This window comes from Sorex fumeus, unplaced genomic scaffold, assembly GCF_029834395.1.
Source record: "Sorex fumeus unplaced genomic scaffold, SorFum_2.1 ptg000072l, whole genome shotgun sequence".
Classification (NCBI taxonomy): domain Eukaryota; kingdom Metazoa; phylum Chordata; class Mammalia; order Eulipotyphla; family Soricidae; genus Sorex; species Sorex fumeus.
Window position 1 is genome coordinate 49,916,140 of NW_026606129.1, and position 278,555 is coordinate 50,194,694.

At 48.7% G+C, this 278,555-nt stretch overlaps 16 protein-coding genes across 31 annotated transcripts in view; 5 read left to right on the forward strand and 11 right to left on the reverse strand.

Moving 5' to 3' along the window:
* Window positions 1-4,371: 4,371 nt before the first annotated feature.
* P4HTM (prolyl 4-hydroxylase, transmembrane) lies at window positions 4,372-22,231 on the forward strand. The gene is made up of 9 exons (XM_056129610.1): window positions 4,372-4,760; window positions 4,952-5,033; window positions 16,689-16,879; window positions 17,660-17,756; window positions 19,216-19,378; window positions 20,062-20,247; window positions 20,907-20,997; window positions 21,185-21,308; window positions 21,790-22,231. The coding sequence occupies exons 1-9, from the start codon at window positions 4,413-4,415 to the stop codon at window positions 22,008-22,010; spliced, it is 1,503 nt and encodes a 500-aa protein (XP_055985585.1). The 5' UTR covers window positions 4,372-4,412; the 3' UTR covers window positions 22,011-22,231.
* Window positions 22,232-22,292: 61 nt separating this feature from the next.
* Window positions 22,293-29,583, forward strand: WDR6 (WD repeat domain 6). Its single transcript, XM_056129604.1, has 6 exons — window positions 22,293-22,637; window positions 25,321-27,802; window positions 27,905-27,988; window positions 28,070-28,186; window positions 28,273-28,391; window positions 28,475-29,583. Exons 1-6 carry the CDS (start codon window positions 22,538-22,540, stop codon window positions 28,933-28,935), a joined length of 3,363 nt encoding a protein of 1,120 aa, XP_055985579.1. The 5' UTR covers window positions 22,293-22,537; the 3' UTR covers window positions 28,936-29,583.
* On the reverse strand, window positions 29,155-32,182 carry DALRD3 (DALR anticodon binding domain containing 3). Of its 2 annotated transcripts, XM_056129605.1 has the most exons (12): window positions 31,680-32,178; window positions 31,303-31,598; window positions 30,960-31,216; window positions 30,796-30,875; window positions 30,584-30,712; window positions 30,366-30,436; window positions 30,225-30,286; window positions 30,058-30,140; window positions 29,789-29,965; window positions 29,602-29,715; window positions 29,438-29,506; window positions 29,155-29,335 (listed from the first exon to the last, which is right to left on the reverse strand). In XM_056129605.1, the coding sequence occupies exons 1-12, from the start codon at window positions 31,842-31,844 to the stop codon at window positions 29,216-29,218; spliced, it is 1,623 nt and encodes a 540-aa protein (XP_055985580.1). In that variant the 5' UTR covers window positions 31,845-32,178; the 3' UTR covers window positions 29,155-29,215. The 2 variants fall into 2 exon arrangements, with proteins under 2 accessions (XP_055985580.1, XP_055985582.1); XM_056129607.1 differs by lacking the exons at window positions 29,155-29,335; window positions 29,438-29,506 and having other exon boundaries at window positions 29,602-29,672; window positions 31,680-32,182.
* Window positions 32,183-34,139: 1,957 nt separating this feature from the next.
* NDUFAF3 (NADH:ubiquinone oxidoreductase complex assembly factor 3) lies at window positions 34,140-35,797 on the forward strand. The gene is made up of 5 exons (XM_056129611.1): window positions 34,140-34,767; window positions 34,852-35,044; window positions 35,217-35,283; window positions 35,376-35,476; window positions 35,548-35,797. Exons 1-5 carry the CDS (start codon window positions 34,691-34,693, stop codon window positions 35,662-35,664), a joined length of 555 nt encoding a protein of 184 aa, XP_055985586.1. The 5' UTR covers window positions 34,140-34,690; the 3' UTR covers window positions 35,665-35,797.
* Window positions 35,798-36,466: 669 nt separating this feature from the next.
* On the reverse strand, window positions 36,467-41,448 carry IMPDH2 (inosine monophosphate dehydrogenase 2). Of its 2 annotated transcripts, XM_056129608.1 has the most exons (15): window positions 41,257-41,448; window positions 40,795-40,843; window positions 40,480-40,581; window positions 40,025-40,099; window positions 39,508-39,714; window positions 39,002-39,089; window positions 38,730-38,929; window positions 38,559-38,649; window positions 38,363-38,458; window positions 38,054-38,125; window positions 37,258-37,401; window positions 37,038-37,182; window positions 36,805-36,948; window positions 36,634-36,717; window positions 36,467-36,538 (listed from the first exon to the last, which is right to left on the reverse strand). In XM_056129608.1, the coding sequence occupies exons 1-15, from the start codon at window positions 41,352-41,354 to the stop codon at window positions 36,517-36,519; spliced, it is 1,617 nt and encodes a 538-aa protein (XP_055985583.1). In that variant the 5' UTR covers window positions 41,355-41,448; the 3' UTR covers window positions 36,467-36,516. The 2 variants fall into 2 exon arrangements, with proteins under 2 accessions (XP_055985583.1, XP_055985584.1); XM_056129609.1 differs by lacking the exon at window positions 38,054-38,125 and having other exon boundaries at window positions 41,257-41,446.
* A 238-nt stretch (window positions 41,449-41,686) lies between these two features.
* Window positions 41,687-94,050, reverse strand: QRICH1 (glutamine rich 1). 5 transcript variants are annotated; one of them, XM_056129171.1, is made up of 11 exons: window positions 93,904-94,050; window positions 92,382-92,441; window positions 81,831-82,062; window positions 65,540-66,574; window positions 54,943-55,120; window positions 53,889-54,043; window positions 51,472-51,586; window positions 45,228-45,336; window positions 44,726-44,877; window positions 44,330-44,420; window positions 41,687-42,621 (listed from the first exon to the last, which is right to left on the reverse strand). In XM_056129171.1, the coding sequence occupies exons 2-11, from the start codon at window positions 92,438-92,440 to the stop codon at window positions 42,429-42,431; spliced, it is 2,319 nt and encodes a 772-aa protein (XP_055985146.1). In that variant the 5' UTR covers window position 92,441; window positions 93,904-94,050; the 3' UTR covers window positions 41,687-42,428. The 5 variants fall into 5 exon arrangements, with proteins under 5 accessions (XP_055985146.1, XP_055985144.1, XP_055985148.1 ...); XM_056129169.1 differs by having other exon boundaries at window positions 81,831-82,160; XM_056129173.1 differs by lacking the exon at window positions 93,904-94,050 and adding an exon at window positions 93,228-93,695.
* Window positions 94,051-95,350: 1,300 nt separating this feature from the next.
* Window positions 95,351-103,405, reverse strand: QARS1 (glutaminyl-tRNA synthetase 1). Of its 2 annotated transcripts, none has more exons than XM_056129219.1 (24): window positions 103,251-103,405; window positions 102,993-103,140; window positions 102,416-102,525; window positions 102,181-102,256; window positions 101,947-102,011; window positions 101,096-101,149; window positions 100,914-100,974; window positions 100,343-100,414; window positions 100,134-100,219; window positions 99,871-99,957; window positions 99,141-99,240; window positions 98,950-99,028; window positions 98,766-98,874; window positions 98,537-98,667; window positions 98,354-98,446; window positions 98,104-98,241; window positions 97,927-98,014; window positions 97,703-97,846; window positions 97,490-97,594; window positions 97,225-97,317; window positions 97,005-97,132; window positions 96,844-96,910; window positions 96,644-96,769; window positions 95,351-95,471 (listed from the first exon to the last, which is right to left on the reverse strand). In XM_056129219.1, exons 1-24 carry the CDS (start codon window positions 103,365-103,367, stop codon window positions 95,421-95,423), a joined length of 2,328 nt encoding a protein of 775 aa, XP_055985194.1. In that variant the 5' UTR covers window positions 103,368-103,405; the 3' UTR covers window positions 95,351-95,420. The 2 variants fall into 2 exon arrangements, with proteins under 2 accessions (XP_055985194.1, XP_055985195.1); XM_056129220.1 differs by having other exon boundaries at window positions 102,181-102,252; window positions 102,412-102,525.
* A 3,002-nt stretch (window positions 103,406-106,407) lies between these two features.
* USP19 (ubiquitin specific peptidase 19) lies at window positions 106,408-118,026 on the reverse strand. Of its 9 annotated transcripts, none has more exons than XM_056128985.1 (27): window positions 117,853-118,025; window positions 116,199-116,461; window positions 115,912-115,950; window positions 115,628-115,756; window positions 115,407-115,540; window positions 115,035-115,337; window positions 114,702-114,915; window positions 114,463-114,619; window positions 114,296-114,367; window positions 114,065-114,180; window positions 113,745-113,965; window positions 113,469-113,664; window positions 113,253-113,386; window positions 112,981-113,139; window positions 112,786-112,896; window positions 112,249-112,359; window positions 111,880-111,981; window positions 110,900-111,040; window positions 110,688-110,806; window positions 110,342-110,479; window positions 109,926-110,239; window positions 109,711-109,821; window positions 109,413-109,629; window positions 109,179-109,331; window positions 108,927-109,087; window positions 108,668-108,846; window positions 106,408-106,905 (listed from the first exon to the last, which is right to left on the reverse strand). In XM_056128985.1, exons 2-27 carry the CDS (start codon window positions 116,323-116,325, stop codon window positions 106,789-106,791), a joined length of 3,975 nt encoding a protein of 1,324 aa, XP_055984960.1. In that variant the 5' UTR covers window positions 116,326-116,461; window positions 117,853-118,025; the 3' UTR covers window positions 106,408-106,788. The 9 variants fall into 9 exon arrangements, with proteins under 9 accessions (XP_055984960.1, XP_055984958.1, XP_055984956.1 ...); XM_056128984.1 differs by lacking the exon at window positions 106,408-106,905 and adding an exon at window positions 107,050-107,564 and having other exon boundaries at window positions 117,853-118,026; XM_056128983.1 differs by lacking the exon at window positions 117,853-118,025 and having other exon boundaries at window positions 113,745-113,959; window positions 115,035-115,334; window positions 116,199-116,460.
* A 212-nt stretch (window positions 118,027-118,238) lies between these two features.
* LAMB2 (laminin subunit beta 2) lies at window positions 118,239-131,889 on the reverse strand. Its single transcript, XM_056129476.1, has 32 exons — window positions 131,686-131,889; window positions 131,398-131,570; window positions 131,145-131,280; window positions 130,993-131,066; window positions 130,424-130,612; window positions 130,190-130,253; window positions 129,750-129,952; window positions 129,540-129,660; window positions 128,877-129,065; window positions 128,540-128,719; window positions 128,319-128,431; window positions 128,003-128,082; window positions 127,781-127,913; window positions 127,274-127,432; window positions 127,073-127,200; window positions 124,254-124,386; window positions 123,091-123,283; window positions 122,870-123,013; window positions 122,409-122,640; window positions 122,118-122,281; window positions 121,814-122,038; window positions 121,509-121,726; window positions 121,312-121,408; window positions 120,851-121,223; window positions 120,573-120,757; window positions 120,250-120,491; window positions 119,811-120,159; window positions 119,285-119,492; window positions 119,065-119,206; window positions 118,805-118,981; window positions 118,565-118,724; window positions 118,239-118,484 (listed from the first exon to the last, which is right to left on the reverse strand). The coding sequence occupies exons 1-32, from the start codon at window positions 131,768-131,770 to the stop codon at window positions 118,348-118,350; spliced, it is 5,406 nt and encodes a 1,801-aa protein (XP_055985451.1). The 5' UTR covers window positions 131,771-131,889; the 3' UTR covers window positions 118,239-118,347.
* Window positions 131,890-133,102: 1,213 nt separating this feature from the next.
* Window positions 133,103-148,598, reverse strand: LOC130037764 (laminin subunit beta-2-like). Its single transcript, XM_056129689.1, has 24 exons — window positions 148,595-148,598; window positions 148,290-148,471; window positions 148,010-148,124; window positions 147,860-147,933; window positions 147,576-147,764; window positions 147,422-147,503; window positions 145,271-145,470; window positions 145,065-145,185; window positions 144,795-144,983; window positions 144,522-144,701; window positions 144,285-144,397; window positions 143,301-143,380; window positions 143,007-143,221; window positions 142,535-142,597; window positions 142,141-142,192; window positions 141,379-141,499; window positions 140,146-140,338; window positions 139,908-140,051; window positions 139,584-139,815; window positions 139,356-139,519; window positions 135,271-135,335; window positions 133,840-134,013; window positions 133,530-133,686; window positions 133,103-133,236 (listed from the first exon to the last, which is right to left on the reverse strand). Exons 1-24 carry the CDS (start codon window positions 148,596-148,598, stop codon window positions 133,103-133,105), a joined length of 3,243 nt encoding a protein of 1,080 aa, XP_055985664.1.
* Window positions 148,599-150,507: 1,909 nt separating this feature from the next.
* Window positions 150,508-154,723, reverse strand: CCDC71 (coiled-coil domain containing 71). The gene is made up of 2 exons (XM_056129370.1): window positions 154,611-154,723; window positions 150,508-152,114 (listed from the first exon to the last, which is right to left on the reverse strand). The coding sequence occupies exon 2, from the start codon at window positions 152,060-152,062 to the stop codon at window positions 150,626-150,628; it is 1,437 nt and encodes a 478-aa protein (XP_055985345.1). The 5' UTR covers window positions 152,063-152,114; window positions 154,611-154,723; the 3' UTR covers window positions 150,508-150,625.
* Window positions 154,724-157,741: 3,018 nt separating this feature from the next.
* KLHDC8B (kelch domain containing 8B) lies at window positions 157,742-163,163 on the forward strand. The gene is made up of 6 exons (XM_056129347.1): window positions 157,742-158,309; window positions 159,132-159,646; window positions 160,909-161,073; window positions 161,365-161,589; window positions 161,685-161,786; window positions 162,343-163,163. Exons 2-6 carry the CDS (start codon window positions 159,271-159,273, stop codon window positions 162,537-162,539), a joined length of 1,065 nt encoding a protein of 354 aa, XP_055985322.1. The 5' UTR covers window positions 157,742-158,309; window positions 159,132-159,270; the 3' UTR covers window positions 162,540-163,163.
* A 563-nt stretch (window positions 163,164-163,726) lies between these two features.
* CUNH3orf84 (chromosome unknown C3orf84 homolog) lies at window positions 163,727-176,085 on the reverse strand. The gene is made up of 4 exons (XM_056129690.1): window positions 176,044-176,085; window positions 174,604-174,717; window positions 164,479-164,535; window positions 163,727-164,134 (listed from the first exon to the last, which is right to left on the reverse strand). Exons 1-4 carry the CDS (start codon window positions 176,068-176,070, stop codon window positions 163,727-163,729), a joined length of 606 nt encoding a protein of 201 aa, XP_055985665.1. The 5' UTR covers window positions 176,071-176,085.
* A 15,997-nt stretch (window positions 176,086-192,082) lies between these two features.
* On the forward strand, window positions 192,083-226,808 carry IHO1 (interactor of HORMAD1 1). Its single transcript, XM_056129819.1, has 7 exons — window positions 192,083-192,138; window positions 197,898-198,072; window positions 199,944-200,107; window positions 213,571-213,619; window positions 214,323-214,410; window positions 225,162-225,265; window positions 225,723-226,808. Exons 1-7 carry the CDS (start codon window positions 192,083-192,085, stop codon window positions 226,806-226,808), a joined length of 1,722 nt encoding a protein of 573 aa, XP_055985794.1.
* A 10,038-nt stretch (window positions 226,809-236,846) lies between these two features.
* CUNH3orf62 (chromosome unknown C3orf62 homolog) lies at window positions 236,847-240,947 on the reverse strand. Its single transcript, XM_056129645.1, has 3 exons — window positions 240,457-240,947; window positions 239,348-239,439; window positions 236,847-237,300 (listed from the first exon to the last, which is right to left on the reverse strand). Exons 1-3 carry the CDS (start codon window positions 240,843-240,845, stop codon window positions 237,035-237,037), a joined length of 747 nt encoding a protein of 248 aa, XP_055985620.1. The 5' UTR covers window positions 240,846-240,947; the 3' UTR covers window positions 236,847-237,034.
* Window positions 240,948-241,714: 767 nt separating this feature from the next.
* The window catches only part of USP4 (ubiquitin specific peptidase 4), a 39,462-nt gene continuing 2,621 nt past the window's right edge, over window positions 241,715-278,555 (reverse strand). Inside the window, exons 2-22 of the mRNA XM_056129490.1 lie at window positions 278,408-278,535; window positions 274,279-274,409; window positions 271,988-272,114; window positions 269,444-269,589; window positions 269,252-269,313; window positions 265,052-265,192; window positions 264,161-264,278; window positions 262,683-262,856; window positions 259,342-259,500; window positions 258,194-258,418; window positions 256,793-256,876; window positions 254,879-254,973; window positions 254,504-254,695; window positions 252,988-253,076; window positions 250,673-250,897; window positions 248,267-248,337; window positions 247,582-247,700; window positions 247,144-247,293; window positions 245,784-245,887; window positions 242,904-242,992; window positions 241,715-242,287 (exon numbers count right to left, since the gene is read on the reverse strand). Coding sequence (XP_055985465.1) covers window positions 242,126-242,287; window positions 242,904-242,992; window positions 245,784-245,887; window positions 247,144-247,293; window positions 247,582-247,700; window positions 248,267-248,337; window positions 250,673-250,897; window positions 252,988-253,076; window positions 254,504-254,695; window positions 254,879-254,973; window positions 256,793-256,876; window positions 258,194-258,418; window positions 259,342-259,500; window positions 262,683-262,856; window positions 264,161-264,278; window positions 265,052-265,192; window positions 269,252-269,313; window positions 269,444-269,589; window positions 271,988-272,114; window positions 274,279-274,409; window positions 278,408-278,535 — 2,791 coding nt within the window. The 3' untranslated portion in view covers window positions 241,715-242,125. The remainder of the gene's footprint in view (window positions 242,288-242,903; window positions 242,993-245,783; window positions 245,888-247,143; window positions 247,294-247,581; window positions 247,701-248,266; window positions 248,338-250,672; window positions 250,898-252,987; window positions 253,077-254,503; window positions 254,696-254,878; window positions 254,974-256,792; window positions 256,877-258,193; window positions 258,419-259,341; window positions 259,501-262,682; window positions 262,857-264,160; window positions 264,279-265,051; window positions 265,193-269,251; window positions 269,314-269,443; window positions 269,590-271,987; window positions 272,115-274,278; window positions 274,410-278,407; window positions 278,536-278,555) is intronic.

Sequence of the window (278,555 nt, forward strand, 5' to 3'; positions counted from 1 at the left end):
CCGTATATGGTCCTCTGAGTTGTCCTTTCCCCCCCTCCCCCCCAGAGTGGTCCCTAAGTGCAGAGCCAGGAATAAATCCTGAGCACTGAAAAAAAAAAATTTTTTTTTTTGCCCCACAAGAAACATGAGCTCTACTATCTTGTAGTCTCTCAAACAATCACTAAATGTATTTGGTAACTAGTGAACGTTTCACTATGGCATCTAAGGGCTGAAAGGCTGAAGAACATTACCACAGTATAAGAAACACAGTACCATGGCCTTGACATTGTAAAAAGGAAAAACGGGGGGGGGGGGCTAGAATGATTGTACAGTGAGTAGGGCATTTGGCATTAGCCTTGCATGCGACCAACCTGGGTTTAATCTCCCGTACCTCCTATGGTTCCCCATGCTTTCCAGGAGTGATCTCTAAAGTGCAAAGCCAGGAAAATGCCTTGAGCACGGCCAGGTGTGGCAAAAAAGAAAAACCAGGGCATTAATTCACAGGGATGGAGCACATCCTTTGCAGGCTGGAGTCAAAAAAATAATAGGAGAGGGACCGTGAATTATGGTTCAGTGATAAAGCAGTATCGGCTTCTCATGTGCAAGGTCTTGGGTTCAGTCCCAGCATCACAAAATAAAGTAGGGAATGGATATAGCTCATTTGATCGTACGGGGGCTAGAAGATAGACCAGGGTTCAGGGGACATAGTTTAGATACACTGGGACCTGAGTTCAATCCCCAGCACTGCATACAACCCCAGCTTCCCTCAACCAGCTGGTTCCCACCACTGGGCCCAAACAGCACTGTATCTTTATATGGCTTAGTTATTTAACATAGAATTGGCACTTTACCCCTTTACACCCTCAGCACTCTTAGGAGACCTCCGCTTCCCAAAATGAAGGAGCAGTGCCAGGCATTGAACCAGGGTCACTAAGGGACAGCCACCATTATCCCACCCCAAGGCCCTGAGTCTGACCTCGCTCAGCATGATCTCCCAAGGCCTATGTTTGACTCTAGTGGCCCACGTACAGTTCTGCAAGCATGGGGCCAAACACTATATTGCCACCCCTGAGCACTGCCAGCTGTGCGCCGCCCCCCCCCCCCCCAAACACACACACTAATGTGTTGTTTTATTTTTGGTTTGGGGGCTATTGCCCAGCAGTGCTCAAGGGCTCTGTGCCAAGGGGTGGGTTGGTTCTCAGGGTACCATGAGGTTCCAAGGATTGAACCTGGGCCTCACACATGCAAAGTATGCACTTAACATACTGAGCTATTTCTCTTTCCACTCCACCTTTGGCCCAACAATTTTTAATTTAAAAAAAGAGGGACCGGAACGATAGTAAGGCAAGTTGGATGTTTGCCTTGCACACAGCTGACCTGGGTTCGTTCCCCAGCATTCTATATGGTCCCCTGAGCACTGCTAAGAGTAATTTCTGAGCATTGCAGGGTATGATGCCAAAAAATAAAAAAGAGCATATTTTGCAGCAAAGTCTAGAGTAGATTTTTCCATAGTTCCATGGGTTCGTGAGCATTGCCTATGTACTGGGTTTTACTCATCTTAGGCACTGACGCTGTTTATGTGGTCTGGCTCCCACAACAGTGAGAATAGCAACTGAGCAGCTGCCTAGCCACTTAATCCTCACAGCAGCTTTTGTGAACTGTGCTATCGTAGTCCAAATGACAGCTACTCAAAATGAATAATTTGCCTACAGCCAGTAATAGTTTGCTTTAGAAACTGGAAGTAACTCTTTCTGTAATACAGGTTACTACAGCAAAAAGTTCAGATATGACTATCAGTGATTAGGGGAGGACTTCCACCTGCATGGAGTGAGGCAGTGTGAGAAGTCCTGATCCCCTCACAGTTAACACCAGGAAGACCAGGAAATGATGATGATCCTGTGCAATTCCCAGAGTCAACAGCAGGTGGAGTGTGAGGTGTGTCCTGAGAACTGTAAGGCAAGCAAGCGCCTTTAACCCTTGTGCTACTTCCGCTTCCTTCTTCCACACATACCCTTGCCTTCTATGGTCTGGGGCAGAGTTGCAGAAAATGATGTGCATAAGGAGCTGGATAGGAAGCACAATAGGCAGGCCACTTGTTTTGTACATGACCGACCTGGGTTCAATCCCTGGTGCCCCATATGGTTTCTGAGCCCTATCAGTAGTAATCACTGAGTACAGAACCAGGAATAAGTCCTGAGTACCACTGGTGTGACCCGAAACCAAAAAAGATCATGCGATAGTCATAATTCTGGGCTTGAGATTGTACCGTGGATAGGGCACTTGCTTTCCACATGGCCGACCCAGGTTCAATCCCTGGCATCCCATATGGTCCCCCGAGCACCACTAGGAGTAATTTCTAAGTACAAAGCCAGGAGTAATCTGAGCATTGCCAGGTGTGGCCCCAAAACAAAACAAAAAGTAATTCAAATGGATATGGTAAAATGGAGTTGTTGAGAAAAATAAGAGTTTCTAGGGATGTTGCTTAAATAATAAAGCATGATGAGTCCAAGTGCAGTTGGTAGGTCTTGCCTTGCACGTGGCCAACCCTGTTTGAACTTCGGCACCTGTTAGGAATGATCCCTGAGCAGAGAACCAGGAGTTCCACTGGATAGGGACAACAAACAAAAAACTTAGGAGATTCACCTGAGTTGGAGGAAATGTATTTATCTCTATTGTGATATTGTACTAAAATTTTGAGAGGGAGAGATGCCTGAACTAGAGGAAAGACAAAGTGCAGGAAATTTGAGCACTTCAAAATTAGTCATCTTGGGTGGGAGGGGGGCATATTGGGGTCCTTGGTGGTGAAAAATAAGTACTGGTGAAGAGAAATGTGTTTGATCATTGTATGACCGAGACTTAAACCTGAAAGTTTTGTAACTTTTCCCACAGTGATTCAATAAATAAAAAATTAATTAAAAAAACTGGTCATCAAATTTCCATCTGAGTCAGAAACTTTTGCAGCAATTCCATTTCTTTTGGAATCTGTTTCCGAGAGAAGGGGCCACTTCTCACAGTCAGTTCTCTGTCCTCGACTCCACACAGGAAATCCGGGCTTCCTGCAGCTCTTAGTGTCCCTCAGGCTGAAGTGGGATGGTGGACCTGGAGGTTTGGTCAAGCACCAGGCCTCCTGTGCAGAGCTACAATAGCTGCCAGTGCCTCCTGCTGTCCCTCCCCACTGGGAAGTGTGCATGCAAACTCTGTGTTGTCTAAGTAGGTGGGTATGTACATGTGCTTGGGTGGGAGGACCTAATGCAGTAAGGGGACCAAATCAGGCAGGTGCCTTACTCCTTGTGCTCTCTGTAAAGGGGATTTTAGCAGGGCAAAGAGAAGCCATTGGAGGGACCTGCATCCGAAGCTGTGCTGCTCTTGTCTGTGTGTCCGCGTGGGTGGGGGCTACTGTGGTGCTGCACCCTTGCTGAGGACAAGCCTGCACTAGAGCAGGTATAACAAAGACAAAATTTCCCAGATTGTGGTTATGTTTTCTCTCCACATCTGGCTGTAATTTGAATTTAGCTTACCTCCAAGGTCTTAATGTTTAATTATAGAAAGTCCTTCTTCCCCCCCCTCAACTGTGCCAGCTTTGAGTGTTCTGGGCCTCTGGCTACCTGCTGCATTTTCTCTACTTTTTAGGGTCTGCCTTTCCCAACACCAGGCTTCTGACTGACAGTTTCAAGCTGGGCTGCCCTATGTGCACATCACATGGGGCAGTTGCTTCTTAAGATCACACTCTTTTGGGGGCCGGAACGATAGTACAACGGGTAGGGTGTTTGCCTTGCACGTATCCCACCGGGCTTCCATCCCCGACACCCCATAAGACACCCTGCCCCAGCACTGCCAGAAGTGATCCTTGAGTGCAGAACCAGAAGTATGCCTTGAGCAATGGAGGATATGGCCTCAAATTTAAAAACAAAGACGCAAACAAACAACAATAACAAACAGACTCCCGGGGCCTCCTTGAAAGATGCTGACCGCCAAGGCGTTCCGCGCCTCCTCCACTGGCGACTGGCAGCCGCAAGGCGTGGGACCTACACATCATAAGCATTGCCATGGGCCTCTGTGGCGCCCCCGAACAACTGCAATACTGAGTCACCTTTCGTCTCCGCCTAATTGCTTCCATCCCACTCCCGGGAGTAAGAAAACGCAGACCACACTTTCCCTGGAGGCTGGTACGGCGTCCTCGCCCGGGATATACTACCAGCGGGGTTCCCTCTCCTGGGGCCGCTCCTGTCCTCCACCGGCGGCTCGGCTTCGGTTCGGACGCTCACCCAGCTCGAGAAGACGAGGTCCTGCGCGGCGCGGGTGCGGGTGGGCACCGCGGCCCCACGCGGGCTGTCCGGGCGGGCGCGCGCAGGCTCCGCGGCGTTGTCGGGGCGACGGCGCGGCGCGGGCCACCCCGCGGCCCCTCCCCTGGGCGCGCGCGCGACCGGGGCGCCATGGCGGCGGCTGCAGGCCGGCTGCCCGGGGTCGCGGCGTCCGAGGACGCCACGAGGCCGCAGTGGGCGCCGCCGGAGGCCGAGGAGGCCCGGGCAGCGGCCGGACTGGGCGACTGCGAGGAGGCCCCGGTGCGGCCGCTGTGCAAGCCGCGCGGCATCTGCTCGCGCGCCTACTTCCTGGTGCTGATGGTGTTCGTGCACCTCTACCTGGGCAACGTGCTGGCGCTGCTGCTCTTCGTGCACTACAGCAACGGCGATGAGAGCAGCGAGCCGGGGCCACAGCGCCGCGCCCCGAATCCCGGGCCCGCGCCCACCCTGAGTCCCCTCACCCGGCTCGAGGGAATCAAGGTGAGGTTCCTCCACGACCCCTCGCCTCGCCCCGGGCTCTGCCCGGTGGAGTAGCCCAGGGGCTTCCCGGCTGCTCGGGACCCGCACTCACTCCCTAGCTCGCCAGCCACCACGCTCCGCATCCCGATGCCCCTTTCCACCTCGGGCGGCGCGGCCTGGCGTCCGCTACCCGCTGTGCCCCTTTCCCATAGGTGGGGCACGAGCGTAAGGTGCAGCTGGTCGCCGGCAGGGACCACTTCATCCGAACCCTCAGCCTCAAGCCACTGCTCTTCGGTAAGTCCGCCCCGGGCCAGGCCGCCTCCAGCCTCCTCTGACCACGTGACTGATGTTTTGCAATGGCTGCTCCAAAGTAGCCGGTTCCTTCCCCACCCTGAGGTTTGCCCAAAGTGAAGACCCTGCGCCCTACGCCCGGTGTAGCATAGTGGGTGACCTTTCCACACTACATTCTGTGACCCCCTCTCTCTGCAGCTGATTCTTCCGTATGGGCAGGGCACTGTGACCCGAAGGTTATGTCTGAACGTATCGTTGAAAATGTCACCTGTCACCGTTAGTTGTCACATTCTAGCACAGAGAGATGATGGGTGAGGCTGATAACGGGGTCCTGGCAGATTTCAGGGCCTCTCCAGTCAGGGATGGGATGGAATCCTGATCCCAAAGATGGTCCCATGCTTTGAGAAGCCAACAGATTAAATGTGGCAGATAAATGGGTGCCCCCAAAGCTGCCCTCTGGCGTACCAGTCTAAAGCCCAGCTCTGACATTCTCAGCACTGGGTATTCAGTTCAGACGTAGCAGGCAGAGTGTTCCAGGATGACCTCATTTGGAGTCCGCATCATAGTTCACATTTTCTGAGCACTGGTTGTGTGTTGTTTTCACTTGCTTTTTTGTTGTTTTTTTTGGGCCATCCTTGTCAGTGTTCAGGGGCTTCTGGTGACTCAGTGCTAGAGGCTGCACTATCTGGAGGGGCCTGTGATGCTGGGATCCGGCCTGGGCCTCTCACATGCTGCAGTCCCCAGACTGTGACCTGACACCTCTCTCTGCTATCTGTGTAGATCCCACCCTCTAGTTAGTGGGTGAGAAAGTAAGTGCTGGAGCAGCTCCTTCAGCTTGTTCAAGTGGTGGAGCTTCTATCAGCCTGTGCCCTGAAGCCAGCAAGCCACTTGTCAAGACTGAAGGCCTTTAAAAAAAAAAAAAAAAGACTAAAGGCCTTTAAAAGACCACCAATGTAGACAAGGTGGGTGCCTTTGCACCCACTTATTCCCAGCATGCCCTTGAGGAGGATGGAGGATGTGGCCCCAAATTTAAAGACAAACAAGCAAACAAACAAACAACAACAAACAGACTCCCTGGGCCTCCCTGAAAGATGCTGACCGCCAAGGCGTTCCGCGCCTCCTCCACTGCCCTTGCTGGGAATAAGGTTGCCAACCCCAGCCTCGGTACCAGTCAGACCTTTATCTTCAGACCTCAAGTCCTTCCTGACAGTTGGATGATGGCGTGCATGGGAAATCTTTTTGTGTTTTGTTTTGATTCTTTTTTTATTTTCTGGAGGAGGGTTGCCACACCTAGCAGTGCTCAGGGTGTACTCCTGACCCTGCATTCAGGAATCACTCCTGGTGGGGTTCAGGGGTTCTGGGCCAGTTTGGAACCAAACCCCTGTTGTCTGCACATAAGACAAGTGCCTTAATATCTGTGCTGCCTCTCTGGCTCCGTGTAGGAAGCTTTAAGAAGAGACCTGGAGACCAAAACAGAGCATCTAAGGACATGCCGTTTCCCCTGGAGCAGGGAACCCTGGTTCAGAATGAGTCTGGGCTTGTGAGGATGGTTTCATATGCGTACTATTCAAGGAAAATAGTTTATATTGTTGGTCCTATTGCGGTAGGGTTTAAAGGGTTATTATAATTTTGCTATTACTACTATTGCTATTGTATGATATTGAAATCTCTGCTAAGTGTTATTTTAGATGGCTAAGAAAATAGCATTGGACAAAATATGGGAGGAAAATTCACCAAAAAATTAAGCTGACAATAAGCTTTTTGTTTTGGTTTTTTAACTATACCTGGCTTTGTTCAGGGCTCATTTTTGCCTCTACACTCAGGGATCACTCCTGGCAGCACTTGAGGGACCATATGTGGTGCTGGGGATTGAACCCAAGCTCCTGTATGCAAGGCAAGCACCCTACCTCTCTGGCACGAGAGTAGTTGAGGGAGAGGGAGTCATATTCACTGATACTTGGGGGCTACTCCTGCCTCCTGGTTTAGTGCTTGGGTTATTCAGGAGACTTTGTGGTACTGAGGATTGGACCCAGGGTTCCTTCATTCAAAGCATGCACTCTAGCGCCTTGCATAATCTCTGTGACCTGAAGTTGACATTCAAATGAAAACACAAGGGCCTCAGTCATAGTACCACAAGTAGAGCACTTGCCTTGCATGCAGCCTACCTAGGTTTGATCCACAGCATCCTATATGGTACCCAGAGCCTGCCAGGAGTGATTCCTAAGTGCAGAGCCAAGAGTAACCGCTGAGCATTGCCAAGTATGCCCCCCAAAAATGAATAGACAATAAGTAGCACTGTAGCACTGTCCTCCTGTTGTTCATTGATTTGCTCGAGCGGGCCCAATAACGTCTCCATTGTGAGATTTCTATTACTGTGTTTGGCATATTGAATATGTCACTGGTAGCTTGCCAGGCTTTGCCGTGCGGGCGAGATACTCTCGGTAGCTTGCCGGGCTCTTCAAGAGGGGTGGAAGAATCGAACCCGGCTTGGCAGGGCTGGCTGCGTGCAAGGCAAATGCCCTACTACTGTGCTATCACTCCAGCCCCAGACATTAAGTAACATCAATAAATATATATGATGGGCTGGAGTGATAGTACAGTGGAGGGCATTTGCCTGGCATGTGGCTGATCCCGGTTCAATCCTTGGCATCCCATATGGTCCCCCAGCACTGCCAGGAGTAATTCCTGAGTGCAGAGCCAGGAGTAACCCCTGAGTGTTGCCGGGTGTGACCAAAAAAAACCACAATTTTATAGATTTATAGATAGATAGATAGAGACTTGGGCCCTACAAAAACAGGATGAGAATGCTATTCAGGTCTCCCAAAGAGGAATCAAAAGAGCTATGCTTGGAGTATCACACTTCACTCAAGTGAGAGAAAGAATCCGGAGTTCCGACCTCCATCAACGTTCGAGAATCAGGGACACTGTTTTGTTTGCCAAGGCATCGACAATCAGATGGGCTGGACACGTAATTCGATTTGCAGACGACTGCTGAACTAGAACCATTACTGACTGGATTCCACGGGACGTCAAAAGATGGCATGGCCGCCCACCTACGAGATGGTCAGACTTCTTCGTCAAGACCCTGAATGATCGGTTTGAGTCTCTTCGTGTTCCTGGAGTGAGCAGACGCCATTGGGCTACACTAGCACGTGACAGGGACAAATGGAGATGTTACTGGCGCCCGCTCAAACAAATTGATGACTAATGGGATGTCAAGTGATCAAGTCAAGATAGATAGATGTATGTAGATAGATAGATAGATAGATAGATATACACACACATATACATGATATGTTAGATAGTGACATATGATCACAGGCCAGTTAGGAAGAATTTTGACTCAGGTTGAAACTTAAGGGGGAGAGAGATAGTACGGTGGGTAGGGCACTTGCCTTGCACGCTGCCAACCCAGGTTTGATCCCTGACATCCCATATGGTCTCCCAACCACCGCCAGGAGATTCTTGAGTGCTGGGCCAGGAAAAACGCCTGAATATTGCCAGGGTAGCCACTTTTTAAAAAATAAATTTATTTGGTTTTCACGTCATTCCCTGCAGTGTTCAGGGCTTACTACTGGCTCTGCTCAGGGGTCACTCCTGGTGGGGTTCAGAGGACCATATGGGTTTCTGGGACTAGAACCCGGGTTGGCCCTGTGTAAGGCAAGTGGCTTCCCCACTGTACTATGGTTCTGGCTCCCGTGTTGTCCTTTCTTTCTTTCTTTTTTTTTTTTACGCTTTTTTGGGTCACACCTGGCGATGCACAGGGGTTACTCCTGACTTTGCACTCAGGAATTACTCCTGGTGGTTCTCAGAGGACCATATGGGATGCTGGGAATTGAACCCGGGTCGGCCACGTGCAAGGCGAACACTCTACCCACTGTACTATTGCTCTAGCACCAAGGGCCTTCCTGAGAAAGATATTTGACCAAACATCTGTAGGAGGTTGTGGGATTAACCCAAGTGGCTGTCAGGGAAATGAGGACACCTAGCTGCTTTACTCCACTGTGATGTGCAGTGGATCACAATGACAGGGGGCCTGGCTAGGTCAGTTGGGCAGCTACAGCAAGAGCTTCCCGCTTGTGATCCTCATTTACTCTAACACTCTCATTCCCTTTGAGTCCATTGCTAGCAGAAGTCCCAGATTTTTGGTTTATTTTTTGTTGTTGTTGCTGTTTTTGTTGTTTTGGGGGGTATGGGGGACATCTGGTGGTGCTCAGGGCATACTCCTGGCTCTGCACTCTGGGTGGACTCTGGGAATCATATGGGATGCTGGAAGTCGAACCTGGATTGGCTGCATGCAAGCCAAAGGCCCTTCCCAGCTATACTATGGCTCCAGCCCCAGATGTCCAAAGTTCTATCCAGAAAGACCCGGGATAGGGCCAGAGCCATCCCTGAACGTTGAGCCACGTGCAAACCCTGAGCACAGCTGGATGTGGCCCCCCCCCCCAAAAAAAAAACAACCAAAAAGCCAGCCAAGTCCTGGGGCATGTTCCCTGTGAAATGAGGCAGGTGAATGGGGATAAAAGAAATCAATGACTACAAGAAGTCTAGTTGTGGGAGAAGGAAATCCAGGGGAGAAGATGCCCAAGGAAGGCCATTTACTACATGTTGGGATTTGTCAGGTGGGAATTTTGCCTCAAATAGTGCTGCTACCCCCCACCCCCAACCCCGTCTCCAGTCTGGCACCCTTACTTCACCCCCTCTGCCCTCTCTGACACAATTCCTGGCAGATACCTGCAAGATGGAGGCATTTCCCAGGAAGACTGCTGAAGAGACAGGTGCTATAGTGCTGAGTCCTTGTCATCTCTAGGGGGGATGCGGCCTTGGTTCATAGGCTCATGGCTGCCTCCTTTCCCTCCTCAGTGTCAAGGCCTCAAACATAAGGCACCCCTGACCCAGCCCTTTACTATTTCTCTATTTCACAGTAGATCACACCTCATCCTCTAGGCCTTAAAAGTGTCCAAGAGTAGGCCCAGGAGATGGAAATGCCTGCTTTGCATGTGGTAGGACTGGATTTGATTCCTGGAACCCCTTGTTCCCCAAGTACAGACAGGAGCAACCCCCAATACTGCTGGATGTGGCCCCATAACCCAAACTCCCCTTTTGCTGTGGATGGGGGAAAGATTTTCTAGTTTACTTTCCAGGTTTTTTTTTCCTTGGCCATGCCTGGTGTTGCTGGGTAGTCAAACCAGCTGCTTACAAGGCTTAACTTTCTGTACTCTCTCTGCACACACCCCAAGTTCACTTCTTTTTTTTTTTCTTTTTGGGTCACACCGGACAATGCACAGGGGTTATTCCTGGCTCTGCACTCAGGAATTACTCAGGGGACCATATGGGATGCTGGGAATTGAACCCGGGTCAGCCGCGTGCAAGGCAAACGTCCTACCGGCTGTGCTATTGCTCCAGCCCACCAAGTTCACTTCTACGTCTCATTGGGTACCCCAAAGCTGCCGCCATTGTCTCACAGACACCAGGCTCATTGCTGCCTAAGGGCCTTTGTGCTATGCTGTGGCTTTTGTGTTGTTCCCTTTCAACAGACTTTTCCCACAGTGGGTGCCAAGGCTCCCTCAGACTGCCTGGCCTTGGATACCTGCTTGACCTCATAATCTCGGGAGGTTCCCAGGCTCTTGGTCTGCTTGGTGTTCTAAGAATCTTAACCCTGTACTCTCCAGATTCTCAGAGTTCATGTTTTTAACTATTTAGTGCATTGGGCCGAAATGATAGAACAGTGAGTTAGGTGTTTGCCTTGCATGTGACCAACCCAGGTTTGATCCCCAGCGTCCCATATGGTCCCCTGAGCATTGTTGGGTATGATCAAAAAAGCCAAAAAAAAAAAAAAAAAGGTAAATGCATAATTGACACCAGCACACAAAATCATTTATTTTAAAGTCATAACTGCTTTATCACAGAATTTCCAAGTTTTTTTTTTTTAACCTTAAACAATTGGGATGGCCCAGAGATATAGTACAATAGATAGGGCACTTGCCTTGCATGTAGCTGACCGGGGTTTGATCTCTGGCATCCCATATGGTCCTCTGCCAGGAGCGAACCCTGAGTACAGAGCCAGGAGTAACCCCTGAGCTTCGCTAGATGTGGCCCAAAAGAAAACAAGAAAACACACACAAAAAAGAGAACAATTAGACAGCTGCTTAAAATCACTGTATTCATGACCGAAAAAAAAAAAAAGATACTGGAGGCACAGAAAAAGGAGAAGAATTTTAGTGTGGAGGCCAGAAAGAATATGATTAGGGCACTTACCTTGCACACAGCCAAGTTGGGTTTCACCCGCTGTGCAGCCACGGGATTCAAATTGGTGCTTGCTCTGCAGGCAGTTGACCTCAGTTCGATCCCCGTTAACTCCATATGGTCCCTGAGAACAGAGCCAGGAGTAAGCCCTGGGTACCACTGGATGAGGCCCAAAATAAATAGAAGAAAGGGAATTTCATTGTGCTGAGTTGAGATTTTTATAAGTAGTTAATGCGGCAGTCTTCATGGCCCCCATCAGCCCCCCAGTGCAACAGTGGACGCAGTCCAGGGAGTTTGAGCAGAGTTCTGCCCAGGAGATTCGAGCCTGACACTTGGCTCAAGCTTCCAAGGCTCATGAGCAGTGGCAGAGCCTGAGCTAGTCTAGCAAGGACAGACGTGGCTGCCAGGAAACCATGCAGTGGTTTGGGGCAGTGCTCTGCTGGCTCCGGAAGGTGCCCCCAGTGAGCCCGGGGAGGTGGGTTTCCATCTGCTCGGGCTGTTCCTGGGAGAACTGTAGTCTGTGGGTTCCATGCCAGGCAGCGGAGAGAGGGTCTTCTACCTTCGACACAGCCAGAGGGGCGGGCACCTGGTTTCTGTGGCAACGGCAGAGACTGTGGCTACAAAGCCCCACCCAGGCTCCCCCTGCCGGCGTGCCTGCCATTGTTCCGACACTGGCCACAGCACTGCCCATGTATGTCCTGCTGCAGGTTGGGAGCTCCGGTTGCATACAGAGTTCTTCCTGGCCTGCGGCGCTGCACCACCCAATTCAAGCCACAAGGCCCCTGGCGTGCCTTCTGCACTGCAGGCCGCGTGTACATGGCATGTGGCATCCTGCTGTTGTCAGAGTCCGGGTGAGGGCGCGGGGTGCTGGCTCTTCTTTGGGCAGGGGGCCTGCCTGTAGCAGCTCTAACAGGAAGACCAAGGCACAGCACGAGGGACTGAGGAAGACCCAGGGAGCCTCCCCTTCACTGCCGAATGGGAAAGGGGGCTGGTGTGGAATGGGATCTCATCCAGCCGATCCCTGCCAGGGCTCAGCCTTGAGACCAACCTGTCTGGGGCTCTGCTCTTGGGAGTCTGGGTCCTAGAAAAGGGCTCTCCTGGGGGCCACCCTCCTTAGCAAAGAGTTCTGTGCTGATTTTTGAATGTCACTGTCACTGTCCTCCCATTGTTCATTGATTTGCTCGAGCGGGCCCAGTAACATCTCCATTGTGAGACTTGTTGTTACTGTGTTTGGCATATCGAATACGTCACGGGTAGCTTGCCAGGCTTTGCTGTGCAGACAAAATACTCTCGGTAGCTTGCTGGACTCTCTGAGAGGGGCGGAGGAATCAACCCGGGTTGCCCGGGTCAGCCATGTGCAAGGCAAACGCCCTACCTGATGTGCTGTGACTCCACACTTATTCAAGAAATTTATTCACATACTACCTTTTTTTTTCTTTTTTGGGCCATATCCAGTAGTGCTCAGGAATTACTCCTGGCGGTGCGCCTCACCTGCTGAACCATCCCTCTGGCCCCTCATTTATTACCCATTTCCCCCCCACCCCTCCCCCCCCCCCCCCCCCGCCTGTGCCAGTGAAAGAATCTAGGTTTCATGCTTACAGGGCATGTACTTTACCATTGAGCCACATCCCCAAGCCTGGGAATGTCTTTCCCTTTTGCTCCAACCAGGGAGAGGGGGAACATTTGGGTTCCCCTGTTCCATTTGTCCTGGCACCAAGACAAGAGTAAGAATGGAGGCATTTGTAAGGTGTGTGCAGGCAGGAAGGGCTCACTGAAGTAACTGGCGTGAAGCGTGACCAGGACTTCCTCGGGTGAATGGCCCTCCTGTCTCAGCTCCTGCAGCTGGCACTTAGTAATGTGTTAGGGGCAGGGGTTGGGGGTTTGGGGGTAGGGACTCAGCGGCCCCCCACCTCTCAGGTGGGGAAGGGAAGCCATCAATAAAGGGATCAGCCCGCTTCTGCCTTCTTTTTCTTCTCTCTTTTTGTTTGTTTTTGAGCCACTCCCAGCCCAGTGAAGGCTGGGATTTGCTCATGGCTCCACACTCAGGGATCACTCCTGGTGAGGCTCAGGGACCCTATAGGGAATTGAAGCCAGGCTATACTATTTCTCGACCCCTCCTTCTTTTGTTTTGCTGTGGGGTCATACCTCAGTGCTCAGGGCTTACTCCTGGCTCTGCACTCAGGGAGTCACTCCTGGTGATACTGCAGGAACCATGTGAGGTGCCGGGAATTGAACTTGGGTTGACTGCGTGCAAGGCAAGCACCCTACCTGCTGTGCTATGGCTCTGGCCCCATGACCCCTCATTCAATGCTCTTCTTGAGACAGATGCTGACTGTGGGCACTCTTCACTTTCCCACTGGAGAGATCCTTTTACTTGGTCCCCTCAGGAGCAAGAATTTGGGGTGGGAGTGCAGAGCTAGGGCAGCCCAGCAGAGAAGTGGAGCAGAGACTCCCCTGGGCAGCCAGGGCTGGAGCCGTTAGAGATGGCTGGGCGTGTAGCTGGCCTACAGGGTCTCACTGGCTGCGGCCTGTTGTTAGATGACCCCTTAGGGAAAGCGCAGGACTGCAGAGAGCTCAGGACCAGGGCTCCTGTAGTCCAGACTGGGCACCCAGATCAGTTGGGGGCATAGGGTGCTTCAAGTGCTGAGGCAAAGCCAGTAATCTGGTTGCTGGGCAACGTCCCCTGGTCACCTAGCAACGGCTGCTGCCTGGTTTCCTGGAATCTCAGCCTGCAGCCCTCTAAGCCCTGCTTGTCTCTGGCCCCCACCCCCCACCCACTGCCTATGCCCAGGCCTTTTTCCAGTTTCCCTGTGCACCCCTCCTCCAGCTTCAGTGGACAGTGGTGCCTGGAAAAAGAGTGGGGGTGGGGAGGACACTTCTGGGTGGGCTTTAACTCCTGAGCCTGGAGGGAGGGAGGGAGGGAGGGGCCTCCCTCTTAGGCTGAAAGGCCTGCAGAGGTCTGCAGTTTAATGGCCGGGATTGGGGTTGGCAAAAAGTATAAGGGTGGGTCCTAGGATTCTGAAACAGTCTGTTCTTGCTGTTTCTGGCACAGTCACTCTAAGGCAACGTTGGGGGCTGGCACAGGCTCACTCGGGAAAGGATTTGGCCTCTCTTGTTGCTGACTGTAGCTCAGGCCCTGGCCAGACAGAGTCCCAGGCCCTCCTGGGAGAGTGGCCCACTTATCCTGCCCTGACACGTGTCCTCAATTGTTTGTGAGCCATTGGTGGGCCCCTGCTATGCTTCCTCTGGACTTGGGGTCTGCTCCCCTCTGCCAGGAGCACCTTGCATAACCCTCCATCTCCCTTCCCCACCCTGAGGAAAGAGTGAACCCAGAGAGGCCTTACCCTGCCTGTTGAGGCACATAAGGGCAAAGAGAGAGCAGAGGAAGAGGGCAGCAGGGTGGCACTCCTGGGCAAGCAAGTGGCACTGACTGTTGAATGGCCCTGGCAGTAAGTTGGGCAGCCACTTCCCTGTGTAGCCAGTGTCCTGACACAGTGCCATGGTGTGGGAGATGGACCCACCATGCTGGACCCCGAGAGCCCCTGCCTCACCACCGGCCCACAGCACCACCACTGCCGGCAGTGGCCATAGCCCTGGAGCCATCAACCTACCTCTCTGCCTTGGTCTTAACGGGCTGAAGTTGGGAACTTTATAGGGTCAATGTTTGTCCTTCTCTTGGGAACTTGGACCTACTTGAGTAGACCTCATGGTGCTGGCCTGAGCTATTTGCATTTTATTAACACATAAGGGGGTGGGGAGTGGAGTACCTCCCTCCCTCCATCTTCTCTGGGCCTGTGGATTACCAGCACCTAATAAATTAAACAAACCTGGGATAGTGTTCTCCTCCTTTCTTTTTTCCTCATTTGTTTACTTTTTAAACTCTGGAGGTGAAGCTGGAGAAACATTATAGAGGTAAGGTACTTGCCTTGCACATAGCAAATCTGGGTTCGATCCTGGGCACTGTATATGGTCCCCTAAGCACAGGAGTGATTCCTGCGCACAGAGCCAGGAATAAGCGTGGAGTGTGTGGTCACACTCAGATCACATACAGGTGTGGCCCCAAAACCAAAATAACAAAAAGAAAATGATCAGAGGTGACCATTGTTCTGCAGTTTGGTCCAGCAGCACACCCCACCCTCACCCCTAGTGGCTCACTTGCCCTCACTGGGTTTGTGTGACTGGGAGGCAGACAGGGGTGGCCTGGCTCTCCTGGTGAGTATAGAGCTTAAGGAGTTGATGTGTTTAGGTCGGCGTCTTACAGAGACTGCGTCCTGTGTGTGGCACGACTTGAAAGCGGCTCTAGGTGCCGGAGTGACAGTACAGCGAGTAGAGCATTTGCTTGCACGCAACCACCCCAGGTTTAGTCACTGGTACCCTACATGGTCTCTTGAGCCCTTCCAGGAATGATCCCTCAGCACAGAGCCAGGAGGAAATCCCTGAGCGCAGCTAGGTGTGGCCCAACAAAACAGAGCTGCTCTAGGACCAGAGAGACCAGCAGACCAAACTGTTGCATTGCATGCAGGAAGCCCAGGCTCCATCCCAGGCACCACACGGTCCTCCAAGCACTGCCAGGAGTGATCCCTAAGCACCAGGTCAGACATAACTGCCCTTCAGCCCCCCAGCACTCTGGGTGTGACCCTAAAACAACAGTAACCAACATAACTGCTTTGAGTATGCCTCTGAATGGCCAAAGGCCTTCCTGGGAAGTGACTGGGAATATAACACAGAGCAGCCAGTCTTGTTTTGTGAGAGCATGGTCATAGCTGGGCCTTCCTCTGCTTGGTGGACCATGAATATTTGTTCCTGAAGGAATTTCATTGGTGTACCGTAAATATTTGCTCCTGAAGGAATTGGGGGAGTTTAGGACTGTTGGGACATCATAGAGGCCAAGAAGCTTAATTTTCAAGGTCAGTGGATCCCCCACTGACCTTCCAGCACAGGGCAGCTCAGCCCTGAAAAGATGGCCAGCAGCCCCGCGTGGGAGGTGGAGAGCAAACGCTGGCCTAGAGTGCTGAGTGACTGTGTGTTCTTTGATTTGTATATTGCTGAATAGTATAAATGAACTGCCATCACCCTCCGTGTTTTAAATATAAGCCCATAAATGATGGTCAGCTCTGCACCCTTCAGACCCACCTATTGTGGATCACTCTGGGTCTGGGCAAGCAACGGCTTCACTCCCACACTCTCCAGGAGTCTCAGCGCCAGGCCAGTCACCATGCTCCAGAAACTGATGGATGTTTACAGGAAAATCCACCACAGTATCAGTCCCAGGACTCTATTAAGGGGAGTGTGAGACCTTCCCGACACAGTGACCAGCAGGGTCCCCGGAGCACCCCAAGAGCCCTAAAGAGAGGGCTCTGGATGTATTTGTGCCCTGGCCCAATCCTTGGCTTTACCCCCCTCTTCTGACAGAAATCCCCGGCTTCCTGAGTGATGAGGAGTGTCGACTGATCATCCACCTGGCACAGATGAAGGGTTTACAGCGCAGCCAGATCCTGCCCACCGAAGAGTATGAGGAGGCCATGGGCACCATGCAGGTCAGCCAGCTGGACCTCTTCCAGCTGCTGGACCAGAACCGTGATGGTCTCCTACAGCTCCGTGAGGTTAGGATCCTGGGGCCTGGAGCACACGCAGGGTCATGGGGAGTGTCCACGGTGGCCTTTCTGATGATGAGGTCACTTGACAAGTGCAGCCCTGACCCTAAGTGTGATGGCACCTCACATCACCTGGGCACACTAAGCCCAGGGCTATCTCCCTTCCTGGGAGAGCCCTGCTTTCCCCAGGATCAGGAAAATGGTAGGAGAACCTCCTGGCGGGGACGGCATTTAGCACCACAGTTCCCGGTGTGGGACTTCGTGGGCTGGTTTCCTTGCTGCTACGCAGGGAGCTCCCCTAGAACTCAAGGTGGATGAGGCAGATCTGAGGAGTCGCCCCCACTCTGCCTGCCACTCACATCCAGGACTCTGAGCGAGGTTTCATTGGGGTGTCATGTCCCCTGAATACACAAAATGCTCTCCTGAGCCTGAGCTCAGTGCCTAGGCCAGGCTGCCCCTGGTGCCTATTCCCCCTTCACAGCCAGGCCCTGGCTCCACCCCCTTCACCTGGGATCTGAATGCTTTGCTCTGCCACCAGGGCTGACACTTTCATTGGCCCCCAAGGTCACAGTCCCACAGGGCTGACCATGTTATGACCGTCTGATCTCTGCGTGCCTGTTCTGCTCCCGACAAGCTTCTGGGCCTTTTTTGCTTACCCTCCCCTTAGCTCAGTTCTTTGTCCTCACATGAGCCCTTTCACCTGGATCTATAGCCCTTCAGCAAGAACTGGGCAGGTGCTCGGGGCTCCGGTGGTTCTCCCATCCACTGAAGGACCTTATTGTGCTTTAGGTGCTGGCCCAGAATCGTTTGGGAAATGGACGGTGGATGACTCCGGAGAACATTCAGGAGATGTACTCTGCAATCAAGGCTGACCCTGATGGGGACGGTGAGCTCACACCTCGCCACAATTCTGTGTGCGTCACCAGCTCTCAGGACCGGCTTGGCCCTTATACCTGGGAAGCAGGCCAGAGCTAGGACCTTCCCATTCCTCTCGGTGACTGTCTAAAGGGAAACGCTTGGAGATCCCTTTGTCCTTGTCAGGCAGATGAGCTCTTTCCTGTCTGCGCACCAAGTTGGGCTGCTGTTTGGCACTGGCACAGGGTAGACTGGAACAGCACAAATAGATGGTAGGCATGGCCAGCTTGAGTTTGGTTATTCACCTTGCTCCAGGCCTGTATCTGCAGCCAGGCACTGTGTCCACCCTCGTGATGTTTCCCATGCCTCTTGGTTACCTGGAGTCATGCTGACTACTAGGGGCAAGTGTGGAAAGTGGGTTGTCATACAAATGCATCCCCTTTGTAACCACAGGAAGTTTCTGAAGTATAGTCATTACTTTCATGCCCAAGTTCTAGACTTAGTCAGAAAGGAACAACAGTCAACTCTCATTTGGAGAATTTGTGGAGTTAAGGCACTTGTCTTGCATGTAATTTCCGAGCACTTCCAGAAATGATCCCTGAGCACAAAGCTTGGAGTAATCCCTGATTACTGCCAGGTGTGTTTCCCCACTCTTCCCCTCCCCCCCAACCAACTAAATAGTGATCTTGTAGTTGAAGAACCTAGAATAAGGAATTTGACTATGACCTACCTGTTGCTGGAGGATATCAGGCTATTCCTCTCCTTACATATAGAGCTGATGTTGGACTCACAACCCTTATGTGTCCCACACCTTAGGGAAATCTGGGCCAAAGGATGGAAAGTGTCTCTCCCTCAAGTCAGAAAGGAAAATAATGGTATCAGCTACTATTAGATTCCAACAAGATGGAACCCTTGCTTTGTTGGGAAGCATGGCCTGCCTTTCTTTGCTGAGGTAGAGTGACAGGCCAGTAGGCCCAATTGGCCAGATCTGCATCATTCCAGATGGAATTGGGACCATGGAGGAAGTCTTGGGACCAGCCCTGGCCCACGCCCTGCAGTGTGGAAGACCCTGGACCAAATAGGACACTAGCTGCCCTTTTGTCATGCTTTATATGTTCAGAGGTTGGCTACCATGAGCCACTCTAGACCAGACTGGCCAACCAAGGGCCCGTCTTGACCACGTAGCTTTTGATCTTTTGAAATTCTGGCTAGTCAATTAGAGGTTGGGATTCTTACTTTGGTGGGGGGGGAGGGATCCAATCAAGCTCTAACTGAAGAAACGAACTTCTCTGGGTCTTCCTGTAGGGCCTGATGTGACAGAAGCCAGGTTCATCTGACCCGAGAGTCCAGATGAGGGACAGGTGCACATGGCCCCCCAGTGCCTAAGGTCAGGGGCAGCCGCTCCCTTTGGGGTAGGGAGGAAGGTGCGGCCTGCCATTGCAGCGCCCCCCCTGGGTTTTGTGGGCCCTGATGGTGGCTGCCCCGTGCAGGAGTGCTGAGCCTGCAGGAGTTCTCCGACATGGACCTTCGGGACTTCCACAAGTACATGAGGAGCCGCAAGGCAGAGTCCAGCGAGCTGGTGCGGAACAGCCACCACACATGGCTGTACCAGGGTGAAGGTGCCCACCACGTCATGCGTGCCATCCGGCAGAGGTGAGCACCTGATGCTGTCCTCCCTGGGACAGTGCTGGGAGAGAAAGCTAGCGGGACCCTCGCAGAAGCTTTTGACTCGGCTGAGAGGACAGAGTTGATTAGCTACCCCAGGACTAAGTTCTGTTTGTTAGACCAGGATGAGGGCCCATCCAAAACAATTAACAAAGGCAAATTAGCCCTCGTTGTGGGGAAACAGTATATGTTTGGGATTAAATATAGACTGACAGAAAAGTCCAGGGGCAGCTGGAGAGACAACACAGCAAGTAGGGTGCTTGACTTGCACGAGGCTGTTGAGGTTCTATCCCTGGTACCCCATACGGTCCTCCAAGGATGCCAGGAGCGATCCATGAGGTCAGAGCCAGGAATAAACCCTGAGCATCACTGGGTATGGCTTCCCAAACAAAACAAAAAATAGATGGAACATTTGCTTTCCGCTGATTGGGAAATGACCTTTTATCACTGCCCATAGGACCCCCACCCTTGAACAGCCCAGAGTTGAAGATAACTCTCTTGGGGGGGGTCCCCAGTTTAGGGAAAAGCTATCTCCCCCTCCCAGTGGGAAAGGGCTCACCACAAATAATCCCTTCCTGCTCCCCAGGGCTCCTGGGGGATGCTAGGGGAGATGGGTAGGGAAGAGCTTATGAGAAGGCGGTGACACCTTACTGAATACCTGCTACCCCCAGGGTGCTGCGCCTCACTCGTCTGTCACCTGAAATCGTGGAGCTCAGTGAGCCACTGCAGGTTGTGCGCTACGGCGAGGGAGGCCACTACCATGCCCACGTGGACAGTGGGCCCGTGTACCCAGAGACCATCTGCTCCCATACCAAACTGGTAGCCAACGAGTCTGTACCCTTCGAGACATCCTGCCGGCAAGTACCTCTCACCTAGGGACTACCCACAACTTGTACCACCCCAAAAACTTGTACCACCCTGTGACACAGCATAACCTTGTCCTCTGGACAGGCCCCTATGCCCAGGACACAGAGCATCAGGCCATCTGGTTAGGGATCCTACCCCTTCTCCCCCTGGGATGGTTTACCAAGTGGAGGGAGGGTGGCATCTTGCATCAGTGGCCAGCTCCACAGACAGAAAGAAGTGTTCTGACACCAGGGGCCAGGCTGGACCATAGTTCCTTCTCCCCTCCCCTGAATCCGGATCCTATCTCCAGCCCTGGAGGCTTTCCCCCCTGAGCCTGTGCCCCCCGCCTCTGCACAGAGGCAGTTCTTTTCTCCAGGTGGCTGCTCTGGCTCAGCTACTTCTAGTCTATGAAGCTCTTTTGCATGATTTTGCTGCCTTTGCTAACCTCCCTGTCTCATCTGGCCTGTGATCTGGGTCACAGAAAAATACAATCTGATGAGAAGAAAGAGGCTGTGGGAAAGGTGGGGTAGGGACATCGTGGCACTGTTGTCACCGATCTCAGTCTGCCCCCCAAGGCCCTTGGGAACCTGGGCAGCTTCTCCTGCCCACAGGTAAGCCCCAGGGAGCGTCCAGAACTGGGACCCTGCTCAGCAGCCCCCCTGCCTTGCAGCTACATGACAGTGCTGTTTTATTTGAACAACGTCACCGGTGGGGGCGAGACTGTCTTCCCTGTAGCAGACAACAGGACCTACGACGAAATGGTAAGAGCCAACTGGGCTGCGACTCTGGTGCAGTGGCAGGGCCCCTCCAGACCCGGGTGAGGATCAGATGGTCCCTTGGGTACATCTGACATCTTCCCTCTGCCCCTCCCTGCCTTTGGCTGCCCTGCCTCCATTCCTGCAGTGCCCTGGGGGCAGCTTGAAAACCCCTCTACCCTGCTGCCCACAGAGTCTGATTCAGGATGATGTGGACCTCCGGGACACTCGGAGACACTGTGACAAGGGGAACCTGCGCGTCAAGCCCAGGCAGGGAACAGCAGTCTTCTGGTACAACTATTTGCCGGATGGGCATGGTAAGGGCTTGTGGCCAGGCTGGGGGTGCCCTGAGGCAAGGTTCCTTTGTCTGGCCCTTGACCGGACAACTTGGCTGGCTCTTTATAGTCACCTTACAAATCGTTTTCTACCTCTAGAGTCTTCCAAAGTGGCTTTCAATCCTGGGTGGTTTCTATGGTACTGACAAATCTCACACCCCCATGACAGCCTAAGCCCCCAGCCCTCTAGCTCACTGGGGCCAGGGACACCTGCCCCTCACCCACCCGGGCGGGGAAGCTATGTAGACAAGCTTGGCAGGAGGGAAACGGTTTCAGAGGACCAGAGTTGATTAGTCCCTAGAGAGAAATGCTGAGTGCCCATGTGACCTCGGGGCCACCTGCTCAGGAAAGGTGGGCAAGGCTGCCGCCCCCGCCTTGCCCTGTCAGTATGGACAGAGCCAAATCCAGACCAGTCTCAAGCCCCTCCATCCCCTCTCTTGCTTACGCCATCCTTCTCTTCTAGGTTGGGTGGGTGACGTGGATGACTACTCTCTGCACGGGGGCTGCCTGGTCACTCGTGGCACTAAGTGGATCGCCAACAACTGGATCAATGTGGACCCCAGCCGGGCGCGGCAGGCCCTGTACCAGCAGGAGATGGCACGCCTGGCTCGCGAGGCCGGCGCCGACTCGCAACCGGAGTGGGCCCTGGACCGGTCCTACCGCGATACGCGAGTGGAACTCTGAGGGGAGAGTGGGGCGGCGTGGGACGAAGGGGGAGGACTCCGTGGCAGGTCGACATCCCCCTCCCCCCGCCCCCCCAACCCTGTCAGCTCCGTCTAGCTGCTGGCCAAAGCTGCTGTCTTGCCCCACCCCCGCCTCCGGCCGCGATTAGGGCAGCGCGCTATATTCCTATTTATTGTGTACAGACCCTTGCTAGCCCCTCCAATAAATCTACTGGGCTTTGAGCCACCGGGCCCAGGGGCTCCTCAGGGGTGGGAGGGAGAGTCCGGCCGGGGCGAAGCCGCCGCAGCTAGAGGCCACAGCGGGCGTCACGTGACGGGGAGGGGCGCTCGCCGCGCAGCCCAGCCAATCACCGTGTGGATTTCGTGGGGCGCAGGGTCGTCATTGGACATCGGCAGCGGGAGACCCCGGGCTCCGCTACCTGTTGCTAGGGCTCCGGTAGACCAGCTGCGCGGCGCTGGAGGACGGCCGCGTCTCGCGAGAGCTGCGCTCCCTCTGCTCTCGGCCGCTGCAGCGCTGCAGGCGCAGACATGGACGCTCACGAGGATTCTGTCTGGCCGCGGGCTAGCTCGGAGCTCATACTCCTCCCGGTTACGGGTTTGGAGTGCGTGGGGGACCGGCTGTTGGCGGGTGAGGTTCGGGCTTGAGGGACGCGCTTAGCGGGCAGAGAAGCCCGGCGGGGGCGGGGGCGGGGCCGGGAGAACAAAGGGATGCCCCGAGCACGGGCGGCGGGCCGGGGCCGGGCCCACGGCGGGAGGGCGGGAATGTTGGCGCGCCCGAGCAGCCGAGGGGGCAGAAAGCTGTTGTGTGGCTGTCGAGGGCTTCCACGGGCTGCCGCGGACGTGGGAAGGGCAGCGGGAGAGCGGGAAGCACAGGCATTTCTGCAGGCTTGGGCAAGGGAAGGAGAGAGGGACGTAGCCCCTTCCAGGAGGCGGGGGTGGTGGGGGAGGGTAAGTCTTCCGGGGGACTTGGCAGAGAGGTTCCAGATGAGGCTCCCCCCGGGCGTGGGCGGACCCAGGGGGCTCGTGGTGTAGCCTGGAGTGGAGGACTGACGGGTCCCGGCTCGGGGTGTGTGGCCTGGCGGGGTGGGCGGGCCCGGGTTCTCGGAGGCGTGGCCTGGCAGGGAGGATGGGGTTGGGGGGGGTTGGAGGTGGGCGGGGGTCTAGGGTTCGGGGGTGTGGTCTCGCCGAGGGCGGGGCCCGGGACTTTGCAGTTGGGCCTCCCTAGGCCGGGAAGGGGCTGAAGAGCTGGAGTGGAGGGGCCAGAGCGATTTGCTTTACAAGCCTCCAACGCGGCTTCGATCCCCTAGCAGCCCCTATAGTCCCCTGAGTCGCGCCAGAAGTAATTCCTGAGTACAGAGCCGGGACTAACCCCTGAGCATCACCGAGTGTGACCCAGAAAGAAGAATAAAAAGTGAGAAATTGAAAAAAAGAAAAAAGTTGGAGTGGATGGGGTAGCAGGTAGCCGACCTTTTGCCTCTCCGAGGAGTGCCAGGTCACGTCAGGGAGTTGCACTGATGCTGCTGAGTTGCACGATGGTTCTGAGACAGGATTGTCAAACTTTGAGTTCTACAAAGAGGGAATGTGTATGAGAGAAGGAAAGACGCTAGATTCGATCAGGTAGTAGGGTTCTAAGAACCCCAGCTCCTAAGCCAACGCTTAAGAGTCTTGGAGGAGGGTGGGTAAGCAGAAACTCAAAGAAACAACAGGTTTGTGCATCTGCATCACTCCCCACGCCAGTCTGGTCAATTTTTTGTTTGTGGGTCCAGCAGTTTTGACTTGTATGTGACACCTCTCTGCCTTTATTGTCAGCATTAGCGGTCATGCCACTATGCCTCCTTGGCCCCCACTGAAGCGTTCTTTCTAGCCTATCTTGCTCCCTTCATCTTCTGTTATATCAGGTGTCATCAGACTGCTTTCTGTCTCTCCAAGAAAGGTTCACTTTTCTCTTCCCCACTCCCTCTGGCAAGTCCTAGCATGGTCTCAAAGTGGCGCCCAGACATCCAATCTTTTTAGGTTAGGCACTGCACATTTGGGTGGGGTCCAGTTTTTTGAGGCTGTGGTCTGTGCTTTACAGTGTGTAGCCCTTTGCCTCTTGTGTCGCCTCCTGCATGGCCAGCAGTGAAAATCAAAATTGTCTGAACACCTTGCCAAATGTCTAGGGTTGGACAGTTTCTTCGCTGTTGAGAACCACTGAGTAGACTTTCTGTATATTTAAACAAAACAAAACACATGTGCAAGCTCTCAGCCTTTGAGCCATCACTCCAGCTCCCCCCTCTTTTTTTTTCCTTTTTTTGCTTCCCATTTTCTTTTAGGGAGCACACCCTGCAGTGCTCAGGGTTTACTGGTGTTGCTGGAGTTATTCCTTGGCGTATTTGAGGTACCATACTGTATTGAGAATCAACTTTGGCTTTCCTCATGCGTGCAAAGTGTATATACTAGCCCTTTGTGCTTTCTTCATGGCTTAGATATGTTATTTTCTTAAAGCAACAAGCAGTTTTTGGGCCGGAACAAGAGTCCACTGGGGAGGGCATTTGCCTTGCACGCAGCTGACCTGGGTTCAATCCCTGGCATCCCATATTGTCCCCCAAATACCACTGGGAGTAATTCCTGAGTGCAGAGCTAGGAGTAACCCCTGAGCATCACCAGGTATGACCCAAAAATCCAAACAAAAGACCAAAGCAGTTCTTTCCTGGAAACAGCCAAAATTACAGCAATGCCATCTACTTACGTGATAATACCTGCCTTACACATAGAAGCACTGTGTGCTTTTTTTACTCACTACTTCAGCATAACAGTTCACTGATTTATACTTGAAGTTCAATAAATGCCTTTTAAATGTTGGAAGACCGAAATGGTAGATGAGGAATGGCCATGAAGAACTGTTACTGTCATCTCAGATTGAGGTGACATCCTGGATCCAGATGACTGGTGAGCAGCATTAGAAAAGTAATTAGCAAATAAAATCCACAGAACTCAGAGAAATTGTGACAAGAGGTGTAAGCTGTGGGTTTCCTGATTGGGTGATGATCATTGGGATGAGAAACATAATTAAGACTCGAGGATAAGCAGCATAGCCAGGAGGCCCCTTTCTTCTGGATGGATCAGATTGCTTGGTATGTGAGTCTACCCCATGTACATGATGGGGTGGATAAGCCTGTCCCAAAAGTGAGAAGGAAGGTACTACATAAGCCTCTGGGAATGTTTCCTAAGACATCAGCAGGCTGTGTGTGCAGAGTCCCCCTGCTCCCTGCTCCTTGGTGGCACATCAGAACTGGGTGAGGGTTCTGATGTGGCTCTTTGCCTCTGTCTAGGTGAGGGGCCAGATGTCTTGGTGTACAGCTTGGATTTGGGTGGACATCTGCGGATGATGAAGAGAGTGCAGAACCTGCTTGGCCACTACCTTATCCATGGGTTCCGGGTGCGACCAGACCCCAAAGGAAACCTTGACTCGGAGGCCATGGTGGCTGTATTTGGAAGCAAGGGGCTCCGGATTGTGAAAGTTAGCTGGGGACAGGGCCGCTTCCGGGAGCTCTGGCGCTCTGGCCTGTGGAACATGTCTGACTGGATCTGGGATGCACATTGGCTTGAGGGCAACATAGCCTTGGCTCTGGGTCACAACTCGGTAGTACTATATGACCCTGTGGTAGGTTGTGTCCAGCAGGAAGTTCACTGCACGGACAGGTGCACTCTGTCCTCAGCCTGTCTAATCGGAGACTCCTGGAAGGAACTGACAATAGTAGCAGGTGCCGTTTCAAACCAGCTTCTGGTCTGGTACCCAGGAACTGGCTCTACAGATGAGCCAGTGGCCCCTGACCGGCGGGTTAGTGGGCATGTAGGTGTCATCTTCAGCATGTCATACCTGGAAAGCAAGGGCTTGCTGGCCACAGCTTCAGAAGACCGAAGTGTTCGCATCTGGAAGGTGGGTGACCTGCGAGTGCCTGGGGGTCGGGTGCAGAATATTGGGCACTGCTTCGGTCACAGTGCCCGGGTGTGGCAAGTCAAGCTCCTGGAGAATTACCTTATCAGTGCAGGAGAGGACTGTGTCTGTTTGGTATGGAGCCACGAAGGTGAGATCCTCCAGGCCTTTCGGGGTCACCAGGGACGTGGGATTCGTGCCCTCGCTACACATGAGGGGCAGGCATGGGTAGTCACTGGGGGTGATGACTCAGGCATCCGGCTGTGGCACCTGGTAGGGCGTGGTTATCCTGGTTCAGGAGTTTCATCTCTTGACTTCAAGTCCCAGAGCAGGCCGGGTGCCCTCAAGGCTGTGACACTGGCTGGTTCATGGCGATTGCTGGCAGTAACTGATGTGGGGACTCTGTACCTCTATGACCTTGAGGTCAAGTCCTGGGAGCAGCTCCTGGAGGATAAGCACTTTCAGTCCTACTGTCTCCTGGAGGCAGCCCCTGGTCCTGAGGGCTTTGGACTGTGTGCCATGGCTAATGGGGAGGGTCGTATTAAGGTTGTCCCCATTAACACTCCAACTGCAGCTGTGGACCTTACCCCATTCAATGGCAAGGTGCACAGCCTAAGCTGGGCCCTGCGTGGCTATGAGGAGCTACTGTTGCTGGCATCTGGCCCAGGAGGGGTGATCACTTGCCTGGAGATCACCGCCGCACCCACTGGCAAGGCAATATTTGTCAAGGAGCGCTGCCGGTACCTGCTGCCTCCCAGCAAGCAGCGATGGCACACCTGCAGTGCCTTCCTGCCCCCGGGCGACTTCCTGGTGTGTGGAGATCGCAGGGGCTCTGTGATGCTTTTCCCCTCCAGACCAAATCTGCTCAAGGATCTGGAGATTGGAGGCAAATTTGGGATTGCTGCCCTCGCACTCGGAGTTGGTAATAATAACAGTGGTGGGGATGAGGATAACATGGAGGAGTGGGGCCCTGTGTCCACCCTCCCTTCTCTTCATGGGAAGCAGGGTGTGACTTCAGTCACCTGTCACGGTGGCTACGTGTACACCACAGGACGTGATGGTGCCTACTACCAGCTCTTCGTGCGAAATGGCCAGCTCCATCCAGTCCTAAGGCAGAAGTCCTGCCGAGGCATGAACTGGGTGGCTGGGCTTCGCATGATGGCTGATGGGAGCACAGTCATCCTGGGTTTCCATGCCAATGAGTTTGTGGTATGGAGCCCCCGGTCACATGAGAAACTGCACATCATCAACTGTGGCGGAGGGCATCGTTCCTGGGCCTTCTCTGACACTGAGGCGGCCATGGCCTTCGCCTACCTCAAGGATGGGGAAGTCATGCTGTACCGGGCTCTGGGGGGTTGTACCCGACCCCATGTCATCCTTCGGGAGAGTCTGCATGGCCGTGAAATCACCTGTGTAAAGCGTGTAGGCACCATCACTCTGGGGCCCGAGTATGGAGTGCCCAACTTAATGGATCCTGACCAAGTGGAGCCTGCCAATGAAGGACCTGGCCTGACCGACATTGTGATCACATGCAGTGAGGACACCACTGTCTGTGTCCTGGCACTCCCCACCGCCACGGGGGCAGCTCATGCCCTGACGGCTGTTTGTAACCATATCTCGTCTGTGCGTGCACTGGCTGTGTGGGGTGTTAGCACTCCGGGTGGCATGAAGGATCCTCGGCCTGGGCTTACTGCTCATGTGGTTTCTGCGGGGGGCCGAGCTGAGATGCACTGCTTCAGCCTCATGATCACGCCAGACCCTTGCACCCCAAGCCGTCTTGCTTGCCATGTCATGCACCTCTCATCCCACCGGCTGGATGAGTACTGGGATCGGCAGCGCAATCGGCACCAGATGGTCAAGGTGGATCCAGAGACCAGGTGAGGTCACTGCCAGGCAGGCATGTAAATGGGGGTTCACAGAGGACAAACCCTGGGTCGTGTTTCTCAGGCTTTTCCTGATGTCTGGTGTCATCCCTGCAGGTACATGTGCCTTGCTGTGTGTGAGTCTGACAAGCCTGGCCTTGGCCCGATTTTGGCTGCAGCCTGTAGTGACGGTGCAGTGAGGTAAGTGTTTGGTGGCCAGGAGATAGGAAGACAGGTCAGCTAGAATGGATTCTGAGCTTTCTCCCCCACTGGGCCCCCCAGGCTCTTTCTTCTCCAGGACTCTGGACGCCGACTGCAGCTCCTGGCTGAAACCTTCCACCACAAGCGCTGTGTCCTCAAGGTCCACTCTTTTACTCATGAGGTTCCCAACCAGCGCCGGTGAGAAGGGCTGCATGACAGTCACACAGGTTGGGAGGTCTCCCTGTCCTTTCCCCTTCGCTCACTGCTGCTCTTTCCTACCTCAGGAGGCTGTTCCTGTGCAGTGCTGCCACTGATGGCAGCTTGGCCTTCTGGGATCTCACCACCGTGCTGGACCATGGCTCTAAGGCCTTGGAACCGCCGGCTGAGCCTGGACTGCCCTACCGTGAGTGGCTTGCATGCAGCTGGACTTTTCTCTTCCCACCTCATACTTTGTCCTGAGCCTTGACCACCAATTTCTCTCTTCAGGGCTGGGTAACCCTTGCCTGACTGTCCAGGCTCACAGCTGTGGTGTCAACAGTCTACACACCCTGCCCACAAGCGACGGCCATCTTGTGGCCAGTGGCAGTGAGGATGGCTCGCTTCATGTCTTTGTGCTTGCTGTGGAGAGGCCAGAGCAGGAAGAAGCTGTGGGGGGTGCTGAGGTGATACCCCAACTGAAAGTGCTAGAGGAATATTCTGTGCCCTCTGCACATGCTGCCCATGTGACAGGCCTGAAGATCCTAAGCCCCAGCCTCATGGTCACAGCCTCCATTGACCAACGGCTGACCTTCTGGCGTCTGGGACATGGTGAGCCCAGCTTCATGAACAGTGCGGTATACCATGTACCAGACGTGGCGGATATGGACTGCTGGCCTGTGAGCCCTGAGTTTGGCCACCGCTGTGCTCTTGGGGGCCAAGGGCTTGAGATTTACAACTGGTATGACTGAGGTGTACATGGTGGCTGGCATGGGCATGGGGTCTGCTCACAGACAGTAGAGCAGGACTGACTGTGCCTGTGTCCCATGTGCCTGGAGGGGAGGTTCCTGACCTTAAAGCAGGAGGTGAGTAGAGAACTGCCTGGGCAGAGCAGGACATTCCCCATTCCCCACAGTAAGACAAGCTCTGTAACAAAGGCAATTTATTTGGGGCAGCAAAATCGGCGGGACTTTGTTTTTTTCCTAGTGGGTGACTTTGTGAACATTCCCAGTTGCGGTGTCCTCTGTGGCCTTAAATGTGGCTCAGTGGAGGGAGGCCCAGCATGGCCAGGCCGGTATGGAGCACCTCACGCACAGCCTGCAGGAGTTGTAGACGGGCAAACATTTGACCAAACAGGTGTGGTCGCGGCTCCTGGAAGAGAAGGGGCCTTAGCCACGCTGGTCTCCTCTGCTTCCCCAGCATCCCTTGCATCTATTTCCCACACACACCCTCCTTCTTGCTGTGCTTGCTTACCCCTAGGATGTGTACACGGTTGTAGTAGGAGCTGAAATCCATGCTGAGTTGCACCAGGAATTTGCACACCTAGAGACAGAGAGAGTCACTGGCCTGTCTCTGCTTTTGTGTCCGTGACCAGAATAAAGACTCGCGCGTGCAGTGTCTCCTGGTCTCTGCCTCACCATCTCCGTGCGTGCAGTGATGTGGAGCCCAGGGGCTGTGCTGACCAGGGCAGCTGTCTGGCTCAGCAGGTCTGGGAAGGGGAGGACACTGTTGAAGAGCAGCAACCACTCACCCTGTTGGGGAGAAGGGTGCTGGGAACAAGTCCAAGTCTCTTGGATATGCCAGCAAGCCACAAGGGGTACTCACCTCATCGTGTAGCAGTGAGAAATCCAGATTGCTTATAGGTGGGAAAGCAGGGTACAGACCTTGTTCCATGCTGTGCTTGTAACTCTCAAAGAGTGTGGCAAGGCGGGCACAATTATACATGACAAAGGTACCACTCTTGGTGCCTTTGGTGGAAATGCTGTCATTGGCTAGAATGAGCTGGGAGGTGGGGGACACAGCTTTAGAGAGGGAAGAGGGAGGACAGCAACCTACCCAGAGGGCCCCCCATCCTCTGAGGCACCTGGGCTCACCTGACTCTGTGGAGCTGTGCTGAGCATCTCAAATTTGATGGCTGCCACAGTGAGCACCCTGAAAATATCTGTCCAGGCAGGGTCTGAGAAAACAGACATGGGTCAGTGTGTGCAGAGATCAGGGGCAGTGGTGCCTCCATGCCAAACCCGAGGTTTCCCTGGCGCACCTTGTACCAGATCCATGCTGTGCCTCAGCGCTGATGCCTTACAAACCTGGGTGTGCCGGAGCCTGCATTTTGAAAAGAGTTAATGAGGCCCAGCCTGCCGTGTCTGCCCGCCTCCCCCAGGAGCCTTCCAGCTTCACTCACTCGTAGTACTCCTGGGCAGTGAGGGTGCCATGGGCACCTGTTCCTTTCACTGGACCACAGACCAGGTGTTTCTGTCAGGAGGACAGCAGGGCTCAGGTGGTGGTACTTAGCTCCCCAACAAGCTCTTCTCAACTCATTCTTCAGTGTTTTCTTCCCCAAACTTTCGGGCAGGGCTATCTGAGGCTGGTGAGGGCCAGAGCAGAACATGTCTGTCCTACCTGTCTGAAAGGAGCCTGGTCATCCAACTTCCACCAAAGCAGGTTCAGCTTTTGCTGCTGGAACTCTTCCTCGCAGCTCACCACGTGCACAACCATACAGCCTTCTGCATCAGCGTCTGGGGGTGCAGCCTAAGGAGTGGGTTAGGGGATTACTGAGGGGAGACAGGACCCCTACTTTGTAGCCGCCTTAAGGATGAAGGGGGATCGCTAACCAGTCCTGGAGAGCTATCTTCTGGCCAGTGTTGCACAGCCTCCTGCAGCTCAGCCAGCACTGAGAGCAGCTCCTCAGTCACTGCAAAGAGAACGCGTGATGTGGGGCATGCCGGGAAGGCCGGCTCATCGGTCTTTCGGGCCACACTAGACTCCCAAGTCTTACCTAGACAGTCGTTCAAGTTGGGGTCATAGCCCGCCGCACGCCCCCGTTCTTCCACCAGCCCCTTCAGGCACACTCTGCCCAGGGCTCCAGGAGGCAGACGGTCCCCGTCACCTGCAGGAGTAAGCTCTGCAAGGGCGCGGTTCCTCAGAACGTCGGGGATCGCGCCCTGCGAGGCGGTCGGCCAGTCCACCCCGAGTTGCTGCAGGAAGGCCGGCATGTGCGGATCTTGCACGGCAGGCACTCGACGAACGCTCACCCTATAAAGCCAGGGCAAGAGCCTCAGGCGGGCGCGACAAGCCCTTCCCTCCCGCCCCGGGCGGCTCGTGCCCGCGCGCCCGCGTACCCGTGAGCTTGCAGGGCTCGCGCCAGGTGGTCGGCCACAAGCACGGCCCGTAGCTGGCTCAGGCGGAGCGCGCCCGGGGCGTCGCGCAGCGCCGGGCAGTGCAGAACCACGCGCGGGCGCGGCGCGGCGGGCGCGGCAGGCGCGGCATAGGCGGCGACGGCGCCGAGAACGCGCTCGAAGACGGCGGTCCGCTGCAGCTGGAGCTCCAGCCCTGCGGGCGTCGGCGCGCAGCGCAGCACCGGGGCCACGCCCGGGCCCTGCAGGCCGGCGAGCGCGCGGACCACCAGCTCGGGCACCTGCAGGAGGACAGGCGGGTGAGCGGGGCCGCGGAGCTCTCCGTCAGCCCCGCCGCACGTCGCCGCCCGGCCCGCTCCCACCTGTGCATCTCCGAAGCGGGCCTGGAGTGCGCGTCGCGGCGCCAGGAAGTCTCTGGCGCGAAGGTAGCGGGCACGTGTCTCCTTGAACCACACGGGACCTCCGGGGCCCAGCGCCGCGTTGAGGGCCCCCAGTGTCTCCTCGACCCCCAGGCGGCCCGTCGCCATGGCGACCGGAAGGCGCGACCGGAACCGGAAGCTGGGTTTCGAGAGGTCAAGTTTCCGGGAGGGCCGGTAGGCGGGGCCGGAGCGCTGGCGGCGGTCCCCGAGTCGACAGGTGCGCCAGGGGAGTGCGCTACTCTTTCCCACCTAAGGCGCCCGCGACTCCCTCCGCGTGGCCCATCCGCCCTAGTCGGACCAAAGTCCGAAATTTTTGCGGCCTACGTTTTGTATGTTGACGCAAGCGTTAGCAATCAGCGCATAAGAGCCTAGAGATCTGGTGGGGGCTCACTTGAGGCTTTTTCCTCTTTGAAATCTTAGATCGCTGTACTTGTGTTTCATCTCTCCCACCCCTACAATCAAAACCCCTAAAGTCCCAGATGAACTGTCACCACACTAGAGTAGCTGATAATCCACTCTCACAGTCGATTTTTCTAAACAAAAAAAAAGCGTTCCACGGCTAGAAAGCATTTCCTCCTATCAGATATATGTAGTCTTTATTCCTGTGATTACTGCCCACCAATAGATACTTTTTTTTTTAATCTTGAGAAATTAGAACCGTCATGTTTTGTTTCTTTTTGGCAAACTTTTAATAATTCTCCTTCGACCTGGCTTAGGTTAACAGAAAAACTCCTAGTTCCAGGCTTAGCTAGTACGGGCCAAACTAAATATGGACACAGGAAGAGCCACCACAAGCACCAGACACCCGGCTCCTCTTGAACTGTTTCCAGAAAGCTCTTCTGTTGCCTGAAGGTTTCCAACTGCTTCCAATTCACTGTAATCTAAATCTCCCCCCTCCCTGTTTCTTTAATGGGGCTTGAATCTGAGGCTGCAGAGAGCTGAGAAGCTCAGAAGGGAGGGGGTCCTAGAGACAGGAAAATCTCATTAAGTTCCCTGAGCCAGAGCTTCAAGGCCCTCCAGGGAGGCGCCGAAAGAGCACTGGACGGACACGACATTCCCGATGACTTCTTGGGTGCCCACTCAACGGGAGTGATCGTGTCATTCCAAAGCGCTTTCCATATCAGAAGCGCACGACCCAGGAAAGGCTGCTTATGGGACTGGCAGCCCAGCCCAACTTGAGGACCTCAGCTACTTTCGGTATAGAAGACGGTTGCGGTGGGTTTTCCCCAGGAAGTGAAGGGCTATCTTTAGCGAGATGCCTGCAGAGGCAGCCCTGTGGGACTCCCCACCATTGTCCCTGAGCCTGCCCCCCTCACCAAAGCTAGCCCGGGTTCCACAGATGGCTGCAGCCCTGGCTCTCACTTCCAGCCTGCGGGTGCACTTGAGAGGGGATGGAGACCAGGACAACCCAGTCAAGTATGTCTGGGGACCAGGGCTAGCCCACTCCTAGGCGAGGACGCTGCTCAGGCAGGAGAGCAGGGAACGAAATCCAAGCGCAGCTGGAATGCTCTGGAGACAACAGCTGCTTTTGGGATTCCGTTGCCCGCTGTCCAGCCGTGGGGGGGTGGGAGTTGGGGGGGGACAGGCAGCGAAGGGGACCTTCCCTTACCCTGGGGACGGGTCACAACCCCTCCATTCCCAGGCAGATCCAGGATTAGGCAGTGAAATTGAGTCTACTGGGAACGAGGTGCTCACCTGGGCCCCAAAACAATAGGAGGTGCGGTGGGCCCTCCCCTGGGACCGGCTCCCGATCCGGATTATATCCTCGGGGCAGGATTAGTTCTGTAGGTCCCACGCAGCCCAGACCACTGGTGCGGTGACGGTAGCGAGGCGGGCACTGGGGTCAGCCAAGAGGGAAGCTCACTCACGGGGCCGGAGAGGAAGTAACCCCGCGCGCCCGACTCGGGACACCCCCGCACCCGGTCCCTTTGTCCGGTGACGCTGCCAGCGTCCGAAGGGCGAGGAGCCCAACGGTCACGGCGGCGGCGGGCGCCACGGGAATCCACTGCGATGGTTCTCGGCTGTGCCGAGCTCCCGCCCGCCCCGCCTGTAGCAGACGCCGCAACGTTCCCCTGAGGCCACGACAAGGTGGGCGCGCGGAGATGCCCAAACCCGGAGCCGGTGCCAGCGGCTCTCGTGTCAGTAGGCCCTCTGATTCGGCTCGAGACGGGGGCGGGGAAGTCTCGGGACGCGAGCGGAGCGAGCGAGGGCAGGGCGATGCTCCGGCCGCTGCATAGTTCAGTAGCTGGTCCGGTTCGGCCCGGCAGGTCCCACCCGAGCAGCAGCAAACACACGACACGGCGTCCCCTTCCGCTGGCTCTGGCTGCAGTTGGAGCCATTTTAAGGCAAAATCACCGGGCCACGCCCCCTCGCGCTGCGGAGAGGCCAATCCACGCGGGGCCACGCCCCACGGTCGCGCGGCGGCGGCGCCAACGGTCGCGCGAGTGACGGTTAGGGAGGGGCCGGATTCGGCGGCTAACGGGGGTAACCTGAGCCGCCCGCCCCGCCCCGGGAACCCGATGCCCCAAAGTCTAGGATTAGAGGCTTGCCAACCCGTACCACGCCCTGGCCAGGTGTGCGGGACTCGACCAGGTGCGCGGCCGCCCCACCCCAGGCCCCCGGAGCCCTGCGGCAAGGCTGGGAGTCGGGGGCCAGGTCGCTGCTGGGACCCAAATAGGGCCCTGAAGCCGGCCGCGCCACCTGGTGCCCGTCTCCCCCCAGATCGTCTGCTGGGGCCCCGGGGCGGAGCGGGCGGCAGGTGCAGATATCCGAGCCGCGCTGGGGGACTGGGAGCCCTCCGGAACAGATGGCCGGGGCCGGCCCCTTCCCACTCCCGCCGAGCCGGCCCAGCTGCGCGGCGCCTCCAGGACGCGGGGGGCGCTGTAGGCGCGCCGGCCGCGGCTCAGCTCCGACCCTTCTGACCCTGCGTCGGCCGTCCCGCGAGCCGCTCCACCATGGCTGCCGCCTTGGTGCTTCGCGGCGTTTCCCGCTCGCGGCCTCTCTTGTGCTGTCCACACGCCGAGCGCCTATGGTGAGCCGGCTCCGCCGTCCCTCCACGCCCCGCACCTTGCGGCCGCCGCGCCACGGCCTTTAACCCTGCCCTGTCCCACCGCAGGGCCCCACGGCGTGGACATCGGCTCACGCCGGCCGACGATGAGCTCTACCAGCGGACGCGCATCTCTCTGCTGCAGCGCGAGTCCCCGAACACCTTGTATATTGACAGCTACAACAGTCGCGGTTTCACGGTCAACGGCAATCGCGTCTTTGGCCCCTGCGCACTACTCCCGAACTCAGTGGTGCAGTGGAACGTGAGCCCTGCCCCGCAGCGAGGAAACTGCGGCCCAGAGCCACAGGCGTGCCCCCAGATTCTGTCCCCGGAAAAGTTGGTTCCCCCTATTGCCCCGTTGTGGAGCAGGTAAGGGGCCGGTATGGAAAGGTGCGAGTAGTTGTATTTAACCTGCCGGTATTGAATCTGCACAGGTGGGATCGCACCAAGACATCACCGAAGAGAGCTTTTCCCTCTTCTGGATGCTGGAGCCCCCAATAGGTATCTGTGGAGGAGGGCCAAGGTGCTCTGGACCCGGGAAAGCCACCCCTACCTCGGTCACTTAACAGACACCTCTGTTCTCCTTTTATTAGAAATTGTGGTGGTGGGCACTGGAGATCGGACTGAGCGGCTTCAATCCCAGGTGCTGAGAGCCATGAGACAGCGGGGGATAGCCGTGGAGGTGCAGGACACGGTGAGTCCTGCAACTTGGTGAGGGGAGCCCAGCCTAGCGCTAGCCAGGCTGATGTTGGCTTTCTTTTGCAGCCCAATGCCTGTGCTACTTTCAACTTCCTGTGCCATGAGGGCCGAGTGACGGGAGCTGTGCTCATTCCCCCACCTGGAGGGACTATGCTCACGCCTCTGACCCCAGCTGCAGAGTGAACCATCAGGACCTGACCTGTCCTGGAGGGGCCTAGGACCTTGGCCATTTGAAGACTCTTGCTAGCTCCTCCCCTTTGGAATTGTATTTTCTTGTACCTACTAGCAAATTAATAATTTATGCAATTCTCCCCTTTTAACTGTGTTGCTGGCGAGGGGTTATGAGGAAATCACGGGGTCCCTTTCAGACCAAAGGGACAGTATAGCCAGCAGGTCTCTTGCCTTGCATGTGGTCAACCTAGGTTCTACCCCATCGTGTCCCAAGAGCCCCAATAGGAATGATCCCTGAATACAAAGCCAGGAGCAAGCTCTGAGCAATGCTAGGTGTGGCCTCCAAAACACAAGTGTTCCTCTTTCAACTAGTTACTAGGTCCTCTCTGGCCCCCTAGAGGCCAAGGTAGTAGCAGCACGTTCCTGTGCAAAACATACCTGGTCTCAATCTAGTCCCATCTGGCTAAGTTTTGGGTTGATCTAAGACCCTCTGGATGCTAATCTAAAGCCTAGGGGACCATCCTGAGCTCCAAAGATTCAGACTCAGATGACTGGACCATAAATAGCGGGCCTGTGAGCTGTCTTAGGTAGCACTTCTGAACCTAGAACTTATATCCCTTCATATTGCATCCTTTGTATTTCTGCCTTGATAGCAGCTGTAGAGTTCCTATGCCTGGTGACTTAGATGTTTGGGCCACAGTGATATAGCAAGTGTCCAACCCCATTTGAACCTCCAGCATTGCACAGTGACCCGGGGACTGCTGGGTGTGGCCCACACAATTACCCCTCCACCCTGAAATAAAATATGAGGCACCACATTTTTCAAACTTTTATTGAAAAAAAGAAAGTGTGTTGAATGCCTTTTCAGAAAAGCCGTTTTTCATACCTGTGGGCAGAAGGATCAGCAATGAGGTGAGGGCAGAGGCAGGCCAGAGACCTCTACCCCAAGACTAAAAAGGTAGAAGAGAGATGGTTACTTACGAATGGAGGCTGTGAACACCACCTTCCACCTGAGCCGAGGATGTTCTTTTCTCAAACTTGAGCTCCCCGGAATACATCATGGCTCTGAAGAGGGCGATATTAAGTGGGTAATTGGCCCTGAACCAGCCCTATTTATCAACCCCTCTTCATGTTCCAGCTGCCCAAGCTTACCGAACTTGGGTTAAACTCTTGGCACCAATGTCCTGGCAAGAGTGCTGGATACCAGCGATGAGGTAGGGGACAAATTTGTGGATGGACCCTTTATCCTGAACAGCTCCTGACACCCCCTGGGCCACCTTGATTTTGTCAGCTTCACTGCAGAGAGAAGCAGTGGACATGGGGAGAAAGTCAGATGAGGCTGCCACCGCAGGTCTGGCTCAGGATTACTGACATTCTCATCCTACCTGAAATATCTGTTCTGGCTACTGAGATGCTTGTCCATAGCGTCAAGAGAACCCATACCACGGTATTTCTTTAGCCTTATCCCATCAGAGAAAAAGTACTCGCCAGGGGCCTCAGTGGTAGCAGCCAAGAGGGAGCCCATCATAACTGTGAAGGGAAGGGAATAGAGCCTGAGCACTGGGCAGTCTCATCAGACTACAGGGGTGCCATGCTGTGCCTTACCTGTGGAGGCCCCAAGGGCCAAGGCCTTGGCGATGTGACCCACATTTTGGATTCCTCCATCAGCAATGACTGGAACACCAAAGCGCCGTGCATATTCTGATACCTTGTATACTGCTGTTGCTTGGGGCCGCCCACAGGCCAACACTGTTAAGAGATGGAGGAACAGTTGGGTGGGTGGAGTTAACGTGGGAGAGGTAGTGCTGTGGCCACAACTCAGCACTCAGGAGCTCTCAACTACACTTGCACCAGGACTGCCGCCTGGCCAAGGAAAAGGCATGTCTGGGATAGCTACTGCCCTGAACAGTACAAACAGCTGTGATGCCTCCACTCACCCCTGCATGTGCACGTGCATGTGTGCATGGCCCAGAGCAGCCTCAGGCACATGCAGTCAGCAGCCGGGAAAGCCCCGCCCAGCTGGTATCAGGTGGAATAGGGATCACCGTGCAGTTAGTACCCAGATGTCCACCCCTTTCTCCCTGCAGGGTGGGCAGCTCAGGCTGGATCAGAGCAGTGGTCTTGTGGAAGAAAAGTGGGCTGCAGAGTTGGTTCTTGAGCTGTGTCTACTGCAGATGTGGGAAGAGCAGGGCCTCCTTGGGGAAGGGGGTCCTGCTCCAGTATAAGCACCCCAGGAATAGGAGGGAGCTGTGTTGTTGAACTGCCCCCCAAACCATGGTCTGTCATTCAGTTTGCCCTGCCCACCCACCAGCACCACAAACCCCGGGAGCTACAGCTACAGTCAACCAAGCAGCCGGGCAGTGGGCAGCTGGGCCGGGCCAGTGGGCCTGGCCGGACTTACTATAGCAGCCCGTGACAGTAGAAGGGCATTTGGGGCTGTGGGACTTTATGTCTGGAGGGATCTTGGGAGCCGCTAAACAAAACAAACAGACCAGAGTTTAGAGAGGGCGCAGAGCAGGAGCAAGGAGGCCAGGCTAGGCGGGGAGGGAGTGGCAGGTGAGAGATGATGAGAGCTCGCCTGGCTGGCATATCACCCACCCAACGGGCCTATTTGGCCATGGGGCTGCCCTACTGGAGGACTGATGCAGTTCCCCTAAGAGCTCTTGGCTCTAGGGAGTATGGGGCTAAAGGCCCTGACAAAGGGTCTTACCTTCCTGGGTGATGCAGATGGAACCACTGCCCATGCCTACCCGGAGGGCATCTACACCAGCATCAATAAGGTTCTTGGCCTGAGCAGCTGTGACCACTGCAGAGAGCAACAGGGAGAGGCTCACATGAAGAAGGTTTAGGTGGAGGGCGACTTTCCCATGCTAGTCCTACATCCTTTAGCACTCATCCCGGCTCACCATTGCCTCCAATGACTTGGAGACTAGGGTATTTCTCTTTGATGTACTTGATCATGTTGATCTGGAAGATGGAGTTTCCCTGGGAAGAATCCTGGGACCAGGGAGAAGTTCTAGTGAGACTGTGGTATATAGTGGCTGCTCCCCCCCACCCTGCCTATGCCCATGACTCACCAAAACTACGACGTCCACACCAGCTTGGGCCAACAGGTCCAGCCGATACTTGTCATCCTCATGTGTGCCAATAGCTGCACCACATAGCAGCTGCTTTTTGGCATCTTTAGAAGCCAAGGGGTAATCCCGGTTCTTCTTCAGGTCTGTTCGAGCAATGATGGCCACCAGCTCGTCGTCTTCATTTACAATGGGCAATTTTCCTGGGGCAGCATTGGATGTGAATTAGAACCCTGGTCTTTGGTGCCAGCACCCATCCTACCTCTAGGACTTACCCTTTTTGCTGCGCTGCAGAATTTCATTTGCTTCTTTCAGTGTGATGCCTGCAGGGGCTACCACCAAGTCCTCCCTCTTTGTCATGATCTAGAAGGCAGGAGGGCTGTGAGTATCAGACCTGATGTATCAACACCCCTGCACCAAACATTCTCTCAAGGGAATGCAACAGTTTATGCAGCAATCCAATGGCAAGACAGTAGGAAGAGAACATGGTACAGGGAGCTGCCTGTTACATTGTAGAGAAAAGGGGCTGGGACTGAGCAGTAGCCAGAGTAGAGGCACTGTCTGTTCTTCAGTGCTATATCCATCTTGGTGGCAACACTGATAATGGCAAACATGGAGTGGTAGGAAAGGAATGCAGGAATGCAGGAGCCAGGAACATGGCTAGACATTCACCTTTCCTGGACAGCAGGGACCTAAAGGGATGTCAAGCAACCAACAGCAGCTTTCTTGTCTTTAACCCAGCCTGATTAGGCTGGGTTTTTTCTCTGCTAGTGACACTTACCTCTTCCAAGAAACGATCATGCTCTTCCTCCTTGAGAAAGTCAATGTCCCTGGAGGAGATGATGCCTACCAGGCGGCTCCCCATCCGGCCTGTGTCAGTGATGGGGATACCACAGAAGCCATGCCGGGCCTTAGCTTCAAACACATCCCGTACTCGATCCCTGGGGCTGAGGACCACAGGATCCGTGATGAATCCCTGCTCATATTTCTGGAAGGGAGAGTAAAAAGGGATTTTTGTACTGCATTAATCACATTCATGGTCTGAATTCTAAAACTTGTTCCATTTCTCCCACTGGCGATGCCACAAGGCCAATAACACCAACACCTCACACCCAGGGATAGGAGGCTCAGGTGCTATCCACCAGATCCTTTCCTACTGCCTTAATGAAAACAGGGACTCAGGCTCTTTCCCTTAAACCCATTAAGGGAAAAAGGACCCAAGACTAACAATAATCACCCCCACTCCACCCCAGTGCAATTCCCAGGAGCTCTTGACCATGATCCTTGGTCCTTCTGACCTTCACTTTCCGAACTTCATTAGCCTGGAACTCTGGCGTACAGTTGTGGTGGATGAAGCCGATACCACCTGTAAGCTGCAGGATAAAGGGACAAGATGGGGAAAGTGACAATAGAGGCGAGGCATGATGAAATGCTTTGGGTAAGAAATGCAGCACCGGGGCTGGAAAAATAATACAGCAGGCAGGGTGCTTGCCTTGCACATAGCCGGTCCGGATTCAATCCCTGGTACCTCATATGGTACCCTTTGCTACTATAAAAAATAAAAATCCCTTTTTACTGTCCCATCCAGAAATGAGCAGGGATTCATCATGGACCCTGTGGTCCTCAGCCCCAGGGATCGAGTATGGTACGTGTTTGAAGCTAAGGCCTGGCATGGCTTCTGCGGTATTCCCATCAGGAGTAAGTCCTGAGCACTGCCAGGTGTTGCCCCAAAAATACCCCCCACAGGGCTCACCGCCATTGCTATAGCCATCCCAGCCTCTGTGACTGTGTCCATGGGTGAGGAAACTAGTGGGGTCTTCAGTGTGATCTTTTTGGTCAGGGCAGAAGTCAGGTCCTGAGGAAGGTAAGGACAAATATGGGAAAGCACATGAAATATTTCAAGATGGAACCAGACAGTTCATTTACAGGTCCTCCCATGAGCTGCATTCCAATTAAGACCCTTCCAAGAATTTATCCCAAGTCCAATCTGGCGAGATGGCCCGAGACTAGGGGCCAATAGCACGTCAACCCACCTTGTGTTCAGGACTCAATTTCTGGCAATACTCACCACCTGGTCTGCAGTGAAGTCGATGTACCCGGGAAGAATGAGAAAGTCACTAAGGGGGAGGGGAGTAAACAGTAAGGCTCAAGCTTAGGGAAGCCGAAGACACCACCCCCAGATGATCTCATAAGGTATCTGGGCTGACTGGCATAGCCCATGTGATATAACTAAGGCAAAGCAAAAGATGGAAATGATCCTTTCCTGCCACCTAGCTGTCACCAGAACCCCAGGCACCCTGACAACTCCATGTGTAGGAAGAATGGAGTTTCAAGCCTAAAATACCAACCATTGCCAAGATGCTCCCTTCATCCCTCCCCCCTTCAGCACTGTTACACGGAAACCCAGAAATGGGCGGGGAACGCCCGGTGCCGAACTCCCGCGCCCGCGCGGACTTAACGCGAGTCCCTCAGGCCTGCCAGCTCAGCGAACCGCCCCTCCCTCGCCCAGGTGAGCCCGCCAGGCCCGCACTTGTAGGTGAGGCCGTCCCCGCAGTTGAACAGCTGCTGAGCAGTGAGTCCGTCGTCTGGCACGTAGGATGTGCCCCCGCTAATCAGGTAGTCTGCCATGGCCAGAGACAGAACCGCGTGTCTCCGAGGACCGCGCCGCAGAGGCCTCTGCCGTCTGCGCCGCGCCAATATAAACCCGCGGTATCGTCACCGCGCCCTGCGTGTCGCTGACATCATGACGCAGGGCGTGAGGGCGGGGCCAGGGGCCCTGGGGCGGGGCTAGTAGCGCGCTTGCGCATTAACGCGCCATACTCCCGCAGCCTGGGGGTAGGGTAGTTCCCGGCACTGCCCCCGCCCGCAGGATTGTGGCCCTTTGGTTCAGAGATAAGACTGTACAAACACCCACTACCCCACCACTGCTCCCAAATAAAGAGGCGTTTTTCACTAGCATGTTGAAAAGACGTGCTTGTCATTCTTAATAAACAACTAGATTAAGAATACATAAGAGAAACAGAGTGGTATCTTTATATGATACACAAGTGTATGTTACAAGAATTCCATCAGGCACAGGAGCCTCAGGTTTAAGGCCTCAATGTTAGGCCAAAAAAAAAAAAAAGCATGGTAAAGTTTTTACTTTAACATCTAAAATGTCACTTGTCATAAAGGAGGGTGTAATAGAAATTGTCTTTAATAAATCATAATTGAAGTTCCCCTCATTTTCCTTCCATTAAGATGCTAATAAGTTGCGCACGTAGACACACCATGGCTTCCCTGGGATCTGTGAAGTCTGCCAGAGTGGAAGCCAACTGGGGGAAGATTCCCTGGAGGTTCCGTCCATCATTAATTCCATCTTTCTGGAGGAAGGGAAGGGGCCACATTTCTCCTAGCAGTCCAAGCCCTTTCCCCAGACCCCAGACAAAATAAGAAAAAGTCAGCCAGCAACTTTCTAGGTCATCTGGTTCTCAGGAAACCCAGAGCCCCGTGGCTGAGGAGTCTGCCGGAGCAGGTTTATGCTGAAGATGCATAAAGATGAAGGGGCAGTTTCCTTTTACATTTTAAACAGAAGCAGCCTGAATGGCTTCAAAACTACATCAATAAAAAAAGAAATGAAAAAAAAAAAAGGAGGCCTCTTCTTGAGTGGGAAGTCTGTCCGGTTTTCTTAGATGGTCTCCCTTGCACCGCGGCTGAAGGATCTCAATGCATGGTGCTTGCACTGGCCACTGCAATGGCCTCCTGAATTTCTCGTATCACCAGGATCCGAGTCAGCATCTGTCCCATCTGTTCTCTGCTGATAGGCTGGACCGAGTACCAGATCGGGCTGTTGGGTGCTACCACCGGCTCAGGCGTCAGGTAAAAGGTGTCATTCCGGCCTTTCACACTCTGAGGGCTGAAGAAGATAAAAGCAGGGTAAAATAACCACTTTACTCCCTTTGCATTATTTCTGTTTTGTTTCTATGAAGGCAGTGAGCAAAAAACGAAATTCACTCATGTACTCTACCACTGAGCCACATCCCCAGCCCTATAACCACAAGCTCAACCCTCCTACTTTGAACTTCCAGAAAAAATGTTATATGCAAACAGTGGGAAAGCAGCAACTGCTGATGGCATGATGGTTTTGCTACTGAACTCTATGAAACCAACACACATAAACTCTAGAATCTCCTGTTTGCAATCTCCTATGGCAAATTCCAATAGGTCCCCGCTCATTTGATTCTGTCACAGTGAGATGCAGTTCCTCTAACCACCCTGCCAAGGGCTTTAAGTCTAGCCATGTAATAACATGGAAACATCTACACTACTCAGAAGAACCATCTCCAAGCCTTTGCCTTTTTTCTTCTACCCAATATATTATATAACTTCTCAGTTCTATCCAAGGGATTATCTACCCTCCCAGCTCAAGTCTAATTCTGGGATCCTCAACTCTTCACCCCCTCAATACTGTTTTGTACTTCTTAGATACACAGCACATGGCACTCCTTTATCCATCCATTCATTCATCCAGATTTACGTAAGGGCTACTCTCTTCTAGGTTCTAATGTTAGAAAAATGAGTAATATCCCCTACCTTATGGAGCATACAGAAAATAGGGAAAAAGCTAAAGGTTACAAATACGAAGTGACAAACAGTAGCTGAGTGCTCAGAGGAAATAATCCAAGGAAAGAGATAATTTAGAAACACTTCCCAATAAAACTGTATTTGAGAAGAGGGATGGCTAGGAGGAAACCATCAACATAATGGAAAATCAGGGGCTGGAGCAATAGCACAGCGGGTAGGGCGTTTGACTTGCACGCGGTCGACCCGGGTTCGATTCCCAGCATCCCATATGGTCCCCTGAGCACCGCCAGGAGTAATTTCTGAGTGCAGAGCCAGGAGTAACCCCTGTGCACTGCCGGATGTGAACCCGCCCCCCCCCCCAAAAAAAACCAAACCATCAACATAATGGGAGATCAATGGCTATTTGGAAGGGGGAACAATAGTAGGACAAAATTGGGGGGTGAGGGGGGCAGAGTAGTCACTTGAACATCAGGCAATTCTGTGCCAACATCCTTAAAAAGAGCATGAAATCCCTCAGTGGAGAGAATCTAGTATGGCTAGGGAGCCAAAACTACATGGACATGAGATCACTAAAAGGCAAGTACATGAAAACCTTGATAGATTTCCTCTGTAAATGAAAACCTCTTAAGGTTTTATCTTAAGTAACATAGTCTAAGACCCTAAATTGTGTAAAAACCATTCTGACATTTTTGTGGAAAATGAAGGGTGGGAGAGAGGGAGAGTTGGGGAAGGAAATATCTGCTAGGCTGATGGCAGTGATAAAACATCGAGGCCAGAAAGATGCAGGGAGACAGGCAGTCTCTCTGAACCTTCACCCTTTCTCATAAAAGGAATCCATCAAGAAGCAGAGAACCACACTTTATCACTACACTAGAAACAAATCCTTTGGAAAGACCAGTAGGTTGCTTCTGTATTTTGCTTTTGGGAAGTGTCTTTTTAATCAGTTTTGGACTAGGGAAGACTTGATGTGTGTACCACACTGACACACCAGACCACACCACACCCACAGACTCCAACCCAGCCATAATAAGCCTCCTCACCATTTAAAGAGGTAGAAATCATACAGCTTGATGGGACATCTCAGTGGATTCTCTGGATTTTCCGTCTGCTCTGCATACATGTCATCTGTAACTAAAAAACACACCCCCCCACCACAGACATGGCATCAAACTGCCTTAGCTCAGGCCCAGGTTAGGAACCATGGGCTACTAGCCATTCCAAGTATGAAATATAGGGAAATGAAATGATGTATGACTAGTGAAAGGCATGAAGGGAAAAGGCAGCTATTTTTTTTTTCTGCTTCTCAAGATTCTGCCTGGAGAAAATTCCTATGTAGCAAATCCTAAACTCCACACTCACACTGTAGGGTTTAAGAGTATAAGGGGAGGTAAGGACAAATAGCACCTGGGCCTACAGTTCCCTGCATTCTTCCCTACCTTTCTGGCCAGTCTGATGTATGCCAAGGGCCTTCAGGTACCGAATACTCGTGCTTTTATCCTTAGGATTAGAGGGGTTCTTCTTAGTTTGACGCAAGACCTTGGAGAAAGCCAACTTCATGTGCTGGTCCACTGTCTTCAATAGGAAGTACCTGCACCACAAATAAAAGCAAGGCAAAGGGAATAGTGCCAGGAGGAGACCATGACTTACCCTCTGCCATCAGTGCTCTGAAGCTGCTGCTGCACACTCCCAGGCCCTGGGCAGGCCCAGAGCAAAACACACTATATAGTGGAGAAGCTACATCAAGACTGACGATGCGGGTGTGACAGGCTGTTTGCCTCACTCAGTGGTCACCATATAAATCCCAGTCAAGTGGGGTTGAGGGATTTCAGTACCACAAAGGCTCCCAAATATGTGTGAAATTCAGAAGTCCACCTTTTCCACCCTCTTCACTGGGCAAATTCAAGCAAGGGTTTAGCACAGAGCCTCTGGAATACTTACTTGGTGTTAAAGAACATGAGGGTGGTCAGCAGAGTGGAAGGGGAGTGAGCCCCAAGCTGCTTGCACTCCCACAGCATCTCCTCAGTCACGTGGCTGGGCAGGACATAGCCTAGGAGGAATAGAGTACTGCTACAAGAGGATGGCAGGTGGTTCCTCAAAGGCACAAGGACCACAAAGGATTATAAGCCAGCAGTCCCCCGAGGCAGAATTATCTAGATGCTTGTTTAAACACAGATACACAGATGCTCAAACCCTGACACAAGTTCCTAGAGTGAGACCTGAGAGCACACGCTGAGAACTGTTGTGTGCTCTTACCTGATAATACATTGCTTTTTGGGTCACACCCAGCGATGCTCAGGGGTTTTTATTCCTGGCTCTGCACTCAGGAATTACTCCTGGCAGTGCTTGGGGGACCATATGCTATGCCGGGGATCGAACCCAGGTCGGCCGCGAGCAAGGCAAACACCCTACCCGCTATGCTATCGCTCCGGCCCCCTGATATATTTCTTCCTCTAAGTTAAGGTTAATTTGAGAGGGATCAACCTCAAAAAACAAAACAAAACAAATAAAAAAACAAAAACCCCACACCATCACCAAACTGCACACTTGCATACTTCTCCAGAAAGATAGAAACATCACTTTTAAAAGTGTTCAGGGTCCTAAGAACTGGAATGCATGCCTTTGCCCTTGCTTAACTTCCTCTCCTATCTTCCACTTCTAGAAATTAGGCCCATTCTTATCCTCTCCATATTCAGCACTACAGGAGGTTCTATACAGAGGGCAGCTTTTACTGAAAAACTTCTTCAAAAATAAATTGAGTTGGGCTGAGGCAAGAATTATGATTTGATTGTACACCCAGGGCAACCAGGTCCACTCCAAAGGAAGATAATACACGTGCTGATCAGCAAGGTCCCTTCACTTGCTCACTGAACAATGTGCAACTGTGTGTGTGCCAGGCACTGAGGGCATGGTGAGAGAGCAGCAGACACCAGCATCCTCTGCAGGATTTTCAGGACTCTCCAGGCAGCAGTGAGGTACCACCTCCTAGAAGCAGGGAAAGAAATATTCTACCCAATCCATTCTTCTTTTTGCCAAAGGTGGCTACATATGGTCCCAAAAGTGCATATCCATTTCCTTATTGTAGATCAGCCTCGTCTCTTTATTTTGTGGCACAGTAGCTAGGAGAAGAGTACCAGTGCTCTCAAGACAGGTCTGAAACAAGATGAGTGGCATAATGCAGACCTGCTTGAGGAAAGCCAGCCCTAGAAGCAGTTCTGGGCATACCTTGGCATGTGCTATTTCATCTGGACTCACTCTGCTAACTGGTGTCTCATCTCTTTCCTTAGTAACGACACACCATAAAGTTAAATTTAATACCTGAGAATCAGGATACCTGGTATAGGAGAAGAGATATACAAGTAGAGAACATTTTAGAGTTATACAAACATCTAGAGTTCTAAATTTGAACGCAAGAATCAAAATAAGCTATATTAAAAAATTTATTCCTAAAAAAAATTATTACTGCTTCCCCCTTCCTCCCCCGCCAAAAAAAAGCCTACAAAGAGTGAACCTAGGAGCAATAAACATCCTTAAGCATCCAAAATATGGTACTGATAATACCAATCACCACTAAAAAGTAATCAGACTCCATGGAGAACAGACAGATTCCACTTTGGAAAAGGAAATGTCTGAATGAGTCAGGAACATTTGGATGCTGGGGATTGAACCTGGCCGTGTGCAAGGCAAATGCCCTACTCACTGTACTACTGCTCCAGCCCCGCAGTTTAAAACCAGTTTAAAACCAGAAAACAAGGTAGTAAGATCATGCCATAAGACCTTAAGGACCAGTTTAAATAGCTTCAAGTGGCAAAAGATTGCATGTTGCTTAAAACCACAGACCAAACCATAATAAATATGTTTAAATGCATCACTTCAGCTGATTGGTTATTACTATTGTGAATCAAATCGTCATAGTGAAAATTAGTAAACAAAAGGAAAAAGAAACAAATCTTTATTCCACTTTTTCTATTTTGCTACAGATCTAAAAAGTGTTTTATTGCTATAAGAAAAAGTTTGTAATTTCATCTCAACTGAAGAAGTAATATTACTGGAATATCATAGTCTGGGGCTTCTAATAAATGGATTTAGACATGAGTGAAAGTACCAAGTATCTACAATAAAATCTTGGGGTTTTTTTTGTTTTTATTTTGGGACATACCCATCAGTACTCAGCGCTTACTCCTGGTGGGGCATATGGAACTTATGTGTTGCGGATGTGTTGCCAGGGATCAAACCATATGGAATGCTGGGGATGAAACCTAGGTCAATCACATGCAAGGCAAGTACCCTACCTGCTGTACTAATACTCTGGGCCCTGAGAAAATCTTGTTTAAAAAAAAAAGGTGAAAAACAAAGCCTGATTAACTCTGGATATACAGTTACAAGTAACTATACATAATACAGGAATCAAAAGAATATGCTTATGAGAGAGACATAGCAAAAATTATTTCATCTGCTTCCCCCCTCCCTTTTTGGGTCACAAAGGCGATGCTCAGGGCAATGTTCAGGGGTTACTCTTGGCTCTGCACTCAGGCATTGCTCCTGGCGGTGCTTGGGGGACGATAATGGGATGCTGGGGATTGAACCTGGCCGTGTGCAAGGCAAATGCCCTATCCATTGTACTATTGCTCCAGTCCCGCAAAAATTATTCTAACAGTTTAAAAGGCTAACTTCTATCAATAAACGGCAAAACATAAAATTAAAGATCAAAACTAAACACAAAAAAACCTATCACCAAATTCTTGGGTAGAACTTGGCAAATCTCGGAGTGACGAGACTCGCTTTCCCTAGTGTCTGTTCTTTCTTTACTCATTTTTGGCTTTTTTGGATCACAACCAGCAATGCTCAAGGGGTCACTCCTGGTTCTGCACTCAGGAATTACTCCTGGTGGTAGCTGGGGGACCATATGGGATGCTGAGGATCAAACCCAGGTCGTCTGCATGCAAGACAAACTCCCTACCCACTGTACTACTATCACTCTGGCCGCAGTCTCTGCTCCAAAAACAGTCCGTCAGAGAAACTACCCACTTAAAGGCTTAATATTTTCCATTTTATTGTTCTCTGTTTTTCAAATCATAAAATAATTCAATACTCTTTCCCCAGTAGACTGTAAGCTCCATTTTGTTAACTACTATATTATATATACTTAACATACTGCCTGGCATTAAAAAACATTTAACCATCAATTTTTTCACATGATCTTAGTTTTTTCTTTTTGGGTCATACCAATGCTCAGGGGTTACTCCTGTGTACTTCTGCACTCAGGAATTACTCCTGGCGGTGCTCAGGGGACAACATGGGATGCCAGGGATTGAACTCAGGTTGGCCGCATATACGGCAAGTGCCTTACCCACTGTACCATCTCCCCAGACCCAAGAATGTTTACTTTGCTAAGAACCCACCAAACTGGATTCTTTTATTTTTCTTTTTGGGTCACACCTGGAGATGCCTAGGGGTTACTCCTGGCTCTGCACTCAGGAATTACCGCTGGTGGTGCTCAGGGGACCATATAGGATGCTGGAAATCGAACCCGGGTCGGCCGTGTGCAAAGCAAACGCCCTACCCACTGTGCTATTGCTCCAATCCCCAAACTGGATTCTTAAGTGGTGTAATACTCTACTTCCCAGCAGCAATAAATGAGTTATTGCTCTCTATTTAATGGTCTGAAGTTGCCAAGAGTGGGAGGGATTTAGATAATCTAATATGTTACCTCACTATTGTGTGAATGTGCATTTTTCATATACACTTATCTGTCTTCTACATATCTTTTGTCCATATCTTCCACCACTACCCAAACTCATCAGATGATCAGAAATAATCTTTTTTTTTTAAACCAAATTTTATTAACTTACCCTTGCTTTACAATGTTATCAACTCTAGGAGTACAGCTTCACACCACTATATGTATTGTCTCAATGCCCCAAACTTGTCTGCTTTATTATTTTGGTTTTTGGGGGTGGCCACACCTGGTGATGCTCAGGGTTCACTGAGGAATTACTCAGGGTTCCACTCAGAAATTACTTCTGGCAAGCTCAGTGGGCCATACAGGATATGGGGATCAAACCTGGAACGACCATGTAACAAGGCAAGTGTCCTAACCATTGTACTATTGCTTCAGTGCCAAATCTGTCCATTTTAAAATTGAGTTACTTTTTCAGCACCGAAAATTAGAATCCTTTGTATATTCTGAATAACAGTCCTTTATCAGCAAAGGTTCTCTTCCAATTTATCTTTCATTCCCTTAACAGTCTTTTTCACAGAAGTTTTAAATTTTAATGAGGTTCAACTAAATTTTTTCTCTTTTGTAGGTTGTGCTTTTAGTGTTCCAACACCAAAAAGTTATCACCAAACTCTGGGCACCTAGATCTTCTCATGTATTACCATCTGGATTTTTTGTTTTGCCTCTGAGGTTTAGGTTTAAAATCCTTTTCTCCATTTCTTCTTCTTCTTCTTCTTTTTTTTTAGTTTTTTGCTTTATGTTTTTAGGTCACACCCAGTGATGCTCAGGGCTTTCTCCTTTAATCAGCTTTATTTATTTTGGGTGGGGGTGTCTATGGCACACCCTGATGTGCTCAGAGTTTACTCCTGGCTTTGTTATCAGGGATCACTCCTAGTGGTGCTCAAGGAACCATGTGGAATGTCAAGGTTCAAATCCAGGTAAACCATGTACAAGACAAGTCACCTTACCTGCTGTACTGTCTCTCCAGCCCCCGTGAATTAGTTTTGTGAAGGATTTTAATATTTACCTTCTTTCTGTGTATGTACATTTCAGTATAATTTGTTGAACAGATTATACTTTTTCCACTGAAATGCCTTTCTTTGCTCCCTTGTCAATGAAAATCTGTCCATATCTGTTTGATTATTTTGGGGTTCTATTCTATTCTGATCTAGTCTCTTACGAAAAGCCTGCACTGATATTTATATCAACTTTATTTATAATATCCAAAACTTGGAAGCAACCAAGATATTATTAATAAATGAATGGATAAACTGTGGTATAGTCTTACAACAGAGTATTATTCAGCAATAAAAAAAAAGAGTTGTCTCATTCTATCTAGAAAATCTAAAAAGAGAAGTCCATGTTCCTCAATCTGGAGAGATTACATGCTGTATAATTCCAACATATGACATTCTAGATAAAGCAAAATTATAGACAATATAAAACATCAGCAGTCACCAGGAATTTGTGGGTTGGGGAAAAATAGATGAAACATATTCATTTAAGAGGAGTGAGAACTTCTGTATGATACTGTACATTATATGTGCGAGTACAGATTTGCTGAAACCCACAAAATGACATAACCTAATATAATCTGTAAACTTTAGTAATAACATAATATTGGCTTATCAACAGTAACACATATGTACTGGACTATTACGAATAGGGGAAACTATGAGAGTATAGTAATTATCTAATACATCTGCTTGATTTTCCTATAAACTTAAAATTGAAAAGTATTAAAACATTCCACTGGAAAATTCATGTACTTTTCGCCCCTAGTTTTTGAATTGAGGTTTAGTTAAATATAATACTTTGATTTCAAGTGTACTCTTGTATACGGAATCAAAATGTTGCAAAACGATCACAATTAAGTATATTATAGTTAAAGGAAAACTCATGTACTTTTTAACATTACATGCTATCCAAGATATCTACTGGTAAAGCAAAAATTATATTACACATGTTTAATTTATGTGTTCATTCACATGGAGAGAAATTTCATTATGTAACATTAGTAAGCTACAGATTATAATTCATAAATTTTATTTCTTGCAATGATTCTAGTTTTGTTTTTTGGGTGCTGGGGATCAATCTCAGGATTTCATAAATGCAAAGTATGCAATCTAGAAAGTGTTAATTTATATATTTTAATAAAAACAAAAGGAAAGATTATCACCTCATCCCACCCCCACACTGCAAATTTTGCATATTCCAGGGACAAGCTGTGTTCTTTGGTGAGTAGTGTCCCTTCTTTATTGGGCCAAGCAACACAGAGTTTCGATTTATTCTCCTCACCCACACACTGTATCACACAATAGGAACAGGAACTGATCTTTCTGTGTTTTTTGGAGGTGCTGAGATCAAACCCAGGTTTCATGCATATGTGCTTTACCACTAAGCCGCACCCCCCCGGCCCTGGAGTTGATTTTTCAAAAAACCCTGATGGAGTTGGAAGATTCTTACCAAGTGGAGTGACTCGAGGCTGAACATCCTTTAGAACTTCATGTAGCCACTCCGTGAAACGAACATAATAAAGATCGGAGAAAATGTCATCGACCCGCCCATTTTCAAAAAGATACTAAAAGAAAAACAAACAGTTGTTGATACTCTCCAGAATAAGACTTTCACGGTAAATAAACCTGTGTTTGTACTAGTACCATCATCGCCCTACCCACTCCTCTTTAAACTCCTAGCTTGTCAAAACTATTGAGCATGTGACACTGTCGCAACACAAGTTAGACATGTGAACTGACTCTCATACCACCAAGAGTTGGATCCATGGGATAGATTTTGTGAATGTTATATCACCTAGGCAGAGCACTGTTCTGTGGTAGTGAAAAAGCATATGAAGATTCGGTCCCCTATTAGGTATTGTGTAAATTAAACAACATAAGCCAACCTTTCCAATTATGAGGCTCAGTTTCTGTATCTGCGAATAAAGATGACTGCCTCTGCCAGAATAAGTGAAAGCATGAAACAGAATAGTGTATAGTGTTCTGGATGATTAGGAAACAAAAGTGGAGCAAACTGGGAAGCCAACTTATCTCATGCTCCATCAGCAAAACGAATCCTCAGTAGCAAGTTGTCTCTTATCATACTATGGACCTCTTAATAAGAACAGTCAAACACTAAAAAAATCATCATTATAATGTGACTTTCTCTGCAACATTCACCTAAGAGATCACAAAAACTTAATTATATTTGCAGTATCTTAGCAAGATTTCATCAAGTGAAAATGACTTTCTGTGAATGAAGAGAGTAAGTCAAGGTGTAGATACTACTAGAAAACCTGGCTGTAGATAAATCACTTTTTAAGCTTGTTTGCTTACTAGGCTTTTTTCCTGAGAAATTATCTGCTTTATTTTTTTCTTGATTTTATTTTTAAAATATTTTATTATATTAGGGCTGGAGAGATAGTACAGAGGGCAGAGCACTTGCCTTGCATACGGCTGACTTGGGTTCAATCCCTGGCATTGCTTATGTCCCATCAATCCCCAACTGGAGTGACCTCCAAGCACAGAACCAAAAGGAAACCCTGAGCACTGCTGGATATGGCTCAGAAATCAAAAACACATAGATATATTTTATTAGAAGTAATGCATTATCTGTTAATTTCCAGTGGTGCTTGGGATCCTGACAGCAACTCCTGGAGAAATTTGGGGGCCATAGGTACCAACGATTAAACTTGGGGCCTCAAGAATAGAGAGCACACATTCCAGAATTCTGAGTTAACTCCTTGGCATCCCCCCATATGTTCACTTTATCCTTCTTTTCCCCACTTAACATTTTTGTGTGTGTAGTGCCAGAGATCAAAGCCAGGTATACTCACTTCACACATGCAAGGCAAGTGTTCTAATCCTGAACTATATCCTGAGTCTGGCCATATGTTTATTTCCACAGAAAGACTTGTGATTAAAAACTGGTTTGTCAGAGGGCCACAATGATAGTATTGAGGGTAGGGCACTTGCCTTATATATGACTGACCCGGATATGATTCCTGGCATACCATATGGTACCTGAGCACTGCCAGAATAATTACTGAGTGCAGAGCCAGAAATAACTACTGAGAAATCTTTGGGTATGCCCCGCCCCGTGCACAAAAATGCTCAGTCAGGCTGGAGTGACAGTGCAACAGGTAGTGGGCTTGCCTTGCACACGAACAAACTGGCTTCTATCCCAGGCACCCCATATGGGGCCTGGCCTTAAAAAGAAAAAAAAACAAAAGAAAAAAAACCAATAAAACAACACTATAAATATTTTAATGGAAATTTCTCTAACAGCAGAATTTTGGATGACAGAAGTTTTCCAAATTAACCATGAAGGTCTTTTGCAATAAAAAAGAATAATTAAAAATTATTACAGTAAGTCATCATATACCATAGTTAACAGATTCTTAGAAACAAAGAATTAAAATGAACCATAATGAAACAAACGCAAGTGTTTGAATGACCTATCTGGCTCCTACACCAAGATATTTCCCCACATCCCACCACCAGCATTATAAGGAATGACAGAATGGAACAATGTTTTATTGAAGACCTGTTGGTAGGAGAAGGTTGTGGGAAATGCACACTGGTGAAGGGATGGGTATTGGAACATTTTATGACTGAAATCAATTGTGAACAACCTTGTTTAAAAAAAAAAAAGTTAAATAAGCTGAAAAAGAAATTCAGAAACATCCAAATCTACCCTTCAAAGGTCATTTCAATAAAACAAAATGTCTTTTAAGGAAATAAAGAGACCTGCTAGTAGATAGCTGAAAAAAAAAATCCTTATTACAAATTGCAACCATTTGCACGTCATATTTTTAATATGACTAACTAGCACATATTCCATTGGAAAAAGCTTAATTATGGTCCTATGAAAAAACTGTTTCCTACCTTTTGAATACACAGGAAAATATAGTACAGAACATCTGGATCATATGGTTCACCTTCTCCATTTCGAGCTTCCCGGGTCATTAGACAGAGCCCATAATTCAATTCAGCCACAGCAGAAGAGATGAGATCTTCCTGGAATCGCAGCAGCTGACGTCCTACAACACAAGCCCCAAAGGTGAATGGAGTTCCTAAGTTTCCTGTGTCACTGAGATTCCTAACAACGCTCAGATACTGCTCATCAAGGTGCTAGAATAAAAATGGTCACTTTCCTCTATGATCCGCACTGGTCTGTGAAGTCAACAATCCTGAGCCCTTTACCACACACAAAGAGGTTACTGCATTCTCCTATCTATCTCTTAAATCTCAAAATGTATTATTAAAGAAAAAGAGGTAATTTTAAATATTCTTGCTTTGCATGCAGTCGACCTGGGTTCAATCTCCAGAACCACACGTAGTTCCCAGAGCTCCACCAAAAGTGATCCCTTAGCAGAACCAGAAGTAAGTCCTGAGCACTGCCGGGTTATGACCCAGTAACAGGGAAGAAGAGAAAGAAAGGGGAAGGGATGAGAGGACACATAGTGCATACACGAAATGGTTCCCATCTACTCTCAGAAGTCACTTCTCCCAAAATCTGCTACATTGAGTTAAGAAATTCACCTGTGGAGTAATAGCACAGCGGGTAGGGCGTTTGCCTTGCACGCAGCTGACCCGGGTTCAGTTCCCAGCATCCCATATGATCCCCTGAGCACCGCCAGGGGTAATTCCTGAGCGCAGAGCCAGGAGTAACCCCTGTGCATTGCTGGGTGTGACCCAAAAAGAAAAAAAAAATTCACCTGTACATACATGCCTCATCTTGGGTCAAACACCACAAATCCTGCTCCTCTCAGGAGATCAGAACTGCATGCTGCTTTTTATCAGTATTTCAGTATTGATGTTCCCTAGCCCCCAAGGCCAGTTTACACTTTTCAAGCTTTTCTGACCTTATACACTTTTGTATAACTGTAATTATTCTATGTAACTGTAATTTAGTTATTCTCTCCTCCCAAACACTCACTCCCAATTGGTGCAAGTCTGTTCTGAGCATCCTTTTCTAGTTCAGCATTCTTGGTCTGAGCCCAGTTTTTCCATACTTCAAGCCCTTCTTCTGGCTTCAGAGAATTTGGAAGCAGAAGTTCTGGGGATGGTTGTGGCTGTGACTGTGGTTCAACTTCAGCAACCTGGACAGTTTGAGCCTATAAAAGAGAAACCATTAAAATATATCAGTGTTGTCTCGCATCGTTCCCTTTGACAAAAATGTGTAACTGCAGTTCTTTCAGAACAAAAATGAAAACTCGTGTGTGTGTGCGCGCACGCACGCACGTGTTTTCTGGACCATATCCAGCAAAATAAATGGAACATAATGTGATGCAGGAGATTAAAGCAAGGTTGGCCACATGCAAGGCAAGTACCTTAATCCTGGTACTTTCTCTCAGGCCTACTGTCTTTTCTGTTTTTTTCCCTTTTTCTTTTTGGGTCACACCTGGCAATGCACAGGATTTACTCCTGGTTCATGCACTCAAGAATTACTCCTGGCGGTGCTCGGGGGACCATATGGGATGCTGGGAATCGAACCTAGGTTGGCTGCGTGCAAAGCAAATGCCCTACACGCTGTGCTATTGCTCCAGCCCCCCTACTGTCTTTTTTATTCTACCTCTCTAGAAGTGGGCTTCTGCTGCAATAATATAGGGCAACACCCAAAAGTACTAGGAAAGCAATGTGGTACTAGTGGTTGAACTCCAAGGCTCTGTACATGCCAGGCATGAGCACTTATTTTTGAGCTACCCCCCTCACGCTATATTCTACTTTTAAGAATCTGTGAATTAATATATTACTTCAGTCACAGAAAAATCCACTAATACAGCACTTCTGAGTTCTGGTACTTTTCTATTTTTTAATTATTTCTTCTTATGGGGGCTGAAGCAATAGTGTAGTGGGTAAGGGGCTTGCCCTATATGCAGCTAACATGGGTTGGATCCCAGTATCCCATATGGTTCCCTGAGTAGTATCAGGAATAATTCCTGAATGTAAGAATTACAAAAGTAACCCAAGCAATGCCAGGTGTTGCCAAACAACAACAACAAAATACCAATACCTGTGCTTCATCCCAAAATTATCAATTAAAAAAAAAAGGGATCTGGAAATAGAGTACAATTCATAAGAATCTTGCCTTGCAAAACCAGGTTCAATGCCTAGCACTGCATATGAGCCCCAGATCCCCACCAGAAAAGACCACTGAGTGCAGAGCAAGGAGTAAGTCCTGATATGAATTGAAAAAAATTGGGGGAAACCTCTTCAGAGTGTTCAGAAAATCTAGGGGCCACTCCCGTTTACAGTCAGCCAACTGACAAGGCAGTTCAGTGCTCTGGCCTTAGGATACACGAGAGAGACCACCAGGGACCCAGAAATGATACACGAGAGAGACCACCAGGGACCCAGAAATGCTTCAGAGACCATGTGGTGCCAAGGATCAAGTTCAAATTCAGGGCCTCACACACACTAGGTGTGTGTCCACTCATTTGAGTAAGACCCCCTAGTCTCAAAACATACTTAAAAAAAAAAAAAGATTGTGGGCTCGGGTGGGAGTGATCGTACAGAGGATTGTCTTAGCCCAGGTTCCATCCCCAGCATCCCATATGGTCTTCTGAACACTGTCAGAAATAATTCCTAAGAGCAGAGCCAGGAGTGACCCCTGAACATTGGTGAGTATGGCCCAAAAATCAAACAAACAAACAAACAAAACCCCCAGGATTTGGGCCATACCTGGTAGTGCTCAGAGACTACTCCTGGTTTGGTACTTGGAGAACAAAGCCATTCTAGCGACTGAGCTGGGGTTCCTGCACATAAAGGTAGTTTAGTCCTTTGAGAGATTCCCCTGGCCTGCAAGGTATCATATCAGGACCAGGAAAGGGCACATGTGGAAAAGAGCATGCCTGGCACTCTACCTGGATTTGTACCAAGGACCAGACACAGAAACACAAAACTCAGTAATACATGAGTCTGTGGGGTTGGAGTGATAGTACAGCGGGGTGGGCATTTGCCTTGCACGTGGCCAACCCAGATTCAATCCCCAGCATCTCATAAGGAGTAATTTCTTAAGTACAGAGCCAGGAGTATCTCCTGAGCATTGTTGGGTGCAATACCCCCCCCAAAAAATATATAGAGTCTTCATTATTAAAAAGGTAAAGGTAAAGGCCCTCCCGTTGTTCATCGATTTGCTCAAGCGGGCCCAGTAACATCTCCATGGGAGATTTTGTTGTTACTGTGTTTGGCATATCGAATACATCACAGGTGGCTTGCCAGGCTCTGCCATGTGGGCGAGATACTCTGGGTAGCTTGCCGGACTCTCCAAGAGGGGCAGAGGAATCGAACTCGGGTTGGCCATGTTGGCTGCGTGCAAGGCAAACGCCCTACCGCTGTGCTATTGCTCCAGCCCTTTATTATTATTATCGCTCCAGTCTTTATTATTATTATTTTTAAATTTTGGGAGTCACACCTGCATGTGTCCAAGGCTTATTCATGACTCTGTATTCAGGGATCACCCTGGCAGTGGTCAGGGGACAAAATGGGATGCAAAATATACACTGCATGTAAGGCAAATGCCCCACCCTCTGTACTTGCACTCTGGCCTCAAGAAATATTGAGTCTTAAAAAAACAAACAAAAAACAAACAAACAAACAAACAAAAAACAACCAGGGGCTGGAGATAGTACAGAGGGTAAGGCGTTTGCCTTGCAAGCAGCCAACTGTTTTTCAGTATTCCATAAGGTCCCTCGAGCACTGCCAGGAGTAATTCCTGAGTGCAAAGCCAGGAGTAATCCCTGTGGATTTGGTGTGACCCAAAAAACCAAAATAAATAAATAAATAAAGCAAGCAAGCCCTATCCACATAGAAAAGCAATTCTAACATTCAATCACTGATGAGATTTATCAAACTATTACAAGCTAACAACTATCTTATTTTATTTTTTTATTTTGGGGGCCAAACCCAGCAATACTCAGGGGTTACCTCTGGCTCTACATTCAGAGATCACTGTAGACGGCTCACGGGACCCTAAGAGATGTCAGCGATTGAACCCAGGTGAAAGGCAAGCACCTTACCCACTGTACTCTCTCTCCAGGTTCTCATTTTGATGATTTTACTAAGGTGCAAATTCTGATTTGAAAGATCTTAAGTATCAGCATTTTTAACAGGTGAAGTGAGGGACCCTGTGGTGTGTATACAAATCACACCTTTGAGTACAAACCAGTAATACATTTCCTTTGCACAAGGCCAACTCCGGTTCAATCATCAGCACCACATATGGTCCCCCAAGCACTGCCAGGAGTGATTCCAACACCAAATCAAAACCAGATAAAAAACAAAACAAAACATGTCTAGGCTTTATTCTTGGCAAAGCCTGGCAAGCTACCCGTGATATATTTGATATGCCAAACAGAGTAACAACAAGTCTCACAATGGAGATGTTACTGGGCCCGCTTGAGCAAATCAATGAACAATGGGAGGACAGTGCTACAGTGCTACAGGCTTTATTCTAGAAGATTCAGACTTTTAATTAACCTAAGGTAACTGGTGTCAGGGAATAAGCCCAGGTCAGCTGCACCTGCCAAGGCAAGCACCCTACCCACTTTATTACTGTTCTGGCGCCCAAAATAAAATTTTTACAAAAGAAAAAATACTCAAGGATCTATATTGCTTTCTAACTTTTTAATGTTCTATTTTTTAAAAATTATTTCTTCTCTAGATAATACTTTGACTCAAAATCGTATTTTTTTTTTAAAGAATTAAAGCACTAGTGATCTGCCTTTAAGTAAAAATGGCCCAGTCCTTGTTGGTCTTACAACTATACAAGTAGGTAAAGAGCAGAGAATATCTCTGAATCTTTCTGTTTTGGGGCCACAAAGAAATATTCGGCGCTTATTCCTGGCTCTGCATTCAGAGATTACCCACATTGCATGGTTGTCCACAGTTATGAGAAGGTAGGATCTCTGGACTGGAGAGATAGTATAGAGGGGAAGGAACTTGTCTTGCAAATGGCTGACCCAAGTAGCATTCCCAGTACCCTAAAGGTTCTCCAAAGTCTACCAGGAGTGATCCCTGAATACAGAGTCAGGAGTAAGCCCTGAGCAATGCCAGGTGTGGCCCAAAATCCAATAAAATAATATAGGCATACAAATAAGACATTTACTAATAAATTATATATATATTTTTGCTTTTTGGGTCACACCCAGCAATACTCTGGGATTACTCCTGGCTCTGCACTCAGGAATTAACTCCTGGTGTTGCTTGGCGGACTATATGGGATGCTGAGGATCGAATCTGGGTTGGCAGTGTGCAAGGCATATGCTTACCCGCAGTACTATCGCTCCAGCCCCCAAAGAAATTTACTTTAAAATAACCCTACTTTCAGTTATATGTAGCCCACAGTTAAAGAACCTAGGTCCTGGGTTAACTAATGTATATTCAAAGTCTGAGAACTAGTGCTTTACACCAAACGTTTTACAGTAATATAACATGTTGACAGAAAAAATTGGATAAGGAATTTATGAGAATTCTCTGTACTATCCTTGTATCTTTTCTATAAATGAGTATTATCCTAAAATAAATGAGGGGCTGGAGAGATAGCACAGGGATTATAATGTACTTGCCTTGCACATTGTTGACCCTGGTTCAAGCCCCAGTACCACTTATGGTCCCTGGAGCCCTGAAAGAGGGATCCCTGAAGGCAGAGTCAAGAGTAAGCCCTAAGTACCACTGGGTGTGGCCCAAAAAGCAAAACCAAAATAAAAAAGTTAAGCTCTAAAGAAGGGAATTTCAACATTTTTTAAATTTTTGTTTTGGGGTGCTGGGGATTAAAAGCAGGCTGGGCATTTGCAAGGCAAGTACCTTACTTTCAGTACTATCACTTTGGCCCCCAACTTCTAACTTTTTTAACCCTGTGGACCAACAGTTGAAAACCCATGATTACAGAACTGGAGGGTTGGTCTATAAAAAGGAGCTTTACCATGGGACATAGGTATGGATGGGAGGAGGGGTCCCTGGAATACTGGTGGAGGGGAGTGTGATGTTGGGACGATGTGTACATCAAACTATCCGTAACAGTATTATAAATCACAGTACTTTGGTAAAATTAGAAAACAATAAAAGAAAACCAATGATTTAAAGTATGCTAGAAACCTTGGCACCAGAAAAAAATCTCTCAGGGAAAATTGGAGAGAGAGTAGAATAGATCAAGTGCTTGACTTGCAAGGGGTCAATCCCAGCACACCAGGAGTAATGCTAGAGTGTTTCAAAAAACAAAAAACAAAGAAACCGCCTGGGGCCAAAGTGATAGTACAGCAGGTAGGGCACTTGCCTCCATGCTACTAACCAGGGCTCATCCTGGCATCCCATATGATTCCTGGGGAGCCACCAGGAGTGATTGCTGAGTACAGAGCCAGGAGAAAGATCTAAGCAATGCTGGGTGTGGTCCAAAAAACAATAAAAAACAACAACAAAAAAACCCCACAAAAAACACAAATTCTTAGGGACAGAGGACTAGAATAAGCTTTAAGAAACATCAACATGGGGGTGGGGGGACCAATAGTACAGAGAGTAGGGCATGTGCCTTGCACATGATGGCCTATCCGGGCTCAATTCCCAGCATCCCATATGGTCCCCTGAGCACCACCAGGAATTTCTGAGTGTATGAGCAAGGAGTAACCTCTGAGCATAGCTGGGTGTGACCCAAAAAGAAAGAAAAAAAAACAACCAAAGAAACATCAACACATATGGTTCAGATACATAGGTGAGGTAAAGTTAAGTCTTCTTAAAGGGAAAAAAGAATCAAGGATTGGGAGAGATATAGTATAGGAGTTAAGATGTTACTTTGCATGCAGCTGACCCAGGTTGAAATCCCTGCATGACACATGACCCCCAGAGCAGAATCCAGAGCCAGGTATAACCCTGAACCAGGGGTGACCCAAAAATCAACAAACGAACCAAAAAAATAGAATCTAAAGTCCAGAGGGCTTTCAAGACAACCAGTATGGTGTTCTCTATCATGTGGTGCTATATGTGCAATTGAAAACCTACCAGATGAATCTGATCACTGCAAGGTCAGATCCTCTCTGATCTTGACAAGTGATAACTTATTCCTGAGAGTCAAAGGAAAAACTTATTAGAAAGAGAGCCAATGTTGGAGGGAGGCTGCAACCATAAAGCTAGTTTTAAAAAGAAATACGGTGTTCATGAAAGATAGACAGGGGGCTGAAGCGATAGCACAGTGGATAGAGTGTTTGCCTTGCACATGGCCGACCCAGGTTCGACTCCCAGCATCTCATATGGTCCCCCAAGCACCGCTAGGAGTGATTCCTGAGTGCATGAGCCAGGAGTAACCCCTGTGCATCGCCAGGTGTGACCCCCCCCAAAAAAAAAGGGATTGTGGGAGAGGAATTAGAACAGGGAGCAAAGGAGTTGTCTTCCCAACTTGAACCACTGAGCTTGATTTAATATGTTAAAAGAAATATTACCAGGGCTGGAGCAATAGCACAGCGGATAGGGCATTTGCCTTGCATGCAGCCGACCCGGATTCGATTCCCAGCATCCCATATGGTCCCCCAAGTACTGCCAGGAGTAATTCCTGCATGCAGAGCCAGGAGTAATTACTCCTGAGCATTGCTGGGTGTGACCCAAAAAGAAAAAAAAAAGGGTAATCAAGTACAGGTGTATAGAGTTGATTGCCTATAGGAGAAGCTAGCCAGAAGACAATGGGGCTCCGTGTTTTGCTTACCGGGCTGGAACTCAACAGACCACCTGCTCTCTTAGGTGTAATGGTCTCGCTGCAGGCAAGGCCTTTTTTGGTGCTCATTGGTCTCTAACTTGTATATCTGAATCCTCCATTGGGAGATATTTTCTAGAGTATATTTAAGTAGACCCATATTCTTCAGGGATTTATGTCTCCTTTGGGAAAGCCTTATAGTGACTTGTGTCAAGTATTATTACCAGAAAGAAAAATAGGGAGATTAAAAAGTTACTTTGTTATGCTTTCCTTATCACCTCTGAGCTCAGGAGTTGTTGCGAGATAGAAATGAATAAAAATAATAAACGATCACAATGCCTAAAATAAAATAAAAAGAAAAAAACCAATGAAAAAAAAGAATAACTGGATGACAGTCTTAGAGCACACACAGTCTGTGGGAAAGATAATTGTGTTGTGATTTGAGTTGAACCCTTGGGTGAGCTGATGGTAAGTGCTGTGTCTTTACATCTGTCTACCTTTTTTTTTCCCTTTTTGGGTCACACCCGGCGATGCACGGGGTTATTCCTGGCTCATGCACTCAGGAATCACTTCTGGCGGTGCTTGGGGGACCATATGGATGCTCAGAATTGAACCTGGGTCAGCCACATGCAAGGCAAATGTCCTACCAACTGTACTATCGCTCCAGCCCTGCCCACAATCCTTTTTATGTCCTGCGTCAGTTCCCTACATCCCAGATACTATTTTAGTATTCAGGCCATAGAAATATATACTAAAGATTTTTCCCATGAAGATGCCTTTCCTACATATCAAAATCTCGAAGTCTACATTTTTACTCCCCAAATTATCTATAAGCCACTATAAAGCAATGAGTGTTTTGTTCTATTTATAGGGCTAAAACTGAATATTTAATAGGACCATAACAAGTTGCTATCTTTAAAGATTCTATATTACCGTCACTACATATTACTGCCTCGAAGGAACCAACTGGTCAGTCACTGCCTAACTAGTCATTTATGGTTTAAGCTTATGAGAGTGGTCCCTAGTCTAACAGTGCCTTGTTTGTGCTAGCTCCCACACATGCATTCCCAGGAACCACTACCCTTTGAAGAACACCGCCTTCAGCAGCCCAAGAGAACAGAGACTTTAAAGATTTGGTTGAAAAAGACCACAAACTTACTACCAGACAGACCACCAACCTCAAAAGTGGAATCTACCCACAATTCTGTGGCAGTCTTTCTTTTTTGGGGGGCGAGGGGGTGTACACCCAGTGATGCTCAGGGGTTACTATTACTTCTGCACTTGGAGATTACTCCTGGCAATGCCTAGGGGACCATATGGAATGCTGGGATGTCAGGGATTGAATCTGGGTCAGCCATATGCAAGGCAAAAGTCCTACCCACTGTACTACCGCTCTGGCCCCTGTGACAGTCAGTCTTGAGAACAATTAGCACTGTCCTCCCATTGTTCATCCATTTGCTTGAGCGGGCACCAGTAACATCTCCATTGTGAGTTGTCTTGTTACTCTTTTTGGCATATTGAATAAGCCACGGGGAGCTTGACAGGCTCTGCCATGGGGGCGGGATACTCAGTAGCTTGCCAGACTCTCCAAGAGGGATGGAGGAATTGAACCTGGGTCGGCTGCATGCAAGGCAAACACCCTACTCACTGTGCTTTTGCTCCAGCCCGTGCTATCGCTCCAGCCCAATAAGAAGTATAAATGACAAGAGCAAAGCTAAATTTTTTTGGGGGGAGGGGGGAGAAGGTGTCACACCTGGCAATACTCAAGCATTACTTCTGGCTCTGCACTCAGAAATTACCCTGATGATGCTTGGGGGACTATATAGGATGACAGAGATTGAAGCCGGGAATGCAGCATGCAAGGGAAGCACCCTGCATGCTATGCTATCTCTCCAGCCCCAGACCAATAATTTTAAAGTTAAAATTTTAACAGAGATCTGAGAATGTAGCTCATTAGTAAAGCACTGCTTTATATATATGAGAGTTTTGATTTTGGTTTCCAAGTATTACAGGGTACTCCAAGCTGAGAGCAACCCCAAGCACTGTACCTGGGAGCCTAAAGTATGTCCCAAGACATCTATTTTTGTAAATGTTCTGCAGATCTAAACTTATTTCATATTTTAAAAATATCTTGGGGGGGGGGGCGCACCAGAGTGAGAATATAGCGACGAGGGCATTTGCTTTGTATACAACCAATCTAGGTTCAATCCTCAGCATCCCATATGGTCCCCTGCGCACTGCATGGACTGATTCTTGAATGCAGAGCCAGGAGTACCGACAGGTGTGCCCCCAAACAAAAACTTTGGGACTGGACATGTTGGTGAAGGTGCTTGCCTTGCCATGTGACCATCCCTTAGTTCAATTCCTGGTACCACATATTGTCACCAAAGCCAAACTAGCCAGTCAGGAGTGATTTCTGGGTGTACAGCCATGAATCACTGAGCATTGCTGGGTGTGACCCAAAAAAAACAAAAGGGAAAGTACAGCAGGTAGGGCTACTGCCTTGCACACAGGCCGACCTGGGTTGGATTCTGGCATCCCATATGGTTCCCTGAGCCCTATAAGGAGTGACTGATCCCTGAGCACAAAGCCAGGAGTAATCCCTGAACACCACCAGGTATGACCAAAAAACCAACAACAAAAAAACCCCCAAACCTTTCAGGACTACAGCAGTAATATAGCAGGTAAGGTACTTGCCTTGCACACGGCCAAACCAGTTTCTAAGCCTAGCATCAAATATGGTACTCTGAGTACCACCAGGAGTGATATCTGAGCACAATCAGGAGCAAGCCCTGAGCACCACAAGGTGTGGTGTCAAAACAAACTGAAAGGAAAAAACAACACAAAACCCTCCCACCAAAAAAGAAAACTTAAAAAAAAAAAAAAATTCCAAAAAGCCGTCATACCAAAAAACTCAATTAACCAAGGTTTAACTATTTTTAGGAAATATAAAATATTTTGGAAAGACCCACCACTTACATAGCTTAGTCAAGACAACCAAAAGTGACACATCTTGTTTTATTGTTTTTGTGTCACATTCAGCAATGCTCAGGGTTCAATCCCAGGCATTTCATGTGGTCACTTGAGCACTGCCAAGAGTACTTCTGAGAGCAAAGTCAGGAGTAACCGTTAAGCATCATGAGGTGTGGCACCAAAACAAACAAAAAGTTATAAACAAGGCCAGAAAAATAGCTCCAAAAAAAAGTTTTGTATGAGTATTGCTAGATATAGCCCCCAAGGAAAACAAAATTACGCGAAGGCGCAAAGACTCAATGGACTGAAGTGATGTTTTGCATGCTGAAGGCCTGGGTTTGAGCTCCAACACTGCATGATCCCCAGAGGACCACCAGGTATGGCTCAAAAACAAGAAAAAAAAGAAAGGAAGGAGGGAAGGAGTTAGAAAGAAAGGAAGACAGCTTTTCAACTGTACTGAGTTTACAGTTTACAGTCTGTGTTCTAAAAGATAGGAGTTCCAGTGGGTTCAATAATTTGTGCTAGAGAAAGTAGTTCATGCGATACAGTTAACACTTGGGAGTGCCTGACAGTCTCTACCTAGAATTTAACTATTTCTAAAGTAAGATTACAAAAAAAAAAATCAGGAATATATCCCCCAAACAGTTAATGGTCATCTCCATCTTCCAAGAACCGGGTTAGAACTATTTCATAACTTGACCTGTTGCTTCTGTCTCCCTTTCCCCACCCTGACTAAGTCATCAAATACTATACTACTCTATACTACTACAAGACTAACATCATTACAGTAAACAAGCCAAAGACACCAGAGGTTGCCAGGCAAGTTTCTGTGTTGCACTGGGCCCTGCGGGAGCAAACTGCCCTGTAGATAGGAGTCACTTACTGAGCAAGTAACCTGAAGCTGCTGCTGCTGCTGCTGCTGCTGTGGTGGCGTCTGTTCCTGGGGGGTTTGCTGTTGTGGCTGTTGCTGGGGGTCCCATATATGGACAGTCTGAGCTGTATTCTGGTATGTGCCTGCCACAGCCTGCACAGCCACTGGAATGTGGATGTTGCCATTCATGAACTGTGCTGGAAAGAGAGAGTTTGCGAGGGTCTGCACTACCTCTTCATGGGAGTTTTTCACTACAGACGTGGTGCCCACCATCTTCTCCTTGTCATCCTCCAGCTTTACAGCTGCCAGGGCTGTGGGTGAGCTACTGACGTGAACTGCGTTGTAGGCTTCCTGGGGAATGGCAATGTGGGTAATGCTCTGCTGCTGAGGGTCCCCCCGGGGCTGGGCAGAGTAAACAGGGATGGTCCAGGTTTCTCCTGTAGGGCTAGTAATGGTCCCAGTGGCACTGTACAGGTGGGCACTGTCTACTGTCAGTAAGTCTGGCCTCAAAGACACGTAACTCTGCTGCTGGCCCTGTGGAATGGCCAGCACGGTGGCCACCGGTTGCCCTGAGATGGCGTAGGACACAGTGATGGGCATGTCCACTTTGCGCTTCTTCACTGGCTGAAGGACACTGGCTGTGCCAACCCGCCGCTCCCCTTCCCGGGGTGAGCCCTGCTGGGATGGTGGTGGGGAAAGAGCACCCACGGTCTGGATTTGGATTTGTTGACCCCCAGCAAGAGACTGGCCAGCCACCAGCTGAGCCTGAATCTGCTGATGTGGGATGTGCTCCTCAGGGATCTCTGCAGCTTGGATCTGTTGAGCCGCCTGTACATGCTGAACCTGTATCTGGGCTGCCTGCAGTTGCGAGGGGCTGGGGCTCTGCAGAGACGGGGTCTGGATGGAGGGGGCTGCCGGCTGTGGTGCTTGGCCTTGGATCTGCACCTGGACTTGGATAGGCTGCTCAGCAGGCTGATGAACGGTGAGCTGAGGAGAGAGCTGTTGAGCCAAGACCTGCTGCGGAGACTGCTGTACCTGCACCTGTACCTGCAAGAAAAAGATGCACCACTGAGTGAACGAGGCAATATGAAGAATCCAGCCTGCTTGCCTTGCATGTAGCTGACTCGGGTCAGATCCCAGGCATCCCATACAGTCTTCCAAACCCTAGCAGGAATGACTCCTGAGTGAAGAGCCAGAGTAAGCCCTGAGCACAAGCAGGTTTACCCACCCCCAAAGCAAGCCCCCTTTCCAAAGTGATTATCTAAAAGTTTAAGACATGATTTTACCAGTTTTAGTAAAAGCAGCAAAAGACAGGCTACAGCAATAGTACACTGGGTAGGGCACTGCTTGCCTCACACACAACTGACCCAGGTTCGATCCCTAGCACCCAACATAGTCCCCTGAGCCCAAACAGGTGTGACCCCTGAGCTCAGAGCTAGGAGTAAGCCCTAAGCACAGCTAGAGTGGCCACAAAACAAAACAAACAAAAAGGGAAAAAAAGGAGAAATAATCCAATCCAAATGCCCACCAAGTGATAAATGGATTTAAAAAGAAGTGTAATATATCCACAAAATAAATCACTTAGAAAATAAAAGGAGGGGCCAGAGTGATAGTCCAGCAGGTGGAGAGTTTGCCTTGAACAGGACCAACCCAAGTTCAAACCCTGGCATTCCATATGGTCTCCAAAAGGAGTAATTTCTGAGTGCAGAGCATGGAGTAACCCCTGAACACTGTCAGAGGTGACCCAAAAAGAACAAAAATAAATATTAAATTTTAAAAAATAAAATGCTGGGACATGTTACAACATAAATGAACCTTAAAAGCATCCGATGTAATCAGTCACAGGAGACCAAATATTGCATGATTCCATAATATCAAAAACAGGCAAATCTGGAGCCAGAGAGATAACAATGCTGGTAAGACATTTGTCTTGCAACTGCAGTTCCAACTCTGCCATCCCATATGGACTCGAGTCCTACCAGAAGTGACCCCTAAAAATAGTATGCTCTACCCCCCAAAACAGACAAATTTATAGGAACAGATTAACATATGTCTATGAATAGGAGGCTGGGAAAAATATGAAGTAATTGCTAATTGGTTTAGGATATCTTTTGGAGTAAGAGTTCTAAAAGTAATGCAGTAATAATTGTACAACTACAAACCACTGAACTACTGCAGTTAAGAGGGGAGAAGGAGCTTTAGGTCCCACCTGGTGGTACTCAGGGCTTGCCCCATGGTTTTGTTCTCAGGAATGACTCCTGGTAGTGCTCAGGGGCACTATGTAGCAACCAGGTGTCTGCCACATGCAAGGCAAGCACCTTAACCAATCTCTTTGGCACTCTGAACTGTGTTTAAAAAAAAAAAAAAGACTCCTGGGGCTGGAGCAGTAGCAGAGCGGGTAGAGCGTTTGCCTTGCATGCGGCCGACCCGGGTTCAATTCCCAGCTTCCCATATGGTCCCCTGAGCACTGCCAGGGGTAATTTCTGAGCACAGAGCCAGGAGTAACCCCTGTGGATCGCTGGGTGTGACCCAAAAAGCAAAAAAAAAAAAAAAAAAAAAAAAAGACTTCTTCTGCAGAAGAACCACACCTAGCAATGCTCAAGCGTTACTCATGGTTGTTGGCTCCGGAATTACTCCTGCTGGTGCTCAGGGACCATGCTGGGTGCCAGGGATGTAACCCTGGCTGGCTGTGAGCGAGACAAACACCCTACCTGCTGTATTACTCTGGCTCCAGCACTACATAATATAAATAAGTGAATTAATGATATGAGTGCTGAAATTTTAACAAACTTTTTTTTTTCACTTTTTAAAAATAATTTTATTTATTGAATCACCGTGAGAGCAGCTACAAAGCTTTCAGGTCTGTCTCGCTCATACAACACCCGTACCTTTACCAGTGCCCATTCTCCACCACCAAAAGCCCCAGTATATCCCCATCCCACACCCTCCTCCTACCTGTGGGTCAGATTATTTCTACATTACTCTCTCTCTACTTTGAGCACATTCAACATTTGACACCAGACCCACCATTATTATTTGGGATTTTACCCAACACTCAGATCTGCTGAAAAGGACACAGCAGGCAATTCGTTTTCTATTGCTGGTTAAGAATAACATATGATGTCGTGTGACTGTAGCAGTGGCTGAGCGATTTTGAAATTCTGAAATTTTAACAATTAAATGTGGAGGGATTTCTGCCCAAACCTGCTGAGTTCCGAGATTTGTTCCAGAGTCTCTGGTATCATGGCCGTTAAGCAGCTTGAGCAGGAGCCAGAAAGGCCACTGATGGGTAGCGACTCGGGGTCTCGTTGGGACGGGGAGGAAAGGGCTGGCTCCACCCCCATCCCGCGAGGCCCCGTGTTTCTTGTCACTGAGGGCCCAAACCAGACTGTCTAGTGGCCGCTGGAGGATGGCGGCCACCAAGCCGCCTGGGGGAGCAGGTGGAGGGACAACACCCTTTCCCCCTGGGGTGGCCCAGCGATAGTAACCTACTGCAGGGTCCAGACGCATTTCTGCCAAAAGCCACTGGGTTCTGAGATTTCTTTCTGAGTCTCTTGGATCATGGCTGTTAAGCAGCTTAATCAGGAGCCAGAGAGGCCGTTCATGGCCAATGACTTGGGGTCTCATTGGGGTATGGACGAAAGGGCCAGCTCCACCCCCATCCCGTGAGGTCCCACGTGCAACAAACCTTTTAATTTGTAAAACAAAAGGGTAAGGAGATTGTGTAAAAAGATATGCTTGGATCACAGATTTGAATTCACACTGTAATTTCCTTACTGTGATTTCTCTAAGCTTTAGTATCCTTTGATAGCATCCTAATGAAAAAAAGAATACATGTCAGGGATATAGATTAATGATAGAGTACTTACCTATGTATGAGAGACACCCAACATTCTAGTCTCAGGATCAAAAATAAGAGGTGGGGGCTGAGAGGGGAAGGACATCTCTCTCTCTCTAGCATTGTTAGAACACAAAATATTATTCAATGACAGACTTTATTTTTTAGTTTGATTTTGGTGCCACACCCAGCAATGCTCAAGACTTACTCCTGGCTCTGCATTCAGGGATTATTCCTAAGGGGGCTGGGGCTCAGGGGACTATACAGGGTACCCTTGATTTCACTGAATGGCATCTCATGTCCTCAGAGACTGAGAGGATGTGATCCCTGAAAGCAGAGCCAGAGTATTGAGCACAATCAGATATGGCTTCAAAACAAAAAAATTGAAAAGTGTGCCTAAGAATGAACAACAGATCATTAACTGTTGGAAACAAATTTTCCAATAGAAAAGAAATGTCAAAGAGATATCTGCTCTCTCTACTACTCCATGTAGCAATACTGTTTGAATGTCAAATATGGAAACAACCTCAATGCCCACTGATGTATGAATGAATAAAGAAATAGTTATGGAAGATATGTACAACAGAATACTATTTGATCATAAAAAGAAGGAAACCCTACCATTTGCAAAAATATGGATGGATCTTGAAGGCACTACACTAAGTGAAATAAGTCAGAGAAAAAGACATGTGGAGTTACTTATATGTGGACTCTCAAAAAAAGGGGGGGAGGGTGATGCCAAGGAGATAGCTCAAAGGGCAGAGGGATATTTTGCATTTGAGTAGCCTCAAGTTTGATCCCAGCACTAGTACCCTGAGAACTGGAGTAGCCAGGAGTAACTTCCAATAACCCCGGATATGGCCCCAAAACAAGTTAAAAAACAAACACACATAAATCCATCCTCAAGAGAGAGAGAGAGAGAGAGAGAGAGAGAGAGAGAGAGAGAGAGAGAGAGAACAAAGACAAAGATCAGATTTGCAGAGCTGATGGTTAGAGGGAGAAAACTTGAATGGATATGGTCAAAAGGTACAAACTTCCAATTAGTAGACAAATAACAGGGATATAATATACAGCAGGATTATAGTTATAGCTAACCATGTGTCTTAAGAGTTAGTACTGAATGAAAGGTACTAATCATAAATCTGGAGAGCCAGAGAAATAGTAATAAAGTTAAGCCACATGCTCTGTACAGAGTAAGCTGCAGTTTGATCCCCGGCACCACATGATTCCATGAGAATTGCTGGGTGCAGCCCTGGTAATCCGAGGCATCCCAAGGCCCGAGTAGCACCACAACCTTGGGTCCTAGCATTCAACTAGGGACCAGTTGGCCAATCACTGGGAGGGAGGACCGCAAGACTTCTGATTATGCTGTACTGTTTGGGAGATTAAAGAAAAAAAAAAACCTAAATCCTGGACCAGCAAGATATAATTCAATGAGCTGAAGTGCAATGCACATTTTGCATGCAGTAAGCTCCTATCTAATCTACCCCAGTAAAACCAGGAGCAAGCCTTAGCACTGAACTGGGAGTAGCATTCTAAGCACAGCAGGCATGGTACCAAAACAAACAAATCCTGAGTTATCACACAAAGAATTTTTCCCTTTTCCATTTTGGGTATATTTATGAGATAGTGATATTCATGTATTCCATAATACATGCACTGTAGCACTGTTCTCCCATTGTTCATCGATTTGCTCGAGCGGGCCCACTAATGGTCTCCATCGTGAGACCTGTTGCTACTGTTTTTTGGCATATTGAATACGTCACAGGTAGCTTGCCAGGCTTTGCCGTGCGGGCAAGATACTGTCAGTAGCTTACCGGGCTCTCCGAGAGAGGCGGAGAAATCGAACTTTGGGACAGTCGCCTGCAAGGCAAATGCCCTATCAATTAATATATATGTATATCTTTTGCGCTATATGTCAATTTCCTCTAAAGCTAGAGGGCAGGACAAAGAGCAGGTAAAGCCTTGCACACAGCTGACCGGGACTGAATCTCTGGCACCACATATAATCCCAAGCCCACCAGAGTGATCCCTGAGGGAAAAGGCAGGAGTAAGACCTGAGCACTGTTAGATGTGCCCTCAAAACATAAAAACAAATTAGAAAATAAAGACATACAAATGCACAGAGCTAAATTCAGACCAACCTAAACAGAACTGGAGGGTGGGAGGAGTCACTTTCAGTTTAAAAAATCATGCAGTTGTTTCAAATACGTATTTAAAAATTGATAACCACAGGAACCATAGACATGGCTCAATGACAGTGCAGGAGCGGAAGAGAGAGGAAGAAATCACAAATCAGTAAACTTTACTGGACTTAGTAGAACAATGAGAAACCTGTAAGCTAACATATCTTAACCACCTCTTTTAGCAATGTAAGCATTACTGAAGCTTAAAAGTATCTAATACCATTTCTGAATTTTGTTTTTGACTGAAGTGTGAAATCAGTATTTAATTTAAAGGAAAATAAACTGGGTTAATTGTTATATCAAACTCAAGGCACCATGTATGTAAAGCATGCACATGCTCTACACAGAGCTACAGTTCTTTCTTCTTCTTCTTCTTCTTTTATTTTGCTTTTTGGGTCACACCCGGCGATGCACAGGGGTTTACTCCTGGCTCATGCACTCAGGAATTACTCCTGGCGGTGCTCGGGGGACCATACGGGATACTGGGAATTGAACCTGGGTCGGCCGCGTGTAAGACAAACGCCCTACCCACTATGCTATTGCTCCAGCCCCAGTTCTTTCTTCTAAACAACAAATTTATTTATTTTTATTTTGGGGACACACTTGGTGGTGCTCAGTCAAACTTATGTAACACCAGTATTCAAAAAATTATTCTAGGGGTCAGAGAGATAGTACAATGAGTATGGCACTTGCTTTGCAGGCAGCCAACCCAAGTTCAATTCCCAGCACTCCATATGGTGTCCAGCACCCACCTCCCCACCCCCCACCAGGGTAGTTATTTCTGAGTATGAGGCAAGGAGTAACTACTGAGCATCATTGGTTATGGCACAAAAAAACAAAATACATAAATATAATTACCATGTGCTGTGCTAGGGAGGGGCTGGAGCGACAGCACAGCAGTAGGGTGTTTGCCTTACAAGCGGCAAACATGGCCAACCCGAGTTCGATTCCTCCGCCCCTCTCAGAGAGCCCGGCAAGCTACTGACAGTATCTCGCCCGCACGGCAGAGCCTGGCAAGCTACCCGTGACGTATTCGATATGCCAAACACAGTAACAACAAGTCTCATGAATGGAGATGTTACTGGGCCCGCTTGAGCAAATCGATGAACAACGGGAGGACTGTGACTGACTGTGACTGTGCTAGGTAGATGGCCCATGGGTAAGGGTCACATGTTTTACACGCACAAGAACTGAATTCAGTCCCTGAGTACAGGCTCTTTACAGCATTGGAGGTATGTGACAGCATCCATGTGTAAAATTTGTAAAATAAGGATTTTAACTGCTTCTTTTTCCTTTTTAAAAGAGGTTATTAGTGCTGAAAAGGTAATCCTCACAGGCTGTGTACAAATTTTTCATGAGAGAGGCCCAGATTCAATCCCTAGTATCACATGGTCTCCCAAGCACAACTGAAAGCAACTCCCAAAGCATAGGGCTGGGAATAACTGCTGAGTATGGCTTTAAAACAAAAAACAAAACAACAAGAGGCTATCAGGAATTTTATATTATAACTGGCTTATACTATTTTATTTCTAAGTATCACCAAGGAGGAAATGCTGAGAATAGAGCACAGTTTATCAGAATAGAATCCAAGTAGGTAAGGAATCAGAGTTCTTAGAATGCAAAGCTACCTGAACTTTTAAAAACAGCAAAACTTTAATAATCTTGTTAAGAATTTTGCTGTTCAAATAAAGCTCTTCAGAAATACAAACAGACATAAATGGAAGTAAAATCAGGAGAAACAGGAGGACACCAGGTAGGGTGCTTGCCTTACATGTGGTTGACCCAGGTTCAATCCCCAGCACCCCATATGGTCTCCCAAGCACTGCCAGAGTAATTCCAGAGTGCAGAGCCAGAAGTCCCTGAGCATCGTCAGGTGTGTTCCTTCACCCCCAAAAAATAACCAGGAAAGAGATTTAAATATGGATAAAAGACTAGACACACAGGCTGGAGTGATAGTACAGCAGGTAGGGCGCCTGCCGTGCTGGATGCCTGGCACATCATATGGTCCCATAAGCCCTGCCAGGAGTAACCCCTTAGCAAAGAATCAGGAGTTACGCACTGAGCACTGTCAGTTATGGCCCAAAACAGAAAAATAGAAACAAGAACAAACAGAAACAAAGAGAAAGACTCAACACAAAGGGCCAATCAAGAAATTGTACCAAATTTGGTCAGGATCCTAATCAATCCACAAAGCCCAATGAAAGAAAAACTGATTTTAGTCCTGATTTTTACTGTAAATCTATGCTTGCCGAATTGAGTGCTGCACCCCACCGGCCAGAAACCAGAATCACTTTCCTAGCTTCTCCTGCAGCTGGAGCACAGGCACGTGACCAGACTTCTCAAATTAGACACACTGCATGAAATCTGGTATCGGAAGGAAACAACACAGGAAGCAGGAACTACAACCTCCATTTTCTGGTCAGAGTGGAGGAATCTTGCAGAAATAAAGCAAAAATTAGAACATCTACTTCATGGTGTAGCAAAAAGGATCTGTCAAATCAGACTCTGACACTGTGACTTGAGTCCTGTTTCTGCTGTGCAGCCTCAAAGACCCATTCTCTGGTCTTCCCATAATTTTTTTGAGCCAGTAAGTACTAACTTTTAGTGAATTCTTTCTCTGAATAACCTAGGGAGAGGAAAGGGTATACCTATGATATTTATAACTAAAATACCCAAATGGATACAAAACAAAGTACACCAAGTTGAAAACTTGTACACACAGGGAGAGGAGGATGTTCACAGAGAGGTGCCAGAGATCTAAATAGAATCTAAAACCATATACATCTGTATGTCTACATATAACTCAAAAGAGAAAAAAAAAGGCAGAAGAGCAGGGGAATGTCCGTCAGCAGCAGAGGATCTGTTTGTGTGAGGCTCTGGGTTTAACCCCCAGAATAACTACAAAAACAGAAAGTTAAAAATGGCAAAATTTCGACTCAGTGGTAGTACTTTTTTATGCAAGCTTGTCAGCATACTTTGCAAATGTTTGGACCTCACCTGCAGCCCAATATAAGAATAGCACTAATGAGGAGAACAATAGCAGCAACTACGGTTATTATTTTTTGCAGGTTTAAAATGTCAGGCAGTGTTCTTATTTGGACTTAGTCATTGTCACTGTCCTCCCGTTCATTGATTTGCTCGAGCGGGCCCAGTAACATTGTGAGACTTCTGTCACTGTGTTTGGCATATCGAATATGTCATGGGTAGCTTGCCAAGCAGGCAAAATACTCTCGGTAGCCTGCCGGGCTCTACAAGAGAGGCGGAGGAATCAAAGGCAGAGGAATCAAACTCGGGTCGGCCTGGTCAGCTGTGTGTAAGGCAAATGCCCTACCTGCTGTACTATGGCTCCTGCCCTTGGACTTAGTATTTTATATAATACTCAAAGTAGCTACAATGTAAATATTTTTATTTCTAATTTTCAGACAAGACATGAACTAAAAATGAATGTCATCTCTCTAAAATTGTATATTAAGGGCCTGAAGCAATAATACAGTGAACAGGGTGCTTGCCTTGCACACGGCTGTCCCAGGTTCGATTCCCAGCATGCCATGTGGTTCCCCATGCACCACCAGGAGTAATTTCTGAGTGCAGAGTCAGAAGTAACCCAAGCATCGCAGGTATGGCCCTACCAACAACAACAACAACAGAAAATCTATCTAGAGGTCAGACAGAGAATAGGAGGTTAAGGCACTTTCCTTGTATGTACACAACCAAGGTTTGATTCCCCAACCCCACTTTAATGTCCCCCAACTGGCAGGATTCCTGAACATAGAGCCAGGAGTAAGACCTGAGCACTGCTGGGTGTGGTCCCAACTCAACCCCATCCCCCACCCAACAAAAAGGTTTTTTAATTAAAGATGACACATCTAAAGTGGAGGTAGTGTCGGTCACTAGTGTCGGTAGTGACCTCCACTACCCAGCCGTCGCCACACTCCAGGATGCTTTCCGGACCCGCGTGGCAGCTCCTGCCGAGACTCACGCACGACTGAAGACCCACAGAACAAGATAAGCAGAACTCTCTGAGACCTTGAACTCCAGGCTCAAAGGACCCAGGGACAGAAATTCTCTGCTTGCTCCCACCAACCACAGGTGACAAAGGGATTATAATCAGGAGCCCCACCCTATCCTGCCCTGTCTGCTTCCACCAACCACCAGAGACCCAGAGATTGGATTGCGCACAGAAGACCCACCCTACCCCTAAGAAGACCCACCCTACCTCTAAGAAGACCCACCCTACCCCTAAGAAGACCCACCCTACCCCTACCGGACCAGATAGATACCTCAGTGGCAGACCTCCTCGAAGCGGCCACACATTATTAGACACTAAACACCCATCTTCCGGAATTGCCGTACCATATTTGATAGGGTTCAAATATGGTAACACCTACGAGGGCGATTAGAGGTCACCCCAAAAGCCTCTATCCCTCTCGAAAAGACTGGCAAGCTACCGAGAGTATTCCGCCCGCACGGAAGAGCCTGGCAAGCTATCCGTTGTGTATTCGATATGCCAAAACCAGTAATTACAATGGGTCTCATTCACCTGACCCTGAAGGCTTCACCAACATGGCAGCATTGAGAAGGATGAGAAAGGAGAGGCCGATAAAATCTCAAGGCCGAACTAGGCTGCCACAACGAAGGAAGACAAAAATGATCGTCTGTACTTTCAATGCACGTATGCTAGCATCAGATGCATCCATCAAGGACCTGATGGTACAAGCGCGAAAGATCAAGTACGACATCATTGGTCTGACTGAGACAAGAAGGCACCAATCTCATCATGCCGTTTTCGACACTGGAGAAGAATTGCTCCTCGGAACATGCGATAAAAGAGGTGTTGGAGGCGTTGGTGTCCTTGTCAACACAAACTTGGCCATGAGCATTGATTCATTCGAATGCCTAACAACCCGAATCAGACTTTTACATTTGAATAGATGTGGCTCACTGCCGGCAGTTTCTATCTTCATTGTCTACGCACCAACATCTAATTATGATGAAGGAGAAATTGAGAAGTTCTACATGGAGCTGGAGAAGTTCTATAAAGAAGACCACACCTTCTACAAGATCATTGTGGGTGATTTTAATGCCAAGATAGGACCAAGAAGATCAGCTGAAGAACTTCATATCGGGATCCATGGCCTAGAACGGAACGAACAGGATGAGAGACTGTCTGAATTCATCATGTCGTCCAAGACCATACATGGTAACTCACAGTTCCAGAAGGCCGAATCTAAACGTTGGACCTGGGAGTCTCCCGGTGGACGATTCCACAACGAAATAGACCACATCATATTCAATCGACAGTTTTGCCTGACCGATGTCGCTGTTGTCCCAAAATTCTGAACGGGATCGGACCACCATCTCCTTCGTGCAAATTTCTACTTCACAGAGCAGGGAGAAAGGGCTGCAAAGTTTAAAAAGAGAACTCCCAGAACGACCACCAACTGGGAGCTCTTTGGCACTATTGCAGCAACATGGGAAGATGCCACTGTTGACAACATGGACGAGGAATATGATCGACTGGTTCAGCACCTCCATGAATGTGTGAGGAACGCCAAGAGAGAGATAGCCACAAAAAACCGCCTGTCTTCGAAAACTCTTGAGCTTATTTGCCAACGTGGCTTGGCGCATGCCTCAGGCAACCGCAAGGGAACGTCCGAGCTCGCAAAGCAGTGCAGAGATGTGATCAAGGAAGACCTCAAAGAGAGAAGAGCAGAAGTGCTGGTAGATGCTGCAGAAGCGGGGAAAAGTATTCGTAAAGCCCGCTTGTCCTTCGCCAACTACAAGACCAAGATGACTGCTCTCCGACATCCTGATGGATCTATCACATCCTCCAGAATGGCAATGGAGAAGATTATCCATGACTTCTACTCAAATCTCTTCGATAGCCATGTCCACTTGCCGACATACCAAATTCCACAGGATGGATATGTCATTCCCAATGTTCTCCCTTCCGAAATCCGACACGCCATTTCATCAGTAAAGAAATGAACAGCACCCGGCCCAGACAAGGTCAGACCTGAACACCTGAAGAACCTGCCCTCAGTACTTATCAATATGCTGGCTCGGCTCTTCACACGCTACCTGTCTGAATGCAAGGTTCCGTCCCAATGGAAAACCAGCAAGACTGTACTACTGTTCAAGAAGGGAGACATCAATGACATTGGCAATTATCGCCCAATCTGCCTACTGTCTGTCATCTACAAGTTGTTCACTCGAGTCATCCTAAATAGGATTGGCAGAACACTAGATGAAGGACAACCATGCGAGCAAGCCGAGGTCCGCAAAGGATTCAGCACCATCGACCATATCCACACGATAACCAAGCTCATTGAGGTTTCTCGGGAGTTCAAGATGCCGCTCTGCTTAACGTTCATTGATTTAAAGAAGGCCTTTGATTCTGTGGAGACGGAAGCGGTCATTGAAGCCCTAGCCAATCAGGGCATTCAAGCTCAATACATCAAGATCCTCCGTGAGCTGTATTATGGATTCACTACCAGGATCTCACCATTCTACAAAGAAGTAATCATTGATGTCAAGAGAGGGGTTCAGCAGGGTGATACCATTTCACCGAAATTCTTCAGTGCCCCCCTCGAGAACATCACGCGACGACTGAAATGGGAAGGAATGGGAGTGAAGATAGATGGTAGGCAATTACACCACCTCCGCTTCGCTAATGACATTGTTTTAATAACACCAAACATCAGCCAAGCGGCACAAATGCTGGCCGACTTCGACCGTGAGAGTGGGAAAAGTCGGACTACAGCTGAATCTTATGAAGACAATATTTATGAGAAACAGCCTCGTTCCTGACGCCCCATTCGCTCTCAACGGAACGACCATCTCCGAATGCAACAGCTATGTGTACCTAGGTCAAGAAGCCAACATGACAAATGACCTGGCACCTGAGCTGTGCAGGAGGAAGAGAGCGGCTTGGAACGCCTTCAAGAGCGTCGAAGAAATAGCTAGCTATGAGGACGAAGAACCTCCGGCTCCGGGCACATCTCTTTGATTCCACTGTTCTTCCTGCATTAACATACGCCTCAGAGACCTGGGCCCTACGCAAACAGGATGAGAACGCTATTCTGGTCTCCCAAAGAGGAATTTAAAGAGCTATGCTTGGAATATCACATTTCACTCATATGAGAGAAAGAATCCGGAGTTCCGACCTCCACTGATGGTCAAGAATCAGGGACGTTGTCTCGTTTGCCAAGGTGTCAAAAATCAGATGGGCTGGTCATGTAATGAGATTTAAAGACGACCGCTGGACTAGAGCTGTTACCGACTGGATTCCACGGGATGCCAAAAGACCGCATGGACGCCCACCTACCAGATGGTTAGACTTCTTCATCAAGATCATGAACGATCGGTTTGAGGCTCTTCATGTTCCTAGAGCGAACAGACGCCATTGGGCTACACTAGCACGCGACAGGGACAAATGGAGATGTTGCTGGCACCCGCTCAAGCAAACTGACAATTAACGGGAAGTCAAGTGATCAAGTGATATCTAAAGTACCTGGAACACTATGTGCTCAGATTTGTCAAAAGGCAAATTTTGACTTCTGATTACCTCCTTCTTCAATCTCAAAAATTCTACATTGTGGTGACAGATTAGAAATGACAGGGCCTCTTTCCTCCCCGCCCCAATGAGACCCTGAGTCGCAGCCCACGAATGGCCTCTCTGGCTCCTGATCAAGCTGCTTAACAGCCATGATCCTAGAGACTCAGAAACAAATCCTGGAACCCAGCAGCTTTTGGCAGAAATGCACCCGGTCCCCACAGTAGGTTACCGATGCCGGGACACCCCAAGTGGGAATAGGTTTCGTGCCTTGGCCTGTTCCCCCTGGTGGCTCGGTGGCCGCCCAGTGGCCGCCATTCTCCAGAGGCCATTGGGATAGTCAGGTTTGGGCCCACAGTGACAAGACACGCAGGGCCTCACGGGATGGGGGTGGAACCAGCCCTTTCCTCCTGGTCCCAACAAAATTCCGAGTTGCCGTTCACGAACAGCCTCTCTGGGTTCCTGATCAAGCTGCTTAACAGCCATGATCCAAGAGACTCAGGAACAAATTTCGGAACCCAGCAGTTTTTGGCAGAAATTTCTCCAGACTTAACTTTTAAAATTTCGGAATTCCAAAATTGTGCGGGCACTGCTGCAGTCGCGCGACAGCATATGTTATTCAAACCAGCAATAGAAAACAAATTATCTACGGTTGCCTTTTCGGCAGATCTGAGTGTTGGGGTAAAATCCGTAATAATAATGGTGGGTCTGGTGTCAAAATATTGGATGTAATCAAAGTAGAGAGTAACGTGGAAATCATCTGCCCCACAGATAGGGGGAGGGTGTGGGATGGCGGGTATACTGGGGTTTTTGGTGGTGGAAAATGGGCACTGGTGAAGGGACGGGTGTTTCATCAATGTATGACCAAGACTTGAACCCAAAAGCTTTGTAACTGCTCTCACGGTTATTCAATAAATAAATTTATAAAAACAAAGCAAAAAAAAAGTAAGGTGGAGTTCATGTCCAATTCAATCAGCCTAATTAATGGCTCAATTATTGGCAATACTCCTACACTAAAAAAAGGGCCAAAAAGATAGTATAGTGAGTAGGGTGCTTGACTGTCATGTAGTCAACCCAGGACAGGTTCCTGGCACCCCATATGGTATTCCAGCCTACCATGAATAATCTCTGAGTGCAGAACCAGGAGTAAGCCCGAGTACCAATGGGTGTGGCACAAAAACAGAACACACAGAACAAAGAAACCATCCCAACATGAAAGGAATGTGAAATAGCAAGAGGACAAGGGACAAAATGGGATTACAAGGATAAAAAGCACTTTGAACCACTGACACCTTGAGATCTTCACCTCTCAAAACAAAAGCAGCATTTAAGTGCTCTTACCCATTAGCACATTTCACTTAGTGAGACCAAACAGGCCTCAGTTCCTGCCCTATGAATGTCAGAAAATAAACCAGCAATTCTATTTTATTTATTTTTTGTGGGGGGTGTTTTCTGAACCATATCCAGCAATATTCCGGGTTAACTCCTGTCTCTGCACTCCGGAATTACTCCTGGCAGTACTTGGGGGACCATATGGGATGGCAGGGATCAAACCCAGGTCTGTCACATGCAAGTTAAAGTTAAGGGTCCATTATACTATAGCTCTAGCCCCTAAATCAGCAATTCTATGGGTGTTAAGTGAAACCTAAACTCTAGGAGTCACAGCAGACAGTACTATCTATGGAATATACACTTGTTCCAAATGCTTCAGGAAGTTCCCTAATAGAGAAGGACTCTTGAAAGAAACCCTTTTCACAGATCACACAAACCTGACAGCAACTATTATCTTAGACCTTTCCTAATATTGTACATATTGTCAAAGTTTTCCTGGAAACTACAGTAGAAAATTACTAAACCCTAGAATGAAGAGTGAGAACACCCACTTATAACCAGACAACCCTGGAATTTTAATTGCTCTCTGAAGTGGAGGCAGTCTTCAGTTTGTGAAATCTAACACTACAAGTTAATAAGATTGAACAATTAAACAGTCAGGTGGTTCTGGAGAAATTTTCTGGCATAGGAGACCCCCCCCCCCGACACACACGCACACACACACATTGGTTTCCAGAAGTCTGGGTGGTAGTGGTTGAAAATAAAGATATTATATTTAGATAATTCCTCTTTGTTTACTTGGGGGAGGGGTACACCCAAAGAAGAGCAGGAAGAATTCCTGGCTCTATGCTCTGGAGTGACCCCTGCTGGTGTTACAGGGAGCATATGCGTTGCTGTAGAAAGACAGGGTTGTTCCAGAGAAGTGAAAGTGCCTTACAACCCTACATTATGTCTCTAACAGTTAAGGTTATAGTGTATGGCCCTGATATACAGTTAGCTACCTCGCCACCATCATTCTTTAGTTACAGAAAACCCTACAATTACAATCTTTATTTGCAATTTCTCTTGCTACATTACTTATTTCCAATAATCAATAAATGACAGAGCAGGGGCTGGAGTGATAGCACAGCGGGTAGGTGTCTGCCTTGCCTGAGTCCACCAAGGCTCAACCCCTGGCATCCCATAGTCCCCTGAGCACTGCCAGGAGTAATTCCTGAGTGCAGAGCCAGGAGTAACCCCTGAGCATCACTGGGTTGACCTAAAAAGGGGAAAAAAAAAAAAGGAAAGAAAAGAATACAAGAAAGAAAAGTACATGCCCAATTTCCCAATGATCAAAGCCCTAAGGGCTAATCAAATCATCAAATAAGCTGTACCTCAACATTTCCCTTTTACCTGAACCTGCTGTGGCTGTTGAACCTGGATCTGCTGTTCCTGGGGGGTTTGTTGCTGAACACTGGTGGTTACTGGACAGGCAAGTTCAAGCAAAGACCCAGCCACTTCAGTGCTGTCTGTGTAAATGCAATTTCCACCCTGTTGGTACACCATAGTAGTAGTTGCCGTCTGCTGGAACTCCTGAAGAGCTTCTGGCCCTTTAGAGGCTAATGAGTCCAGAAATTCCTTCATCCTGTGTTGTGGGACAGAACGTGCCTTTACTCGAATGTACTCTTCAAAGGAGATGGTGTTCTCCAAAGAATTATTCATATTGCAGAGTCCTCAGGGTTCCTAGAAATAAAATGATAATAATCACAATCACACTACTTATTTTAATCTTATTTGCAAAGAATAATAACTCTTGCATTAAAGTGGAATATTCAGGGCTGTAGTATACATCTGGAATTCAAAGTTTTATTATATCTTCATTTTCTCAGTTAATAGCATTTAAAAATTGTTTCCATAGACATTTCTTAAAATATCACACACACACACACAGAAAGACAAAAACCAAAAGCATGCATCACAGTACTGGATGAAAAAGGCTAAAAGCACACACTCTAACCAGCACTAGGCCAATCTCATTTCTGCAGAATCAAGCACTAGAGTTATAATCACATGCAAATCTGCTCTGTGACTATCAAGGAAGCGGGGAGAGGCGGGGGCATGGAAGTAGGGGGGACTGGACACCACGACGACTACCAAGCATGTTATATTTCCACAGTCAACTATGTCCTAATGGAAGATATAAGTTTGCCACCCACGTGAAGACAAAAGAGACAGGGACTATATTCTCTATCAGAAACACCCAAAATCTCATTTTGTTCAACAGAGCTTATAGGTTCCTAGGTCTTCTTGGGCTGAATTTGCAAAACAGCTTACTGATAAAGAATATGGATTTTGAAGACTGGAGAAAGTGTACAGCAAGTAGAGGGTTTGCCTTGCACACAGTCAACCCAGGTTTGATCCCCTGCACTCTATATGGCTTCCCAAGACCCAACAGGAATGATCCCTGAATGCAGAGCCTGGTATAAGCTCTAAGCACAGCTACACGCAAACTAAAAACAAAAACAAATAGAAAGAGAAATAGGAAAAGAGAGAAAGAGAACAAGAAAAAAATGCATCTTAGATTTGGTGCTTGCCTTGCATATAGTTGACCTGGGTTCAATTTCTGCCAGGAGTGATCCCTGAGCACAGAACTAGGAGTAAGCCCTGAGCACAACTATATATGTGGTTGTGTATAATAGACAGATACAGATATATGGATTTTAAAGGCTCAGCAGGTTGCAGGTGGAGGCCAGGATTCAACTCCCAGAACCGCACAGTCCACGAGCACCACTAGTTGTGGTGCCAAACCGAAACAGAGAAACAGAAAAACAGATTTTGGAAATACAATGTCAGTGTTCAGATCCCAGCTCAATCTTTCCTTGACTGTGCAATCCTGAACATCAATTAACATTAGTTTTCTTATCTGTAAAAAAATGCACACAAAATAATTCTTATTTCAAAGTTGATAAATTACCAAAGCACTTCAAAAAATACTCAACACACTAGAAAGTACTACATTGTTACCCAATATTATTTCAATATTTGGAGAAAAGAAGTTGAATAGTGCTTGAATAGAATTCAGAATCCAATTCCGTCAATTTTTCATCAGGATATTTACCTTAAAAAACAATGAGCAAAAAAAAAAAAAAAAAGAGCCAGCCAATGTAAGGTAGTACATACAGCAATTAGGGGGCAAGCTTAACACATTCCAACCAAGGTTCAATTCCTGGCACCATATGGCCCAAGTATCACGAGGTGTGGCCTAGAAGTGCCCATCACTATCAGGTTGACTGGTTATCCCCACCACTGCAAAGCACAAGAAACATCACCACCTTAGGCCTAAAACTACAGATGTTTAGCTTAGAATCAGTAGTGGGGTCCCCAGATCTTGAGAATTGCTTGGGAGGCTTCTTATACACACACCAAAAATTATGAACTAGAGATAGCTCAATGGATTTAGTTCATACTTTGCATACCGAACACCTGGATTCAATCCCTAACACTAGGCAAGCAGCAGCAGGAACAACCCCCAAATCAGAGTTCGGAATATATCCTGAGCACTGCTTGGGTGTGGCGCAAACACAAAAAAAGGGCCAGAGAGATGATGCAGGAGTTGAGGCACATACCTTCTATGAGGCAACCTAGTTCAATTCTAGCTATCACTTGGTCCGATGCATTGCTGGGTACAGTTCTGGAGGCCCTGAAGCACCACCAGGGTGGCCTGAGTAATACCTGGCAGCAGAAGGCCTTGTAGGAAGGCAACACTATATCCTTCGGCGCTCACATGGAATCACAGGTAAAAACACTGAAAGAGGTACTATGCCTATTGGGCACGTCTTGGGATGAACCTTCCCCCTACTCAATTAATCTATAGGTCTACAGAGATGACTCAACAGGGGCTGAAACACATGCAGGAGTGAAGGGTTCAATTTCTGGCACCACATGGTTCGCCCAGCACTGTCAAAAGTGACCTCCAAGGATCAAGCTAAAAATAGCCCCTGAGCACTACCATGTATGGCCCCTCTCTCTGTCCCTGGCAAAAAAACACACTCGAAGATAAATAAAATTTACAGGGTTGGATAGTAACTCTAAATTACTTGGGGGACAACCATGCAATCTATCTATAGACTGCTGAATGTACTATTGATGATCATTTACCTCTTTGGTGGACAGATACCACCTCCAGAATAAAAGCAGCAGCAGGGCAAGAGGGTTAACGCAAATCAAATGTAACTTCTGGTCAAAAAGGGCTCTGAGTTAATCTGAAATGTCTAGGAAAGAGATATTTCCTTTAGCCTTCAGGCCAGAAATATTTTATATCACTTACTCAGATGTTGGGCTGGAGCGACAGCACAGCAACAGGACGTTTGCCTTGTGCGCAGCCAGCCCGGCCAAGCCAGGTTCGATTCCTCCGCCCCTCTCTGAGAGCCTGGCAAGCTACTGACAGTATCTCGCCCGCACAGCAAAGCCTGGCAAGCTACCCGTGATGTATACAATATGCCAGACACAGTAACAAGAAGTTTCACGATGGAGAAATTACTGGGCCCGCTCGAGCAAATCGATGAAAAACGGGAGGACAGTGACTCAGATGTTATACCTTACTGTTACAGAGAAAAAAGTACAGTGGGTAGGGCACCTGCCTTGCACACCACTGACCCAGGTTCAATCCCTAGCATCCCATATGGCCACCTGAGCACTGCCAGCAGTGATCCCTGACCACAGAGCCAGGTGAAAGCCATGAGCATTGATGGGTATGGTTCCATAACAAAAAGATATGTGGGTAACATCTCTTCCATCTGGCTCTGTAATTTTGGAAAACAAGACTGTATGTATCCTGAATCTCTCTGAATGTCTGACACATGGTAGATGTTTCACACATATATAAAAACATATTTAATATAGAAGTTCACATGGAACAAAAGTATGATTCTTTGTTTCTGTTAACATCTGTAACTAATGACAATAATTGACTTTCTGCTTTTCCTAGTAAATGGTTATCATAAACATTTAGGGGAAACCTATTTATCTAGGGCTAGAGAAAAACCAAATTAAAATATTGTTTTAATTCAGACACAGGAATATTTCTGTGCTAAATACAGTATATAAACTTAGGGACTAGAGAGATAGTACAGCAGGTAGGATGCTTGTCTTTCACACAACCAACCCAGGTTCAATCCCCAGCAACCCATATGGTCTCTTACACACCGCCTGATCTCAAAACCTCCACCCCCCACCCCCACAAAAAGTAAAAACAAAAAAAGAAAGAAAGAAAGAAAGAAAGAAAGAAAGAAAGAAAGAAAGAAAAGCCCTGGTCATTGCTGAATGTGTCCGCCTCCCCAAAAGAAAAGATTAAGGTATCATTGATATCCACAGCATGTAGGTAAAAAGAGTATCAAAGTCAAGTAACCTCATTCTTGTGTAACACTCAGAGGCTCACTCAAGTACAGATGATCCACACTCATTCACTCCCACTGGCACAGAATGTGTCAAAGCTTTTCTTTCATAAGAACTTCACAACAGGAATTTCCTCAAGAAACAGACCGAACAACATTACGAAGTTAAAAACATGTGACTCTAATACAGAATTACATATACTCTTCCACTCAAAAGGGGACAAAGGAGAGATTATATGAACAGCCATTAACCAGTTCTCAACCATAATGGCATATATTTCATTTCAGTTTACCCACTGTAAAGAAACAGCAGAGGCCAGCTAAAATTTCTATTCCTAGGGCCAAAGAAATCGTACAGAAGTCTCTGCTCTCCAAGCAGCTAATGCAGTCAATACTTGGCCTGGTGGTACACGACTGATAGTAGTGTGCTCCGGTATAGCAGTAGTGGGAGCCATCATGGCTACACCCTGCTGTAGAGGGGCTGGGGACGGGACAGGATGGGACACAGACAGGAGAGCACCATGAGTCCCTGTGTTTCCCCCCTTTAGCTATTTCCCCGTTTCCTTTTTTTTTTTTTGAAAAGTACTGCTATGAATATAGTGTCTACGTAATGCTCTTAGAATACAGCATTTTCAGGGGCTGGAGAGAGCACAGCGGGTAGGGCGTTTGCCTTGCAAGCGGCCGACCCGGGTTCGATTCCCAGCATCCCATATGGTCCCCTGAGCACCGCCAGGAGTGACTCCTGAGTGCAGAGCCAGGAGTAACCCCTGTGCACTGCCGGGTGTGACCTCCCCCCCCAAAAAAAATAAAAATAAAAACGAATACAACATTTTGTACCACACCAAACTTGGAACACTTTTTAAATTAAAGTTCAAAAAAGGTAAAAATAAAATTCTGGGGCTCGAAAAATAGTATGGTGGGTAACGAGCTTCCATTGAACACAGCTGACCTGGATTCTATCGCTGTCACCACATACGGTTTCCAGAGAATCCAGCAGAGATCCCTGAGCACAAAGCCAGGGGTAACCCCCAAGTATCACTGGGTGTGGCTCCAAAACCAATAAATAAACTCATGAAAAAGGGAAAAGAGCTTGCAGGAGGAAAAAAGTCTACGAAATTCAGAAAATGTTGATAAGGATTCATATACATGTATTCATCATATAGTTCTCTATCCTTTTTAATTGTTTTTATTTGGGGACCACAAACAGCAGTGTTCGGGGTTTACTTTTGGTCTTGTGTTCAGGCATCACTCCTAGTGGGGAATCAAGGGACTATGAGCATGGGATTTTTTTGGCTTTTCTTTCACCAAGTCCCTAAAAGAATCTTCACTGACTCCATACAAGTTCATAAAATCATCTGAGAACGACTGAATCAAAGTAGACTAAAAAAGATAATAGATAGGATAATTTTTGAAAAAGTTAATGGAAGAGGTGAATTTGAAACAATTCAATCTGTCCATTTACACAGACTAAAACATACATGGCCCTATTTCTTGTCCTTCTAACCTGCCCACTTGGTATCCTCCTCTACACTGCCACATTACAATAATGAAAATACTCTTAAATCAGCATTTGATCTGATACAAGTGCTGATTGGAAGAAAAAAAGCTTCAAAAATATATTTATTTAAACAATTTAGACTAGTAAATGACTTAAGAAAAATACTGAGAAGAGCTAGGAAGCTAGTTCAAAGGGCTGGTGCACATGCCAGAATGCATCAGGTTGGATTCTCAGCATCACCAGGTTGTCCCCAAAACTGCTGGACCAGAGAAGCACTAAGCCAAGCAGATATTGCTAGGAGTGGCCCTGGAGGTCTTTAAGCACTGCTTAGAGGTATGAAAAAAGAAAAACCACTAAACTAATTAAATTCTCAATAGCCGTTAAAATTTTCTCTTTTTAGCTTTTTGGGTTTTATCATTAGAAAAGCCCTCCCTTACCATAAGATCAAGTAACTCAGGGCAGTTGATAATACAATAGGTAGTGTGCTTGTCTTGCATAGAGCGGACAAGGGTTTGATCCTCAGAACCTCATATGATCACCTGAACACTGCTAAGATTAAGCCCTGAGCACTGCTGGGTGTAGCCCGCAAACAAACAAACAAAAAAATCCAAGCCATTTATTATTCATCTATAACTTTTAAATTTACAGTGCAGTTTTTATAAAATGCATCAATCCACTTAGATTTTACTTTCCTAATTATAAGGCAAAATCTATTTATTCCAAAGATCAAACTTATAGAGGCTGAAGAGATAGTTCAGGAGGTAAGGCACTTACCTTGCACAAGACCTAACTGGGTAAAATCTCTTGCACACATATGTGATCTCCAAACCCCAGCCCTGCCAGAAATGACCCCTGAGCACTGAGCACAGTTGGGTGTGCGCCTCCACACATGACAGACTAAACCTGTATTTGTGTAATTTATGGAAATTCTTTCGCCCCCAGATTGAAATGCTACATTATACACCAATTTCATATAGACAGTCTGCAAACTTTTGTGTGCATTTCCATTATTGTGTGTGCACGCGAGCAGTGCTCAGGGCTTATTTCTGGCTCTGTTTTCAGGGACCATTCCTTGTGGGTTCAGCGGACCATATGAGATACAGGAATTAAACCTAGGTTGTATGCATGGAAGGCAAACTCCCTATCCACCCCTATATCTCCTGCCCCTCTACTGATGCAGGACTTTAAAAAAATTTTTAAAAAAGCACATTTAAAAAATAAAAAATATGCGAATACTTGGGAAATTCCACTCCCCCCCACCATTTTGTCTTAATGATACAGAAACCTGTTATGTGTGAAAAGAAAGCCAACAATACTGAATTTATACTGTTAAAAAAAGAAGTATCTAAATGGTAACAGTAGTTATTGTCAAAGCAGCAGAATCACAAAATGCTTAGATTTCTTCCTATTTAGTATTTTCCTGTATTTTCCAGTCCGTATTAAATCCAAAAGGTAGTAAGAAAGTTAATGTTTTACAACTGGTATAGGATAGTAACAAGCACAATAACACACAAACAACTCTGTTGATCACACTATTTTTCCTCAAACTTTGAAACTTACAAACAAAACAATCAAATTCCAGAAGTTTGCATAATAATAAAGACTGCTAACTTCTTCAAGATGCTACTTGCAGACAGGCTTACAAGAGTGACCCTTGGTAAGAAGGAGAAACAAAAATCTCAATTACCTCAAAGACTTGGTGACTAGTAGTAAATTTAAATACTTTAGAAAAAAACATGAAGTTATAGGTATGGTTGGATACTGACAATTTTTAGGAGACTAAAATGAAGAAAGAGGGGAAAACATGGGTGCTGACTGGGATAGGAGGAAGGGGGTAAGTCTGTAAAGAGTCATTTGCTTCTGAATACTTCAACTACGGCTGCTTTACAAAACAATATAGAAACCAGTCTCCCACAAACAAACCCAGAACCATTCCCCTTTCATACAGAGATCACTGGTATTTCCCTGGCACTTCCTTTTATAGCAACTTAAGCATAGATCCTGACAAACAGGCAACCAATATATGAAAGTTATTATTTTAATTATTTGATCACTAAAACACAAGAGAATGCCACAGAGGTTATTTCAGAGGAATAATCCATCATACTTCTATTGGTCTGCTTGCTAATTTTTTTTTTTTTGGATTTAGGTACAAAAGAAAGACCTAAGAACTCACTTTCTTTCTAGATTCCCCTCGTATCTCTGAAACCTATACCTCTTCCTGGTGCCCCATGCAGCTCTTCAGAATATGTCTTGAATATAAGAACTATCAAGATACTGTGGTTGCCTTAGACCATCTGTTTACCTAACTGCCAAGCTATTGGTTGCCTTTCAAGGCTCATGTCCATCTACTCCAGCAATCATATGATTTTCTTAAGTAATCTTTTCTTTTCTGGTTTAATTTTCAGATTAAAAATTTTTCATTTTAAGAAATTAAAGACACATTTAGGGAGGTGACTACTTGTCCTAATTTGTCCCAATTAAAATAAGGTATTATTTCAAATAAACAGACTTTCCTTTCTTCCTCTTTTTCTCTACTTTCTTCCTTTCTTTTCCTCCCCTCCTCTCCCCACCCTTTCTTCCTTTCTACAGTGCTGAAGATCAAGCCCAAGTCCTCACACATGCAAGGCAAGTGCTCTAACACTGAGCTACATCCCCAGCCCAAAATTTCTATTAAAGATACAAACCCACCACAGGGTTTGGAATAGAAATGATCCTATCAAGTCTCCGATTTTCTTCAAGTTCTTTATTTAGAGTGCCTATTTCGAGGCTTTTTTTTTTTGAGGAGGGGTGTTGTGGGGGGGGGTTCACTTGGCTGTGCTCAGTACTTACTACTGACTGTACTGAGGGATCACTCTTACAGAGGTGAGGGGACCATATGTAATACTAGGGTTCAAAACCAAATAGACCATGTGCAAGGCAAGTGCCCTATCTTCTATACTCTGTCCAACCTGACTTTTTTTTACTAGGGTTTAATTTTGGGAAAGCATGCTCTAAACCAAGAACTTAAACTCATAATCTTACTAAAAATGAATAGGCTGTAATTTGCACAACAGTGTTCATCACTAACAAAATTCCAAATATCTATTACAGGGGTCTATGAATTAGCTCAAAGGGCTGGAGTACACGTCTTCTTGCAGGAGGCCAGGCAGTTCCCAATACATTGTACCTCAAGCACCTTCAGAAGCAATCCCTGAACATAGCTTGGAGCAGCTCCAAAGCATTGCCAAATGTGGCCCAAACACAAAAAGAAATTATCCATTATATGTAACCCAGCAATCCTATCCCTAAGTGTGCATCTATACATATAGATTATGTATACAGACGTATACACTCAAAATATGTTCAGAGTAACATTATTAGTAATGGCCTCAAACTGGAAATATCTATCAACAGCAGGACAAATTAAAACATACTCATACAGCAGAATCCTATACAGAAATGGGAATGAATAAACTAAAGCTGCATGATATGTAAACAAATTCCACAAACAATGCTAAATGACAAAATACAGCATGACTCCATTTATCTATAATTCAAAAGTGAACAGAACTATGTTGTTAAGGGATACAAAGATGGTAAGTAAAAAGAAAGGAGTCAGAAACAGTACAGCAGTCCAGTGGGTAAGGCGCTTTCCTTACACAAAGCAGACTCAAGCTCCATCCCCAGCACCACCTAAGCTGTTATGCACCACTCTTTCCCTGCCACCCCCATCCAGGAGTGAGTCCTGTATGCAGAGCCAGAGTACAGCTGGGTGTTGCCAAAAAAACAAAACCAAAAAGAAGGGAAAAAAAGGATTATAACAGAAGTAATATTGACTAGTAAGGGATGAATAAAGGGCTCATGGGTGTGGACACTTCTATTTATTGGAGAATGAAAGTTGCAGTGATTCACTTTATAATTTTCATTAAATGGTATACAGGCTATATAAATTTATATGAAACTTCACAAATCTAAAAAGAAGAAAAAGAGTTTTCTGACACAGTATAGCAACTCTACCCACAATTTTGCTCTAAAATGTATAACCAAAGGACCTTTTCAGCAAAGCAAAGGTCAATCTATCATTTCTTCATGCAGCTACAACCAAAAATCACAGTTCAAATGTAACATTAAGAAAAATTAAATCAAGTATGTAAGTGAAGCCTGGGAAGAACTGAAAACATCTGGAACTAAACGCAGGGTACATAAATGCAAAATAAAAAGCAATGCAATATCTCTGAGGCTGAGAAATAATAGACCAATACAGGTAAAGGGAGGTCATTTAAAAAGCGAAACAAACAAGTAACATGGCACCTCAAGAACAAACCACTCATGTTAAAATTACACATGCTGTGTGAAGGCAGGCATCCCTGATTCTAAGGCTGTCATCATAGAGAACAGCCACACCCAAAGTCCCTGACTTTGGTTACCTTTTGGAGCAATTCAAATTAATAAGAAACTTCAACCATTATTGGATCTTTTGTGTGAAATGCCAATCTAAGCTGGAAAGGGAATGTGGAAAAGCAAAGATTCATGGAAAGGTACATGAAATATTCATCACAGAAGACTAGAAGGACTTCTAATAGGGTTATTTGACCTACTAAGCTTGATAAAAATATTATCTGCAAACACCAATTTAAAATATAGATCTCAAACTTAAAATTCATAAAGATATTCCAGAACAAGTAGGCATAAAAATAATATTAAATTTTTAGAGCCAGGGATGTGGCTCATAGAGAACTTGCCTTGCATGTATAAGACCCTAGATTCAATTCCCTGCGATACCAAGGAAAAAAATTAATTAGAATGTAAGTGTACCCCGATTATTTTTCTTTAAACCATGCTGGTTTTTAGAAAAGCTGATGCCTCCTCGGGCTAAAACCTGAAAGTTGCACTAACTTACATTTTAGGAAAAACTGTTCAAGCAGCAAACGGTAGCTGGATTCAAAGATGCAATTGTCCTACAGCTTCAATTTTCCAGTACCTAGTAGTGTCTGGCAGACAGCCCCCAGAATGATTGACAGTTTTGTAATGTTTCAGTCTTACCAGGAAAAAACTCCACACATTTCCAGCATATGAATGATTTTAACTCACCAGTCACCATGTTGCATGTATTTCTGCTGCTTGTCCTGAGTTCTTAAGACTTGTAACATTCTGAAGAAGATAGAACAAAGAAGTTCCTTCCATCCTCAGCCTCTTTTTAAGTTTTAACTTTGTTCTTAAAAATAACAAAGCATATTAGAAAGAACTACCCCATCGTTATTAAATTTGATAGCCAATTTTACTTCCTCTTAGCTTTTTCCCTTAAGCTCAATAAGGCAAACTGAAACAGTCAAAATTAACAGCTGTTTTGTCTGAGACCATTTAAGTGCGTATTTCTCTAGGATGAGCCTAGAACTTAACTCCCTTGGCACCACAAAACTTTGAAAAAAGAGAGAAGTCTGAAAGGGATCAAAACCCTACACTAAGTGTGATTTTTTTTGCTGTGAGACACAGATTTTAAGAATTTCTACTGGGGAATTTCGGAATTACAAAAACGGCAAAACACTGATTCTCATGCGGAAATTTTGTTCTGGGCAACTTTCTAACTGAGCAATAGCGGGTCCTAGGTCTACCACAGCACGGCAAGCCACTCCCACCCACACAGAAGAAAAGGCTGCATTTAAGGATTGCAAGTGGCGTTTTCAAACGGGGAGTTTCGCAGCACCCACAGAAGAGGAGCTCCTTCCAGGGCGCACAGCGGTGACGTGTAGGAATAGCGCTTCTGGAAAAATTACTTTCTAATGACAAGAAAGCAGGCAACGCTCACGGACCTTCCAGTATTACTGAGCCTTCGCTCCCCAGCACAAAGCACCCAAACAAGGGGATAAAATTGGAGGGGCGACTCGCGGCTCTCACTGCCTAACGGACCTCGGTCTGCGAAGCACCCTGTCCACGTACCCACCCTGCACATGGGCCCTGGGTCACCGCATTCTTCGAGAACAAGCAATCTCGCCCGCCTCACAGAGGAGCGGGGCTGGAAGCCAGACCGCAAAGCCGGTAGATTTCTCCCCAGGCCTAGGCCACACTGGTCTGGGGACGTCACCAGAGCAGGAAGGGCCCAACCCGAGCCTTCTTCGCACCGCAAGCCGCCCGCCCACCGCCCCACGGCGCAGCAGGGGTGTGCAGCGCGCCCCCGCGACGGCGCTGCCTCCCAACAGCAGGGCGCGCGCCCGCCCGCGACCCCCGACTTCGGGGCGCGCGCCCCAGAAAGCCGCCCTTGCCCTCGGGCCGCCGCTCCGGGAGCCGAGCAATCCGGGCCAAGAACGCGCACGTCGACGGCCACGCGCACCAGGAGGGCCGCACGGCGCGCGCGCGCCCGCGCGTATAAACAGGCCCGGCCGACGCGGGCGCCGGGGCGCGTTCGCGCGCCGCGCCCACCAGAATCTCTGGCCCGCACCTCCCCCACCCGAAGGGCGGGGGCGCGCGAGCCCAGGGACGTTCTCTGCTCCGGAGACGCCCCGAGGTCTCCTGGGCCCAGCGGCAGTGGCCCGCCCGCCCGCCCCCGCCCGCCGTTGTGTAGGGTGGGCCTGCTGTCTCAGACCAGCCGCATCTCTGCCCCTCCTAGAGCCCTCACCCGGCGACGTCGCCGCCGCCGCCGCCGCCGCCGCCGCTCTACCCGCTGGCCCCGCAGCACAGCTTGGGGCCCCGGTTCTGCCGTCCCCGCTCCAAGACCGACAGGATTTTCTCCTCACAGCTCCCTGGGCGCCATCTTACATTCAACCCCCACAGCCAATGGGTGCCGAATGCTTCTCTCGCGATAATCGGAGCGTCGGATCCCGCGAGAGTTGAGGCTGCCTCCTGGCCAGACTTAAAGGGAACGCTTATTCCGAGGAGGGAGGCCGGGCTTTGGGTTGTTGTAGTTGCGACTGAAGAGCCCGAGTGTAGAGCGGAGCGCCGCGCCCTCGACGCCCCTTTTTGGGAGGGTAGAGCCAGGACTGGAGATGAGTTAACCAGAGAACCCAGACCTGCAGGATCTGGGAACTCGCTCAGGGGACCCACCTGCCACCCCTCCGAGGTTTGAGCTGGGCGGAGTCAGTCCTTTGGCTTAAGGTGGCCCCCCCGGGTCTCCAGTCTAGGCCGGCACCCCCACCTTGCCCCACCTAGAAACCTAGCATCACTCCTCCCGGAGTTTCCTAGCTTCAGGGTTACCCGCGCAACCTGCCATCGTTAGAATTCAGTCATCCGCAGACCAGTCCACCTTAAAGCGGGCCTCTGGTAACCGGTGTTTGTATACAGGGAAAATGTGGAGGGTGTTAAAGCTACAGACACTCAAAGGACTCCCGGTGGCCCATACAGCCCAGAGGGTAAGCAGCTTGTCTTACCACTCCTTTACAAAGGCCTCTGGACCTTCACAGTTGCTTTTCCTGCCCTAGGAAAACGCCCCCATTCCTTGAGGCTCCCCTCACATAACTTTCTGTGCAGTCTTGAGGCCCAGGAGGAATCAGGAAGATCTCTTTGTCCTGAGCTAGATGGTATACCTGGTTCAGCGCCCTGTATTTAGCACATAGTAGGTCCTCAATAATTGTTGGGAGCCAAACCTCTTCATCTGCCTCTATAGAGCAGACACCAGTCCTACATTTCCCTTTGATACAGAGTTCCTAAGGCAGGAACAGGGTGCTGCTCAGTGTAGGGCCAAGGGTTCCAACATCCCCTCAAATCAGGTAGAGGTTAGCAAGTCAGGCTGAAGCCCACCATCTTCTTTTGGGGGGGGCTTTTTGGGTCACACCCTGCGATGCACAGAGCTTACTCCTGGTACTCCTGGCTCATGCACTCAGGAATTATCCTGGTGGTGCTCGAGGGACCATATGGGATGCTGGGAATAGAACCAGGGTCAGCTGCGTGCAAGGCAAATGCCCTACCCGCTGTGCTATCACTCCACCCCAGCAGCCCAAGAAATGCCATCTTCAGCACCAAGATATGCACCAAAAGTTTCAAAGCTGTCCATACTGCTATTGGTGCAAGTGCACCTTCCCTCCACCCTGAGCATGGGAGACACATAACACAGACTCCAGTAAGTAGTTAGTTCTTTATTGAGAGTCTGGGGGCCAGTGGCCTCCAAGAAGGTGAGGTAGGTCGATTTGGGCTTTCAGCTCACACCTTTCCTGGGTCCTCCTTCAGTGTCACTGTCCGATTGAAGACAAGCTGAAGGGCAGAAAGAGAAGCAAATGACTAAGCCAGAATAAGGCCAGGAAGCCCAGGGTGGGGGGTTCTTAGCACAGACAACACCGCTTTACCCCCACCTCATCCAGAGTTGTTCAGGATCAGCAGACCTGGGATGCTCTCAAATTTTAATATTTTGGCTCAGGGACTGGATGGTTCTGGGCCCATACTTTAAAGAATTTTTAATAGCCCATTGGCCTCATTTCTATGTCGAAAGGTACAAAAGGGAGGATCTGTAAAAAAATGTGCATGGGGACCCGAGAGATGGCTCAACCAGCCAAGCACATGTTTTGCGTGCAAGAGGTCTGGATGCGATCCCCAGCAAACTACATGGTCCCATGAATACTGCTAAGAGTAGTTCCTGAGTACTGACAGGTGTCCCAAAAAACAAAGAAAAAAATTTAATAAAAAAAAAAAAGGGTCTTAAACCTCACAGCTTGTTTCATTAGTAGAAAATGAACCCCATCTTGTGCTGAAAAGTGGTAAAGTGTTATGTACGGAACCCTACGAGCAACAGTACTGTAAACCACAGTGCAAAAACACATATGTATATATAAAGAGCCTCTCATAGAAGTGAGACTGGTAGACAGGAGGCAATGAGGTGGGGGGACGGGGGGCTGAGAAGGGGCTGATGGAAGGACATGGCAACTGGTGAAGGGAGGGGTGCTCAAACATTGTATGACTGCAACCAAACCATGAATAACTTTGTAACTTCACAGAGACTAAATTTTTTAAAAAAATTTTTTTTTGGGTCAAATCCAGCATTGCTCAGGGGTTACTTCTGGCTCTGCACTCAGGAATTACTCCTGGCAGTGCTTGGAGGACCATATGGGATGCCAGGGATTGAACCCGGGTTGGCCGCATGCAAGGCAAACACCATACCCACTGTCCTATCACTCCAGCCCCAAAAATCAACAAACTATTAAAATTAAAATCTAAAAAAAAGGGGGGTTTAAAAGGAAAAAAAAGGGAAAGAATAGAAAAACAAACCCCACCTTATGTGGTGAGGATTAATGGAAAGAATATAGGCAAATTATTTGGCATAGGTCAGTGGTTTCCCACCGTAGGCCTGGACTGCTGCAAGTTCACAGATGTGAAAAGGTTAAAAACCACTGGCACTGCAGTGGAAAGAACAAGCAGGTCATGCTAAGTACCTGTCCCTCACGGCTGTCTGGATCCACAGAGAAGTAGCCGAGCCGCTCAAACTGGAACTTGTCAAAGGGCTTTGCCAGGGCCACAGAGCAGTCCACTAAAGCTGCGTCTACCACTTGTAGCGATGCCTGCAAGGAGGGAACTCAGAAGAGGAGTCATCCAGGGAGGCCTACCACCCTCACTCCATAGCCCACCAGCTTACCGGGTTCAGGTCACTTAAAAATCCACCAGGCACCTCAGAAGGATCCTCTGGGTTCTTGTGTTGAAATCTGCAGCCAGAATAAACTTCAGACATAGTGACTGGGCAGCCATAGCAGGCAATGCCAATTTCGACATGCCCCCACCCCAGCTTTGTTCACTCACAGACGATCATAGAGTCGGATCTCACACTCTAGAGGCTGTGAAACCCAGTGAATAAAGGCCTTAGGCTTTTCTCCAGCATCTGCTCGTCTGCAGGTCACCTCCAGGGTTTTCACACAGCCATCAGGGCCCTAGAGTTCAAGGGTAAGAGACCTGTAATCAGATCACGACCCAGACTGGCCCTGATAGACATTCTGGTAGGAAAGCTGCAGTTGGCTCTCACCTTAATAACTTGCTGTAGCTCAATGACATAACCTGTATGCCTCAGACCCACTGGCTGGCCCGGTGCCAGGCGCTTATAGCCTCGCTCTGGCTCCTAGAAATATGAAATCAGGTTGACCACCATAGGCTGCATGAGTCAGACAAAGACAAAAGCCTGCTTCTCCCCTATCCCCTTTATCTGACAAGGAATGGTTGGTCTGAAGCAGGAAGAAAGGATCTCAGGACTTAGCTTTGAGGAGCAAGCACAACCCCCCACTCCCACTCACCTCCTTGAAATCAGTCCTCTCGATGAAGACAATTGGTCCAAAGGGAACTTGATGGAAGCCCTTGGTCTCGTCAGCTGGGAAGTTGGGCACCTTTATGTCCAAGGACTATAACGGAAGATCGATATCTGAGTCACATGAGGCATTGGAACTTGCCCAGTCCAGAACCAGAAATACATGTGCGCACACTTCTCAGACACATTAAGGCAAACCTACCTTAGCAGCGGGAAAGTTTATGACAACAACCTGTAATGGCTCCAGAACAGCCATGGCTCGTGGGGCTGTATCATTCAACACATCCCTCACACAGGCTTCTAGCAAATGTGGCTCCATTGTGGTCTGTGCTACGGTGACCCCCACCTAGCAGAAAAGTTAGCATCAGTCACTGCTCCAGACCCATACTCACCACCCACCTGCACACCTGGTTGATGGGGCTGTACCCGAGCACAAAAGTTGTTGATGGCCTCAGGCGGGAAGCCCCGCCGTCGAAGTGCTGTTAGTGTGAAGAGCCGTGGGTCGTCCCAGTCTCTGCAGAGGCAAAGAGATGCAAGAAGGCATTTGGAAGCAGCACATGTCTAGTATCACCAAGCTTCCATGTGCCAAGCAATCACACCTACCGCACAGCACCAGCTGCCACCAGCTGAAGAATCTTCCTCTTGGAAACAACAGCATAGTGCAAGTTGAGGCGGCCATACTCCCACTGGACAGGACAATAGACATCCAGCATGTTGCACAACCAGAAGTAGGAAGACCGTCTGGAGGGGAGAGTAGCATCAGGGATGGTCACCTTGGACCAGGGAAAGACCACAGGAAGGGCTACTGGAATATTACTGGCCCTTCCCACCCCATAGACCCACGTTCTCTCACCGCGCCTGGAATTCCTTGGTGCAGAGGGAGTGGGTGATATGCTCGATGGAGTCACAGAGGCAGTGTGTGTAGTCATAGGTGGGGTAGATGCACCTGCAGGATACAGGCAATGGGCCCACCATCCAGCCCCATTCTACCCTGCCCTGTGGCTCACCATTCCAGAAACCCAGAGCTTACACCCACCATTTATCCCCTGTGCGGTGGTGTGGTGTATACTTGACTCGATAGGCCACAGGGTCCATTTTGCCATCCTCCATCACCAGCTTCATCCTCAGAGTGGCCTCACCTTCTGCAAATTTGCCTTTGCGCATTGCCTGAAGAGACCAGGGGCTCAGGTTACTGCTTAGCACTGAGCCATCTTATCCTGAGCATTCTGAACCCCACACCCCAGAAGCCCCCTTCAGAAGCCCACCTCAAAGAGCAGTAGTGACTCCTCTATGGGACGATCTCTCCAGGGTGATGGCAGAGAATTGTGACCTTTGAGCTCCTCTCCTCGTTGATGGCACACATAGGCCTGGCCCCTATGGGGAAGGGGTGTGAGTACCCAGCATGGCTCCGTCTGGCTCATTCTGCCTGGCTCTATATCAGGGCCTCACCTGTGTATGAGCTCCAGAGCCCAGGCATACAGCTGGTCAAAATAGTCAGAAGCATATGTCACCTTATAAGGTGTGTAACCTGGGACAGGAGGAGATAGCATATGATCAACCACCAACGGTCACATGACAGACCACAGTTCAAGGTAAAGCCTGTAACTCCCAGCTTTGCCCAGGTCTTGCCCAGTTCATACCCAGCCATGTCACCATATCATATATGGCAGTGAAGAACTTGGCTTCCTCCTTCTCAGGATTGGTGTCATCAAAACGCAAAAAACAGATCCCATTGTTGGCCTAAGAGAGTTAAAGTATTTGTGAGCTTCTCATCATCTCTCACAATCCTGCTCAACTAAGTGAGGCATTCGAAGAATTCTCCCAGGTCAGAACAAGAAATGCTTTCAACAGGTTCACTCATCTTCCTGTATCTGCTCCAAACAAAGCATCTCTTACACAAACTTGGAACAACACCATAACCTCTTCCAAAGCTTGACAAGTTGCACTGAGAATTCATCTAAATGTGAACTTCTTCCTCACCTGATCTTCCTGATCAGGTTTTTAGGAACCAGACCCTGACTCTCCTCCATGGCCTCTGTACACATTGGGCACCTAATGGGAGCAGCAGGAAAAGCAGAGACAACTATGGCTCTTTTCCCTTCCTCCCTTCCTTCCTTCCTTCCTTCCTTCCTTCCTTCCTTCATTTTCCTTCTGTCCTTCCTTGTTTTTTTTTTCCTTCTGGTTCACACCTGGGGTGCTGAAGACTTACTTCTGATTCTGTATTCAGGGGACCCTATGGAGGTGCTTGGGATCGGACCCAGATCATCTGCATGTAAGGCAAGTGCCCTAAGCACTGTACTACCACTCCAGTCCTAAGGACACCTCTCTCAAATAAGACATGGAGTGGCCAGTCGCTAGGTACACACTTACCTTGGCATAACCAAAATTGAAATTGATGGCTTTGGCATGTCCAATGTGCAAGATTCCATTGGGTTCTGGGGGAAACCGGGTACGTACCTGAGATAAGGGGAATGGGAGCAGAGGAATTAGGCCAGATTAACTCAAACTATCCTAGAGGAACAAATACTTTTTCCCAGGCTCATAAATATGGCTGAAATGGAGCAATGTCACAGTAGCCCAAGTTGTCTGGGCATCTGCTGTGCCCTGGGGTTTGCCTGACCATCCTCACACACCTGTCCCCCAGTGATCTCCAGGTGCTGCTTTAGTAGATCCATGGTATGTTCCGTGATGACATAGCCTGGAGTCTTGTAGTTCTCACCTGCCAGAAACAGAATGTCAGAGGACCAGGGTGCAGCCTGGCTACAAGAATTGCTCTCAAAAAAAAAAAAAAAGAATTGCTCTCAAGGCCTCCCTCTCCCAGAGTTTCAACCTGCCTGCTCACCGGGTTTGTGGAACTTAAGGGCCTCCCCTCGAAGCTGCTCCATCAGAGAAAGGGTCTGGCCAGCAGCCTCACCTATGGAAAAAAAGGACAAAACTTATCCTCTGGATGGAGCTACCACACTCAGTTAACTAGAGGGCCTGCCAGCACTACCCAAACTCTACAATATGAACAGAACCAATCAGATCCATCTTCTCCCAATCTCAGAAATAAATACTATGTTACTGCAAGTCCCCGCTGTTCTTGGGTCTGGGGTGTCCTTGGACATTCCTACAGTTCTTGCTAGAACATGACCAAACAGACCGAGGACTTGCCCTCCTCCATCCAGAGCTAGGTTATAGACATTTCAGACAACTGGGAGAAAACAAAAACCAAAAAGTACTAAATCAAATTTTCTGGGAGTCTTCAGGCCACTATCTGGGTAAAAGGAACAAAGCAAACACTAGAAATTCAGTTTTGCAGCAGAAGACACAGAGTTGAGTAAGTTGATGGCCTGAGAACAGTGTCAGGAGCAACTAGCTGGAAAGCCTGAGTCATCGGGAGCTGACGGAGCCAGGAGCCACCGGTCTCTCACCATTCTCCACCACATCCTTTGCTGCCCTGCGATCTGCTTCTTCTGGCCGCGCCTTAGCCACCTGCAAAAAGTCCAGAAACTGGGTAAGGGTCTCTCCTGGGAATCCTAAGAGCCAGCCACTCCTGAGGCCCAAACACCTTACCACACCTCATAGTTAGTATGCAGATCATGCTCAGCCCTACCTTGGACTTCTTCTCCAGATCACTCTCTGTCTTGGGACCCAGAAGGTGGAGGACCTGAGCACAGATGAAAGACAAGCATGCAGCAGTTGTGTTCTCTTCTGAGGAGTTCCTGATTACCCCTTTTACTGATTTCAGGGCTTCCTGGTCTGCTACTACTTCCAAGAAAAGCCTGCCCAGCCCATTCCACTCCTGCTACTTGCAAGGTTCTTCTGCTTCAAAAGTTCTTTCCCTCCTGAGGGTCCTTACGGGCTCAGGTAACAAAAACTGCCATTTACAGAAAGCTGTTGGGCCCAGCATGGAGACAAACAGTTGACCCCTGCCACCATCTTCATAAATCTAAACCAATATCCTGAAATGAAGATGATGTCACCTTATTTTATTTTATTTTGATTTTTATTAGTGAAACACCATAAGGTACAGTTGTAGACTTACAAATTTTTGTGCTTGGGTTTCAGTTACACAATGATCAAGTACCCATCCCTCCGCCAGTGCCCATTCTCCACCACCACTGATCCCAGTATCCCTCCCAACCCCATCCCTCCCATCCCACCCTGCCTCTGTGGCAGGGCATTCCCTTTTGTTCTCTCTCTCCTTTTTGTCACCCTTATTTTAAAGATACGGAAATTTAGTCCTGTATACCAAAGGTGGGGGAGGAGGGGAAGAAGAAAACTGAGGTTCAAGTAAAGCAACTCACCCCAATCTAAGCATAGCTCAGAGACCCGAGTCCTTCACTGCCTATCCAGGTACTGCCTCCTCCCTCCCTGCCCCCTGTGGCAGTTTATCGCAGAGTAGACCCTAGGTTCCTGACCATTGCAAGGTCTTTGCCTGCTTCTGCTCAAGGCAACACCCACCTGCATGTCCACTTCATGCTTGACCATTTTGCCATCTGCCCATTTGAGCGCAGCCCGAGCCTCTCCTAGGAACACAGGCACAAGGAGCTGCAGAAAGGCAAAGGAGTGTACTTCCCACCCTTCTTCCCAGACCAGAGTCTGGATCCAGCCAGCCCCATCTCCTCATTCATGCCCAAGAGAGAAGGCACAAGCAGCAGCATGAATGAGAGTCCCCTGCCCATGCCCCTTGCTCACCCATCAACAGCCCCATGTTGAAGTGATAACGCTCCACCAAGAGCTGGGGCCTGTGCCGATTGATGGCAGCCTCTACCTGCAGAAAGACAAACGATGCGATTCAGGAAAGCCTCCTCCAAAAATGTTCTGGGGATCCACAGCTTCCCACTGGGTCTTCCTGGGTGGAGAAGCTGAGCCACTCCTTTCCCCAGGGTCAGTTCTGGGGAGGCAGCAGTTGCCTCGGGGAAAGACTCACCGCTTCCTCAATCTGCTCCGGGGTGACCGTGACACCCACGCCACATTCCTGTTCAAAGTCCGCAGTGTCGATGGGGTCCAGGGGATGGCTTCGCACATATTCAAGGGCAGCTGAGAAAGGAAGGCCAGAGCCTGTGGCACCTCAGCTCCAAGAAGCAGACATGGTCATAATCCCATGAAACCCAACTACTGTATGGCCTCCTTGTGCCTGAAGGCTTAAGTCTTGCACCACCCTAGAGAAGCATGCGAAGCACAGGAAGGAAAAAGCTCTTTACATGCTGGGGTCCCGGGATCCATCCTCAGCACCGCATGGAGCCCCTGCAACAGGTCGGGAGAAGCCCCTGCGTATTGCTGGGTGTGGCCCCCAACAATGAAAAACTTAAAATATCACGAAACATATGTCCCTCTACCAGTCTCACCAGAGACGGCCAACTCTATCCCTCACGCCGGGGCCCTGTAGTTTACACTAGAGTGCAAACTTAGCAGGCATCTAGAGTCACGGAGGAACTTGGCAAACTGGGTAGAGGAGAGTCAGGATTGCGGGGAGGAGTTGGCGGTGGGCGCGGCAAGATTCTCACCACTCAGCTGGAGCTCGGTGACAATCTTCTTACTGGCAATGTAGCTCACGAGGAACGAGAGACGCCGGGGATCCCTGAGTCGGGAGGCTAGGCCGTAGAGCAAAGTCCCCGTGGCCTTGTCGATGGTGGAGCCCAGAGTCTGATGTGCCTGGGGTCAGAGGGGCCGGGAGGGAAAGCCCACGACCAGTAAGGAAGGCAAGAGGCAAGGCTGGGGGAGGCCCGGCCCGAAGCCCCAGCCCGCGAGAGGGGGGTTCGCACCTGCGTCGCCGCCTCGCGCAGCTGCGCGCTCAGAGCCGTATTCTTAAGTGTCTCGCGGGCCTTGTGCTCGCTCAGCCCCAGGCCGGTGAAGAGCGACACAGAATCCAGAGCCGCCATCGTAGGAACACCGGAAACCGAAAGGGAACTCTGGGGCCCAGGGAGCCACGGGATTAACCCGCTGACCAATAGGAGCACGGAGCCTCTCGGAAGAACCAATGACCGCCGCCCTTGGAGGCGGAGGCGGGGCTCCACGGGGGTTGGTCGACGCCATTTAAAGGCCCTCGCGCCGTCCAGCTGGCCTTTCGCGACTCTGAGCTTTTGCCTGGAATTCCCGGAGGGAAGGGAGGGTGGGAGGGGTAAGGGTGGCCGTACCCAGGCTTCCGCTCCCAGGGTGTGGCCTTTTGCGCTTCAACATTTCTAAATCACCCCTGGAAATATCGGAATCATCCTAATTCTGACTTGGGGATCAAAGGAGTTCCCGTCGTTCTTCTGACGTCACCGCTTCCAAGTTGTCATGGAAACAGTTGAGGGCCCGGAAACCCTGGAAATCCCGGATTAAAACTCCATCTGAGAAAGCTAGAACTGGTGGGAGGTTGTGGCCACTTGACACACCTGGCCTGGAGAGGAGGGCTTGGGACCAGAAGGAACTCGGCTAAAGTGCTAAAATTATTTGAATCCCTGTCACACTTACCTCGCCATGCCAAAGCCCACAAAACAACAGGAAAGCCACAATTAAACCAAGAAACACATCTGCAGGTGTTTTAAAGAATATTTTATTCAAAGTGAAACAGGATGGAGCAGGAGGGAGAATCCTCTGATTATGGCTGTTGTGCTGGGAGTGGGGCATGGAGGTATCTCCCCAGTCTTGCTGGACTTCTAGGACCTGCTGGGAATGACCAGATCAAAACAATTTATAAGTTGCTTTCTCTGTGTAGCCGCCAAATCTGTGACTGGGACAGAAGCTCTTGAAAGCCTCGGTGTCATGAATACTGAGGCTCAAGGACTGAGCAGGATTTATTCGTACCATCTCCTGCTTTATGGCTATACCCTAATGGCCACGTTTTATTGCTGGGTCTACACATGGGTTCCTCATGATGACATGACAGGTTATGCCCAGGACTCCACCGCATTACCATCCTGGCCCAGTCCTGTGTCTTCTCATCTCCCCAAGGGTCCTTGGCTCCTGGGCTGATGCCAAACCCAGCCCAGTGCTGAGTCCACAACTGCAGGAGTCAAGCTCACTATAAAGATGTCTATAAAGAAGAGTGCCCTTCAATTTCCCTTACCTGACGTGACTTAAGTATCCATGATCACCATCACTGCAGTCCGGGCCATGTACCCCTTATTTGAGTCAAAGCCTAAACAATCCCTTCCTTGTCTCCCTCATGCCCTGTGGATACTTGGCTCTGTGTCACAAAATGAGAAAGTGGTCCCACCACTGTCACCCAAAATACGAGTACTAGTAGCAGTTCAACCAGTGGCTGGAGCCATAAGAACTGCAGGATAGAACTAAGAGGAATGGGGATCTAACTTGCTTTCATGAATCTATGGTACAATAGTAGGGGGGAAATGATGAAGGTAAATGCCCCCAAAGCCTGCTGTGGCACAGGAAGCCACAGCATATGTCCCTATAGCATACCATAGGGATTAAAAATTAAAAGCCTGACAGCATGGAAGCAAGAGGCCACAATGCTGATGCCATGGAGGGGCAACTCTGCAGCCTGAGAAGTGAGTAGTAACAGGGCTGTTTTCAGGGGATGAGCCCCTGATCAGTGCATTCAGCACATGCAGACTGCTAGTGGCCAGCTTTCCACACAGTTGGAGCTCCTAGTCAAGGCCCTGCAGAATCGGGTTACAGCCCACAAGTTAACAGGCCTCCCAACAGTATCATAGCAGCAGCAGCAGCAACAGCAGCACTGAGCTTGGGAATTCCACCACCGCTGCAGGATCTCTCCAGTTCCGGGGTCACAACTAGCAACCCCACATGGTCCTATTGTTGGGTATTCTCATAGAAAAATAAACACTAGTCACAGGGCTAACATTTTCTACGAACTCCCTCTGTTCACTGCCACCCCTATCCCCCATCAAAACTGTGGAGTACTACCAGGGTTTTCATGCTGAGCATCTTGTGTGACTGGCCCCACAGGCTTGGGGAGGGGGCAGGAACTACCAGATGCCAGGACCCTGACACACATCTGTTGACCTGACACTTTCTGGCTTAAACATCTGCCTAAAGGATTCTCTTGCTCCCCATCTCCAACTAAAGATGCCTATATCAACTCTCAAGAAAATGGGAGAGAAGGGGAAGGTAGCATTATTCAGAAAAAGGGAAAAAACACCTCTCAAGAGGCTCTATTGCTGGGCCAGCCTGCAAACCCACTGTGGGAGTCTGAAGCAGATGACAGAGGTCAACGTCTCAGGAATTCACAGTGGGAAACTCATAAGGAGCCTAGCAGGCCCTTTCACAGGGAAATCAGTCAAAATGAATTAGCTAGTTTCTTTGTTCTCTCTTTAGGATAGAATCTGGAGCCAGAGAGAGTATAATGGGTAGGGTGCTTGCCTTGCAAGCAACCAACCCAGATTAGATCCCTGGTGCCTCATATGGTCTCCTGAGCCCTACCAGTAATGATTCCCTGAGCACATCAGGAGTAAGCCATGAACAATCTGGTGTGCTCCCCCCACCCCAAAAAAAAGACATTTTAATTTTTTCCCAAGAGGATCAAAATGGTGCTCAAACTACAGTAAAGACAAACCTGAACAGGAAAGAAAATGATCCTCATCTCCGTGCTTCCTCACCCCCAACAGAGCCTCCGTGACCTGCTCTCTGTTAGCTGTTAACATACTCAGGATACTCCACTGACTACACCTTTTACCATGAACAGTCAGCTCCAGGGGCTCATGGATTCACTTCCATTCCTTCAGTGGAACTATTGACAATGATGCCAACAGTCACCTCCATGTGGGACCCAGAACCAGTGGGATCCACACAGCAGTAGGCTGACCCTACAAAGCTAGTGGCCATGGAGCAAGACTCACGTGAACACTTTCAGTGTTTTTCACACACTCACACACACACATACATGCATACACATACACACTCACCCCAAGATGATGGGGAGAGGAGGTGGCCATAGTACCTGGTGCACCAGTCACTAAATCTGCTTATTTATCATTTATTTTTAAAATATATTTAAACAGCAGCAATCACTTCCAAAATGCAAAAAAAAAAAAAATTACAATTTTTAGAATAAAATTATAACGTTTATAATGCGAGTCAGAAAGAATTGAAGAATACAACTGAGAATCAAATCACGCAGCACTGGGAGTGGCTGGAGTCACCAAGGCTCAGTGGTGGAGGGTGGGGGCTAGGGGTCAAGCTGACAAGAGGTTACAACCTGTGACGTTCCCACCCCGTATCATACCTCCCACTCCCCATTGATGAAGCCAATGTCCTTTGGGTTAAAGAAGGAGAAGCGACAAAGAGCTGGCCCTCTGTGGGAATCCCCCAAACCCATTCCCCCCACCAGCCAGGGACCTGCTAATCGACCTCCTCCATGTTGCTGTAGGTGGGGGCTGGGCGGTCCACAGGGGGGGCGAAGCGTTCAGGGGCTGTCCGCGTGGGGGCCACCTCGGGGGCCTGGCCAGGGCCTAGTCCCTGCAACAGAATATGAGGACAGGGGTTGGGGGCTGCCCAGTTTGCTGCCTGGCATCCCGGGGGTGCTGGCTCAGAGCCCCGGCACCCAAGGGAGGGCCCCAAGGCAGGTGCAGAAAGCAGCGGCGTTGAGACAGAGAGACGAGATCGGGCCTGAACAGTCTCGCTTTATTAACACTTTAAATACAAGAAGCTGCTTGGGCAGGGCTAAGCCCTAGGCCAAGGGTCAGAGCAGCAAAACAAACGGACAGACAGCTGAATGGATGACCACCTGAGAATGTGAGGATATGCTGCCCCTGCAGGGTCACGGTCCTCACCCTCGCCCCCAAGATGCACACACTGAGGCCCAAAGCCAGAGTTGGTCCCCACCAGAGGCAGGCACAGCCTGGTGGGCAGCAGGTCTGGACAGCTCACAGCAGCTGCTGCAGGCGAGCTCATCTCCAGCGACTCTGGGTTACCAGAGGATAGAACACGTTGAGCACGAGGGCCACCAAAGCTGCCACGGTGCCCAGAACAAAGTACCGAAGGCAGCCCTCGTCTGGTGTGGTAGAGCCACGTGGCGGGGGGCCCACCCAGTCTTGGGGCCCCCAGGGACCCAAGGGCCCAGGCCCCTCGGGTACCGGCTCCTCCTCGGCCTCCAGCTCCTGCCAAATCCGGGAAGCCTATGGTGTGTGGAAACGGCCATCAGCACCCAAGGGGGAGGGAGAGGCAACCAGTATCCCCAAGACCCCTGGCCATGACATTTCCCCCCACCCCAGGGTTACTGGTACTAACTCCCTACAGCTCAGGTCCAGGTCAGGCAGCAGAGGAAAAGCAACTGGGAGCCAAGTGAGCAATTACAGGGTTGTCTAGACTAACAACAACAGGGGCAGGCAAGTCTTGATCATCAAGTCCTCAAGAAACTTCCCTACTGCCATGTAGCTTACCTTCCTAAGGCAGGGAGGAAAAATGGGGGGGGGGGGGGGGGGGGGGGCGCAGGTAGGTGGGTTAGACAGTTATTTTTTCTAAGCCAGACCTTTCACAGAAGTGGCTCATGCCAACCAACCCCAAAGTAATCGCCAAGGTCCCTCGCAAGTTGGATCCTAACTTCTGTCTTCTACAGCAGTGATTTTCAACCTTTCGTATTGTTTTGGGGCCACACCTAGCAATGCTCAGAAAGTTGCTCCTGGCTGTATGAAAGGGAACATGCAGTGCCAGGGACTGACTTGGGACCTTTGTGCACCTTTGAGCATTCTCCCTGACCCTCAACCTTTCTATACCTACAAACTAGCAGTTGAAAACCACTTTTCTATACGGTGTTCTGACTCATACAGGCTCAGGAGAGGACAGAAAAGGAAATCAGTTAAAAAAAAAAAAAAGGGTGGCCATACCCCCCACAACAAGTCCTCTAGTATTCCACGTCAATGAAAGACAGAAGAAACAGATGCTCACTTTGGAGAGGGTGATAGCTCTCCTAGTTCACACCCTGGTCTATGGGGCACAAGCAGAGGAAAGCTGGAGTATCAAAGTAAATCTGCTCAGGGCACTCTATCAATTGCTTGGCCTCTCCAAAGTTGGTGCCTATGTGCATGAGCATATTGGTGGATGGATGAACAACTTCCTAAGTGTACCCACAGCCAGGATCAGATGTTAAGGAACTGATGTGTGACCCAGGAATCCCGAGGCTCCCGCAGGATCTGTGGCTGGAGGAGACGGAGCCAGGCCCGGCCTCCTCACCCCAGTGTGCCTGCTCCCACTGGCCTACAAAGCCTCCCCGATGCCTCACCTGGCTGGCCGCAGCCTCAGCTGCAGGGCCTAGGTCTGGGTGGTGCTCAGAGTGACCTGCTCGGGGGGGCCTCTCCACAGGAGAGTTCCGCCGGCGGTAGAAGAGCACATAAGCATAGCGCGTCACGACCTGGCTCTCGTCTACCGTTGTCACCGTGCTGTCGTCAAACAAGCGCCAGCCTACAGCAAGGTGGGGAGAGTGTGAGCACAGCCGGCACCAGCACCCCGCCACCGGTCCTGTGGGCGGTGTGCGCCCTCACCCACGTCGCTGCGCTGGCTGCTGCGGTCACTGGGAAGGCGTGCGCAGGCCGTGTAGTGGCCACCGATCATGCCTCCGTAGTGGTTAATGACAGCGTACAGGTCATAGCTGGGCAGCTGCTCCTCCTTCTGACCAATGCAGAACTTGCTCAGGTCCAGGTTCCTGGGACCGAGAGTGAGGTGAGATCATTAGCAGATGCCCAGATGACTATCCTGACCCCCCAGGTCCTGCCTAATCAGGCCACAACGCTCACCGCACAGGGAACTCCACCAAGTCATTGATCTTGTCACGCCAGATGAAACTACGGAAGGAAAAGCGCTTGAGCTGCACGATGAGCACATTTGGTAGACGCCACAGCAACAGCTGTTTGGAGGCCTCTCGGTGCTGTTTGCACTGTGGGCAGTACCTGTGGGGTAAGGGAGGGTCAGGCCAGCAGGCCTCCCTCTCTACCCTTCAACCCACGGTCTGCCTGTTGCCCTGTTCTCACCAGGCCTCCTCGGGTGCCAGCACCTCCGGCCGCGTGAATAGGTTCAGGCACTGGTCCAGGGTGAAGTGGCCAGCACGGGCAGCCTCACCAGCAGAGCCCGGATCTTCTGCACATTCGAGCTCCTTGGAGGCTACCAGCACAAACTCCTGCAGGCGCTCATTGTTCCGCCAGACCAGTGCCAGGCTGCAGTCGTCACCCAGCTCCAGTGGAGTCTCTCCTGGAAATGGGCAGGAAGGAGTCATGCAACTGTGATGAGCAGCCAGGCCATCCCACGGCTCCGACCCAAGGCTCCAGGCACCTCTGTCCTCTAGCCGCTGCTCTCGGCCGGATGCATCAATTTTATAGATGTAGAATTGGGGGGTGTGGGCATTCACGGCTTCACTTGGATGTTGGTACCCAGGCACCGCAGCTGTGAGAGAACATGATTATCAGAGTTTCCCTGCCTAACAGGCACCACACAAGCTCCCCCAGGCTCCCCGAACCTACTCCAAATGCCATTCAGCAGACTCTTACCTTCTGGCCGGGACATCCTCTCAACAGCAGGCAAGGAGCCAACTTCAGTGGCCCCACTGGCCAGCATCTCAGAAGAAACTCCATTGGTGCTGGGCACAAGGCCTCGGTCCGGAGCAGCCCATGCCCGCAGAATCCCTGCATCCCCATCAGCCACAGGAGTTACCAACTGGAGCTCAGGCGGCTGCATGGAGTCCCTCTCACAATCCCCAGCCTCCAGGGAACCAGTGGAGAGCAGCGTAGTACAACCAGGGCCCTGGGACTCCAGTGCCATGCGGCCCGGCTGGAAAGGTGGCTGGAAAACGCTCACAGAGTACCTGGCAACAGTCAGCAAAGCAACTGAGAATCCTGACTAGCCTGTCTGGCACCGATGTCTCTCGCCTCCCTCGCTCGCCCTATTCCAACCGCTGGGTGCCTACCGGGCATAGCCTTCTAATAGCTGAGCAAGACGGGCGTAAGTGAGGCGTGAGGCAGGTACACTGACCAGGAACGGGTAGCCAATGTTCTCAGGCCGACAGAGGCCCTTGTGGTCAGGCCAATGAGTTTTCTGGCAGAGCCTGGAGGGGAGAAAAAGGAAAGAACAGGGCCTAAACACCACCTCCTGTGAGTCTACTCTGGGGGCTAGCCTCAGGCCCTAAAAACCAGTACAGTATCCCTGCCAGCCCCAGGGGCTGGGAGCCAGGTGATAGACTTCAAGTTTCTGTGCCTTTATGGGGGCAGGTGGAAAGTGGAGGGGAGCGGTGTGGGGAGGCTGGGGGTCCTCACTGGTTGCAATAGCCCACGCGGTAACACCGGGTACAGCGCTTCAGCTTCTCATCCTCTGACTGCTGCTTCCGCTGGCAGGCCGCACACTTGGAGATGGGGATGCTGGGCACCTGGGGGCGCTGGGGGGAGATCACTCGGCTCAGCAAGGCTGAGACTGGCACCCCTGTCCCCTGCCAACTAGGGCCTGAGGCACCAGAATGGCCCCCACGCACCTGTTGTACCTCCAGCACTACTACTCGCTCCTTAGCCAACTCTGAGGACAGCAGCTCAAAGCAGAGGAGCATGTCAGATGGGGACACAGTGTCCAGTGAGTGAGAGGGCAGGAAAACACGATGGAAACGATTCTTAACCACCTGAGGACAGAACACAAAGATCCCATCTGAGGACAAGCCCCAGGGGAATACCTTGTCCTAATCTTGGATCTGTAAGGGAAAAGGAGAGACCTCGGTACAAGAAAAGCAGGTGCCCCTCTTGGCACCCGTCTCAGTGTCCAGTGGAGAAGGCAGGCTAGTGCAGGGGGTGGGGAGAGGGTTCAAAGGACTGAAATAGTGTTTACCTGTCAGAGCCCTGGGTTCAAGCCCCAGCATCACATAGCATGCTGAGCACCAAGCCAGCAGTAGTACCCAATGTCCACCCAAACAAAAGGGTGTGAGTGTGTGTGTGTGAGGGGGGGAGGGGGGGGCAAAGCCCTGATACATCAGAGGCTGAGAGACCAAGATAGGAGCAGTCATTTACTGTACAGCTGCCCAGAGGCAACCTGGACAAGAGGGGCCACATCTAGGCAGCACCTCCTTTATTTGCACCCCCTGAGGAAAAGGGCACCCCCAGGCCGGAGGTCAGGAACCTCCGGACAAGACCAGCACACACACCTGGTATAAGCTGAGGGAGCGGCAGGAAGGAAGGAGAACCAAGCATACCTGGCGGGAGGATGTTCCTGCTGTTCAAGCACCTTGCTGGGAGAGGGGAAAGCAGTTGGGTGCACGCACCATGAGGGGGAGCATAAACCCTGGCAATGCCTGGACCTGAGGCACCTCTGCTGCACTGCCCAAAGGCTGGATTTTATCTATGCCTCAACCAACGGCACATGACCCGTTCTGATGCAGTCACACACATTGCCACATACACGTACAGAGGTCAGTGAGTGCACACACATCCACACAGGTGTCTGAAAGCATGTGCAGGACAGACGCACCTCTGCTAGACGCAGGTTCTCGGGTTTCACTCGAACACTCTGCGAGAGGGAGTCCAACACTTCACTCGCGCTTGAGTTCTCCTTGCTGATGCTCACCAGGAACTGTGGTGACAAGGGTAGAGTCCTTGGGGAAGGTGGCCCAGGGCCTCGGTGACAGCCCAGAAGTCAGGGCTCAATCCTCACTTTTATTTTTTTCTTTTTGAATCACACCCGGAGATGCTCAGGGGTTACTTCTGGGTCTGCACTCAGAAATTACTCCTGGCGGTGCTTTGGGGACCATATGGGATGCTGGGAATCGAATCCGGGTCAGCGGCGTGCAAGGCAAACGCCCTACTTGCTGTGCTATCGCTCCAGCCCCTCAATCCTCACCTTAACCGGCTTGCTGTGTGGCTCCCGGGCAAAATAGAAGACGGGGAGGACCTTTTGCTTCTGTGGCAAGGGCACCGGCAGGTAGAGAAATGGATCAAAAGTGATGGAGACCTGGAGTTGAAGAGGTGGCACTAAGTGGCTTTGTGGGGGGGGATGGGGGGGCGGCTGGGCGCAACAGGATATCCAGGCCCCAAGACCCCTATCCAAGTCTTCAGACAGCTCTCCAGCTTGAGAACACTGGATGGGTCAGGAGTACCCCCCGCAAAATAGCAAACACTCTTTCTAGCACTTGTGGCTCCACTCAGCCTAGCCACTCCACCTGCACCACGTCACCTTCACCTAACGTGACTTTCAATCTTACCCACCTTCCAACAGCCTCTGAATCCACACTTCACGTTTACTTGGCCAGGAAGTCTGACCACAGATCACGAAGGAGCTTAAAACTTCCCTTCCAGACTCCTGACCCTTCCTTCCCTTGCCCAGCTGACCTAAGGGTGCCCCTTCCTCTGACCCTAAGCTGACCAGAGGGGCACACACCTTGGCACACACAGGGCACACCAATTTTGACTTGTACTGGCCCTGAAAGAGGTCCACAATGAAGGAGTCATTCCTCATCTTGTGCCGCTGCCACGCTTCCTCAGCTACCACCTGGGGACAGATGAGTGAGGTCAGAGGTGAAGACCTGGGAATGGGACCCATGCTCAGCACGTGCCCACCTCTATCATCCCCAACCTCATCAGGCCGCCCATCTGAATCCACGGTCTCCGTGTAGGGCTTGTTCTGGATACGGTTCAGGTCCTCGTGCAGCCCATCCAGCAGGAAAGCCATGAACTCCTGGGCATCGTGCTGTGCATAGCCTGTGAACTGGCTGGCCTTGCTCGCCACAATAGCCTGGATGCAAGACCCAAGATGTAAGAACACAGCCCCAGCCCCCACCGGGTACCCAGCTGGTTCGGGCAGCCCACCCTTGCCACTCAAGGGTGAGCATGGCAGCCCCAAATCACCTTCAACTTGGAAGGTTGGAAGGCATGGTGGGTACCCTTCCACAAGGCCCGGAGCAGCACAGCAAAGCCAATGGCCAGACGCCCACCAGTTCCCAGTGGGTTGTTGTAGTTGATCTCAGCCTCAAAGGAGCGGTCTAGAGACAGCAGACACTAGAAGGGTCAGCAGGGAAAGGGATCCCCTCTGCCCACAGTCCCACACTCCAAGCCCACTCTCACCATGGAAAAAGTCCCGGAGCTCCCGAGTATTGGACAGAGACTGAATGACGCTGTTCATGAAGCAGGTGTTGCCAAGATTGACGAGGCCAGTGAAGCCAGGCAGACACACCTTCTTCTCCTCTTCTTCCTCTTCCTCTACGCTGTCTCCACTCACGGGGCTGTGGGGCATTGGAGGTACCATACATGTGGGCTTGGGCTGTGGGAGCAAGGAGGGCATGAGTGAGTCGCCTGAGGCTCTGCGCCCCACCCTGAGCCCTCCCTACCCAGGGTTCTCACCGAGGCCAGATGTGGCTCTGGCTTTGGAGCTACATGCTCCATGGGAGTGCGGGCAGCCACACCATCCAGCCCCGTGTCCTCAGACCTAGTCTTGGGTTTCTCCTTCTCCACAGCCCGGGCTTCTTCCTGGCCTGTCAGGGGATGGGGAGCACCTCCTGGTGGGGTTGAATCCAAGGGGGTTGGACCTGTCGGCACGGCCACCTTTGCACCACCCACTGCACCTTAAAAAGGGGGAATGAGAGGGCTGGTGGTTAGCTGCATGTGGCAGAGGCGGGGTCCTGGTCTGCAGGCTGGGCAATGAAGGGAGCTCGTGTGCAGACCTCGTGCAGCCGGGGCCTCCAGGCCCCCCCAGCGCTGACTCTGCCGCTTGCGGAGGCAGATGTCGATGCGAGAGGCAGTGAAGCAGAAAGTGCACAGTTCGGGCTCAATCAGGTTCCTGTGGGGGAAAGGTGGCACTCAGGACTCAGGTGGACCAGGTGTTAGGCTTGGAGGGCCAGGATAAAGGAGCCCAGAGTGGGACGGAAACAACAGAGGGGCCGGGCACCACCCACCTGAGCTTCACCTGCCAACGGAAGATGGTGTGGGGACCGCAGCCCGGGTGCAGTCTCAGGAAGTTTCCATCCCTGCAGAAGGCCAGCAAGAGGAAGGCAGGAGGAAGAACATGAGACACACTGCCTGGCCCCAAGCAGGCAGTCTGCCCCATCTCCTGCCCACCCACCTGGTCTGGAAGATAAGCGTGAAGTCCTGCTCCCGGAATAGCACCCGAGAGGCGTCCCTGCAGATCTCTTTCACATACACGTGCACCACCACCGAGTCTGGTCCCTTCTCATAGGAGTCATTCTTGACGAACGGTAGGTTCACCATGGACTCGGGCTCTGAGTTGAAACAAGGCTCAGAGTCACCTGGAATCGGTCTCGCCATTCCCGCCTGCCAACTTCCCACCAGACCCATCTTTACCATCCACCAAGGCTGTAGCATCTGCGGTCACTGCCATCTCCTCTTTGGACCGGTCACCTTTCTCAGTGTCTCTGCTGTGGGTAATGGCTGGGGAGACTGGGTCATTCCTAGGGGATACTGTCTTTTCTGTCAAAAGTGCTAGATTCTCCTCTGAACCCAGCAGGCAGGTCTGGGGGTTCAGTGGTGGTACCCGAAGCTGTTCCTCAGGCTCCGCCTATTCAAGGCAAGATTGTGAGCAGAATCAGTCTTGGTCTGGCAGGTGGCCAGCCCACTGGTAGTCCACACATCCCCTGCCACCCCCCCCAATCCACAAAACAGGCACCCCACTCTCACCTGAGTGGCCGGCTCAGCCAAGAAGGGAGGGGCATCACCCCGGGGTCCAGGGCCATCTCGGGGCCCATCCCCCTCTGGCCCTCTGCGGAGATGCACAGCCCTCTTGGCGCTGGGCCCTGCCTGGGCCCCAGGGCCAGCCCCCGCGCCTACCTCACCACGGCCCTGGGCCCGCTTCTGGTTACGGGCCTCCTGCTTAGCCCGGCGGGGTTCAGGGCCTGACTCCAAGGTAATAGGAGACAGTTCCTGCCCATTCTCCTGGCATGGCAGCCGTGGCACCAATTCCTGGGTCCCTAGAGGTTTCTTCTGCCAAAGAAACAGCAGTTAGACATGGTCAACTACATTGACAATCCCTTTCCCTGCTCTGGAACTTACCAGGAGAGAGGGCCATGTGAGCAGAGGTACTTTCTTGGGCAGTGCCAGCTGCAGAAGGCCCCCCTTGCGGGCCTGTACTTTTGCGCAAGAACTCTCTATCTCGGCGTAGAAAACACCACCCCACTGCCGACCCCCTGGAGACAGAGTGGGATCAGTGAGCCAGAGAGGTGCTGTTAGAGGCTTCAAGTATACCCCACTAAGCTCAAGCCAATGGGATATACCTGGGAACCGCACCACACAGTCTGTGTCCGTGAAAGCAGCATCCACCTCCTCCAGACGCAGGGGCACCACTCCCACACGCAGCTTAACAATCACCTCATCCGCACTCTGCCGCCAATCGAGCAACAACTCTGCAGGGGAAGTGTCAAAGAGATGACTCGCGTCGCCACTGATAGATGGGGATGAGCGGGTGACAGGGTGTGAGCCCCAACGGAACTGCTCATTAGGGGAATAGAGCCACCCACCCTCCAAGCCACCCCCTCGGCCCCAGCACTCTATTCCTTACCCTCTTTGGTTTGTTCCTCCCGGAGAACAGATGCTGACCCTGAACAACAAAGGGGAAAGAACGCGGATATGATAATGGGGATATAACCCCCAAGCCCACACCCCCGACTCCAGGAGTTTAGCCAGGTACTCAGCACTGAGACCCACAGCTCTGCCCAGCCCTCCATGGTTCTTTGCTCAGTGTCACAGGAACAGAGACAAAAACCAAAAGCCCATCCTTAACCCCGTTTTTAGGCTCAACAAGAAGGAAAGGGAAAAAGGCCACAAACATTCTGGACATGCCATTGCCACCTCTCCTGGGGTCTCCATCCTTGCTCTCCTGGTTAGCACGATCCTTCTGTTTCTTCTTACTGGTGGCCTCCTCGAGTCCTGGGGCTCCTCTCCTTGGGCCTGTGGCACTTGCCCCACCAGACATCTTGAGCCGCTTGGTCGACAGCCAGAGCGCCCCAGGGTCGGCAACGGCGTCTGGGTCAGGGCTACGGCGCTTTCTTCCTGGTCCAGCTATCTTGGCAACTCTTTGAGGCCAAATTCTCCAGCAAGGAACTGACAGCCTAACAAGAGAGGGCCAGTGAGTGATCACAACCAAGGCCCAACAATTTGCTCCTTGATTACAGCCAGGCCTCAGCAACCCAGAACACTAACCCTAGCCAAGCAATCTCTCCCCACCCCCTGATGGAACCCTGCCCATTCTGAAGGGGGAATAAATAATGCAAATCGCAGTAACCACTGCTGGCTGAGAGTCCTCACTGTCATACAGAGACAGAAGCCTTGCTGAGAAGGCACCCCCGGTCACCGCAGCCACAGCCTGGGACCAGGCTCCGCCAATCTGGGGAGGAGTCACAGATCCGGCCCACAGGGCTGGCACTCTGAGCAGGGTGCTCACTTTTCCTTCACTCTCACTGGCTGCTTAGTCACCACCCAAAGAGGAGGTGGAGAAGGCAGGCAGGAGAGAAGGCAGTTGAGATGAGGCTGAAAACATGCCCAGCCCAGGTGCCTGGCCAAGGTAAAGGCACTCCACCTGCCCGGCCAGCTCCCGCCCTCCTCTGCCCTGCCCCTGTGCAGTGTGGTTTTCCTTCCCCACTCCTAAAAGAGACTGCTCTCTCCTGCACAGCTCCTAAGCCCGGGAGCAGCCTGCTAGAGCTCAGTGAAAACAGTCTCCAGAAGTCACATGACCCATCAGCAGCAACCCTGCCCACCGCGCCCCCCCACACCCAGCCCAGGCAGTGGCCCCGCAGCATCCAGCTTGAGACTGTCACCATTCCGCCCAAGCGGAGACCTGTTCCCCAGTTTCCCACAGTCCCTCCGGCGAGTGGGCTGTTCCTCTTTCCAAAAATGTGCTCGAGACCGACATAAGGGTAGGGATGAACCAAGGATCCTCTCGCTTGCAGGAGGCCAGTCTGCGCCCCAAGTTGGGGGGCAAGGGAGAGGGGTGGTTGCGGGAGGGGAAAGGGAGTACAAATATCCTTCTGTGGGTCAGACGGGGGCGGGGGGGAACACGGGTGGGTGGATCTATAATGGTAAGTGGTCCGGAGCGGAATAGCAGACCCCCTCGCCATCTCCTAGGTCCCAGGCCGCAAGGTCCCTGCCCAGAGCCGTGTCTCTCCCCTTCTCCAGCCCGGCGAGCCTGACGGGGCCGCGCGAGGTTACAGACCACAGACCCGCGCCCCTGCAAGGCGGAGACCAGCTCCAGGCTCCGAATGCTAGGGGTCTGCCGCCACCGCCTCCAGGAAGTCGCCCTCGCTCGCTGCTCGCCCTCTCGGAGGCAGGAGGCCGGGGACGGACGTAGCGTTAAGGGCCCGGCCGGCATCGATGGGCCCAGACACGACGCTGGGCTCGAGGGCTCGAGGGCGGCGGGGCCCGTGACCTTGAACAGACCACCCCGGGCCCGCAGCGCGGCCTCCCCGCCTGGCCCGGCGGGCGAGTAGCGGCCCGTCCCACTCACCGAGCGAGGCCGCCGCAGCCAGCCCTCTTCGGGCCCTGGCAACCCGCTCTCGGTTCCGGTTCCGGCGTCAAGTCGGTTCCGGTTCCGGTGCGCCCCTCCCCCGTCCCGGCGCGACCGGCGCCTCCGCCGCTTGTTTTGTTTCGGCTCCGAGTTGGGGCTGGCCGCGGGGGACTGAGCGCCCAGCTGCTGACGCACTTCCGGCGGGAGCGCCCGCGCGGCCCCCGGCAGCTCCGGGGCGGGGCAGGAGGAGGGGGCGGGGTTCTGGGGCCTGGGCCAGGCCGGGAGTGGGGGGGGGGGGGGCGTGCGGGCCCCAGCTGGGACCGCGTCCAGGTGCTGCCCAGAGGCCTAGCCCTCCCCAAATGATAATCCAGACCACACAATAGGGATTCACGCGGCTTTATTGCGGCCCTGGCCGGGAGAACAGTTCCACGCATAAACAGTAATGTATGCAGGCTGGGCTGGGCCCTGGGGAGAGGGGAAGGCCTCAGGAAGGGGTCACTGGCAGGTGTTGTAGATCTGAACCTGCAAATTGATGTCTTGAAGCACGCTGCGCATCCTGGCCTCCAGCCCATCCAGCTGGGCAGCTTTACCCTCCAGGGCCCGCTCATTCTCCTCATAGGTACCTTCCAGCTCTGAGAGGGGTAAAGTCTCAGATGAAAGATCCCATTCCCACAGCCCCATCACTCTCGTGCCCATCCATCCCGTTCCTCACCTTGCAGCCGCTGCAGCTTGTCCTGGGCAGCTTGCAACAGGCTCCGAGCCTCATTCCGCAATTGCTCTGCCCGCTCTTGGGCAGAGAGCACACCCTGGGCTTTGCGCTCAGCCAGTGCCTTCACTGTCTGGTACTGGTCAGTAAGTTGGCCCTGCAGCAGCTGTAGAAATAGAGGGCACAGTCAGTGCGGAGTCCTAGCCTCCACCTCCACCCTCTTTTGCTGGCTCTGCCTCAACCTACCTGCTCAGCCTCTCGTGCACGACCCTGGGCATTGTGTGCTGTTTCTTCAGCACTGGAGGCTGCCAGGCTATTCTCTGCACGTTTCAATTTCAGAGCCTCCAGGAGACTGTCCAATTGCTGTGCTCGCTCACCTGCAGAGCTCAGCGCCTGCTCAGCTCCCGCCATCCTCTGCTCTACCTGCCATGGATGGGCCCATAGTTAAACAGGTCTCTGAGGCATGCCCCTAACCTTGCCCCACTGGCATCCCAAAGAGACCACACCTGCCGCAGAGTCTGCTCTGTATCTTGTGTGTCAACCATTGCCCCTCGGATGGCTCCCTGAGCAATGTCCTGAGCCCTCTGGGCCTCCTCCAGTGATGCTTGTACTGTCTCTGCCTTCTGTTTCTCACCTTCAGCCCGGCTCCTGGGGAAGAAAGGGACTCAGGACCTGCAAATATCAGGAGTAGGGATCAAGGATGAGGGCCAGGGCTAGGGGTCAGACCGTGCCCGCTGTGCATCCTGCAGTAACTTCTCAGCTTGACGCACGTCTCCCATAGTACGCGCCAGGATTGCGTCCACATCTGCCAAGCTCCGGACCCGCTCTGCAATCTCGCCTGCCAGGTGCTGGATCTGCTCAGGTGATGCTGGGATGGAGAGCTCTAGCACCCGGGTGGCTACCATCTCAATGCTATCAGGATCAGCCCCCTCCTCTATGGGGACACAGGCAAGAGCTTAGGGACACGGATTCTCCAACGTAGGCAGAGGAAACACAATGTTAGGTTATAGACAAAGGGACCACACATGGGTTTGCTAGTAGACAAAGGATGCAACCACTAGAACAAGAATGCTACATGGGTCACAGACACAGGATCTTGGACTTGAGGCAATGACATATGGCAAGGACTTAGGAGCCAGACATCAGGTGATAACATAGGGAAGTGCGGGTGTTGGTCCAAGTATTATCCCAAGGAGAAAGACACAGACACAGGGAAAACCACCACATAGCCTGGGTCCCACAGGAGGCTCACGGCTAAGGAAGTCCTTCACACTCTGGATAAGTTCTCGCAATTCCTGGTTGGCCTGCTCCACCTGTCCCTTGGAAGCATTAGCCTTGTCCAAAGCCGCCTGGGCCCGCTGCTGTGCCTCGCCTGCCAGCCGACGGGTCTCAGCCACCTGACTGAGGATGGTACCACCTCCTGCCAGTGCCCGCTCCAGCTCTGCCTGTGTGTGCCGGGCTCGACCCAGTGCTAGGTCTGCCATGGCCGCTGCCCCGCTGCAGCCAAGGCCCCCACAGCGGGGCTGTCCATCCTCATCACGACAGCCAGCACCCCCGCAAGGGCTGGTTGCACAGGGAGCATCTCCAGGGGACCCACAAACCTGTCAGGCAGAAAACAGATTAGGATCCTGTGGAGGAAGCAGCTGTGACCAGGTGTCCCATCCCACCAATGAGAGCAGCTTGTGCCTCACCAGTTCATTTATGCCCGTCAGGCTCAGGGTATGGGTACGGGCAGAGAGGTCCTCCAGTGCTCGCTGATTGGCCAGGTGCTTACGATTGAAGGCCTCCCTCTGGGCACTCATCAACGCCTCTGTCTGGCGCCGGGTGCCTGCCGAGATGCTTACAGGGCTGGGCACAGTGAGGGCTGACATATTGGCACGACGTTCAGCTTCGGCAGACAGGCTGTGGGCCTGGCGGATGCTGTCAAAGGCACCTAGTTGGACAGAGGCAGACAGACGGTCAGCGGAAGATCAACCAAGCCTGATCCACCTGCCTAGGCTAGACAGCAACACACCCAGGAAGTTCGAATGCTTGAGCAGGTCCAGGTGCTGGTCAAGCTGGCGCAGTGTGAGATTAAGTGCGAGCCCATCTCGTTCCAGGCTGCTGAGTGCATGGTTGGCATTGAAGTTCTGGTCCTGCACATCTGTCAGTGCTGCCTCTAGCTGGGTCAGCTGTTCAGTGGCCTCACCAATTTCACGCCTGTGCAGTGGGGGTAAGATGGATGTTTGGCTTCACCCTTGGTCCCTGGGGTCTCTATCCCAGCCCACCTTGGAGCCCCAGGCCCATTCGCACCGCAGGTCCTCCGTTGCCTTCACCAGCAGTGCAGTGGAGGCCGTTGAGGTGTTACGAGCACTCACAATCCCCTGCACAATGCCCAGCTTCTCCTTCAGTTTCCAGAAGCGACTCTCAAAAGCCCCCAGCACACCCGTCTGCTGTAGCTCCTTTGCCTGTTGCTCCAGGCGCCGTGTCCGGGCAGCTAAGTCCTGTACCACACGGTCCCAGTCCCCAAAGCATGCATGGCAGGGGTAGCAGGCAGGAAAGACTCCTGAGAAGCCACGAGCACACTGGTCACAGCGCACACCAGACACGCCTGGGCGGCAGCTGCAGTGGCCTGTGACACGGTGACACTGAGGTGTGTCTATTCCACGGTGGTCACAATCACAGGCTGTGGGAAAGGGCAGACCACAGAGTTAGGGCATTCAGGGGGTATCCTGGGGAGTCCCCCAGGCCCCCAGTCCTGCCAGCTTCCTTACCACGGCACTGCAGTCCAGGGTCCCCCCAGTGGAGCTCCTGGCACTCAGAACAGGTTCGTCCACCAAATCCATCATGGCAGTGGCACTGCCCGGTGAACTACAGTGGGAACAGGGCCGAGGGCAGAGGCCCATCAGAGGCTGAGGCCTCAAGCCAGAGGCAGACAGCCAGACAGAGGATCCCAGGAAGGGTCTCCTACCTCATTGCAGGTGGGGCCTCTGGATCGGCTTGGGTGGCAGGCACAGGGCTGGCAGCCATGGCCACTGGTAAGGTTCCAGAAGTCGGGTGCACAACGGTCACAGCTAAGGCCCTGGACATTAGGAAGGCATGGGCACTGCCCTGTGCTTGGGTGACAGTAGCATCGGTCAGCAGATGGACAATGCTGAGGATCTGTGCCAAGCTGGTTGCAGGTACATCCTGTGCCAGGCAAGACAAAGACAGTAATCAAGGGGAGCCAGAATCAGAGAACTCCACCCAGCCAGCCCCTCCTCTATCCACACTCACGGTGACAACTCTTTCGGGCCGCCTGCCCGTGGAAGCCAGGTTTGCAGTGGGCACAGTGTGGCCCCTCTGTATTATGTAAGCAGCGCAGGCACTGTCCCGTGTGAGAGTCACAGGCACCAGGGTCCGTGGGGTCAATGTTCCCACTGCATTCACAAGGTTGGCACTGGCCACCTGGCCTTGATGGATCCCCAAAGTAACCAGGGGCGCAGGACTCGCACCGTAGTCCTGTTCACAGTTGGGGAACGCATGAGTGGCTCAGCCCAGCCATCCTGCCCTCACCCCACATCTGCACCCACCCACTCACCTGTGTAGCCTGCCTTGCAGTGGCACACCATTTGCTGGGAATACCCATCACGGTGACACGAAGTGGCAAAGTGTCGCTGGCTCCCAGGGCCTTCAGGACAAGGACAAGGCCGGCACTGGCCTCCGTATGGCAGCCTTGGGTCCCCATGGAAACCAGCGATGCACCTGCAGAGAAGGGCAAGAGGAGATGTGTCCTCTCAAGTAGCCTGACCCCTACCAGCCCACTCACGGCCATCCCAGGCTCCTTGTCCCCAGTTACCTGCTCATGGACATCCCAGGCTCCCCAGCTCACCTTTCACAGCGCTCACCCCCTGTGTGATCCCGACAGCCCAGGCAGGCACCCGTGTGGGGGTCACACTCGTCCGCGTGCCCATTGCAGACACAGGGCCGGCAGTTGGGGAAGCCCCACTGACCACGCTGGCAGCGGTCACAGCGAAGCCCAAAGGCACCGGTTCGGCAGGGACACTGCCCGCTGGTCCCTTCACATAGGCCGCTGAGCGCCCCCTCAGGGCTGCACTGGCAGGCTGGAGACAAGGCAAAGGGGGACTGAGATACAAGGGGACAGCAAGGCTAAAGGAACCCTGAGCGGGGACAGCATGGGAGCACTAGGGAATGGAAGAGAACCTCAGGTGAGCTCAGGCTGAGAGTTTGAGGTCCAATGCAGAGTTTGAGGAAAGGAGAAGCAGAGCAAGGAGGGACACCAGCAGGGGAGGGGAAGGGAATGAATCAGAGGGGAGAGGAGGAAGCCAGTACCTTGACAGCCTGCAGGGCCAAAACCGTAGTAGCCAGGGGCACAGAGGTCACAGCGACGCCCGACCACTGCAGGTTTGCACAGGCACTGACCACCATGGGGATTGCACTCGGAGCTCAGTGAGCCCTGGGGGTCACACTGACAGGCTGTGGGGGGAGAAGGAGAAGGTCAGAACGGTCCCCCACACCTCCGCCCCATCACATGACATCACCAACACACTTACGCAGGGCACCATTGTAGAGCAGGGCAGAAAGGCTGATGAGGAGCGGGGCGCAGGCCTCAGAGGGAGGGGTCTTGCTGAGCGTCAGACCCTCCTCGTGGCAGCGGTAGCGTTCAAACGTAGTGCGGCGTTCCAGCGCAGTAGCATCACCTGCACTGAACATCTCCAGCACCAGGACCCGGGGCAGCAGCACCAGCTAAAGAAATGAGCAAGGGGGCCAAGAAGGTTGACAAAGACTGGGCACAGGCTTTGTGTGCTGAGAGTCCGACTCAATCCTGAGCAACACTTGCTCAGGTCCTCCCAGAAGTGTGCTTGCAGTAGCTCCTGAGCACTGTCAGGTGTGGACCCATCCCAAATAGAATAGTATAGCAGGTGGGATGCTTTCCTTGCCTACAGCCCACAGGGATTGATTCCCCAGCATGCCACATGGTCCCCCCCCCCTTAGAGCTACAGCCAGGAGTGAGCTCTGAGATTAGCCCGGTGAGGCCCCCAAAACAGAACGTGTATATATAGGTATAAATAATATCACTGTCACACAGTCCTCCTGTTGTTCATCGATTTGCTCGAGTGGGCCCAGTAACGTCTCCATTGTGTGACTTGTTACTGTGTTTGGCATATCGAATACGTCACGGGGAGCTTGCCAGGCTTTGCCGTGCGGGCGAGATACTCTCGGTAGCTTGCTGGGCTCTCCGAGAGGGGCGGAGGAATCGAACCCGGCTCAGCCAGACCGGTTGCGTGCAAGGCAAACACCCTACCGCTGTGCTATCGCTCCAGCCCATAAATAATATATACATATTATGTGTATGTAATATATATGTATATATTGTATATATGTATATACAGAGAGAAATAAATGAGGTTCAGATCCAGGATCACATTGGCATTGCCCAACACTTAGCTTGGGGGTTAGAGTGATAGCACAGTGAATAGGGTGCTTATCTTGTATATGTTTAATACCCAGTACCCCATGTTCCCCCAAAACCCACCAGGAATGGTCCCTGAGTGCAGAGACAGGAATAAACCCTAAACACTGCCATGTGTGGCCCTAAAACCAAGCAAATAGAGCACTTAGCTTGATACCATCATGGACCTTCTTGTCACAGACCTATCCATACCCTACTATAAGTCCCATCCCACAGGCCCTGCCATTTTAGAGCACTATTCACCGAGTCTATGAGCAGGCTGGGTCCAGAGTAGGGGCCCTGAGGCTGGGCACTTCCTCCTGTCCGTGCCAGCTTCAGATGTACTTTGTAGGAGATGCCGGGTTCAAGGCAAACAGGTCTGGGAAGTACTGAGTACCTGAGGGAGGGAAGGGCAGGGACAGTGGGTTACCAGGGATCTCTATACCTATTATCCTAGGCTTCTCTCACCAAACAGCAATCAAACCATCAGTTAAGAGATGAAGAAGGGGCTGGAGCAATAGCACAGCAGGTAGGGCATTTATTTGCCTTGCACATGGCCAACCCAGGTTCGATTCCGAGCATCCCATATGGTCCCCCGAGCACTGCCAGGAGTAATTCCTGAGTGCAGAGCCAGGAGTAACCCCTGTACATCGCTGGGTGTGACCCCCCCCAAAAAAAAAGAGCGAGAGAGAGAGATGAAGAAGGTTGGAGTGACAGTACAGTGGGTCTTGCATACAAAAAACCCAGATTTGCTCCCTGGAATCAAAAACAGTCCCCTAAGCCCTGCCAGGAGTGAGTTATAAGCACAGAGCTAGGAGTAAACCCTGAGCACCAAAGGATGTGGCCCCAAAACAAACAACAACAACAATTAAAAAAAAAAAAAAGACAAGGCTGGGCTGGACCAAAGACAGCTGAACAACCTGCAGAGACCCTTGCTGAAGTATCTGTATCACACTGCAGACACACCACTGTGCAGATCAGCCTCCCTAATGAAAATACTCCATACAACCTGGTGATCCCACAACATTTCCCTAATTCAAATCCTCACCAATTTCCTCAATGATCTCTTCACACTTCTTCCAACCTCCAATCTCTGCTCCTCTTCAAGACTGCATCACCTCCTCCTCTCTGGCTTTCTCTTGGATCATTCACACCAGCCTACAAGCTCATACTAGAGCTCCTTTATCATGCTGACAAAAGCTCCTCTCTATCCCTTGAGTCTCCCACACCCTTATCTTTGCTGGCCTGCCCAACAGATTGCTAAAATTTGACTCCCTTGCCTCCCAGTCCAGTGGAGCTTCTGCCTCAGCATGCCATGGGGACAGCCTGGCCAAGGTCACCAATGACCTTTGTGGAGTCACGCCCAGTGGCTAATTCTCTATTCTTATCTGCCCAGCATTTAGCTGCCTCTGAAGAGATAGGTGTGCCTTCCTTCTTGAGTCACTCTCCTCTTCTGGAATCCAACCCCCCACCTCCAGATTTTCTCCACTTCCTAGCTCCTCCTTCCTACTGGTCTCTAACACTAGAGTATTTCGAAAACTTGTTTCTGGTCCAGTTTTTTCTCTGGTCATTTCATCCAGACCTACTTTTCTTTTTCCTTTTTTTAACCCCAGTGTCAGGAATCAAACCCAGAACCTCACACAGGTAAGGCATGCCCCCTATCCCAGTCTTTGCCATCCACCTTTTTTTTTTTTTTGCTTTTCAGGTCACACCCGACGATGCACAGGGGTTACTCCTGGCTCATGTACTCAGGAATTACTCCTGGCGGTGCTCGGGGGACCATATGGGATGCTGGGAATCGAACCTGGGTCAGCCGTGTGCAAGGCAAACACCCCACCCGCTGTGCTATCACTCCAGCCCCCATCCACCTTTTTTAATGACAAACTATAATTCATGTCTCAAACTTCAGCACTCCATTCATTCCAGACCCAAAAATCAAACTACCCACTAATATTCTCCCCCATATTTTTGGAGGAGCCACACCCCACAGGGATTACTCATGGCTATGTGCTCACAATCAGCCCTAGTGGAGCTCAAGGGACCATATAGGGTACAGAACCCGGGTTGGCCTGTGCAAGGCCTATGCACTATACTATCTCTCCGGCCCCCAATTTTTCCCCACATTTAAACATCCCATAACTGTCCTTGCTACATTTTCATCTCAGTAAAGAGCCTTCCACTAAGGACCAGGGATCTGGCTCAGCAGTTGGGCACTTTGCCTTGCATATGTGATGCTCTGAATTTGTGACACAACCAAATTTGAACCAAATTTGAAAAAAAAAAACAAAAAATTTGAGAAAAACCAAATTTCTGACACAACCAAAAACAAAAAAGAGAGCCCTATACTGATCCAAATGCTCAAGCCATAACCTTTGAGTCACTTTCCACTTTCTCTCCCTTTCCTACATGTCTAAGTCACCAACCCTGCCATTAGATCCCTCTGGAAACTTCTACCCTATTCCACCCTATTCTGTACCTTAGTGCTACAACTTTGTCCAATCTAATGTCATTCAGCTAACTCAGTAGCCTCTAGAAGATTTTCCAGTTTCCACCTGGCCTTTTAAATCTGCACTCAGCAACTAGAGAAATCTTTGTAAAGTACACTTCAAAGCTCGCAAAATGTCTGTAATGGGCATAGTCAGGTTAGTGGTGTCATTCCCTCTGCTTCAGTGTACATTTGAATAGTTATAGGATAAAAAAAAAATGTTTAAAATATAAGTGATGTGAAAAAAGGTACATGAAGCAAACCCTCCCCCAAATGCAATTAAACATTTACAAGACTGACCACATCCCTTCTCAGAGTGCTCTGATGTCCCCTGTGGGCATTTCCTAGTGATGAAAGATGGTTTCCTGTCTTGGAATTCTGAAACAATTCCTTTCAGTGCCCCTGGAATTTAGACCCCTGAGAGAGCAAGCTTTGTTCTCCCTACTTCCTTCCTCCAGTGCCAGGCTCAATCGCAAACAGCACTCAGAAGGCACTAAAGGAAGGAAAAGTTTGCAATGCAGTCTCCCAGGTGCCTTCAGGGAGCTCAGGCTGGCCAAGGACAACGCCTGCCTCAGTGTGGTGTAATTAGTGCCCTCACCTGGCATCTGGTTGCAGAGTCCCTGAAATGTGGTCGTCCTTGGGGAGCACATGCCCACAGGGGCTGTGGGCAGACACCGGACCTGGGCGCTGCACTGTCACTTCTATCTCTGCCCACTGCTCAGGAACCTGAAAGAATGGGTTAATGGAAGGAAGGATCCCACACCCTAGGGTTCAGTTCTGGGTTAGGTGTCATGCTGACCTGGGGCTCCAAGCGCAGCAGCAGATCATAGTCCATGGCTTTTGGCACTGATGTCACCTGGAACTCCAGTACTTGCCCCTCTCGCAGCCTTACCAACCCCCGGCCAGTCCAGGATGGAGTCACTCCAGGCGTCACCAGGCGTTCCACCACGTCAACCACCTGGAACAGGATGAGGCTGCAGGTGGACGCTTGGGCAAATCCACAGCCTACCCCAAACCCCAGCTCTCCAGAAGGCCTGGCCAAATAGGACCCCCCTCCTTTTTTTTCTTTTTGGGTCACACCTGGGGCGATGCTCAGGGGTTACTCCTGGTTTTGCACTCAGGAATCACTCCTGGCAGTGCTCAGGGCATCATATGGGATGCTGGGAATTGAACCCTGGTTGGCCGCGTGCAAGGCAAATGTCCTACCTGCTGTGCTTTTGCTCCAGCCTGGACCCCACCTCCTTGTTCAGCACATTGTCTACAGCCCTGCCCCTCCAGCCATCTGCCTCCAACACCGTTCCCCTACCTGCCCTCGGGTGTCTTCAGCCTCCAAAGTCAGGTGGTCTAGGAAGGGTCTGAAGTAGCCTGGCTGCACCTGCTCACAGCGTCGCCCCACCATATGTGGGCGGCAGCGACACTGACCCGTGGCCTCGTTGCACCTGGGTAACACATGGTGACTCACCAAACACCCCCTCTTCTGCCCAGCATCTTCCCCCACCCCTCCCAGGCTCCCCTGGACAGCACTCACTGGGGATCCAAGGCGCCACCTACATCACAGTCACATGGACGACAGCCCAGCATGTCGTGGCTCAGGCCCCAGTGGCCGGGCTGGGGGAAAGGAAGTTGCAGAGGGGCAAGAAATAACCTCATTTTGCCCCCCAGCAGGGACTCTAAGGGTGTTCTTAGCCTCTCCACATGGTGCAAACAGCCCTCCTACCCCCAGGCACTGGCTCCCACCCTCAACCCTGCCAAACCCATGGCTTCTTAGGATCCCCCTCAATTTCCCACCACGACTGTGCTCTGAGAAGTGCCAGACTCCACAACCCTGATGCCCCCCGTCGCACCAGGCAGCGATTACAGCCACGTCCGGTCACTAGACGTTTGCAGAAACAGGTTCCACTGTTGGGGTCACAAGGGGTACGCCCAGGCACTGTGCCCCTTGCATCACATTGGCACTCTGCAGATAAGGAGACCCATCAGCACTTGGGGGGCTGTGCCAAGGCTCATGTTTCAGCTGGATCAAGAGTGAAAGGTCAGCACATGAATTAGAGTGGGAGGCACTTACGCTGGCAACCCCTTGGGTCACTGGCACTGAGCCCAAAGAAGCCATCACGACATTGCTGACAGCGAGAGCCCACCACATGCTCCTTGCAGCGACACTGGCCTGAGACCAATCCCAGGGTAGGATCATCATGGGGATCACAGCGGCCACCGTCTTGGGAGCCCACAGGGTCACAATCACAGGCTGAGGGCAGAAAGAGGGCCAGGGTCACCTTATCCCAGCAAGCCCAGCACCAGCATCTCCCAGATCTCCACCCCATATTCCACCCCAAATTCCCAGAACATCGACAGCAGTGAGACCCCCAGCTCCTACTCTCCCCCATGCCCAGTCCCAGCCTCACAGCGGCAAACAGTAGGGTCACGCAGGTCCTTGGCTGGGTCTCGGTAGAAGAAGGGCCGGCAGATCTCACAGTGGGGCCCTGCTGTGTTGTGCTGACACGCATCACACACGCCTCCACTCACGTTGCCAGATGCCAGGTACATGGCCATGTCAAAATGGCAGCTGTCAGCGTGACCATGGCACTCACACTCTTGGGGGACAAGAGAGAAGGGCGGATACAAGTCATTCGAGGTACCACATCCTAAGGTAAGGAGCAAAGGAATCCCCCACTGCCACCTCAGGCCCCTGACATCGGCCTGCAATTGTGGGTGGGGCTTTGGCTTCTTACAGGGTTCCTCCCCAGAAGAGATTGTAGAGGAGGGCTGAGGGCATTTAGGCCTGGACACCCTCTGGACATAGTTGGGCTGTTAGGGGCCTGCCCAGGCACCTGGAAGTTCTATCCAGAAGCCCTGGGGCTCTGAGGTCCAGGGTTTCATTCACTTTTTTTTCCTTTTTTGGGGGGGGTCACACCCAGCGATGCTCAGGGGTTACTCCTGGCTCTTTGCTTAGGAATTACTCCTGGCGGTGCTTGGGGGACCATATGGGATGCCGGGGATTGAAGCCGGGTCGTGCAAGGCAAACGCCCTACCCGCTGTACTATCGGTCCAGCCCCGGTTTCACTCACTCTTGCAGGCATGACTGTTGCCATCCTCGGCTGGACGCCAGGGCAGGTCGTGATAGAAATCCTGACACTGCTCGCAGTTAAGGCCCTCAGTGTTGTGTTTGCAGACACAGGCCCCATGAACCTAGAGGGGTGAGCAGAACTGTGCTCAGGGCCATCGAACAGTATCTGCCCCTGCCCCCTGCCTGTCTCCAGTCTGATGAAGCCCCTCACCATGCCCTCAGTATGAGATGGTGCCCCGGGGGCGGGTGCACACTGGGAGGCATGTCCGTAGCAGAAGCAGTTGCCTCGAACTACCAGCTCGTAGAGGGCGTAGTAGTACTTCTCTCGGATCTCCCTCCGAGGGTCAAGCAGGTTGTCCCCCAGCGTGTGCAGCCGTGTCAGGTTCACCCGTAGGTTGGTGATCTTCAGCAGGTCTGAGGGGGTGGAGGGCAGGGTTGGGGGTCAGCCCACCCAGGCAGGCCTTTGCTGTCCCCTATGCACCCAGGGGGTCCAGCTGCTAAGGTCACCTTGGGAGACCTCCTGCCTGTTGCTTTCTGAGCTAAAATGGACTTGGCACCTGCCCTAGGAAGCACCCAAAAATAGTACAGAGGCCCCAAATAGTCATCAGCCGGATGCTGAGACTGCGCCAGGCAGTCTCAGTGTGAACTCACTTTGGATCCGTGGACTGTAGGGGTCTGAGATAGGGATGGCAGGGTCCAGCACCCGGTAGATGACCTGGAGGGATTGCAGCCCAATGAGACACTAGAGACTGTCTTAGACTCTCAGACTTATCTCCCCCAACATACACAGACACACAGACATAGACACACACAGGCACAGATACACAGACACACACACACACACAGCTCTCTACTCCAACCCCCAGCCCCAGTGCCAGTTCTCACCTCGCCTTCAGTGGATGGTTCAATCTCTGAGTAGCGAGACTCACAGACTATGTCATCCCAGTGCCGTGGGGGGGCCAGTGGCACTCCCGGGAAGTCAGCCCCGCAGTCATAGGAGAAATATCGGTAGACATGCCAAGTGCGGCCAAAGTCGGCTGAGCGCTCCACCAGCAAGGCAGCAGGGCGAAAGGTCTGAGTGGGGGTGGAACTCATTAGTAGGCCCCAGAACCCAAGTCTAGCCCAAGGCCCACCAGATACCCTGCCCAGCTAGGCACACCGTCAAGCAGTTCACAGACAGGTGGGAGTGACCAGGGTTGCCAAGCCAAGATCAGGGAAGGCAGCCACCTCAGGCAGGGAACCTGGGGCTCTGGGCCACCAACTCCTGACTCAGCCCAGGAGTGGGCAGCACCTCCAAAGGCATGGAGGGAGACCTCATGCGGCGGGGACCATGAAGGGGCCTTCCACGCTGCTAGTATGTGAGCTTGGGGAGGTGGGCGAAGGAGTTGGGGCTCATTCAGGGACAACGGGGAGCCAGGCAGATGAGTCCAGCAAGCCCCCAGACATGCAGGCACCTTGAAGGTCATAATGAGGTGCGTGAAATGGAACTCGGCCTCCAAGTCCAGCTGGATGGTGACCGCAGGGACACCTGGGGCAGGAGTCAGAGGTAAGGGACTCAAGGCTACTTTGGCCAGGCCTGTTCATCCCAAGCACCCCGCGGCCTCACCATTTTCTGACTGCCACCAAGCTGTCCGCCGCTGTGGGGCAAAGCTGGTGATGACATTTTGGATGCGATGGCTGTCTGGGTTGTCTGATGCAGAGAAGGGGCGCCGGGAGTCACACAGGAAACATTTCTTCTCATCCTGGATTAAGGCAAGATCAGTGCTTCTGGCAGCTCCCCTCCCCTGCTGACCCCAGCCTCCCCTCTACACACACACACACACACACACACACACACACACACACACACACAAATGCACCTGCAGGTGGCTGACGATGCAGTAGGGCTCAGGGCCCTGCAAGCCACAGGTGGACGAGGCGGTCAGTCTGTCAGCTCGGCCCACTAGCAGGTCCCCAGTGGCTGGGTAGCAGCTTCCCCTCAAACAGCCTGGCATATCCGGGCTCAGGGACTCAGCCAGGGCGGTGGCCAACACTGAGAACAGTGGGTCAGCTGGTTCTGTTCTGCTCCCACCCAGGAACCCCAGGAGCAGCTCCCCAAGACCCACCATTCCACCCCGCGATCCCCAGGCATTCCCAGCCCCCCTCACCACTCAGCAGCAGGCCCAGTCGAAGTTCCCAGGGTGCAGCCAGTGCCTGCCGCTCCCTCCCTCTCTCCCCTGAGGCCCGCTCCATCCTGAGGGGGGAATCTGGCGGAGAAGGGATAAAGAGGGGATGGGAAGCTGAGGGCTGGTGCCGACTTGGACCTGTCACCTCCCTCAGGCCCCAGTGCTGACCCTTCCCCTTTGTGGGTCCTTGGAGGATCCCCCACCCAGCCCTCTCTCGCCTGTCCGATGTCCCCCACTAGCTTGGAGTCCAGCGACTTTGAGCAAAGTTGGAAGCACGGCAGCAAGGAAAGCCTGGGGCGGATTATGGACAGGAGTGTGTCACCCCGCCCCGCTGCCCGCCCCTTTCCAGAAACCAGACACAGGTTAGTTCACCTGAAATTTTTATTTTATTTTTATTTTATTCCTAACTTCCACCCCCAATGGCCATGTCTGGGTGGAAGTTAGGAAAAGGTGAGGGGTGGGATTTCAGGCTACCAAGTGGGGGGCATGGCATAAGCAAAGACGAATGTTCAGAGCTGGAAAGGCACGTGGACCTAATGTGGGTTCAGCGTCAGGGGTGCTGGGTTTCCAGCATCGAGGCTCAGCCAGGAGATTGGTGGGGGGGGGGACACAAAGATTCTCACTTCCCCATTCAGGGATGCCAACTGCTCTAGGACCTGAGGGACAAGCAAGAGGTAGGGAGAGAGATGGGAAAAGGCCATCCACAGCCTGAAGCCATAGGGCTCTCTGCCTCGCCTACAGAACGTCACTGGGAAAAATGCAGCTTGTTTCTCGGCATGAAAATGGACGCCACAGCCAGAAACCGGAGCAAATCCAAATCATAGCGTCCGCTCCAGACCTTCTGGCCAGCCGGAACGCTGGAGCCCGGGTTGGAATGCGCGCCGCCGACTAGGGCGCGCGCCCCACCCAGGCCCCTGAGACCCAGCTGGGGACAGAAGCTTAGGGTCCACAGGGCTGACCACTGTCGCATCCTCAGTTTCTGGGGCCAGGTGTACGGTCCCCAGAGCTGTGCACCTGAGGGAGAATGCTAGGTGGGGGGTTCCTTGGGAATCACCGGCTTCCCAAGTGAAGTTCAAGCTGTTGGGGGAGGGGGTGTCATTCTGCCAGACTTTCAGAGTCTCCAAGAATTACTCCATTTATGGGGGGGTTCTCAAGTAATTTTGGGGTAATAAGATCAACCTGGGGGGCTCAGGGATATAAGAGGTGACTCATATTTTCCATCAGGCAGAAAAGGAAGTTAGACTCAGGGTATTCAGCTGGTTTTTCTGCTTAGAACTGCTGGGAGACATCCCGGGGGAGAAGGAGTGACGCAAAGAGACTGGTCATGTCACTCAGTAGGATCTCTGGTCATGTAATGTCCGGACATTCTTCCTGGTTGGCGTCTGGTCAGCAGACACACTCAGCAGGTGGCCTGTGCACTGGCCCACAGCTGCATGTGCTTCAGCAGCTCTGCTGCCTGCTGCTCCAATGCCCACAGAGTGGCCACCTTCTCCTCCAGTGCCCGCTCATTTTGTGCCAGGCGCTGCTCCAACCCTGGGGACCAGGTCACCTACATCAGATTCTCATCAGGCTTCATTGCTAACTGTGCTCCTTATTTCTGTCATCGCCCTAACTCTAGCCCCAACACCCGGATCACAGCCACAACCCTAATGGAGTTCTAAGCTGAATCAACAGTGGATCCCCCAGTTCAGAACCTCCACCCCAGTCCTGAGAACCCTGGCTGAGTCTGAACTTGACCTGGACTCAGCTTTGACTTTCCCATGCCAGCCCTGCTCTCTGACCCTGGCGCTACCATGCACCCACCCCACCAGAGCACAGCCACGCACCCTCCAGGTGGCTCCAGCTGTTCTGCATCTGCTTCATCAGCTCTTGGGCCTCACCTTGTGCCCGCTGCACTCGCTCTCTTGCATTCTGCATCATGGCCATCAAATCCTGGGTGCCCTCCTGCAACTCCGTCACACCGGACCTGACCACCTGCAACTCCTAGGGCAGGAATGGCTCTTAGCCCCCTCCCCATTAGACCTCACTGTTCCAAATACACTGCCACTCAGCCCAGTTCATCACATCCCCAGCCTAAGTGTCACTTCACACTGTGCAGAGTTCCTGAGGCTCCAATGTCCACTATTCCCACCTCACCTTGCTCAGGATCCCAGCCAGGGAAGTGGCATGTACTGCTCGTTCTTCTGCCTCCTGAACCTGCCGATCACTCAGAGCCACACGGGTCCTGAGGGCCACAGTCGCACCAGACAGATGCTCCAGGGCCGGGGTCACATCCATGGCCAGTGTTACCTGGGGCAGGAGCCCTGCCACCTGGGCAGAGGTTACAGGGTCACAGGGAGGTCATAAGGTTGCCACTAAGTAGCGTGTTTACATGATCAGGGCATTTCCATTCCTGAGTACCAAGTATCAGAAATGGGTCGAGGATTTCAGGGGAGTATGGGGCTCACAGCAGCCACTGTACGAGGGCCATGAGGAAACCGAGAGGTCTGGGTGGGGTGTCACCTCCTGTACACTGGCCTCCAGGCTTCCAAGTGTCTCCTTAACTGCCCGTATCCCTTGCTCAGCAGTCCTGGCATGAGTTTCTGCCTTGACCAGCACCCCCTGCACATTCAGCGCCTGGTCCCGGGCCCTGACTGAATTCTCCCTGATGGGCACAAATGATCAGTTGGGCATCCCTTTCCTCCCCACCACTGACCTCTCCCTCCAATCCCCTGAACCTCACTTGGTCTGTTGTGCATGCTGGAGGACACCTTCAGCTCTGGGCATCTCCTGGTTCGCAGCATCTACTTTTGGGAGGGCACCCTGGATCTGCTCCAGCTGCAAGGCAATGTCCACTGCCCCACCTTTGGGGAGGGGCACTGCCAGCGCATGCCATGCCACGAACTCCACACTCACAACATCTGCACCTTTGTCTGGAGGGGGAGGGGGAACAGATCTTGGATTGAACCTAATATTTTATTGAACCAACCTTCACCCTAACTTCTCACTGCCGCTACCTCCACAACCACTACATGACAGGTTAAAGACTTACAAGAGCTGTTAGCCATTTGGGGAATGAGTTGTTAAATGGTCGGTAGACTAGGATCAGTTATGGTGGGATGCCTTATAGCAGGGAAACAGACCAATAGTACAAATCAGACCCCCAGTCAGTAGTTATATATTCTCCAGCACACATGTGTGTCTATCTACCTCTGATCAGTCCTTCTGAGCATTCCTCCTTCCAGAAGGAATATCATAGTGGTGGCCTACATGCTCACTTGCCCGTGCCCTTGGCTGTGAATGGAAACATCCAACAAACATACCCTGGAGGAAACGCCTGATGCTCTGCACAGTTGCCTGTACATGGGTCACAGCAGCCACAGTCCAGGGCCCCCTTGCACGATACCATGTGTCCTGGGCCTGCATTCCTGTGAGACTGGCTGTGACGTGGATCTGCTGCAACTGGTAGGTGTGGATGAGAGTGGGAATGTGTCTCCTGAAACACTATGGCTAAATCATGGTCCCCTATGAATCCCCTAGTAGATTCCCCACCGCACAGTGCCCGTTCATAGCCCCATGGCTCAGTACCAGTCGCTCATGCTGCTCCAAGGCTGTGACTGCTATGTCCAGACAGTGGGAAGAATTAAGGGAGGCTGCCAAAGCCCATGAGGCAGTCGGCAGAGTTCCAGGGCAAAAGGGAACTCTACAGGATACAGGAACACAGGCTAGCCCAGGTCCCTGACCTCTGCATTCCTGCAAACAAAACAGGGGGTCCAGGGCCAGAGAGAGAGATAGCATAGGGATTAAGACACTTACTTTACATGTGGCCAACTCTGGTTTGATTCCCAGAACGCTGGCAGGGGTCACTTCTGAGTGCAGAGCCAGGAATAGCCCCTGAACACCATAGGGTGTGGCCCCCAAACATAACAACTAGATTCAATGAGGAAGACATGACCCAAATGCCCAGGTTTCCCCTTGGAGAGTGCTTTTAGCACTGGCCCCCTACTGTGATGGCCTGATCCACTCACCACCCCAACTTTGACAGCAAGCTTCAAAAGCTGCGGTTCTAGGCTCTGGATGCTGTCCAGCAGCCCCTTCAGTTTCCGCTCCCACACAGCTATCCCTGTGGGCCAGCCTCTCTCCCACAGCAGTGACTCTGTCCTCTGCTGGGCCTCTTGGGTGTGTCCCAGGACACTGTTTGGTCCTCCAAGTGTGGTCACGACCTGGGCTCTGAGCAAGGCCTCCTGGGAAAGCAGGGCAGCTGAAAAGACCTGGGCCTCAGCACCTGGAGGAAAGGGGAGGAATGGATAGAGGGTTGGTGCAGGGCCCTGTTAGCCAGCAGGGGGTCAGTCAGCCTCCTGCACCACCAAGAGATGTGAATAAAGGCACTAATCCCCTTTTTTTCTCAGCCTAACCCTAGCCTTTACCTGGAGCTCCCTTCCTCAGCTGGTCTCACCTTGGGCTTGTGTAGTCTTCATGGTCCAGGCCAAGCCCTTGAAACAGTCTAGTTCCCAGAATAATTCTTCTAGGCGTTCCCATTGGCCCCTCACCCATGGCTCTTGTTTTGCCACAATCTGTCTTGTGGTCCCCAGTGCCTTACTCAGGGCAGTCATTTCCTTCCTGTAGGAAGATGGAGCACCAGTTTTATCATGGCCGGAAGGAGCCTCACCTCCACGACTTCTGATTCAAGAAAACCTCATGGAGTGACAGTACAGTGGGTATGGCACTTGCATGTGGTCACCTGGGTTCAGTCCCCATATCCCATAAGGTCCCCCAAGCACACCAAGAGTAATTCCCAAGTGCAGAGCCAGGAGTAACCCCTGAGCATCACTGGGTGTGGCCAAAAGAAAAAAAAAAGGGAATAAAAAGAAAAGCCCACAGCCTCCCAGAACCAGGACTCGAATGGGCCAACCTGTGGCCCTCTGAATCCCTGACCTGAGGAGCCACCTAGAGCCCCCCACCCCATTAGCCCCACACCCCTTGCCTGTATCCGGCTGTCCACTTGGTAAGTTGGAGCTGGGTCTCCACAGCAGATGGAAGAGACCCCAGGAGCATCTGGGCCTGCTGAAGCTCCCTCTTCAGGGCCTGCAGGCGTCCACCCTGAACCCCAACCCCCCAGCCAGGCTTCCCCTGGCACAGGTTAGCCACATCCTGGATCACACTTTCCAGATGCCTCTGGAACACTACCAGGGGCTGTTCCCATGAGGTAAAACAGCTGGGGCAGGGTGTGCAGTGAGGGAAAGCACCTTTGGTGCCCCAGGCACATGCCTGGCACCTCGTCCCTGAGATGCCCTCTCTGCAGAGGCAGGTGCCTGTGTGGGGGTTACAGCTGGGCATTATGGATCCCTGTGGGTCACAGGCACAGGCTGTAGAAAAGAGAGAAGGTCAGGGAAAAGATCAGGGGGCACCCCACTCCCCCTCACCCTCTGGGAACCCGGGGATGACCAAGGTACTATGTGAGTGAGAGGCAGCACCCTCTAAGGGTGTTCAGAACTGCTATGAGCACCTCTCCTGGCCACAGACCATCCTGCCTGGCAGCTTTTGGGCTGGAAAATAGTACTGAGCTTCAAGGGCTTCATGGCCCAATCAGCAAACCCCTCCATCCTGCCAGCGCTATGCCCAGAGCACTGGTCACATGTGCTATAGAAATCTAGGTTTCCAAGGCAACAGACAGGGCCATGCTGCGCTCCAGCTCTGGGAACCCCACAGTGCCTCTTACACTACTCAGCCCCTCAGGTCAGCAGTGCACCCAGAAGTGGTTCATCTGAGGGCCCCTCTCACCTCTGCACTCCTGCTCTGGGTCACCCCAGTACCCATCCTGGCACTGGGAGCACGTGCGGCCCCCAAATCCCGCCTGGCAGGGGCACTGCCCTGTGACCTGAGCAAAGGAAGCACAAGGCAGTGAGCAGGGACCAAGGGTCTCATTTGGGAGTGGAAGCCCACGAAAGGGAGCACCCCCACACCAGAACCCCCTGCTCGCGGCCTGCTCCTACCCCACATGGCACCCCCGCTCCTGTCTCCCCTACCCCCTCTGAACAGACCTCCTTTAGTCAGCTCCCACCTTCCCACCCTGCCTCCCATGCACGCTCTGAGCTCTCAGCTCCTGGTCTTTGCCCCTATGTATCCTGAAAGGCATGCTACTGTTTCCATGACTTCACACCCCCAGGCCTCCCGGCACTGGTAACTCGCACTCTTTCTTCTTCAAGGATACAGAACATACTTCTCCCTCAGTCCCTGGCCATGCGCCTCCTAGAAACACTCCTCAGGACCACCCATTTCTGCCTCTCACCTGTGTGCTTTTGCCCCCTCAGCCTCCTCTTCAGCCCATCAAGCTCTGCCTGTACCCACAGTGCTGGTCCATAGACTAATGCAAGGCTGACCAGTGAGTGGTCACATGCGGCCTCCTGGCTGCTGTCCCCCGGGCCTGCCATCAACTCACAGTCGCTGTCACACACGAGGATAGTTGCTATCACAGGGGTGTTTGCAGACACATGCACCAGTGCTGTTGGGCAGGTGACTGTGCTCATGGGCATGAGCCACTCTCTGTCCTGGGCATGCACATCCGCTCACTCCTAGATATGGCCCTGCTATGTGCCATCTGGGCTCACTTACTGGGTGGCATACTGGCTGTAGAGTGTGTCTGGGGTGACAGTTGCAGGGCTCACAGCCCCGGGGTCCTCCCAGGTTCCAGAAGAGGGGAGCACAGTGATTGCAGTTCCGCCCCACTGTGTGGGGGCGGCAGGGGCACCATCCACTGACTTGGTTGCAAAAGCAGATGTCAGCCCCTGATGGACACCTTGCTGGTACAGTGCCCCGTGGGTCACAGCTGCATCCTGAGAAACAGAAAGGCCCAGCAGGACTCGAAGGAGGCCCTAATCCCTCCTCTGCCCACCGTACTCCTTTGTCCCCCCCCACCAGATGGCTTCTACCCACCACATCCACACACTCACTCTGGCAGCCATGTGGGCGCAGGGCACTGCCATGGAAGCCAGGCCTGCAGTGGGCACAGTTAGGACCGTGGCTGTGGTGCAGGCAGTGTTGGCAGTGCCCACTAAGAGGGTCACAGGCAGCAGGATCTTCAGGGTCAATATTGTTGTTGCACTGGCAGGGCCGGCATGGGCTCCTTTGGGGGTCACCTCCTGGCCAAGGGCGCCCAAAGTAGCCAGAGGAGCAGCGGTCACAGCGAGGGCCTGGGGAGGGTTAGAGCACTAGCAGGGTGTCTTAGTGTTTTCCTGGAGAGCCTGTGGGTCCCCCAAACTCACCCAGAAAGTCTGGGGTCTAATTAAGAGATCAAGGGGCTGGAGCAACAGCACAGAGGGTAGGGTGTTTGCCTTGCACCCAGCATCCCATATAGTCCCCTGAGCAACGCCAAGAGTAAGTCCTGAGTGCATGAGTCAGGAGTAACCCCTGTGCATCGCTGGGTGTGACCCCAAAAGCAAAACAAAACAAAACAAACAAAAAAACTGAGATATCAGAGGACACGAGTGATATTGTGGCCCATCTTCTGGGCTCAAGCATTCCGTCCCATGCCCACAGTTCCTCTCACTCGACCCCTCCCAGCACAGGAAATTCTTGAGGTCAGGTCTACACACAGGAGGCAAGGGCCGAAGCTTGCCTTATAAACCTGATGAGACGGTGAACAAGTGGGTTTACCACTGCCGTCCGTGTCTCACCTGCATAGCCAGGTGCACAGAGGCACACGACATGTCCACTCATATTGTTCATGTGACAGGAGCTCCCATGATAAAGGCCAGAGCCGGGGGGTCCAGGGCAGAGGCAGGGCCGGCACCGCTGGCCTGACCCCAGGGTAGGGTCTCCATAGTAGCCGTCCAGGCACCTAGGGGCAGTAGCTTATGAGTTTGGGCAGGCTCACTCGAGATTCCTGCCCAACCCCTGCTCACCTTTCACAGTGCCGGCCCACAGTGGCACCATGGCAGAACTGGCAGACCCCTGTCAGTGGGTGGCATGCTTCAGCATGCCCATTGCACGCACATGGCTGGCACTGCGGGAAACCCCACCGACCTGGGAGACAGTGGTCACAGCGGCGACCAGCCAGGCCTGCCCGACATGTGCACTGGCCATTCCTAGGGTTACAGATGGCACTGGTGGCTCCCTTGAGATGGCAGTGACACTCTGTGGGAGACAACAGTGTAAGCAAATTACACAAGGGAAGAAAATAGCTGGTCTTTAACTGCTCACCTGGCCCCCTCTGCCCAAAGACTCACCACTGCAGCCGATGGGCCCAAAGCCATAGGTCCCCGGCATGCAGTGGTCACAGGTGCGACCGATGATGTTAGGACGGCAGGGGCACTGGCCACCCAGCGTGACACACTCAGTGCTCAGTGATCCCTGGGGGTGGCACTCACAGGCTGTCAGGGGGAAGGGCAAGGTCTGATGAACGTTAAGCGGCTTCCTGTACCCTCTCCTCCCTTTGTACCCCTCTGGTCAATGCCACAGACTCACCCAGGGCACCCCCGTGGAGCAGGACCGAGATGCTGCAGATAAGGCGGGAACAGGCCTCAGGCATGGGGCTGGAGGGGCCCATTCTTGTGGCCTCCATACAACCTGCCTTGTGGAGTTCCTGCAAGCGCCCCAGGGCCCCACGATCCACGGTTCTCAGCCCAGGCAACTCACTCACCCGTGGCACGAGCACAATCTAGTTGGAGGGTTGAGGGGGGCAGCAAGGGGAGTGAGTCCAGCTCCATTCACCAATACCAGCCCCATCCCTTGGCATTGCCTGCACAGTCAATCTCCCTGTTTCTCTTCTCAGTCTTTCTCCTCCCGCTCTCCTTTCTTTCACATGGTTTTAGTCTAGTCCAGGCAACGCCATTTCTCACACAGTCCTCAGAGTCACCTCCCATAATAATGACTGTTCCTTGTTTAAATCCCTTCCTTGACTCCCCATGGCCCAGGATAAAGGTTAAGTCTCTTTCTTGGCAGCCCAGATGCTCTGGTCTAGCACCTACCTATTCTCACCTTCTCTTTTTGGGGGGAGGGTCTTCTCTAGCAGTGATATCAACAAGATACCCAGGGCCCAACAGCAATATACCCAGTACTACTCAAGGAATCCTGTTGTGCTAGGGGATAAAGTCGAGGGTCTGCATGGGCAACAAATGTGCTCCAGTCCTTCAAGGGCTCTCCCTGGGCTGCTTCTCACCTTCCATCCTTGGTTTTTTATTGTTATCTGGGGCCATACCTGGCAATGTTCAGGCTTACTCCTGGCTCTGCACTCAGAGATTGCTCTTGGCAGGCTCAGGAGGACCATAATGGGTTCCAGAGATCAAGCCAGGTTGGGGACATGCAAGGCAAAAGCCCTACCCACTGCACTTGTGAGAGACCCTCTCACCTTTAATCCTTTGCTTGTGTGCTTTTCCTTAACTGAATCCCCCTGCCACACTCACACAATCATCCGCCCACTCAACACACTTATACCTACATATACTTACATACTTACATAGTCACAGACTCACACCCACCCACATGCACCCATAGTCCCCATCATGGTTGTGAGACATGTGTATGAGACTCACACATGTCTCTCACACATGCCCTCTCCTCACCCCACCATCGGTTTCAACTCCAGTTCTCTTGCCACAGCTCCAGATCTCTGGAAACCCCACTCCCTAACCAGCCTGCACCCATATTGTCCTGCTATCCTGTCTCCCTTGGATGCAGGGTGACCCCCCATGATCTCACTGAATCCAGCAGGATGGTGCTCCCCGCAGGCCTTCGCACCCCTCTGGTGCACCATAGACGCAGAGTTATGGAGTAGCATATTCCTGGTTCAAAGCAGAAAGGTCCGGATAGAACCACAGCCCTGCAGAGTGGGTTGCAGGTGGGGAAAGGTCACAATCACGGGGTCCAAAAGGTGCTCCACTTTGGTTGTTCAATTATTGGATTCAGTATTTCATCATATGACCAAAGGAAAAGACCAGTTTTTGTTGCTGTTTTGGAGCCGCACCCAGTGATGCTTGGGTTATTCCTGGCTTTGCGTTCTCAGGAATCCTGGTAGGGTTGGGGAACTATACAGGATGCTGGGGATAAACCTGGATCGACTGCGTGCAAGACAAGCACCTACCTACTGTACTATCTCTCTGGCCCTGCCCTCCAAAAAATAATTTCTTAAATCCTTTTGTTTGAAAATAATCCTTTTGTTTGTACCTCTTTCGATATACTTGAAATGATATTCCATATCAGGGAATTTCCCACCAAGGATATTGTTTCATACATATGGAGAGGATCACAGGGCGTCATCAGTCACAGGTATGCCTACCTGTGTGCTGGTGTCAAGGCTGCCTGCAACAGCTGCTCTGAAGGCAGGTGGGTACAGCGGGTGCTGCTTGGTAGGGAATGGGCTTGGACCCTGACCAACACCTGCCAGTCTTCAGGTGCCTACAGTCAGGGGTCAGTAGTCAGAGAGCTGTCTCTATCCACCACACAGGCCCACCATCTACTTACCTGGCACACATGTCACTGACCTGAGTTGCATAGCGCAGGACAATATCATACTCTAGGGCACGAGGCACCGTGGGTGCCAGCAGAGAGAGGCCAGACCCATCGACCACATGTGCAAAACCTAAGCCCGTCCATGACGCAGGTCCGGTTCCCCGATGCAGGTGCAGGGGTACCTGGATGTGAGATAGACTCCCAAGCCCAGGCCACCCCAGGACCTAGGACCCTCAGGATTTCAGTTCCCTAAAACTTAAAATCCCAGAGACCCATTCTCCAGGGCTTAAGCTCCAGCCCTCCTGACAGCAGTTAATGTCTTGTCAGCTGATACGGGTCCATGAGGCTCCTCACCTGGGGAAACTGATGGCTAGAATTCATTCCCCTGGAAGTCGGGTGGCCACACTGAGGATCATGCTGTCTCCAAAGTCGGGGTCGGAGCCGACCAGGGTGGGTGGCTGGAGCTTGGCTACAATTGGGAGAAATAGGCCAGGGTGCTCCCTGGGGGCAAGTGTGGTGTCAGAGTTCTCAAACATCCTGACCCTATCCCCTCCCACACTGTCCTGGGAATACAGGTTCTGTCCACACAGATGTCTGACCATGCTGAGTCCCTTTCCCTACAAGCTTCCCTCTCCCATTATTCCAAACCTCATAAATCCTGACCAGCTTCTTTTGCTCTATGGATACCCCATTCTTCTTTTAAATTTTTGGGTTTTGGGCCATAACCTGGAGATGTTCAGGGATAACTCCTGGCTCTTTGCTTAGGAATAATTTCTGGCAGGGATTGGGGGACCATCTGGCGTCTCAGGGATCGAATCTGGGTTGGCCATGTGCAAGGCAAGTGCTTTATCTGCTGTACTATTGCTCCCACCCTCTACGGACACTCTCTTCTCTGGTCTTGATATCCTTCCACTGCTGGTTCAGCTTGACACTCACTGGCAACCGAGGGTCCATGGGCTGAAGGTTCTGTCCAAGCTCAGCTTCAGCTGTAGCCTGGTCCAGGGCAGCACAGAAGTACCCGGACTGCAGCTCTTGGCAGCGGCGGCCACGCAGGTGCGGGCGGCATGAGCACAGACCCTCCCTGGCAGAACACCTGAGCCAGCCAGGCAGGGTGGGGCAGTCAGTTCCTCATTCTTGCCTCCTGCCCCTGACCCCCAGATCCTGCCCTGTACCTGTTGCTGTAAGCGCCTCCAAAGTCACAGTCACAGGGCCGACAGCCTAGAGAGTCACTGCTCAGACCCCAGAACTCGGGCTGCAAGATGGTAGGACAGGATTATGTGGCAGGGGAGAGGAAGGGCCAGGGCTTCATGCAAGGGGACTGCCTGTTGCAGGAGTAAAGAGAGGGTAAGGGTGACTTCAGGACACAAATGCTCCTTTGTGACAGAGGCGAGGGGGGACTGGACGAGACCCTATTACTCCTGTGTGGTTTCATGGAGGGGAACTGAGAGGAGTTTTATTAATAGTATAGAGCTTTTGGCTTGTGTGTGTGTGTGTGTGTGTGTGTGTGTGTGTGTTTGGTTTTGCTCCACACCTGGTGATGCTCAGGGGTAACTCATGGCCCTATACACAGGAATTACTCCTGGTGTCCTGATGTGATCAGGGGACCATATGCAATGCCTGGAATTGAATACAGGTCTGCTATGTGGAAGGCAAGGGCCTTTACCTGCTGTAGTATCTCTCCAGCCCCAATAGAATTGATTCTTGAACCGAGTATTCTTTAAAACACCTTTGTTGTGAAACTCTTCATTACTTCTGGTTTTGGGGTAACACCTGGTGGTGCTTAGGAGTTGTTCCTGGTAGTGCTAGGGGTAGGATTAGGGGTCAGTGCAGTGCTAGGGATCAAACCCAGGCCTTCTGCATGCAAAATGTGTGCTGCAGCCCTTCGAGCTATCTCTGACCTGATAAAAAAAACAACTTTAAACTGAGTGCATAATACTGAGGTAAGTTGTTTAATTTTCTTTCCCTTGTCCCCCAAGTTTCCCCATGAGAGCAGACTGGCTCAGTTAGCCAAGGTGGCTTTGACCCTACTGACCAGGTCAGGCAGTGGGACTAACCCATGTGCCAGGCTTGGCCATGGTCAAAGGATGACTGTCTTAGGAGTTTATCAACTCAGTGTCTAAGGTAAAAGTCCAAACAGAAGGTGGGTCAAGGCTCACCAGACAACGGCTACAGTCCCGGCCAAAGACAAAACGTTTGCAGTGACAGGCACCACTGGAGGGATCACAGGTGTGAGGTCCAGGGATCTGTCCTCGGGAGTCGCACCTGCAGGCTAAGGCACAGAGCTTTCAGGGTGCTAATTGGACCACTGAAGGGTAGGTGAGCCCACATGTCATCAGGACAGTGACAGAAGAAGGAGGACATGGGGGTAGGGGACCACTCCTAGAGTCACTAACGCTGGCAGCCCTCTGCCTTGTTTGGGCTCAGGCCGTAGTGACCAGGCTGGCAGGAGTCACAGCGTTGACCCCAGACATGGACTCTGCAGCAACACTGCCCAGAGAGGAGGCCAAGGGTCTCATCTGTGTGGGGGTCACACAAACCCCCTTCCAAGGCACCCACAGGGTCACAGTCACAGGCTGGATCAAACATCAGAAGTAAGGAATTAGGTCAGAGGTCACCCTGGAGTTGAAAGGTCAGGAAGCATGAGGACTGGAGGTGGGAGGGCTTACGTCGGCAGGCATGTGGGGAATGGAGATCTTCCTGGAGATCTCGGTAGAAGAAGGGCCGGCAGAGCTCACAGTGGCGCCCGGCTGTATTGTGCTGACATGCATCACACACGCCTCCACTCACATTGCCAGATGCCAGATACAGGGCCATGTCAAAGTGGCAGCTGTGGGCATGCCCATGACACTCACATTCTGGGCAAAACAAGGAAGATGACTATGGAGTGGGCTAACGCTGGGCCAATGCAGCTAGGCAGAGTAGGCCACAATACCTACTGCGGCAGGTGTGGGGATGCCCAGGCTCTGCTGCTCGCCATGGGTGGTCTTGGTACAGGTCCTGGCAGCGCTCACAGTGAGCACCAGCAGTATGGTGGAGGCAGACACAAAGGCCATGCACCTGGCAGGGAGGAAGGCAACATCCTGACCTGCCATCCTTCAGCCTGCCCATTCCACCAGCCACAAAGGTTCCCTTCTGTTCTCACCATGCCTTCCACGTTGGCTGGGGCCCCAGGGGCAGGCATGCACTCAGTGGCATGGCCATAGCATAGGCAGCTGCCTAGGGCCACAAGCTCATAGAGGGCATAGTAGTAATAGGGGTGTCCTCTGAGACTCCCATGAGACCTGTCACCCAGGATGTGCAGCTTGGAGAAGTTGACACGAAGGTTAGTCACACGCAAGAGCTCTGGAGACACAGATAGTAAGATCTCGGATATGCGAACCACCATCTCTCCGACTGGGAAGGGTGGGTCTTTCTCACCACTGCAGACACGTCCCCCAGCACCCATGCTATGGGAGATCCCACCCTTTCCCTCTGAGTCTATAATTTTAAGATGACCATAGCCTCTGCACTGCTCCAGCCCTCCTATTTTTTCTGAGCTGAGACCAGCACATCCCGTTCCCTGGATATGTTATTCTGGATTTAAAGTTTAAATGCCTTGGGGCTGTAGCAATAGCACAGCAGGTAGGGCATTTGCCTTGCATGCGGCCAACACAGGTTCAATTCCCAGCATCCCATATGGTTCCCGAGCACTGCTAGGAGTAATTCCTGAGTGCATGAGCCAGAGTAACCCCTGTGCATCACTGGGTGTGACCCAAAATGCAAAAACAAAACAAATAAAGTTTAAATGCCTCTAGTAATTTAAAATTTGCTTCCTCTTGGGGCTGGAGAGACAGTACAGTGGGTAAGGTGCTTCTTTTGCACACAGCTGACCAGGGTTCAATCCCCAGCACTCTATTTGGTCCTCTAAGTCAGCCAAGAACGGTCCTTGAGGGGCTGGAGCAATAGCACAGCAGGTAGGACGTTTGCCTTGCACGCAGCCTACCTAGGTTCGATTCCCAGCATCCCATATGGTCCCCCGAGCACCGCCAGGAGTAATTCCTGAGTGCATGAGCCAGGAGTAACTCCTGTGCATCGCCGGGTGTGACCCAAAAAGCAAAAAAAAAAAAAAAAAAAAAAAAAGAATGGTCCTTGAGTGTAGAGCCAGAAGTAAGCCATGAGCATAGCCTTGTGGCACCAGAACAAAACATAAAAAAAAACCCTGCTTCCTCAATGCAGTAAAGAATTTCATTTTCCAGCACATCTTTCAAATTAGAAATAGACTCATCACCCAGACAAATGAATAAAATGCTTATCTCCCTCTCAGGTTAGCTCCAAGCGATGCCTTGTCCCCACTGAGCAAGGCTCAACTGCCCAAAACAGGCTCAACAGGCATTCAAAAAGATCTTCACATGGATGGAGGAGGTAAGACCACAACTCCTTTCTCGCTCTCCACAGCTCATATCTTCTTCTTTTTTTTTTCTCTTTGCACTTTTTGGTTACACCTGGCAATGCTCAAGTTACTTCTGGCTCATGCACTCAGGAATACTCCTGGCGATGCTCGGGGGGCCATATGGGATGCTGGGAATTAAACCCGAGTCAGCTGCGTGCAAGGCAAACACCCTACCCGCTGTGCTATTGCTCCAGCCCCAGCTCATATCTTCTAGGTTTCCTTTGCTCTTTCTCTTGATCTAAAGGGACAACTTGGCATACGGGCTCAGGGTGAGAATTTGATAGTACCTTCAATAAAGTGAGTGAAAACGAGGGGAAACGCTACTTTGAGTTCTGTCCTCCTATTCTTGCTCTCATATGCCCAGGTTCTAGCCTGCTGGACTAAGTGGTTCTTTAACAAGACTTGTCTTACAAGAGGTAATACCCCAAGATACCCTGGCGCCACCTAGGGGCAGTTTCTGGGATGAAGGGTAGTAACCAAGGCCAGAGTTATGAAGACCATGACAGGAGCCATTACAGGGGAACAGTAATGGAAACTAGCAGGAACAATAGTGATGGGGACCCAGAAAGAGCTTGAGCGAGAGGGCAGAGATGAGGGTATGGGAACTGCTACCATGACAGTGCCTACATATGAATACAGACCTGAGGAAAATGATGGAACAGAAGTTGGTATGCAGGTGGGGGAAGAGAGGAGGGTTGTTAACATAGTAAGGACAATAGAGACCCTAGAGCTGGGCAACAGTGCCATGGGACTGGGCTGTGATGCCTTCCATCCTGTTATACTGGGGTTCCCATCTGTTTCCACCCCCCACCCCAAGTTGTCCGGGAACACATGGGACACAGGAGTGGCTCTAGGAATGGTTACCCTGGATCTTGGGGTTGTTTGGGTCCAGAACTTTGGTTTGGGTCTCCTCCAGAACATCTGGATCCAGAACTTTGAAAATCACCTACAAGGAAGATGCAATCCTGAACCACTGGCATCATCTCGGGGTGCCCCGACCCCCTTCCTCCAGTCTGACCTTGCCCTCAGTAGCAGGCTCCATGTCTGAGTAACGCTGGTCACAGATGAGGTCACTGCCTCTTTGGCCAGGGGCAGAAGGGATCCCAGGAAAGAGGCCTGAGCAGTTGTGAGCAAAGTACCGGTACACATGCCAGGAGCGGCCATGGTCCACTGAGCGCTCAAGGAGCAATGCTGCTGGGCGGAAAGTCTGGGGACAGGAGGGGAGATCTGGGGGTCACCAGGTGTGAGCACGGCTGGTGGTGGGGAGTTAGAACAAACCCTGATGTAGGGGTACTGGGTCACCTTAAAAGTCATGATCAGCTGAGTAAAGTGGAAGACACCCTCGAGGTCCAGCTGGATGGTGACATTCTCAACACCTGAAACCACAAAGGGCTAATAAGGGGCCAGGCCCTGCTCCCTGGCCTGTGCAGACTGACATGCTGGCACTCTCACCACTCTCCGCTTGCCACCAGGTCCTGTTGCTATTCTGGCCACTCTGGGAAATCACATTCTCAATGCTATGGCCTCCCTGGTCCTGAGAGTCACAGAAGAAGCAATTCTTCGAGTCCTGGGGGCATCCCAAGGAAGGCAGAAGGTACACGGTAGGTCCCCCACTGCAAAATCTCACACCTCAGGCCTGTCCCAGCCTCCAGCAATAGCCTCAAATCCTATAAGGCTGCACCTGGCCAGGAAAACCCAGTGACCATTTTAGAACCCTCACCCTCTTCCCCACCTGCAGGAGACTGACAATACAGTAGCGTTCAGGGCCATGGAGACCGCAGGTGGATGAGGTTCGAAGACTCTGACCACGGCCAATAATCAGGTTGCCAGTGGGTGGATAGCAGCTGCCGCTGGAGCAACCAGGTGGGGGAATTATGTCCGGTACTTCCTGGGCAATTGTCCTGGGAGCCTGACCTGAGAGAGAAGAATCTGAGCCGAGATCCTAGAGGAAAGTCCCCACCACCTCAACCCACTCCACCAAGAGGTTTAGGATTCATCTCCTTCTGGCTAGCTCTTGGTGAAAAAGCCAATCCTCACCCATCCATCGCAGGAACAGCAGAACTGAAAGGAGGGGGCCAAGCCCAGTTGGGTGTCCCAAATGGAGGAAACAGGTCTCTGACCTGGGAAAGAAGATGCAGAGTGGGCTTTCCTTCCTGGTGGGCTGCCCTGCTAGAGCTGCCTGTGACCCTCAGGAAATCCCACATACTCACATGGTAGATGAAAGGCCAGGAGTTTGCAGAATTGGAGGCCCAGTGCTTCTGGGAGCCAGACAGACCCAGAGCTGGGGGGAACTTTCGCAGGCTACACCCAGGAGCTTCAGTAGCAGCCACCAGAAGCAAAGAGGTACCAGAAAGCAAGCAGAGCTTCTTTACAGGACTCCCAGCTATCCAAAGCAGCTGGAGCTAGTGGGGCCAGGGATGAGACTAAGCCAGACAGAAAGATCTGAATCTCATTCAAATGAAGCTCCTACTCCTAGTCCTGAAAGGCAGTTATCTCCCAAGAGCCCCTGGGGAATGCATCCCCCTCCCTGCCAGTCCAGTTACTGGCATTCAAATTGGGCAGTCAGCTAAGGACTGGCATGTGGGCGGGGAACTAGTTTTGTTTAGGTGTTAGGGCCACCCCCTCTCCAGGGTGGGGAGAGCTATGTGCTAGCACAGGCCCATTGGAAGGGAAGAAGAGGCTGCATACGGGCTAGACCAAGCCCTTAGAAAGCAGCAGGACTGAAAGATTTTCTCCTGGCTCAATTGCCTCATCATCCAAGGAGAAAAATCCTTTGGGGGCAGACTACAGTTAAACACACCCAGGATCCCCAGTTTTGCTTTTTGTTTTTGGTTTTGAACTGCACCTGGTGATGCTCAGGAATTATTCCTGGCAGGACTGGGGACCATATTTGTTGCCAGATATCAAACCCAGGTCAGCCGTGTGCAAGGCAAGCACCTATCTCTCCAGCCCCTGCTGCTCTTTTTAAATTAAGAGGTTTGGGGGAGCGCACGTGTGTGTGTGTGTGTGTGTGTGTGTGTGTGTGTCTGTGTCTGTATTTTGGTGATAGCATATTCTATCTCCCTAGTCCCCCAAACTCTGGACTCTGATCTCAACCTCTTGCCACCAACTGGGTAGGGCAATGCTAGTCACTCTACTGGAAGGAGCAGAGTGGAGGAGCGGTAGAGATACTTTATTCAGTTTAGGCCCAGCCCAGTCCCAGACAAGCCTAGGCACAGCCCTATGGTTTCAGCCCCAGCAGGCTGGGAGACAAGGCCAGGCTGTCTGCTCTGGCCCTAGGGGATAGCACCACAAACTCCCTCTTCTCTGACCTAAAAACCTGCTGGCAGTAAGATTCTCCACAGACCATCCATTGTCCTTCTATAGGCTGCCAACCAGGATAATAGCAGCTCCAAGGGGATAGGAGGGGCCCACATCACTGACTGTTGCCCGTCTTCTCAAAACCAGATACACACCTCCAGAGACCAGGAGCAGCCCCTTTGCATAGCATCCCATCACACACATAGATGACCTGCCCAGGCCAACATCACCGTTGGGCTTATTATCATTTTTTTTGTGTGTGTGTGTGCTTTTTGGGTCATACCCGGTGATGCACAGGGGTTTTACTCCTGGCTTTGCACTCAGGAATTAGTCCTGGAGGTGCTCAGGGAGAGCATATGAGATGCTGGAAATCGAACCCGGGTCAGCTGTGTGCAAGGCAAACGCCCTACCTGCTGTACTATCGCTCCAGCTCCATGGGGCAGACTTTTACTGTGGTCAAGCTGGCCTACCAGTAGCCAGGCACGCACGCACATAACCCCCTCCCCCAAGAGAGTGGGCAGGAAGACTGACAGGTGCAAAGTTATAAAACGTGATAGATGGAACAGTGGACATACAACTTGAAGAGTACAAGTCACAGTGCATCGCGCCATGAGAACAACGCCCCTCCCGCCCTCCCACCCAACCCCATATTCTCCAGTCTCGGAAAGAAGGCTGATGGCCGCCAGAGTCCTGAAGAGGCACCCGGAGTCCTTGGGGTTGTGGAATCCATGGGCAGTGCATATAGAGCCACTCGCCGAACAGCTGAGCTCAGTTTCCCCAAACATTACTCTGTGAAGGAGTCAGGGTAGATGTTGAGTCTGGCAGCAACGGCTGGAGCTGTATTACAGGGGACAGGTTCACGCAAAGGATCCGCTGAGCTTGCTGCCGCACCTCATCATCCGAGGACTGCCTGTCCACCTTGATAGCCCAGAACTTCAGCAGTTTTGCTGTTCCATGCCCTCGCCTGGCCTTAGGGGACTGAGGCCCTCGCCGTATTCTCTTCCCGGGTGGAAGATCCTTTGCTTCCTCATCTCTTTTCCTTTTTTGTCCCACAGTCTCGGGGTGGACTTTCTGACCCCTCTTGGCAGTCCTGGCCTGAACAGACCCCTGTGGCCTGCCACTGCCCCTAGCCCTGGGTGGGGTCTGAGACATCTTGGCCTTGGCCTGTGCTGCCTTGGCTTCGGCCCTGGCCCGTATTGCTTTAGCCTTAGCCTGCACTGCATTGGCCCTGGCCCCGATCCTGGCTGCCTTGACGTTGGCCCTGATCCTGTCTCTCTTGGCCTTGACAGCTTTAGCCTGTATTTGAGCTACCTTGGCCTGGGCATGGGCTGCTCTGGCCAGTGACAGAGCTTCCTTGGACCAGGCTATTTTGGTGCTCAGGGCAGAACCACTTTTCATGTGCTGGCCACCAAGGAACCTAGTGGCTTTGTGGGTTTTGTTTTGAGGTCCAGGGCCTTGTCGGCATCCAGCCCTGGGACCTCTGCCTGTCAGACACTTGGGACCCCTGCCTGTGGCTTTTCTAGGAGCTTTGGATTGGGGGTTCCCTGACCTTTTCCCTGCACCTTTTTGCAGCTTCAGAGGAGAATCTGAAAATGAGAGTTGCAATGACTGTGTCTTGTGCTTGGCACCCAAGCAGGGCATGGGGGTCTTGAGTGGAACCAGGGCCTCAAGGACAACAGAGAGTCGCATGGCAGGGTAGACACCTGGATAGAGGCGGGCTGGGAAGCCCACTGCAGCACCCTGGGCACGACTGGCACTTGACTGCTTCAGGGAGCTCAGTAACAGGTTGGTGGTGGCATGCTTTGTGAGGGCTGGAGTGGATGCTTTGGCCAGCCTGCCAGACAGAGGCATGGGAAGCAGCGTGGCCTGTCCTGCAGGCAGACGCATTTTAGTTCGAGGAGCACTAACTGGAGGTGAAGTGGTAGCTGGGGTTGGGGCACGAGCTTGCAGCTTCGTCTGGCTTGGGGGATTAGCTGTGCATGAACTGTAGCCATAGACATCACCACTGCGCAGAATGGTCGGTTGAAAGCCATCTTCCCGCAGGCCCTGTAGGAAGGCCACAAGCTGGGCCTCAGTGGCACTGAGATCCTGGCTCATGGGGTTAAAGACATGCAGTGCCTCCTCCAAGGCCTTCTTCCCTGCCGTGGAGATCCGTGACCAGGAGTGCACAGCTTTCTCCTCCACATGCTGCACCACCACGCTCATGGCATTAGGCACTGCAGACTTCCCTGGGTATCCGCAAACCAGTGCTCAGCACCTCCAAAGCAAGAGGAAAAGAGTCGATAAGAATAACACTGAGAGGGGCTGGAGTGATAGCATAGCGGGTAGGGCATTTGCCTTGCACGCGGCCGACCCTGGTTCGATTCCCAGCATCCCATATGGTCCCCTGAGCACTGCCAGGGGTAATTCCTAAGTGCAGAGCCAGGAGTAACCCCTGTGCATGGCCAGGTGTGACCCAAAAAGCAGAATAAATAAATAAATTTTTTTTTAAAGAATAACACTGAGAGAAGGGTCAATCGAGACCTGTACTCTCCATGGTAATACACAATGACACAAAGAGAAGTGACCTGTGAAAACCACTCCCTGAGAAAAAGCCCTGGTCTCCTAACCTACTACGGAAGTGTCAAGGTGATAGTTGAAAAGAGTGCCAATCACTCTTTTTGTATAGGCCAGAGGCTGCTGCTTTTATTTGGAGTGAGGGGGTGTTTATTATGGTCACTTTGGGGTCATTATGGGCTTATTATGGTCACTTTGTTCAGGGGTCATACGATGCAGGGGATCCAACCCAGGCCGCCTGCACGCAAAGTATATTTTCCATGTGCTTAGTCCACTGAGCTGTCTTTCTGACCCCAAAGGCTGCTTCTTCAGCCTTCAGAACCATAAGCCAATCTGCTGTTGGGTTCCTAGGAATATGTCAGTCTGACAGGGTGCCTCTCATTCAATTCTGTATTTTCTTTTTGTTTATTTTTTGGGTCACACTTGGTGATGTTCAGAGGTTATTCCTGCTTTGCACTCAGGAATCACTCCTGGCAGTGCTTGAGGAACCACATGGGATGCCAGTGATTGAACTTGGGTGGGTCACGTGCAAGGCAAGTACCCTGCTTATGCTCTCTGGCCCCACAATTCTGTATTTTCTGAGGCCAAAAACCTAGAATTAGATTTAGTCCTGGCAACACAGGCCTCATACAGACCTATATAGAAGGCAAGATGGAGATATCATCAAAGTCCTTGCATCAAATTCAACCAAAGGACCTGGGAAGATTCTTGGGAGAGATAACACCTACTTGGGACAAAGACCAGATAAAATGGAAGCAGAAAAATGAAATAGCCCATGTAATGATTCCCAAGTGAGCTTGAGACATACTTGTTGAGACTGAAGTTTGGGGCCAAGGCTGGGAGACAGAATTGGAAAAACAGGTTGAAAGCAAGGCAACAAAAACCTTGAATGCTGGTGGAGAACCCAGACTTCCACCCTAATGCTTAAGCCATCTCTTCTTCCATTTCCCACGCCCAGGGATTATTATCAAGTCCACCAGAAATTCTGCTTTCAGAGGCCACCTGATGTCCAATTTCTAGCACTAGTCAAGGGACACAACCCTCAGGGAAAAAGCCAGACTGTCCTTCAACATAAACTAAAAGATGTTGAGTAGCAGACACTAATGACCCATCTCCAGGTAACCAGTCTGCGGGCATGTATCCAGACCAAGAGCCCAGGGTATCATAGTGAGGAGATTAAAAAAAAAAAAGGCTCCAAGTAGAAGGGTTAATAAGCTAGATGTTAGAAATCTGAGCTGTCCTAACTCGGGGTTGGTGGGCCACAGACCTGGTATAGCCCAGATAGCGTAAGAATATCCTAACTGTTCCAGGCTTTTCTGGAGAAGCTGTGGCCCTCAATCAAGACTGAAATATTAATTCCCCACCCAGCAGAAGGTCCCCAGAGGCAGCTCCCCAGCTGCACTGGGGCATTAAGAGATCAACTGGGATTAGGTACGTCCCGGGGGCAAGGAGGCTCCTTTGTACAGTTTCTTCCACAGCCCTAAAGGAGCAAAGGAAGTTTTCGGAATCCCCAGGAGGAAGTGCTCTGGGGCTCTTTGTTTGGAAACATTCTTGGATCATCAGGTGTGTCAGGCACTTTCCCTCCTGAGGCCACTCCAAGTGCACAATCCTTGCACTTCACTTTCCTTCTTTAGATTTTCCTCATCCCGCCGGGGGGCTGTGTGGTTCCCAGGGCTGAGGAAGCGGAGCACAGGGAGGGGCCTATTTCTCCCCAGGCACAAATATTAGGGGTGAACTGGGGATTCTTCCACCCAGGTCTGAGCCCTGAGGAGGGTCTTCTGCGCTCTCCCACGGGCTCCGGAAACAGGCTGCTGCTCGGCCGCCAACTTCCCCAAACAAGTACTCCCGGGGGCCGTCAAGTTGATCCGAGAGGCGACCGGAAAGGCCCCATCTAGACGAACTCGGGGCGGGGCAGATCAGGACTTTGGGGTTGGGACAAGCGTCCCTGGACTCCGAGCAGCGGGCGTGAGCGGGGGTACTGGAGGCGTGAAAGGCGCGGGGCGGGTGGTGCAAGCCCGGCGGGGTCGCGCTGCCCGAGGGTGGGGTCTCCGGGTACAGGATGGGGGTGGGGCGGGGGTCTCGGCCGGGCCGGCGGAAGGCGGGGCCCGGGAAGAGCGGCTGCGAGCTCGGCCCATCCACCCTGCCGCTTCTCAGACAGCCCCTCCACGGCGCGGCTAGGCCCAAGGCTCCAACCTACCGGCGCCGCCGCGGGGACCCAGGACGCGCCTCTGCGCCGCCTCCGCTGCTCCAACATGGCCGCCTGCTGCGCACCGGAAGTGCGCTGCGCTTCCGCTTCCGGGATCTGCTTCGTCCTAATGACCCTTGACCTCTGAAGACCCCCCCCCATCCCATTCCCCACCGGTCTGGGGTCGAGCAGGTGGGTGCCATGGGAGGTCTTCCTGGAGGTGGTGGCCATTGGATGACTCTGAATCCTTCCCGTCTATGCTGGAGGAAGAGAGGTGCTCTCGGGTCATTCCCAGGCAGACAGAAGACTGAACCAGAGTTTGGCTAGGAATAGGTTAGGGGCCCAGCTGACACCCTAATTGAGAGATTTGGTAGTACAGGACATTTGGGAGGAGCTCCTAAAGGAGTCCCTGTAAGGGCCAAGCCATCCACCATCCTCTGTCATTCCTGCAGCCACTGAGAAGGCTTGCTTCTATCCCTTGTACTAAACTAGAGGGCAAACTAGGAGTGTCCAAGCTCAGGTTTTGCAAAGGGAGCCTCCTTTGTAGAAGGGGACCTCTACTGTGGACAATCTCTCCCTGAGATTGGGACCCACTGCATGAAAGGTTGGTATATATATGCTACACCTAAGTCAAAAGTTGAACATATTCAATCTTAGAGTCCCAGCAAATTAGTGTACAACCAAATATACTTGTCCAGGAAAAGTTTGTTATGGTGGGAGGACCGCACACTAACCTCTATCCCTCAGTGGCAGGAAGTCCTTTCTCCAGTCTTAACTCTGTTCAGAATTCCTGCACTTTCTCTCGGGAGATTTTAGCCTCAGTCTTTCTACCTGTGCCCTGAAGAAAGCAAAGGAGTCCCAGGTATAGGGTCAGCTGCCCAATCACCACCAGATGATGGGAAGACACCAGTCAAAATAACAAGAGGGGCACATGTGCTGTCTGAGCCCATGTGCTGCCTCTGCCCATGTGTTGCTGCTGAGCACATTTGGTGTCCAAGTGCATGTGGTACCTGAACATATGTTGCCTGCATCTCCCCTCTTGAAATGTGTATTGTTATACCTTCATACTTTAATTCTGGGATATGCATTGGGGCTCGCTGTCTCGCCACAAGAGAAACCCATGTTCTCTCTTGAGCGTGTTCTCCTCTCTCTCTTCCCTTAGAACTTCCAAATATGTAAAAAAACAAACAAACAAAAAAAAACCTAGAGAAGTCAGAATAGTCTCCACAGCTCTGACTAAAGGCTCTTAAATCCAGGCTGAGAATTCTGGGCTAATTTCATGAATGGAATCGTAGGGGCATTTGCACTCGGGTCAAAGACTACTGCCACAACTCTTGAATGCTGACACATCCAGTGGTGCCAAGTGTGGTAGCTGGGGACAGGTGAGAGTCCATGGCCAGTCACAGGAGGGTGGTTAGGTGATTTATCCCATGGACTCTCTGACTCTTCTGGGCTTATAAAGTGGGGTCTGGAGACTCCCATGGAAGATAATATCCACTCCACCCTAACCTTATTCTCACCTACTCTTACCTGGTGCTCCTGAGCTTTCCAGGGATTGAGTCTTGATGGAGTATTCAGTGCCTTCAAACATAGCCTATCTAGGGGGCTGGAGCAATACAGCGGGTAGTACTATTTGCCTTGCGTGGGGCCAGCCTGGAATCAATCCCTGCAATCCCATATGATCTCCCAAGCAATGCCAGGAGTAATTCCTGAGTGCAGAACCAGGAGTAAGCCCTGAACATTGCTGGGTGTGACCCAAAAAGCCAAAAAAAAAAAAAGAGAGACCCCAAACCACAAACATAGCCTATTAGCAGAAAAAAAAGTAATTCTCCTACTCTTCTGGGATCAGTGCTTCTAGTCCCTTGTCCAGATAGAGATAAGAGGGTGGGGATCCCAGGGTGGAGTCCCAGCAGTGAACTCTAAAAGTACCACCTTGGCATTTAATGCTCCCAGTCCCCAACTGTATCACTATAGTTATAGCACAACTGCATAAAGTGCAGGATTTTAGGTGCTTGTCTTGCATGCAGCTGACCCTGGTTCTATCCCTAGCGACACATATGGTCCACTGAGCATCACTAGAGGTCACTCTTGAGCAGAAGCAAACCCGAGCATTTCCAGGTATGCCCCCAAAATATCAACAACAACAAAAAAATAGATTTCAGTTTAGACAAAGAACCCATAGGAATTTCCTAGTCTTAGCTCGTGGTATTCCGTGGTGACTTGGGGGAGTGAGGTAGCAAACCAAACTGCAGAGATCGAGGCAGTTGAGCCTGTGAGAGCAGATGGTTTCAAGAGCTTGGCAAGAGAGGAAAGAGGAGACTGAAGAAATTTGGAGTCCTGGAAGGTATCTAAAGGGAGATTGTAAAGAGAGGGGAGGGAGCTTGGAAAGGGAATACTGAGGAAGGTAAGGGGTAGGGTCCTGCAGATCTGTGTGAACACTCCACGAGGGATGGTACCAGTGTCCAAAGTAAGAAGCAAGTCAGAGGCAGAGTGGCAAGAGAGGGTGGAAGCCTTCTGGCTAGTATCTGCAACTGGCCTTCACATCAATGTTTCCATGCAGATCAATTAATTCCAATCACCAGTCCCTGCAAGGGACTGCGTTTTTCTGATTTTGCCAGAAATTTCTGTTGGCCTTCCAGGGACCCCATCAATCAGGCTAGGGGATTAATGGCCCCAGGCAGCTCTCAGCCCATGCCGGATGGAAATTTGAGTACTCCAGCAATCCTTGCTGGGTTGGGGCCAGGACTCTATGAGACCCATGGCCTACACTGCTCCCCACAGTTTCCCAGCAGCATTGGATCCCTGTTGTCCTCAGTGGTAACGCTTGATGACAACCCCCCATGATTGACTGCTTTCCCTGTTTCCTGGCCACTTCTTCACTGGTGCTTCTGCCCTTTTGCCAACTTGGTTCTTTGTCTTCTGGTGAGCTGCCTTGGAGGTCTTAGGGCCTCTGGCTCTCTATGCTCATCCCCTGTTCAGAGAAAACCCACTCTCCTCACCCTCCTACTCCCACCCAAACACAAACAAAAATAAAACTCCCCACCCTGTGGGAAGGCCTGCGGTGTGCTGAGATTGCCTCTGCCTGTTCTTCCGCTTCTTCCTAGCCTCGGGGTGCACCGTGGGTCCCGTTCTGCACTGTGCTGCGAGTCTGGGGCAGCGCAACTCAGCCCACGGGCCCTAATCGAGGCTCGAGCCACGCCCCAAGTGGCCTCCAGGGGGCGCCGCTGCGAAGCCCGTGGTCGGACTCCCGAGAGCTCGCTAGTCGATGGGCGGGCGCCCGCGCCTTTGTGCCCCCTGGTTCTGCGGGTTCGCCCCACCTCCCGGTGCTCGCGGCTGGCTTCTGCCCAGAGCAGCCCTGCATCACACGTGTGCCGCTCACCGCCGCCTCATGTCTCCCCCTGCCCGAGGTCCGACCCCCCAGTCCCAGGCAGGCCCAGTGTCCACAAGTCCACCTGCCCGGCTCCCCGGCTTGCTTGTGACGGTGGGTCTCCTCGTCCTGCTCCGGCCACGGCAGGTGCAGGGTTAAAGCCAGGAGAGGTTTTCCCGAGTCGGGGAGGGGGGTGGGGAGTAGGGGCGGACCCCGTCCAGCCCCGCCCCGCGCCGGAGCCAAGCGGGAGCCCCGCCGGAGCCCGGCCGCAGCCCCAGCCACAGCCCGCACCCGCAGCGCCGAACGGCGGACCCCACGCCCCGGAGGCGCCCGAGCCCGGGCCGGTGAGTCCCACGGGGGCCGCGCCCAGGGCAAGTGGGGGGCGCGGGGTGTTGAATCCTAGGTGCTCCCGCTCGGACCCGCCCCCCCTCCCAGAGCTGGAAGTTTGGGGCTGGGAGGCCCCGGCACCGGGGGTCACTGGAGTGTGGTTAAGGGAAAACAGAGGCTGGGTAACTTAGGGATCTGCTGGGAAGGAACCCCAGAGTCCAGCTGCCCATTCCTGCTGGAAACGCCCTGGGTTCTGGGACCCGAGTGTCCAGTGCTCATGGATCCCCAAATCCACCTCTCCCCTCTTCTGGACACTAGAAAGGCTGGCCTCGGGAATCTAGCATGGGCAAATCGAGGATAGCCCTTACGGGGAAATGTGGGACCCCCAACATCTGCTGCTCCCTTTCCAATTCCAAACGTTTCTCCATCCCCCGGGTTTCAGCCTCATGCTGGTGGGGATGGATAGACTGTGGGGTGGGCCCCAGAGGATGGGGAGGATGCCCTGGAATTTGATCCCTGACAGCAGGTGTCAGACCCTGATGACTGCACAGGCTCCCTGGAAGCTAGCCAGGGGGGAGGGAACAGTGCTGGTGCAGACCCCCAGGGTGAAACTGTTGAGGGAAACCGGGCTAGTGTGGCGTCATCTTCTTACCTCCCACCTTGACCCAGATCTGACTGGGTAGCCCCTAGGTAAGGGCAGGGGATAGGAGGACCCCTACTGTTCCCTGCGAAGGTGGGGGGAAGTTGTCTGGTATCTGGAGTCCAGTGTTCTGGCCAGCAGGGCTGGTGCTCCTCCTGCCTGGGCAGTGGCGCTGACCTGTATTCCTTCTTTCCTCCAGGTGAAAGCAAGGTGTCTGGACCCGGCAGACTCCCCTTGTAGTCCTACCACCTTGCAGAGTGGAGGTGAGGCCGCATCATGGCCTTCACTAGGCCTGCGGCATGACCAGATAGCATGGCCTGCCACTGGAGGTGAACACCATGGCCACGGGAGGTGGCCGGGCCTTTGCCTGGCAGGTATTCCCACCCATGCCCACCTGCCGAGTGTATGGCACCGTGGCATACCAGGATGGGCACCTGCTTGTGTTGGGGGGCTGTGGCCGTGCTGGATTGCCACTGGACACTGCTGAGACACTGGACATGGCTTCCCATACATGGCTGGCACTGGCCCCTCTACCCACGGCCCGGGCTGGTGCAGCTGCTGTGGTGTTGGGCAAGCAGGTGCTAGTGGTGGGCGGCGTGGATGAGGGCCAGAGCCCCGTAGCTGCTGTGGAGGCCTTCCTGGCTGACGAGGGCCGCTGGGAGCGCCGTGCCACCCTCCCTCAGGCAGCCATGGGGGTCGCGACTGTGGAGAGAGGTGAGTGGACTTGCAAGGAAGGACCCTCCAGTGCCCCAGGGGACCCTTTCTCTTTGAGATTGGATAGAGCTATAATTTGTGCCTGGGTTCCCTGCACATGACTTTCTTCTGTGTCCTGCCCTGCCTAGCTCTGAGCTGGGCTTTTTTTCTTTTCTTTTTTTTTTTCTTCTTTTTTTGTTTTTGTTTTTTTTTTGGGGGCCATATCCAGTGGTGCTCAGGGCTAACTCACGGCTCTGCTCTCAGGAATTATTCCTGGCATGGAGCTTGGAGGACTAAATGGGATGCTAGAGATTGAACCTGGGGTGACCGTATACAAGCCTTTCTGCTGTACTATGATTCTGGCCCCTGTGCTGGGCTTTTAGCAGCCTTAACTGCCTTTTCCAACTGGAAGGTGGGAGGCAGAGCCTAGATGGGGCTCTAGGCTGGCACCTCCTTGCCCCAGTCCCCCTCTCTGAGACAGGGAGGGGTGTCCAATGACTCCCACAGTTATAAATAGTCCGGGGGAGGGGGAGTGGAGCAGAGCCTTGGCTCAGAGCCCAGCAAGTGCTTAGATTCTCCCCTCCCCATACACACACATACACACCAGGGAGCCTGAGGTGGACAAAGGCCATGGTGGCCCAGGGACAGTTGCCATGGAAGCCTCCAGACTCCAGATGAGTCTGACTGACCTCCCAGCTGACCCTGAGGGTGTAACAGGGCAAGACCCTCCTCTTGTGAAAGGGTGGGTTTGCTCATTTATGGAAGCCTTGTGGCTAACGCCTCTATCCTTCAAGCCCAAACCCCTCTCCCAGCACCCCCCACGCCCCCCACCCCCCCGCCACTTATATCCAGATTGCCCCTTCCCCTGTCTGAGCCCCAAGCCCAGAAGATTCCTACATGCCCACAGCCTTGGTTTAAACCCTCTCTCCCTCCCTTCCTTCAGAGGACCCCCCTCCTCACCTTATGGCCTCAAGGTCTGACCACCAGTCCTGTTTGGATGTCAGGCTTGGTTGCCATAGCGTCTCCAGGGAGACCAAGATGGATTATAATTAGATCAGCTGCCTCCTGCTCTTCACTTGGAGGGTCTTGGTCAGAGTGGGAGCCCTACTCTTCCAGCCCCCACTCCAGGCTCGCAGCAGGGTTTCTGCTGCTGGAGAAAGACATCATAAACACATACGCCACCCCCTACCTTCTCCCGGAACAACTAAACCTTATCAGGGGCTCTCAGGGTGGGGTGCGCTGGCCAGGCTAGGGGCCAGTCTGAACCACTCTTTTCTCTGCAGATGGTATGGTGTATGCTCTGGGGGGAATGGGTCCCGACACGGCTCCCCAGGCCCAGGTCCGGGTCTATGAACCCCGTCGGGACTGCTGGCTCTCCCTACCCTCCATGCCCACGCCCTGCTACGGGGCCTCTACCTTCCTGCACGGGAACAAGATCTATGTCCTAGGTAAGAGCCTGAGGATGAGGGGAAGGGTGCAGCACGCTTATTCCTTTCACGTAGCTGACTGGAATCAGTCGGTGGTCTTGAATGAAAATAGTTGTGAGCCAGGCCTGCTGAGGCTCTGGTCTCCTATGGCCTGCAGGGACTGGGAGATCAGCCCCTTGTACCTGAGGGTCTGTGAGTGAGCAGTCTGCCAGAAGGTCTAGTGGAGGGGGTAGGAGAGCTGGGTCCGGTGATGGAGGAGGAGGAGCCTGCCAGGCTATTGGGCTCCCCCCAGGTGCCTGATTCCATTGGCAGGGGGCCGCCAAGGCAAGCTCCCAGTGACTGCTTTTGAGGCCTTTGATCTGGAGGCCCGGACCTGGACCAGACACCCAAGCCTGCCCAGCCGCCGGGCCTTTGCTGGCTGTGCCATGGCCGAAGGCAGCGTCTTTAGCCTGGGTGGCCTGCAGCAGCCTGGGCCCCACAATTTCTACTCCCGCCCACACTTTGTCAACACTGTGGAGATGTTCGACCTGGAGCACGGTAAGCAGGGGCTGCCGTGGGCTGTTCTCTGGCTCTCAGAGGGATGGAGGGGTGCGGTATGAGTGTGGCTAGGTCTGACCTCCAGTTTCTTGCAGGGTCCTGGACCAGACTGCCCCGCAGCCTGCGTATGAAGGATAAGAGGGCCGACTTTGTGGTTGGTTCTCTTGGAGGCCACATCGTGGCCATAGGGGGCCTTGGTGAGTCTGGAGGTTGGGGGGGTTCCCCTTCTGTCATCATCCAAGGGACAGGGATTTGTTTTGTTTTGGTTCGGTTTTTTGGGTCTTACTCAGTGATGTTCATGGACCTAAACAGGCATCTGCTTAGGGATCATGCTTGGCAGGGCCCCAGGGAACCATATTGGATGTGGGGGATCGAACCTAGTCAGTCATGTATAAGGCTAGTACCCTACCCACTGTACTCTTGCTCTGGTCCCTGGAATGCAGGGCTTTGTGAGCACCCCTTACCCAATGTGGATGGGCAGGGTGTGGTTTGTGTTGTGTGGGCCAACTTTTGGGGAGGGGTTCCTCTCAGCACCTGACTGAGGTCTCTATCAGCACAGGTGTAGCACAAAGCATCCGGGCAAATGGTGGCTGAATGAATGATAATTGTCAGTGGACAAATAATCCACTGGTGAATGGACAGAGAGGGGAATAAGGCACTGATTTCAAATCCGTCCTAGGTTGATGCCTGGGCTCAGGGAGCAAAAGACTTCGAGCCCTGGTGCCTTCTCTAACCTCTATCTCATTTCTGCAGGAAACCAACCATGCCCTCTGGGCTCTGTGGAGGGTTTCAGCCTTGCCCGGCGGCGCTGGGAGGCACTACCTGCCATACCCACGGCACGCTGCTCCTGTTCAAGTCTGCAAGCTGGGCCACGGCTGTTTGTTATCGGGGGTGTGGCCCAGGGTCCCAGCCAAGCCGTGGAAGCACTGTGTCTTCGTGATGGAGTCTGAATGCCTGTCTGCTGGAGCAGTTCGGTACCACGGGCAGATGTCTTTAGCTGCTCCTACTGCTAAGGAAGCTCACTGTGGCTCTGGGATGGGATATGGGAGGTACAAGGGGGGGCACTGAAGAACCACCTCGGGGACCTGGGGGGCCCTTCGTCTTTAGCACAAGACACACATATGCTTACACCCACCTTTACCACCATTCATTCATGACCATTCCTGGCTCCGCCCTTGCTATGGAACCTGCTGAGCCCTCTGTCCAGTTGGGAAGTAGGCTGACCTCCTGCCTCATGTGATCTCTTTTTCTGCCTGGAGTTGAACAGGACAAGGCCCACCTGTGGGGATTCCTAGAGCATCTAGAGTCCCCTCGGGACTCAGAAGCATTCAAAGAGAGTGGAGGACACAAAGGGACTAAAGAAGTGGATGCAGGAACTTCCAAAAGGCCATGTTAGCTTTGGGCCCTGTGAACTTCTGGCTGTGACCTTGGGCAAGTCATTTCACCTCTCTGTGCCTCAGCATCCTCATCTGTAAATGGGGATCTCTGAAACCTTATGGCCCTACCTACCTCACAGGGCTGTTGTGAGGACCCAGGGAGTTCAGATGTGGAAGTAAAGTGCTGCTAATATCTGCTGTGTTGCCCCTGATGTAGATACTGTGTTGCTCCTGCAGCCCCTTGAGTCTCTCAGAGACACAGTCCACAAGGAGCCTCTTGGCTGTGACTCCTGACCTAGGGGTCACAGCTGCTCATGTGGTGCCATCAGATGACCACTTTGCCCTACTGTCCTGGTGTTACAGACCTCACAGGGATGACTAGAGAAGTGCTCAGAAAGTGACCTCAAACATCATGGGTAGGATGCCTTCAGCTTGTCAAAGAGAGAGTAGCCTCTGGCAGGGGTGCCCTAGACCTGACTGTTGGAAAGGTACCTCTTGGGTTGGGCTGTGTGGCCACTCAGTGCAGGGACTCACAACTGGGCATGCTTCAGGAAGGAAGTTCGGGGGTCTTTGAAGCCCTGGTAACACTTCTGGACACTTAGCTTTCTGCCCACCTGCTCCCTTCTCAATGAGAAGGCTGCCAAGCACTTAGCGCCGGGGAACAAGCAACATGAGAGCCAGGTGTAGTACAGGCCAGTGCCCGCTGCTCTCCAATCTCTCAGCTCCCCTAGGCTGCAAGTACAGACGGACCTCCATGCCAGTCATTCTTTAATGGACCAGTTGAGGCACTCAGAGACCCCGTTATGAAGATAGTGCTGCAGCGGCCTAGGCCTCAGGAGCTCCGGGAGGTCAGGCAGTGGTACTGGGGAGACTAGGGTCTTGGGCTGTACTGTGTCGATTCCACAGTGACCGTCTCGTAAGGGTTGGCAGAAGTTCTGCTGGTATGTGGTGTTGACAGTGGGTGGCTGGAGCTGTACAAAGTGAACAAGGCGCTGGGGGAGGTCATTGAATCCTGGTTCTTTCTGGAAACTGGTCCGGTAGGAGGTCATGTGGGGCGCTTGTTGACTTAACTCCAGCTCACACGGTGCCCAGCGCAGGAAGGTGTGCTGCTGCCACAGATGCTGTAGGTCTTTCCGCCTCCCGATCCCCTGCAGCAGCCAGTAGGGCCCCTTCACAAAGGACTCACAGTCAGCAGCAGTTTGGGCACGAGGTTCTTCTGTGAGTCTCTCCTAAACCTAAGCCTGGCCTGGACCTCAACCTCTTTGGCCTGCCCCCTTCCCCATGAAGACCCCAGAAAGCTAGTGACCCCGGGGGAATGCATATTGTCCAGTGTCAGGTAGATCCCAGAGCAGAGTCCCCCTCTGTTCAGGGATGGGCCATGCCCCAGATGACAGAAACTGTCTAGGAGACAGTTAGTCCTCTGTGTCAGGCTGTCTCCCTCTTTGAGATGTCATCCCTGCCACCCTACTTCAACTTTACCCTGGCTGAGAGTCTTCATTTCTGCAACACTCACTTTGTCATAGGAAGTGCGGTTGTCATGCTTGGAGAAGTAGTGTTGCTTTACTGGCACCTTGAAAGATAGTGAGAAAGATAGTGAATGGGTGGAAATAATGCTTACCTATACTTATTTGATATTACCTTAGAGTCCATGATACAGGGAAGCTTCCAGAAGCTACCAGTCCTAACTTACCAAACTACCAACACCCTGAAAAATAGATGTAAATGAAATCAACACCTTACTCCTGGGACAGCTCATTCTGGCATTTGACCCCAAAGCAGAAGCAGCAATAAACTACTGATTGAGGAAGAGGCTGAAGCATCTTCTAGAGAGAGGAAGTGATTCCTCTTTCACTCTGGGTCTTTTAACTCCTGATCACTCAGGACAAGGCTTTAACTACCTCCTCCCCTACAGTTTGCTCTTACCTCCTCAGACACAACCCACCAGGCTCCTGGCTCTCAAAACCACCTAGAAACAGAAATTTCTCTTTGCTTTGAGTTTTCTTCTAAGTCTCCACTGCCTGCTCTATCTCTCCATGTAAATGCTTAATGGGAATTTCTAAGCACATGGCAGAGCTCTGGATCATTCCCCAGACCCGACCCACATACTGCCTTCTCCCAGTTTAGGTCTTGGCAGCTAGTGCCTCCAAGCACCTCAAAATGCCCTTGGTTCTTTTCTTTCTCATGCTATATCCAACGTGCCAGGAAATCCTGTTGATACCTCCTTCCTTCCTTCCTTCCTTCCTTCCTTCCTTCCTTCCTTCCTTCCTTTCTTCCTTCCTTCCTTTCTTTCTTTCTTTCTTTCTTTCTCTCTCTCTCTCTCTCTCTCTCTCTCTCTCTCTCTCTCTCTTTTTCTCCCCCTCCCTTTTTTTTTCCCTTTGTGGGGCCTCACCAGGCAGTGTTCAGGGCTTATTCCTGGCTCTGTGCTCAGGAATCAGAGATCACTCTAGGCAGGTTCAGAAATCACACCTGGGTTGGCCAGGTGCAAGGCAAGTGCCCTTCCCACTTTACGATCACTTCAGCCCTCTGATACCTCCTTTAATATGTGCTCAAGCTGGGATCATTACTCCGCCTCACCTTTTTTTTTTGGTCACACCCGGTAATACTCAGGAGTTACTCCTGGCTCTGCAATTCAGGAATTACTCCTGACGGTGCTGGGGACCATATCGGATGCAGGGGATTGAACCCAGGTTGGCTGTGTGGAAGGCAAATGCCTTTGCTATGCTATCCCTCCAGCCCCTCTGCCTCATTTCTGTGTTTTGTTTTGTTTTTGTTAAGAAAAAATTGTAAAAGTCAAAATCTTTGTGGTGGGTCATGACACTCAAGTGACATTGAATACACTTATTACCTCCAGCCATACTTGCCTCCTTTCCACCTCAAATATGCACACCTGGCTTTTGCGCCCTTTCTTTTCGCTTGGGAGCCCTTTCCAAGCTGGCCATGACTCCTCATTTCCTGAGTACTACACTAGTCATTCCTGGACTCCAACTCTTCATTTTCTCTCATCTGATACAGGATTAATCACTGTTACAGCTCATTATATGTCCCTAACTAAAACATAAGCTTGTTATAAATAAAGATCATTGTCTTGCCCACATCTGTAACTTCAGCACTGAGAAGCGTGCCTCTGTGTTCTATATACGTTTGCTGCAAAATCAGTGGAAAGGGACAGAAGGTCTCAGGGCATTTTCTTTGGCCCATTTGGGGCCAAGGAGCCATACACCCACTCCATTCCCCCAAGTAAAGAGGCAACTGCTGGGATGATGTACAGTGGGTAAGGTATTTGCCTTGCATGCAGCAAACTGGGATCAGTCCCCAGATTCCCATATGGTTCTCTGACCACTGCCAGGATTAATTCATGAGTGCAGAACCAGGAATAACCCCTGAGCATTGCCATGTGTTGTCCAAAAGCAAAAAAACAAAAACGAAACCCCCAAAATGCTATAGTGACACCCTTTCTCAGACCTCTGGACCTCAGCAGAGATCTCTCACGAGACCATCTTATCCAGCCTCTGTGCTTGGTGTCTGGCCACAGATTCCCTTTTCCCCAGCCACTCATTTTTTTCAACTTCTGCAAACTGAAACAAAGTTCCTGATGAGTTCAGGTTTGGTTGGATTGGGGCTAGGGGTAGTAACTGACAGCAAGTTCCCAGATAACAGTCAGGGGCTAAGCTCTACCCCTGATTCCTGAAGCAGAATTTCAGGGTTGAATCAGTAATAGTGTGTTTTTTTAAAACATGCTCCCTTTTGCTTCTCTTGCCTAAGACAGCTTGAGGTAATATCCAATGGAATGAAAGTTTCACCAGGTTGGGAAGCTACCTTGGCCTTACCTTTCATTCCTCATACAGCAAGCTGAAATGACAGATTGAAAACCTAGAGCCCTTTTAGAAAAAAAAAAAAAACAGGAGAAAATCTTCTTACTTTCAATTGCCAGCCAGTGCAATTGCTGGTAGTTACATGTCTAGTTTTTAAAAGAAACTGTGAAACTGTTTTCCAGAGTGTTGGTACTATTTTGCATACACCAGGAATATATGAATGATCCAGTTTCTCTGCACATCAACATTTGAGCTAGGCAGAGAGTTGTAGTCTTGACACCAAAGGCAAGAAAACATAAATCAAATCTTTTCTTGAGTTTTGTTTTGGTTTTGGGCCACATCCGGTGATGCTCAGGCTTGCTCCTGGCTCTGTGCTCAGTGATTGCTCCTGGTAGTGCTCAGGAACCCGTATTAGGTTCTGGGGATTGTACTTGGGTTGGATGTGTGCAAGACAAATGCTCTACTCACTGGACTATCTCTCCGGCCTGATAAATCTTATTCAAAAACTTTAAATGTGAAGAGGAAGAAAGAAGAGTGACAGACTGGAAAAGAATATTTGCAAACTGTATATCCATTAAGGAGTTAGTATCTTGAGTGTTAAAAGGATGTTCACCACTCAAAACTAAAATACCAATCCAATTAAAAAATGGGCTAAAGATCTAGAGACATTTCATCAGAGAGCATATACAGATGACAACCCATGAGAAATTAACTAACATCATTAAGCATAAGGAAAATGTCAATCAAAACCATCAATCAGAGCATTTAAAAAATAGAAACAAGAACAAATGTTGGTGATATGCAGAGAAACTGCCTCTGTGAAAACATAAAGTAGTACTACCACTTCGCCAAACGAGTTTAGTTTTAAAATTAGCCTAGATGGTATCCCACTGTCTTAAAATGCTTGTCTGGAAAGCAGGTTGAAGAGGCTGAGAGTTCAATCTCTAGTGCTGCTTACATGTCCCAGGGACACTGCTGTCTGGGACCCCCCAGCACTGGAATAGAGGGTACAGTATCTGTCACACAGCTAAAGTGTGCAGCCCCCAGAAAGCACAGAAACTAAAAGACATGCAGTGTAAAAGACATGGATGTAACTCATTGTGAACGTGCATATGAGTAACCATGATGACCCTCCACTGAGTTCTATAACCAGAATGTGCATGCACACCACAGCTAGACAATCTCGACCCCCAGCTAGCACATGTATAAGCACCACAACCTAAAATGTGTTGGCTTCCCTAAGCACCACTGAGCCTGAGCACTGCACTCCTTGGCCTGAGCACCAAACCATCAAGACTGAGTATTATCAGAAGTGACTCCCAGCCCTCTCACTGGAACTGCTGAAAAAAGGGCCCTAAATTTTAAAAGTGGGGCCAGAGTGATAGTACAGTGAGTAGGGCACAATAAAGGTAAAAGGTAAAGGCCCTCCCGTTGATCGTTGATTTGCTCGAGCGGGCCCAGTAACGTCTCCATTGGAGACTTTTGTTGTTACTGTGTTTGGCACAGTATGTGGCACCATATTTAGTTCCCTGAACCCTGCTGGAAGTAAGCCCTGAGCATCATTGGGTATGGCTCAAAAGCAAACAACTAAAAAGTGGGGCCAGACAAAGGTAGCTGACCTCAGTTCAATCCCCAGCATTACATGTGGTTCCCAAGTACCACCATTAATGATCCCTGGGCATAGAGCTAGGAGTAGCCCAAGTGCCACTGTGTGTGGCCCAAATCCCTTTCCCAAAAAAGTGTGTGAGGGACCAGAGTGATAGTACAGAGGGTAGGGCACTTGCCTTGCATGTGACTGACCCAGGTTTGATCCCTGGCATCCTATATGGTCCCAAGCACCACCAGGAATAATTCCTGGGTGCAGAGCCAAGAGTAATCCCCAAGCATCACTGGGTGTCACTTCAAAACAAAAAAAATTTTTTTTTGCTTTTTGCTTAGCAAATGCTTAGGGGTTATTCCTGGCTCTGCACTCAGGAATTACTCCTGGCGGTGCTTGGGGGACCATAAGGGATGCCGGGGATCGAACCCAGGTCAGCTGCGTGCAAGGCAAACGCCCCACCCACTGTGCTATCACTCCGGCCCCCTAAACAAAAATATTTTTTTTAAAAAATTATAGGGCTGGAGTGATAGTATAGCAGATAGGGCATTTTTTTTGGTACATGGCCCATGAGGGTTCAACCCTCAGCATACCATATAGTCCCCTGAAGGCCACCAAGAGTAATTCCTGAGTTTAGAGCCAGGAGTAACTCCTGAGCATTGACAAAAACAAAACAAAACAAGCAAACAAAAAAAAAAGGCCCCCCTGCTCCCTACCCCACACACATACTCCAACATACAGTGAACATCACCACCACCACAACTGCAAAACAAAAGGAAGGGAAGAAAAGAAAACAATAATAAAAAAACTAGACATACAACTATTAGCACAGCGGGTAGGGTGTTCGCCTTACAAGCAGCCAACATGGCCGACCCGAGTTCGATTCCTCCGCCCCTCTCGGAGAGCCCGGCAAGCTACCGAGAATATTCGATATGCCAGACACAGTAACAACAAAGTCTCCAATGGAGACATTACTGGGCCCGCTCGAGCAAATCGACGATCAACGGGAGGGCCTTTTACAACTATTATGATTTTGCAACTACCCTGCTGGATATTTATTCCATGGGAATGGGAACCTTCATTCACTCCAAAACATACATGTTCATAGTAGCTTTATTTATAAGAGCCAAAAGCTGGAATCGGTCCAGATATTTTAAAAATTGGTGAATGATTAAACAAATTGGTACATACACAATAGTAAAGTAGTCCTCAATTTAAATAAACCACAGATACACACAACTTAAAATAATCTCTTACTTTTGTTTGTGTTTTGGGGCCATACCTGGTGATGGTCAGGGCTTTCTCCTGGCTCTGAGCTCAAAACTTACTTCTGGTGGTGCTTTCGGGGACCATATGGAATGCCTGAGATCAAACCTGGGTCAGCTGCATGCAAGACAAACGCCCTACCCGCTGTACTATCGCTCCAGCACCTGAAAGAATCTCTAGGAAATAATGCTGAGCAATATGTCAGTCGTCAGGGTGTGGACAGATAGTACACTTGGCTTGAACACAGATGACCTGAGGTTGTTTCCCAGCAACCCATATGGTCCCCTAGCCCTGCTAGGGGCGATCCCTGAGCAGAGTTAGGAGTATCTGATAACAGCTGGGTGTGACCTTAAACCAGCCAAACAAAAAGATCAGTCCACAAACGTTGTGAACAAGATAGTTCCATTTTTATATCATTAATTTCTTTTCTTTTCTCTTCTTTTCTTTTCTTTTCTTTAGGGGTGGGGGGTATGCATAACCAACAATATTTAGGGCTTCTCCTGACTCTGTGTTCAGGGATCACTCCTGGTGGTGCTCTGGGGACCAAGTCTGCTGCAAGCACCTTAACTCCTATACTTTTTTCCCTCCCAACATTAATTTCTTTATTCTCTTGGTGGCAGGGAGCACCACTGGCTCCAACGCCTGGTTCTTATGCCACACCTTGTTCTTGTGCCCAGAGGTCTTATGTGGCTCCATGCTCAGGAACCATACCTCGTGGTATATAGGGGTATAAGTAGTGGCAGAATTCATCTGGGAACATAAAATAACAAAATAGGAGACTAACATCCAAGAATGAATGGCAGAGATTAGTACCAGGAGGTTTACTCCATGGCTTGGAGGCCAGCCACACATGCTAGGGGAAAAGGCAGCTCAGATAGAGAAGGGAGCACCAAATAAAGGGTGTTGGGAGGATCCTCCCAGGATGGGAGAAGCATGCTGAAAGTAGACTATAGACCAAACATGATTGCCACTCAATGCCTCTTTTTCAAACCACAACACTCAAAAGGAGAGAGAGAACAAAAGGGAATACCCTGCCACAGAGGCAGGGTGGGATGGGGGGGATGGGAGATGAGAGGGATACTGGGACCCGTGGTGGTGGAAAATGGGCACTGGTGGAGGGATGGATATTTGATCATTGTATAATTGAAACCCAAACACAAAAATTTGTAAGTCTACAACTGTACCTCATGGTGTTTCACTAATAAAATTTTTTTTTAAAAATTCCCTTTCTTGTGTTAAAAAAAAAAAGTAGTGGGAGAATTTCAACACATTGTTGTGGCCCCAGCTGCAAACTAAGCAAGTGTATTAACATCTAAACTATTTATTCACCCTGATTTTTTTTTTTATAGAGGCCCATCCAGTGGTACTCAGGGAGTCTAGAGCCCATGACTAGAACATTTTGTTTTGTTTTGTTTTGTTTTGTTTTTGGGTCACCCCCAGCAGTGCTCAGGGATTACTCCTGGCTCTGTACTTAAGGATCACTCCTGGAAGAGCTTAGGGACCATATGAGGTGCTGGGTTTGAACCAGGGTCAGAGGTATGCAAGGCAAATACCCAGCCTGATGTACTATGTTTTGGACCCCAGTTAGAACATTTTTTTAAAGTGGCAGTTTGAATGTAAATGGAAGAGAAATTGGGGAAGGGGATGCTAGGAGTGAGAAGGGTGGAGGAGTGGGAGACTGGTAGTGTGATCATGAAGGAACAACTCCAGAAACCCTTGTGATGTGGCACAGGAAGTTGACAGGATTGGGGAAGACACAAACCTATATGGTGATAACAGTTTATTTTAGTTTTGGTATCGTTCTTGGCAAGGCCCAGGGGACCATGCAGTAGTGGGAAACCAGGACTTCCCACATACAAAGCATATACTCCAGTGCTTTGAGCTATGTCCTTGGTACCAATAATATTTTGTAGATCCTAATACTCATACTCACAAGGAAAACAGGAGAAATCTTAATAAGAGAAGTATATAGCGTCAGTGTATAAGTCTTGGGAGTGATATAATACTGTAGCTTTTTTTTTAGTAGGGGGCTCATATACCCAGCAGTGCTCAGGGGACCATATGGGATGCTGGGGGATCGAACCTGGCTCATTCACGTGTAAGGCAAGAACCCTATCTGCTGTACTCTCTGACCCATTCATTATACTTTAGCTTTGAAATATGGGGGAATTGGGCAAAATATAAATGTGGAGTGATTGCTATTCTCTTATAACTCCTTATGATCTACAATGATCTCCATAAAAATCTTAATTCTAAGAAAATGTGGGGGCCTGGGATACTTTCTAATTGACCTCCGATTTTCTCCCCCACCTTTATCTATCTTCAGCTATAAAGCCATACATAGACTTAAAAAGTGGATGTCTCTGTTTTCAGGCAGTTCTGACTTTGGAAACCCACTATTTTCACAGTGGCAGAATAATCTATTTACTCCCACTGATCTGAGTTCTGTTCTCACAGCTGTGGGAGAAGTTCATGGTTCCCTCCCAACCCAGGCAGTTCAGAGAATTCTTGGAGAGAATTTTACCTGCATCTTTATTTCTAATCCATTGAGGGCTCCTTTCTCATCAGAGTGGTGAAACGCATGGACCTAATAAATGTGGGGCTTGGGCTGGGATTTCCGCTGAAGAGGGAGCAGTGTTTTTGTGTAGAAGGGAGAGTGGCTGCACTGAGGTGTGGGGTGGGAGTATTGGAACAGAAACACTCTGCTTCATGGAGCCACCAAGAAATGACTTGCCTCCAGTCACAAGCCCCAGGCCTCTTGCTGACTTCAAGAATAAATAGAGGGGCTGGAGAGGTAGTACAGTGGATAGGGTGTTGGCCTTGCACAGAGCCAAATGGGTTACTATGTGGTTCCCTGAACACTGCCAGTAACAATTCCTAGGTGCAGAACCAGGAGTATTCCCTCAGTATTGCCAGGTGTGCCCCCTATCCCCAAAAAACAAATAGAATGGAGTATTACAGTTCCCAAGAGGTGGGAAGGTGAAGGCTAGAAATAAATTAATTTTGTTTAGAGAGAAAAGAAATGAATTTTCTTGCACTAAAATGACAAAAACAAAATTTCTATCTGCCTCAAGGTAAAGAAAGTAGATTTCTCATCTTGGAAGCCTTTCAACACAACAGCTACAACCAGCCAGTTGAAACCTGTTATCTCTCAGCTAATAAGAAAATATAATGTGTTCCCTGAGAAGTCTAATTACAACAGTTTTAGACCTGGAAAGAGCCATGAGACTTGGCATCTTGGCACTTATACAACCTGAGTCCAAAATATAGAGATCATGGATCAGGAAACTCGCTCAGTGAGCTAGAGTGCATGTCTTACATGCTTGCGGGCTTGAGTTCAATCCCCAGCACCATAGGGTCCACCAAATATCACTGAGCGTGGCCATAGTGGTCATCAGCACTGCTGGCTCTGAGAAGTACCAAATCATTAGATCAAGTATTGCTGGAAGTGACCCCTATCACCAGAGCACTGCAGGGGAGGCCTCCTCTCAAATAAGACAAACAGATCATGCTCTTTAGGGCTGCTGATAATGCTAATAAGAGCTTTTTTAGCCTTCGCTTCAATCAAAACATTTCCCAAAACTTGTTTCCTATTCTGTTCCTCTGTTCCTGGGGAGAGATTAAGAAGCAATGTTCCAGGGCCAGAGAGATAATACCAAATTGGGTTTGATCCCTGGCACCCCATATGGTTCCCTGAGCACTACCAGGAGGGATCTCTGAGCACAGAGCCAGGAGTAATTCATGAGCACTGTCAGTTATCACCCCAAAAACAAACAAAAGGAAGCTGCAGTGGACAGAGTATGTTCCAGACACTTTTCTGGGTTCTTTCCTTCTCCTCTATTCTGCACTTTCCCAGAAGGTTCTTGAATTTTACTATTTATCAGGCTTAACTTCCCAGGTCTCTGTGAAGTTCTGGAAGGGGGTGGAGGGCAGAAGAGAGAGGGGGTTTCTCTGTCTGAGATTACCACCTGAGGTCACCACTGCTCTGAGGCTGGTCCTGTTTAAATCTCTTTCACCTTTAGGGTTCTCAGAGCCAAGCTGTCCCCTTGTCCATTCACCTAAAAGTACTAATCATTTGGAGAGTAGGAGTAGTGAAGATCACCTTTCCTTGAGGCTGCCACACATACTCCTTCGTATTTTCATTTTCCTGAGTTCTCCTATTTTGAGCAGGCTTATTTTTTTGGACACACTCAGTTATGTTTAAGGGTTACTCCTGGCTCTGCACTCAGGAATCACTCTTGGTAGGGCTTGGGGGACCAGTAGGTTTTGGGGATTCAACCTGGGTTGACCACATGTGACACTAGCGTCCACCCCCTCCCCCACTGTACTATCACTCCAGCCCCAAGGGTTTTTTACCTTTTTACTGTTGGGACACAGACAAATCCAGGTGCCTCCTCCATGTTTCCGGGCTGGAAACAGTGAAGGACCTGAGCTCTCGCTCCTGTTCTTTGGAAGTCTTTTTTTCAGCCACTTCTGCCATCATCCCAGTCCAGTCCTTCTTGACCAGCCATGTAGGGAGGTAGTAAGCCACTTTCAACACTGCTTCCCTGACCAAAGACATCTACTCATTCCTGGGCCTCCAAACTGTAAAGTTCAACTAGACCATGGGCTTTCTTGGCATCAAGAAATCTAATATGGAGGGCAGTTGTGGCTAAAATTAAGGCTTCCTTCCACAGTTTGAGGGGATCTCTTTCCAGGATCACCTTCTCATCTGACTCTTCCTCCCTCTAGAAGGAATTGAGCAAGAGAGTTCAGTCTGGTGCTGGCTCCTCGCCAGCCTTCTGTGGGGGAAGATCTGCCATTTCAGGAGGAGAACCAGGCCTCGTGAGTGTCCTGGGGAAAGGTTAGCCTCATTTGTCAGTTCAGTTGTGGTAGGGCTGGGATGATGCTTTTGAAATCTGAGAGGAGCAGAAACCTGCTCAGCATCCCCCTGTCTTCCCCACCCCCAAGGGCTGTCTTGTACCTGACATCGTTGCAGAAACACTTCTGGAGGCTGCGGCTTGGCTGCATGGCGATATTCTCGAGCACCATCACTCCTGAACTGACCTCTGTAGTGCCCATAGAATCCACTGTTGTACTATAATAAGGCAGGCAGGAGGGTGAATCCCATCCAAATGCCCACCCATCAGTCCCAAAAGTTAGGGTCCAGAGGCCAGGGAAGAACCAAAGAGGAGCCAAAGTGATAGTACAGCAGGGATGGAGTTTGCCTTGCATGTGACTGACTCAGGTTCGATCCCCAGTATTCCATACGGTCACCTGAGTACTTCCAGGAGTGATTCCTGAGTGAAGAGCCAGGAGTAACCCCTGAGCATCGCTGGGTATGACCCAAAAAAGAAAAAAAAGAACAAGGGGGCAGCACAGCTCTGCAGAGGAGCCAGTCAAAGAGTTTCTCCCATCCTCAACTCTGCTGGGTCACCTGACAGGGCTATTTGCTGGGAGAGGAGGGGACTCCTGCCTGGTGCTCAGGGATCTCTCCTGGTGATACTTGGGGAACTGTATGCTGAGGATCAAACTAGGGCTGACCACACGCAAGGCAAGTGCCTTAACACCTGTACTATTTCTTTAGTCACAACTGAGGAGCTACACAGTAGAACAGCAAAGGCAAAGATTCAGAGCCCAAACTCTTCCTGAGAGCTCCCTAAAGACTGCAGGCCTATCTGGTCACCATAATTATAGTCCTGCGTAGAAAGAACCTGTCCAGGGGCTGGAGCAAAAGCACAGCGGGTAGGGTGTTTGCCTTGCACATGGCTGATCCGGGTTCGATTCCCAGCATCCCATATGGTCCCCTGAGCATTGCCAGGGGTAATTACTGAGTGCAGAGCCGGGAGTAACCCCTGTGCATTGCCAGGTGTGACCCAAAAAGAAAAAAAGAAAAAAAAAAAGAAAGAACCTGTCCAGAGCAGGCTTCACAAGGGATCCTAAATAGGAGTGGGAGTCCCCTTGTCTTTTCATCCCATCAAAGATTTGGGTCACCAGCTTCTCTGTCAATTCTGTCATATAGCCTTTGCTCTCTCTTCTGTTTAGTTTAGCAGTATTTCCTGGGTCATTTTTACATGCCAGGCAAGGAGCTAGGCATAGATATACAGATGGAAGCAAACAGTCTTTGTCCTTCAAGATGTACCCAGGCTAGAGAGCAGTCAAATTCCAGAAATTTGAGATGGGGAATAAAGCAAATATCTTGAGTAATAGTAGACTTAGAGGTTGATGAGTATAAGGGGTTTTAAGGAGTAGTTAAGGCTCCAGGGGTCACCTCAGGATGTCAGGGTGAGATGTGGACAGTTCAGGTGCTCCAAGCAGCCTGAGCGCTGGATGAAGCCTTATTGCTTTACTCTCGTGATTTATTCAAATTTCAGGTACTACCCCAGGGACAGGGGCCAGGATTAGCAATTTAATGCATTCTTACCCAGGAGCCTATAATATCATTTTGCATCTTTCCAGGAAAGAAGAAGAAAAGGCAAACTTTCCTTTTATCTTCTGAGGCTAAATCTGAGTGAGGAAAGAGAATTTCAGGAGTTCAGCTTGTTGCTAGGTGACAAAAGGGATGATGACTGCATAATGCTGCTGATCACTGAGGCAGGTCCAGCCTGCTACCTCTGTGTGCTTCCTGCTTTTTTTTTTTTCACTTCTCCGTGAGGGAAATCTGCTCCTCAACATTAATAGCCAGAGAGAGTTCTTATATAAACATAAGGCTCCACAGTGGAGTCTGATGTACTCATAGTCAATGAACTATTAAAAAACATTTTATAGGTGACTCCCACATTATTAAAATTGTGCTATCATATAGCCAGTTATATTCATTTAGAAAGCATTTCATAGAGTTAGAATAAGTGTTAGACTAGGAATATGACTCAGCAGTAGAGCTCTTGCCTTGCACATGCGAAGCCTGGTTTTAGATGGAAAACATCCATGGCATTGCAAATAATAGTGATAATAATAATAATGTTAAAGATGGGGCCAGAGCAATAGTACAGTGGATAGGGCTTTTGCCTTACATGCAGCCGACCTGGTTTTGAACCCCGGAACCCCCGTATGATCCCCTGAGCACAGCTAGAAGTGATCCCTGAGTATAGAGCCAGAATGATACAGAGTATGACACAGAATTAAGTACACTCTCAGTAGCTGCAGAAAAAGACTTTGGTGGGACTGTACAGTTGGGAGGCTGCTTGCTTTGCAAAAGGCTGACCCAGGTTCAGTCCCCATATGATCCCTCAGTCCTGCCACAAGTGATTCCTAAGTGCAGAGCTGGAAGTAAACCCTGTGCACTTCTGGGTGTGGCTTGCGCACACGCACACACACACATACACACAAACACAAAGTCAAGTTGGAGAAATAGATTCAAAGTGTATAATTTATAAAATCATAAAAATATGCAAAACAACATATTAAGGTAAAGGTAAAGGCCCTCCCGTTGATCGTCGATTTGCTCGAGCGGGCCCAGTAACGTCTCCATTGGAGACTTTGTTGTTACTGTGTCTGGCATATCGAATACTCTCGGTAGCTTGCCGGGCTCTCCAAGAGGGGCGGAGGAATCGAACTCGGGTCGGCCATGTTGGCCGCTTGTAAGGCGAACGCCCTACCCGCTGTGCTATCGCTCCAGCGATATTATTTATGGATATTAATAAACAACATATTATTTATAGATATTAATATATGATCTAAACATAGATATGCATTGCAATGGTAAGTCTCAAATTCAGGTGGAAGTCATTTGGGAAGTGAAGTAAGGGCAGTAGTATCTGGGAGGACAGTATGTAGCTTTAACTCTTTATTGTTGTTTTTCAATCCCCTCTTCATTTAGTTGTGAAGAATAAGGGTTGCTCATTTCGTCTGCACATTTTTTTTTGGCTCACACCTGGTGATGCTCAGGGGTTATTCCTGGCTCTGCACTCAGGAATTTCTCCTGGCAGTGCTCAGGGGATATGGCTCAGGGGACCGTATGGGATGCTGGGGATTGAACCTGGGTCGGCTGCATGCAAGGCAAATGCCCTCACCACTGTATTATCACTCCGGCCCCTGAACATTTGTTGTTAAGATGCTACTGGAAATCACGCACCACACACCAACAAAGTTGTGGTGCTCGCATGTTCATTTATGGTTCTCATGTGGGTTTTCACTCCTTTTCAGTTGTAGTACCAGTCCATGTGCTCACCAAAGTTTTAGTTCTTTTTTGATTTTGTTTTATTTTGCGGCCACACCTGGTAATGCTCAGGGGTTACTCCTGGCTCTGTACTCAGGAATTATTCCTGGTAGTGCAAAGGAGGCCATATGGGATGCCAGGGTTTGAACCAGTATCTGCCACATACAATGCAAGCATCCTACCTGCTGTACTATGACTCCTGCTGGGGCTTTCATTCTTAGTTGAGACCTATAAGAAATAGTTATGATTCCCATTGGGTTTTCTATGGTGCTCGCAAACATGCTTGCCAGAGTCCCATTTTATGGCCATGGCACTCATATTTATGCATTTACTTGTGAAGAATTTTTGGCTTCTAATAATTAGCCTTAACACTTTTATAAGTGCAATCAGGCAAGAATCAGAGAACTAATTCCAATTGTAAATTCTTAAGAGTTATCTTTTGAAGGTGCTGGAGTGATAGTACAGCAGGTAGGGCCCTTACATTGCATGAAGCTGACCTTAATCCCAGACAACCCAAATGGTCCCTCAAGCACCTCCAGGAGTGATCCCTGAGTACACAGCCGGGAATGCGGCCCTTCCACTCCCCCCAAAAGAGTCTCTTTTGGCATATAACAGGATTTTACTGCTTACAACTTTGAGTTGCATACATTTTTTATTTTTCCCCTGTATTTCCCTTGGGGATTCAGAGGGAACACTTCCGTGTTTTGCATCTGGACTCCTACAATCATACAGATAGAATGCACTAGGACACTTTTTGCTTGCCTCTATAGTCACACTTCTTTTACTTGCAGTGCATGCTGGATAGTTGCACCTTTTTTGTGTTGCTCATAGATATCTTGTTGTGGTGCAGCTAGACGTTCTGTGCCAGGGATCACAGACAGCATCAATACCAGGATCAAATCATGCTCTTCACATGTGGGACACAGGGATTTGAACTTAGGACAACATAAAGTTCAAGGCAGACACACTAAGTTATGGTGATATTTCTACAGGCTGCTTCAACCCTATTTGTAGTATTTTATTTAAGGGCCAAGGAGAAAGGGCAAAGGACTGGAGTAAATATCTTGTAAGCTGGAACACTGGGACCTCCAAGTACCAAGCTGAAAGAGACCACGAGCACACTGAGTGTGGCTTAAACACAAAACAAAAATCTCTATTAATGTTATTTGGATTTTGGGCCACACCCAGCAGTACTCAAGGCTTACTCCTGAGCATATGGGGACCATATGGAGTGCTAAGCATAGGACTGAATTGGGTTGCCTGAGTGCAAGGCAAACACTACCTGCTATACTATCTCTCCAGCCCCCCCAAAGCTCTACATATTAAAGAATTATCTTTTAAAATTGTACAATTGGACAAAGTTTGATCAATGTATTTAGTCTATGTCTATTTACAAAAAACATAACCACATTTTTTTTTCCTTTTTGGGTCACACCCTGAGCAATGCACAGGGGTTACTCCTGGCTCATGCACTCAGGAATTACTCTTGGCGGTGCTAGAGGGACCATATGGGATGCTGGGAATCGAATCCGGGTAACCAGCGTGCAAGGCAAACACCCTACCCGCTGTACTATCGCTTCAGCCTCGATATAAACACATTTAAGATGGCAAACATATCCATCACCTCCACTTTTCCTCCTGTCTTTTCTGTAGCACTCATTGTCATCAACTTGCCTAATTGACCTCCCACCACTATATATTATTCATTTGCGTTTTCTAGAATTTTATATAAATGGAATCATTCTATTTTATTTATCATTGGTTACTTTCACTTGGCATTTGATATGTGTTCATGTCATTGCACCTACCAATCATCTATTCCTTTCTATTGCTTAGTGGTTTTCCATTATATGGATATGCCAAATTTTTGTTTTTATTTATTTATTGACTTTTTGGGTCACACCCAGCAATGCACAGCAGTTACTCCTGGCTCTTCACTCAGGAATTAATCCTGGCAGTGCCCAGGGGACCATATGGGATGTGGGAATCAAACCCGGGTCGGCTGCGCGCAAGGCAAATGCCCTACTGCTGTACTATCACTTCAGCCCAAATTTTTGTCTTTTAGAATTGTTTATTTTGGGGGTCAGACTCAGTGGTGCTCAGGGACTGTTTGTAGCTCTGTGCTCAGGAATAATCCCTGGTAGTGATTGGAGAACAATATGTGGCACTAGGGATTGAACCAGGATCCACTACATGCAAGGCAAGTACCTTACCTCCTGGATTATCTCTCCAGATCCTTATTCCTAAACGTATTTTTTTTGAGGGGGCACACCCCGCAGTGCTTAGGGATTACTCCTGGCTTTGTGCTCAGGTCTCATTCCTGGTGGGACTCAGGGGACCATGTGGGGTATTGGGGATTGAACCTGGGCCGACCATATGCAAGACAAGTTCCTTAATCCCCATATTATAATCTTTGGCCCTCACACAACTTTTGGTTTTGATCCTTGCAAAGCTTTCACATCTTGGTTGTGGTTCCCACACAACCAAACTACTTGGATATAGTGTGCTAGAGATCCCATACACTGTGGCATGACCAGAATTGTGTTTGGCATATGTGGGTGTCACTGGGATCAAACACTTGGATTTGCATTAGCAAGGCAGGTACTTTTTTTTTTCTTTTTTGGATCACATCCGGGGATGCTCAGGGGTTCTTCCTGGCTCTGCACTCAGGAGTTACTCCTGGCAGTGCTCGGGGGACTATATGGGATGGCAAGGATTGAATCTGGGTCAGCTGCGTGCAAGGCAAATGCCCTATCTGTTTTACTATCACTCTGGCCCGGCAGATGCTTTTATTATTGAGTTATCCTAGCAATCCTAACCACTTTTTTTTTTTTTTTGCTTTTTGGGTCACACCTGACAATGCTCAGGGGTTACTCCTGGATCTGCACTCAGGAATTATTCCTGGCGGTACTCGGGGGACCATATGGGATGCTGGGAATCAAACCCGAGTTGCAAGGCAAACACCCTACCTGCTGTGCTATCGCTCCAGCCCTCCACTTTTTTTTTGTCAGCACTTTGGTCTTTCCCACCACAATATATAGTTAGAATCATTCAACAGTATTTAACCTTTTCAGATTGACTTCACTTAGGAAAATGTATTTGTTTCTTTTGTGTCTTTTCATATCTTGATAACTCATTTTTTAGCGCTGAATAATGTCTAGTAGTATTGCATTAAAACATAACAATGCTCAAATAATATAACATTATTTATTTGATCAGCTCAGATTTACAAAATGCGCACAAACTCAGGTATTAGCCCAAATTATGTAACACTGGAGTGTTTAGAAAGAACAATGGGAGGACAGGATTGTAGAAACAATTGACAAAGAATTAGGAGTTGACTACACATTATATTCCTTATGAGCTCTGGAGAGAAAAGGGAAAAAATATCTTTGCAAAAGGAAGACCGGGTGTAACTGGAAACCGGTTGCCAGTCAGGCATCTTTAGGTTAAAAGTTCAGTGAGATGGAGTTACAACACCAGATATAATTGTTTAGTCTGCCTCAAATATCCCTTTCCATAATAATATTTTATCTGAATGCATCAGTTTCTTTGCACCAAGATTGGAAAGACATGGTGACAAGAGAGCTGCAATTTGTATTAGTCATAATCAAGTGTGTGCCACTGGCAGTATGAGCTGGATTCACCGGGTTGGAAGGATAGGCTGCATGCTATGTATGCTTAAGCCCTGGTTTGATCCCACCACTACACGTCTCTTGAGTACTGCCAGGAAGCAACACCTGAGCAATTGCTTGGGAGTAGCCCTTGAGCACTGCTGGATGAAAAACATGTATACCGATCCTGTGACGTCTCTCTCCACCCCCAGAATTGTCTTTTGAATCAAAATAAATTTTATTACCATTACACCACTAAAACTATTCATAAAGGTCTCCAATAACTCATCTTCCTTGACACATTAGCAATGTTTGACACAGTTGATGTCTTTGTGTGTATGTGTGTGTGTGTATGTGTGTGTGTGTGTGTTGGAAATGGACCCAGTGTCTCACACATGTGACAAATTCATTTACTCTGCCACTGAGTTATATCACAGCTTTTGAGGGGGGGTGTAGAGAGGGTGGTTTCCCAAGCACTGCTCTGATATTAGGTACCTTGGTCAGGGAAGTCCAACAGTGATGCAATGCTACTGGGGTCCAGAAGTGCTGGGGGCCACAAGGGCCATACCTGGTTGTGGAGCTATGTGATTGCAGGGAAGATGCACTCCAGAGCTTTACCCAGTGAATCTGAGGGTGGGCATGTATTGCCAGAGGTTGAACTCAGGCCCAAATCCAAGACATGTGATCTAGTTCTTTGTCTACCTGACTCTTCTTTTATTCCCTTCCTTTGTTGTGACTTCTAGTGATGATGGGAGTCATACATGCTTGGTTGAAGTTGTTCATTTGCTTGGATTACAAGGTAGTGAGGTAGTGACACCCATTTGTGAGTCTTGTTGCTTGTGCTTGGTGCTCACCAGGATCACACATTTTACCATAGTCACACTACCCTGACTGGAGTTCGGTGGAAACACCTTTTTTGAGACACTGAAGAACCAAGCAGTAGAACTGCCAGGACCTCCACGAAAGCATATGTGTTGCTTCAAGGTTACATCAGATGGCCTCATACTTGCAAAACATGCACTTTTGCCACTAAGGCATCTTTTGGTCAGCTCTTCTTCATTAAAGGATGCCCAGGAGCAGCTACCATACATTCATTCTTTGGTCTCCTCTCACTGACTACACCCATTCTGGTTCCTTCACTGCTTTCCCTCATCTATTCTTCAACATTTATGGGGGTTGTTTTTTGGGGGGAGTAGTTTTGGGTCACACCTGCTGTTGCTCAGGGCTTACTCCTGATTCTGTGTTCAGGGATTACTTCTGGAGGTGCTTGGAGGACCGATGGGGTTCCTGGGATCAAACCTGGGTCAGCTGTGTACAAGGCAAGTGCCCTGCCCACCATACTATCTCTCCAGCCCCAAGATCTTTAAATTTCTGGAACTCGGTACAGTCTGTTTTCCCTTGAACCCCTTCATTGGTGAGTTCATCCAATTTCATGACTTAAAAGCCATCTATGGGGGCTGGAACTATAGCACAGCGGGTAGGGCGTTTGCCTTGCACGTGGCCGACCCGGGTTCAATTCCCAGTATTCCATATGGTCCCCTGAGCACTGGTAGGAGTAATTCCTGAGTGTAGAGCCAGGAGTAACCCATATGCATCGCCTGGTGAGATCCAAAACGCAAAAAAAAAAAAAAGCCATCCATGGGCCAGAGAGAGATAGTACAGGGGTTAAGACATTTGCATTACATACATCTGATCCTGGTTTGATTTTGGCACAGTATGTGGTCCCAAAAAGCACCACGTGGTGTCACGCATTCCTGCGCAGAGAACCAAAAATAGCTCCTGAGCATTGTGGTTTTAGTCTCCTCCTCATCCCCAAAGTCATCTCTAACTATCAGAAGCTGAGTTAAATCCCATCCTGTTCTCAGGTTGACCTAAATTCCAGACAGAGACTTTGGTTAATTTTTGATCTTTACTCTCCACTGCAGGCTTTCAGTTCTCTGTCCACTTCTTTGTGTGTGGGGGACACCTATTAGTGCTGAGGGTCACTTCTGGCACTGCTCACGTGACCATGTGATGCCAGGACTGAACTTGGGAGGGCAGTATGCAAGGCAAGCACTTTAATCTCTGTGCTCTCTCTCCAGCCCTGTGTGCACGCTGACTACATGGCATCTTCCACTGACTGCTCTCTCTCTAGCAGCCCTAACTCTGCCCTCCCCACGAAACTACCAGATGGCACACCTGGTGAGGTATAAGTCCCGTGCCTGGTGATCAAGTCTGCATTGGCTGAGGTGTTGTTAATGGGCATTTGGGCCCGAGTGTGGAGGCAGGCGGATATTTTCCATGAGGACATAGGCTACGTGTGGAGCACAGGGTTGAGTATGGCAAAACCGGTCTGCTAGACCCCACCCAGGACCCCTTGGTTAAACCCGTTAAGATTGTTAAAACTGTTAGTCCGGGGCTGCGAAGGGGTGGAGCTTAGGGACAAGGGAGTCATCCTCATTGGTCCGAGCAGGTGCCAGGGGCGGGGCCGCGCATGCTTAGGAGTCCTCTGCTGGGCCAGCTGCGTCTGTCTTCAGGTGGATAGAGCCCTTTGCACGTGCTCTAGTGGCGATTGGCAGGGTTTGGGCAGAGCGGGTGAGGAGGGGACGGCGTGGGTGGAAATGGGGGAATGGGGGTTCATACAAGGACCCCCCAGGAGAGGTTCGGGTTTGCCAGGACCTCCAACAGTTTCTGGGAACTCTGCTTCTTCTCTGGAGCCTCACCTGGGGCTTCCTAGCCGCCATTTTTTTTCTGTGTGGGAACAGACCCCTGTCCCCAACGCCGTCTGTAGCCATTCTTGAAATGCTTTTTTTGTCAGTCTTAAGGTCAGGCCGGGGGGGGGGGGGGGCGGTGAGAGGAGGAGATGAGAGGAATGCCTGAGTGAAGTGGAAGCCGCGGAAACCACTTGGATGAGGACGGAGACAAGTCCCTCAGTGCCCTCTGGAAAGGACGGCGAGAGTGAAGGCGGGAGCCATCCAGGGTGTGAGGTTGGGGACCACCCAGAGTCTGAAGGGAAACCCACTTTTTCTGAGTCAGTGGGCAACCTGGAGGGGCCCTCGGAGCGCCTGACAACGTGAGGAGGAAGAGGGATAGGAAGGGGAGCTCTACGGCCCCGGGGGCGGGCGACCCCTTAGCACTCGACACCCTGAGCGACTGTCTTGCCAGGGCCCTTATTCCGGAGAGAGCGCGGTCTCTCAGGCATACGCATACTGCTCCTTTGGTGCTTTGGGAAAATAACTTTTGGGCCACGGGGGGCGAGGAGAGGAGGGCGCTACTTCCCGGTCTGTGTTCCGATCGCTCCCATCCAAGCTCTTGGGGGACACTGGTGCGGGGCTGGGGGTGGGGCGGGATGGAACTGGGATGAAACTGGGGTCCGGCAGCCTGAGCACGCACCCTGTCTCTTGAGTTCCTTCCACTGCTTTCATAGGAAGTGAAGAAAACCGCCCTTTGAAAGTCTTTAATGTGAGGCTTTAAATGTTCTTTCACCTCAGAATAACTAGGGCGTTATCTAAGAATGCTCGTATCTGCAAGGGCTCTTTAGGCGACTGAAATTCCACTGGGTATTTAGAAGTCTCTACAGGCCATTGCCTGGAGGATGGCTCAAACGGAAGCCCAGCAGGCAAAGGAGTGCTTTGTGGAGGTTATAACTTTGGGATTTTTTCACTCTCCAAAGGGGACGTGTGTGTGTGTGTGTGTGTGTGTGTGTGTGTGTGTGACGCCTTCTCTAGTTGTCTGCTGGTGACTGGTAAAAGTCTTATCAGACCTCAGTTCCTGTGTCCACAGGATGTGGGTCTAACCTTCATGCCATTTTTTTGTTCTTTAGGGCTAGTGGCATAACTTCTTTAAATTCTCTTTTGGTTTTATTACTTTCCTAGCACTCATTTCCAGCAGCTCCCCATGCCCCAGTTTGCCTATTTCAGAATCAAGAAAGGACTGGCAGATTTTGGCCTGAGCAAGTGCAAAGGAGTTGTCATTAACTGAAGCGCTAGATTAGGCAGAGAGTGTTTGTGGAAGAAAGGCGATATCTGAGTTTTGGACATCATAACTTTGAGATGCATATTAGTCATCCAAATAGAGATTTGTGGTTAGCAATTGGGTTTAGGACTCTGAAATTTATTTATCCTAAAATTTATTTATAAAGTAGTTCACAATATTTGATTACATTTAATATTCAAACACCAACCCTGACACCATTACACCATATTTTAGATGTTTCCATCCCGAACCCCAACCCCTGCCTGAAAACAGAACCAAAATAACATATTTTGTATTGTTTGTTATGAAAAACCACTGAAAAATACTACAAAAAAGTTTCCTGAGAGGAAAGAGTGTGAAGGTTGTTGTATCTCACCCCGGGGCCATTAGGCGCTTCTACAAGAGACCACTAACATGTTGTTAAAGGTTGAACCTCCTGTACTTATATATAATGCGTATATATATATATGAAAAAAATATTTCCCTCTAAGATTGGTTGTCTCCTACTTTGAACCCCGTCAAATGTGGTGTAGTACTCTTGGAGTATGGGTGGTGTGTAGTATGAAGTGTTGCCCAGCCACAAATGCGGCGGTGTGGGGACTCTGAAATTTATGAAAGGAATCTGAACGTGAGGTAACAACTTATTCACTGTATCACTGTCATCCTGTCATCGATTTCCTTGACCAGTAACATCTCCTTCGTCCTAACCTTGAGATTTTAGAAAATGCCTTATTGGAGGCTCTTTCAGGGTCAGGAGAATGAGACCCATCATTGTTACTGGTTTTTCACATATTGAATATGCCAGACTCTGCCATGTGGACAGGATACTTTTGGTAGCCTGCCAGGTAAGAACTAGGTAATAAGATGTCGCTCCCGGCCGTGCGCTTCCGGGAGCTGGGTTTTATAGTCCCTGGGTCTAGGCCGTTGATGGGATTACATGGTGCCGGGGGCAGTTGGTGGGTGTAACGCCTATATACTGGAAGATGGGGGATCTGGATGGAGGAGGCTCAGTCCGAATCTGAGCAGGCTTGGAGATCTACGCCCCGGTCCCGCATTGGTGGTTCAGTGGTAGAGGTAACAACTTAGTTGTCAGTAAATTCAGGGTATCAACTTATTTATGTGGAAAATTTTAAGCATGTAAAGTTAATGGATAAATGAACTCGTGTATCTATTATTTATTTAACAATAATAACCAACCTTGGCATCAAGGTGTACTCTTCCCTTCTTTCTCAAGTCATTTCAGTTACTTTATTTTGAGTGTGTGTGGGGTGATGCCACACCCAGATGTGCTAAAGGCTTTCTTCTGGTTCTGCACTCAGGATTCAGTCCAGATGGAGCTCTGGGTATCAAAAGAGGGCTCCTGCGAGCAAATCTTGATTGGTCATGTGCAAGACAAGCACCTTACCATTGTACTATGTCTTTGGTCCCTACTATTTGCCTTTTAAAACTATACTTATTGACTTATTTTGGTTTTGGGCCACACCCAGCAATGCTCAGGGGTTACTCCTGACTCTGCACTTGAGGATTATTTCTGGCGGTGCTTGAGCGACCATATGGGATGCTGGTGATTGAACCCAGTTTGACCATGTGCAAGTCAAACACTCTACCCAATGTTCTTTCACTCTGGCCCCTCCATTTATTTATTCAATTTTCAGGATTTTGGCTAATATTTAATTAATGTGGTTTTGCTCTATGCTCAGGAATGATCCCTGGTGGTGATCAGAGTAGCCTATGCAGTGCTAGGAACAGAACCAGGGTTATCCACATGCAAGGGATGAATTTCATTTCCTGTGGTATCTCTCTGGCCTATAAATATTTATAAATATTTTTTTTTGGGGGGCCACACCTAGCTGTGCTCAGGGCTTACTCCTGGCTTTGTGCTCAGGGATCACCCCATGTGATTGAGGAAGCATATGTCACCCCTGGCGGTGTCATGGATCCAGTTGTGGGTTAGAGTGTGCAAGGCAAATGCCTTTATCTCGTACTATCTTTCCAGACCCTCTACATTTATTTACTTATTTAGGTTTTCATTTTTTGGGCCACACCTGGTGATGCTTAGGGTTACTCCTGGCTCTGAACTCAAGAATTGCTCCTCACAGCCTTAGAAACCACGTGGGATGCCAGGGATAGAACCCAGGTCGGCCGCATGCAAGGCAAGCACCCTACCCACTGAATTATCACTCCAGCCCTGCCACATTTATTTTAGAATAATATTAGAATTATAGAAAAAATACAAAGATGGTACAGAGAATTCTCTTCAGTTGCTTACCGAGTTTTCTGGGTTAAGAGGATTTATTTTTTTTATCATAGTTCATTTGTCAAAGTTGAGAAACCAAAGTGGTAAATAACTATTTTCAGACTTTATCAAAATTTGCTGTTTTTCTACTGATTTTCTTTTCTATTTCAGAATCCAATCCAGAATCTCATATGCAGCTTTAAAACTGCAAGTTAGGAAGTACTAGCCCTTTCTCTGGTTGAATGGAGGCAGGATCTAGTAATAGTAAGGCCTCTTAGATGTCAAATGGGCTCTACCACAAAGAGTCACATTAATGACTCCTATATTTTTGCAGGGGAGTCCCCACCCATCAGTGTTCAAGAGGCTGTGCAGGGCCAGGGGTCAAACCGAGGACTCCTGCATGCAAAGCATGCTTTCAGACCTTTGGGTCACCTCTCTGAAGTCTGTATTTTAAGATTTTGCATTGCTATTTCACTGTGATATTGCTTTAATTTTATGCAGCTTTTGGTCAAGTTTTGGAGTTGCTATTTGATTCTTTAAGAAGTTTTTAAATTATATTTCTTTTTTTTTTTTTTTTGCTTCTTTTGGGTCACACCCAGTGACACACAGGGGTGACTCCTGGCTCTGCACTCAGGAGTCACCCCTGGCGGTGCTCAGGGGACCATATGGGATGCTGGGAATCGAACCCGGGTCGGGCGTGTGCATGGCAAACGCCCTACCCGCTGTGCTATCTCTCTAGACCCTGGGTTGTTGTTTTTTTAATTTAAGAAAACTGTACTATTAAATGGAGCAGAGTTATAGATCAGCGGTAGAACACTTGTTTAGCATGTGAGGTTTATTTACAACACTGGAAAAAAAAAAGCATGCTGCTAATTCCACCTCCACTAATTACAGATGCCTTTTCATGTTTGAGACTAGCAGAAGGAGAAGCACAAATCTAGGATAATCTAACTGATCTGCGGTATATGGAGAAACAAACCAATGGATTGGTGATCTAACTTAGGTTGGCCACATGCAAGACAAGCGTCCTATCTTTTGTACTATCTCTCTGGCTCCTCCACAAAATATTAAAAATTAAAATTTTAAATAGGGGGATCAGTGTCAGTGCAGCGGGGAAGGAGCTTGCCTTGCACGCAGCCAACCCAGATTTGATCACTGGCATCTGATATAATCCCAGAGTCCACCAGGAGTGATTCCTGAGTGAAGAGCCAGTAAAAAGCCCTGAGCCCCACTGGATGTGGCCCCCAAACAAAAACTTAAAAAAAAATTGATGTCCAATGTTGTTGGCAGATAAAGAAAGATGAGGAGTGAGAATTATTGGTAAACCTAACAGAAAAGTTTCAGTGGAGTAGTAGAGGATTTGCTGGTAAAGCCAAAACCTGATTGATACTTGTATTCAAATATGAGTAGGAGACCAGGAGACAGCTCATCAGGTTGGAGAGCATGCCTTAAATGCAGGAGCCCTGGGCTGATCCCAGTTACCATATGATTCCCCAGCACTCTCAGGCCCCCAAGCACAATCTGGGAGAAGCCCTTGAACATTGCCATGTGTGGCCGGCAAAAAAAAAAAAAAACGATACAGAAAAATACCAAGAGGAATATAAATTGAAAGTTTGGAAGGAGAAAATGAAAATAATAGGTGGAATAAAATGTGTTTAAGGAAGGCCAAATTTGACAAGATAAAAGTTTATTGTATGACCAAGGAGAGTCTGTTTAAAACAGTGACAAAAATAGATTTTTTAGTTTAGTTCCTCAACTAAAGGAAGTTAATAATAACTGGTAATGTGAAGTGATTCCAGAATAATGTTTACTATTAAAAAATTTTTATTTATCTCTTATGGAATGGAGCTTTGCCAAGAGCTTGTGGAGGAAAAGAGATAGATGAAGTGATGAACCATGGATGGAATGGAGATGGATAGATGAAAGGCAGAATGAAAATCTTCCTTCATTCTTGGGACTGGAGAGATAGCACAGCGGGTAGGGCGTTTGCCTTGCACGCAGCCGACCCGGGTTTGATTCCCAGCATCCCATATGGTTCCCTGAGCACCGCCAGGAGTAACTCCTGAGTGCAGAGCCAGGAGTAACCTCTGTGCATCGCCAGGTGTGACCCAAAAAGGAAAAAAAAAAAGAAAATCTTCCTTCATTCTTTATCTGATAACTAGTTATACTGTTACCTTATAATACTATTTCTTTGAATTTTTTTGCTATTATTTTAATTTTAAAACTGTTGCATGCATCCGAACCCCAGGATTCTTTCAGGGAAGTGGTAGTTCTTAGATTTCAGTTTACATATACTGCACCTAGATAATGGAATGTTAGCCTTGTCAACTGAAATACAATGTATAGCATAGTTTAGCTTGCTGCCATTTAAAATTGTGATTATTTCTTTTAAAATGTTTATTTAAAAAAATTAAGTTTAGAAAATGTCTGTCTGGGGAGGTGGAGTGATAGCTCAACAGGCTTTGCATACAGAAGACCCAAGAGTTTTTGTGGGTTTTTTTTCCCCTTTTGGTTTGTTTGGTTTGGGGTTACATCCAGTGATGCTCAGGCCTACTCCTGGCTTTGTACTCAGGAATTACTCCTGGCAGTGCCCTAAGGACCATATGGTATGCTGGGAATTGAATCCAGGTTGGCTGTATTCAGCAGAAGTGTCCACTGCACTATGTCTCTGGCCCTTAGGAGGCCCAAGGTTAATCTCCAGCACGGCATGTTCCTCTGTGCAATACCAAGTACGGTCCCAGTCCCAAAACTTAATAAAAAAGAAAAAAGTCTGTTTGAGGCCAAAGATACATGGTTTAAGGTTCTTGCCTTGCACATAGCCAACCGCAGTTTGATCCCAAGCACCACATATGGTTCCCCTGAGCACCACCAAGAGTGATCCCTGAGCACAAAGCCAGCAATAACCTGTGAGCACCACTGGGTAAACTTATTTCAAAAGTACACTAAGATAGGTTAAGGTGCTTGCCTTGCACACAACTGACTTCAGTTCAATTCCAGATCCACTTAATGATCCCCCATATCCAGTAGTGACCTCTTAGCACATAGCCAGGGGTAATCCCTGAGCACTGCTGGGTGTCACTCCAAAACATTTCTGGTTTTGGGGCACATCTTGCAGTGCTCAGGGGTTACTCTCTTGACTCTACACTCAGGAATTACCCCTGGCAGTTCTCAGGGGACTACGTGGGATGCCAGGAATTGAACCTGTATTGGCCAAATGCAAGACAAGCACCCTATCCACTGTACTATAGCTTTGGCCCCAAAATTTCTTATAACCTATGTTAAGGGGGCTGGAGAGATAGTATAGTGGGTAGGGTACTTGCTTTGCAGGCGGCAAACCTACCTTTAGTCCCCAGTGCTCCATGTGGTCCCTGATTACATGGGATCTCAGGGATCTCAACAGGGATCTCAGGAGTGATCCCTGAGCCAGATTTGATCTAGTCCTGAGCATCACCGGTTATAGCCATCAAACAAACAAAAAATATGCACTGAAAACTAATTTGTTTAGAATTTATTTTTCTTATAGCACAGCGGGTAGGGCGTTCGCCTTACAAGCGGCCAACATGGCCGACCCGAGTTCGATTCCTCCGCCCCTCTTGGAGAGCCCGGCAAGCTACCGAGAGTATTGGATATGCCAGACACAGTAACAACAAAGTCTCCAATGGAGACGTTACTGGGCCCGTTCGAGCAAATCGACGATCAACGGGAGGGCCTTTACCTTTACCTTTACCTTTATCTGTCTTGGGACAGTAATTGATGTTTGATCACACAGGTCTCTCATATAGTGGGACTCATTTGATGATCTTAATAATAATTTTATAAATATGAATGTTCCTGTGTTGTGAGATATGCAATATAGAATTAAGGAATTTTTCATAAAAATCAGGCTAATATGATCATAAAGATCTGAACTATGCAATGTATTGGATAGGCAGTGAGCAGACCACAGAGAGGTATGGAAAGGCACTTTTGTTCAAGCACTCGATCCTTCTTCTTTACTACTAATATTCTACAGTTCTCTTGGCATTCCAATATCTTATGGTCTGGGATATTTTAAATCATTCATTGTATTAAGCAACAAAAGATGGGGTTTATTTATTCTTGAAATGTGCTAAGGTAAAAAAGGACAAAAGCGCATAGTAAGGAAGGGAAATTCACTGTTTCACAGCACTGAGATATCCCTGTTATTAAAAAGGAAGGCAGAGGGAAGGATCACTTGCATAGCATAGACTGAGTCCCAGTTCTGATTCCTGTAGCCAATGGCCTCGCAGATACTGAAAGCACTTCTGGATGTGGCCCTGGTGGTTCTCAGCACTACTAGGAAGTTTCTTTACTCCCATAAAAAGTAGGGAAATTTATATGTGATTTAATAGTAGGGGAAAAAAGAGTTTTTGACACAATAAAAATTATGACCAATTGGTTATCTTCCAGTATAATTGCTGAATTGTCCAAATGTATTGATTTTTTTAAATTTTTGTCTTTACAATAGGATTAATAAGAAGAAATGAATTTTAATATCTGGAACATCAAAGATATGCTCAGTATTCCCTCAGGCGCTGGGTAAGTTTTCTAGTCTCTTATACTTAAGAATATCTTATAGTTGCCTTGATTACACAGAAAGAAATTCTTATTAAATACAGAAATAGAATCACCCCATACAGTGCTTCCCCCCCCCATTCCCTTCTCCTGTAACCACTGCATTCCCTCATACTTTTCTTCTTCCTACAATTTGATTATGAAGACATTATTATTATTTTTTTTTCTTTTTTTTTGGGGGGGTGTCACACCCAGCGATGCTCAGGGCTTACTCCTGGCTCTGCACTCAGGAAGTATTCCTGGCAGTGCTTACCAAAGTATTATAAATTTAGCTTTGCATATTAACTGAACAGTGACTCTTGTTCAGCACTGGATACTGAAAGTCTTATAAGAGTTAGCTATAGGGGGGCTGGAGCAATAGCACAGCAGGTGAGGCATTTGCCTTGCACGCGGCTGACCCGTATTCCATTCCCAGCATTCCCTATGGTCGCCTGAGCACCACCGGGAGTAATTCCTGAATGCCTGAGCCAAGAGTAACCCCTGTGCATCATCCGGTGTGACCCAAAAAACAAACAACAACAAAAAAAAAGAGTTAGCTATAGGGCCAGAGAACTAGTACCATGGATAGGGTGTTTACCTTGCATGCTGTCGACCTAGGATTGATCCCCAGCATCTCATATGGTCCCCTGAGCACTGCCAGGAGTAATTTCAAGTGCAGAGTCAGGAGTAACCCATGATCATCACCAGATATGGTCCCAAAATAAAACAAACAAAAAGAGTTAGATATAACCCAATACCTAGAAATTCTCACTTCATTTGGCACCACTACTATTGAAACAACAAGGACAATGTTCAGGACATTTTCCAAATATGTCTTCAATTGTGTGGTATAATTTGCTTTTTTTTTTTTTTGCTTTTTTTGGGTCACACCTGGTGATGCACAGGTGCACAGGGGTTACTCCTGGCTCTGCACTCAGGAGTTACTCCTGGTGGTGCTCAGGGGACCATATGGGATGCTGGGAATCGAACTCAGTTTGGCCCGCATGCAAGGCAAACGCCCTATCTGCTGTGCTATCTCTCCAGCCCCATGTGGTACAATTTGGAGATACTGTTTGGTTAAGAATCACTCCCTTGGGACTGGAGATAAAACATTTGTCTTGCATGTGACTGCAGCTCAGTGACTCTGGTTCAATCCTTGGCACAACATATTATCTCCTAAGCACCATAAGGTATGACCCAACACCTTCCTCAAAAAGAAAAATCAAACTAAGTATATAAAAATAGGGCTAGAGAAATAGTACAGCTGATAGGCTGCTCGGCTTGCACTGGGCCAGGCTGGGTTTGATCCTCAGCATCCCATATGATCTTCCAAATACCACCTGAACTAATTTCTGAGTGCAGGGCCAGGAGTAACCCCTGAGCATTGCTATTGTGACCCCCCCAAAAAACAAAAAAGAATCACTGCAGCTATTTATTAGATTCATTGAGATATCACCCCCTCTTTTACTCTACTGAAGTGTTGACCAGCCATGCAATAGGCTGCCATTCTCAATGTGGACAGTATTCTTTAAAAGTACATTTAAAATATTTCTAATGATTTTGATATGTTGTTATCATTTGATAGTTTCTTTTCTCCTTAATACCTTCCTAAAGACAGTTATTTATTCAGTGAAGTTATAGTTCATACAGAGTAGGAAAAATCTGTGCTAGGGAGGTGACTCAAATGATTTGATCCTAGCACTATCTGGCCTTCTCCCCACTGCAGCACGTTTAAGTGTGTTCCCCCTAATAGTAATGGAGAAAATGAGTGAAGTAGGGAAAATGTATCTTTTTTAATGATTTTTGGGCCATACCTTGTGGTGCTCTGGTGTTACTCATGGCTCTGTACTAAGTAATCACTCCTGGCGGTGCTTGGGGGATATAGGAGATGCTAGGATTAAATCTGGGTCAGCTGCATACAAGGCAAGCACTAGGCCCACTGTACCATTTCTCTGGACCAGGAAAATATATCCTTGTTTAATTTCAGATCATAGTGTTTCATTTTTGTTTATTTTGTTTTTGGTTTCAGAATTGAACTTATACTCTTAATAAACATAAGTATGTGCTTCGAATTACTGAACTACAGCCCCAACTTCTCCAGCCATAGCTTTAAGATATAAATCATACATGATTTCTTCAGGATCAAATAATTGTTTTTCCCCAGCCCAGCAAATTATTCTTTTTGACCTAAGAGTAGAGTTACAGAGAGCTATTTAGCTATTTTGAGCAATGATTATGCAACTTGTATTATATGTGTGTAGCCCATTACCTTAGCTAATCTTAGAAAATGTTTCTACAAATCAAACTAATTGTTCCTCTCTGTGCAGAGCTATTAGAGACATTTTTGTTGGTATTTTATTAATATGAAGACTAATTGGTACTGAGAGCTAGCTCGATGGGCTAAGTGCATGCTTTGCATGCAGGAGACCTGGATTCAGTCCCCCTCTGCAGTGTTCTCCTCAAGGACCCCAGGAATAACTTCTGAGCACTGAACCAGGAATAGTCCCAGAACACTGTCAGGTGTGACCTAAAAACCAAAAATTAAATAACGTAAAGACTCCTTTGGCTGAGAATATGCTGTTTGATTAAATTTAACATTGTGTGTGTCGTGGAGCTGGAGCAATAGCAAAGCGATAGGGCGTTTGCCTTGCACGTGTCTGACCCGTGTTCGATTCCCAGCATCCCATATGGTCCCCTGAGCACCGCCAGGAGTAATTCCTGAGTGCAGAGCCAGAAGTAACCCTTGTGGAACGCCGGGTGTGACCCAAAAATAAAAATAAAAAAAAAAACATGTTTGTGTTGTAATGAAAAGCATATTTCTTCAGGTTACACAGCATTAAGTTATGAATTATTATTGAAATACCTTACAAATAAAAACTTGAAGATTATGCTTTAACTTATCTGCATATTTATATAGCTTAGTACACTGTATTTAAGAATGGTTTAATTGGGGGTATGGTGCCGCCAGCAGGTCAATCTGTACCTGTGAGGCCAGTCCATCAGCAGCCTGAGGGCGCCTTCAGACTTCCAGATACCCCAAAATTGCTGCTGTGCCTTTGGGTACACCCCAAAAACTTGGGGCAAAGTTTACTAAGAAAGTAAATGGCCAAAAGTTAGGTATGTGGGAAACACACCCACAAACCACCTCCGGCTCAGCTATATAATTGGAGGCATGGCCTCTCTGGTTCCTGATTGAACTGCTTAATGGCCATGATCCCAGAGACTCAGAAACAAATCTCGAAACAGAGTGGCTTTTGGCAAAAATGTGTCCGGTCCCTGCAGTAGGTTACCGGTGCTGGGCCAACCCAGGTGGGAATAGGTTTCTTGCCTTGGCCTGTTCCCCTTGGCGGCCTGGTGGCCGCCATCCTTCATAGGCCACTGGACAGTCAGGTTTGGGCCACCAGTGACGAGACGCAGGGCCTCATGGGATGGGGGTGGAGCCGGTTCTGTCCTCCCCACCCCAACAAGACCTCAAGTCATCGCCCACGAACGACCTCTCTGGCTCCTGATCAAGCTGCTTAACGGCCATGATCCCAGAGACTCAGAAACAAATCTCGAAACACAGTGGCTTTTGGCAGAAATGCATCCGGACCACGCAGTAGGTTACTGTTGCTGGGCCACCCCAGGGGGGAAAGGGTGCTGTCCCTCCGCCTGCTTCTCCCTGGTGGCTTGGTGGCTGTCATCCTCCAGAGGCCATTGGACAGTCAGGTCTGGGCCTGCAGTGACGAAACTTGCTGGGCCTCACTGGACGGGTGTGTAGCCGGTCCTGGTCTCCCCGTCCCAATGAGACCCCAAGTCATCGCCCATGAACAGCCTCTCTGGCTCCTGACCAAGCTGCTCAACGACCATGATCCCAGAGACTCAGGAGCAAATCTCGAAACCCAGTGGCTTTTGGCAGAAATCCCTCCAGATTTAAGTGTTAAAATTTCAGAATTTCAAAATCACATGGCCCTACTGCAGCCACGTGACAGCATATGTTATTCATAACCAGCAATAGAACACAAATTGTCTACTGTTGCCTTTTCAGCAGATCTGAGTGTTGGGGTAAAATCTCAAATAATAATGGTGGGTCTGGTGTCGAATATTGAATGTGATCAAAATAGAGAGTAAATGTGGAAATCATCTGCCCCACGGGTAGGGGGAGGGTGTGAGATGGGGGTATACTGGGGTTGTTGGGGGTGGAGAATGGGCACTGGTGAAGGGATGGGTATTTCATTGTATGACTGAGAGTTAGACCCGAAAGCTTTGTAATTGCTCTCACAGTGATTCAATAAATAAAATTATATAAAAAAATGAAAAAAAAAGTAATGTGGAGTTCATGCACAATTCAATCAGCTAATCAGTGGCTGAATAAATAGCAGTACTCCTACATTAAAAAAAAAGAGTGGTTTAATTGTTACCAGTATTACTATTCATTTGAATGGTTTAAAAACTGGTCCAGGAGCCAGAGAGAGAATTCAGTGGACTGGAGTCTATGCTTTAATACAGGAGATGATACAGGTTTGTTTGTGGTTTTTTTTTGGGGGGGGGCACACTTAGCAGAGCTCCGGGCTCAAGGATCACTGCTGGTGAACTTGGGGAACAATCTAGTATGCCAGAGATGGGCTCGAATCAGACATGTGCAAGGCAAATACCCTCTTGCTCCGGCCCACGAAATCCAGATTTGATCCCTGGCACCACATGGTCCCTGAACACTGCTGAGGGGGACTGCCAAGCACTGAGCTGAGTAGTGCCTGTGCACCATAGGATGTGGTCCAAATAAAACCTACCAAAAAACCTGGCCCACAGGTCTGGGAAGTTAGCTCAAAGGGCTAGAATGAGTACTTTGCATGTAGAAGTACAGTACTATACAGAAGCCCATGTACCTCTAGGAACACCCCTAGACACTGAGTTGGGAGCAGTCCTGAACATCACCGAGTGTGGCCCAAAAAAACAGAGGGAAAAATTGACCTAGAGAAAAAGGAAAATTTTTTTTAAAAAGTACCTGCCATAGAGGCAAGAGGGAAGGAAGCTGCCTCTGACATTGGTGGGGAAAAGTGGACACTGGTGAAGGGACTGATGTTGGAACATTTACAGTGAAATTCAATCATGAATAAATTTGTAATTCAGGGTAGTTCAAACTTTTTAACAAGTTTCAAAAATACAAAAACAAAAATTATGTTACAAAATATACATTGGCTAGATATACATGAAAAGCAAGTTGGAAGGGCTTTTTTTTCTTTTGTTTTTGGTTTGGGGGGCACAACTGGTAGTTATCAGGGCTTAGAACCACTTCTGGCTCTGTGCTCAGATTATCACTACCGGCAGTGCTTGGGCAACAACCATCTGTGGGAATCAAACTAGGATAGGTCACATGCTAAGAAAGTGCCTTAACTTCCATGTTTCTCTCCATTCCTTCCATATGTTGTTCTTTATTTATTCCCTTAGAGATGAATATATTCAAGTTTTGAAAAGCTATTATTACCTTCATCTCTAAAATTCTGTGAACTTTCATCTTCAAATTGTTTATAGTGCTGTTGTAGAAGAAATAGTAGTATTAATCCTTAGCATTTTTATCATATTGTTCCCAAGTTGTAATTAAAATGCCTGGTATTCAATTTTTTTTAAAGTAGTATTGGCAATGTGCATAGAACTAGGAAGACAGTACAAGCTAGCATTCTGCCTTGAATATCCTGAAATTATTAATTGGGTACTATGATTTATGACATTTTTTAAATATACTCTTTATTTCTTCTTAATTTCAGGACTACTAAATCATCTAACTTGAATAGTAATCAGAATGATTACTCCAGTCTCAGCGATTCCCAATTCCTCTTTGGTTCCCAGTTCTGTCCAGAAAGTTCAGATACCCAGTCAGCACCCTTGGACTTTGATGTCCAGTTGAAGAATCCAAAACAGTCACAGCAGAATTCTTTGGATGTGAGTCTAATTTTTAGAATTTCTCTGCACACATTTCACAGTCATTATATGAAATAAAGAATATTTATTCTGTTGTATTTTATTTTAGAGTTGTACCTATTTAAGAATTAAAAAACACTTCTTAGGAAAAATGTTTGTCTAAAATAAAATTTATAGGTCAGAGCAATATTACAACGAGTAGAGCACTTGCCTTGCATGGGGTCAACCTGGGTTTGATCCCCAGCATCCCATATGGTTCCCTGAGCACCACTAGGAGTAACTCCTGAGTTTAGAGACAGGAGTAACCTATGAGCATTGCTGCATGTGGCCCAAAAATAAAACAAAATTTTATATATATGTAAATATATATATTATTATATATCTAAAATATATATTATATATATTAAATATATATATTATATGTATATGTTTACATATATATAAAATTTTGTTTTATTTTAATATATATTATATATATTAAATATATATTATATATATGTGTTTACATATATATAAAATTTTGTTTTATTTTTGGGCCACATGCAGCAATGCTCATAGGTTACTCCTGTCTCTAAACTCAGGAGTTACTCCTAGTGGTGCTCAGGGAACCATATGGGATGCTGGGGATCAAACCCAGGTTGACCCCATGCAAGGCAAGTGCTCTACTCGTTGTAATATTGCTCTGACCTATAAATTTTATTTTAGACAAACATTTTTCCTAAGAAGTGTTTTTTTTAAAGGCGAGTTCTTTATTTTTTTCTTTATTTTTTCTTTTTTGGGTCACATCTGGCGATATCCAGGGATTATTCCTGGCTTGCTCTCAGGAATTATTCCTGGCAGTGCTCGGGGGACCATATGGAATGCTGGAGATCGAACCTGGGTTGACTGTCTGCAAGACAAATGTCCTACCCGCTGCTGTACTATTACTTCAGCCCCTAAGAAATGTTTTTCCTGATACACAAGTAGTTTGTAGATTTTAGTCTACTCTATACTACATTATCTCCTTGAAGGAGATGAAAATTCTGTGGTTTAAGTTAATGAATAAGGGCCAAAATAAGGAATAGATTTTCTTGAGTCCTTAATTTTTTGAGACCAGTCTGTCTTCCCTTGTGAGTCAGAAATATTTCTATATATAAATTTATTTCACTCAACTACTAGATTTAACTTTATATATAGACTTGCATGAATCAAATAGAGACAATGAATAAGATTAATAAATACTTTATTTATAAGGGTATACTCTATTACAATACAAAAATTGGTACCTAGTGATAGGAAGGAATAGATGTACTCTCTGAGTATTTTAGAGAATTTTACCTATGAATTCAGTGAATGGTTTGCCATGGTTACATACCATTGTCCAGTTCATATGAAATTTATAGTAGGTCTAGTTCATCAGCAGCTGAGCAATAGCAATCTGAGTTTGGCTTACTTATGTAGTGTCTGGAGAGGTGGTAGAAGGTTAAGGTACTCTCCTTTCATGTGACTGACCTCAGTTCAATCCCCGAGCACAGAACCAGAAGTAGCCCCAGATCTGATCAGTTATGGCCCTCAAATCAAAAACAGAAAAAAAAACACTCATATAAAGTTTTAAACTTCTCAAAGACAGTATTAATAATTCTGTTATTGCCTTTAAGTGTACATAATTCACTTAAGCTAAATTAAATGACACTTTATGTATTTATATATATGTGATTTGGTAAAGCAGAACCTACACTAACAAAAAGTTGCTTTATTATAATTTTCTGCTATAAAAAGGAAATACCATATGCTATGTTGGTTTTTAGAATTGTGATTTTCACTTAAATGTTACACTGTATTGTACAGAAAATAGTGACTTCTATAAATATTTTTTATGTGTTAAGTACTAGAATGATTTTTTTCTTTAACAGAGTGAACCTAGTGTTTTCTCAAAGTACCGAACCAAACCCCACTTATTTGGAGGAGATTCGAAAGATGGAACTTTATTTCCTCTTCCTTTGTCAGTTAGAAAATCAAAAGACTTACTGAAACAGTTTGAGGAGAAAAAAAAAAGAGCAGAAGACAAATGTGACAGGTAAGCAAGCCTTTCGAATGTAAGAGAAGAGTCACCTTTTCTAAGGGAAAGAGAAAATGAAAAGTCAATAGTGAAATAATTCAATGGCAGTGTGATAGTTCTCTTGTCTTTATAGATCATCTCATAATTATCCTATACTCTTTATCTGCTTTCTTTTGACTTATGACAGATTTATAACGCTTACATTTTTGTTCTCTCTGAAAAATAAAAGATAAAGTACTTATTATAGGGGCTGAAGCAATAGCACAGTGGGTAGGGTGTTTGCCTTGCATGCACCAACCTGGGTTCGATTCCCAGCATCCTTATGGTCCCCTGAGCACCGCCAGGGGTAATTCCTGAGTGCAGAGCCAGGAGTAACCCCATGCATCACCAGTTATGACCCCAAAAAGGAAAAAAAAACTTATAGAAATGCAGTATTCAAGTGATGTCTTAATTGTGCCTAAATTTCTGCCCTTTAATTTCTTTATTTAATGTTCAGGGATTTTTCTATGTAAAGGTTGTTCCCATGCTAAATTTTATATATGTATATGTATATAGTTTTATATTTATTCAAGGAAATATTTGAGCAACTAAAATATTTATTTTTAAATATTAAATTTGAAGTTACAGAGGAAATAAACTTTTAAATTTCTTTTTTTTCATTTAATGTAGATAAATTTTAATTACCAATGACTTAAGAACCATTTGGAATTTTCTTACTTCCTAAAGAAAATTATCTAAACAACTTTTAAATTTCTTGGTAATTAGTTTTTATCAGGGAAATAACTCTAGGTATTACAAAAATCCTAACAATGAAGCAGAGTTGCTCTTTATTTTTATTGTGACAGTAAAATCTTTTTTCTTCCTTTTTATTCCCTTCCTTCCTCTGATTTCCTTTCTTTTTTAATAGTGAAATGAATTTCAGCTAATCATTTACAAGATGGCAAATATATACATGTAGAAAAACTATACATGTAGAATTTAAGAAACAAATTATGAGAAGTGTGAAGAATATCTTTAGAGAATGTAAAGCTTAAAATGACTTTTGCAACAAGCAGAAAAATATAATTTGGTAAATTCTAATGAAAACAAATCCCAAGATTTTTGTTTGTTTTTGTTTGGGGTCATTACATATACTGATGTTCAGGGTTTACTCCTGTCTTGAGGAACCAAATGGGATGCTGGATATCAAACCCAAGTCAGCCATATACAAGGCAAGTGCCTTACCCATTGTACTATTGCTCCCAGCCCCCAAATCCCAAGATTCTTAATTGCTTTCTTCTGTTAATAAGTTCTTGTTCATAAATATGGTAAGATGAGTGAAAAATGTTTTCATGAGAAGCATATCACTATAAACTTGGAGAAAAGAGAATAGATGTGATACAGAAATGTTACAAACCAATAAGATACAAATTGATGTATTTTGAAACTACATTTTTCCAAAATAATAGGATATATGCAATTTGAAATTCTCTAAAGAAGCCTTTATCTTTTAGATTACATTTGTTGTAATTTAACTCTTTGGTTAGTTGTTACTATTGTTGTAGTGTATCATCCAGAGATGCTTGGGGACTTTGTGGTCTGTGAGATTGGGCCCAGGACTTTAGATGAAGGACCTTAAACCAGGGCCACCTAGCATGTGTTCCACTCCTTTATGTTACCTTGCTCGCCCTTACATTTTCTCTGTTAAACAATCTGGAATAAGAAAAATAATCTGAGAAGGGACCAGAGGGTCAAGAAATTCTGGTGCTTGCATGTGGTTGTGGTCACACACCTGGTTCAAATTCTTAATATCACATATGGTTGCTGAGCAACAGCAGGTGTGGCCTCTGAGCATAGAGACAGTAGTGACCCGTGAATACCATCAGGTGTAGCAACCCCACCAAAAGCTGGGCCAGAATTCATATAAAGATTAAGGCTCTTGCCTTGCACATGGCCGACCCCAGTTTGATTCCTGGCACTACATATGGTCCCCTGAGCAATACCAGGAGTGATCCCTGAGCACAGAGACAGTTGTAAGCTCTGAGCACCCCCTGGGTGTGGCCTACTCACTCAGAAATCAGAAACAAAAAAGAATCTGATAAGGATGTGAATGACATGAAACCAGAAAAAATCTCTCTCTTTTTTGGATTTATCTCTCCCTTTATATGTCATGGTTTCCTAAAGTAGAGCAACAGCTTCCAGAATTAAGAAATAACAAATGGTCAAAGGCAACAGAAACTGGAAACTGGTCATTAGTCAGAAGTTTACCATGATTGAGATGGGAGAAGGTAAAAGGTAAAAGGTAAAGGCCCTCCCGTTGATCGTCGATTTGCTCGAGCGGGCCCAGTAACGTCTCCATTGGAGACTTTGTTGTTACTGTGTCTGGCATATCGAATACTCTCGGTAGCTTGCCGGGCTCTCCGAGAGGGGTGGAGGAATCGAACTCGGGTCGGCCATGTTGGCCGCTTGTAAGGCGAACGCCCTACCCACTGTGCTATCGCTCCAGCCCAGATGGGAGAAGAATGGAGGTTATTATGGCGGGGGCGGGGCTGGGGCAGGCACTGGGATAGTGATAGAAGGAAGTGGACACACTAGTGGAGGGTATGATGCTGAAACATTTTGTATAAGAAACCCTACCATTGTAGAATAAATCCTTTTTTTTTTTTTAAAGAGAAAGAAAATAGCTTCCCACTAAAGAAGATGCTTCATTTTTTTTCTATTTTGTAAAGTTAGGTGAAGACTTGTGATAGACTTACTTAGGTCCTGGGTATGAATAAAAGGGATGTGACTATAAGTTCTAACCAGAATCATCAGGGGCTACTTCTGACAATGCTTAAGGGGGTCATATAGTGGCAATGATCAAACCCATGGAAAGCTAACAACTCAGCCCACTGGTCTCAACAATTGTTTTTCTTGCATGGAGAAAGTAATACCCCTATTGGATGAAAAGGGCACATCAAACACCCAATTATTATTATCTATAATTCATTTTAAAACAGATTAGGCTCCTAATGAATTAATAAGTACCAGAAATATAGTATTAAAATAACTGTGTTCTTTCAACAATTGTTGATGACCTTAGTGAAATTTGTTTATTCACTCAAGAAACACTGTACTATGGGTCAAGGAGATGACCCAATGATTGGAACACAGTCTTTGTACATTGGAGACCTGAGTTTGATCCTTGACATTGCATGGTTCTGTGAGCACCACTGGAATGTTCCCTCGCCCCCCCCACCCCCACACACAAAATATTTGCAGTGCAACAGACACCGTAAGAGAACAAAGGACTTGTATCAAGAATATATAAAGAATCGGGCTGGAGAGATGGCACAGCGGGTGGGGCGTTTGCCTTGCACGCAGCCAACATGGCCAACACAGGTTCAATCCCCAGCATCCCATATGGTCACCCGAGCACCGCCAGGAGTGATTCCTGAGTGCATGAGTCAGGAGTAACCCCTGAGCATCGCCGGGTGTGACCCAAAAAGAAAAAAAAAAGAATATATAAAGAATCTTAAATCTCTGTAATAAGAAATGATTCAGTAAAAATGATCAGAGAAGATTTTAACAGATAATTCAGCAAAGAAAATATATGGATAGCAAATAAATATATGAAAATACGCTCAAATCAGTCATTTTGAAAATGAAAATTTATTTATTTTTATTTTTTTAAAACGTAGGAGTACTGCTATTTATTCAGCCACTGATTAAGCTGACTAAAGTGGGCATAAACTCCACTTTTTAAAAAAATTTTTTAAATTGAATATCTGTGTAATCTCCAGACAGCTAGGGAAAACCCCGGCAGCTCTCCCTCTCTGGCTGCCCCACATTTGGTGGACTCGGGCCACTCCCCTTCCCCTGCAGCCCAGGCCATGGGAGGAAGGAGGAAATGAGGGCCAAGCTGGTTGATGGTGAGTTGCCATTTATTCCATTCTCCCCATGTTCCTGTTCCAATCTCACTGAGCCCCTCATTCCAGTCTCACACTGCCCCTCATTCCCATCTCCTCCTGTCTCTCCCGCTCATCTCTCCGTGCTCCCTCTCACAGACTCTTCTCTCTCTTCTCTCTCCACACGCCTGCTCCTGCATTCTTCCTCTACATTCTTCTCCCTCTGTCCCCCTTGCTAGTCTCTCTGTGCTCCATCTTGCTGCCCTGATGGGGAGGGTCTCTCCCTCTCCCTCCCTTTCTCTCCCTCTCCCTCTCCCTCTCTCTACTCCCTCCAACTCCCCAGCATTGGGGGTAGCACATCAACATATCAAAAGCCCTTCCTGATGGCCAGTCAGGCTCAAGGGTGGAAATACCACCTAGGGGTGTTCCTCCTCTCCTTAGTCCAGTAACTTAATTAACATCTTCTTAATATTATTTATTTTGTATGGACACAGTAAGAGATACATTGAGCTTGTAGGGTGGCTCTCCTGGGGACATCTCTCTATAGACTCAGACTACAGTGCTCAGGCCAGATTAATTTTTCCCCAACCCTAGCAGGGTCTGAATCTAGTTATTACTTTTTGAATCATGACATAATTTGTCCATGACCATGCTCTTAACTTATAATTAAGTATTATGGTGCTTTGGTCAGGCCTGTTTCAATGCCAAGGTAACTCACTGCTTGCCCTGGGTCCATCCAGTCCCTCGTCAGGACCCTGTTTTGGGGATGCTAGGAAGTAAGGGCAACAGAAGATTAGGTCACAAGAATAGATGCCCCAGAGGTAATATTATCTGGAGTCAGTTTAACTCCCAAGTTATGAAAGCATAGCATTAACTGTCTTCCTGTGTCCATACAAAAGGACTTTGCTCTGAAACAACTATGCAAAGGACTTAAGGAGAGAGAAAAGCAATATTTACAAGTTAACAGAGCACAAAGAAAGAGGTTGCAAGTAAACACAGAGGAATGGGAGCACTGTGATGGGAGTAACCCAATAAACCTACGCTCCCTGTGGCATGGCAGAAAGGACAAACCAATATGATTCTACAAATATCCATGAGATAGATCATTACAAAGCTGTTCATAATTGGGTTTCAGTCATACAGTGATCCAGCACCCATTTCTCCACCAGTGTACATTTCCCACCACCAGTGTCCCCTGTTTCCCTCCCACCATCCCCCAACACCCACTTCTCACCCCCAGTCTCCCTTTTTAGGAGGCACTTTCCTTTTTACTTTCTCTCCTTTTCCTTTTATGCATTATGGTTTGCAATACAGGTACTAATAGGTCATTGTCTTTGTTCAGGGTATTCAGTATTTTTATCAGGATGGTAAGGCTGGAGTAGCTTTTTAATTGGGTGGAAGCTTTAGGATGTGATGTGACTGCTGAGGCTTCCAGAAGTATAGGGAGGTGGGGAGAGGTAGCCCATCCCCACCCTAAGAAAGCCTGGAGTGGAAAATGCAAATTTAAATCTCAGTGAGATACTACTATTCATCTATTAGCACTGCACTGCACTGTCCTCCCATTGTTCATTGATTTGCTCTAGCGGGCCCAGTAGCGTCTCTATTGTGAAACTTATTATTACTGTGTTTGGCATATCGAGTACGTCACGGGTAGCTTTGGCGTGCAGGCGAAATACTTCAGTAGCTTGCCGGGCTCTCCGAGAGGGGCGGAGGAATCAATCGAACCTAGCTCAGCTGGGCCAGCGGCTTGCAAGGCAAACGCCCTACTGCTGTGCTATCGCTCCAGCCCATTCATCTATTAGCAGAGTTAAAATTAAAAGAAAAGCAAAACCAACAATACCAAGTTCTAAACAACCATACGGAGCAGTTGGAATTCTTACTGGTGAAATGCAAAATGATACATTCTAGGTGGTTTTTTTTTTTTCAGTTCTTTGGGGACCTATACCAAATAATGCTCAGTGTTTACTCCTGGCTCTGCACTCAGGGATCACTCCTTGCAATGCTCAGCGTACTATATGGGGTTCCAGGGATCAAACCCAGCAGTTATGTTAAAGACAAGTGCCTTATCCGCTGTACTATCTTTCCAACCCCCAAAATTATTCAGTTTGGAAAAGCCTCGCATTTATTTTTAATTGATAAACTTCTCCCCCTCCCTTCCCTTTGTAGTTGCCATTGTTGTAAGGCTTGCAAACTTAAGTTGTGGTAGTAAAACAGTTGTTGTGCATCAGGGATCATAACTTCTTTTGGCACTGTGGATCATGTTCAGCTCTATAGGGTTACCCCAGAGATCCAATAGCCTCATGCATGCAAGGCAGTGTTCTACCACTGATCTGCATCACTGGGTCCTAAAAGTCTCACAGTTTCTTATAAAATCAAACATACTTTACTATCTCTGCAATGGAAAAATGGTAGACTGGGGAAATGTGCTCTAAGGTATGCAAGTGCAAGTATCAAGAGAGGAGATGCTGGTAGCACATGCATCTTCCCTTCCCTTTAGAAAGGGAAGTTGCACATAACACTGTCATTACTCATGTCATATAGGCTAAAATTTACTCATTTGGCTATATCTGGCTATAAGGAGTCTGGCAATGTCTAGACCTATCTGAGCTATTCTGACCCATCTAGGTGATAGTACATTCTAGGGTGAAGGTGAGGTTTCAAGGCCAGAGAGGTAGTATAATGGACAGGCACTTGCCTTACTTGCACCTACCCTGGGTTCAATCCCCAGCACCACATATGGTTCTCTGAGCACAGCCAAGAATGATCCCTGAACACTGCCTGGTGTGCCCCGAAGACAAAATACATAAAAATCAGGATTCTGATTTCTATTTAATAAAACAAAATCTTTAAGTTCTTGCCACTGTCATACAATTCCTAAGGGCTACCATTATGGGAAACTCCCCCAAAACAAGGTTTAAAATTAATTTAGTGAGATTCTGCTGCCACTACTTCCTACCCACGGTACCCTAAACCCTCCCTGCACATCGCCATTGCATAGTCCTAGAGCTTCTACCAGCCTTCTAGAACACTTATCTTTCTATTATTGTAGCTAGAGATGCCAGAGAGAGAATTAATTTTTTTTCCCTGGCAAAGTATCTGTGAGAGGAGAGAACAGTATTCCTGAGAACATAATCAAGTCCCTGGCACACTCAAGTGTCCAAATCAGTGTTCCCAAACTTATTTTTCCTACTACTCTCTTTTTAAAAATTACTCCTGAAAAGGCAGGTATCACCCACTTTGGGAAAGACTGACAGAGGAGGAAAGTGGTTTTACTTACAAAAAAAAAAAAAAAACCAACCCTAACCTGAAGATCTCATGCAGAAATTAGATTCAGATGTGTAACAGCTTAAGATTCTAGATTTTCCACTCTAACTACAAAGTTGTAAGTGCTGTAGTAGAGGTTGTATCCAAGTGCTTTGGGAGTCTCAAGGACAGGCACCTCTCTCTGACTGGAGGTGTCAGAAAGATTCTATCCCAGGGAGTACATCTAAACTGAGTAGGAGTTTTAGGCAGAGTTTGGGTCTGTCAGATTCTCAAGTCTGCCTCTGAATCAGCTTACTCTGTGAACCTCCAATAACACTGTTTTATATAACTCTGTTCTGTTTTTTGGTGTATTTTTAAAAATAAAAATGGGATTGTTTCCTATGGGCTTTTTTTGCATTCATATTTTTTCATTTAATAAGTGGGGGCCAAAGAAATACAGCTTAAAGAGCTCAACACATGCAGGAAGCCCAAGTTCAGTCCAGGGCAATGCATGTTCCCCTGATCACAGCTGAGACCCCTGAACCTGGAGTAGGCCCTGAGCACCAATGGGTGTAGCCCAAAACCCCTCCTCCAAAAGAAACTTATGGGGTGGGAGTAATAGTGTAGTGGGTAGGGCATTTGCCTTCCATGTGCCAATTTGGGTTTGATTGTTAGCATCCCATATGGTTCCCCAAGCACCACCAAGAGTAATTCCTGTGTGCAGAGCCAGAAGTAACCCCTGAGCATCACTGGGTGTGGCCCAAAACCAAACAAAAAGGAAACCTATGCACTCAATTATTTATTCTATTTCAATAAAGACAAAAAGTTGTAATGGTTGCATTATAGTCTATGTATCTTTCACAGGTCACATTTGAAATATTTAATACAAAATGAAAGAATTTCAAAAATATGCAACGGGGAAAGAATATTTTTAACAAAGACATGTATACCCCCCAAACAAATCTCTAAATAGAATAAAACAAGCACAAGACTTGAAAATCCTAGAATAAAACAGGGGGAAAGTTTCTTGACATTGCCGTTGGCAATGATTTCTTGGATATAACACCAAAAACACAGGCAACAAAAGCAAAAAATAGACAAGTGGGATTACATCAAACTAAAATATTTCTGTACAGCAAAGGAAACAACAAAATGAAAATAATCCTACGGAATGAAAAGTATTTGCAAGTCATGTAGTTGATAAAGGGTGTGTATATATATATGTGTGTGTGTGTGTGTATATATATATATATATAGAGAGAGAGAGAGAGAGAGAGAGAGAAAAGTCCTAAAAATACCCTTCAAAAGAGTGTAGTTGAAAGAAGGACTTGGATAAATAGTTCAAGTGGCAGAACATGTGCTTGGTATGTACAGGGCCCCTGAGTTCAATCCTTGGCACTGCATGTGGCCTCCCGTCACTCCCCAGCTCTTCTGTCTATAGCCCTGATGACTGGAACTAAATATCGTTGTACCGCTAGACCAAGTCTCACCAGAAATGGCCCTTACTCTGCTGGAGGTGGCCCCCATGGAGAAAAAAGATGAACAAAGGAACCAAGCTGACATTTCTTCAAAGCAGACATACAAATGGCCAACAGATGTATGAAAAGTTATTCAGTATCACTAAGCACCAGAGACAGATAAATTAGAAACACATTCCACACCTGTAAGGATGACTGTTATTTAGATAAGTAAATACTAACAAGTATTGGCAATGGTGTGAAGGAAAAGGAATTATTGTACTTTATTAGTGGGAAAGTAAACTGGTAGAGACACTGGAAAACAGTATGGAGTTTGCAAAAAATATTTCATAATAGAACTAAAATATGATCCATTAGTTCCTTCTCAGGGCATATATTCAGAGTAATTGAAAATACAGGAAATTGAAATATTTGCATCCCCTGATTTATTGGAGCATTAGACATAACAAAGATAAGAAAATAACCAAAATGTGGATGAATGGATAAAGAAACTGATAAGGGGTCAGAAATGGCTCAATAGCTAAAAGAATCTGCCTTGCAATTATAATGTCATAAGTTCAATCTCTTATGATGCCTGTAGACTCTGTCCCATCATTTTTGCTATCTGGGACCCCTGGTGCCACAATAGAGTGTTGTATCTCTGGTGCACAGCCAGGCATATGCAAGTCAAGCTGTGCAAGCACTGCAGCCAGGAATAAAATCTCTGGTAAATATGTGTGTCAGCACCACAGCAGCCTCTAGTGAGGATATAACCAGAATGTGCATAGGTACCACACTAAAGTGTAAACACTACAACTGAAATGTGCTACCTAGTCTGGAGAGATAGTGCAGGGGTACAGCACTTGCCTTCCATGCAGTTAACCCAGGGTTAATCCCCACACTACATAAGATTCCCCCAGCACTTCTAGGGGTCACTCCTGAGCACAGAGCCAGAAATAGAACCTGAGTACAGCTGCTATAGTCAAAAAGTATCCCCCAAAATATTCTACTTCCAGCAAGCTTGTGAACATCACAGCCAAGCATGTGCAACCCCTGTTCATTACAACAGAATAGCAACAATGGGAAGGGAAGGAGAAAACAATGAAAAATAAAATACTGTAGAGTTGGAATGGGGCTGGAGCGATAGCACAGCGGGTAGGGCATTTGCCTTACACGCAGTCGACCTGGGTTCGATTCCTCCGCCCCTCTCGGAGAGCCCGGCAAGCTACCGAGAGTATCTCACCCTCACAGCAAAACCTGGCAAGCTACCCGTGATGTATCAGATATGCCAAAAACAGTAGCAACAAGTCTCACAATGGAGACGCTATTGGTGCCCACTCGAGAATATCGATGAACAACGGGAGGACAGTGACAGTGACAGTGACAGGGTTGGAATGTAGCACAAATGGTAGAGCATTTGTCTTGCATGTATGAGGCCTTGGGTTCGTTCCCTGGCACTGCAAAGTAAAAAAAAATAATATTTAAAATACTGTAGTTTGTGATGACTTGATTTTTAGTATGTGACATATACATATAGTGGCATATTCTTTGGTTGTAAAATGATGGAAATACTGCCGTTTGTGATAGCATGAAAGAACCTGAAGAATATTCTGCTAAGTGAAATAAACCAGACAGAAAAACAGATACAACATGGCACTATTCACTTGAGGAATGTAAAGTAGTCAAATTCAATAGAAGCAGGTTACAGTAATAGCTGCTGGGTTAGTGGGGTTGGAGAAGTTAGTCAAAGTTTCAGTTATTTAAGATGAATAAATCCTACAGATCTATAATATTGTGCCTGTAGTTACTATACTGAACTTTTGCTAAAATGGTAGATGTTTCTTAAGTTGAGTTTTTATTTTGGCAGGATGGGGACACCCCCACTGTGGTACTCAGGAGGCCTTGTGCATTCCTCCCAGCGATTCTCAGCCATCCAAGTTTGTGGTTCAATGTAAGGGCCTGATGATGTGGTGCTGTTGGGTTTGTGGTGCTAGAGATTATCTGGATTACCATGTGGTGACCTGGGGACTGTGTGGTGGCAGGGATTTGAACTAGGGTCTGCTGAATGCAAGGCATGTGCTTTAAGCTTTGTACTCTCTGGTCCCTAAGTGACTTGAGGTTGTTTTTTGTTTTTGGGGGTTTTTTTTGCTTTGCTTTTTGGGTCACACCCAGTGATGCACAGGGGATACTCCTGACTCTGCACTCAGGAATTACTCCTGGCGGTGCTCAGGGGACCATATGGGATGCTGGAGATTGAACCCTGGTTGGCCGTGTGCAAGGCCAACTGGTTTTAGTCCCTGTCATCCCATATGGTCCCCCATGCACCACCAGATGTGATTTCTAAGTGTAGATCCAGGAGTATGTCCTGAGTACCACCAGGTATGGCCTAAAACCCAAATGATGATACTAATATAAAGTTATAAGCCAGTGTTAAAAGAAATAGTTATAACGGGGAGCTGTCATTTATACAGCACTGTAGCAGTGTCTTCCCATTGTTCATCAATTTGCTTGAGCAGGCACCAGTAACGTCTCCATTGTGAGACTTGTTGTTACTGTTTTTGGCATATCGAATACGCCACAGGGAGCTTGCCAGGCTCTGCTGTGCGGGCACGATATTCTCGGTAGCTCGCTGGGCTCTCTGAAAGGGACGGAGGAATCGAACACAGGTCGGCCGCATGCAAGGCAAACACCCTACCCGCTGTGCTATCATTTATATAGTAAGTAAAGTAAAGGCCCTCCCGTTGATCATCGATTTGCTCGAGCGGGCCCAGTAACGTCTCCATTGGAGACTTTGTTGTTACTGTGTTTGGCATATCGAATACATCACGGGGAGCTTGCCAGGCTCTGCCGTGCGGGCAAGATACTCTCGGTAGCTTGCCGGGCTCTCCGAGAGGGGCGGAGGAATCGAACTCGGGTCGGCCATGTTGGCTGCGTGCAAGGCAAACGCCCTACCTCTGTGCTATCGCCCCAGCCCATCATTTATATAAAGTATTTAAAATAAAATAATATACAAAAGCTATTTAGTTTGTGTAATAAAGTTTAATGTTATGAATATTTGTTCCCAAATGTGCTAATCAGGGAGTGAGGTCATTTGAATAACAGACATGCTAACTGGGGTATTATATAGTAGAGACTTTCATATGTAGTGCTTTGGTAGAATTATGAGACTTTGGGACACCTTTAAAATTGTCTTTAATTTTATGCATTTTTCAATAAAATTATAACATAGAGAGTTTTTATTTCATTTCATTTTTATTTTTTGGTTTCTGGGACACACTCAGCTATGCTCAGGGTTTACTCCTAGCTCTGTTCTTAAGGGTCACTCCTGGCACGGTTCTAGGTACCATATGTGGTGCCAGGGATTTTGAACCAAGATTCGCTGCATGCAAGTTGAATACCTTACCTCCTATATTACATCTCGGGCCCCAACTAAGATTTTTAAAATTACAGTTTGGGAAGGAGGGAGGAGGATGGACATGAGAGAGATAATACAGAGACTAAGGCTTAAGCCTTGCATATACCCAACCCTGGTTTAATCACAGAGATAGATGAGTGGATAAAGCTTGCGTTGGACAGGGCTGACTTTGCTTTGATTCCCAGTACCATATATGGTCCCTTGAGCACTGCCAGGAATGATCCACGAACACCACCAGGTGTGGCCCACAAGCCATGTAAAATAAAATGTGGACAACCTAGGTTCAATCTTGGCAGCACATATGGTCCTGAATACTGTCAAGACTGCTTTGAGCATGGAGCCAGGAGTAAGTCCTGAGCACAGCCAAGTGAGACTTCCCAAAAAGACAAAATTACCCTGTTAGGTTTAAAATTTTGTATATTTAGGGAATACAGGAATGTCACTTAGTGGCAGGGAACAGGCCTTACATGTATGAAGTACTGGATTCCATCCATAACACTACAAACAACAATAAAATCTTCTGTTTGGCTTAGAGGAATAGCACAGTGACTTAAAATTATATAGTCATTGGGGCTGGACAATAGGATAGTGGGTAAGGTGTGTTTGCCTTGCATGCAGCCAACCTGGGTTCGATTCCCAGCATCCCATATGGTCCCCCCAAGTACCACCAGGAGTAATTCCTGAGTGCAAAGCTAGGAGAAACACCTGTGCCAGGTGTGATCCAAAAAGAAAAAAAAAATCATATAGTCACAAATTCAAATCACTGGTGTCACCACATATATTGAGTAGGATTCCACAGTTCAGTATCCCTAGTCTAAAGAGTGATTTCTGGCCATGCCTTGCCAGGTGTGTGTAAATGTTCTATTCCTCTGGGCCACTTCCCAAAAACGTAAGCAATGAAGGAAATGGGAAGTGAGGTAAAAGTTGTTCATGGAATTATCTAAATACTGTCTCATAATCAAAGTAATCATCACTACTCTAAAGTGTGTTTGGAAACTGTGAGATATCAGAAAGACTATCTTCATGAAAATGAAAGTTAGGGTAAAAGAGATAGTACAGTAAAGTGATTACCTTGCATGTAAGCGGCCAACCCATTTTTGATCTCCATCACCACATATGATTCCTCAAGCCCTGCCAGGAATGATCCCTGAGCACAGAGCCTGAAGAAAGCCCTGAGAACCCCTGGGTGTGGACTAAAGGAGAAAACAAAAAGTTGTTCTGTTTCACTGTAGTAACCACTGAGTTAAATTTTTGTCTTGGCTAAAATACGGAGTACATTTTAAAAGGAAAATCTGGTTTCTGTTTGAATATGGTCATGAAAGGTTTGTATTCTCTTATTTTCCATGCCGGCACTCATGTTCCTCAAGGTCTAGTCTCTAACTCTGAGCAAGCACTGTGTGGAGCTATACTAGGTGGAAGCCAGTCGTGTTCAGGAAATCACTCTGTTCCATATTGTTTTAATATTTCACAAGGACTTTTTTTTCCTCTTTTTTCTCCTAGTGAGACTCTGTACAACTTTATTTCCCATGTCAGAGAAAGCATTGATAGGGTAAGTAGAGTTGCATTTCAAGGAGTTCAAAAATCTTGGCATTTCTGGAAAGGGTTTCCCAAGCTGTACTCAGGAGATTCGGGACTCCATGGGCAGTTCTCAGCCAACCTCAGTTCAGTATAAGGGCGTGAGGTTACATATATGGTACTCTGCTTAGGCCCTGCAGTGTTTAGGGATACCTGGGCCACTGCAATGGTGCTGGGGACCTGCAGGACTATGTCCAGCAGTGCTGGTGGGAGGGGTCTAAAAGTTTATACCCAGTGAGACTTGGGAGGGAAACCATGTGGTGCTGGGAATCAAACCGAGGTCAGGAATATGATAGGCATGACCCTAATACCTGTTCCATCTCCCGACTCTGAACATTTTACATTTTAAGATATTTCATAATTATATTCTATTAACTTTGGTTCAATGTAGAAAGACAATGCTTAAGTGTACCTCTTTTTTAATCTTTAATTTGATTCTGGGGGGCATTAAGCCTTACCCAGAGATGCTCAGGGGGCTACTCTAGGCTCTGTAGTTAGGGGCCACTCCTGGGGATCATGTGCAGTGCTAGGGAGGGAACCAGCTTCATGTAAAACAAGCACCTTAACCCCGGTCCGGTATATCTCCCGTTTAATTACATCTTTCATTATCATTGTAAATTCTCTAATTTAGTAAAATAACAAAAGAGTGATTTTTTTCTTTATTTGTGGTTCTTTAGTTGCAGACCACTGTGGAAAAGTCTGAGGAATGTCTCAGTTTAAGAAGTCAATTTATTGTGGATTCTTTGGAGACTGTGGCCAAGACATGTGAGTGCTTCCTGGTTGAGGTTATCAGCAGAGGGCACTGGTGAGCAATGAACATGAACTTTCTGACCCTAGCCAGGTTTCTGCCAATGGTAAGGTTCCAATAAAGTATTTCAGATGAGAGAATACATGAAGCTAGTCCTGAAGAGATGTAGAACACACTAATCTGGATAGTGGGACTTACTGCTGTGGGAATGCTTTAGTCCCTATATGCCCTCAGTGAGACATATCCTCTACCCAGTAACCTCCCTGCCTTGGGTAGGTGAAATTACTATTGCTCATCTTACAGCCAGAAGTGAATCAGCAGCATCCTTGAGTCCCAAATGAATTGCTAACTGTGCTGTCTGTAAAGACACACTCCCGAAGGATTTAGAAATAGAGACACTGCTCTCTTAGGAGTTAGAAATACTCCACTTGTCTACTGCTCTTCTTGCTGCTTTCATTTCAGTAAGAACTGTTTTGTGGTGAATCACAACATCTTTCTCAATTTCAGTTATAGTTTGTGGTTTGTGAAGTCCCCTACTCCACCAGTTAATGATTTATACATGAATTAATTAGAAAACCTGTAGGGTCGGATCTATGTAGTACAGTGGGTAGGGTGTTTGCCTTGCACACAGTCAACTCAAGTTTGATCTCCGGCATCCCATATGGTTCCCTGAGCATCGCCCCTCATAATTCCTGAGTGCAGAGTTAAAAGTAACCTCTTAGCACTGCTAAGTGTGCCCCCCCCCCCCAAAAAAAAAACAAGACCAAGGTGCTGAATCATAGCAGAACAAAGCCAAGGTGCTGGCCCTTAGCAGAAGAAAGCGAGAACACATTTTTCATTATGTGGACACCTCTCTAAAACCAATAGTTTTCCAGCTAAACAATATGATGATTGCATCTGTATTTGTTTACATTTGTCTGTTTGTTTATTTTTTTAAACAAATTTAAAACATTCAAATGCCATTGGGCAGATTGCTCATGGTTTACAAAAATTAATCGTTTTGCGTGTCTTTGAAATTAATCCCCATCTGTCTGCAAAAAAGGCACTGTACTATTTGCTGGCTTTCAAGCTGGTTATCCCACACACAGGGCAACTGTGCATCTGTTTGGAAATCAGTGTGGAAGCCTAGGACGGTTACCCTCATAAGAAATATCAAGACGAGACCAGAAAGAGAGTACAGCCAGTAAGATATCTGCATTGTATATGGCCAACCAGGTTCAATCCCTGGCACCCTGTATGGTGCCCTGAGCATCTCCAGCAATGACCCCTGCCCACAGAGCTGGGAGTGCACAAACCCTGAACACAAACAGGTGTGCCCCAAATTTCTTAATCCCCCCAAAAGAGAATAACTCATTTGTTAAGTTTCCAAGGAAAGTGTCCTTTTGGGGGCTGTTGAGATAGTACATTTGGGTGCTTGCCTTGCAGAAGGCCAACCCAGGTTTGATCTCCAGCACTCCAAATGCTGCCAGGAGTGATCCCTGAGCACAGAGCCAAGAGTAAGCCTTGAGTATCACTGGTTGTGTCCCATCCTCCCCCCACCCAAGTGTCTTTTGGTTTTCTATATTTTATTTATTTTATTTTTTTTTGCTTTTTGGGTCACACCCAGCGATGCACAGGGATTACTCCTGGCTTTGCACTCAGGAATTACTCCTGGCAGTGCTCGGGGAACCATATGGGATGCTGGGACTCGAACCCAGGTCGAACCACATGCAAGGCAAACGCCCTACCCACTCTGTACTATCACTCCAGCGAGTTTTCTATATTTTATTTTATTTTGTTTTATATAAAACAATACTTTATTTATATATATATATACATACATATATATATATAGAGAGAGAGAGCACTGTCCTCCCGTTGTTCATCAATTTGTTCGAGCGGGCACCAGTAATGTCTCCATTGTGAGACTTGTTGTTACTGTTTTTAGCATATCAAGTACACCACAGGGAGCTTGCTAGGCTCTGCCGTGCGGGTGGGATACTCTCGGTAGCTTGCCAGGCTCTCTGAGAGGGACGGAGGAATCGAACCCGTGTCTGCCACGTGCAAGGTAAATGCCCTACCCTCTGTGGTATCGCTCCAACCCATAAATTTTATTTTCATAAAAGTATTTCACAGTAGTTCACTACAGATAATATTCAAACACCAATCCCACCACTAAACACCTTCCCACCACAATAAGAGGGAAGTGTGTGAAGGTTGTTGTATTTCATTCTGGAGCCATTTAAGCCTGAATATAAGAGAATACAAGCAAGTATGTTAGAACCAAACAAATGTGTGCTACTTTTGGTAAGAGGTAAAGTGTAAGAGGTTGCGTGCTCTAGGAAATTCTGCGTTGTTCTCTTTCGGGACCTTTAGTTTCTAGTCTCTGGGTCTTGACCATTGATGAGATTACATGGCACCGGGGGCATTTTGTGGGTGTGACTGCCAAGCTGCTGGAACACTGGGGAGCTGGGAGGAGGAGGCCCAATCCCAGTTCAAGCTTGGAGATCTCCTCATATCTGAGTTTTTCTGGTGGTCCCCTTTTGAGTGAGGTTCATCCCCTCTTGGGTAAGGCTCGTCCCCTCTTGGGTGAGGCTCATCCCCTCTTGGGTAAGGCTCATTCGCGCATGTGGAGAGTGGCCTTGCATGGTGGTGGTTGGGTTCTGAAGATTTTTAGCTGCTGGGGTTCTGCTCGGGGCAGGGAGAGAAACTCAACCAGCCCCTTTCTGAGGTGCCCCAGTGAAGACAACTTGGCACAGGGGGTTTTTAATATTTTATTTTATTTATTTATTTTTTGCTTTTTGGGTCACACCCGGTGATGCTCAGGGGTTACTCCTGGCTTTGCACTCAGGAATCACTCCTGGCGGTGCTCGGGGGACCATACGGGATACTGGGAATCGAACCTGGGTCGGCCGCGTGCAAGGCAAACGCCCTACCCTCTGTGCTATTGCTCCAGCCCCGGGTTTTCAATATTTTAAACTGGATGAAAAGAAGAAGAAGACTGTGACGTTTAAGGCTCAGAAAAGAAAATGGAAGTGCTCATGGTTCCCAACAAAATAACAACACAGAGAAAGTGCTACAACTGATCAGACTTAAAGTAGGCCTATGGAGGGCTGGAGAGATAATACAGGGATTAAGTAAGACACTTGCCTTGTATGTGGCTGGTCCAAGTTTGAATACAGCCCAGAGTGACCCCTGAACAAAGAGCTAGGAGTAGCCTCTAGCTCTGCTAGATGTGGTTCTAAAGAATACTATTAATAAAAGTAGCCACAATAGGGACTGGAGCAATAACACAGTAGCCTCTGAGTAACAAGCAGAGAATATCCCTCTCCAGCCCCCTGCCACTGGGTATGGCTTAAAAAACAAAAAAATAAAATAGGCATATGAATCCTGATCCTTAACCCCTGATGGTTTATTTTCTCAGAGGCTATGATTTAGGAGAGGGAGCCACAGTCATACGGAAAACAGTAGCAAGTAGTGCAATATACTAGTTCGAAATTTAGGTGTTTTTCTTTTTAATTTTTATTTTTGTGTGACACACATCAACGCTGGGTTATTCCTAGCTCTGTACTCAGGAATTACTCCTAATTGGGGGAACCATATGAGGTGTCAGGGATCAAACTCAGGTTGGACACCTGCGAGGCAAATGCCCTGCCCGCTGTACTATTGCTCTGACCCTAAAATCCAGTTGATTATTGAAAATGGCACTAGTAGCCTCTCAAGAATTATATACTTTCTTGGAAGACAGTGATAAAGAGCAGAAAGTTAGTTACTGAAAGAGGAAACAAGCAAATCAACCGTCATGTAGTCAGGCTCAGTCTAACTCACTGATGCAGTAAACTTGCCAGTTGGTACACTTTGTGGGCTTTCAGTTTGCATTCACTGGGCTTTTAAAGAAACGAGGTTGTGTGCAAGTGCTATCTGTTGTTTGTTTGTCTGTTTGATGGGCCACACCCAGGGCTTACTCCTGGCTCTGTGCTCATGGACTACTCCTGGGAGAACTCAGAACTGTTATGTGGTGCTGGAGATCAAACCATAGTCAGCCATGTGCAAGGCAAGCATCCTACCTGCTGTGTTATTGTTCTGGCCCCAAAAGTGCTATCTTAATGTTATTATGCAGTTGGTGGCATCACACCATGAGATAATCTTCCCCACACTCTGCTTGAATAACCAGAAAGATCATTCTAAGTTATTTAATCTAACTCCTCTTGTTCCTTATTTAACTTTGGTTTAGCTTAACTAACTGATGCAAAATAATACTTCATCTATTAGGAATCTTTTATATTGAAAAATTATGATCATTAGTAAAATTAGAAGGAAATGATGCTATTAAGATCAGAAAATGTGTACTGGAGAGAGAGCTTAAAGGGAAATGTGCATGCTTTTCTTGCAGGAGGCCTGGGTTTGGTCCTAGAACCACATAGTACCTAAGCATAGGGATTGATCCCTGAGCACAGAGCCAGGAGTAGCCCTAAGCACTATCAGGAATAACACCAGTTCCCCCTCAACAAGATTAGAAAATATCTCTTTGGAAAATAGATAATGCTATACACCAAAATTAATTATAGATAAAATCAGTATACTATGGGTGGTGAATAAATAATAAATAACAAAACTATAAAAATACATGGGCAACAATTTTATAATTTTGTACTGAGAAATGCTCTAAGAAATCCTCTAAGTTCTAAGTTATGTTCTAAGTAAGGAACATAAACTTTTTGTGTGTTTGGTTTGGGGCCACACCCTACTGTGCTAAGGACTTGGTCTGCCTTTGCACTCAGAGATCAATTTTGATGGTGCTTAGGGGCCACCATCTGGGATCAAACCTGAATTGGCCGTGTGCAAGGCAAGCACCCTACTCACTGTACTCTTCTGGCTCCTGTAATTGTTAAGAGTAAAGTCTGCAGCAACCTTCTTTAAAAAATGGGTAGGTGAGCTCCATAGACATTTCTCCAGAGACCTACAGATGAACAAGAAGTACATGAATAGATATAATAATCACTTAAATTTAGGGAAATGCAGATCAAAACTACAGTGAGATTTCACCTCATAATTAGAGAACGGCTGTTATTGAAAAGACAAGAAACAAGTGTTGGTGACAATGTGAAAGAAAGGGATGCCTCATATGCTATTCATATGCTATTATTGGGAATGTAACCTGGTGGAACTACTGTCAGAATAGTCCAAAACTTAGTTAGAAAATGAAAGAATAGAAATATAATATGACCCAGCTATTTCGTTACTGGTATGTATCCAAAGAATTAAAAAACACTAATTCAAAAAGATATATACACCCCTATCTATAGCCACTGCAACATTACTTATAATTGCCAACCTATGGAAACAACCTGACGGATGAATAGATAAAGACAATGTGTCAGGAGGCCAGAGTGATAGTGCAGGGACTCAAGTGCTTGCTTTTGCGTGCAAGGCTCTCAGTTCAAATTACAACACCACATATGGTCCCCCAAACACCTCCAGAGTGTGGTCCAAAAACAACAAACAAAAAAGCTCCTGTAAAGCTGCTTTTTTTTTTTCATAGGAATTAAACATTGCTCTTTGCACATCTGTCTCTCAGGGACAAGGAAAAAACAAGAGGGGCCACTGATGGATTCTTCCTGAGCACTACCAGATCTCAAATTGGACAGTTTGCTTGCCTTTCTCATTCTCTGCTTTTGTGGTTGGTAATGTTCACTGTTGCTAAGAAACATTGCTATTTAGGCCCTCATCTTAGAGTAGGATAATTAGGTTTGCTTTCCACTACAAATATCTACATATGGATTTCTGGGAAAATATTTGACTAATTGAATTTAGGAATAGGAATTCAGTACTTGAAACATAAGTAAATAACATTTTTCTAACTGATTAATATGTAAAATTTAACTTATATTGAAAAGTAGGTGAACATCTGTCTGTCCTTTCTTCCCTCCCTCCCTCTCTCTCTCTCTCCCTTTTTTCCTTCCCCCCTCTTTCCCTTCCTCCGCCTCTCTCTTATTTTTTCTCTCTCCTCCTCTCTCTTTTGTCCTTCTTTCATTACTTCCTTCCTTCCTTTCTTTTTTCTTCTTTCTGCCACACCCAGTAGTGTTCAGGGTTTAATTCTGGCTTGCTCACAAATCACTCTTTTTTCTTTTCTTTTTGGATCACACCCGGCAATGCACAGGGGTTATTCCTGGCTCTGCACTCAGGAATTACTCCTGGCGGTGCTTGGGGGACCATACGGGATGCTGGAAATCAAACTCAGGTCGGCCGCGTGCAAGGCAAACGCACTACCCGCTGTGCTATTGCTCCAGCCCCACAAATCACTCTTGATGGTGCTCAGGTCTATTGTATATAGTGCCAGGGTTTGAACATGGGTCATTCATATGCAAGGCAAGCACCATTTGCTTTCTGAAAAATCCTTACTTGTTTTTTAACTATGGCCAAATATACAGAAAATAAAAATTTACCTCTTTGGGGGAGTGGACAAGACCACATTGGTTTACTATAGTTGTAACAGGCTCTTTCTCAGAGTTTTCTCCCCTTTCTCACTATGTTGATGATGATGTCATGACTGGAGGTCTCACACATACTTAATTGTGCTTACATTTTGGCTGTGTTTTCCTGGGAGTTGTCCTCCCTGAATTGGGGTACTTACATAGTGCTCCCCCAGGGGGTAGGCACTCTTCAGTTGCAGTGCTTGTGTTCAGTCTGGTTGTGCTTTTTAGTGGTGCTCACACATACCTGGCTACAGTTTGGCTAGAAATGCATATGGCACTGGGGATCACAGACAGCAGAGCTACCATTTTGGCACTGTGCATGGAGTGTGCCACCAGGATCAAACTTGCAGTCTCATGCTTATAAGGCAGGTGCTTTAGCCACTGAGTCATCTCCTGGACCTTCTCACTTTGGAACTTTTTACTTACTATTGTCTTTACCTGAACTTTCCCCTAATCTTTGCAGGGCTACCTTCTTTGGGGGGAGGGATGGGGGGAGGAGGGCTCAGGTCTTACCCCTGGCTCTTTACTCCTAACTCAGGAATCATTCCTGGTGATGCTCAGGGGACCATGATGTTGTGCCCAAGGTAAGACAAGCTCCTTACCTTTTTTTTTTTTGCTTTTAGAATCACACCCAGTGATGCTCAGGGATTACTCCTCACTCTGCACTCAGGAATTTCTCTTGGTGTTGGTCAGGGGACTATATGGGATGCCGGGGATTGAACCCAGGTCAGCCCTGTGCGAGGCAAATGCCCTACCTGCTGTACGATCACTCCGGCACCCAAGCTCATTATCTCTTTAACCTGTTCAATTATCTCTACAACTACTTTTTTTTTTTTTGTGAAACCTGGTAGGGTTTTGTTTGTTTGTTTGTTTTTTGTTTCGCTTTTTGGGTCACACCTGGCAATGCACAGGGATTACTTCTGGCTCTGCACTCAGGAATTACTCCTGGCGGTGCTCAGGGGACCATATGGGATGCTGGGAATCGAACCAGGGTTGACTGCATGCAAGGCAAACACCCTACCCACTGTGCTATTGCTCCAGCCCCAGGTAGGGTTTTTTAAATTGGAATTTATTGAGAAAAATGTGAGAGGAGAGAAAACTGGGAAAGGTGGAAGAGAAAGTATAGGCAGCAAAGAAACACAGATACAAACATGCAAGATACATGTTTAAGGGAAAACATGGGCTTGAAGAAGAATCTGAAAGGTCGATTTATATATTTGTTTCATTTTGTTTTGTTTTTGGTTTTGGTCTACACTCAGTGATGCCCAGGGGTTACTCCTTGATCTCTGCTCAGGAATTACTTCTGATGGTGCTGTGGGGACCATATGGGATGCTGAAGGTCAAACTTGGGTCAACCACATACAAAGCCATATCGTAATATAGCTCTGGGTCTGAAATGCTGGTCTCAACTTAGGTGTGTCATCTCTGATGATCCTATCTAAAGATGCTCTCATCCCTTTTTTCCTTCTTTTTCTTTTCTTTCGTGTGTGTCAGAATCAAACCCAGATCCTCATGTATATGAAGCATGTGCTGAGCTACATCTCTGGTTCCCCATTCTCTCGTGGTTTTTTTTATAATGACTATCAGGGAATTTATCACGATTTGAATTTATTCAGTGCATGATTGTATACTTGTTTGTTTTTCATATAGAGCCAAGGATAAAATCCAAGGCCTCACATATGCAAGTCATATGCTCTGCCAATCTGAAGCCTCATGAAAATAGCATCTCCCAAAGGCTGGAGAGATAGCTCATGCAGCTGGAGTACATGCTTTGCAGGCAGGAGGCCTGGGTTCAACTAGCATTGCATGGTCCCTAAGAACTGTTTTATAAGTTAGGGATTAAGGAACATATTAGAGAAATGGGCAGTTTGAATAAGGCTGATTGATAGACTTTAAATCAGTTTATGCTTGTAAGGCAGAATCTTCCTTGTGGGACCTCTCTCTTCGGAATAGACTTCACTGTGGTCATAGTTCTCTAGCATCTTGGTTCTGCAGAGGCTGAATTTGGTTTCCCTGGAGATTAGAGTTACTCAGAGGACAAGGTCCTATAATCAGCACAGGTGCTCTGGCTCTAAAAATACAGCCTGTGGGGGGGGAGAAATGTTAAGTTTCTATTTAAATCAGTTTGAGGTAGTTCTGATCTACAATTAAATTCTGAGAATCAGCTGAAAAAGTGCCCCAAATCATAAGATAATTTAGTAACAGAAATTAATAAGAGACATAATACATGGGGGGTAGGAGGAGCCATGGTATTTAGAAATCCAAAACAAGAGAAACTACCTAGACATGTACTCAACAAGGACACAAAACACTACCATTTTTAAAATGTCTTCTGGGGGCTGGAGTGATAGCACCGCGTGTAGGGCGTTTGCCTTGAACGCGGCCGACCTGGGTTCGATTCCCAGCATCCCATATGGTCCCCCCAACACCCAGCACTGCCAGGTATAATTCCTGAGTGCATGAGCCAGGAGTAACCCCTGTGCAATGCCGAGTGTGACCCAAAAGGCAAAAAATAAATAAAGAAATAAATAAAGTCTTCTGGATTTTATAACTTAGTTCTTAGAAAGGCCTTCTCTGCTACAAAATTATAACTTCCTCTGTTTTTCTTTCTTGTGCCTTTAAAGCTTTTAAAATTTTTAAATTTTTATTTATTTATTGCTTTTGGGGTCACACCCAGCAATGCTCAGGGGTTACTCCTGGCTTTGCACATAGGAATTACTCCTGGCAGTGTTTGGGAGACCATATGGGATGCCGGGGATCGAATCCAGGTCAGCCGCATGCAAGGCAAATGCCCTACCCACTGTGCTATCGCTCCAGCCCTGAATTTTTTTTAAAATTGTTTATCTAGAATTTGTTAATATAAGAAATTTAACATGTAGCCCATTTTAGGGAAGGAAACTTTTATTTACAAAGAAATGCCAAAGCATTTTAAAAGAACTTAGAAGAAACTATAAGGTACTTCATGGGGGACTAGTTCACTGCCTGGACTATAGAAGAAGCTCGTTATTAGTTGAATAAAAGTAAAAGCATCTTATTTGACCTACAGTTTAGCAAGAGAATACAATAATTGCAACTCAATGTTCATAAAGTTGCAATAAAACACTGTGTTGGGGCTGGAGAGATAGCACAGTGGGTAGGGCATTTGCCTTGCATGCGGCCGACCCGGGTACGATTCCCAGCATCCCATATGGTCCCCTGAGCACCGCCAGGAGTAACTCCTGAGTGCAGAGCCAGTAGTAACCCCTGTGCATTGCCAGGTGTGACCCAAAAAGCAAAAAAAAAAAATACACTATGTGTTTATGAAAATCTCTCCAAGCAAATGAGTAAAATCAGTATCAGTCCTGAGTGCTTGTATTCAGGTTTCTAACAAAATTAGAGGGTAAATAAGTAGGTGTAGGGTGCTGAGTGATGATACACACACGCACTGTGCTACCAGCAGAAAGCAGAAGCACCCAAACCAGACCAGAAATGTTATTTTTCAAGGAGATAATTACTGAGAGTAGAAGAAAAAATAATATTTGGCCTAAGGATTTGAGAGGATTGGTCGGATGACAGGTATAGAAGCAGAAATATGTTGAGGGAACAATTTGACCCACAAAGACCCATGGTGAGAGAGAAATTGCTTAGGAAACACAGCCCGGAGGAACAGAGAAGGACAGCGGATAAAGGGAAATTAGCAGGGGTCTAGAGCCAATTTGAAGTTTTGGTTTCAGTGGGGGCAGGTGGTCTTGGGCACTTTGTTGGTGGTGAGGTGAGATAACTGCATACCAACACCAGAAATGTCAACATATTGTAAACACATTACCTAAAATTGAATGCGTTAAAATAAGTAAGTAAATAGTGTTTTTGACACCATCATTTGGTCAGTGAAACACCATGTGGTCAGTGAAACAGTGAAATACATTTCATTTGGTCAGTGAAACACCTTTGCACGCATCAGTGAAGGCTTCAAAGGGTAATGCACATATCTGTATTGTCAGAAGGTCATTCTGATGACCAGCCTGGGAACGAAGGCCAAGGAAAGAGGCTGGTACTGACACGTGGGCAGCAGGCTTCAAAGGGCTTCCAATGGGTTCTGAGGTTGGATTGCCCTGGGCAGGATCTTCTCAGAGAGGAAAAGAAGAGACTAGAGGAAACAGCTTGTTCTGACTTCTCATCCTCAACAAGGCAGATTTGGGCAGAGTCTTGGATTCTTGTTATAAACTCAAGTGATCTATGCAGCTTCCAGCTCTTCCTCTTCCCAGTTACAGTTTAGCAAAAGTGTGCATACCAGTTTCATGAAGTGAATTGTCATTGCTCTGTTCTATATTTAGTGCGTGAGACATCAAGGTCCCAAAAAGACCTGCTGCTGGAAAGAGTGAAGGACACTGGTAACCTGGAGCAGGCCATCCTTGAGATACAGAAGAGATTTGAAGCTGTAAGTGAATGCTCAACTTCTCTCAAGTATGGCTTTGGCCTTATCGCTAAAACCCAGCAAGGCCTCTTTAAAATTGAAATTGAATGGGGGAATTGGGTCTGGGCCACACCCAGCTGTGCTCAGGGCTTACACCTGGCTCTGTGTTCAGGAATCACTCTCAGCAGTCAGTACTCAGGGACCCCTGAGTACAGCGTAAAGCAAACGCCCTACCCCCTGCACTGTCTCCAGTCCTAAAGCTGCAATTTTTAAACTAAGAACAGTAGCTAGCACAGGCCCTGATAGAGGCAAGCTTGGCTCCCAAGATCCTTCAGTGCACTGTGCTAATTCCAGAGCCTTTTCACGTAATGTGTCCAGAGAGGGGCAAACCTGGGTTTTGCTTTAGTTTGTTCTCACATCCTTTATCAGGCATTCTGAGTTGTGCCCATATTTCTCATCTTTCTTTTCTGCCCTTCTTCAGAAACAAGCAGAATTTGTGGAAATGAAGTCCAACCTGGAGCATCTTGAAGTCTTGGTTGTCCAGCAGAATAAAGATTTGCAGCAGCTGGGAGAGCAGCTAAGCCAGCTGAATGTTCCTGGTGTCTTAGCAGAGATCAAGAGTTTGGTCTCATTCCCTGGAGTAGTCACGCATGTGAAAGACAGCACTTCCCAGACCTCACCTTTTCTGGCTCAGAGCCTCAGTGTCACCCACCAGGAGGTCTGTGCCTCTGAGGACTCCTCTCTGCAGCAGGCGCAGGTCCACCCTGCTGTAAGGAAGCTCTGTATGGGGTCCCCATTACCTCCTAACTTAAGTGTCTGGGGTGAGGGAGCTCAGCAGGATACCCCTCAAGAAGAGGCTGCACTGCTGGCTGCTGGAGCAGGTAAAGGGAAGCAGGAGGTGCAGGACCAGGCGGTGCAGACCAATAGCAAAAATCATCCTAGGACAAAAGCCAGCTCTAAGAACGACAGCGCTGAGCACACTCTTCCCGAGAACTCAGACCTGCCTTCCCAAGGAGTCTCACCACTTACACACCCTCATTTAAACAGCTTCGCGACCAGCATTAAGAACAGCTCTCAAAAACATCATGCCCGAGATGTGTTCTTATACAACCCCTTTGAACAGAGGTTGGTGACAACCCAGAAAGGCAGAACCAGAGCGAGAGTGAGGAAAGATAAGAAGCAGCAGCTCAGGAAAGCCTGCAGAGGCAGGCCACGAGCCAGGAAGCAAGAGCAAATTCCAAGCTGTACCTGTGCTTTCAGTTCTAAACACCCTCAGCCTAAAGATTCTTTTCCTCAAAAGGCCCCCCAGAGGCAGCAGGAGGTCTTTGACCACACCACACTAGGGGACTCTGCTCTAGAAGGAAGTATCCAGGTCAGTAAGACAGGAGAAGGGGAACTCCTGCAGTCCAGTGGGCATTCTTGCCAAGACAGCAGTTCCCAAAGGGACCACCACATACACTGGTTCAGTGACCTCAACCTTAGCAATTCCAACTCCCTACAATGCAGGGAACCAGGGAAAATCCTGCTCTATGACCTAGATTTTGATAGCAGTGATGATGGTTTCTGATTAGCCCACAGTGACTTTATTGGTCAGCTGAAGACAATTATAGAACACTCTGCTAGCCAACAGTAGAAAGTCTTGCAACTTGGAGCCCTCAGGGCCAGAAGCCCTGTCTGTGGGTGATGTCAGTGTGGTATAGGGGAAGGGTACAAGGGCATGAGGAAGTGCACCCTTATTTGGTCCAAAATTGGAAAATGGGTGATGAGAGCTAGGGCGGTGCCTGCTGTGGGGCCGACTGGGGGTGGGGTGGAGGGAAAGGGTGGGAGACAGTTTTCTGAGAGCAGGGCAGCTTCCTGGTGGGCTCTCAGCTGTCACCCAGGCCGGCAGACTTCCCATCAAAATGCAGAATGTTTTGGTTTCACAATATTTCTTACACATGACCAGTATCTTCCCAAGCCTCAGGATATTTTATTATCTTCATCCCATTTTGTCACCAGTGTTTGTGGTGTCTTTTTGGGAGAATTGGTGTGGGACAATCACTAGGGAGGCTCCCAAGTGGTTCTTAGGAGTTCACAGACACCCATCCGTGAGTGATTCTTGGCTAACTAGAAGTCTTCAGTTGGTCACCAGGGCCCGAGGCTACACTGCTGCTTGGACCCTGCAGTGTTGGGGCCACCTGGGCCTGGCAGTGCGGGGGTGGGGCGGGGGGGAGGGTGTTGCATGTTTGGTCAGTGGGCATAGTACAGGCCACACTATTAGTCTTCCCATCAACACAGAAATAGAGTGAAAGCTGCCAGTGGACGAGAGGTGACATGCATCAAATAAGCAGAACTGTTTCCAGGCTACATTACCTCATTTTCTTTCTGTTTGTTGAATTGATGTTTTTTCAATCACTTAAAAACTAGTGAAACAACAAAACTAACAAAACTGTTGAAACAGCTATTGGCCTTGTGTCATCTGGAGAACCGTGAGCTGATAAACGAGACTTTTGCTTTCCATTTCTGTCTTGCTGAAGTTTATGAATATTTTCATATGTATTTTATAATAAAAATTGAATTAAAATAAAGACAAAGCTTTTAAGAGCATATTTCCCCCCAAAGTTTATTTACTCTCTTTCTAGGAAATGAATAATATTGTATCTTTTTATTCTCCAGGCTTCTCAAAATAAGGATTTTTGAATAGGTGACACCCATCTTAAACTGTTTTCTTTCCTTTTTTGTTTTTTGTTTTTTGTTTTGAGGTCACACCCAGTGACGCTCAGGAATTACTTCTGGCTCTGCACTCAGGAATTACTATTAGAGGTGTTTGGGGGACATGAGATGCCAGAGATCAAATTCAAGTAGGGCACAGGCAAGACAAGCGCCCTATCTGCCCCTCTCTTTCCTATTCCCACATGAAAATAAAATTCTTGGTGGGGTGGGAAGTTTCCAAAATTTTCCCATTTTCAAACTTAATATGGGCTTTCTGAATGGGCCACTTAGAAAACAATGATTTTGACTTATTAGTCTTTATGCTCTGGTGTCCATCTCACCAAATACTGGACATTGAATTTGCCTGTGACATGTGTGGGATGGGTGTCAGGCACTAGCATTTGCGGCTCTCACTCTCCACCAGACCAAAGCTGCCTCATGCCTGTAGCTGGAGCCACAGGCGATGACGACAATCCCGAGCCCAGAAAATTGCAGCCCGACCTGGCCTCTCCTCCCTTGGGCCTCATTGGGTATCTGTCTGCCCTACCATCCTTTACTTTTTTTGCTGTATTCCTCTGCGTTTAAGGAAGGTGTGGGAGAGGAAAAAGCCCTGCCATGCATGCAGCACCGTCAGCTCTGCCCAAACCAACAGCCAAGCTGAACTTGGTTGCTGAGCAATTAACATGAAGGGTGTACATCTGGAAATTATTTTTTTAAGTAGATTGATTGACAACATTGCATAAGTTTTAGGAGTACAGATTTAACCTCTTCAAACTTATATTATCAAACCGCACCCATCACCAAAGTTACAGGTAAAGCATAATCCAACAAACATCCTCCCTCTCTGGTAACCTCTGTGCTCTGGACCTAAGAGTTTCTACTTAGATTTGCTTTTGTATTTCTACGTATTTCGTATATAAATGAAATTATCCTGTATTTGTCTTTCTCCATTATCTTTTATTTATGGCTGAGTAATATCCTATAAATATATGAATGCTTTGGGGTTGTGGATGTGGAACACCTATTTTGTGTGAAGTCCTGGGTTCAATCTCCTGCAGCAAAAAAAATATATATATATACATATATGTGTGTATGTATATATATAGTATATATAAATGTAAATGTAGACAGTTTCATAGATTTGTGTCCTCGACACAGAAGCGATTCTCGGCATATTAACCTCTATATCATTCCTTTTTTGGTGGTAAGGGGCATATCTGGCAGCTCTTAGGGCTTGATACTGGCTTTGCATTCAGGGATCACTCCTGGTAGGGCTTGGGCACCAAATGGAATGCTGGGGATTAAACCCTGACTGGCTGCACTCAAGGTAGACACCCTATCCACTGTATTATCTCTCAGGCCCCTGCTATCTAATTTTAGTTTATGTGTTGTCAGAATAAGCACTCAAGGGGCTGGAGTGATAGCACAGCAGGTAGGGCATTTGCCTTGCACGCGGCCAACCCGGTTCGATTCCCAGCATCCTATATGGTCCCCTGAGCACCGCCAGGAGTAATTTCTGAGTCCAGAGCCAGGAGTAACCCCTGAACATCACCGGGTGTAACCGAAAAAGGAAAAAAAATCAAAACAGAATAAGCACTCAAAATATTTTATTATTCTAAGTTGAAAAGTTTAATATTTGACCATTTTAATTCAAAATTAGACCTTGAGGAAGTTCCATCAGAATTTATGACTGTGGCCTTCTCTGAGGACACTAACATTGAAAGGCCAAAGCAGGACCCCCCACTCTTTGATTCTGCTGCGAGTTATGAAATCCTGTACTATTTCACTTTGTGTAACAAGTCAAAGGTCAGAGTGACTCAGTGTCCCATGAGTTGGTGTTTTTGGAGAATGAACAGTACACTAACAAAGCTAGGTTAATTAAAATTACACTGACTATCTCTGGCATATATCAGGAAAAAAATATTCTGTTTCTTATTTTATTTCTAAGACTTTTTTTTTTTAAACTACTGTGTTCCTGCCAGATTTGGTGAGCGTGACACAGCCCAGGCACGTCCCTGGAGCACACGCTGCTTTTGGCTCTTTAGATGCTGATAGAGATGAATGCGGCTCCAAAGAGGCGGATGTGGTGGTGGTGGAGGGGATATCTATGGGCTGAGGGCCAGAGAGCCACCTAGGGGACCTCCCTCTGACATGACACCCACTAGTCTGAGGAAGGACAAGAAGCTAATTGTAGCATCTAACTGTCTGACATTCAAGTCTCAATTTAAACTGTTCCCCTACGGGGGCCACAGAGAGAGACAGAGGGAGTACAGTGGTAAAGCACTTGCTTTAAATGCAGCTAACCTGGGTTCAACCCCTGGAACCCCATATACCACCACCGCCCTCCCATCCACCCCTGTCAGGAGTGATTCCTGTGCTTAGAGCAAGGGGTAAACCCTGAACATGCCTGAAGTGTCCCAAAACTAAAGAGTAACTCATCCCCTACAGAGGCTTGTTCTGAAGGAGCACATGCTACACCACCCATCACCCTGCGTTTATTTTCTCCTACAATTCCCTCTGAAACTATGCATTAATGGTAAATTCTTTCAGATACTTTGCCCAGCAAAATATTAAATTCAGGAAGCAAGGTTTAATCAGCTTAGCCTTTCCCTGTTGTCACCCTAGTACCCAGGAGAGTGTTTGATACTTGATAAAAGCTTATTGATGGAACTGGAACATCAAATGTTCTAAACTTAAGCTTTGTAAATGATGGTGCCTAAATTAAAAAAAAAAAAAAACTTCAGTTGACAACAGGAATTGCCTTATTTCAATCAACTCTGCAGATCTGTCCTGAAAATCAGCTCGCTCTAGCACCCACTTCGCAACTTCCCTTTTCTGTATGTTTTTCTCCAGAAGCTCCAAAGGGGCCCTGATGAGGGATCTCCTATGGGATGTTCACTCTGCTCTTCCAAGCCAGCTCTCACTACCCTTCTTTCTTCACATGCTCAGAAAACACCACCTTTCTGCCCTTAAAACTAGAGCTGCTTCTTCCAAAGTTTGAGCGGTTTTGAAAATTTCTTTCATGCTGGGCCTTAGGCCAAAACTCATCAAATCAGACATTTTCCAGCTGGTCGAGGACAGAGAGTTCTTCCTCACCAGAGTTGGAACCCATTGTCAAGTTAGACTTCCTGAGTAAAACTTTGTTTCCGCTATAAATATTTAGTTGGAACCTAAAATATTAATGTCTCCCACATAATCTGGGGAGAAAGCCAGTTGCAGAAGTTCAGCTTGTCGGGATGATGGCCATTTCTTTTTTTCTTTTTTTCACTTTTCTGTTTTGATGGCCTTTTCAATAGTCATCTACACTCAGGCACACGGCCTCCCTTTGCTTACATGCCTGCACTGGCCTTCACTGTCAGAGGAACTGTCCTGTGCTTCCTAAAAGGTACCACTTCTGCCCAAGGTGAGCCCCTGGCCTGACCACTCAGAGGGAGAAAACTGGCCTGAATTAAGCGTCGTTTGCAAATCCTTGATCACCATACCTCCCGGTAGCTAGAGGCTATCAGTGCTGGGTGCAAAAGTGAGGGCCACAGGGCCCACGTCTCTCTTTCCTTCCAGGTCTCCTGCATATCTCGGCGACATCCCGGGGATTAAAAATGTAGGGTCTAGGGGCTGGAGTGATAGCACAGCAGGCAGGGTGTTTGCCTTGCAAGCAGCCAACCCAGGTTCGATTCCCAGCATCCCATATCGTTCCCTGAGCACCACCAGGAGTAATTCCTGAGTACAGAGCCAGGAGTAACCTCTGTGCATCGCCAGGTGTGACGAAAAAAGGGGAAAAAAAAAGTAGGGTCAAGGAGAACACCAAGGAAGCAGGGCCAGTGGCTTTTCTCTTCCCCTAGTGAGGGGACAGGAGGCTCAGGAAGTTGAGGTAGGCCCCAGTACTCCAATATGCTAGCTGGAGCAAAGAGTGCAGAGGAACTAACCAAAAGTGCTCCCAGCACTCACCTGGAAAGAGCTCAGATTAGACCTAGACCCACAGAGAGCACTGTGCAGTAATGTGGAGAACATCCCTGGGTGGAGAGAGTTGGGGTGGGGTCATGCGTCACCTAGTCATCATTGAACCTCCAACTGGTCTTTTAAAGGAACTGTCACTGTTCTCTAGGTGCCTCAGTGGTGCCTCTGCTCTTGGTAGGATCCCCTCTCAGCCCTTGGCCCAACTTCTTCTTGTCCCTCTTCCTTGTCTTTTCCTCCTGCACCCTAGCCTTTCCCAGGGTTTTTGCAAACCTGCTCCTGCCTTATGTAGTATTAGTGTCTTTCTCCCAGTCTGCACGCAGCTGGTTTCTGGTGGCTTAGGCATCAAACACAGATAGATGCATCCGGGGACCTGCAACCCTCTCCTTACAGGGTTAGATGGGCCCAGCTTCTCACATGCCTTATGCTGTGACTTGAAATTGCGGTGCCACTAGCAGGTTCCAAAGCTCCTATTTATTCTCGAAGCAGCCTTGTTTCTATTTTGATTCTGCTAATCCAAACTGCAGTTTGGTGTTTCCACGGAAACAATTCAGTGATTGTTTGGCTTGCCAAGATGAACTGCGGGGGAGAGAACCAAATGACGTAAAACATTTTTAGTTTCTCAAATATGACTATCCACGTCTCCCCAAGAAGTCCCTGCTCCCAGCTCCCTGCAAACCTAAGGAAGATTCATTAAATAAAGGTTCAGAGCCTGTGTTTGCCCTCTAGCAAAACCCTTGGAGACTCTCCAACCCCCTGCCTTGGGCTCATCAGTTGGCAGTGCCAAGGCAGGAGAAGGGGAGGTTTCCCTACGGTGCCTCAGAAAGCCAGGGGAAGAAGAGACAGGAGCAGATGTCACAGACAAATGACAATTAGTCCTCCTGGTAATTCTTAGTATTGGCTTGCATGCCAGAGGCTCACAACTTGCCTGCTTTATTAAACCGATGTCTTCATAATGAGGAAAACTCTTCCTCAGAGCTTTCAGGATGAATTACCTGTGGTAAATCTGAATTCTCACCAGTTTTGCTGAAGCAGGCCTAGACCTGTCTACTAGGCTGTGAGTGCCTGAACTCTCTTCTCCACTACCTCTAACCCAAGCGTAGGCAGAAAAACAAATCCTCCCGATTTCGGTCTTTGAAGTGGGAGCAAGCTTCCGATTGCTTGCAGCTCCCTTTGCAAAGACCCTCAGATGAACCGAATCTGAGAGACCAGGAACTGCTGGTGCCAGTTGATGCTTAAGTAAGACTCAGCACCTGTGGAGTTCTCATCCTGGCCCCAAATGTGACTGAAGGTCTGCTTAGCAAGTGAGGGATACCCAGTAAACATGGATTTCTCTCTTCCTTTCTCTTTGTTTTTGTTGCTTTATTGTGCTAACTGGGGATCGCACACTTGGTTGTGTGCTCATCAGGGTCAGCTTCAGCTGTGGTGCTCACACACACTTGGTTACAGTGCAACAGAGCTCACGCATGTGCCGTGTGCTGGAGATCCCTGATGGCAATGCTACTGGGAGCATACTCAGACAGGTGGGCGGTGCCTGGATTCAAACTTGGGAACTCATGTCTGCAAGGCAGACTCTAGCGATGAGTCATTCTTGGGCCTGGAGATGAGTGTTCTAAAAAACAACTTGAGGGGCTGGAGACAGAGTACAGTGGGGTAGGGCATTTGCCTCACACAAGGCCAACCAGGTCGATCCTCGGCATCCCATATGATACCCTGAGCACTGACAGGAGTGATTCGTGAGTGCAGCCAGAAGTAACCCCTGAGCAACTCTGGGTGTGGCCCAAACACCACCCCCCCAAAAAAAAAACTTGGGGTGGAGCTGGTACAGAAGCACAGTTGACCCGGATTTGATCCCCAGTTCCCTCCACCCGCACCCCAAGCCTGCCAGCAGTGAACCCTGAGTGCAGACCCAAGAGCAAGAGCAAACTCTGAACAAGCCCTGGGTGTGACCCCAACACCAAAAAATAAAAATCAAACAACTTTAGGGGCTTTTAAGCAGTTGCCCTAGGTTCAATCCCTGGCACCCCATATGGTCTCCTGAGCATGGTCAGGAGTGACCCTTCACAGCAGAGCCAGGAGTAAGCTTGGAGTACATTGGGTGTCACTCCTCAAAACAAAACACCTGATTTTAGGGCTGGGCTATAGCTCAGGTTGCTTAGCATGCAAGACCCTGAGTTTAATCACCAGTACTGCATGCCCCCGCCTCATAAGCAGTGCTGTGGTGGCCCCTATTAAAAACTAATTTCTGAACCAGAGAGTACAGTAGTTTAGCTATTTGCCTTGCATGCGGTCAACCCCTCCTGACGCGGCATGTGGTTCTGAGGTTTGCACTCCTTTAGCTGCAGAACTTGCACTTACTGGCTGGGAGTTGTACTGTTTAGCTGAGGCTCACATGGTACAGTAATATTCACCACAGAGGTCACATGTACTAGCCAAGGGTTGCACTTCCGGGCTATGACCACTTGGACATGTTTTTAGCTGCAGGGCTTGCTGGGGGCTACACCCCTTTTGAGTTGCTCACAAAAACAGTCGTCAGAAATCACTTGTAATGCTGGGATGACAGACAGCAGAACTGCCAGGAGTGTTGGGCACACCAGGGATTTGACCAAGTGACTGTAGGCTGGTAATAGGGTGCTCTCAGCCATTGCTCTGGGCCTAGCTTATTCTTCTTCTAGAAGTTATATTTAGCTCTATCGATAAATTTAGGAAAAAGAAAAATAAAAAAAAAACCCAAAACTTAAAACCCCCTCTTGCCTCCTAGTAATTTTCTGCATAGATACACACACATTTTCATAAACTTAGAATCAACCCTTTTTTGTTTTGATTTTGATTTTTGGGTCACACCTGGAGATGTTCAGGGGTTAGTCCTGGCTCTGAACTCAGAAATCACTCCTGGCAGTGTTCAGGGAACCATATGGGATGCCAGTGATCGAAATGGGGTTGGCCACATGCAAGGCAAGCACCCTCCCCACTGTACTAATGCTGCTCTGGACCCTCAATCACATTTTTTCAGAATCTTACATAATTGTGGCATATTTGTTAAAATTGAAAAACAAAGGGGACAGAGAAATAGTACAGTGGGTAGGGCTCTTGCCAGGAGCACTGTTGGGTGTGACCCCAAAAGAAAAAGAAACAAAAATAAGTTATTGTTACCTAAACTCCAGGCTGGAGTGATAGCACAGTGGGTAGGGTGTTTGCCTTGCAAGAAGCCAACATGGACGACCTGAGTTCGATTCCTCCGCCCCTCTTGCAGAGCCCAGCAAGCTACCGAGAGGATCTCGCCTGCACGGCAAAACCTGGCAAGCTACCTGTGATGTATTCAATATGCCAAACACAGTAACAAGTCTCAAAATGGAGAGGTTACTGGGCTGGCTCGAGCAAATCGATGAACAACAGGAGGGCAGTGACAGTGATACCTAAACTCCAGCCTTCAGTGTGTTTTCCCATTGATGTCCTACTCTCCTGGTATGTACTTGAGGCTTCCATACTGCACTGTCAGCACCCCTAGCCCCCACTTTGAGACTTTCCTGTTCTTGACCTTGAAAGTTTTGTTTGGGCGGGGGGACACACCTGGCAGTGCTCCTGGCTTGGGGAACCATGTGGTAAACCAGAAACTGAAACCGTGATTCAAAGCTATCAAACTAGCCTCCTCTTTGACATCATGAATATTGGTCAGGGAAGTAGAATATCCCCAAGTCAAGGTTTGTCTTTGTTTCCTGATCAGACAAATGCTACTGTGAGGAGGTGCCAGCCCTCCCCAGCCCATCAGGGCACATGGACACGCAGATGACAGGCTCAGCATCATACCGCATGCAGCATCTCTGCACATCCCCAGAGGATAACTCCAGCCCTTGGAAATGCAACACTAAGCCTGACTCACTGCAGGTCACACTGCCGGAGGCTGGGAGGCTCTAGGGGTACTTTCGACTGCAGCAACACTGGAATAGTAGTCACAGGTTTGGGGTGTGCGTCACTGATTAGAAGCCACATCAGGCTCCCCAAAACTCTACCTTTCAGCACACATGGCCGCTTTCTCCCTTCCCTTGGGACCACTGGCTGGTCTGAAGAGTCCAAATGTCCACCTTTATTTAGTTTGTTTTATTCTCTGTAAACACATGAGTGGCATCACTCGGCATTCATTTATTCTGTTCTTTTACAGTCACTTCTCCATCCGAACAACCTTCCCAGCGTGGGGGAGCTGGGACTGAGCCGGCTTCTCCTGGTTCCCAGCTGTCTTGCTCAGGACTGGGAAACTGGGTGCTGGTGGAGGGGCCTCACTCGGTCAGGACTGAGCATGAGGTGGTCTGGGGGACTTTCTGGTGAGCCAAAAGGAGGATCCCACCAGCTAAGGCTGGGTAGTGCCAGTGTGACACACCCTGAAGGGAAGTTCCATCTGACTAAGTGAGCCAAGAATCTCCAGACCACAGGTGAAGTGTTTCATTGACCCTTTAGCCTGTCCTTCACTGGGGTCACGGGCCTGGAAATGGCCCTGGGGGTGGGGGGTGGGATTTAGGTTCTAGGAACAGCCCCTGCAGTGCTGTCCTCACCCCCATGCCCAGGAGTTGGGACGTTCAAGAACCCATTCCAGGAAGTTGCCATTCATTGCCTGCTGTCCTAGAGGGTTTCCTGAAGGAGCACAGGGGCACCAGGCCCCCCAGGCCTCTGCTGCCATTGTGTTGACTCAGATGGGCAGTGCCTGGCCCACTAACTCCCTACCTTACTGCAGCAGGGTCACTGCTCTGGGAACCACCTGGGGCCCAGGGTCTCCAGGGAAAAGGAGACCTGTGCAGAGGAAGCAAGGAGCAGAGCGCCTGGCAGGGCTGCAATGGCATGGTCCTGGGCCACCCTGGATGTGGCCCTAGCACTTTCCAGGGGCCCATGGAAATGAACACTTCGGCCTTGGGCCCAGGTATAATCAACATTAAAAAAAAATACACATTCAAGATATTGAGTGAAAAATACATCAATATTAAGAAACATTTCAAAGTAACAGAATAAACAAACTGGGCCCTTGGTTATAAAGGGGCCTCAACTGGAAGTGAAAAGGGAGAGAATTCAGATCCCGACAACCCTTTGCAACAACCCCCCAACCATTTATTTACAGAGGCCCAGCCACTCTGCTGCCAGGAACCCCAGCTGAGCCCACAGCCCTTACTCAATTTGGTACTTAAAAGGGGTCATCAGACTGTAGTCTTCTTCTAAGTCCAGCACAGTCTCCACAATGTTGTGATCGTCAAAGGTCCGCTTGAGGCTACCCGGCTTCAGCTCTGAGATCTTCTGCGGACTCTCGTCCACCAGCAGTGCCCACGCCTCCTCCTTGAAGGGAGAGTCTTCACAGCGGCCACACACACGGTTCAACTCGTTTTCAAATTCAAGTTTCCCAGCCAGTTCTTCAATAGTTCGTATACTTGTATGGTCTTAAAAATAAGAACATTCACCTTATCAGCTCCAGTGGGAATTTCAGAAGACATTTTGGTATAAGTTAAAAAGGCACAAACAAGGGCCAGAGAGATAGTACAGTGGGTAGGGCACCTCCCATGCACACAGCCAACCCGATTTCAATCCCTGTACCCCATATGGTCCCCTAAACTCACCAGGAATGATCCCTGAGTGCAGAGTCAGGAATAAAGCCTGAGCACAGCCAAGTGTGGCCCAAAACCCAAATACAATTTTATCCCCCCGAAAAAAATGGCACAAAGAGTCCTCTCTCTGGGATGGCACAAAATGGGCATTTCTGCCACAGGGCACACAAGGTGACCAAAGTGTGGTGCCCTGCTTTCAAACCTCTGAACTTATCAAGCCCCTGTCTGTCTCTAAGGAAAGTAGAAGTGGAAGGGCACAGAAACACACTTGCTTGACCTGGATTTTAAGAAACTCCCTGAGACCTGCAGAAATGACAAGACAAAGTATGTAAACAACGGGCCTTTAGGCTAATAAAATGCTGCCTGAACACTGCTGGGGCCTGGCAGGAGTCTGCTCTGAGGCCAAGGAGAGTACCTCCCCTTATCAGGCCTCCTCTGCATCCCTCGGAATTTGGGGACCTTTCACAGCCGATAACTCTAGGCAGTGCCCAAGGTCATGTCTGTATCTCTTAATTAATTGCTGTCTGTCTGCTGAAGAGGAGTTATTTGAAAATGAGCAGAGTCAGGAGTAAGCCCTGAGCACTGCTGGGTGTGGCTCCAAAACAAAATTTAAAAATGAAACGGAGCTGGAGCCATAGCACAGCGGTTAGGGCATTTGCCTTCCACTCGGCCAACCCAGGTTCAATTTCCAGCATCCCATATGGTCCCCCGAGCACTGCCATGAGTAATTCCCCTGAGCACCGCCAGGAGTAATTCCTGAATGCAGTACCAGGAGTAACCCCTATGCATCAGTGGGTGTGACTCAAAAAGCAAAAATAAATAAAAATAAAAATGAAACAAATAAAAAAGAAGAGACCATGGATAGAAGAACTCAGTGAAACGAGCACATACTCCCCATGCAGGAGGCCAGGCTCCATGTCCTGGCTTCGCCTGGTCCCCAAGCACGACTCTCAAGCACTGAGCTGAGTACAGCACCCCCAGAACTTCTGAGTGTGGCCCAAATACCCCAAAAGAGAAAGAAATTAGGGGCTGTGAAGTTCATACACATATATAAACTATTGAGTTAACCGTGGCTAACTCTGGACAGTGAAGGTATAGAGGAGGTTTTGGCTTTACATTTTTTATTTATGTTTGTTTGGAGTCATACCCAGCAGTGCTCAGGGCTTACTCCTGGCTCTGCATTCAGCGATCACTCCTGGCAGTACTCGAGGACCATATGTGGTGCTGAGGTTAACCTGGGTCAGCTGCATGCAAGTCCCTTATCTCTGCACTACCTTTCTGGCTCTGAGCTCAGGGATTACTCCTAGTGGATTCAGAGTATCATCTGGGGTGTCAGGCACTGAACCCAGGTGAGTCATGTGCAAAGCAAGTTCCCTACCTGGTAAAGTAAGATTCAATGAAAAAATAAGGGGCCCAAGAGATAGTACAGAGGCCAGGGTCCTTGCCTTGTACGCAGCTGATCCAGGTTTGATCCCAGGCATTCTATATGGTCCCCTGAGCACTGCCAGGAATGACCCCAGAGTGCAGAGCCAGAAGCATACTGAGCACCACCAAGTGTGAATCAAAACAAAACTCTTTACCCCCTATCTTCCTTCCTTCCCTCCACTCTTCTCCTTTTTGCCTATGTCCATCTTTTCTTCAAGATGAATCACCAAGTCCTGGGTCACCTGGGGGTTGCCACCGGGGATTTGCTGTAATGAGTCATTTATAAAATGACCTGTAGATGTGCCACTGTACCATGCTCTCTCAGTACAAAGCTTATCAACAGCAAAACAGATCTACAGAAAATGGATGAGAAATAAGAGTAGTTTTGTCACGTAGGACCCTTGGTGACAGGGAGCGACTGAAGGGCTTGTCCTCCCAGTGACGGCTCTGTACTCACCGATCATATCAAGCAGATCCTTCGTGACTTCTTGACTAGAACTGCCGAGGGGCATATTTGAGTCAACCTTCAAATCTTTATCCATATCTTTTCTGCAGCCCCCCCACACACACAAAAGAAAAAGGTGGGTAATTAGATCTTCTTTCAAACAAATATTGGAAGGAAACTCAATTTTAGATCATACTTTTGTTTTGGGGCCATACCTGGATGGTCCTCAGGGCTCACTCCTGGCAGGGATTGAACCTAGGTTGGCCATGTGTAAGCAAGTGCGTTCCCAGCTGTACTATCACTCCTGCCCAGTTTTAGATCATCCTAACTAAAAACTACTGGTAACGAAATTGTCAATGAAGGTGTGATAAGGGAACTAATAGAAAGTGCTAGATTAGTGATGTTGACAGACTGTGTGTGAAAATACTGGCAGTGTTCAATCCGTTACATGGACTTTGCGTGCCTGCCAGGGGAATGGCAGACAGCGAGAAGGCAGCACCATTAGAGTGACTTAGAGCACATTCAAGTGTGTCCACACCACAATCATATTAAACTTCATTCTATACTCATTCCTGTCCCATAGCAAGGTGTCTGGACAAGATCTGAACCCATAACCCAGGGATAATCTGAAGAGTGATGGGTAGAAGAGGGGAACAGAAACAAAGCCACCGGAAATGGACCCAGACTTCCACTGGACCTCTCCCCAATGTGGCGAGTGACACTAGGATAAAGATCTTAGTTTCTGGGCTGCAGTGATAACAGCAGGGAGGGCACAATCCTTGCATGCGGCTGATCTGGTTCAATCCCCAGCACCACCTAACACCAAGACCCTGGGTCTTGCCAGGAGGGATTCCTGAGCACTGCCAGGTGTTCTCTTCACACACCATCCCCAGCGAAGAAAATAAAAGATCTTTGCTGTTAGGGCTGGTTAGATAATTCAGTGGCATGCAGCCGACCCGGGTCTGACCTGCCAGAACCCAGGTCCCCTGAGTACTTGGTTTCTTGATGGGGGCCAAATTCTACAAGTGTTCAGTGCTCCCAAGGGGAGCCTGGGAGTGTCAGGGACTCGGCTCTTCGCCCATTTCAGAAAGGGATTCCCTAAGCTACCCACATGAAATCACCTGAGGCTGTCTTTCCTCCAGTTCTCCCCCTCGCCCGGGGCTCTCCAAAACTGCCTCTCGGGCGTCAGAACAGAGGAGTGCATCAACACGTTTTCCTTGCTGCTCAGCGGTTTCCTTGGGGGGCACAGGGCTTGGGGCTTTGCGTGCAGCGGGGCATGGCTGGGCGCAAAGGCGGGGCTCTCGTTCTCGGGGGCGCCCGGGGCCCCCGGCGGGTGCCTCCTGCAGAGCAGCCGGTGCGCGGGCAGCGAGAAGGGGAGCGGAGCCGTGTCCGGCTCCAGCCCCGGCCCCGACCGGGGGCCCGCACACTCCGGGGGCTGACTGGCCCCTTCGAAGGCCCGGTCAATGGCCGCCGTCAGCTCCTTCCTGCATCTTCGCAGCTTCTCAGACATCGCCCCTGCAAGCGACCGCGGCTCCGTTACGTAACGCGGCGGAAAGGCGCGGGGCCGGCGAGGGGGAGAGGCGGCGCCCGGCGAGTTCGATCCGCGCCAGCACGAGCATGAGGGCGGCCGGTGCGAGCCGAGGCTGGCCGCCCCCGCCCGCCGCCCGGGGAGCCCCTAGTCCGCAGCCCCCGGCCCGCACGTCTCCGGCTCGGTGGCTCGGTCCTCACCCCGCGGCGCGGCCGCCACTCTGCCTCCGTCAACGGTCGCCGGCCCTGCGGTCACGGCGGGCGCTCGGTCCGCCGCGTGGCACCCCCACCCCCCGGCTCAGGTTAAAGGTCAGGACGCGGGCGGCTTCACCCCCGACCCCGGCAGAGGCTGGGAAAGCGAGTCCCCCACCTCCCCACACACACGCCCCATCCCCCACTCACCCCTCCCCCCCAGCATGGGAAGGAGGCGTGGCCGGAGCCGGCAGGGGAAGGGGCCCGCGAGTCCCCCAAGAGCTGGGGGCTCTCCCGCGGCCGGACACATTCCCATTCCCACGGGAAACGTGGAGACCAGAAGCGGGGGCACCGGGCGTGGCGGCTGGGCGCCCGGGCGGGAATGCAAATCCCGTGTCGCGCTCCAGGCGTCGGTCCCAGGGCTGAGGCCTGGAAGGGCACGTCTAGACTGAGGAGACCCCACCTCTAAGTAGGTTCCCTTTCATTGGAGGGGAGAGGACTGAAAATTCTGATTCAGAGGAAAGAGGGGGGCCAGAGAGATACCACGCGGCTCAGGTCCCGACCCCCCCACACACACCAGTATCGGGTACCAACAACAGGGTATTACCCCCATAGAAAACGAAGCTGTAGGGTAGAAACCTGGCTCAGTGCACAGCAAGGGAAAGGGGGACAACATGTAGTTTACTCGAGGCTTGGTTTATGCTGGCAGACTACTGGGGTGTCCAGTAGTCAGTACCAGAATGAGAAATCCAGGCAGGCAGGCAGAGCTGGGTCTTCTTGGCCGTCCTATTCTTGATTACAGTGTGTTTCTCTGTTCTTTGGAATCCATCAGACATACTAATCAATGCCCCCACTCCCAACCCCCTTCTGCAGCTCCATAGGTTTTACAGAACTTTTTCACCACCTATTTTAAAGGAAAAATAATTAACCCTTCTGAGCAAACAGGGTATTTTTTTCTTCCACTCATAAAAGGGAATTTTCTCATCTGGTTTTCAGACTGAACACTACAGTCTCCAGTGTCAAAGATGTTCTCCTGGGGATGACCCTGGTGTGTGGACAGCGGAGGCCATATCAGTTGGTGTCCATGCTGCATGCCTCATCATCCCCCACGCCCTGCTGCGAGCCGCTGGGCCTTATCCCTCCATCAGAAGATCCAGGAAAACTCGTATGTGAAGGAGTCTTATAAAATTCATCATCTCGACGCTGGTAGAACAGCACATAAGCAGCTTTTGTCTAAAACAAATAAAAAGGAGAAACGTCCATTCACAGCCGGTAGGGGAAGGGGCCCGCGAGTCCCCCAAGAGCTGGGGGCTCTCCCGCGGCCGGACACAGGTTGGGAAACTTTTTTTTATGCTTTAGAGCACCTTTTTGTTTGTTTTTTGCTTTTTTATTGAATCACTGAGATAGACCCTTACAAAGATGTTCATGATTGGATTTCAGTCATACAGTATTCCAACACCCATCCCTCCACCATTGTACATTTCCCAGCACCAGTGTCCCCAGGTTCCCTCCCACCACCCCCAACCAGGAAAATTTCTTAACAGCTTTTCTCTAAATTTTCACACCTACAGCCTGCAGGGATCTGCCACTGCTCCCCATATGTGCACCAAGCACAGAGGTCACCCTTTCCTTAGATTGGCTCCTGCTGGCCCTGTCCAGAGACAGGAGAAAGACAGGTGCTCGTGACATCCAACCGCAGGGAGGGGAGGGGAGCAGCCTGTTAGGAACAGAAGCTATCTCTCCCAACACAGCACCTAACTCCCACTGCCCTATAGGGATGGCTGGTGGGAGTGTCCCAGCTCTAATTCATAAAGGGAAGGGAAGGGATTAGGTATTAGGGCCTACTCACCACTATCTGATCCTCAGAGGCCAAGGACACGTTGCTATCATCAAAATAATACCATTTCCCATTCAGTTTGTTCTTCGCATAAGCAGTGTCTGCCAAGCCAACAACAGAAAAATACACTAGCAATCTCTCTAGAGAACTTATTTTGCTAACAACAATAAAAATAAATAAAATTAAAAAAAAGGAAAAGTCCCAAAAATGGAATAAAGCAAAGGCTCTGGAGTTAAATTTTTGTTGCTGTTGATAGAGTTTTTGGGTCACACCCAGCAGCGATACTCAGGGCTAACTCCTGGTTCTGTGGTCAGGGATCACTCCTAACAGTGCAAGGCAAGCACCCTATAGGCCGTACTATTGTTCTGGCCCCTGAAGTTAAAAATTATAAACATACACTAACAACAAAAAGACAACTCCTCTATTCCTTCTCAAAAAGGCTCTAAGGAAAAGGGAACAAAGAGGGAGAACAGAGCTATAAGGTCCCATGAATTTAAACTGTAATTTTCAGGCCAGAGCAATTCTACAGTGGGCAGGGTATTTGCCTTGCATGCAGTCAATCCAGGTTCAATTTTCTGCACTCTGTATGGTTCCCCAAGCCCACCAGGAGTAACCCCTGAGCTCAGAGCCAGGACTAAGTTCTGTGCACTGCTAGGTGTGGCCCAGAAACAAAACAAAAAATTACCCTGTAATTGTGGAAAACTAATCCTAAAAAAAAAAAGAGTATCACTCTTCAGGATAACTTTGGGCAATAATACTGAGGCAGTAGCTCCATAAAGAGAGGATATTTTAAGATTCAAACAAAACACTCTGTAACATACTAAGTAAAACTCTCCCACTTGGTCCAGGCTAATGGTTACTCTTGCCTCTTTCTGCTTCTGGAGTCTATGCAAGTAATCTTGATACCAAGGGACTCTTGGAAAGTTGCAAATGCAGAGCTAAGAGATAAGAAGTCTTATATTTATCTTCTTCTCAACTCTGAGTTTGTGGCTGAGGAACAATTCCTTACAATGGTCCACGCGTTTCCCACAGTCAGCATTTCTGGTGTTAATTTTATACTGCTTACAACAGCAATATTGGTAGCCATGCCCACTTTCCGCTCTACCCAGACTCTAAGGGACAATTGGCTTCTTTTCTCAAACTGTTCTGGGACACAGAGCAATTGTTTCCCATCATTCTGCACTATAGTAGTGCCTTTAGTATAAAGTGGTGGTGTGGAACACAGGAAGAGATGTTGGAGGTATCCAGGGCCTGTTCCTATGTTCTGTACTTGGCATAACAGCAGTGGCAATATGGCTTTCTCTCCTGAAGCTCCATCTACGGAGCCAAGATCACTGTCACCGTCATGTCCTCTCGTTGTTCATCGATTTGCTCGAGTGGGCCCAGTAACGTCTCCATTGGAGACTTTGTTGTTACTGTGTTTGACATATCAAATATATCATGGGGAGCTTGCCAGGCTCTGCCGTGCGGGCGAGATACTCTCGGTAGCTTGCCGGGCTCTCCGAGAGGGGCGGAGGAATCGAACTTGGGTCGGCCATGTTGGGTGTGTGCAAGGTGAATGCCCTACCACTGTGCTATCGCTCCAGCCCTCAGAGCCAAGATGGGCCCTTACAAAAACAGACTGGTATGATGGGTGAGAAAACTGAAGTATCAGAGGCTAAAGAACTTGTTGATATGTTTAGATGCTAAATAGTGGGTAAAAATACATACATGTGACCAGTACTCATGAACATATATCAAAATTAACTTAATTAACTTTTTGATTACAAAAAGTGTTGTAGGATATGATGTGATAAGACTGCCACTTCACTAAAGCTTCAATTTTGAATCACAGTTTTTATTTCCCAACTTTTTCTACAGCTAGAAGTAACCATATGATAAAGCTACAACCAATAAGGAAATTGAGGGGAACTGTAAGCAGTCTGAAAGGGAAACTTATCCCATTTTCATCTTCTTGTGATAACTGACTGCAGAGAAGGCAGGACTGAGCAGCCTTCCACAGAGGCAGGATACAGGATGGGAGAGCAGGCTACTGGCCCACAGAAAAAAATTCATCAAAACGGCGAAGACTGGGGCCAAGAGCAGTCTCCTGTAAGTGTAGGGTATCTACTAGACCATCATCTCTTGGTAACACGGGGTGCAGTGACAGTGCAGACATAATAGAGAGCCATTCACCTTGCCACCACAAACACTTTCCCACCAACAGGTTACCAAAAGGTACTAGACCTTCTCATTATAAAAATAAAGCTGCCCCTAACAAGTGAGTGAAATAGAGCAAAACATTTAAAAAACTAAAATAATATTTTGGCATCTCCTTTCAAGTTCCTGATCCTTGAACATTTATTCCCTTTCTTTGTGTCTGTTTTGGGGGTTACACTGACTCTGTACCCAGGGGAACCATGTGGTGCTGGGGGCTGAAGCAGAATCTCTTGCAGTCAAAGGATGTGCTGCCACTGTTGTGATGTCACCTGTGTAACAAGACAGCCATGCAGCATTTCCATGGGCTCTATCAAGAACATACTACTCATTTTCCTTTGTAATAGCTCTGTACTCATCCACCAAGGAGATATCATTGCTGTGACTAATTTCTCAGGGTTATGAACAAGAGAATATATCCTAACCCAAACAAATTTGCTTTAGAATCCCAGAGGTGGGCTTATTGGAGAAAGAATATCAAAATCAAAATTAAATAGGAATGGAGGGACAGCAACAGAGAAAAAGGCCCGTGAAGCCATCCCCAGCGCCTGGCAGCAGCACAGCACTCACACCTTTGCATGAACTGCTGGCCTGGCTGGTCAAGAAATGCTGGTGGGGCCCTCGCCCTGGACCCCTGAGCAGCTTAGGAGGACCCCACCCCACTCGAAAAAGAGGAGTACAGGCACCAATACTTACAGTGGCCAACCCCCATGGCTCCATAATGATTGGACACGGCGATGAGGTCATACACATATGGTCTTGCTGACAGGTCACAGACAAACTCGGACATGTTCAGACCTCTAAGCACAAAACACAAAAATCTGTTAACACTCAGAGAAAGCAGTCAGAGAAGTCAGGAACCCATTGATGGAACATGCTGAACAGGGAAGGAATGAAAACATGGAGAGGGAATGAAGAGACCATGATGGGGGGGGTGAGACGAGGAAAGAGAAGCCACCAACTGCAGATCAAATGGTGAGAAAGGCCCCGGGGAGCAGACGAGGTCTGCATTAACTACAGAGAAACCAAATACCACACTGCCACGGGAGCAAGCTAAATTCTAAGACAGGTTCCAGAATGCTTCTTGCTTTTTACAAAACTTTTCAACAGGGGCGACAACCAGGGCACGAGACCTCCCACCCATTCGCAACCAACAGAGCAGGCCTGGGCTGGCACCTCAGTGCTTGTGGCCCTCAGGGCCATCCCAGCATTGCTCAGAGACACAAAGGGCGAGTCATCGGGTGCCAGTGATCAGACTCAGGGCCTCCCACCTGCCAGGCATATGCCCCCTTTGCCCTTTAGACCACTGTTTCAAAATTTTCAAGCTTCAGAAAAATAGAAGAGGGGCTAGTGCAATAGTACAGCGGGTAGGGCGTTTGCCTTGCACGCAGCCGACCCAGGTTCGAGTCCCAGCATCCCATACAGTCCTCCGAGCACTGCCTGGAGCAATTCCTGAGTACAAAACCAGGAGTAACCCCTGTATATTGGGGGTGTGACACCAAAAAAAAAAAAAAAGAAAAAAAAAAGAATTTACTCTAAATGCCCCTGCTACCTCCTCCACTGATAGGCATCTTTTCACCCACCCAACCTCTCCCAGGAAGCTGTTCAGAATCCACATTAGGTGGAGAGCCCTAATCTGTGGATTTTCTGAGTGTGAGCGACACTTGGAACCTGGAACCTGTACAAATAGCCAGTTCCAGTCCCACCTGAGGAATAAGACCCGGGCACACGTGGACCTCAAAGATGCCTTGCCCCAGGCAGTGAGGGCAGCTCTATTCCCGTTCCACTCCAGTTAGCTCCAGCTCCCTGAAGCTAACAACAGAAATACCAGTTCATTAGATGGCGCAGGGGAAGTGAAGGTGGAAATGCTTCTATTAGAGAATCTTTCCCCCAGATGCAGAGAATGAGGAGGTGAAATGAGCCACGGCCCAGCCTTCCAGAGCCCAGCAACACACATATTGATACAGAACAGTTTGGTGGATGAATCTTATGCCAGTCAGTGCCGAGATATTCAGCCTGTTTTTTGATCTTCCAAATAAAACTGAAAAGGCCGCACCTGACTGGGAACTCCACAACAGTGTCAAGTTTATCTCTCCAGTATCTGTTGTAGGAGAAACGTTTGAGGTGGACAACCAGTATCTTGGGCAAGGACCACAGGTCAAACTTCTTTGTGGCCTGCTGATGCTTCTTACAGTTGGGACAGTACCTGCAAAGAGAAAGTCTCACTTAGTGGGGAAGCATGAGCCCAGACAACCTGAGACAGGTTAACAACTCCACTGTGGCCTTGAGACAACACTGCTGGCAGAGGGAGGTCTCAGAGCCACTTCCAAAGCAGGACAGTGACTGTCCTAGCCTGGAAGAAACAATTCACACAGAAACACCTGTGCTGTAGGGCTGGGAAGTAAAGAAAATGCCCCACCCAAGTGTGCACAGAGGATCCCGGCAGATCCGGGAGTCTGGGGATGGGGGACTGTGCCGAGTGGGAACTGTCTACCAGGGGTCATGTTCTCCAAGGGTCTCCATCGTGGTGAAAAGCTCGATGCAATCTCTGAGAGCCACGGCCGTCTTCTTCTTCTTCTGAGGCTGCAACATGCTCACGTGCTTCTCATAGGCCTGCGAGGCACAAAGGAACAAAATTGTGCTGGGGAAGCAAGATCTCACCAACTCTCACACCTGGAACACAATGGGTTTTCTGGAGCATCTCAACAGAAAACCACAAAGCCTTCAACAATTTTTTATTCTTTTGTTTAGGGTATTAGGGGGATGGCGCAACCCAGCAGTGCTCAGGGCTTACTCCTTCCTGGCTCTGTGCACTCCTGGAGGGCTCTGGGAACCATATGGAATGCCAAGGATTGAACATGGGTCACCTGTGTGCAAGGCAAGCGCCCTACCCACTATACTATCTCTCCAATCTCAGTGTTTCTTTTATTCTTAACTTAAAAATGTTTAGCAAGCTTGACCCTCCAATAGCCAAAGCAGAAGTGTGCTCGCTCGCTACAATAACCAAGAATCTCAAATGTGGTGCTGGGGAATAGTACAGAGGGTAGGGCACTGGCCTTGCATGGAGACAGACCTAGATTCAAACCCCAGCATCCCATATGGTTCCCTAAGGATTTCCAGGAGTGACCCCTGAGCACCACCAGGTGTGGTCCCAAAACAAACACTTTCAGGTGACCTACCTCAGACTCTTGCTCATCATAGTAAAGGCTTCGTGTCTCACTGTCCCAATCGATGGCCAGTGTGGATCGTGCTGTGGAGAAGGGCAAGTATCACTCATTACTTAGTGGCAACAAAAGAGGTGACAAGAAAAGGAGCACAGTCAGACACCCCTGACACCTGTGTCCCCATGCCCAGGCAGTGCCAAGAAGAATGTTGAGCCCCAGCCCTCCCTGGCAAGGATTTTATCCACAGGAGGGCAATACTGACCATACAACCACTGAAAGTGCATGCAGAGGTCAAGGACAAAATTTGCTCCTGGCCTTAAAACACAAGAAGACCTGACAAACGACATGAAACAAAGTGATGCCTCTACTGTCCCTGTTGCCTGGAAGGCATTTTCTAAGTCACAGCCTGGGAGAGGCTAAGAGAGAAGGGAGGTGCCTGGTGTGGAACTGGTACTGGGAAGATGCCTGCGAATGCTCGGCACTGATGCTGCACTAGAGAAAGAAGCTGCACTGCAGGCAGAGCTGCAGGGAATCAGGTGGAGATATTGTTAAATCTCAATGAAGTTATCTATATACAAATTTTAGGGACAGGGATGCAATGGTGTTCAGTGGGAGAAATACATGTCTCACATGTGGGACGCTCTACAACAATACAAACAATACAAAACAAAAAAAAACCCTCCGGGGCTGGAGTACAGCAGTTAGGGCACGTGTCCTGCACAGGTCTGAAGCAGGTTCAATCCCTAGTATCCCATGTCGACCACCACAAGCTCAGTCAAAAGTGAGCACTGAACACAGAGCAAGGAGCAAGCCCTGAGCAGAGCTGGGTGTTGCCCAAAAATTAATTTAAAAAATGAAGAGGTGTAGAGCAGTAACAACAAGCTAGCTCTAGGGCCAGAGAAATGGATCAAACACCTGAAGTGCATGCTTTCCAAGTGTGGTTCCTGAATTAGATCCCCGGCACCCCACAGGGCCCCCACTACTTCTAGGTGTGGTATCAAAACAAACTACAGGGGCTGGAGAAATAATATGGCAGGGTGCTTGCCTTACATGTGGCCAACCGAGGTTAGATCCGTTACCCCATATGGTCCCCTTAGCCCACCAGGAGTGATGCCAGAGTGCAGAGTCAGAGTAAGTTCTGAGCACTACTGGGTGTAGCCCAAAAAACATAACAAAAAACAAAAAGGCTAACCAGGCACCAGAAAGACAGTACAGGGGTACTGATTCCAGTTTATTTATACTTTAGCTTTTGGGCCAAACCTGGTGATGCACTCAAGAATCACACATGGTGACACTCGGGGCGGAAGGGGGGTTGGAGGGGTAGAGGGGAGGTTTGGGGGGCTATATGGGATGCCAGGGATCGAACTCAGGTCAGTCTCATGCAAGGCAAGTACCTGACATACTGCGCTATCTCTCCTGCCCAGCTGACCCCAGTTTACCCTATGGTCCCCTAAGCACAGTCAGGAGTGATCTCTGTGCAAAGCCCAAAAATAAAAACAAAAGAAACTGAAGTAGATCAAAGAAATTTAGCAGATATTCTTTTTTTAAATTTTTTCTCTTTTTGGGTCACACCCAGTGATGCTCCGAGGTTACTCCTGGCTCCGCACTCAGGAATTACTCCTGGTGATGCTCGGGGAGACCATATGGGATGCCGGGGATCAAACCTGGGTCAGCCGTGGGCAAGGCAAATGCCCTACCCACTGCACTATCGCTCTGGCCCTTTAGCAGATATTCTTCTCCAGTAAAGGAAGGATTCAGCTACAAGACACAAGGGGTATTTATTTCTCCCAGCCTGTGCCATCGCCATCACTATCCACTCCTGCTCCTGATTCATGGCACCCTGTGGTGCTCCCCATCTCGCCTGCACAGCAAATTCTCAGTATATGGAACCATGAGATAAGCAGCCAACAAAATTCACAACTAAGAGGCGCATTTCTTATTTTATTCTGGACCATACCTGGCTGTGCATAAGGGAAGAGAGTGGGTGCTGGGGATCAAATCCAAGTCAGCAGCACTCAAGGCACTCTCCAGCCCCACCCAAGTGCGTCTGCACAGAAATGCATTTACTTCCATTAGGCAAACAAGTTAGGGCAATGCTGCCTTAGGAGCAGGGCCACAGGACTGTCCTTAACTTTGAACAAGGGTGCTGAAGGGAGTTGATGGGGATGGAGGGCCTGCTTTCCTCGGAGGTCATCAAGGACAGAGGAGAAAACCTGGATGCAAGGGTTGTGGGGTAGATGGGGGTGGGGGGGAATTAGGTCTCAGAATCCTTAAGGAACTTGAAGCCAAGGATCACATACACTTTGTTTCTGGAGCGGCACAGAGATGACCAACTCTAAGGAAGTGGTTATTACAGGCAAGGATTGCAAAAGAGGATCAGATCCCTAACAACCAGAGGGAAGGGCCAGGGAAAGTGCTTACAGTTGAGTTTAAGTAGTTTTCCATCTGTAGCCAGAGAATTGATGTCAGCTGTTCCATAGGAGTTCACAAGGCTGAAGGTAAAAAGCCTCCTGGGACAGCGCTGGTCTCGGACCTTCTGCGTAGTCTCACCCTGGTCATTTCCCAGCTCCTCCTCGCCACTGCCTTCTGTCTCAGATAGCTGCTCTTTACCTTCTTCCTGATGCTCCATTTCTTCTTCATCTTCTCCTGGCACACAGGTTAAGAATAACATGTATGTGATTTGCCATGATCTCCATGTTAAAACCTGCACTTCAGGGGCCGGAGAAAGTACAGTGGTAGGAAACGTATCGTGCACACGGCTGACCCAGCTTCAATTCTGAGCGATTCCATACGGTTCCCGGAGCACTGCCTGAGCAGAGAATGATGTGCCCGACACATACCCCCTTGCCCCCAATAAGAGAAACAAAAACTCTTGAAAGTCTTTTCTTTTTGTTTTTTGTTTTGGGGCCACAACTAACAGTGCTCAGGGCTTACTTTTGGTCTGAGCTCAGGGATCACTCCAGGGGGCTCTAGGGACTACATGTGGGTAGTTCCACACGTGCATACATTCAGTCATATGGAAAATCAGTGAGTGCTTTACCCCTGTACTATCTCTTCAGCCCCAAAAACTCATTTCTAAATATAATGAGATGTATTAATGTCAACTTTCTGAAGGAGAAAAGGCTGCCTGTCCCTCTAGCAAGCTATCATCAAAGGCACAGGTGCCACACTGCATCCACACCAGTGTCCTCCCAGAGATCATAGGGAGGCAGTCTAGAAACATGGTGGGACCAAGAAGAAAACATAAGGATTAGGTTGGACAAGTGCCCAAGCCAGCCACATGGCATCACATGGCATTAGAAGCACCACCACGTGCGGCCTAGAAGCCTCACACAGCAGCACTATATCCAGCCGTGGCAATGACCCGCCAACAAGCCGGCAGAGTAGTCCCAGGAGTAACCCTCAGGTCCCCCGAGAACCATATGAGAGGCCCTATTTGGGGTCCCCACCCCTCCATACTGACACTGTCAAAAGACAAAGTTCCCAAGTGTTTCTAGAAACCTGGTTTCTGTGGCCATTACAAAAATATCCACCAAGGGGTCTGGAGAGATGGGACTGAGGGTAAAGCATTTACACACCCCAAAACAAAACATACAAAAAAAAAGGGGTCACAGACATAACACAGTTAAAGAGACAACTACCAGGTAGGGGAGACTAGTGGGGGAACATCATCAACGAGTAAGACGAGGGCTCTGGGCTTCCTGCAACAACCTATCTTACTGCCTTGTTTGTCTGGGGAAGGAGGGCCACTCAGTAGTGCTCAGAGATCACTTCTGATGGTGCTCGGGGAGACCATGTGGGATGCTGGAGATGGAACTCGGGTCAGCTGTCTGCAAGGCAAGCTCCCTCTCTACTGTACTATCGCTCCTCTCCTTCCTTTTTTTTTTTCAATTGGGTTTTTGAACCATACCAGGAGGGGGACCATGAACAATTCCTGGAGTACTGCTCGGGGGCTGTCCCAGACCTTGCAGTGCTGGGATCTAACACAGGTCACTCATATGCCAGCATGCCCACTACCTCTCTGAGTCATCTCCCCAGCTCTCTGAAGGCTTCTGTTTTTGTTTGGGGGCCACAACCAGAAGCACTCAAGAGCATCTTCCTGGATCTCCGTGCTTAAATAACGATATGTCTAGTCAGGATAGGATCAAATCGAGGTGGTCACGTACAAAGCATATACCTTACTCCCTATACTCTCTCCAGTCCCTTCTTACTGCTTTTTGGACTGACTCTTTTCTCTCCCACAGCAGGAGCTGGCGAGAGGGAGCACTCACATATTTCCTGGGTATACAGACATGAAGTCCCCAGAGTCCTTCTGCACTCTGCCTGGCTGACAACTGTGATAGGTTAAGGGCCAAGCTAACAGCTGAGCCAACAGAGGCCTGACCATGAAGGAAACTCTGAATCAGCAGCCACAGTGCAATGTCAGCAGATCACAATCAAGTTGTGACTCTACCTCCCGACCCTGGGCAAGTTCTATACTGCGAGTCTGTCTGTCTGAGGTAGAACTCAGCCTACACATCCAAGGATGTTCTAGGAGAAACCAAAGGAGGATCGGAGGGAAAGCTGGGCAACAGGAACTGCTGGAATGGTGCCATCAGAGCTCCCAGGTCTACTCTCTGGGCAGAGCCCCCACCCAGACTCAGAGTCCCCCCTCCCACCTGTACACCACCTTTGGAAGAAGAGGGAGGTCAGGAGGGATTTGGTCACTCACAGCCCACAGCGTGGCGTGCGCTCACCTTCACAGCTGCCCCTGGAGCCATTGCAGGATCCGGGCTCCAAGGGCGAGCTGCCAGACTCATCAGGCAAAGGCTGTTTTATATAGCGGCTTGAAAACAAGGGGGGGAAAAAGTTAGTTGTAACACTGACCCTACTCAGAGGGAGAAACATTCCATAAGATCACATGACCAGATTCACAAAGCAACTTTATACCTCAAAGTGTTTTAAAATCATATGATGACTCAATATTTCAAGAAACTGAAAGAGGCTGAAGAGACAGTACAAGAGGTAAAAGGCATGTGGCCAAACCCAGTTCAATTTCAGGTAACACATACTTGGAGACCCTCCTTGGCAGAGCCAGGAAAAGCTCCTTGAGCATGTGTTCCAGAAACCTCCCCGATAAAGAAAAGAAACTGAAAGTTCAGAATATAAAAGACATCTATCAAGCTACTGAAGATTCTTAAAAATCTAGCATGTGGCACCAAAAAAAAAAAAAAATTCCCCCAGGTAGCTCAACCGGTCTGAGCACGTACTTTGCATGCAGGCGGCCAAGGTTCAATCCCCAACACCATTTAACATCACTGGTGCACCACCGGGCTTACCGAAGTTGTAAGCCAGAGAAGTAGCCCCTAAACACCACTGGGTGTGAGCCAATCAACAAAACCACAAAGCACTAGACTATCTAAAGCAGACTATTTATCAGCAGATGTGACAGATGTGATATGGAAGGAAAGGGTGAACTGTCACAGTGCTTACCAGATGAGACCTGTCCCATCCTAACAGTACTGGTTGTGGTCCTCCCAGGGGCTGAAGTGTGTTTATAATTACATGGCTATTTGTTCTTTTTTTTTTTGGAGGGGAGGGTTTGGGAGGGAAGCACACCTGGAGGTCTCAGAAGTAAAGTATGCATGAATAAAGTATTTTAGTCATAAGTAAAGTATGCCAGTGCCCTTCAAATCAGCCCACAACAACTGCATTTCTAGAGAAACTAGGGATTTAACAGAGACCCCTAGTTTACAGACTAGTGATGAACAGGGGGACTCAGCATAAGTCATTACTTTTTCTGAGTCTGTCTGTTTTGGGGTTGGTCCTTTTTCCTTTGCTGCAAAAGGGGATACCAGACTATTTGGCTCAGCTGTACAGGACCCCGGTTTGCAATACCAGGTACCACCAAAATGAACGTGGTGGAAAAAAAAATGGAGAAATTCCAGGTCAGATTAGAAGCAGGACTTAGCTCAGTGGTAGAGCATTTGCCTTGCACATTTGAGGCCCTGAGTTCAATCCTCAGAACCCTTGTCAGGGTGGAGAGGGAGATGGAGCTCCCACAATAAGTCTTGGGTGGCCCTGATGAAGATTCGGTGTGTGAGTCACATGCTCGGGGCCACCTGCAGAGGGACTGGGGGTAATGGAAGGCGATTCCCTAGCAGTGCCAGGGATCAACTCGGGCCTCACTCATAGCGGGTCACCACTTTGAGTCAAATCTTTGGTCCCCGGTCTTGATTTTTGTAATAAGCAAATCACATTCCTGGGACTGACCTGATACGCTCACAGACAGCCTGGTACAAAGAATCGAGGGTTAGCTTGTGCTTGGGGACAGAAACCAGCAGGGGCTGTCCATAAAGCACTGCTCCCGAGGATGTGCTCTGAGGCCTGGACTTCCTCTCCCTGAAGTAGACCGGAAGTGTGACATACTCTGTACCATCAGTGGAGGTGCTGCAGACTTCGTACCTGTGTCAATCACAAAAGAGCAAACTCAGCAGCAGGCCTTAGCAAGCAAGAAGAGGAGCTCCAGGTGTGCCCCCTAAACAAACAAACAAAAAACTACCAGAGCTCTTGCCTAGAACACACCAACACTGCGGGGCCTTTATCATGTTTCCTTTGACCCTGCCGCAGAAGCTGCTATATACTCACACAAAGATGTCATCCCGAGGCATGATGTGGTTCAAACCTTCATCCATTTGGAAAATTTTGTGGAATCGATGGTTATACACATCAGTGACCACCATCTAAGAATTAACCATAATGGAGATTTTAGGCTGGATAAGCATGTCTCCTACTGAAAACCCAGGAGCAAACGAGAAACACGGCACTGCTGAGTGCCACCTCCGAAGAGACCACCCCGTGGAGCTCAGAGACCAAGGGGGAGCAGCATGGCCGCCACAGGCCAAGAACAAGCTGATAGTGTGCCTGAACTTCATGAGATTTGTCCTTGAGTGACAGGAATGTAGGAAGTGAGGCAGGACCAGGAATGGTGGCCATCCAGAGTCTCTGCAGTACCTTACAGACTATCCTTCGTATGTAACAGAACGGACCAAAACCATGACCACCTAAAACCAGCCAGGAGTCAATGGAGAGTAGAGACCAGCAAGAGCACTGACCAGGGGAGAGGTCAGAAAGGACTCAGTATATACAGGCCCTGATGTCCACAGAGATCCAGACTCAGCAGGAAGCTCAGCATGGGCAATTGCTCGAAAATAGATTTCTGTCATATTCTCTCTTGGGCTTTAGGGCAGGAAGAAACTCTCAGCTTCTCATGCAACCGGAGAGGCGGTGTGGGCAACGGCAAGAGCAGAGATCAGACCCCGAATGCTTATTCCTGGCACTCTGATCAAGGCTAATGAGACCTCAGCAGAGAAAACACAGTATTTTCTGGGGCTGAGAGGAACAGTCTTAGTCACAATGTGCTCAGTGAACATCAGGAGGCCTGCAGCAAAGCCAGCCAGGGTCAAATTTAAGAACCACCAAAGGGGGCTGGAGGCATATCAGGTAGGGCATTTGTCATGCATGTGGCTGAGCCAGGTTTGATCCCAGCAACATATGGAGTCCCCTGAGTCCTGCCAGAAGTGATCCCTGAGCAGCCTTGTGGACAGCAGGTTTGAGCCGGGGGTGGGAGTGGCAGGGATCTCATGGGAAGGGGGGGCGTAATGGGCTGTCCTTCACGCCCGACCGAGGTCACCAGCTGCCCCCCACGAGCGGCTCTCCGGCACGGCCACAACTCCAGAGCACAGAAACCAATCTCTTAACTATCTAACTTTTAATAGAAATACTTCCAGGGTTAATAAGTAAAATAGCAGAAATCCAAAATCGCGTAGCCGCTATTGCGGCCGCGCGACATCATTTTATTCTTAAACCCAGCTGTAGAAAGCAAATCATTTCACAACACTGTTTCAGCATGTCTGATTGGGGGGAGAGGGGTCGTAAACTCTAAACAATAATGGTGCATCTTCTATCGAAACAATGTATCTAGTCAAAGTAGATAAGAGTGTTAACTAGAACTCATCTGCCTCACAGGAATTGGGAGGGGTGGGAGGTGGGGTTCTATTGGGGTTTGCGGTTAAAAATAAGTATTGGTAAAGGGAAATGTGTTTGATATTTACATGACTGAGACCTAAACCCGAAAGCTCTGTAACTTTTCCCACAGTGATTCAATAAAGAAATAAATTATAAAAAAAAAAAAAAAAGAAGTGATCCCTGAGCACAGAGTCAGGAGTAAGCCCTGAGCACAGCCGGGCTTGGTAAAAAAATAATAATAATAATAATAATCAATTAAAGAACGACCACCAGGAGTCAGAGACAGGGGTAATGGAGTTTGCCTTGTATCATTCAGATTCCAGTTCAAACCCCTGGCACCACATATGGTCCTATAAGCACTACCAGGAGTTACTCCCGAGGACAGAGTCAGGACAGACCAAGCATGGCCGGCCATCACACAGTTGTCGCTCCCACCAACCCCCCACCCTGCCCAAAAAAAAAAACCTTTGAAAATTAACTTCAAAGGACTATGAAGCTTATCCCATAGGTAAGTGCCACTAACCACTAGCTTACATTTTCTGCAGCGATGCCAGACAGCCTGGAGAGCGCCTCGCAGAGATCAGACACGGCCCCCATCAGTGGCACGATCACGCGGTACTGTAAAGGAAAAATTGGCAGAGTGACCAGTATGTTCTGCAAAGGGTACGGGATGAGCTGGAGGAAGCATGGGAGGCAGAGGTGACCTTCTGGAAACAGGATCTGGTGAGGTCAGAGTCCAGCCAAGTCACCAGTCCACCAGCATGTCTTCTGCAGGAGCACATGCCTGTCTGCTCTGCCTTGGCCATCTCTTGCCCTCCAAAAGACCACTTTATTTTATGCTTAAATATTTGAGATCCTATCATGTTAAGCGAAATGAGGGATAGACATAGAAAGATTGCATTCATTTGGGGAACATAAAGTAACAAAATAGGAAGACTAACACCCAAGAGTGGCCAAGATTAGTACCAGAAGTTTTGCTCCATGGGTTGGAGGCCAGCCATACATGCTAGGGGAAAAGGGAGCTCAGATAGAGAAGGGAGCACCAAAAAAAGGGTGTTGGGAGGATCCTCCCAGGATGGGAGAAACATGCTGAAAGTAGACTATAGACCAAACATGATTGCCACTCGATGCCTCTTTTGCAAACCACAACACCCAAAAGGAGAGAGAGAACAAAAGGGAATGCCCGGCCACAGAAGCAGGGTGGGATGGGGGATGAGAGGGATATTGGGACCTGTGGTGGTGGAAAATGGGCACTGGTGGAGGGATGGGTATTTGATCATTGTATAATTAAAATCCAAGCACAAAAATTTGTAAGTCTACAACTGTACCTCATGGTGTTTCACTAATAGGAATTAAAAAAAAAAAAATTTGAGATCCTTCACAGATTCCTTTAATGAAATGTTGAAATTATACAAACTGCAGACCAGCTCACATGTGCTCCTCCTTCAGGGAGGAGGAAAGTAAGGCGAGCCCGTCTCACACAGATGAGAGTCCTGGAGTTGATGCCCAGCACAGGAAATATTCCGGAAAGAAAAAACTAGAGAGAAAGCTACTCGGTACTGCCATACTACGAGCACTGGCAGGACTGGATACAACGAGCTCTCACTGCTCTCCTCTGGCCTTTTGCTCTTAGCAGGCTCTCGCTGCTGTGGCAGAAAACCCGATCAAAGCACCCTACTCTGGTTTCCCAACACTCTAACTCAAGGACCCTTAGCCAAGCAGGTCACCTTAGTCCCAGGAACAGAGCAAGAGAACACACACATCCCGGGTGATTTGAGACTGCACAAAGGTACCTGGAAGGCGACGAGCTAAGACTGGCAAGTCAAGCACTGAGTGCAGGGCCGAATGCAGGGCTTCCAATGACGCCAAATGGAACCATCCCTCCCAACAGAATGTCTGGGTGCAAGGGTGCCAGAAGGGCGCGGTGTCTCTCACCTGAGTAGGTCGGCAGCGAGGGTCAGCAGGAACCAGGAAGACCTCCATAACTCGATCTTTCTTCAAGGGCAGTGGGAGAGTGAGATAGCAAAATGGGTCAAAGGTCACCGAAACCTTTGCACACTCTGGGCAAACCAAAGTAGACTTGAAGAGGCCATGGAATGTATCCACAATCACAGAATCATTCCTCAACCTGTGGTTCTCCCAGGCTTCCTTTGCTACCACCTGAAAGACGGGATGAATAACATATTGTCAATACCCTTCTTTAGCTGCATCCATCTGCGGCACAATCAGAGCTGGATAGTGTGAGGTGGTCTGCAGAGCCTGACTTCTCTCGGTTTCACACACCCAAACCACCCATCAGCTTTATGCTCATTCCACACCTAACAGTGCTGACACAGGACCAGGGACAGCAAGGTACCTGTGTATCCTCCATGAGGCAGGTGCCTTATGTACTGTGGGCACAGACAACTGACCAGGGCAAGGAGTGCCTTCTGTGGGACTTTCAACGTGCCCACATCCCTTCGAAGTTTTCACTCTGCATAGAGGTCAGTTTACTCATGCTTCCTTTAACATCTAAATGCTACTTTAGTCATTGTGAATATCCAATGACAGGGTAACAAATACTAAATTCCCATTTAATATATCACAAAGTGTGAAGTTCCCTAATAACATTAATAACTATTTAAACAATAATCACACAGCTTAATCACACAGGTGGTGTTTTGTAGTTATTTACAGAGAGAGTAACAATTTCAAGGGCCCACACTTTAAACACTTGATTTTCAGAATGGCCTCATCTCTAGCTTCCCAATGAAATTTATACAAACAAAAGGTCTCTAAGTTAAAAGATAACCAAGAACAAGCATTAAGAGTAGTTTGAGAGGTGGAGTTCATGCCCAATTCAATCAGCTAATCAGTGGCGGAATAAATAGCAGTACTCCTACATTAAAAAAAAAAAAAAGAGTAGTTTGACTTAGCCCTGTTTGGGCTAGAATGATTTCTCTGCTACAGCCTATGTCTGCATCAGCACAAGGCAATCAAGGCCCTGGCACCAACAATGCACCAAAACCAGAACAGTGCCCGTGACTCGCAACAGGGAACAGCTTCCCTGGAATATTACTGCTCCAAATTCTCCCATGTAGTACCGCATCTGGCCGCCCATTGGCATCCTTCAGCTCCAGGTAGGGCTTCTTCTTCACTCGGTTCAGATCTTCATGCAATCCATCCAGAAGAAAGGCTAACAGCTCCTGAGAGTCTTGTTGCTGGTAGCCAGAAAACTGGGGGGCAAAACGTCCCACTTGTGTCTACAATTAAAAGCAATGACATAAGATAGATACAGTGACACAAGATAGGAAACTGTCATAAAAAAAAAAATAGCCCTGCAAAATCAGCAGGCACAGCCTAATTAATTCAAAGGCCTAAAGGAGGCTGGCAGGGGTGCTGGAACGACAGAACAGCAGGTAGGGCACTTGCCTTGCAGGCGACCAACTCAGATTTGACCCGACATCACATATGGCCCCCCAAGCCCAACAGGAGATCCCTGAGAACTGCCAGGTGTGGCAAAAGAAAAAAAGTAAATATAAAGGAGACTGGCAGTTCTCATCACAAAAAGCTGAGAAGAGAAAGCTAGAAAAATGACAGGTCTGAACTCTGGGCCCCTATCCTACAAGAGGAGTGAAAAGCGACACACTAAATAGCCATACCTCCTACGTACTGATATGAATACCTCTCCAATCTCCTTCCTCACTCAGAATCTAAATAAAAAACTTTACAAGTAGGGGACCAGAAAGATAGCACAAGGGTTAAGGCACTTGCCTTGAATGCAGCCGACCCTGGTTCGATTCCCGGAACCACATATGATCCCCCAAACACCACCAGGAGTGACCTGAGCACAGAGCCAGGAGTAAGCCCTGAACACAGCCAAATATGGCCCAAAACACCTCCCTTCCACCTCCACACCCAAAAAGAATTTTACAAATGCATCAGTCGCAGTAATCCTGCTAGTACAGAGAAATTCTCTCTGTAAATAACTACACCAGTGACAGCAGATCCTTAACTAGTGAAATCAACATCACCTAGGAATTTACTGGAAATGCAGATTCCAGGCTGGAGTAATAGTACAGCAGGTAGGGTGTTTGCCTTGAACCTGGGCAACACAGGTTTGATCCCCAGCATCCCATATGGTCCCCTGAGCACTGCCAGGAGTGACCCAAAAAGAAAAAAAAAAAAGTAGAGTCCCAGCTACCACCCCAGAACTTAAGAAATCTGGGCCAGAGTGATAGTACAGCAAGTAGGGTGCTTGCCTTCTACACAGCCAACCCAGGTTTGATTCCCAGCACAACATATGATCCCCAAACACTGCCAGGAATGATCCATGAGCCCAGAGCTGGATGTGGTCAAAAGAAAAAACACAACAGAAAAACCAGAACTTCAGGAATTCTAGAAATGGGTACAGTTGTCTGCTAAAAGCCCTCTGAGAGTCTGATGCAGCCTAAGGCTGAAGCACCAGTGTACCATATATGTGCTTTCTTAAACTGGCCACTAACTATAGTAGGACACTTAATTAAAATTAAATACAAATAAAAGTTTAGCTCCTTGTTCACACTAACCATACTGGACAGAGCAAAGAAAAAATGTGTCCCGTCACTGCTGAAATTCTACGCTATGCAGCATGAAACACTACCTGGAACGATTTGATTGGTATTGGCTTGAGCACAAAATGTTGTAACCCAGCATTAGTTTGTGATGTAGTATGTGAATATTTGTGCATGTTTCCCAGGGATTAATGTGAACAAAGAGAGAAAAGTAATTATTTTTCTATTTCAATCAATGGTGGAAGATTTACATTTCCTTGCTGAAGAAACTGTTTCTTCTTCTGCAAATCAGAAACACCCATCTCAACCCAGAGTGGTAGTGCCCAGTTCAAATCCCAGCAGCCCATATGGTCCCCCAAACCCTGCCAGGAATGATTCAAGAATGCAAAGCTATGAGTCCTAAGCATCACCCTGGGTGGCACAAAAAGAAGGGAGGGAGGGCAACAAAGAAAAGAAAAAGAAAAACCCATCTTTCTCTTTTTGAGGGAAGGGAAGGGTGGAGCTCCAAGGAAGGATAATATGCTGTGTCAGGAATAGAACTGGAGTCACCTGCAAGGCAAATGCCTTAACTGCTGTACTCTTCAGCTTCAGAAAAGTTAGTCTTTCTACAATGCCTTTCATCATGAAAGCTACTTGAATCCCAGTGGCACAAACTTCACTTTCTCAGATTTCAACCCATGAGAGCAAATCATGTCCCCTTCAGCAGAAGAAATGATTTAAACTAACAGAAAGTCAGTTTGCTCTAAGTGCGTCACTTGTCACTTATCCCCTTGAGCATCAATTTGCTCGAGCAGGTGCCAGTAACGACTCCATTCATCCCTGTCGCCTGCTGGCATGGCCCAATGGCATATTGAGGGCTCTTTCAAGGTCAGGGGAATGAGGCTCATTATTGTTACTGTTTTTGACATATCGAATATACCACGGGTAGCTTGCCAGGCTCTGTTCTAAGTGTATGTAATCCATTTCTCCCACCTTTCCCCCAACTGTCCTGGGGTCCTTTACATCATCTTTCAAAAATGTCTTATTATAAAGGGTTGTCCAATTCCAAGAAATGAATGTTGAAAATATGTCAAGGGATATACATGATAACCTTTCGGAGTATCTGTATTGCACACCATAATGCCCAAAAGGGGAGGAGGAATGGGGAAGGAGGAGGGGGAGTGAGAGAGAAGTGTCTGCCATAGAATGAGGTGGGGGTAGGGGGAGGGAAACTGGGGACATTGGTGGTGGAAAATGTACATTGCTGAAGGGATGAGTGATGAAACATTGTATGACCGAAACCCAATCAAAAGCAACTTTGTAACTGTATATATGTGATTCAATATTAGTTTTGTTTTAATTAAATTAGAATAAAGGGTTCAATTCAAACCACACAGGTTGTGAATTCCAGTCAGAGGACCTGGTAAAATCCTTCAAGTGACGTTGGAAATTGTATTGGAAAATGTGTTTATTTTTTGGTCTTGGGGCCACACTTGATGGTGCTCAAGGCTTACTACTGGCTCTGCACTCAGGGATCATCCTGGCAGGGCTCAAGTGACCATATGTGGTCCTAGGGATCAAGACTAAATCAGCTGTATACAAGGCAAGCACCTCACCCACTGTACTATCTCTCCAGCTCCTATGTTTAAGTTTTATGGCCTGGCATAGGGTGATAAACACTGGAAGACTATACTACTGCAGAATCCAGATGGGTGTACAAAAGATTTTGAAGCATCCCCAGCCCAGCAATGGGAACTGAAGAACATATAAGACAGACGTGTGCTAAAGAATCTGATTTCGTGTTGCTTAAATTCTCAGGACTCATCTTAATTCCAAAATATGAGCAAATAAATGTCTCGCTGCAACACTAACCCGTTCCCTCCAAACAGGAAAAAGCCTCTTGATCAACCTACTTTGAACATACGCGGTGCCACATGGGCATCCCTTCCAGACCACATCTGTTTAATGAGCTCTGCATAGGCCTCTGCGATTTCCCCTTTCATCCCCAGCGGGTTGTCTCTGTTGATCTCCGCTTCATATTCATCTTCAAGGAAGTAGTCAGTCAGTGGTGCGGTGTTGCTCAAGCACTGAAACAGAACGTCATCAAAGGGGGTCACCTCCCTTCTGGAGAGCAAGCAGGAATACATGACAAATCAAGTTCTAAAGGAGCAACATGGATGGATTCCAACAAAAGATGAAGCAGGCAGCGGATTCTCTGGAAGGCTAAGCCACTGCCACCCCAGAGCCTGAAGGACAGCGCATCTCCAGAAATATGATACCTCAGGAGCCCAGGGAACTTGTCTCAGAAACAAATCAGCTGACAGGAACAGTTGCATCTCCCAAGTGCCTGACATGTAGCAATATTCTAGTCAACTTGGGTTTGCTACATGCAAGGCAAGCCCCTTAACTGCCTCACCAACCCCCACCAGTTCACCCCCAAAATTATTTTTTCCCAAGAAAAATTTTTTTAATTTGGAGTGATAGCACAGTGGGTAAGGCACTGCCTTGCAGGCAGTCGACTTGGCTGATGTAGGTTCGATTCCTTTACCTCTCTCGGAGAGCCGGGCAAGCTACTGAGAGTATTTCATCCGCTCAGCAAAGCCCGGCAAGCTTCCAGCTTCCATTATGTACTTGTTATGCCAACACAGTAACAAGTTGTCACAATGGAGATGTTTCTGGGTCCACTCTAGCAAATCGATGAACTACCGGAGGACAGTGACAGTGACAGTTTTTGGTTCTGGGGTCCTACCTGGCTGTATTAGAGAGTCAAGCCCTCATACTCAGGGCTTACTCCTAGCTGTGCTCAAAGGTCACTACTAGCGGGGCTCAAGGGCCAGTGTGTGGTGACAGGGATTGAACCTGGGTCAGCCACATGCAAGACAAGCACCTTATCCACTGTATTCTCTCAGGCTCCAAGAAAATAATTGGGGGGGGGATAGGAGTGGGGAGGCTTAAGAGCCATAGTCCAGTGGCCAGTGGATAGGCTTCTTAACTTGCACCCAGCCAACTCAGGATCGATCCCCAACATCCCATATGTCCCAACACTGCCAAAAGCAATTCCTGAGTGCAGAGCCAGAAGTAAGCCCTTAGCACAGCTGTATATAGCCCCAAAACAAACAAAAAAACCACAAAAAGAAAATAAATACTTTTACTACAAAACCTAAATCTGGAACTGACAAGGACAACTGAGAACCACAAATCAATGATAAAGGCACGTTGTACCCTTAGAGGCAGTGGGAGGTGTCCTGGCAGAGTCCCTGAACTACCAACAACCAGACAGATGAAGACACCTGGGAGCTGACCCAGCCCAGCATCTCAGCAGCCACTGCCACGCAGGTCTCTACTACTACTGAGAAAACCGTGAGTTAACTGGACGAACGCTCTCCTCTACCTGCAAGGCTGAGTTCATGAAGCAGGTGTTCCCCAGGTTTCCGAGTCCACAGATCCCAGGTTGTACTTGAGATGACGAGGCCTCCTGACAATTATACGAAGCAGAGAAGCCAGAGCCACTGAAAGACAAAATCCAAATCAGCAATAAAAGTGAGTTCTGCACATGTGTCCTCAGGACACTTTGAGTCTCTCTAAGGCATCTCGGATTTTTATCTGGTAATAACCCCCTAATACAAGTTCCCTCTCCAGTCCCCTTCGCCAGTCCCCACCCGTGGCCCTGCCTTGATTCTGATTCTGACAAGATATCAGATGGTAAGCACATACTTAAGAGAAAGAAAAAATGATTTCTACAATCTCTGAATGTGGGCAATGGTTATTTTGTATCCTTTAGAAGGCTTTCATGGAAACACTTGGTGGTTACCAGGACCAGGGTCTTAAATGCTAACCACCACCGAAGCCCACATCCTATCTTGTGCACATCTAAATTCCCACATGCACCTTCTCTCACCTCACCCTCTCTTCCCACCTATCTAACACACGCGCACATGCACGCCAGATGTTCCTCAAGTACTTAGGACAAGAACTAAAGCCACTCAGAAGGGAATAAGCAGGACTCTCCCATGGCTGGGAACAATCCCCACAGCTGTTCTGCTCTGCGACTCGCTACAGTCACCAGTGACTTAGGCTGTGAAAGGAGAACACCAGCTCTCAGGAGGGGAAGCGTGAGGTAAGCTCCAACCAGGAGGCCCACTTTGCTGTGGTATGAGATGCAGTGAGAACCCTCACAGACCACGTTCCGGGGAAGGGGAGCACTCAAATCCCACCAGGTTTAGTACAGCAGCAGCCAGGATTTTTGAGGAAAGAAAAGCCGAGTGGAAGAGCCTGCGCTTACCCCCTGCTGACACCGGAACTGTGCACCCCAGAGGTGTTAGTGCTATCACCGTTTGCAATGGGAGAGGCAGCCGCTGAAGAGTAGGGGCTCGCTGACGATTTGGGAGAGGTAGTGAAATTTCTGCTAGGCGCAGTGCTTGATCTGAGAGAGAAGCAGAAACAATGCTACTGACATTTTGGAAAAGAACAAGTCCTGCTTAAGAATGCCTGAGTTTCAAGAAAATTAATGTTCTCCATATCCAGTTACTTCAACCGCAAAAGGTCTACTGTCCTGTTAGAGACATATTTTATTTAAATCAGAGTTTAATTCGTCTACACGATCATATACACAGTCTCTCAGGAGGATAAGATATTAAGGGTGCTCTTCAGGAAATCCTGGTTTAAATGAATCATTAATTTACAAAACATAAATGTACTTTTAATAGCTACCACAGATAGAGAAGAATTTCCCCAAAAATAATGAACCCAAATTAAATGGCTACAAGTGAACTGACTACAAGAGGAAAGTGGCACTCAGTTTCATTAAGCTCATTGAGAGGAGCTGTTTTATTTCCTCAAATTAACCAAACCAAATGCACCCTTTCAATTTCAAACTCATGTTTTGTTTTGTTTTTTTCAATTGGGGGGGGGGTTCAGAGGCTTGTATGGGCCACAGCCAGCAAGCGATGCACAGGGCTATCAGAACTATTCCTGGCTCTGTGCTCAGGAGTAACTGTCAGCAGGGCTCAATGTCTGGTGACATGCTGGAGAACCAAGGTTGCTTCATGCAGGCTAGCTCCTTCCCTCTTATACTCACTCTCTGGCCCACTCAAACTCATGCTCTAATGTTTTTTTATAGCAATGGTTCTCAATCACTAGTCAATCCACGAATCAGTGTGCAGACAGGTGCTTCAGGTGTAAAAAGGGTTAAAAACCAACGGAAAAAAATTGAGAGGGTAGGGGACGGGCCACACCTGACAGTGCACAGGTCTTACTCCTAGTTATGCACTCAGGGAATCACTCCTGGCAGGCTGAACCTTATGTGGTGCAGGGATTAAATCCGAGTCAATTGTGTGGAAGGCATGCACCACTACACTATCACTCCAGCCCTAGCATCTTATTTTAGATTTATTTTAGATTTATTCCTACTTTCAAATTAATTCAAGAACTAGTCATCCCAAATCTCTGTAATTTTCGAATTAACCTATACACAGGGAAAAATGAATCAACACTATTTCACATTTGTACATCTGGGGCGAAAGAAACAGTATAGCAGGTAGGGCATTTGCCTTGCACTCGGGCAACCCGGGTTCAATTCCCAGCATGCCATATGGTACAGGAGTAACCTGTACCATATGGCATCACTGGGAGTAGCCCCGAAACAAAAAAAAAAGGTGAGTTACTTTCAGAATACAGAGTAATGATTGAGATGTGCTGTCCTAGTATAGTGCCCAGTCTCCAAGCAAAACATGGCAACAAAGAGGAGAGACCCGTGTCATCAGTGGGCAGGCATCATCTAACTATCCAAGGGCCTGAGTGGGCAACTGGATCTGACCTAAATTTGACTCCATAACTTTGAGGTCAGAGCGAGAGGCAAAAAGCATGTCATAGTCTCTCACTTCTCCTGGGAAATGTACTTTCTCTAGCCCCAGAAAGCAGCAGCTTCAGTGCATCACCCTCAAGGAAGGGCAGAAATTCAGCCAGCAGCTCCTCATAGTACGGCCCATCAAGCCTGCTCTCCCACCTTACTGGTAATGTAAGCCCACATCTGAAGCCCCTCCAGCATCATGCAGGCACTCCCCAGTCTCCTGTGGAGGGAACACAGTCTGAAATCCAAGACTGGTATGAGATGCAAAGGCAGACTCAGGTATTGCAATAGTCAAGACAAGCATTTTGAGACAGTAAAATTCAAACTATGAGACATGAGACACAGCGAAAAAAATACAAGCACCTACGCAAATCATTCCATGTATCCAATACTTGCCAACTTCATAAACAGAAATATTCTGCCTGACCCCCACACCCCCCCCCCCCAAAAAAAAAAGAGGAATAAGGGCCAGACCAGGGCTGGAACGATAGCACAGCAAATAGGGTGTTTGCCTTGCATGCGGCCAACCTGGGTTCAATTCCCGGCATCCCATATGGTCCCCCAAGCACCACCAGGACTGATTCCTGAGTGCAGAGCCAGGAATAACCCCTGAGCATCGCTGGATGTGACCCAAAAAGCAAAAAATAAATAAATAAATAAATAAATAAAATAAGGGCCAGACCAATGTACAACAGGTAGGGCATTTGCCTTGCATGTGGCCGACTTGTGTTTGATACCAAGCATCCCATATGGTCCCAATGAGCACTGTCAGGAGTAATTTGAGTGCAGAGCCAGGAATAACCCCTGAGCTTCGCCAGGTGTGACCCAAAAAGAGTGTGGGGGGCAAGAGAGGAGAGAGAAAAGAACTGTAATAACTTTCAGAGTAAACTCAGCTAAAAAGAAACCCAAATAATAAATACAAAAAGTTGGGTTTGGGGACTGGAACGATAGCACAGTGGGTAAGGTGTTTGCTTTGCACACAGCCAATCTGGGTTTGATTCCCAGCATCCCATGTAGTCCCCTAAGCACTGCCAGTAATAATTCCTGAGTGCATGAGCCAGGAGAAACCCCTGTGCATCGCTGGGTGTGACCCCAAAAGCAAAAAACAGAAATAAAATTTTTTTTAAAAAATTGGTTTTTTGGTTTTTTTTGTGGTTCGAGGTACAGAACCCAGGGTCTATGCAAGGCAGGTACTCTATTAATAACAGGTGTTTCTTGGCTTTTTTTTTTCTTTCAAATTCGACTGCAATCAAAAGCAAGTCCTCCACGCAAAAGAGTGACTTTCCTTGCACTCTCCCCAATCCCCTCCCCACCTGAAAAGTGACTTGTAGCTGAGTTAATGCTTCAGTGTTGGGTCCAGGGGCTTGTCAATATTCCTTTGAGGGGAGAAGTTTCAGCGTACATGCTGAAATAAATAACTAGGAGAGCAAAGATCTCACACTCAAATATAACTGAGCCTGATGCCACCAACACTCTGAAGACAAAGTCTATTCACTCTGCTACTGACATACTGGTGAGCTCCATACTGGTGAGCTCCTGGTTTCTGCCAACTTTCTAGTGAGACAGTTCTTGCCCTTGGCATAGCAGATTATCAATACATCTCCTGAATCCATTGTTAAAGTTCTATAATATAACCACTACTCCACTGCACTCTTCTTGCCTCTGAGATGTTCTGCAGGCTGAATAACTGGCCAGGAGTGATGCCAGAGCAGAGCCAGGGGTGACCCATGAGCACTGGTGGGTGTGTCTCCTTGCCCCCTACTGCCCCCATAAAGAGGCGGGTAAGGCATTTGTTTACATACAGTTGAATCTAATCCCTGGTACCGCATATAGTCAAGTCCCACCAAGAGTGATCCCTGAGTGCACAGCCAGGAGTAAACCCTGGGTATGGCCCCCAAACCATATATAAACAACCTCAAACAAATGAAAAAAAAAATCAGGGGCCCAAGTGATGTTACAGCAGGTATGGCACTTGTCTTACACACAGCCTACCGGTGTTAGATCCCCAGCATTCCATATTGTCCCAAGTACCGCCAGGATTAATTTCTGAGCACTGCCAGGTGTGACCCCCCCCTCCTCAAAAAAAATCAGTTTTCCAGTAAGCTGCTTACATAACAAAGGCCAGGATACAGGCTCTAGATATGACACCAAATGTTCCCTTTTCACCTGCTCAGAAAAATTTTCTGGGTCAGGAGTGTGACTCAGTGGCAGATCGTTTGTGTCCTTGGGTTCAATTTTTGGCACTGCATGGTCCCCTGGGCACCTTTGGAAATGACCCTTATAATGCACTGTAGCATTGTCCTCCCATTGTTCATCAATTTGCTCAAGTGGGCACCAGTAACGTCTCCACTGTGAGACTTGCTGTTACTGTTTCTGGCATATTAAATACATCATGGGTAGCTTGCTAGGCTCTGCCGTGCAAGCAGGATACTCTCAGTAGCATGCCAGGCTCTTCGAGAGGGGCGGAGGAATCGAACCCGGGTTGGCAAACTCCCTCGCCCGACCCTTATAATAACCAAGCTTAAGTGTGACCCAAGAACAAATTTTAAAAAAATTCTTACACAAGTAACTGACTTTAAGATAGAATCTTTTTCTCCTGTGTGCCCACCCTCCTGCTGAAGGAAGTCCACTTACTTTGACTGAAGGGTCTGCCTCGGCCATGTACCATCTTCATTCTGAGGCTCAATTACTAGCACCTGAGTGAAAGAGACAATCAATGAAGCAGCAGCAAACCTGGAACCACCACACTCCTACCAAACTCAGTGCTAAGCTTTGCCACACTCCCTAAAGAGAACGGTCTGTGAAGCAAGGCCTGTGGCATCCTACCTGGCCCTGGTAAAGCCCCGCATCCTGAACAGTGTTGTCGAGCTTGCTCAACTGCTCATAGGTATTGCTCATGTATTTGTTCCACAGTCTTGTTTCACGCTCTGCAGGAATGTTGAACAGCTTCCGCATCTCCTTCTCAATGGTTGCTGGGGAAGGGCAGAAAAAAAAACACACAAATTCAGGACTATTTCTAGACACAAGGCTAAATAGAGACACATGCACTACTGCTCATCCCCCTTCCTTTTAAAATGTCCACTGGGTACTTTTGAGCACAAGTTCCAATTGACCTCAACCCCCTTCGGAATCACAAACATATGTGGATTATGTGGGTGTCTTGTATTCATACAGCCAGAAATTGTCCCTATGTTTCTCCTCCAATAATGTTTCCCACAGATAGCATAGAAACAACACAGAAAGTAGGGTGTTTGCCCTGCACATGGCAGCCCAGATTGGATCTAAGATACCACAGAAGATCCACTGCAGGGGCTGGAGTGATAGCACAGCGGGTAGGGCATTTGCCTTGCACGCGGCCCACCTGGGTTCAATTCCCAGCATCCCGAGCACCACCAGGAGTAATTCCTGAGAGCATGAGCCAGGAGGAACCCGGTATGACCCAAAAAAGAAAAAAAGAAAAAAGAGCCACTGAGTTCCACCGGAAGTGACTCCGAGCAGAGTCAGATCTCAGCAGCACTGAGTGGGGCCCCCACAAAAAAGAAAAAGTAACAAAATTTAACTTTACAGTTGAAAAGAATCCGCTGCCAAATACTTTCTCACTGAGAATTTTTTAATAAGTTACTTTAATAGGAGCCGAAGCAACAGTCCAGCAGGTAGGGCATGTTTGTCTTGCACCCAGCCCACCCCTATTCGATCCCCAGCATCCAAATAGTCCCCCAAGCACCACCAGGAGTAACTTCTGAGTGCAGAACCAGTAGTAACCCCTGAGCATCCTTGGGTGTGACCCAAAGGGAAAAAAGAAAGTTACTTTAATTTTTTTTCCTTTGTTCATACCAAGTTATCAAATGGGAAGGGATCAGTTGTTCCCCAGGGTTCTGAAGAACCTGATTCCTAAACTAAGTTCTCCATAAGAATTGGGGGCTGAGGGTAAGGGGTGAAGACTACAGAGGGCAAGAGGCTGCCTTGCATGTAGCTAGTGTACTGGCCATTGCATATGGTCCCCTGACCACTGCTCAGGAGTGACCCCTGAGCATAAAGCCAGAAATAAGCCCTGAGGACAGCCAGGCGTGACCCAAAAGCAAAACAGAAAACTGGGGCCATGGCAACAGAAATGAAGAATAGCAGAACTGGCGTTCAGCAGTAGGAAGCTTGACACTAGGGCAGGGGTGAGGATAAGTTAGGGATGGGAACACGAGGACATGGAAGAGGACAAAGTGCCTGCCACAGAGGGAGTCTGGGGTGTGGGAGGAAAATTAGGGACATTGGTGGAGGGTAGTGAGCACTAGTAAAAGGACAGGTGTTCAAACAATACACTGCCTGAAACTCAATCATAAATAGCTCTGTAACTTTGTTATGCACAGTAATTCAATTGAGAGAGAGAGAGAGAAAATTGGGGTCAAAACAATAGTAAAGAGGGCAGGGTTTTGCCTTGCACATGGCAGAACTGTATTCTAACCCAACACTCCCCGAGTGATCCCTGAGCTCACTGTCAGGAATAAGCTGGGTGTGGCCAAAACAAAAAAAATCAGCACCCTCTCCTCCCATGGGACCATCCCCCCATATGGACCCCCACCCCTGCCAGGAGTTATCTCTGAGCACACAGCCAGAGGAAGCCTTGAGTAAGGCTGGGTGAGGTCCCAAAACAAAAACAAACAAAAAACTAGTAACCAGATTTCAAGATTATGACCTGAGTAACAATTCTGAAGAGGATGCCAGATACAGCTCAACCAGCTGAGTACATGCTGTGTATGTAGAAAGTCCAGGTTCAATCCCCACAGAGCACTCAAGAGTAAAAGCCCCAAGCAGAGAGGTTGGAGCAACCCCCAAGCACTGCAGGATGAGTTCCCCCCACCTCACGGAAAGGAAGGAAGGAAGGAAGGAAGGAAGGAAGGAAGGAAGGAAGGAAGGAAGGAAGGAAAAGAAAGAAAGGAGCGATAGCACAGTGGGTAGGGCATATTTGCCTTGCACGCAGCCGACCTGGGTTCGATTCCCAGCATCCCTGAGCACTGCCAGGAGTAATTCCTGAGTGCAAAGCCAGGAGTAAGCCCTGTGCATCACAGGATGCGACCCAAAAAGGAGAGAGAGAGAGAGAGAGAGAGAGAAAGAACTTTTAAAAAGGCCTCCCCAGGCCAGAGAATAGAGTATGGGACTTACCTGCACATAGCCAAAGCCAAACTAGGATTGATCCCTGGCACCACATATGGTCGCCTGGACAACTGGTGTAAGACCTGAACACTGCAGGATCCTGCCCACCACCCCAGCCCATCCCACCCAAAAAAAAAAAAAAAGAGAGAGAAGACATCTCAGCTTCCTTCCGAAGTACTCTGTATCCCTGCACTAAATACCTGGAGCTCTGGTCCACCTACTCACCAATGGTATCTGCCTTGCTGAAATGGCAACTCAGAACATTGGTGGGGTCACTATTCTCACAGAGCTTCAGTTCCAGCAAGTACACTTCCACTTTGCAGTGTTTGACAAACAGGCCATGCTCCACAACCTATAAATAAGCAGCATGGATTAAGAAGCATGAGTCCAGAAGTAGAGCAAAAGAACAGCGAGTAGGATATTTGCCTTGTAAGTGGCTGACCTGGGTTCAATCCCTGAACATCCCATATGGTCCCCGAGCACCTCCAGGAGTAATTCCTAAATGCAGAGCCAGGAGTATCCCCTGAGCATCCCCAGGTGTGGTTCAAAAATACAAACAAACAAAAGAAGCATGATTTCACATTGAATTATCTTGAAAATTCTATGTCTCAAAAGTAGCAAAAGACAGAATCCACATGATTACCAGCTGAAAGTGATCAGAGCCCAGACACTTAAAAACACCAACAGGCAAAACAATGGTGGGCCTAAGAGACAGAACAGAAGTTAAGGTACTTTGTGTAAGAAGTTGATCGGGGTTCATTCCCAGCAGTATGCGAGTCCCCCAAGTGCTGCCAGGGGTGAAACCTGAGCACAGGCATGTGTGACACCAAAATAAAAATAAAGAAAACAAAACCCAACAGCAGGACCAGAAAGCTCGTGGAGTTTAAGGAGCCTGCCTGGCATTTAGCCAACCCTGGTTCAAGTCCACATATGGTCTCCTGAACACAGAACCAGGATCAGCCTCAAAGCACCATCAGCAAGGAGTTTAAAAACTTTTCCTGAGGGAGCTGAAGTGACAGTACAGAGGATAGGGCGTTTGCCTTGCACACAGCTGACCTGTGTTCCTTCCGTGGCATCCCTATGGTTCGCCGAGCACCACCAGGAGTGACTCCTGAGTGCAGAGCCAGGAGTAACCCCTGAGCACCACAGGGTGATGCTCATAAAGCAAAAAAATAAATAAAAATAAATAACTTTTATTGAGCTCATTAGGCCCAATCAAGAGCACCTTGATGGAATCAGACCTAGCAACACTGAACAATAATGAAGTGTAATTTTTCATTCCTTTCAGGATTTGGTCAAATCAAAGACACAGTTTAACCCTAGGCAAAATGCTCACACCACGACAGCACTGTGGGCATGAGATATTGATAGAAAGCTGGAAGTATGCTAACCACTGACTACTAACCTTATTCCTAGCTGAAAAAAGAAAATGGTAGGTCAGGGGGCCCAGAAGATAGGTCTAAGGGTTCTGAATATGGTTCCCAGCACCACATGGCCTCCTGAACACAAAGTATACCCTGACAGCAACCAGCAGACCTGGGGAGCTCTGAACCATAACCCAAAGGGGAAAAAAAAAGATAGTTCTGGCCCTAAGAGGTAACTCTTGGCTCAAGCTTCAGGACTGCAACCATTTCCTAGACACCAGGAAGAACAAGAAACTCACCCAATGCCTAAACTCTCGTGATTTTGCCTCCAGTAAAATAAGACAACAATGTGCAGGTCACAGAGGTGATCTCATGACTCTCAGGAGGGTTAACAATCTGGGTTTCTGTGCTAGGGACATGGCTCTGGGGTTAAAGAATACGCAAGGCCCTAGTCTGATCCCCAGCATCACATCAAACTATCCTGCCTGGGTCACCACGTAACGCTGGAAGGGGCCCCTGGCCCTCTGAGTACTATTTGGGAGCCCCCTCCCCACCCCACCCCAAAGAATGGGACAATCTAACTTCCAATCTCAAAAGTGGTACCTTCCCTTAAGAAGCTAACCTTGGGACCAGAGAAATAGCACAGCAGGAAAGGCGCTTGCCCTGCATGCCAACCCTCGTTCAATCCTGAGCACCTGGGATGATTCCCTGAGCACAGCCACAAGAAATTCCTGAGCTCAGAACCAGGAGTAAGCCCTGAGCGTCATTATTATTGCCCCCAAAACAAACTAAAAGGCTACAAGGTAAGCAATATATTATTATAATCCAATGTGACCCAGAATAAACTTTCAATCTTCTAGAGACCTGAGAGAACATTCAAACAGCTGGGCACATGCTTTGGACAGAGGAGGTTTAGATTTGGTCCTGAGCACCACATGGTCCCCTAAGCACAGCCAGGAAGAAGCCCCACAATGCCAGTTGTGTTCCCTGAGTACCCCAAAACACATCTGATATTGGGAGGCCACTCACTGGAACATTTAGCTTGAACAACCATTTAGATACATTTAGATACCCCAGGAAACCAAAACCATCAGTGTCACCCCAAGGAGCACACAGACACTAACCAGCAAGTATGACAATTCAGGTACTCACCTTTCTCACAATGGGCTGCTGCCCTTCAACACAGCCATACCAGTTTAACAACTTGTTCCAGGCCTCAGTTGGGACCAAAACATAATCCAATTCATCAATTAAATGTTCTTTCAGGGTCTGACTCTCTGGATCTGACATAGAAAAAAGCCAATGATTCACATGTTATTTTACTTTTTTCTATTTTAATTGGGGCTGGAGCGATAGCACAGTGGTAAGGCGTTTGCCTTGCACACGGCCAGCCCGGCCAACCCAGGTTCTATTTCTCCGCCCCTCTCGGAGAGCCCAGCAAGCTACCGAGATTATCTTGCCTGCACAGCAAAGCCTGGCAAGCTACCCGTGACGTATTCGATATGCCAAACAAGTAACAACAAGTCTCATGATGGAGACGTTACTGGGCCCGCTCGAGCAAATAAATGAATGGGAGGACAGTGCTACAGTGCTATTTTAATATACACATATATTATCTCTACGATAATAAAAAGTGTCAATGTTTATGCTTTTGGTATACAAAGTTTAGACTTCCACCATCATCAATGTATTTTTTTTGTTTGTTTTTGTTGGTTTTTGGGTCACACTCAGTGATGCTGGGGGCGGGGAGGGGGTGTGTGTTACAACTAGCTCTGGACTCAGAAATTACTCCTGGCAGTGTTCAGGGGGGCATATGGGATGCCAGGGATCAAAGCTGGGTCTGCTGCTTACAAGGCAAACACCCTACCCACGGTAATATTGCTGCCCCCCCCCCACCACCACCACCCATGGTCCTATCTTTTTTCAAAAATAAGAATTTAGGGACCAGAGAGCTAGCATAGGGGTAAGGCCATTAACTTGCACAAAATGCAGGAGTAAGCTCTAAATACCACAGGTGTGGTCCCCAAACAAACCAAAAAACAAAAAGGACTCAAGGGCCAGATAGCTAGTATAGCAGGCAGGCACTTGCCTTGCTTGCAGAAAACTTGAGTCGATACCCAGCACTTTATATGGTCCCCAAGCACCCCCAAGAGTGATCCCTAAGCACTACATAGTTCCCAAACGCACCAAGCTGAGGCCATGGGTTCTCTCCAGCACTCCAGAAAAAAAAAATGGTAGGGGCTGGAGAGGGAGTAGAACAAGGTGCTTGCCTTGCATGAACATGACCAAGGTTTGATCCTGGGCAACATGAAGGGTGCCCTGAACAACTCTGAGAGTTACTGAGCACAGACTCAGGAATAGCCCTTTGAGCACCAGCAGGTATGGTCCAAAATAAATAAATAAATAGAAAACTTCTAATTTACCATTTTTTTTCACCAAAGATACATCATTCCAAAACTGCTAATATTCTACTAAAGTCTAAATGGAATGTGAGTCTCACCTCCTAAGGCTACAGTAAATGTTTCAAGACAGAGGAGTCAGGTGCTACTGGATTGGGTAACTATGATAGAAATGGTTACCCCTCGCTGAAAATCATGCAACTATTTTTAGGGACCCTCCAGCAGTAGGATTCTCATCACCATCACATTTAAAAGCCTCAAGATTATTTCTTTTCCCAAAAAAGGGGGGGTATAGGGAAGACAAAGTAAAAGCATAATGGAGTGATCCTTGGAAACAACTTGAGGTCTAACACTATACCACCTGACTGCCTTCAGGAAACAGGCACAATCGGGCTAGAGATACAGCACAGCGGGGAGGGTGTTTGCCTTGCACGCAGCCAACCCAGCTTCAATTTACAGCTTCGATCCCATATGGCCCCCTGAGCACCGCCAGGAGTAATTCCTGAGTGCAGAGCCAGGAGTAACCCCTGTGTATCGCTGCCGAGTATGACCCAAAAAGCAAAAAAAAAAAAAAAAAAGCATAAGACATAATTATTATGTCGTTTAGATCTTCCCTGAAAACAAGCTCTCCACTGAAGTTCTACTCATTTAAAAAAAACTCTTAGATTAGGTAGCTGAAACCAGCCTCATGCCTATGTCTTCTTGCTGCCCTAATTTTAAGTAAGGACAATAGATGCCCTCTCTCCTGCTTGCAAGGGCAAAACAAAATCTGAGAAAAACCAACTGTCATTTTGTGCATCCACAGATACAAGCCAAGCTCCGGTGTGTCATACATTGATGTTTCAAACAGATCTTCCATTGGGAACAGATGGTGACAACTCTACTCCCACCTCTCCTCACATTACAACTATACAAGAATATTTAACGATGGTCACTGGGTCTGTAATCCAGTGTCAAGGTAACACAAAGAATTCAGGGGGGTATGAGACAGGAGAGGAGTTAAGACAGTAGCCTTGCACTGAGCTGACCTCAGACTGAATATGATCCCTTGAGCACTGAGAGGGACCCCTGAGCACAGACTCAAGAATAGCCACAGAACATCGCTGGATGTGGCCCAAACCCCACTAAGTTCAAGATAGAACTTAAGGGGCTGAGTACATGCTTTGCATGCAGGAAGACTGGGTTCCATCACCAGCACTCTATGCTGAGAGTTGACAGAAGTAGCTCAAAAGCAAAACAAAATAACAAAAATTTAATGGTAGGCATTCTTCTGTCAGAAGCAGTTACTTTAAGAATAAAAAAAGCAGTGGCTGGGGAGGAGATAGTACAGCGGGTAAAGCCTTGCACAAGGCCAACCTGGATTCAATCCCTGACACCCGATATAGTCCCCCAAGTCCCGCCAGTAATGATGTGAGCACAGAGCCAGGAGTAAGCCCATAGTACTGCTGGGCATGGGCCGAAAAAAAAAGGCTGGGGGAGCAACCTGCCTTTTAAATGAGAATTTGTAAAGGCTTCAGCTATAGATACAAATCAAGTGTGATTATTATCTCTCCACACAAGAGAAGCCAGGTTCACAATATTCATGTTACAGATAAACACAATGTTAGGACACTGCCCAGGTGAATATTTTAATTAAAAAAGCAACAGGCAGGGACTGGAGCGACAGTATAGCGGGTAGGGCATTTGCCTTGCACACAGCTGACAAATGCCGATCTCCAGCATCCCTTATAGTCCCCCAAGCACCTCCAGGAGTAATTCCTGAGTGCAGAGTCAGGAGTAACCCCTGTGCATCGCCGGGTGTGACCCCAAAAGAAAAGCAACAGGCAGGGATCAGAGCACTAGTACAGCTAGTAGGGCATGCCTCCATGCAGCCCACCCAGGTTTGATCCCAGGCATCCCATAATGTCTCCCAAGCATCTCCAGGAGAAAATCCTTACAAGCCAGAGTAATCCCTGAGCATCACTGGGTATAAACCCCTGGCCCTGCCACTCCCCCCGAAAATAAGAAAGAAAAGCAACAGGCAGGGCTGAAGCAATATTACAGCAGGTAGGTCATTTGCCTTGCATATAGGTGACCCAGGTTCAATCCCCAGCACCCCACATTGCCCCCATGACTGTCGGTAACCCCTAAAAAAAGGAAGAGGAGGGGAGAGAGGGAGAGGGAGAGGGAGAGGGAGAGGGAGAGGGAGAGAGAGAGAGAGAGAGAGAGAGAGAGAGAGAGAGAGAGAGAGAGAAGAAATGCAACAAGACGGCTAGAGAGATACAGGTAGGGTGGCTAATAACCTGGGTTCCATCCCCCCACCCTTCCTCCAGGAGTGATTCCTCAGTGCAGAGCCAGAAGTTAGCCTTGAGCACCAATGGGTGTGGCTAAGAAAGAAAGGAAGGAAGGAGGGAAGGAGGGGAAGGAAAGAAAAGAAAGAAAAAGAGAGAAAGAAGGAGGGAAGGAGGGAGGGAGGGAGGGAAGGGAAGGGAAGGAGAGAGAAAGAAAGAAAAGAAAGAAAAGAAAGAAAGAAAGAAAGAAAGAAAGAAAGAAAGAAAGAAAGAAAGACACGTGTTCCCACAGAAGAGCTGGAGAGATAGTAAAAAGGTTAAGACATTTGCCCTGGGGCTGGAGCGATAGTAGGGCAGTAGGGCAGGTAGCGCCTTGCCTTTGGTCAGGCTGACCAGGCTGGATTCCCGGCGTCCTAAGAGCCAGGAGCTATTCCTGAGCATTGCTGGGTAATACCCACCTCAAAAGACACTTGCCCTGCATATGCTTGGTCCCCTTAGCACTGCTGGGAGTGACCCAGAACAGAGCCAGAAGTCCTGAGTACTGTTGGGTATGATCCAAACACACACACTCCCCCACCAAAACAGAAGAGAAAAACCAACAGAATACTGCACCTGAAAAGAGTCCAGAGTTATCTATTGGGCCTGGAAACAGGTTGTGTTCACCCACATTGTACATATCCCAGCTGTCGAAGCCCACATATTTCTTCCACTGCTTAAACCACCGACTGTCAATAAGATACCTAGGGACAGACAAAAAATA

Coding starts and splice junctions, on each gene's coding strand:
- LAMB2 (XM_056129476.1), bottom strand. CDS start 131,770: ATGGAGCGGGCCTCAGGGGAGAGAGGGAGGGAGCGGCAGGCACTGGCT. Junction 129,066..129,539: donor CAACAGTCATGCCTGCAAGA/GTGAGTGAAACC, acceptor TTGTCCCCCAAG/AGTGTGAGTGCCATGGTCAC. Junction 122,039..122,117: donor CTGCAAGGCAGGCTACACAG/GTGAGTGGGTGG, acceptor AACTGTGAACAG/GACTACGGTGCGAGTCCTGC.
- IMPDH2 (XM_056129608.1), bottom strand. CDS start 41,354: ATGGCAGACTACCTGATTAGCGGGGGCACATCCTACGTGCCAGACGAC. Junction 36,949..37,037: donor AGCCAGAACAGATATTTCAG/GTAGGATGAGAA, acceptor TTCTCTCTGCAG/TGAAGCTGACAAAATCAAGG. Junction 36,539..36,633: donor GGTGTTCACAGCCTCCATTC/GTAAGTAACCAT, acceptor TTCTGCCCACAG/GTATGAAAAACGGCTTTTCT.
- CUNH3orf84 (XM_056129690.1), bottom strand. CDS start 176,070: ATGCAAAATGATATTATAGGCTCCTGG. Junction 164,536..174,603: donor TGTTTCTGCAACGATGTCAG/GTACAAGACAGC, acceptor CTATCTTTCAAG/GTGCCAGTAAAGCAACACTA. Junction 164,135..164,478: donor ACCGCACTTCCTATGACAAA/GTGAGTGTTGCA, acceptor TCCTTTGTGAAG/GGGCCCTACTGGCTGCTGCA.
- NDUFAF3 (XM_056129611.1), top strand. CDS start 34,691: ATGGCTGCCGCCTTGGTGCTTCGCGGCGTTTCCCGCTCGCGGCCTCTC. Junction 35,045..35,216: donor ACTCAGTGGTGCAGTGGAAC/GTGAGCCCTGCC, acceptor GAATCTGCACAG/GTGGGATCGCACCAAGACAT. Junction 35,477..35,547: donor CCGTGGAGGTGCAGGACACG/GTGAGTCCTGCA, acceptor TTTCTTTTGCAG/CCCAATGCCTGTGCTACTTT.
- CCDC71 (XM_056129370.1), bottom strand. CDS start 152,062: ATGAGCGTGGTGGTGCAGCATGTGGAGGAGAAAGCTGTGCACTCCTGG.
- USP19 (XM_056128984.1), bottom strand. CDS start 116,325: ATGTCTGGTGGGGCAAGTGCCACAGGCCCAAGGAGAGGAGCCCCAGGA. Junction 114,916..115,034: donor TGGCTGAGCCGGCCACTCAG/GTGAGAGTGGGG, acceptor TGCCTTGAATAG/GCGGAGCCTGAGGAACAGCT. Junction 107,565..108,667: donor CTGAGGCTGCGGCCAGCCAG/GTGAGGCATCGG, acceptor CACACACCATAG/GCTTCCCGGATTTGGCAGGA.
- LOC130037764 (XM_056129689.1), bottom strand. Junction 145,471..147,421: donor AAACAACCCCAAGATCCAGG/GTAACCATTCCT, acceptor CTGTGTCTCCAG/AGCTCTTGCGTGTGACTAAC. Junction 134,014..135,270: donor TGGAGCAGCATGAGCGACTG/GTACTGAGCCAT, acceptor ACCTCTGCCCAG/GTGGCAGGGCTCCTGCCCCA.
- QRICH1 (XM_056129168.1), bottom strand. CDS start 82,139: ATGAATAATTCTTTGGAGAACACCATCTCCTTTGAAGAGTACATTCGA. Junction 55,121..65,539: donor AGCTTCAGGTTACTTGCTCA/GTAAGTGACTCC, acceptor TCTCTTTTATAG/GCTCAAACTGTCCAGGTTGC. Junction 45,337..51,471: donor GCCTCGAGTCACTCCACTTG/GTAAGAATCTTC, acceptor TATTCCTCCTAG/GCTATGTCCTGCCCAGCCAC.
- CUNH3orf62 (XM_056129645.1), bottom strand. CDS start 240,845: ATGTCTGAGAAGCTGCGAAGATGCAGGAAGGAGCTGACGGCGGCCATT. Junction 239,440..240,456: donor TGGAGGAAAGACAGCCTCAG/GTGATTTCATGT, acceptor GGGGGGCTGCAG/AAAAGATATGGATAAAGATT. Junction 237,301..239,347: donor GGATCTGCTTGATATGATCG/GTGAGTACAGAG, acceptor CTTATTTTTAAG/ACCATACAAGTATACGAACT.
- DALRD3 (XM_056129605.1), bottom strand. CDS start 31,844: ATGGCGACGGGCCGCCTGGGGGTCGAGGAGACACTGGGGGCCCTCAAC. Junction 29,716..29,788: donor TCTCACTGCTACACGATGAG/GTGAGTACCCCT, acceptor TCTCCCCAACAG/GGTGAGTGGTTGCTGCTCTT. Junction 29,507..29,601: donor TCACTGCACGCACGGAGATG/GTGAGGCAGAGA, acceptor CTCTGTCTCTAG/GTGTGCAAATTCCTGGTGCA.
- WDR6 (XM_056129604.1), top strand. CDS start 22,538: ATGGACGCTCACGAGGATTCTGTCTGGCCGCGGGCTAGCTCGGAGCTC. Junction 27,803..27,904: donor AAGGTGGATCCAGAGACCAG/GTGAGGTCACTG, acceptor TCATCCCTGCAG/GTACATGTGCCTTGCTGTGT. Junction 28,392..28,474: donor TGAGCCTGGACTGCCCTACC/GTGAGTGGCTTG, acceptor TTCTCTCTTCAG/GGCTGGGTAACCCTTGCCTG.
- KLHDC8B (XM_056129347.1), top strand. CDS start 159,271: ATGGCCACGGGAGGTGGCCGGGCCTTTGCCTGGCAGGTATTCCCACCC. Junction 161,074..161,364: donor GAACAAGATCTATGTCCTAG/GTAAGAGCCTGA, acceptor TTCCATTGGCAG/GGGGCCGCCAAGGCAAGCTC. Junction 161,590..161,684: donor GATGTTCGACCTGGAGCACG/GTAAGCAGGGGC, acceptor AGTTTCTTGCAG/GGTCCTGGACCAGACTGCCC.
- P4HTM (XM_056129610.1), top strand. CDS start 4,413: ATGGCGGCGGCTGCAGGCCGGCTGCCCGGGGTCGCGGCGTCCGAGGAC. Junction 4,761..4,951: donor CCCGGCTCGAGGGAATCAAG/GTGAGGTTCCTC, acceptor CCTTTCCCATAG/GTGGGGCACGAGCGTAAGGT. Junction 17,757..19,215: donor GGCTGACCCTGATGGGGACG/GTGAGCTCACAC, acceptor TGCCCCGTGCAG/GAGTGCTGAGCCTGCAGGAG.
- IHO1 (XM_056129819.1), top strand. CDS start 192,083: ATGAATTTTAATATCTGGAACATCAAAGATATGCTCAGTATTCCCTCA. Junction 198,073..199,943: donor CACAGCAGAATTCTTTGGAT/GTGAGTCTAATT, acceptor TTTCTTTAACAG/AGTGAACCTAGTGTTTTCTC. Junction 200,108..213,570: donor GCAGAAGACAAATGTGACAG/GTAAGCAAGCCT, acceptor TTTTTCTCCTAG/TGAGACTCTGTACAACTTTA.
- QARS1 (XM_056129219.1), bottom strand. CDS start 103,367: ATGGCGGCTCTGGATTCTGTGTCGCTCTTCACCGGCCTGGGGCTGAGC. Junction 98,242..98,353: donor ACCAAGGAATTCCAGGCGCG/GTGAGAGAACGT, acceptor TCTCCCCTCCAG/ACGGTCTTCCTACTTCTGGT. Junction 97,318..97,489: donor AGAGGACTGATTTCAAGGAG/GTGAGTGGGAGT, acceptor TCATATTTCTAG/GAGCCAGAGCGAGGCTATAA.